Here is a 215,654-nt window from a genome sequence, read left to right as displayed (position 1 = left end):
AAAGAAATTCACGAATGTGTGAGCCGTTCTTGTACGTTTATCATTTGTGGAATTCTGAAAGTTCGGCATAATGTGTTTTGACTGAACTAGAAATTATTGCTACTATGAAATGGTGAGGCAAAGATTAGCATTTAAATGAATGCAACACAAACAACGGGCGATTTGCTTCATTAGGCTGGGGGAAGAAGCAGTTTATGATTACTGCCAGCTTCTTGCTCTTTTTGCATGAATGCCCCGGGGATGAGCCAGCTTCTCAGGGAGTGCCCTCTGAGGAGAGAAACACTTAAATTCCTGGAAAAGGCTACAGTACAAACATGACTGGTATTTTAGAAAACTTTACTCTCCCTCCTTCTTCTTTCTTCACTGGGGGAGAGAGGACAGCTATGGCTTTGGCCTGCCCAGCAACCCTCCCCACTGCCCTGGTTAATAGAACCCTGCTTTTCCTTTGGATAACTCTTTCTCCTCCATTCCCTGTAAGCCTGGTGGCACCAGCCATCTGGGTACCGCACCTGCCCCTGACCACTGTGCGCAATGGTTGGCATGTGACTTCAGGCCAACCTCATGAGAATTCGGCTCTCCGGGAGAGTGATGCAAGAGCGAAAAATCACTTGTGTCATTCCTAAAGGGGCCTAGTTTTTGCCTTTTCTGAGGCTTGATTAGACTATCGCTCCAGCCCCCACTCCTTCGTGGCGTTCAGTGAGGTTCTCTTGAATGCTGTCAAAAACCTTAGCTGATACTCGGCGCCCAGCACTCTCAAACACAATCGAGCCTTTTTTAGCAGTTGCATTTTAAAGATTTTACTTATTTTTAGAGAGAGGAGAACGGAGAAAGAGAGGGAGAGAAACATTAATGTGAGAGGGAAGCACTGGTCAGTTGCCCCTTGCGTGTGCCCTGATTGGGAACCGAACCTGCAACCCAGGTATGTGCCCAGATCAGGAATTGAACCAGCAACATTTTGCTTTGCAGGATGATGCCCAACCAGCTGAGTCATACCCATCAGGGCAAGAGCTGCTTTTTAAATTTTTAGTACCCATGTGTAACTATAAGCCTAATATAAGCCTGTTTATAATTTATATCATGTAGCTAAATTATTGCATAATCAATTACTAACAAAAACTTCACAGGGAAATAAAATATTGGAAATTAAAGTGTATTTTTAAGATTAAAACTCCACTTATATAGCACTTACTGTGTCCAATACATTGTTTATTTGTTTAATTGGTATTATAATCCAGTGATGTCGATACTATCATCATCTCCATTTTACAGATTTTGGAGCTGCAGAACAGAGAGGTTAAGTAACATAGTCAAAGGTACACAGCTAGTAAACGGTGAACTTGCGATTCAAACCATGACAGTCCATGCTGCTACCTACTGGGTAAGGTCTTGCATCATCAGAATACTGAGATTTAAACTACAAAAACGACTTCTGATGAATAAGATTAGTTACATGCAAAAATGTCTTAGTGATAGAATATCTTCCACGCCACGAGCAAGAAACATAAACAGAGCTGGCCGAAGCCTCTGGGTTCCTACTTTCAACTTTGAGCTAAATGAAAACTGCTTAGGCTTTCCAAGCACAAAAATCCTTATCTGGTTAGTTAGCAAACCTGAACTAAGTCCAAACACCTGCTACTCTTTTTCTTTTCACTGTTGCCAGGTACTCCATGAACAGCCTTGGATCAATAAGTAGTTACAATGGAACCACAATGATTAAAATTAATTATATAACTTTAACTTATTAAGTTTATTTCCATTAATATGCCCCATAGTTCTGGGATATTTTAAAGGCTGCCATAGAAAAGGAGAGACTGTAAGACCAAAGCCTTTCTTCTTTCTTTTTTTCTTAAATGTTATTTATTTATTTATTTAAGAGAGCGTGGAGAAGGGAAAAAAAAGAGGAAGAAAAGAAACCAATGGGTTACCTCCCTTACACACCCTGACAGGGGACTGAACCTGCAACCTAGCCATGTGCCCTGACCAGGAATTGAACTGCTAACCTTTGCTTAGCGGGACAACACCCAACCAACTAAACCATACCAGTTAGGGCCCAAAGCAATCTTACAGATGACTCAGCTAGGAGTCATATGTCTCTTCCACAGTGAGAGTCCCCTCATCTCACCATTATTATAAATATCTATGGAGTTATTCATCCATTCATTCAACAAAATGTATCGAGTACCTGCTAAGTGCCCAGCACTGTCCTGGGCACTGGAGTTATGGCGGTGAACAAGCAGACGACCATCCTTGCTCTCAACAGCACTGGCATCCAGCGAGGAGCTGTGATTCCACAGCCAGGTAATAATTGAAAAGGCTGGATCTCCCTGGCTCCTGATTGTTTTCGTTACTGTAATGAATGAACGAAGGAGTTCATGTGAGGTCTGTGCTGAGTCTGTGCATCTGCGCAGCATCAGCTGGCCTGGCCCTGCCAGGGATGCCCAAGGGAAGGACACTGCGGCTAAAGAATGCCTGGCAGAGGCAATAACATCTGCTGGGAGATAATGAAAATTTATCATGTGCCCAGGAGTTTCGCATGTATAAACCATTCACTTCATATATTCTAACACACTTACTTGTTACAGTCACCTGAGATCTAAAAGCAGCAGCACTGTATTTCCTGAGACTGCGGCCTTGGACTGGTCTTTCTTCTTTCATCCTCCTTCCCAGAGGAGTGCCCCCCTACCTCTGCCCCACACACACCTTCCATGTGAACTTCCTGCCTGAGGACTGTAAAACACTGTTTCCAAAATGGAAAACCAAGAATCAATGGATTCTTCTCAAAATACCGACAGTCTGTTATTTCAGAGGAGCAAATTTCAGGAGGAAAATGGATCAAGCTTGTATAAACAACATGCATGGATCCTACTGGGAAACAAGAACTTGGGAAACGGGGACGCATGCAACCAGGGAATTATAGTTGGCTACTGGTGTGAGGGTTATCTCACAGTGGCAAAGAATCCTGCCCTAGGAACACGTCCTTTTGGCGAAGCACTTCTGACCATGGGGGGCAGGGTACCACCTAGAATTCCCCGCAGGGCCCACAGGTGATAACGAAAGCCCAGAAGCAGCTGCTCTTTGGGAGGTGAAGGGAGAAACTAGCTATCAAGGCGACATGGCTGAATATTCTCCAGCTGTATGTGTGCACCCAGGTTTGTCAAACTGCACCACACACATCGCGACAGTTACTATTAATGCAGGGGAGGCTGAAAATGTCAGACCTAAGCCAAAGCCAGGTGATGGAGAACTTGTGCAAGTAGTTTCTTTATCAAAGAACCACCCGCTACACAGACTTGATGCTCTGGTGGTTAAAGAACATCTGTGGATGCCAGAGTCTGTTCTGTGCTCTGGTGCTGAAACATACAGACACGAAGCTATTTTAAGTGCCCTTCCTAAAATTTAAAGGCCAAAGGCTAGTGATCATATGCTTTTGCAAGCAGGACCATTAGGCCTCCTTCATTAAGACTTTGTATTCAGCTTAGTTTAATGTAGATTTGAAACTGGCTGTTTCATAAAATAAAAGCTACACAGAACTTAATCAATCAATCAAATTTGCCAATGCACCTATTTTGACTCAAGTTCTCTGAAACTGAGGGGTGTCTTAGAAGCCATGGCCCCTTGTAGCTGCTGTCAGCAGGGGGGTGGTAGTAACGGGGACGTTGCCTACAATATTACACTTGGGCATGATATTAAAAACCCTATCACGTTTCAGCATTTCAGTTGAATTACAAGTGTTGTTGCTACTGCATATGTTCAGTTATTCATACCTTATAATGTCTTCCTGGTTCTTGCCCAAAACCTCTGTTGGCACCTGCCAGTAAGATCATCTTGCAGAATGAATGCCAAGGGCGTGAAAGAAAGTCCCCCAGATAAGGCTGGGAGTAGCTGAGGCCTAACGGGATTGAGTGCTCTTTTCAGAAATGCTTCCTGGCTAATCTTATTGATGGAACAGAGGGCAGTTTTGTATGGGGGAAAAAAAAGCCTCAGTGATAGGAAAACATTGTATTCTAGTTCATTGGTAGGTTTATTTTTCCTTAATGGTATGTAGTATATCTAAACAATCGAGGGTATCTCAGAGTCAATAAAAACACGTATTTATTATGCTCATTTCACAGATGAAGAAGCAGAGACACAATAATGTGAATTAACTGTCCCCAAACCCCACAGCTAGTAGGTGGCAGAGCCAGGATTTTATCTTGGCTGACTTAGAGAGTCTAAATACTCAGTTAACCATTGTACTATACTTATTCCTCAGCATTCATGCCACTGGTTGAGGAAGGCTACCGTAGCCTCATTTACTCAATTAGTTAACCGACTGATTCATCAAGTCCTACTATGTGCCAGATATTGGCATATATTGTGGATAGGGCCAGCCGTGAGCAAAGACTTGGAGCTACCCTTGAGGAGCATATAGCTTACTAAAGGAATAGGCCTTAATGACACTACAACAGGAATAAATGTCAAGTTGCAGCTGTGTAGTAACAGGAAGGAGGCCTCTACAGTGCTTTTAAAATGTAAAACGAGGGGTCCTTTTGAAATCTGGAAATCAGAGAAGTCTTCCTGGAAGAAGAGTCCTTGGAATTAAAGGTAAAGAGGCAAAGATGGTGAAAGGAGGAGTATGCAAGAAAGAGGAAACAACATGGAAAGGAGACCTCTTGGTGAAAAAGAGGTTGGCGCCTTCCAAACTGGAAAGAAGCCAGAGTGTCTGTAGTGCGTGCGTTGCGTGCGTGTGCGCGTGTATGTGTGTGTGTGTGTGGAGGCGGGGGCTGGAGAGTTAGTGAGATGGAGGCACAAAGGAAGTCGGGGGCAGATCTCATATGGCCCTGAACCCACGTTAAGGATTTAAGTTTTCATTCTGAAAGCAATGAGGCTCCCCCCAAAAGTTTCCGTGTCCTATTTATTGTTCCTTAGCTCTATTTCTATTTTAGTAAATCCGACACTGTCCCAAGGACTGATTCGCTCTCTGTGGACAGGAATACTTTTTCTGAAAGCCCTTGATAAGCAGTTTTACATGCATAAGGTGTGATTATTTCTCCGGCTATTCAAAAATAGTTCTCTTTGCTTCCTCTGGCTCAAAATATGATGAAACAATAGAAATTTGTTTCTTACAGTCCTGGAGGCTGCGAGTCCAAGATCAGGGTGCAGGCATGGTTGAGTGAGGGTCCTCTTCTAGGTTCAGACTTCTTTGTGTCCTCACGTGGCAGAAGGGGCTGGGAGCTCTGTGGGGTCTCTTTTTATAAAAACATAGACAAGAAAGAAATAGTTTCAATATATTAATTTTCCCTATTGCAGTGATAACAACAGTGACAATAATGGCACAACCAACAATTACTGAATTGAAACTATTTCAATTCAGAGCCTTGCAAAAGAAATTATCAGTGAACTTTCCGGTTAACAAGAGCTAAACCTCGATCTTTGGATCCTTTTTTACCTGGGATATCTTGAATACACGTTTGAGCTGACTTAGGAATGAATGTTAAAATTATAGGAAAAAATACTTTGATCGATGTAGGCTTTCATAGACTTAGGCTTAGCATTGGTTCAATTAAAAGAGATGCAGGGACGAAATAGAGAGACAGGATCCTGAGGAAAGAGTACTGAAGGGGAGCTTAGAGACCACACGACTCCAACATTCTCATCGTACAGGGGAAAAAACTACATCCCAGGTAAGCTGTCCAAAGCCGGACAGTCAAAGAAAAAGGAGGGTGAGGATTACATGTTTGTAAAGGCAAGTGCCGGTGAAGAATTTGCTAGATTTGTCACCTTTTAATATAAAATTATAGGTGTACTGATAGGTGCAGTTAAATATAACTAGGGACGAATAGAGACAAAGACTGGAGGGCAGCGTAGATAGGGTTCGTACTCATGTGCTGAGAGTAGATCATCCATCATTCTGAACTCTTCGCTTGAGCAGCTCGTGAGAAGGGCATCCACCACCTCCCTGAGGTGTGTTCCCGATGGTGTGCGTGTGATTAGCACACATATGCGATAGAACGTCCTGATGGGGAGTGTGGGAAGAATGGATTTTCCATCAAAAAGGTTCTTTACTATTTTAAAAAGAACGTGACTTTGTCCTTATTTCTGTAGTGTTTCTTACTGCCTAGTCATAGTCCACCAATGACTTACAAAAGACAGCGTGCAGTCCACCAGTGGCTCACAAAGGTTAATTTCTGGTCCTACCCTCCCCAGCTGTGGTTTTATTGTAGGCAATAAAACACTGCACATTTTTTTTAAAAACTTCAGTCTCTTTCGGTATCTAGATGATGAATATGCTTTATTGTACATTATATTAGAGGCTGTTGGAGGGGACAAAAGAAGTAAAAATAAATACTGAATAAATGAATAAAGCAGTCCATATGGTCAAAGAGGTTATAATCTGGTTGGAATAGTAGAAATGAAAACATTATCACCTTCACCACCATGATTGCTACCACACCTGCACATTCGCTATGGACAGGCACCACACAAAACACTTCATATGCATTATTTCATTTCACGCTCACAGGGACCTTTTGGAGGCAGCCATTATAACCTGGTTTACAGAGAAGCAGACTGAGCCCTGGTGAGGACTCCCTCCTGGCAGCTGCTGAGTCATAACTGCAAACCCAGGTCTGACTGACTTCCCAGCCTATGACCCTTCCATCGCGACACACTCCCTTCACAGGAAAGCTCTGAAGCAAGACATGATGATTAATTGCCAACCTGATTCATCAAGACAGAATGGGCCTCCACATGGAGTAGATGTATTCTTGGCTGCTGCTGCCCTTTATTCTGGCTGCCTTTGGATTCGGCACACTAAGTTCTTGCCCTCATGTGGGATTTGTGTGGGAGCTGATTGTGGACTGTAAAGTATATAGAAGCCATGCAATGTGTGACTTGTTATTATGTGTGTTAAAACAAGAGAGAGAATAGAGGAGATGCCTTTGCTCCTTCCTGCAGGTCTGGTTTAGAGCTTTTAAATGTATTAAATTTGAGCACATTCTCTTTCCCCCTTCCAAACCTGCCATTCTAGGTAAAAATAGAAGAGTATTCCTGACATAAGTTAAGATCTTAGGGTTTCCAGGCTGAATTTGGACAGCAGTCCTTCAATTATTACCAAGACTCGACTGAGAGCCTGGTAATGTTCTCAGTACTGCACACACAAGGATGGGAAGCCATAGCTTTTGTCCTTTGCAAGCTGAGTCTCACTGGAGACAGACTGTGTTGCCAAACTTAGCAAATAACCAGTAAAGGACACCCAGTTAGAGACATACTGACACTAAAAAATTATCCTTTATCTGAAATTCAAATTTAATCAGCTGCCATGTATTTTACCTGGTCACCCTCAGCAGACATAAAGATCTACCATGCCCTACAAAAGGATGGCAGGTGTTAATGGTTGTACACACGCAGCTCCCTGACATACAAGAAGAGGATGCTTTCCCTCTCTGAGAGAGCCAAAGAAGGCTTCACATGACTGGCTGGGCTGACCTGAAGGAACTCTGCATTTGCTGGGTGATCTTGAATTTGAAAGACAGAGATGAGGGGAGGAAATTCCAGATGTAGGGAAGAGCATAGAGTCTGAGGTAATGCTTGCTGCTTGCTGTACATGCGCAATGGGAGAAAGGCAAAAATGAATATGAGGGTCAGGTAAAAAACGGCTTTGATAGAGCCCTGGCCAGTGTGGCTCAGGTGGCTGGGCGTTGTCCCAGGAACTGAAAGGTTGACGGTTCGATTCCTGGTCCGGATACACGCCTGGGTTGTTGGTTTGGTCCCCAGTCAGGATGTGTATGAAAGGCATCTGATCAATGCTTTGTTCTCACATCAGTGTTTCTCTCCCTGCCTTCCCCTCTCTCTAAAATTAAAAAAAAAAAAAGTGGGTGTGTGCTTTAGCAGAAAGGTGAATGAGTCACAACTTCATTCTGCCATCAATAGGAAACCATCTAATCAATATGTTTTATTTTTTTCATATAATCAGAGTTTATATGGCTATAAACTCCAGCTAAGTAGCGTTTCACAAATGTGGACCATGGACCAATGTTACTATGAGAGGTAATTTCAGGTAGTGATTTTGATGACTGGGGATAGTATGGGGAATGCAGATTAAATAACCATGACTCATGCAGAGGAAGGTTAATTTCTTTTTTTTCAATTTAAAAGTCAATTTTATTTTTTATGTGTACATTTAGAACTTAATAGACTTTCTTAGAGCAGTTTTAGGGTTAGAAGACATTGCACAGAAATACAGAGGGTTCTCATATTTCCACTCTTGATTCCTGTTTTACTCTCTTTCAATACTGGTTACTCAAGAAGAAAGTCTTAATTTGGTGCTATTCTAGCTTTAAAACCTCTATAGAAGTTTACCCTGTTAGTGGGGAGAGACACAGAGACTGAGAGTTAAAAGGAGGAGGAGGAAAACGAAGAAGAGGGGAGGGGAGGACAGAGGAGAGAGAGTCTTTGCGTCTTTGACTGTCCGGATACCGGGTTACTCAAAAACAAAAACTATTTTGTTTTCAGTGTGTTTATGAAGCTTTGTTTTGACAACAATACTACTTACCTTCTGTTTCATGTGTGGTGATAAAAAGATTTATTACAAAAAGATTGGTTCATGTACAAAAAGTGAATGGACTAAGTAAATGATAAGAAAAGTGCCATGAGAATGCCTAGGCTTGGGAAATTGAGGGGTGTGCTGGCCGAGGTCGCATTCTTAACTGGTTGAACTTGCCCTCCTGGCCTTTTCAGTGTTGATGAGGAGTTTCCATAGAAAAACCCATCTTTTTTTTTGGAGAATGAGTAAGGATCACACGCGTGCAGTGCCTTTTTTGGAATCCCACATGGTGCTTAAACTCTTCCTTCATCGCTTTTCTTTGAACTCTCATTCTCATCTTGATACATGTTGCTTTTCCCAAAAGCTCCAATGAGAAAGAGTCAAATGAATGCTTCCCTTGCATAAGATACCTAATGTGAAAATACTAAGTATTTGCCCTTGAACTGGATGAAATAAAAAAGTCTCAAGATTTTTTTAAATAGTAAGTATCCATGACACATCTCAAAGTTACTGGCGTCTTTCACAGGCTTTCAGGAACTTTGCTGGGAGAGCAGAATGTGTCAGCCGGGACACTTCTCTGACATCCATCTCCTAGATCAGGGTGCAAGCGTCTTAGTATGGCACCAATAAAAAGCTGGGTGGCGGCAGTAGGTTTGCTTTGAAAGCAGCTTTTCATGTGAGTTCATCATTCCTCATTTCCTCTAGCACACCTGGGTTCACATTTGGGTTAATCTACTAACTAGCTCTGTGACCTTGGGCAAGGCACTTCATCTCTGTGAACTTGCGTGTTTATAAAATGAGAGCAGTATCACCACAGGGGTGCTTGAGGATTAAGCGATACAGGGTGTGAAATTCTTGAGCCTCGTTATTTATCAACACCTGCATTCAGATGTGACTGTGGACTAAACGCCAGGTTTTTATTTACATTTCACTAGTTTTTCCACTTATGTCCATTTTCTGCTCCAGGCTCCAGTTCAGGGCCCCACACTGCATTGAGTTGTCACATCTCCTTTGTGTTCTCTGCTCTGTGCATTAGGCCGGATACCAGGGTATTAGAAATGAGTAAGAACATGCTCCATCCTCTGGGAGTGACCCAGTCTAAATGCCCTAAAGGTGGGGTATGCAAGTCAAGCTTAAACAGAGATCAACCCCGTCCCCTGCCCGCCTTCTAGAGTGTCACTCACTCTCTCACTTGTCTTGTGTGAAATGAGGGCACCAGACAGATGAGATGACGTGTAGTTTTTTTGACACTCTATTTTGTTAAACAGTGAGAGTGACTGGTGAAATTTAAGGCAAGTGTGGCATCATTGTATGTCCAACTGGACTATTTTTCTTAAATCCTTTGTGTCAGTTTTGGAATCTGACAGCCTGGGCTCTAATACAGATTCATCTGGGAAAACTTGGGCAGGTCACTACATCGCTTTGCATTTGCGTACATATGGATGAGAGTCTCTCACCGAAATTCCTTTAGCTTCATTTGTACATGACTTTGCTCTGATGAAGTAGTGTTCATAGTCTATGCATCCCTAGGATAGGCCTGGTGCTAGCATCAGACAGCACTCAGAGATCGAGGGATGAATGAGGGAAGGACTAATTGCAGGATCAGTTGAGAGCAAGAAAGGCTCTGGGAAATCAGATGTAAAATGTGTGTTGGGTGATGATAGAAGTGGAAGGGAAGGGGAAGAAAAGCTGGGTGAGGAGGTACTGGAACAAAGAGTGGGGAAGGTCTCAACTTGGTCTTGACCTCCCTCCTACGTTTGCCAGGCTTATCTTTGACTGTGCCCCATAGAAAATGACAGGGGAGTAGGACTTTAAATTTAGACTGCAGATGGTAAAATGTGGATAATAAGCAGATCTTTCTTAGTTTGTTAAAGGTGTATTCATTGCAGATGAAAGAGCTAGGTAAAGGATGTTGATATGGTTAAATAAACTATCTTCACTGGAAGGAAATGATGCAGCGAGTCCAAAAGCTTTTTAAACCTCACTCAAAGATATGTTTATTGATTAGAGATATAGAGATAGAGATAGATAGATACATATATAGAGAGACAGAAACATTGACTGGTGGTCTCTTGCATGCACCCCGACCTTTTTGTGCACAGGCCAATGCTCCAACTAACTGAGCCATCTGGCCAGGGCTGAATGCCTTCAAAAAAAAATTGTTTACTGCAAAATTTGAAAGATGAGAGAACTGTGCTTGGGAGCCAGGAGGCTGGGCACAGACATGTTCAGCTGGACCTGTGCACAAGGAAAAAGGCAGGGGCTCTCAGGAAGGGCTGTGGGCTTGCTTTGGTGAACATGGGCGTCTGTCAAGCAGACGGCTGCCTTGAAGGGCCACGGTATTTTGACTGCAGAACTGCAATAGTCCTGAGATTGAAAAACGCTTCAAAGGATTTTAACTAGCATTTCATTGTGGATCTTGGAGTTTGATCCGCCTGGGTGTGAATCCTGATGACTCCACCTCCTTTGTGGTCTTGGGCAGATCAGACTCTGAGTCTGTTTCCTTGTCTGTAAATTGTCAATGCTGAGCACCCTTTAGGGATGTTGTGAGTACATGAGATGCTGCATGTAGCAGATGGTGCAAAGAATTCAGTAAACTGTAGTTATGGTATAGAGTCCTAGAAGTACAAATTGAGATATTTTATTCTAAACCTTTCCAAATGGCTCTTGTGTGAAATGAGGGCACCAGACAGATGAGATGACGTGTAGTTTTTTTGACACTCTATTTTGTTAAACAGTGAGAGTGACTGGTGAAATTTAAGGCAAGTGTGGCATCATTGTATGTCCAACTGGACTATTTTTCTTAAATCCTTTGTGTCAGTTTTGGAATCTGACAGCCTGGGCTCTAATACAGATTCATCTGGGAAAACTTGGGCAGGTCATTATGTTGTGGCTATTTTCTCTGTAAAAATACAGGGATAAAGGTAGTGCCTTGTTTTTATGCAGTGGTGTCCTGGAGCTAAATCTTAACCAGCTCATAAGCGCCTTGAATGTATGTCTTTTCCCAGCTCCCTGTTCTATGAGGTCATGTTGGTAGCTTGAAATCTACCAAGCATTTACACTGTAGGAATTGGCAATCATTAAAAACCAGGACTTTCCTCCCCACAGGATCAGTTGTCAAGCACTTACCGGCTTTAACATTAAGTAGCCGTTTAAACATTAAACACTACTTATGGGATTGTTGCAATGATTCAATGAGGAATGAATGCAAAGGGCTTAGCATATTGCCTAGCACGTAAGTAAATAAGAACTAATATGCATAAGCTGGATAGTTGTATTTTTATTCAGTAATTTTTGTTTTAAATTGTTACTTTCTTTAAACATTTTATATTTAGTAGGGACACAATATTGTTTCCAGCCTCTTGCTTGTCTGGGATTCCCGCCACCCTCAGCTCTATCCTTATAGTAGGAGCAAAATTGTTTTTCTCCTGCCCACTGGCTAGAGTCTTCCTGATTGGTCTGGCTGGTTTCTTGAATGAGGAGATAACTTGGGAGTTATTTTAAGGGGTACTTTCCAACATGAGGACTGGGGAGTAAAGGACACCTATTAAAACAACAGGAATGATGATTCAGATGAAAAGAGAAAGGTAGAGGACAGAAACACTCGGAAATATCCTGGGCTCTGTGTGCCTATTTTAAGTGACTATAAAAAAATGCTTGGCACAGAATAGGTGCTGCATAAATATTTGTTGAATGATTAATAGATGTTGCTTTTTGCTTAAGCTAGCATGTGTTTGTTTCCTCTGTTCTATATTCTAAAGAATTCTAACAAATGGCATGGATCCTATGATAGGTCAAAATCTCAGTCATTAGTGGCCAGGGAGAGCTGGCCCTATTCTATGACGCAGAAGCTTTACTGTTCATCTTCAGGGAGCCCCATGGTGGGCACAGTTAATATGAGAAGAAGCCATCTTCTCTGAGCTCTAAATGTCTGAGCGATCTCAGTTTAAAAAAAAATACATAGGTAGAAAACAACTTTCTGGCTTTTGTTTTTGTGGGATTTTTTAAAAATGTAATTTATAAAACCGTTTGAGAAAGGAAAGGAGAGAGAAATGACACAGTTCTAGGCAGTACGCTGGAAAAGAATTTTGCACCACAAACAATGCCTTAATTGGGAAGGAGCCTCTGCATGTTTGGAGTGCACCGGGGTGATGGGATGTTTATTTGTTTCTAGGTCACTGAAGCATTCCGTCTTTGGTGACCTCTGGAAAACCTTCTCAATGACCCGATATTATTTAGCTGTTCAGGGTCTCCGTGGTGAAGGTCATAAAAAAATTGCCTAAGGAATGTGCTCAGAGTAAGTGAAAAGGACACCCTAGAAGGGGTGTCCAAACTTTTGGCGTTTCTGGGCCCCATTGGAAGAAGAAGAGTTGTCTTGGGGACACATTAAATGCACTGTGATATGTAATCACAAAAAAATCTCATAACGTTTTAAGTAAATTCACGATTTTGTGTTGGGCCGCGTTCTTGGCCAGCCTGGGCTACGTCCCGCGGGCCACAGGCTGGCGCAGCCCTGCTGAGAATGGGAACGACACAGTCTCTGAGAGATCAAGGCTTTTAAGGAATTTTGTGCTGAGATTGCAATATGAGTTTCAACCTGTAAAGCATTAGGAAGGAGCCTGATACCACATTACAATATTTGCTGGAAATAAACACACGGACAATTTGCTGTGGGCTTCTAGAGTGCCGAAAGTGTATTTTGTCTTGGAGATCAGCTTACATTAGTTCTCGAATCTTCTCTTCTAATTTCTGAGCATCAGCTCCACAAATTTCAAAAATCTGTTCACAAATACACAAAAGGGAAATATGTATTGGTTTAAATGTCGCAAAGCTGTTAAAGCTTTTAGGAGTTTTTGTTCATGCTTGTAAAATTATCCTCTGCTCATTTTCAACATCTACAGGATGTTTTAAGTATAAGTACACATTAAACACATTAAATTTGTGATGTTTTAATTGTTTGGTGCCTTTTCAAAACTGTTTATGCTAGTGTTATTCCAGGTTTGTACAATTCTCCATAATATTCCTCTACACTAAGATCTAAAACATATAATGTTGGAACTGAGGAAACCCAGTTATTGAAATGTCTGAGCTTTGATCCATGGCTATTAAGGGTTTGGTAACTCATAGACATGAGTTCCTGAATTCCAATGGCTTGTGATTGTCCATTCCCCTGACTTTTGCGCAGGAAATAGTGTTGCAATTTAATTGCTTCTAAGCAGCACGTTTTCCTCTCAAATTTTCACATCTCTGAATCAGGATGCCTTTCCTAGAGGATGGGATATTTTATTTGGAACACTTCTCTGTATTGTATAAAATAACAGTGCATCTCTCAATGAGCACCTTATATTTGATGAAATAGGAAAGTTAAAGACTTTACTATTCATTATCACTTTAGTACCAATTGTCTGAGGCAGTTGGAGAGAAAGAACCATGTGGGAAAACTGAGGCCGGGACTGGCTGAAGGCTTGAGTTTCCAGTGAGGGAGATGTCAGCAGCCAAAAAATAGTGTTTGGACTTCGGGGCCTGGGTTGGAAAAGTTTAGCACTGACTTCTGTGCTCAGTGGGCAGCAGAGAAGGAGCTATGCCCACATCGAATGATTCTGCTTCCCCAGCAGTCAGCCTGGGTGCTGCCTGTGGGCACTACGGTTCATTCTATTTCTTTAAAGTAAACCCCTGTTTTGCGACTCTGTCTTGATCCCATTTCACTTACCGGCTTGCCCATGGATCCACTTCTATAGCAGCAAATTGCTCTTTTGATTCTTGAGAATAGGGTTACCTAAGTGTGGGTGCAGAATTTCACGATTTATCTGGGCTGTCTGGTTTACAGCCATCTCTTCTATAAAAAGTTCTCTTGGCCTTGGCCTTGACCACCTGGGGAGGAGGTGTCAGGAAGGGTCTGCGAGAGTCTCTCTTGCCTAAGAGTCAGATGGCAGCTGGGTGGTGGCTCTAGGCGTGAAGAGAGTTTCATAATCCTCTGAGGCCAGAGCAGGCACCAAGACAAGGAATCCTGGCAAGGACACAGGCAGGGCTTTGCTACCTGAATGACCAGGCTTGCCAGGAAGCAGGAAAAAGATACTAAGCTTAGCTAAGAGACCAGAGTGCTAAGTCCAATGCCAGGAAGCCAGGGACCACGGTGAGGCAGCATGTCCCATAGGCTAAGAGTTGAGAGAGAGGGGAATGCTTTTAAAACGTCTTTTCACTTGGCAGCAGCATTATGTCCTAGGCAGCTCAGTCTGGTCTTAAAGGAGCTTCAACCTTTGTCTCTCACCAGTGCTGGGGTAGAATGCAGGGTGTGAGATTTCGGGGTTCCATCACAGTCTCATTCTGTCTTTTCCCACGGGTGCTGGAAGGCAGGTGTCCCTATGTCTGCAGTCCTTCTCTTGTGGCTTCTGTCTTAGATTCCTGGCCTCTACTCCTCTGCTTCAGGAACAGCTCGGCTCAAGTGAAGGAACATGTAACCCATGAGCCGAAGAGAGACACTGGCAAGGAAGGGATGGGAAATTCCCAAGGCATGTCTGTTTCCCATGACCACTGTCATGTAATTCTAGACAGTCCCCTAGACCCCCTGTGGTCTATAAGAAGATACTTTGTATATCTTTGTGGGAATAACTTTAGTGGGCCTGATTATGGCTGTTTATTTTAGGACCTCCCCTACCACCAAAGCGAATTGTGGGGCCGAAGAGAGTTTGTGGTCCCTAAAGAAGGGCTTCTCTCTCTCTGTCTCTGTCTCTGTCTGTCTCTGTCTCTCTCTCTCTCTTTTTGCACCAAGGGCTTCTCTTCTTGGAGAACACTGCCCCTCATGCAGGGATGGCACAGGCTTGGGTGGGGATGAGAAATAGGAGGGCACAGCCCTGAGGCAGATTCCCAGGGAGGGGTAATTTCTATGACCATGGAGTTATGACAGCCTATGCTGTGACACTAGGACAGCCTCCAAGGACAGCCAGAAGCCACAAGTGCAACAGGAGCCTTGGCCTCTGTGGAATTTGACTCCTCTTTCTTTTAGATACATTGATCCTCATATAGGCACCATCACCTACCCTTACATGAGCCAGGAAACCAAGAGCACATTAAAAAAATTTCATATACAGTCAGACATTGCACAAATTGTAAGCATACAGTTTGGAGAATTATTACAAAAGACAGCACATCTGCACAACCATGTCCAGATCAAGATATAGAGCTTCACCAGTACCCAGATGTCTTCTCTCCGATCATTACGCTGTGCCTAAAGGCAACCACTAATCTGGGTTTATCATCATCAATTAGTTCAGTTTTTAAACTTTTATAAATGGAATTCTACAGTAGGTATTCTGTGTCTGGATTCTTTCACTCAACATGATATTTATCTGTATAAGTGGCGGTACCTTCATTTTTCATGTTTTAAAAAAAATTACCTTCTTGCTTGACTTTAACACAATTTATCCATTTAGGCTAAGAATAATAGTGTTGCAAAGGACATGCTTCCCCATATCTCTGCGGGGACATCTTTGAGGACATATGAACACTCATTTCTGTTGGGCTCTGTTGTGTCCCTAAGGTGGGATTGCTGAGTTCAGCTTTAGTAGGAGACACCCAACAGGTTTTCAAAGTGACTGTATCAGTTTACACTCCACCAGCAGAGGACAAGCGTTCTGGTTGCTCCACATGCTTGACAACACTTGGTTCTGCCAGTCTTTTTCATGTTAGCCATTCTGTGGGCTTTAGGTGGGATTAAATTTGTCACTGAACTCATCAACTTTCCCCTGGACTTCAGCAACAGCTCCTAATTTGTTTCTCCATCTCCAGTCTTGCGTCTTTTAGGTCCTTTCTAACCCTTGAAGCTCAAAGCCAAACAAACCAAGCCAAACCAAACCAAACCAAACCAAAACAAAACAACAACAACCACTCACAATTCCAGGCATGCTATCCTTCTGTGTAAAATTCTTCAGTATTTCTTCATCATCAAATCCAAGCGTCTTATGCAGAATTCTTGATATTGTTTGTCTTGTATACATTTATGCTACTCCATACCATCAGCTCTCAACTCTAGCAACACTTTCTACATGAATTCATTTCACAAATACTTAATCAGTACCTACTATGATCCAGACAAACCAGACAAAATTCCCTCATGAAGCTCATGTTCTAGTGATAATTTAGTAATTGCATTCTATTGTTATATTATTATCAAACAATTCCTGACACATACCCATGCTATTTTATACCTCTTTGTTTCTTTCCAGCTTTCTCACTTGCTAATTAATCTCAACCATCCTCAAGATTTAACTCATGAAGCTTGTCCTGAAGTCTTCTCTGTGATCTCATAGTACCCTGTGATTTTCACTATTAAAGAGATGATTTTGTTATCTTTCTTCCCCATTAGCCGAAGAATGGGAACTGTACCTTATTTCTTCTTCCATATTTTTAGTATCTAGCCCTGAACCTTGCACCTAGGTGCTCTATGAATGGAATTAGGCCTGGAGTGAGTTGAATGAAGCTGGTTTCTTGTCACTGAAGTATGGGTTTGGGACTCTGGGTAGTGATAAGTCTCAGGTGCTAGAGGGCACACACTTCTCATGCTGTGACCTATTTTAGTCTTTCTCTGTCTAGTTTGCCAAAAGCAAATGTTATACTTGTGTCTCCTTGTCTGGCATAGGCATTGCATACAGGAGCTTAATAAATGCAGTTAATGAAGGAGGAGCAGCTTGCTGATAAGAGCTTATTTCATAAGTAGCTTCTTCTTTTTTTTTTTTTTGGAAGAGATAACATATACAAGGCAACTAGCACATTCTTTCTGCTTAAAATGTTTTCTCATTTTAACCTGACTGTTTGGCTATGTCTCTGTCAAAGGCATCCTCTACTCGGACACACTGGAGAGCAATGCTGACTTCTCTCTTCTCAATGCCTTGGTTTTCCACAGACTGCTGGCGCTTTGCTAAGGATTGCTAATGGCATTTATAAGCTCCATGTCACGGAGACATTGGGATACAAGGTGGCTGTCTATGCATAACAGAAATAGCTATGTCCAACAGTCAGTTCTTAAAAAAAGATTTTTTTTTTACTTGGACATTTTCCAATATACATAAAAATAGACTAATGAAATGAACTTCCCCATTTACCTATCACCCAGCTGCACCAAAGGTAGCATTTTTTTTTTGTTTTATCCTCTATAAAAGTCTATTACTGTTACTGGGAAAATGCAAAGAGGCTGGAGACAGTGGTCCCTTCCTAACAAAGGGACTTCTGAGAGTATAAGTTAAGGAGTCTGACTAATGATGTACTCACAGAATAATTAGAAAATGCCTTGGCCAGTTGATATGCAATGTGGTTGAGCGAACACTAACGTTATATTTGAACCAGTTGTTTAGGAAAGCTCAAAAAACTTTCAGACATCTGTGCTGAGTTAAAAACAATGACAACAACGACGATGAAATCCTGACAGCAATGGCGACAGTAACGGTACCAAAAACACCCAACCCACCAACCCATACGAGACACTTTGGGGGGATAGCTGTGGAAATGTTTGTATGACACGATGCAATCTTGTAATTTGTAATAGTACGATGTTCTTTTTCTTTACGAAGGGTTTATTTACTAAGGCAGTACGTCTTACGAATAAGATGGAAAGGATATGACGAATAAGAGAACTTTTAAAAGCACCTTACCCTTCTATTGAGAGGTGGGCAGTGTTAATTACTGCTTGTTCCTATCTTGGACGTTTCTCTGACCCTCCCCGGGGCCCATTCCTTCGCTCAGAACCATCTGCGTCACATTGCAGGTGTTTGTACACTTCCCCTCTGACTTTCACAACACCCGGGGCAGGCCTTGCAAATGTCGGCAGCTCAGTTAAGATTTTTTGAAGTTGAGCAAAAAGCAAACCAAGAAGTCAGGGCCTCTTTGAAATAGTCTGTTTCAAACAGGTTGAATTTATATGGGTGTGAATTTAAGAACAAAGCATGTAAAAGCAATCTATTATCTAATTTTTTTCCTAATCTATACTGGTTTTTTTTTTCCTCAACTCATTACAGTGGTGAAATTTCAGTAAATTACTAACTTACTTTCATTTTGGAATTCTGCCTGCATATGTTTCTTAGAGTCTGGGTGGCATAACTAATGACTAAAGTGCTTTTCTTCTTCTGTGTTAGAGACTGACACACTTTTTTGTAAAGGGGCTGATGATAATCCCTATTTTAGGCTTTGCAGGCCACGTGGTCTCTGTTGAAACTACTCAAATCTGCTATTATAGTGTGAAAGTAGCCACAGATAATGTTTAAACAAATGGGCATGGTTGTGTTCCAGTAACATTTTATTTACAAAAGCTGGTGGAGGTTTAGACTCGGCCTCTGGGCTATAGTTTGCTAACCCTTATTCTACACCATCAACTGAAGTTGCTGAGGATGCACAGGAAGCTGCCTGAGAGCTAGTTAGTTACTTAGTACAATGTGGCTTTCTGTTGAAGGGGAAAGGGGGCGTGGCTCTAACACAAGGATTCCTGTCAAGCCACACTAGAATAGGAAAAGTCATTTTGAACAGTGGCCAGAGGAAATGTCATTCTGCCCATTACTGGAAGGCTGGGATGGCACCTGAGAATGGTTTTGGAGCCGTTTTCTTCAATGGCATACACTCCTCATGTTTCCACTGGAAAGTCTGCTCAACTCTGAAGTGCTGGGACAGCAAGCTTGTTTTTTCATCCCTGACTTTCCTCCAAGCTGTATACGCCTTCCCTGACTTCTTTTCCAAGTTCAGAGGCTAAATTATCAGTGAAACCTTGACAAAGGAAAGAGCTCATGTCTATCCTCTCGCTTTGGTGGGGTGTTCTGCTGAAGGGACAGGTCTGCCTTCCTCCCACTATTCTTCTGGAAAGCACATCGAAAGTGGGCCTAAGGTCTGTTTTCCACAGACAGGTCTCAAACTCTACCACCCCCTCTTGATCTCATTTTTGGAGATCAATATTGTGAAAAGCAGCAATATCACCTTCGCTTGGTAGGTAATTTTCTCTTTTGCTGCCCCAGATCTCCCACAGGTGGGTCATCTGAAGGTTAATTTTCAAGGGATAGTAGGAAGTCTGTTGATGTGGGGACAAGCCATGCCCTTCAATTAGCTCTACTTAGCATTTCTGCTTCTTAAAATAAAGGGGATATTTGATTTTCTACTTTACTCCATGTAAGAAAAGAATTAACACAGCAGATCTGGTAGCTTACTCTTTGCATGTCTCCAAGAGAACCATGATAGAACTTTCACCAATCCCCCAGGAAGCGCGGCCCTCTGAGTATTCTTTGTGTTAGTGATTGATGATTTTATTATATGAGTCCTGTCTGGAAAAAGTCCAACCATTTTTAATATAATGAGAATATTTTGCACAACATTGATGTAATCTGGCAGCCAAGGAGAGTGGACTGCAATGCACATGTGTGAACAATGACAACTTCACTGTACTAGTCAGTTGGGCCAGTAGCTGTCTCTGAATGAGCCTGTGTACTGTGTGGCTGTGCATTCAAAATGACTGAGCAAGTAGAGCAACACATCTGCATCAAATTTTTCCTGAAGCTTGAACATTCCTCTGTGGAAACTATTGGGATGATTCGGAAGGCTGCAGCTAAGGGCAACTGGTGATTAACAGCTTCATCACGACAACATGCCCACTCATATATCATGTCTAATGCAGAGGTTTTTGGCAAAACATCAAGCCACCCAGGTGGCTCAGCCCCACTACAGTCCAGGTTTGGTGCCCTGTGACTTCTGGCTTTTCCCAAAACTAAAATCACCTTTGAAAGGGAAGAGATTTCAGACCATTGATGAGATTTAGGAAAATACAATGGGGCAGCTGATGGTGACTGGGAAAATGGTGTGAGATCCTAAGGTGCTTACTTTGAAGGGGTCTGAGGCATCATTGTCCTATGTGTTTCTTGTATCTTCTTCAATAAATATTTCTATTTTTTATATTCCATGGCTGGATATCTTCTGGACAGATCTCGTATATGCTTGGAGTGAAGGACCGCTACACAATGATTTGTCAAGTTGCTTTGTGTAAACATCAATATTGATCATGTGTACCTGGTTTTGTTTTGGGGGTCCTGAGTTTCTGCCATCATGGCTAATTGTGTAGCAATGGTGACCTAGCATGATATGTCTGTGTGACCAGTCCCCACCTAATATCCTCAGACCCTGAGACTCAAAAGGACATCCCTAAGGTAGAGACATTCTATCCCATGTCCCTAAAGTTCGTTGCTGAAGAAAGTACTGTTGTGTGTCCTTGGACAAGGAGGAACATCAGAAGTCTGTGCTGAACCTCTCTGAACTGCATTAATGCATATCTTTATCCTGCTGCTTTCTGGAGAATCACCAACTTTTCAACAATTAAAAATTTAGAGAAGAATAGGGGTGGGACTAGGGTGTAAATTCAAGGAGTGCCAGAAACTCAGAATTCAAGATAAATAATATTTTAACACATATATTTAAAAGTATTAAAAATTGATGCAAAAACCCATAATAAACACAACATCAAAAATTCAAGTAAAGACAAGTTCCTTCCATCTTATACTTGCAATATCCTGTCTCAGTTGCCTCAGCCTAATCCCTGTCCTGCAGAAAAGAGGTGCACAAGTGGTTACTGCCTTTCAGTTGCTAAAGCAGAGAGTAGCACCATTGGCAATGGTGCTAAAGGTTGCTAAACGGTGATATATGGTTGCTGCATTTTCCCCCCATCTCACTCAGTTCTTGTGTCCTCCACTCAATTAATCTTTCCTCATTTATCAGCTGCTTATGGGCTGCTATGGAACCGCTTTTAGGGATCTGCACCATTTGGTACCCTGAAGACCATGTGAGAGTTCTTATTTTCCCTTCTCATCCAGAACCCTTCTGTGCCTAACACAATCCTTTGGCACTGGGTGGATGCCATTGGGTAGGTAATTCCTGCATCCTAAGATGCCTTACCCTAAATGGATATTGTAGTTATTCAGAGAGCTTTAGAAATTTCTCATAACCGTTATTTTTAAAATTCCATTTATTTCTAAATTTTCAGGAAGTATGCAAATAGATCCTGGGACTCTACATTTTGCAGTCTGTGCCAAGTCCAGTGCTAGGGCACCTTATATATGTTTTCATGACAATCATTCAAATACACATGAATAGTCCCTATGTCACAGAGCACGTGACTGAGCCTCACAGTGGTTAAAACACATTTCTGAGGTCATCCACTAATAGGAGGCAGACCTGGGGTCCAACCTATAGCTGTCTGACTCCAGAGATAGCAGAAATTAGCTGCAGACCCTACTTTTAGAGGGTGAGCATTGGGGAGGGTGATTTTTTAGGGACCACTATCTTTCTCACTTCCCATTGTCTTATCTATTGTCCCTGCCTGACCCTTGAGGACACTGAGTTTGTGTCCCTTGCGTCCAAAGCTGTCTTTTTTTTAGTACACAAGGTTGCTGCCTACTTGGAATTCTTTTTACCTCTGTACCTATGTCAAAGAGCGTGCTTGCTAGAAATGACTTCTGTGACTTCAGCAAGAGCTCTGTGCTCCACAAGCATAAAGGCAAAATTTCCTCCTGCTTAATACGAGAGCTCAGTTCTTCTTCTGAATTATTCATTTGTGAGTAATCCATTTATTACTATCTACATACCTGTATCCTATCTCTCTTATGAGAGACTGAAGTGCATTTTATTCTATCAAAGAATGAAAGGTGGAACTGACTGCTGACAGGGGCCCATATTTAAGCAGTTGGCCAAGACTTCCTATGTCTTTGTTATTCGCCCTTCCCCTACTCTGTGGACATACACCAACTCTGATGTGGAACCAAAGGTGTTAGCCAAGGGGATCTCTTGATTGGCTTCAGAGGCTCATCAAACACCCTAGTATTATATGCACATTTCAGTATATGTGCATTTTGCTGGAGAGAGCTTATAGTCTTTATTGGCTTTTAATGGTGTACAAAGGAATGCCCATTGTACACCATGGCCATAGGTCATTGTTATACAGCTTAATGTGTTTTGGTTTTTTAATTTTGTCTATATTCTGTATATCTTGAGCTAGAATCAAGAGCAACTCAGAATAAAAAAACCTTGACAGGATGAACCCCCGTGGGGATGGTACTTAGGAGATGCCTGCAAACCAGCTAAGGGAGGCTGCGGTGTTGGAGTCGCGGAGATAATCCGGAGAGTCCGGGCAGCAATGGAAAAAGAGAAACCCAAGGGATTCCCTAAGTCTTCTGATTGAATGCAAGGGAGCAAATCATATCTTGAAGGGAAGCAAATAGTCTCCAAAGTCTGTGTTCTAGGAGGAATTAACTACAAGGCTTTTTGTACAATGTGCATTTAAAAAAGGTCTAAGGGATAATGACTCTGCCTGTGAATGGAGACCTGGAGCAGAATAGAAAGAATTCAATCAAGGTGCGGTGGACAGAATGGGTTTAGAAAGGAGAAAAGATCTTCATTTCTGAGAGAGACGAGAAGATAATCAAAGATGACACAAAGAATTTGACATGTAGTTACGGGAGGTTGAGCGTGTATATGTTAAATAGCTTTAAATTTCAAGTTAAAACTCATGAGAGGGAACAGGTAGTTTTATTTTTTGGGGGGAACATTATTCAAATCTATTGCCCAAGTGTTGTTAAAACTTGTATACATTTGTATGAGAATTTCATCATGTCTTTTTTTTTTTTTTTTTTTTTTTTTGGTAAGATTCTTTTGAATGGTTCAGCCTCAGACAGAGATAGATAATAGTGGGATCTTTCTTATGGGTTTGAACACCTCAGGTGCTCTGAATGGGGAACTTTATTATAATTCATGCATTTTTAACTCTTTGTCAATATGTAAAGCGCAGAACTAAGAACTACATTGCTAAGTATTAAAAATAAATGCAGTTGTTTGACCCATCCAGGACACTCCAGTCTTTTTTTTAGACTCCGATAGTTCTATAATCTATTTCAACTTTGCCATTTTATAGTGGAAACATACCTTCTGGGCTTGTTTGAACATCTGAAATGTTGGTATTACTCTGATGTGACAAGTTTGGGCCAACTCCTGGGGAAGAAATGAAATGGCACAAAGTCACAATTTTGGAATCCTCTCTCTGTACCAAACATGGAATTTGGTGACATTTCAGGAGGCCTGCCTAAAAACTCAAGGGCAGCTGATATTTTTAAGGTGTCCCTGCCAAGAAGTTTCTAACATATCCTCAGACCTTCCAGGAGTGTTACTATAGAAAATGTTCCCAGCATTCCTGAGCTTTCTCACCCCAGACCTCGAGAAGGGTGAGGGAGGGAGGCCAAAACAGAACGCACTGAATGACTAAATGAGCTCTATTTAAAAGGGCTGGAAAAGATTGCAGAGGGGCCCCGTGGAACCCAAGATGGAAAGAGAATATTGAAAAAAAGAAAAAAAGGAAGAAAGGAAGAGTACAGGTATCTTTATAACTTGCACTTCTTGCACTTGAGATATGGAGTGATGTAGTGGTCTAGCATGTTAAGTAAGACTTCCATGTTTCTTTTTATTTTTAAGCCTACTCTTTACTGCCCATCTTTGTGAAAAATTTGGGACAAAAAACAAACAAACAAAAAAAGTCAGCATTTCACTTGTTTTAATCTATTACAATCTGCTTTTGATGGCAGTTTTTGTTTATCTTGTTTACAGTTTAAAGAAAACTAGCCACCCACAGCATTAACAGAATTGGACTTCTCTCTATAATATACTTATCACTCATGGCCCTAAATCTCTCCCCTGCTACCTACAACATACCTATGCACATGCACTCACACATACACACACACACATACATTAAATTATAATTTCCGTGATAGCAGCAATGACGAAAACTGGTAAATTACTATTCAGAAAGAAAACTGTGCATTTTGTTTAACCTTAGAAGACAAAAAGCTACACTTAAAAAGGCAAACAATAATGTATTAGTGAAGATGTGGAGAAATCAGATGTTCATGTGTTGCTGGTGGGGATGCAAAATGGTGCAGCTGCTTTGGAAAATGGTTTGTCAGGCCCTTAAAAAGTTGAACATAGAGTACCCATGTGAGCCAACAATTCCACTCCTAGATATATACCCATGAGAAAAGAAAATGTGTTAAAGACCAGGACGGGTGAATCACATATTTTTTTTTCTTATTTTTCCTCATTATAAATAAAACAAATGTTAGGAAGAATAATTTGTAGGCACATTGTGTGTATAATAAGGCACAATTTGAGGACCCGTGGCTGATTATTTTTGGGGGATGGGGTAAGAAAGAAAGGCTCTAGGGACATGGAAGAAGGATTTCCTGGAATTTCTTGTGATGTTTAAAAAAACTCCTACCAAAAAAAAAAAGATACAGCAAGAGGAAAGTAAGATAGATTAAAATGTCTGTAATGCACTAAGTTAGAAATTGATTAAAAATCTATCACAGGGGTGAAATTCATTTTTTACCTTGAGCCCAGCTCCAACCAAGTGGTGTTGTCTGCCTCCAGCAACTCTGCTGAGCAGGTGTGTGGGGCAGAGTCCAGAGCGAGTGGTGAAGAATGTAGGGATTGATTAGTGAAGCCTGCTTTCGGATGAGGGGGGAGGGGCGGCTGGAGAGTCGCATATTTGCTGGGTTTTTTGTTTTTTGTTTTTTGAATAATACAAACCACACTAGAGCAGATGAGGGACTTTACGACAGTTTATCAGAAAGAACTGTGAAATTCTACTTGACTTTGACTATAATCACTCACTGAGACAGTGCTCTCAATGAGGTTACATTCAGATTTTATGTGCTACATGGAAAGATTTAAAACTCTTACCCGAGAATCGTCCACATCCACGTTAGCAAACACTACATTTTGGTACTGCAGAGACATTGCCTTGAAAAAGAAAAGAATAAAAATTCCCTATTAGCTTAGCGTTAATATTAAATTACACACTAAAAGTGTCTCTTGGTAAAAGCAAGAAATAAACAAAAATGTTCAAGACAGCTAAGCATCATTCTGGCCTTTCACTGTTGCCTAGAACCTGAAGCACCAAAGTATTTCAAATGTCAAATGATGCCAAGGTCAAGTAAAGGGCAATGGCAGAACCAGTCTAAAGAACCAAAATGAAAATGAGAGTTTCAAAGTTGCAAAAGGACACAAAGCAAAGGAATAATGAAATGTTTATGGCGGACCTAGACTTTGTGAGACGGAGGGAGAGAGAGCAGCTTTCTCTCTTTCTCTGGGGCGGGGGTGGGGGTTGGGGAGAGTCTGTCCTCAGTGGTCTGAAAAATACAGACCTCTGAACCAAATACCCAAATGCTGCCTTTACTTTCTCCTCTTGCCAGGCTGTTGGAGGTGGTAATGCTGCGGTGGGGAGAGGCTCTTACGGCTGAAGTGTCGTCAAATGTTTGTGCTGACTGTTAACCTCACTGCCTTCTGCGCCCACGGCCATCCTCTGTGCTCTGCTATCTGTTGCACTATGAACCTGGGTTTTCCAGATCCTTTGCCAGCTGTCTTTCAATTAGGTTCTGCCAATGGAAAACATTTGCAGAAAAGTGGAAGGTGGGAGGCAGAAAGAAACGTCATTCTCTGTCTCTGTCTTGTTCTGGGTCATGAACAAATGTTTTGTGATGTAGTCTTTCCCACAAGTCAGCTCTTTTAACACTCCTGCTCCATCCCCTGAGGTCATCTGACTCAGGCCTTAGGAACTGAAAGTGTCAGGTCACCTAGGCAGCCGCCAGCCCCACAGGTAACGCTGACAGCAAATACTAACAGTGAGTCAACACAGGTGACTATGCTCTTCACGCAGCTTTTATTAATGCAGATTCAATCAAAACCTGTAATAACCGAAAAACTCTAATAATCACTCACAAACAATCAACAATAACATCACACAAAAGAACTGAGGGATAATGAACCTGAGTCCCAAGAATCCAGGTCAGGGTCTGGGTCGGGGAGGAAGCCCATCAGTGTCTTGCAAGACGGAGACTACAGTGGCGGCTTTAGAGGCAGTGAGAGCAGAGTCGATCAGAGCAGCAGCGTGCCCTTCTCTCCCTCTCGGCGGTCTCAGCTGTCTGTTTGAAGGCCTTCGCATTCATATTGTTGTACGATGTCATGCTGCATCAGCGTTTGATGAACACGTTGTCTTGTGCCGCCTTCATAAGCACATGCTGAGTGTGTCGCTCCACTGCGCATGCTCTCAGAGTGCGGCATTACCCCTTGGATAAGCCCATGCTGTCTACCACGCTGTACTGCCCATGCATGCTCGAGGGGTTACACTGTCCCTTGGAGTCTGCTCTACTGCGCGTGCTTTAAACATGCTTTCTTAGTTGACAGGACTGATGCCATCTTAGCTCAGTCCTGCTTTCCACATTCTGGAAGCATTTTTGGCAGCAGCTGTGACAACGGTGTTAGTGATGGATGGGGCAAGGGGATAGTGGACACAGCAGCAGCAACAGCGTGTAACTGCCAGCTCCTGCTGTTGTTTTGTTTTTTTTCCAGACAGCTGTGTTCATAGTTTAAGGACACATGATAGCATATTGATTTGTTTGCTTTAACATAATATTTCAAGCATATCCAGTGACCTATTTCAAATGGGACCTCTCTCTGATGGTGGTTTAAGGCAGAGGGGCCCAAGCCCCGGGCTGTGGAGCAGTACAGGTCTGTGGCCTGTTAGGGACGGCCGCACACCAGGAGGCAGGCAGCAGACTTGCGAGTAAAGCTTCTATGGCATTGCCTCTTGAGCTTCTCCCTCTGTCCCCACCCCTGGGGAAAAATTCTCTTCCACCAAACCAGTCCCTGGTGCCGAAAAGGTTGGGGTCTGCTGGTATAAGGTATGCTGAGCTTGGCCAAGGGGAGACCGTAGGAGATGGAGCTGTCACTGAGGGCTGCACCCACGGTGGAGCAGGTTGAGTAGTGGAGACATGCACAATCCTGCTGTTGGGTTCTTTCCAGTTGTTGGCCCATGGATTGTGACCCAAGTGGAAGTTCCTTCTTTAGAGGCTCATGAAGATGGTGAAATTGGGGGAAAATTCTTAGATTATAGCCAGAAAGGCCTTTGGAGTTTTAAAGTACTTTTCTGATACAAAAGATGTTGATTTTGATCGGCAGCATCTCTGTGCCTGGCAGGAAAATGGTGTCACCCAAGAATTCCAGGGCAATTGACTTGTACTTTTCAAATTTGGAGATACATGGATGTTCCCCTGTAGGAGTCATGGGAATGACTTATGTGGACACCTGATTCCCAGGATCAGTTCTATTTATGAAGTTTTCAGAGCCTCCCAAGTCTGTCAGGAAATGTACAGGTATGTGGCAGTTTTCAATTTTCCATCTGGTAGTAGCCAGAAGACACGGTGGAGATATGATTGCTTGCTCGGCTGGAGTTCTCCTATGGGCATCATCTTCCTTCACTGTCTCCACTCCATCCACCTAGGGCCTCTCTCCCTAACCCCTAACAGTAACTGCTCTGTTCTTCCTCATATGTAATGTTAGGTTTTGGTCACCGACCCTGTTGATCTGGACTCTAAAAAGTCTCCTGAATTTATTCTTTCCTTTTTTTCTCCAGAAACCACCAAATCTCCAAAATTGAGATTATTGTTCACCTTAGGTTGCTTGCCTTCAGTCTTTCCAACCCATCCTTAAACAACACGGCCCAAAGTATTTTTCTAAAACCCACATTTGATCATGGCAAAACCCTTTTTAGAAGTCTTCTGACTGTATGGCAACTTAAGTTATTATACAAGGTCCTTCTTGATCTGGCCTCAGCTTCTTTTTTGAAGCTCCTTTGTGTACACTGTGAGTTAGCCTCAAAGACTACCTGCCTTCCCATGATCATAGCATGCAATTTCCCAACAAATTTATAACCTTTCCTTTTCCAGAAATGCTTTTTCTGCGATTCTATGCCTGGTGATCCTCTCAGCCCAGGGTCAACAAACTATGCCCTGTAAACTGAAGCCAACTCTCTACCTGGTCTCATAAATAACATTGTACTGAAACACAGCTTATCCATTTGTTTGTGTATTGCCATTGGCTGCTTTTGTGCTATAACAGCAAAGCTGAGTAGTTATGACAGAAACCATATGGCCTACAAACCTGAAAATATTGATTTTCCAGGGTTTTATAGAAAACGTTTACAATCCTGCTCTTAGCCATCAAGTGGGACTGTGGAATTTACTTGAGACTTAAAGTTTTAAATTACTTCTTAAAAACCACATTTTCTTATAATTCACCTTGTTCTTGTTGCAATGCATCATTTAGTAGAACAATTAGCATTGTTCAATGCATGCAATGCTGTGGGTTGTAAACGGATAGTTTTTGAGTGTCTAACATGTTGAGCTCTTCTTCCTCCAGTTTAACTAGCTAACTTCCATTTTACCTTCCTTCAGAGCCTAGAAAGGACCAAAGGTGAAAACTCCCTTGCAGCTATTCTGGATGCAAATTGGCTTTACCAGTAAGATGCATGCAGCAGAAGACAGAAGGCACTTTCTGTTTGTTTTTGGATGTTCCTGCTAGAAAGCAAGACTGTGAGTATTGGAAGGTGGTTGTGCTGGAGGCAGCAGCAACTGCCAGACTCAGGGATCCAGTGTCACACATCAGCTTCCTCATGTCCAGAGGCAGCTGTGGCAGCAGTGGCTTCCTGACTGGCCGATTGCTGCTCTGTTTTTTTTCCTTCCAGTTGTGGCTCCCACCTTCCCACACTTCTGATTATGGCAGAGTTAGAATCTCTGCAGATGGATCTGTGGTCTTCTGAAAGAGTTGTTCACAGCATGCTGGTTCAGAGCCCATTCATCCAGTCTTTCATGATTTTATAAGCGTTAAATTCCTTGTATTAAAATCCTTTTCTGTCTAATTTTGTTTCCATTTCCTGCTTTGATCTTGATTGATAAAGTGACGTAGAGGAAGTAAAGCCTTTCCTCCAATCTCCTTATGTACTATGAGTTTTTAAAAAATTACGCACACAATACACAAATAAATCCTCTTATAAAAGATCAAACATTACAAGAAAAATAGAACAAAACATGAACTTCTCCCATTCACAATCTTTGTTCAATTTTTATTCTCTTTCAAAGAAAAAACTGTTTGATATGCATCCTCTGCTCCTTTTTCTCTGTATATATGTATATATATATCTGTGTATATACATATGTATTTAGTTACATATATATATATACATGTGTCTCTATTTTACATAAATGGAACCATACTATATAAATTTTCTTATATTGTGCTCTTTATACTTAATACTATGCTATCTTCAAGACATATGAATCTACTTCATTCTTTTCAACATCTGAACAGTATTTCACAGTGTGGATGCACCAAAATTTACTTACAAACTATGTTTGCATTAGTCATATTCCAAGAAAAAACAGATGGCACATTGGAATTAGGATAGTTCAGGGAGTTTTGTCTCCGCAGGGCTACCTGTAACTTACAATAAAGTTAAGAATGAGGTAGAAGAGGCTGCAGGAGCCTGGATGTAGCAGCAAAGCTGTTACTACCCAAAGGGCCAAAGGTATGAAGGAAGAGGGTACCAAGCCTTAGGTTTCATTGTATTTTTTGAAATGCCTCTGGTTGGCTGTTGGAAATTGATCAGCTTTGACTCCTTAACATGTGAGTATATTTATACTCCTGAAGCTGAACTTTGGGAGCTTCTCATAAAGTTTTAAATGTCAGAATAGAGGGGCCTGTCAGATATTAAAATATTCCATCTGGATGTGCCAAGCAAGGATTTTAGGCACAGTATGGATGTTCATATGTCATGTAGCCAATTTCTCTATTTGGATCTAAGTTTATTTTACATTAAATGTCAAAGGTTGTGACTGTGGATAGAATTAATTCAGGTTGGTTTGAGAATGCAAGTCAGAAAAGCTGAAATGTTAGGAACCTCACTGAAAATAAACCAGATTATTTTCATTTGTGTAGAGAACTGAAAATTTATTTATATTTGAAGAAATAGATTTCAAAAACTGGACCATAAATGCAAAATTTCTGCACTTAAGGAGAAATGAAAAGAAAATGCCCTGAAGTTTTTCTATACCATGTTATACTGAAAATTAAAAAGTAAAATGGCAAAAACTTTTACAATAGGGCAACAGAAAAATTAAATAGATAAAAATATTGTATAGACATTAAAATTACACTCTGAAGACCTATAAAAACCTGGACAAATGTATGTGTGGAAAAAATCTGAATGTAAATATGCAATTACATTCTACTAAGTAGAATATTTTACTAAAATATTTTATAAAGTAGATCAAAGATACAAAAGGATTATGTAAGAGGTATGATTTGTTCTGATGATAGGGTTGAGGAATTTGGGGGTAGTTTATTCTTTTATATTTTAGTTGAAAGCAAGTATCATGTTTATCTGGAATCTATTCCAATATTTAGAAGTTCTGAACTCAGGAACTTTCATAAAATGTCATTATTATGAATAATCCATTCACTTGTACAATTGCCTTCTTTTGCACATCTTGATGTTCCCTGCAGAATTACCCATAGACGAGTAGTCTTCATCTTCTGGTGTATGTACTAATTAATTTGATCTTGGTATATTATCTTCAGGTTAATCAAAATGTTTCAAAAACTATGATTTCATAATGACTCATAAGTGCCAAACTTTTAAGATTTTCTGTGAAAAATATTCGGGGACTTTAAATTCCTTCTAAAACTGTAAAATAGAGACTGATGATACTTACATGAACAACAGGATAAATCCTTTTGCAAGGACCACACCATTTTGCTGAAAATTCAACCACCACGAGTTTGCATTTGGCAGCTTTCAATAATGTTCTGAATTCATCCTGAAGCCAGAACATAAATGAGGAAATGTGTATAATCACTGAAACTCATAAAGTTTTGCAAAGAATAAAATGACAGATTAGTTAACTTACTCTGTGCCTGGTATTCTCTCCCTTAGTTTTTAAAACCGCCCTGGGGAGTGGGTATTATTAGCATTATCTTCATTTTACAGATGGAAAAAATGATAACTGATATTTCCTCAGGGTCAACCAGCTGGTGAGTGGTGAATTCGATTGCTTACCTCGGCAGCCTGACTCCAGGGTCCCTTTTCCTTAACTACTGCCCAAAGTCTCTCCGGAGTTCTTTGTAGCAGTGGGGCTCAATCTCCCTCTCATGGGCCCAACTGTACCATGTGCTCCTCCTTGGACCAATCGTGAAGATGGCAGGGGGAATGGGATCACCAATTGGACCCCATTGTCAAGCAGGGCCCACCACTGGAATTAGGGAAGTGGTTGGCACACTGCTCTCTCCTAGGGGAGTCTGGACATGTACATTGCCGTTTAGTTTAGTTTCAAGCAGATGAAACTGATGGCTCAAAAAAGATATACACTGTCCCTTTACCAATTTTCCTCTAGGACAGTGATTTTCAACCAGTGTGCCACAAGAATTTTTAAAACATGCAAGACCTGACTATTTAGTCAGGGCACTGACCTTTTCTTCCTTAGATTGTCAGATAAAAAAAATGACAACGGCCAACACAACAATAGCTGTCTGGTGTGAATGAATCAAAATCATACCTATTTTTGTCAGGTAGGCAAAAAGATATATTTTTGGGTGTGCCGCAGAATTTTCGTCATTAGTTTATGTGTGCCAGGAGATGAAAAAGGTTGAGAATTGCTAATCTAGGATATGGGGCCATTAACTTGTTAGAGAGTCATGCCAAGCCTCTATTTCTCAACACCCTCCATCTTTCAGCATTTGTGAGAGTATAAAAAGCCTAGTTGGACCGATGAATCTGACTCAGCTCACTTCTCTGTAGGGAATATCCCCATAGTATGTGTATTGATGCAATATGCACCTGTGGAGGCTGGCTCTATGCCAGGTACCGGAGACATTGCCAGGGGCCAGCTGTGGACAGTAAAACAGGCAGAACATTCCCTGCCTTCATGGAGCTTATATTTTAGGGGGACAACTGATAAAATGGATGGGAAGATCAATAAGTAAAATACGTAGTATGTTAGTGATCATTGTTAATAAAGAGAAAAAGAAGAAAAATAAAGTAGGAAGAAAGGACAGAAGCTGGCTTGCAGTTGTAGTCTGGGTGGCCAAGGTCCACCTCAGTGACAAGGGGGATTTGCATAAAGACCTGGAGGAGGCAATAGGCCCTCAGGAGAGGTCTCTGAGGAGGAGATAGTGAGGGTTTCTCAGGGTCGGGCTATGACTGTGGAATTAGCAGAAATTAAAAAAAGAAGCTTTAAAAACATTGACGAATGTGTGCTATTTTGAAGCACTTCCTTATATCAGCAATTTTCAACCTTTTTCATCTCATGGCACACATAAACTAATGACGAAAATTTTGCGGCACACCAAAAAATATATATTTTTTGCCAATCTGACAAAAGAAAAAAAAACAGGTATAATTTTGATTCATTCACACTCGGCGGCCATTGTTGTTTGGCTGTTATTTATTTATTTTTATTTGACAATCTAAGGGAAAAGAGGCCAGTGCCCCTGACTGAATAGTCAGGTGTTGCATATTTTAAAAATACTTGCGGTGTACCATGGTGCTGCGGCATACCGGTTGAAATCGCTAGCTTCTATCAAGGTTACATGGCAATGCTTCCTTTCAGTGCAGTCAACCCCATTTTTGTGACCTTCTATATAGCTGCTTTGGGGAAAAATGTCAGAAGCCTAAATCCAAGGGAGCAGGCAACCCAGGCCCTATGCCCTCCCCTCCTTGGTCCACCTCCTGGCCCTCCTGTAATGGAGCCCAGATTCTAATGCCCACTCCACCCCTGAATGAGGTAGGATGTCGGCTTCTCTTTTAGAGGCAATTTTCTTCTTTATAAACATAGAATTATCCCTGGCCTATCTCTGTATTTAGATTTGTTGTGGTGGTAACATTGGGCAATGGGTTCCAAGTGGCTTTATAAAACACCACTAAAGAATTGTTGATACTACTGGCCATCATTTTTCCTCCCCCACTCCTTAGGCATGTCCCTTCTGTGCTCTTTCCCAGACTAAGACAACTACGTGGGCTCTTTTACTTCTGTAGAATTTCCCTTAGTTCAGGTAGACTCCGTGGGATCAGGTACAGAATGGGATATGGTAGGAGCTGGCCTGGACCAGCTAGAGTCAGAATAAGACACGACACGAGCATCAGGGAGGAACAAAACCCTTTTTGATTGATTTACCCTTGGCTACTCTGTCAGGGATGTTCAACATTTTGACGGCTCTGGGCCACACTGGAAGAAGAGTTGTCTTGGGCCACACATTAAAAACAGCGTCACACACAACCACAAAAAAAAATCCCATAATGTTTTAATTAAATTTATGATTTTGCGTTGGGCTGCCTTCATGGCCATCCTGAGCTGCATGCGGCCCGCAGGGACCAGGACACCCCTGCTCGACAGTGCCATCCTCAAGATACAGCGCAAAGAGCAAGAATTTTAAAATCCCCCCATTGCTACAAAGCAACGAAGGAGTCCTGGGTGGAGGAAATTATCTTAAAGTTGATCGCATCTGTTCTCAAGTTGGTCTCTTTGGAAATATTCTATGAAGCCAAATAAATACTTGCCTCATCTTTAATAACCTGCACCATGATTTACACCTGGAAATTGCTGACAAAACTCTTTTGTTGGTTCAGGTGGCTCACTGTAGCTGTCTCTTATTCATTACAGGATCTTAGCTGGAATAGAAGGGTAATTTCTCTATGATGTCATTAAACGTGACACCTCGGAACCTAGAACTTTGGCAGGCTTGGAGCAAATTTCGTTTTTATGCCACAACTGTTAGTGGAGGGGTGGCCAGCCAAGGCCAGCCAACTGTGGAATCAATAATGTCTCTGTCTCTGACCTTCTGTCACCCGCTTCCATGCACCTCACTCCTTTCCTCAGCCCCGCGGCCACCCAATAAGAAATAAGCGACATATTATTAATAGATGAAAGTTATTTTCATTTAGGATGCTGAGGGGATTATTTTTCAGTCAAGGAAATTACTAATGCCTTAATCCTATAATAGGTTTCCTGTGAATTTGGTTGTGAGGCATGGATTCCCTAAACTTTGTTACTTTGCTCTGATTATTTAATAGGTAAAGAAATTCACTTCTGCACACTGGATCAGGGGTTGGAAACTTTTTCTGGAAAGGACCCAATAATAGTTGAGGTTTTATTGACCATATTTAAGTCTTTGTTGCATAGTCTTTGTTTTTACAATCTTAAAAAAACCCATTCTTAGTTTACAAAAACAGCAGCAGTTTGCCAAATCCTGCACACAATGGTCTGTCATTTTTCAGAATTTAGTGTTTGAAAGCCCCCCAAATGGCCAATGTTCCCCCAAACTTCTTCAGAACAACAAAAATGACAACGACAAAGTGAGAAATAGCAGATTTCTGTCTTAAAGGAAAAAGAGCAAAATCCTTCTTTCTGGTTTTCCCATCCAGTCAGGTCTCCCAGGATGAATTCCCTTCCTCTCCTTTTTTTTGTATGCATTAGATAAAATATTGTATAAAGTGTGACTCTGCCTTGTACAGCCACAGATCAGGAGGGTGTCCGTAGTACATATCTCTCAGTTGCCTCCCTGCACTCAGAAGGAAATGGAGGAACACTTTCCATTAAACTTTTGTTTGGCAAATCTACTTTTCTGTTGGCAAATCTACCACACCCTCCATTGTAGAGCGGCTATGCAGTTGGAGTGGGATTAGCACAACCCTAACACCAGAGTTAGACCCTGATTACCTTAACCCAATCAGCAATTCTATCTTCAGTCTAGAAAGCAGGAAAGCCAGGGAAAGCAATTCCTAGCATTTATGGCAGGGTTACTAAAATGTTTTCTTTCTCTCTCCAGGTAGAAACAAGAAAATGCTGGCCGGCAGCTATTATAAAAAACACGCAGGAACCCAATCTTCGTTTCAGGTCAGCATTTCAGAAAGCAGTGAGGAGGCCTAGAGGAAATCTGGGTTTTTGGTAATACCTTGGTCTACCAGATTAAGCATTGCCAGAAACTCAATTTAAGCCTGGCGTGTTCATTTCCGTAATCAGTAAATTCCTTTATGGTTTAAATTGGGCTAAGTTGGCATTTCTGATATTCACCTGGAAACCATGGAGAGATCATATTATCAAAATTTCTTTGATTGGGTCTAATTGCAAGAACTATGACTTTGCATCATTACTGGTGTTTAAAATTTTTTTGCATAAGGTCCACAATAGTAGAGCAAAATCTAGCTTCAGGATCAAGAGAGTTAATTTCTGGCCTCTAATATGCCCAGGCTCAAAATATTCACTCATCCTCTGAAATACTCACCTCCCAACTGGCATTCCAGTGACCTATATTTGCTTCCAAGCCTCCTTAAATGCCTAATGTTTCTCAAGGGAAACCATGGAAGGAAATTGAGGGTTGGACTCACAAGTGTTACTTTTCTATATCATGGTATGAGAGAGGCACTAAAGTTGGACAAAACAATTGGTTTCAAATCTGAGTGTTGCTATTGTATGAGATGCTGAGCAAATTATTATTGCTTGTCTAAGCTCCTATTTCCTAACCTGGGAAATGGGGATCATGCTCACCTCATAGGGTACGGTGAGAATTAACAGACATGAGGAAGTCCAGTCAACGGTGTGCAATTTCCAGGCTGAGCCAGCAAAGGCTCCATTCCACGCATTCCATTCTGACTTTTATACTTCAGAAGGGGCTCTCTTACCTTGGAGAGAATAGAAAGCGAAAAGCAATTCAATGTGCCCCCTTCTGGCCTGGCGGAACTCTAAAGAGCAAGAGAAATACAGGTTGCAGCCTAACTGTCCACAAGCCTTGGAGGGCACACCCTGCTGGCCATACCATAGTGCTGGCCGACATTTATAAACTGGAATATTTTAGGAACAGACAAAGCCTCTTACTCATCTTGAAAAAAGTTGTAAGATCTGGCAACATGGAGCCTAGAGTTCTGTGTTGCAGGAGAACTGTCAGGCGGAGAGAGAGTGGCTCCCCTCCAGAGGCAGCATGCTTTGTCCAGTTGACCCCTGTCCCCATTGCCTCCCTTATTACTTCAAGAACTCAAGGTGAAGTGGCAAGATGCCATTTTGGTTGTGGGTGTGTAGCTATTTTACTTCTGCTAAAATAACCGACATTTGACGTGTTTCTAATGTGATTGTCCACTGTCTCCTTTAGTCTTTTTTCTTTCCCTCTGTGATGCTGTCCTTATACATATGACCTGTCTGGCTTCTACTGGCCCTTGAGTTTGAGCCCCCTGATTTTGATGCTTCTATCATCACGGCCAGGAATTTTATTGGTACTATATATTGCAGATTTATCCTTTCCTTCTCCTTTTCCCCTGTCTCTCTTTTTCATCCAGAAAGGAAAGATGGATGCTGACACATATTAAACATCTTCCAAGCGCCCAGTGGAGAATCATTGTGAAGAAGTATGGTCTTGGTTCCTGGCATCCCTTTCATTTATGTTAACTTACAAGTGTGCAGCTAGCTAAGGCGATTATCTACACAATGAGATGACTGAGGTGCAACAAGTTTGGATAACTTACCCTGGCTAGAACTCATTTAGAATTCAGGTCTGGACCACTTGTCACATCGGGAGGAAAACAGGGTCAGCTCAAATATGCGAGTCTCAGAAAAGCCATTAAGCACTGGATGAACTGAATTCAGAGTGTTTTCCTCTTTTCTCTTCACCAAGAAGACACCTACCATTTCTACCTCCCCTTTCCTTAAAAATTTAACTCTTCCTGAACCTCACTGCCTTGGGAAAGAACGTAATATGGAATTCACTCTCAGGCATGACTACCCTCTGACAAACAGACTCTTGCCATGTCCCTGGATTCCGTTGAGTGGAGCAAGGCCTTTGTCCCTGGTAGACTTTTCCAAAAAACTCCCAGCTAAGCAGCTTGCTCAGCCCAAGGGCAGGGAGAGTACAAGCTGAAGCTCACAGCAGTCTGCTTATTCCCAAGTAGAATTAAGCCCTATTAATACCCAGGAAATGGCCACATTCACAAAAATGCACATCTTTTTTATATTTTGCAGAGAGGAGAGTGCTTAGTCAGTAAGCAGGGCAAATGTCTAGTCCTGGAATAAAGCCCTGGTCAAGTATTTTCTAGAAAAGGACAACCCAGCCTTTCCTCTTTCACCTGACTGCCTTCTTTGTTTCCCTGACATGCACACACATGTATTTTCTTAGACTGATTTCTGACCTCACCATTGGATTTACGAAGCTCCAAAACAATCTGGGTGGAGTCTCTTTTTGAGAAGTCAGGGTTGAGTGTTTTGTTTTTTTTAAAGAATTAATTCAGGGGTGGAATCCTGAGAGTGGGTTGGGAATTTTAAATATTGAAAAAAAAAATCAACAAGAAAAACCAGAGAGTGAGAGGAAAAGAAGCAAAGAGAGAAAGGATGAAAAGAAAGCTGGTGAGAGGACAAGGGAGAGAGAAAGCAGAAAAGATGGGAAAGGAAGGAAAAGAAAGGAAGGAAAAGAGACAAGATGGAGAGAGCAGGATGGTGGTTACCAGACGAGAAGAGGGGTGGGGGAGGTAGAAGAGGGTAAAGGGGGGCTATATGGTGATGGAAGGAGACTTGACTTTGGGTGATGAGCACACAATACAATATACAGATGATTGTATTATAGAATTGCACACCTGAAACCTATATAATTTTATTAACCAATGTCACCCCAATAAATTTAATAAAATTAGAAAGGAAGGAAGGAAGGAAGGAAGAAAGAAAGAAAGAAAAAGAAAGAAAGAAAGGAAGGAAGGGAGGAAGGAAGGAAGAAAGAAAGAAGCTACAGGAACAACATCAACAGCAGAATAATAAATGAAAGAAGGAGGATGAGAAGGAAATTGTATACCAGGCGGATAATGGATTTATAAGTAGAACTTTCGTTATGTAGATGAGAAGGGCGAATTGTTTAGTGCTCCAAGAACTTGCTATTCAAGGTCACATAGACTTTGGCATCATCTGGGAACTTGATAGAAATGCAAAACTTCAGGCTCCATTCCAGATTCACTGACTAGGAATCTGTGTTACAAGATTCCCAAGTGACTCTTCTTTAAAAAAATATATTTTATTGATTGTGCTATTACAGTTGTCATAATTTTCTCTTTTTGCCCCCCTCTGCCTTGTATCCTCATTCCTTCCAGCAACCCCCCACCCTTAGTTCATGTCCATGGGCCATGCATATAAGTTCTTTGGCTTCTCCATTTCCTATACTATTCTTGACCCCCCTGCCCCCTGTTTATTTTGTACCTAGTAATTATGCTTCTTAATCCCTGCATCTTTTCTCCCATTTTCTCCCTTCTCCCTCCCAGCTGATAACCCTCCAAGGGATCTCCATATCCATGATTCTGTTTCTGTTCTGGTTTTTTGCTTAGTTTTTTAGATTCAGTTGTTGATAGTTGTGAATTTGTTGCCCTTTTAATGTCCATAGTTTTGATCTTCCTTTCCTTAACTAAATCCCTTAAGCATTTCATGTAATAAGGGCTTGGTGATGATGAATTCTTTTAGCTTTACCTTTTCTTGGAAGCACTTTACCTGCCTTTCCATTCTAAATGATAGCTTTGCTGGAGAGAGTAATCTAGGTTGTGGGTTCTTGCTTTTCATCATTTTGTATACTTCTTGTCAGTCCCTTCTTGCTTGCAAAGTTTCTTTTGAGAAATCTGTTGATAGTCTTATGGGAACTCCTTTGTAGGTAACTCTCTGCTTTTCTCTTACTGTTTTTAAGATTCTTTGTCTTTAACCTTTAGCATTTTAATTATGATGTATCTTGGTGTGTTCGTCTTTGGGTCCAACTTGTTTGGGACTCTCCGTGCTTCCTGGACTTTTATGTCTAGTTCCTTCACCAACTTAGGGAGATTTTCTTTCATTATATGTTTCAAATAAGTTTTCAATTTCTTGCTCTTTCTTTTCTCCTTCTGACGTCCCTATGATGTGGATGTTGATGTGTTTAAAGTTGTCCCAGAGGTTCCTAAGTGTATCCTATTTTTTTAAAAGCTTATTTTTCTTCCTCCTGTTCTGAATGAATGCTTTTTCCTTCCTTGTGTTACAAATCGTTGATTTGATTCTCAGCTTCATCCTCTCCACTGTTGGTGCCCTGTAGACTTTTTAAAAAAATTTCACTTAATATAACCTTCATTTCTTCCCTTATGTTTTTGTTGTACTCAGTGAGTTCTTTGAGTATCCTAATCACCAGGGTTTTGAACTCTGCATCTGATAGGTTGGTTATCTCTGTTTTATTTAGTTCTTTTTCTGGGGTTTTGTTCTGTTCTTTCAATTGGGGCCATACTTCTTTGTCCCCTCAATTCAGCAGCCTCCCTGTGTTTGTTTCTGTGTATTAGGTAGAGCTCGTTTGACTCTCTGTCTTAGAAAAGGCACCTGGGAATTGCATGGGGTGGAGCCTTAAGTAATTACCAGGTCAGGGCAGCCCGCTTTATCACTTTATAGGGGGGAGGGGTTGGAGAGGGGATGATGCTGCTCCGTGGCTTCTGGAGGTTTGCCTGGCACTTGCCCCATTTTCAGTCACTTCACCCACTTCCCAGATGTGACGGGTGCCCTTCCAGCTGTTGCCCTCCCAGGTGATTCTTATGTGCCTTGATGTTTGAGAAGCACTGCTCTAGACGTACGTTTCCTTCAGGGAGCTGCCTGTGGAACAGAGGACCCGGTGCATGAGTATCAGCGTTGCCTGGGAACTGTGAGAAGTGCAAATTCTCAGGCTCCACCCTGGACCTACTGAATCAGAATCTCTGAGGGTGGGGCCCAGATGCACATATTTTAATAAACCCTTCCATGTGATTGGACTGACGCTCAAGTTTGAAAACCACTTGGGCTACAAGTTGTATGCAGGAAATAAATGTTAAAACAGTGAGGAGAGGAGAAGAGGGAAGATTTAGATTATTTTTTCTTCACTGTATTAGGGAAATTGTATGCAGGAATATCATGAAATTCTGGGCACAGAAGCCTTCTACTTTTATAGGCAGCAAAGGAACCAAACAGCTAGACTAAGAGGCATCCTTACCCCCTACCACTAAGTCAATTAAGTTTTGATTTTATCACCTTTATTTGAAACACAATTATTAAATCCTTTTTTTTTTTTTTTTGCATATGCTTTTGCTCAAGAGGGAGTGTAGTCAATGTGTTTGTTGGCATGGGGAGGAAAGTACATCCCCAAGTAAATGCCATGTCATTTTACTCTAACGAATAGATGACGCATTAATCTAACCAGATCCCCAAATGGAGAAGGAATTTAAAGGATTGGAGAAAAGGAAGTTTAGCACCTGGTTGCCTGAGGATGCCAAGGACATAGTGTGGGGCACGCTTTGACCCTTTCCACATATCCTCCACTTTTTGATGTGGACAATGGACTCTTGCTTGATCTTAAATAAAGTCATAAATAAGTAGACATTCGCACTCCATTTTCCAACCACATTGCTGCACCTACAAAGTCACCACTCTCTGGGTTATAATAGTGATGTCCAGTATATTCTCATATCTTGTTATGACAACCCAGAAAGATTAAAAAGAGGATGATAGCTGTCCAGTTTTGTAGTTTATCTGCTTTTCCTGAGACTGCAGTTGGAAATAATCTAAACTGGGTAGAGAGGTACCTACTCCCTGGAGGAAGGGCTGGTGGTAGTGACCAAGCTTCTGTTCTTCACATTCTTCCTAATGGTGTCATTTGTGTACGTCCCTCACCCCTGAGCGTCATTTCTAAAATCAGGAATCAGTGGAGTCTCTGGCCCCTGAAACTCTTAAGTTTCCCAAGGCCCGTTCCCCTTCTGGTGACAACAACCTTGCAGAGAGTCAAGCTGTCAAGAGGACTAAGTGCGATCATTACTGCAGAAGCTGATTTGGAGAAAGGTACATTTCCTGGAGAGAGAAAAAAGAAGCTGAAAGTCAGCACACCAGAAAAAAAAAGAAAAATGATCTTATCAACAATCAGAAGACAAAGTCAGGGTTTAGGGGTGTAGTCCAGATATGCTGCCAAAAAGACAGGCCCTCCAGTGTGTATTTATCATGTGAATCACCAGGGACCTTGATCACAAGGCCGATAATGGGTGGAGTAGGTAATTTAAATGTGTGAAAGGGAAAAACTCTGTTATAAGAGGCATTTTAGGGAGGAAAAAAGCTGGGTTTTGCCATCTCCTTTCTCCCATAGTTTCCACTCACCTACTAGGAAAACCAAACAGAATTGGGAGGAGGGCCCAGGATCTAGAGAGGCATCTTATAATGACTCATACAAACAACAACAATGATGCTCAGGAAAGAGCCTTTCTTAAATCAGAGTTCAGGGTTTCGAAGAACTCATGTTTTTCCTCTATATTATAATGTTTATTTATTTATTTATTAGAAATAGCAGAGTTTAAAGAACACAGAGCCTCAAGAAGGCTTTTCACAGATCTAGAAAATACTTCTGAGCCTTGGGCCAGTAATTCACCTAAGCTTCTAAATTTTCATATGTCAAATACTGTATGGATACAATGCCAGGCACCATTGATTTCATTTGATGGTTTCTTATCCAATCACAGTAAGATATGCCATTAAATTGCCAATTATACTATGCCATGACATTATAAAATGCATTTCCACTTCAGAGATGTTAAACTATAAAAATACACATTTTTGGATGAATGGAACATGTTGAATATCATAACTCTGATAAATATCAGGGTTTATGTTTAAGTCTAAATTTAAATGCTACCTAGACACTTTTGTATCTCAGGATATGGTGAGGCAACTATGGCTAAGACTTTATTCATCCTCAAGAGCTTTTTCGAATACCCAGGTCAGAGTCCTGAACACTGAGCCAGTACAGCTAAGTGGAGAAGGTGACGGGCGTTGTGCTGGTAGCAGGGGTGCTCAGTTGTTGGGTATAGAAAATTTGATTGTCTTGGAAAATTGATGGCATGGCACATAACAAGCCAAGGATAAGTGTGTTCTTCAGCTCCAGTTCCAAGTGCTTGACAGTGTGGTCATCTTCATCTTGTTCCTTCTTTAGTGAAAGGCACAAAATCCTTAAGATCCATAAGATCCCTCAGATCCCATTCACTTGTCTTGCAACAGCAACAAAGCACTGGGGCTAATGTTTGTACTTTGCTCAGGACAGCTCGTCTTTCCGTTTTGCTGTGAAGTTTCCTCCAATCTAGCCCACTTGCCTGAATTGAACACAGGGTCAGGAAATAAAAAAGCTGGGGTTACAGTCCCATGGACAGTCAGCATAGTAATAGGGCACACAAGGAAATGTACTTAATTGAGAAAAATGGACTGATCCGTAAGTTGTGTGAGCACCTACTTCTTTGTGAGAATCCTGAACCTTCACAACAACAATTGGTATAGGTCCTACCATTGCTTCCATTACGTAGATGCAAAAGGGAGGCATTCTTGTCCAACTTACATGGCTTGTAATGTGGGAGCTAGGATCTGAATGTGGAAGGTTAAATTCCAGAGCCTATGCTTTTAATCAGTGCACCAATGAATAAGAAATAAGTCTTTCCGTTAATGAGATACAGACACACACACTAGCTATGACATAGAGAAAAAGTACTAGCTAGCTATGACATAGAGAGATTAGAGATGTGTAGATTAGAGTCCTATGGAGCCCAGAGGATGAAGCAGTTGTGTTCAGGGTTCTTACATATTAATAAGAAAATTGAGCATGAGTGAGTCAGTTAAATTTTCTTTCTAAGAAGAAACACAACTTAATGTTCTATAATTTCAGGTCATGAGTTTCCAAGGTACCATGTGTTTGCCTGTTTGTGGATTGAGCAGAAATGTATCCACTCCTGGCTTCATGGGTACCCAACACAAGGTTCTTGAGATATAAATCAATGCTTTGGTTGCAGAAAATTTGAAACATGCACAAAAATAAGTAGTATAGTATAGGAAACCCCCACGTAGTCCTTGCTCAGTTTCAGTCTATCAGCATTATGCTGTTCTTGCTTTAGCTATACCCACCTCCCTTTCCTACACCCCCACTTTTTTTTAAAGGAGAATCTGAAATCAATCCAAGCATTCATATAATTTCACTAGCCAATACTTCAGTATGACTCCCTAAATATACCAGCTCTTAAAAAATAATCAAAATGCCATTATCCCTACAAATGAAATGAACAATTACAAGCATTCATCTAATACCCGGTCTGTGTTCCATTCCTCCTGATTAATCAGCATGATTTTAACAGAAGAACTTTTACTTCTTTTGTATAGAATAGAGATAGACAATTTTCCCTCTGAGTTCTAGTCTGGCATATTTGCAAAGACACCATACCATCTAGAGGAGCACTTTAGGTTGTTCAGAAATAAAAATAAAATGGAGTGTTTTTTTAGATCACACATAGAGTATAACTTTATAAGAGTGAAGTCACAAAGTAGATTGAAAAACAAACACCTGGCAACGGTGGACATGAAGTGGCGTGTGCCCCACGCTGCGCAGGCAGCGGGCTGTGCACACCCATGAACGCCAAGACGTGGAGATGTAGGATGGAATTTTGCAAAGGAAGGCTGAGCAAGTAACTCTTGAATGTTATTTCAGTCTTTTTCTTTGACCAAAGTAATTTGTCGCTACCAAATGCCTTCCCAAACCTCATCAGCACAGCAATACGTAGTTATGGGCTACACATTTCTCAGATCTTCACCCTCTGAACCAAACCAGCCTTAAGGCAATTAGCATCATTTTTATCTTTCAAATTTCTTCCGTGCATGGACATGTTATTTAAAATATTATATTTTTATACCATATTCCTGGGGACTCCCCTAAATGCTGTTTTGTTGTGTGCATAAAAGCTTTTTTTCTCCCATCAATCTTTATTTCCTTCTTTGAAATAATATTTTTTGAGCATCTACTATATGCCAAGTATCTTCAAGGATATATTGATAAGTAAGATAAAATCCTGTCTTTAAGGAAGGATGGAGAGAGGTAGGTGAAACTATTTGCTATGGGCCAAGCTCAGAACTTCCGTGGAGAGGCAACCTCTGGTCAGATGGAAATCTGAAGGGGATTCTTCTGGATGGGAAGGGGAAAGGCATCAGGTTTAGCAGTATATATGGAAGGAGTTGAATTTGTAAATTAAAGTGTGCTATATGTCAGCGGGGAAATTAGGAGAGAAGCCAGGTAGAACTGTTTGAAATGGTTTATAAATTTTTAACTATAAGAGAGGGAACAAGGAACAATAGGAATCTAAAGAGCTAAATGTCCCATTCTTGTTTCTACCGTGTGCACTGCACTCCTGGTTATCTTGTTACTAGATCTTCAAATTATAGGGATTGTATTGAAACTATATTAAAATATAAAGCCCATTAAATAAACATAGTCTGAAGCAGAACTTCTAGTTTTCTTCACCTTTGGGAAAGTTCCTGGGCCGGGTTTAGAAGGGAGTTTCTGATGGTAGTCCAGAAGTTCAACTAGACCTGAAGCTGAGCTAGACAGGAAATTCATCTGGACCAGACCACAGAGACTAGGGAGAAGGATGATGGTGACTTGCATAGGTTTGTTTTTCCTTCAGCACACTACACAACTAGCAAAACGGTAGGAGTATAATGATACACCTGAGATCGAGGATGCAAATAAGTGCGTGTGCCTTCCTGTTGCCTTCCGCGTTCCACTTGCTGGGGTTATCATAGTTTGATCATCTTGGCAACCTGTGCAGTGAGGGGTCAACCAGAGCTCACTGCCTGTTCTACATTTTACTCCAGTAGGAGTCACCTTAGCACCCAAGAGCCTACCCTGTTATATTTTTACAATAACATGTTACAGGCTCCTGGGTTCCATTTTGTATTTTGGGTCTACATAAGGTTCAAGTATAGCAAGCTGGGCAGTGGCTTATGATCAAGGTCATGAACTATTTTGATAGGGATTAAAAGGTGTATGTAGGGAGTATATGTGTGTGTGTGTGTTTAAGAGAGTTTCTGGATATATCTAACCCATTGTTTTTCTTTCTGAATCTTGATAGATCACACACACAGTATATTCATTTTGCAGTTGAATACCCATATTGGTTTGTCTTTTCTACTCCTTGGCATTACTGACTGGAATGGGTCTTGGAATGAGGAAGGGCAGAGCTCACTTTCCCTGTGTTTTATATTATAAGGTGATCTTTGGTTGGAGATGGGAAAGTGGGGGGTTGGAATAAAGTCAGCAGCATCTGAGAACTCAAGAACACATGGTAGAAAGAATAGTGTGGGGATGGTGTTATGATGGGGGGGTTAGGTGAGAACTGGGGGTAGAGGAAAGTGACATGGGTAAAGGAAATGACTTGTATAAAGACCTCAAGATGAGAGTGTAGATGTTCAGAGAACTGAAAGGCATTCATCATGAGGTCCTCGCAATGTTGCAATTATGACTTAGGGAATAATTCTGGGCTGTCCTTTAAACGTAGCCTGAAGTTATTTGGTGGGACTCTTAAAAAAACCAACAAAGCTTCTTTGTGATTAGAAACATTTTCTTTTGCAAATGTCAGGAACACAGGCTGCAATGATAACCGTAGTCATAAAGCTTATTTGGGGTGGAGATGCCAGCCACATTCTTGCCAGGGCTTGATCCCCAGAACGTGTGCTGTGGCTGATTACTCTGAACTCCAGCCTTGGGCTTTAGGTGTTGGGGAAGTAATGTCTAGATCTTGTAGATATTGCTTTTTGCAACTCAGTTTTCTTAAATGTAAAGTGAGAGCTTTGCAGAATTAGTGGAGACAGGTTGGGGAAGGGCTGAGGGGAGGAGGGACACCAACGTTTATTCAGTCATTGGTCGCTGTTAGGCATCCAAGTAACTTTCAACTTTCGCAACTGTATGAGACAATGTAGGAGAAAGTACACTTTAAATTACAAAGCAGAACTGCAAACTATAAGGTGTGCAAGAAAGAGCTTGGAACTATTCCCCCTTTGCCTATATAGTTTGTCAATTCTCAATACAAGATCCAGAGTCTTTGAAAGAATGCGGTATACTTGAGAAATGCACACAGCTACTTTTTTGCTGCTTTTTGTGTGGCCTTCATCTAAATCCATTCTTTCAGGTTTTCCCAGTTTGTTAGTTTGCACTCTACTCCACTGGCCGATTAGGTACACTTTTAACTTGTGAAAGCATAAACTAGCCTGACCACTCTGCTGGGGAAGTGAGAGGTCCAGCGGGCATGATGACAGGAGGAAGCTTTGTGATTCAGAAGGGCAGGGATGGGGAGAGTAATTAGACAGGTCAAGGCTTAGGAGGGTGCAGCCAATATCCTAGAAATGGTTTCTATGAGTAGGGGGTGGTGTGATCAGCGTTTCCTTTGACCAGAAGGGGACCTCAGTCATGTACAGACGCCCAAACAGCCTAGATCTCTGTGAGTCTCTTTACAGTAACTTGGCTTCTTTTACAAAACTTAACAGCACAGATGTATCCTGCTGAGTATCCTATGTTTTAAATGGCTTTGCCTGCTGATTTTGGCAGCTGGGGACATGGAACAACAGTACCCACAGAAGACAGGCAACCCTGACAATATGTTTGCAGCTTTTCATTATTTTCAAAATGGTCCTTTATTTCAGGCTTGATCCAGGTCTACCCGTTGGGTCCAGGTTATCTTGAATTGCTGGTTGTTAAGAGAATTAGGGATAATAAAGATCTGAAGTTGTTATTGCGTTAAGGTCAAGAGTTAGGAGAGACTCATGAATAATCAGCTCTAATCCCTAAAATAAACCAAACAGTATTGCTGCTGCTATGTTGGTTGTTAAGGAAACAGAAGAAAGTAATTTGGATGGAACTTGGCTAGTAAATTTGAGATATTGCAAGTGTCCACTTTTTATGTTTACCTGCAGCATAAAGCACAAAGATATACTGTAAAAAACACACTGATAATTTCAACCATTCATTAAGTTCATTAATTTGATTTTCCTTGTGTACAAGTGACTCATGTTTTATTGATATTTCCTCTTGGTCACAGTTTCTGTTTTTACATTAAACTAATATTCATCTTAATTGGAACTCTTCTCTAAAGATTCCTGGAGGAGTCTTTAGGCAAAACTGTAGAGAGGCAAGATCTTTAAACTTACACAATACATGTCAATGCATCTGCCAGATTAATTGGGGGAAACAGAACGATAATATATGCAATAAGTGGAGCTTTTACTTCAACTGAACTTTAATGAATTAAATATTACTTTTTTAAAATATGAAAGTATATTTATGAATATAAAAATAATTCATTTTCATTGAAAATAAGTCAGAAATAAAGGGAAAATTTGGATAAAAGATAAAAGTCATCCATAGTTCCATGTCTTAGGGAAGATTATTATTAACAAAGGTTGGCAAATTTCTATTTATATTGCATATACATATTGTAGGCAACTAAGAGTCTACTATAAACATGTGTTATATACTGTTTTCATTGCTTCTTGGCACTATACTATTTTCCACTGAACATTATGCTATGATTTTTCAAATTATTAAAATCTTTGTAAATATACTGTTTAATGGCTTTATAGTCTCTAATTCTATAAATATACCATGAAATCCACAACCAATTCCAGGATTTCAAGTCATGGAAGTTGTTACTGATTTTTAATATTAAAAATGCCATGATAAGTTTTTGTTAGCATAAATTCTGTTCTCTAAATCAGATTTTTAAAACCATGGGGTTATTTCTGAGGAAAGAATTATGGAAGTAAAAGATACACAAATATATTTTTAAAGTTTTTGATACATGTTGCCAATTGTTTTGAAGAAAGATTGTATGAGTTTAAATTTCCTACAGAAGTTCAAAACCATGATTTCATCTAATAGCCAACTTCATATTATTACTAAAACAAACACTACTACTAAAACCTTTGCCAATTTGGTAGGTCAAAATTTACATCATTTTATTTTGCATTTCTTTTATAACGAGTAAGACTGCTCATTTTCTACCTGTATTCTTCTTTAGTGAATTGCTTGTTTGTATCTCTGCCCAAAACAAAATATTTTCTTATGGCTATCAATTAAATCATAATATTTTAGAATATTATTTTGCCATGAATGTTTTTGCTTGGTTTTCATATTCAGTTTATCTTCACTCTTAACTTGTTAGAGAAGGTTCCACATTTTTGTTGTCAAATATATTTGTTTCTTTTGTGGGCCCTTTAACATTTTATAATTAAATTTTTTTTCTTTTAAAAATTTATTGACAGGGGAAGAGGAAGAGAGAGACAGGGACCAGGGAGAGAGTAGAGCTAGAGAGAGAGAAACATTGATTTGTTTTTCCAGTTATTTATTCATTTATTGGTTGATTCTTGAGTCTTGTATGTGCCCTGACTGGAGACTGAACCCACTGGATATTGAACTTTGGTGTATCGGGATTGAGTGGAAGCTCAGTTCTTCCCTGGGTAGCTTCAATTCTTTCTTGCAGGTGGGACCAGGAGCTGAATTCTAGGAAACTTACCCCTTTTGCCTTTTTTCCCTTTTGTCCTCCTATTTGCTATGGCCTTTCTCCCAAAGCAGTGAGTTGCGGGATTATGACCCAGGAAGGGCTCTCTGTTAATCTTCCAGTTCTTGTGTTTTTGTTATTCCAGATGTGAGAAGGAAGGGGAAGACTTTATGTTGTGAGCCATGGTCATTATGTTTCCCCCACACCCCCATCCACTTAGTTGATGCCTATGGGTTACCAAATGTTGGAAACAGAATCAGCCAGGCTCACTTTAGCACCAGGCCAGCATTCTGTGTGAAGGGTAAGAAATCCAATAGGTTATCCTCTGATTAAATAAAAGGAAACCTTCATTGTAACACATATTGTAAAGACGATGGAACTGGAAGGAAGGCATCTTTTTTATTGTAATTTCTTGGTTCACTACATGTGATCCTACATTATGCCAGAAGTGTACATGGAAATCATTAATCCTCTTCATCATTCCGTGACTACCTCACAAAATGGCACTATCCAGCAAGATATTATTTAATAGCAAAATATATTTTAATTGAAACATCATATTAAGTAATTGAATAAAAATGTGTACCAGGAACTTTCCCAATAGACAGCAGAGTATGTACATTTTGTGAGAGTGGAGCAGCATCTATTTAACATATTTTTATGTAGAAAATACAGGCATATTTAAAAATGGAAACATAAGAAAGTATGTCACAAGGAATAACAAAATATAACACAAAATAAAAAGGTAAACCCCAATTAACAAGTATACTAAACAAAATAACATCCAGCACCGTGTTGGAATTTCTCTGTGTAAGTTCCAGGATGCCCAGGACTCTACCAGGAAGAGATAATCTTGCTTTGGGAGAGCTGGTTGGTTGTGCAGTGGTTAAAATCCAGTCCTCCTTTTCCTGGAACAAAAAACAAAGTGGTTCAACAGAAAAGACTGAACTAAAGAGGTAATAGCCCTTTTGGGGCTGATTGAAACAAGACTAAAAGTCTCAGATACCTGGGCATTATCCATGACGTTGTTTGTACGCATGGGAGTCATTCCTTGAGACAACTAAGAGGCATGAAGAACACATGCTAACTTATGAAAAGATCTGAGAATCAGCAGACCTGGGTTATTCCTGGCCCTGTCACTAGTTTCTTGTCTGATGAAACTCTCATCTGTAAAATGAGGGGTTTGGCGTCATGAACCCAAAGGTCTCTTACAGTATTACCAATCTATAGTTTTTATTTAATGGTGTTCGTTTAGGATCAATTTTCTGAAGAGGCACATAGAGATCAGAGGAAACACAATCTCTTCTTAAGGACTGAACTGTCTGGGAACAATACCAGGTCAGTCGTATTCATCAGTAGAGAAAGTTACCGGTTGAGGGATTTAATGAACACTACAGGGCATTTCTTCACAGGCTCTCACAGATGTGCAGAAATTTCTCCATCTGACAACAAGCATTTACTGTGCATTAATTTTTGCGCCTCTGTTAAGTACAAGGGACACAGAATTAAGTACTCAATTTCATGGGAGAGAAGAAAATAAAAAATCATTTGTTTACATCTATTGTTTTGGTTTCTCAGAAAAGCTTTCTCTCCCTCCCATTTCAGGGAGTTACATTCCACCCTTCTTTCTCCTGGGAACTGCCCGTCCTCTCCCCTTTACCCAAAAGTAAGAAAAAGTTTTGACAAAATGACTCTTCATGTTCAACATAACCCAACCTGGGGCCACAGTTGACTGATCCATGGTGGGCCCCTGAGTCCATCTGGACTAGTCAGTTCTTCCCCTGGGTTTTTAAAGTGCATCAGAGCACACTATTTCTGAGGACACTGTAGTACGGCATGTAAAATGTGAGAGCTGTAAGCAGTTCTGTTATTCCATGTGCACTGAGCAGCACAGAAAACCACTCTTCAGCGAGTGAGCATGGAGCAGATGCTGGAGAGAGAAGGTGAGACAGGAGGCGGAGGGGCTTCAGGTGGCTTTCAAGTCTTCGGTCTGATCCTCCTGATGCCCAGCCATTCCATGTGATTGGGGTCTATGCAAGGTCCTTCTACTGTGATTAGAAATCACTTTCTTTGGTTAGGCTAGTTAAAGTGACGATTAGTGAGTCCTGACTAATACAGATCTTCTAGAAAAATGGATCACAGTGTAATGGGGGAGGATGTGGGGAGTTGATCAGTCCTCTGGGTTAAAGCTGACCTTTCCCTTAATGTGGGATACACTTCTCAGCTTAATTTGCCACATTTTTTTTGTGCTTTGCTTTATCAAGCTTTTGCATAAAATGTAATTTTGTTCTCTTTAGAAGACAGCATTTTCACATAAGCTAGTAATCAGCCTTCCCTGTGTCAAGAAAGTCTCCTTTGGGAGTATTTTGATGTTTGGGAACCACACAAACTCTGGGTTTCTTTTTCTTGTCTTTTTGAATGAACTGAAATATAAAGTCTAAAATTAGAAGAATGTTAAGAGTATTTCCTGTTCCTTTTTGAGTCACTGCCATTCTTATTTTTTATCTTTTCTTTTTTCTCTTTCTCTCATTTTACCCAGAAATTCATTCCCGTTATTAAAAATTTTTTTCAACTCTACTCTTAGGTAAAACCATCATCTTTGTCTCGGAAGCTTCTAAATATACTTGTACAATCCAAATGTGCTCTTTGGGGTTCAGTTTATTTTTTTTTCTTTCTGCAGAGATGGCATATGCCTGAGATGATATAAGGAAATTCATTGGCACAGGGCAGTTTTTAAAAAATTGTTTGTATTTAAATAGATTTTTGTCTTTGCAGGTTGACTTTGACATTCCAATCAAAATAAAAGGAAATGAAAAATAAGAGTTGTTTTCAGTTAACTGAATTTCCCATTTTTAAAAATGAATGTGGATATAGCTCTTGTTTTTGCATGAGTCCCAAAAGATGGAAGTAAATGTACATTATACAACTCTAAGTGATGTAATGCAATGATGTATACTGAGTCTTAAAGTAAAGCTGGTAACATTCTGACATTGCAATATTTGTGAGGAAAATATTCTAATATTGAAAATATTTTATCCATGGTACAATATATCTGACATTTCCTGAGGTTTAGAAAAGTTTAAATCTTGAGAAAGAAGAAAGAACAAAGCTCAAACTATATTAAAAAAGTGACAGTAATCAAAACAGTATAGAATTGGCATAAAAGCAGGCACATACATCAATGAAACAGAACAGAGAGCCCAGAAATAAACCTATGCATACACGATCAATTTGTTTTCAACAAAGAAGCCAAGCATATACAATGGGGAAGCATAGGAAGCAAGCTCCTTGATACTGACCTTGGCAATGATTTTTTGGATTTGACACCAAATGCTAGGCAACACAAACAAAATTCAGCAAGTGGGACTATGTCAAACTAAAAAGCATCTGCACAGCAAAGGAAACGATCAACAAAATGAAAAGGCAACCTACTGAACAGAAGAAAATGTTTGCAAATCATATATCCAATAAGGAGTTAATATCCAAAACCTAAAGAACTCATATAACTCAACAACCAAAACCAAACAATCTGATTAAAAAATGGGCAGAGGACCTAAACAGACATTTTTTCCAAAGAGGACATACAGGTGAAAAGAAGCTCAAATTATTAATCATCAGGACAATGCAAATCAAAGCCACAATGAGATTTCACCTCGCACATGTCAGAATGGCTATTCTCAAAAAGACAAGAAATGACAAGTATTGGCAAGGACGTGGAGAAAAGGGAACCTTTGTGCATTGTTGGTGTTATGGTAGAATGAGTGGTCAGAGGGGAAATAAAGGCAGGGCCCTCGCCATTGCAATCTAATGAAGAAGAACTTACTACAGGAGGCTAAAAGCAAAAGTTCACATATTGACCCAGGAGTCCTGAGCCTGGTCCGACAAGGCTGCCAGGCAGCCTCAACAACAAGTGAAACTGCTAGAATGTAGGAGGGCAGGGAAAGCCCTGGGAGTCTGGGTGTATCATCTCTCCTGGCTGGGAAAAGAAAAGCCTTGAGACTTTGTATTCATCCCAAGGCCTGGAAAGGACAAGGGCGGGCAGGGCAGGGGCTGCAGTGCCCAAGGAAAAAAACCCATGAGACAATTTTAGCTAACTGCCCGCTTCCCGTCACGTATACCAAATGAGCAAATACAGTTTGGAGCGAGATAAGGATCTGGGCTAACAGATCCCCACCCATACCTGTGTTTAGGCAGTCATGTCTCCCCCGGAAAGCTGGTACCACATTTCCCCACCCGTCAAAATGTAACTTCTTTTCCCCACCTCACCAACTATGTAAGTCCTCAGAAGGAAGGGCTTTCCTCTCTTGGCCTCTTCTCTTGGTCTCCGGGCTCTCTTGCCACATGGGGGACGCCTGGTGGTGGGGAGGCCCCTGGCCACCCCTTTCGGCCACTCGGCTTCCAGCCACCCAGCCTCTGGCCACCCACTTTTGCCACCCCTGCTCTGGCCACGCTTGCTTTGCTTTCCTATTAGAACTTAGCATTAATAAACTTCGCTTGTACGCTAGTAGGCTCGCTGGCCTGGTATTCTTTACTGCTTTGGTGAGAAGAACTGAGTTCCTGGGAGTTTCTCTTGTAATATTGGTGGGAATGTAAATTGGCGCAGCTACTATGGAAAACAGTAGCGGGGGATCCTCAAAAAAAAAAAAAAAAAAAAAAGAACTGCCATATGATTCAGCAATTCTGTGTCGGGAATATTATTCGGCCATAAAAAAGAAGAAAATATTGCCATTTTCAACAAGGATGGGCCCTGAGGGTATTATGCTAACTGAAATAAGTCATACAGAGAGAAAAAAAAGAGAAAAAAGAAAAAAGAAGTCAGACAGAGAAAAACAAAGATCATATGATCTCACTTAAGTGTGGAATCTGAAAAAAGCAAAACCAAAAACAAACTCATAGATATAGAGAACAGACTGGTGGTTGCAAGAGGTGAAAGTGGAGGGATGGAGGGTTGGTGAAATGAATTAAGAAGTCAAAAGGTACAAATATGCTGTTGTAAAATAAATGTCTTAAGGATATAATGTACAGCATCATGACTAATGACAGTTAATAATATATTGCATATTTGAAAGTTGTTGAGTGAGTAAATCTTAAAAGTTCTCATCACAAGGAAAAAATTTTAACTATGTATGGTGATAGATGTTAACTACATTTAGTGAGGTGATCATTTCTCAATAATATACAGGTCAAATCATGATGTTTTACACTTGAAACTAATATAATGTATGGCAGTCAGTAATTTTTTTAAAAGACCTTAAATTATTTTTTAAACTATTTTTCCTTTGACTTTTTCAGAAAAGATTTTTTAAATTTATTTTTAGAGAGAGGGGAAGGGAGGGAGAAAGAGAGGGAGAGAAACATCAATGTGTGAGGAAAACATCAATCGGTTGCCTCTTGTCCATGCCCCAACTAGGAACCAACCAGTCCTGCAACCCAAGCATGTGGCCTGACTGGGAACTGAACCGGCAACCTTTTGCTCTGTGGGACAATGCCCAGCCAACTGAGCCACACTGGTCAGGGCCCTTTGACTTACGTTTTGTGATGATTTTTTCTCAACTATATTTATCTAGTTAGAGATTAGAAACCAACTGACAGAAAATATATTTACATAAACTTTCTTGCAGTCAATTAAATACTGAATATATACACATACTACAAATATAAGACAAAATTTCTGACTTTGGAAATAAAAAATTTTATCATCAATTTCAATGTTATTTTTATTGTAACTGGGGATGCAAATAAATGTCAGTAAAATGAATTGTTTATTATTTATCTTACATCCTTGAATATAAAGAATATAATCTTCTATTCAAAACGGCAGTTTATTTATTTGTTTAACCCTGTTATGCAGAAAAATGGGGAATGCTTAACAAATTTGTGTTATCCTTCTGTGGGGTCAAGCTAATCTGCTTTGTATTATTCCAATTTTAGTATATATGCTCCCAAAGTGAGCACAGGATTATTTATTTTTTGAGAAATCAGTTTTATTTGACAGCCTTTAACTATTTCTTTGCATTGGCTGCAATTCAATTTAGACAGTATATCTCAAAATGGATATCTTGGGATACAAAATGCTCACACGCACTAAAGATACCTTCTGGTTCTTGAGCAATTTAACTTGCCTTTCGCTCTCTTTATGCTATAGATGAACATTAGCCTTTGGTGTCTTACCTGGAACAGTCATGTCCAGTCCAAGCCGAGAGACAGTGGCATCGGTTTGGTCTTACGCATTTTCCACCATTTAAACAGGGAGACTGGCAAACAGCTGGGATTAAAAATTCAAGCATTTATATAATTAGCACATCATGAAGATGTCCATGAAAGCAAGTAAATAATATTTGACTCTATTCTCTGCTCTAGCCACCAGCATTCCTCATAGTCCGTTTGCATTATGCACTTTGGCCACTTCGCTTGACCTCATGTCATTATGTGGTGCCACCTCCCCTTTTCCTTCCAAGCTGGTCAATTTTTCATATTTAAGTCCCAGGGTAAGTTCTTCCTATGTATTGAAATCTTTGCTGATAACTTCAAGTCCACTGATTTTTCTCTTCTGTAATGTTTTTATTTATGTGACTAATTTGACATACTATTTTGAACAGTGACTGTAAATCTCAGGCTGTAAATCTCTTGAGGGAGCCAGGGCTGAACTCTAATGAACTGAGTCATTACATCAGACATCAACTCTTATGACAATAAATCAGGCACACAGGTTGTCTAAAATAACAGATGATTCAAAATCCCTTGTGTTTGTTAGGAAACATATTTAATGATTTTTACTTGTTTTAATTGGAATTATGGAAGCTGGAGTAGAGTTAAAAACTAGCCACAGATGACACTCTAAGTGAACATCCAAAGATTTACTATAAAAACATCTTTTTCACAAATCCACAGTCTCATCCCCAAACTCTTCATTTGCACAAATCTGTCTGCTAAAGAATCCAAGGATGCTAAACACTGATAAAGACATAACACCACCAAGTTTAACATATGAAAGAGTAAGGAGAACCCCCTATAGGAAGAAAATAAAATGCCTGTTGAGAGAAAGCTGGAAATGAGAAACACTTCAGTTTCTATTTCAGCCTCATTATAGTCTGGAAAGAAAGGTAAGCTTCCCCAGACGAACAGCTCATCTTTGGTGAGGTATAAATAGATGCCACTTCTTTAATCACTCATTCATACAGGATGGGGAGAGTACCAGCAAGCACCAGGCACTTGATAAGCACTGGGTTGAAAGACAGAGGACAAGAAATAAAAGGTTAGCCCTTGCCCTTGGAGAGCTCTCTTGGTGGGTTAAGAGTAAGAGTAGGCCGACAGAATGAACATGTTCATAATAAAATAAAAAGAAAATTATGAAATGAAGCAGGCTTAAAAATAGCAAAAATAAAACCCAATAATCTAAAACCAACTCTCCATAAATTCTGCTTGCTAATATAAAAAAAAATTACTTCCTTTTAGGAGCATGATTTAGTGGTGCTGACTGTACTACTAAATTAAGTTATTGATTTCACTTCCCTGTCTAAAAGTTTAACATCTTCCTCTTTCCTTATAACTGGGGGGTCCCCAGTGTTCCATTCTGAGCCACCTTCTTATGCTACATGTTTTCTGCACAGCTTTGTTTCTTCCCCCATGCATGTTTTTCAGTGATGACCTAAATATCTCTATCTTCAATCTACATGTAGCTTCTGGGGACCTAAATCATCATCCAACAGGCTCTCAAACCTCGCCCCTGTATATTCCAAAGGCCCCTTGAGGCACGCCAATACTTAACTCCGTTTCTAAACCTCCAACCTGCTCCTCTTGGGCTCTCTGTCTCAGTAAATGGCACATCTTCCCTTCAGGGACCCGAATTGGAAATACCAATGTTGACTCTTTTCAGACCTTTACTCCCACAATAAAACCTATAACCAAGTATTGTTGATTCAGCTCCCTAACTGCTCTCAAATATGTCCTTTTGGGTTATCCTTTCTCCAGACTTTATTAACTCTTGCCAATTCTGCTTTGATAACTTCCTCACTGGTCTCCCTATTGTAAGTCTTGCTTTCTGCCATTTTTCCATCCTGCGGCCAAAATCATTTTTCTAAAAGAAAATCTGATTACATGTTCTTCCTGCTTAAAAATGCTTCGGTGGTTTCTATTGCTCACAGGACATAATCTAGCATCTTGAACTTGGCACTCAAAAAAAAAAAACCCTTCTAAACCTCTGCATAACATTTTTCTTTAAATTCTGCAAAACAGCAGATGACATCAAGAAGGCTGACAGCTCAGTCAACTTTGATGCTCTTCTCTCCCACATGACCCTGAAAGGGTCCTCCATGGTGCCAAGTCACCAAGACAACAAAGCATGACAGGAGGCCTACCTGAGTGGCAGCGGGACCCTGTCCAGCCAGGTGGGCAGCTGCACTGATAAGGGGCCACACAGCGACCGCCATTCAGACAGGGAAGGATGCATATTGCTAGAAAGGAGGTCAAAAGAGATATGATGAGAAAACACACACTCAATGTTCAAGTGTTCAAAAAATATTATCCAGGAGGAGTATAAACCTGTATGAGAATCTTCCCGTATGTGTTTGGTTTATTAATCAGTGTCACTGGGAAAATGCAATTAGGACAGAAACTCTGGCCCCTTAGCCTGCTGTAAGGACCAAGGCCAAGTTCGCTCTTTTGGAGAGGACGTACTGTAATCAATATCTGCTAAGTGCTTTGCTTTCCCTTCACAAAGTAGGCAGAGTGTTCTCCATTTATTACAGTTTCAAGTTTCCATTACAGATTACATAAAATACTCTAAGAGGGTTCGGCTGCTGCAAGGCTCTCTTCTTGCCCTGAATTAAATGTGAGAGTGTGCACCAGACAGGCTGTCCTGTACGCTGCAGGCGATACATTAGCAGTGATGGGAAAATTCACTCGTTGTTTCCTTGAAGCTGAGGCCTGATGGTGATTGAATTAGGCCTCTCCTATGTCTTCCATGGTCAGCATTCCTCCTATTAGAAATTACTGAGCCGTTTAGAGAGGCATCAGCCTGTTTAAAAGGAGTGAGATGGTCTCTTGGCTTGCTACTCAAAGCATGGCCCTCAAACCAAAAGTGGTGGCATTACCAGGAGTTGGCTAGAAATGCAAAATCTTGGGTCACAATTGGAGCCCGCATTTAACAACATCTCTCAGATGATCTGTGTGCACGTTATTAAAGCTTGGGAAGCCCTGGTCTAATCCAGAAGGGCAGGCACATGCTCCGCGAGCTAAGCATGGCCTATTGTTAGGGTACTCCAGGTTAAATGTTGCCTGAGTCTTTGGATTCTTGCCATCATAGCAGGTCAAGTGTGGGAGCCCTAAATGGGAAGGAATGATTGGGGAGAAGAGGAAGGAAAAATCATAATTTCTCTTCTTTCTTCATCACCATGAGAATACTTGCTTTGGTGAGTTGTTAGTGGCCCAAATCTATTGTCATCTTCTATTTTCCTTTCTAGATTAAATAGTTACACTTAAAAAAGTTTTAGAATCTTATAAAATGTCTGGCCTTAGAAAAACTGATAAAGACCAATGACCATCACATTAATGACTTAATTTGATTTACATATACCACTCTCAATGAAACATGAAATCATTTTATCCTCAATATATTTTTTAAGATATTGAAACAAAATGTGGTTTAGACATTAAAAAAAACCATGTAAAACCACTTATTCACAGTCTCCGGGAAGTTCAAATTGAAATGTATCATTACTTTGAGAATCAAAATTCCAAATTAATTTAGTGAGCATTGTAAAGGTATAGGAGTGCCAGCTTTCCTTATTTCCTTAATGGGAAAGAACTGCCCTTAATCAAAGAGAGTACATGGTGAGCTGTAAAGTCAATCTTAGGCAATGCCATGAACTCACAACTGCAGCAACGAGGGGCACAGTGCATACATACATGGGGTTGAGATGAGGGAGGACCAAGGCTGGGAAAGCCTCTATTACAAGCTCCTTTCCCAAGAAGATCCTGAGTAAATAAGTGTATTTTCAGGGTCACTAATATTCTAGAATCTCCTACAACAGACTGATGTGTTCAGATTAGCCCGAGCTGCCTGGTCTGGCCTGCTAGAGGATAAGTGAATGACTTCCTGCCACCAGTAAAGACAGTGTCTAGCAACTCTGAGTTGACAGCTTCCAGGCAAATAATCAGGACTCAAAGTGAGATTTGAGGCCAGACTCACGTTCTTCACAGAGGCGCCCCATCCAGCCATCTGGACAGGAACAAGCATTTGGGCGTTGGCAGATACCTCCATTCTGACATGGGAATCGACAGACAGCTGTAAAGGAAGCAGGATAAATGCTCAGTTATATTGCATAATATACACTATATCTTTGACTTATGCTTTAAGGAAGAGAAAACAAAACGAAATCTCAGGATGTGGTTGGGGATGAACATGAGGTGCTCAGCAGGGCCACAACCACGACCGGATAGTTCTGAGGTCATGGCTATCAAGGTTTTAGCAATGTGGGGATTCAGGTTAGGAGGGGGCAAGGTGGTTTTTATAAAGAACAGTCCCTTTTGGTCTGGACCAAGGGAATGCCCCTTCAGAAGATTAGCAAATGCCCTTCCAAAGGCGGCCTTTGATGACCAGCAGCTCTTTGGTGCTACTGCCTCACAGTACCTTAAAACAGGAGAAGAAACACGAGCCAAACAAACACCACTCAACTTTCATTTTGACTTCTCACCTTAAATGAAGCCTGGGCTAGTCCTTGAGGATGCCACCTCCTCAGCAGCCCTCTTAGGCGAAGACTGCATATTTACTTCCCACATGCTAGTGATCTCTTATCTCACTGATGCTTCCAGACGATTAATCTCCTTTCTCCTGCAATAACCCTTGCCACTTTTGAGGCTCTTGTCGTCCACTCATGGACTACCTTAGTTCTCCCTGCCCCCACAAATCATTAAAGACTTTGGCCTTTTCATCCCAAAGCCAAATCTGACCGTTGCCCATGCGGCCACACGGACAACCCATCTAACAAGCTGATGATCCTTTTAGTTCCTTGGATATGCCCGTCTTGTTCACTAGCATAGTTCCTGACTTTCAGTAAATATTTGTAGAATGAATGGAACAATGATTATGATTTGTAAAAAAAAATTATTAGAAAAGTGTAAGTTTAGAAGGACATTCTAGAATGCCTCATTATCTCCCTCTTTCCATTTTGCAGAATTTCAAGCATAGAACCTTTTTATTATCTCAAGATTTTATTGAATGCACACACACGAGTCATCCTTGGGTTTGAAAATTCCATCCAGCAAATAGAGACAGCAGTGCTCTTGTGAATATGGAGTGCTGGTCACCAACCCAAGCATTTTCAGGGAGACCATGGGGGTAGGGCTCTGCTTCCCTGGGTCTGCTTGGTCCCTCTTATTTTATACTCTGCCCATTGGGCAGGCTGCTCCATCCTCTACGGGACTTGGGGCCTGCCTAAGCTGGGCGGGTAGAACTAAAATCTGTGCTAAAACATCTGAGTATCCAAGAGGTACCCTCATGGCCCAGACGTGGCACAGTTCCCCTTAGCAGCTGAGAATACTCTTGAGATTTGGAGAGAAGGCTTGTCTGAGGAGCCATGGTTGGCTCAGGAAGGGGCTAGGTGCTGGGCCAGGGTTCTGTGTGCAGGCTTTCCAAACTCAAACCCATAAAGTTAAGGAAAACGACACAGATGTTAAAATTTAAAGACGAGGAAAAATAAAATAGCATGCCTACTAGTTGGTGTCCATACCAGACTTCCATATACATTTCCCTATTGTTTCACTAAGAAATAACCATTCGAATGCTTCCTTACCTCTGCAAATAGGAGGTGACGTCCAGTTTCCGCTCTCTAGGCAAACACTCCTTAGGGAACCCTCCAGCATGTACCCACTGTAACATGAGTACGTGATCATGTCCCCATACTGATAATGTACACCTCGGGCAATCGCATTTTGTACATGATTTGGTGGACCGCATGAGATTTCTACAGGAAAACAAAACAACAATTAAGCCTGAGCTACTTACCCAGACAATGGGTGTAAAAGAACAAAGTCTCATCTCTAACATGGAATTAAACAGAAAAATAAAATATATAAAGGCAACCTTTTCACCCATAAATGTTTAAGAGATACTAGGAACTAAAAGCATAATTTGCTGCTGTCTAGAAAAATTAGATGTGCAAGATCAAACTTTTTTTCTTATGATTCATCATTTCTTTACATGTTGAGGCTGAGCTGTTTTATACTCAAAGCGTTTGTAGGAGACCAAGAATAAGCTCTCATAACTTGCCAAAGATGTGGCTGCAAGATGAGTTCTTTGCAGGTCGCTCATCATATTAGACAGAAAAAAGCATGAGAATTACTTGCAGTCCCTTATTTTGGGAATGTGTTGGATTGAATGATAACCCTATCTTTCAAAGACAACATAGATTGTACATTTAAATAGAAATGTTTAGAACTAATTTTGCTTTGAGAATTTTATGAGAGGCCCTGAGGTAACTGGAGCTATTCGGGGGCGGCTCCTAAGACGAGGGTAGGATTGGAGTCAGGACTCTCATCTGCATTCAGCTTGCGTAGTCTAACTTAAATGAATCTTCACGAACTGGCCTCTGAAGCTCACTTAGTCGTCCTGATACTATTTGGAACTTTTTGGAGGGGGTGATCAATTTGTATCATCCTTTTAAATTTCCTTTTATTTCCAAGGTGGATAAAAATATTAACTCCATCAGTCAGATATCAAATATGTATTAATGTCTTCTGCGTATTGGAAACTGTGCTGCGGAAAAAATGAGTAACTAATTTGAATGAGTTAAATTGAACGCACATTAGTAATGTAATATAAATGATGATCACTAAGTTGAATATAGCTAGTTGTGCTTAGGACTGTGAGGGTCTGGATCACCGTGGAAGTGGCTTTTGGACTAGGCTATAAAGTTCGAGTGGATCAGAGAGAAAGGGCTTGCAGGCTGGGGGAGGAGGGTGCAGCAAGATCCTGGAGAGCTGATGGGTGGTTTATAAAGGTGATTATCAAAGCATGGATTTCAGACCACCTATATGGGAATCGCCTTGGCTTCTTAGTAAAAATCCAAGTTCCTGGGGTTTCTAGCTTATGAGCCTGCATCTACATACTTTTTCTGGGCGATTCTCATGTACCGTAAATTTTAATCTGTGATTTATGGGAGTACATAATAGGAGGAGGAGGTAAAAAGAAAGAGGAAAGTGGCTGCTCAGGTTCTTCAGGCGAGATATTTTGTTCTAAGCCAAAGACTCCCAGTCTCATAGAAAAGATAAAAAAGCGATGGGGGATAACAAACAATAGTAGAGATGGTCTCTTCTCCAAGGCAACCCCCGATCCTCTCAAGGACACTGAGGAATAATTAAGTCTGCACTGAAGGAGCATTTGTGATAAATGCATGTCTCTCCTGCTCTTTCTTCCAGTGCCCTGAGCGGTAAGTCTCAAGGAGCCACAACCAATGTGAGAATAGGGAGAGCAGAATCAGGCCACTTGGAATACACACTTTCTTGGAGTAACACAAAAATTCTAATGCCGCAGGAATTTCTCTCAGTTGGAAATTCAAAGAGTTGTACTACTCTCTTGTGTATCTCTTACCATAAGAAGATATTGCTAATATATATCAATTCACTTATTCTTCAAAACAAAACCTATAAGGTAGGTATTGGTACTATTACTTGGGATGAGAGCTCTGAGTTTCAGAGAAGTTAGGGAGCTAGCATAAATTTAGAGTTAGAAAGTTTTGGGGGCAGAATTCAGACCCAGGTCTTCTCTGATTCTATACTCCCTGTGGCCTTCACATGCACATTTCTTATCTCCTTAGCTGGAGTGCAAGTGTCCTGAAGAGGGAGGCCATTGTGGGCATAATAGGTTCTTACACTACGTAGCCTAGTGTGTTGCATCGGGCTCGACTCAATGAGCATTTGTTACCTGATTGCTGTAGAGGGAGTTCCGTGGATTACAAGGAAGGCTGGAGGGCAGGATGTTGGGAAGGGGAGTTGTTTCAAGGGCAGAAACTGTCAAGAGTTGCAACGAGGCAGCAACAGATGCTGCCAGACTACATATTACATATCGATATGGTGCTAGCCCAGGGAGTCTCAAATTGTGCTTCTAGCCCCTGCAGTATCCTCATCAACACCACCTGGGAACTTGTTAGAAATTCTCAGGCCTCATCCCAGACCTACTGAATCAGAAACTCTTGGCTGCTGGGCGTCAGGGGACAGCAATCTGGTTTTAAGAAGCCCTCTCGGTGGTTCTCACGCAGGCTCAAGTTTGAGAACCATGGTGGAATAACTTTTGTCTTGCAAAGCATTCATAGCTGATTAAAGGACAGCTTGGGCACTTGACAATATGGTGGAAACCATACTTTAGATTTAACAATAAAAGATTTAATCTTAAAAGAGCACATTTTTTAAAAATTTTATTTTAATTTATTTTTTCAAACACATTTGTCTCTGCCTACCCTCCACCTAAAAGAGCACATTTTAAAAATCTGCTCAGTGCATCCCAGTCATATAAGTTTTAGCCTGGTTTTGGAAACTTTTCTTTCAGAAAGTTTCATTTGGAATTCAGAAGTCTTTTTAAAGAATTTTTCCAACTGTCAACATAGAAGCTGATAGCATCATAAAGCAGAGATCTAAATATCTGCAGTTAAGTTACCTGATTGAAAATAGTCTCACAAACTGAACTAATGCAGTTAACTGGGTTGCACCTGCCGACTTACTTTCACATCTGGCACTTGTCTGTGTCCACGTCTCATCAGGGTTGCAGGTAATGACACCTTGGCCCTGGAGCAGGAAGCCTTCTCTACACTTGATAGACACATTCTGATCAACATAAAACTCCTTTTCAGAGAGCACAGCATTCTCAGGAATGACAAAAGGGACAGGGCATGGATTTGCTGTTAAAAAGAAAAGAAAATGCTTACTGATGTTTTCTCCCTTTCCCTAGTTTATTTCTTTGGAGGCAGACTATAAGCCCTGTAGGAGTCGGCTTCTAAGTGACAATCATATGAGGCTTAAAAAGACAGAACTTCAAACATTAAACACAGACTTGCTTGGCATGGCCATGAAATTATTTGGGAGGATAAAATCAGATGAGATCTGAAAACATCAAGTTATTCAACAGCTGACACACGGTCCTAAATCTCTAAGATGGCAAATTGAGTAATTGTTTGCTTATGGCCTACAACATTTGTTAGACTGTTTTTTGATCAGCACTGAGAACACAAAAGGCATGCTAGAAATCAAGGAGTGTATCAAACATTCCCTTCATATTTGAAGGATAGTGATAACATGGAGTAAATGCTTCCACTGTCACTTGACTTTCTTTTACTGACCATCCTTCAGCAGGATGAGCCAGAGGATGATGATTTAAGTAGGTTGAATGTGACTTCACACCCACACGACTATAAACAGGGTATCAGAACCTACACTGTAGAGTTTCCAAAGCTCTTTGACAAAAGTGGATTCATTTTTCTAGGTCAACAGGAATAACAGGAAGTGATAGTGGAAGGATTTTTTTACTGTAAATGTGTTACACATGTAGCAACACATATTTCAAGAATTACAATGTTTTTGATTTTCAATGGGCACAAAGGGAGTCTTTGTGAGGGAGGAAGTCACCAGCTGAATCCTGAAGACTCAGTCACTGCATTACAACACATTAAACAGTAATCAGAGCTCTCTCCATTTATATCTTGCTCATGAATATTGTTTTCATTCCAGTGGTTATAACGCATTATCTTTATCTATTATATTTATATGTACTTATTAATATTGCACATTAAGCATATTTTCTTTCTTCACCCATTTCACATCCCCAATCAAATTCATTATACATACATTTATGTCAAATCTTTTTCATTAAGTTGCATTTTCTCTTAGTTCCTTAAACTTGCATTCAGCCAAGGAATCTGATAAAAGATGATTTTCGGCTGAGATATTTTAGAAAATGCAAGCAGGTTTTTGAAACACTGCATAATATTGGTTCGGATATGTACAGATTGCTTTGTCTGGGCCAGTGGAGTTTCCTCCTCTGTATTTTAGACATTTGGGGAACTAATCATGGCACTGAGTCTGATTAAAGCCTCTCTTAAAGTCAACACACACGTTTGCAGTGAGGAACCGGGTCGCTCCAGGTCCCCTGCTCAGTGCAATGTGCCTCAGGCGACCCTTCGAGGCTGTAGCCTCTGTTGCAGGAATACACCACGCTGGGTCCAGTGGTGGTATTTCCAACTTCAGCTTTCCCGTTCACAAACACCAGTGGGGCTTCACAGCTGGTCTCTAAAAAGAAGAAAGAAGCCTCATGTTAAACGCTTCGTCCCATTCTCATTCCTCCTTCTGCTACAACGCCAAAGGTACTCAATGCATCATATAAAATATTATAGCCTATTCATGTATGAGGCATAATGATATGCATTAAAGGAGAAAAGTTCCCAGCATGTATAAGTTTTATAGTAATACATGGAGGCAATTAAAGATTGCTTTTTCCCCCACAACTGACCCTAGCTGTCGTTATGTGGGCTGCCACCTGTTTTGGTTAATATTGTTGGGGGTATGGTTGGGCAGGTGGGTAAAACAAAGGAATTCCCATTTGTTGTTCCATGGCCACAGACTCTCCAGACTTCACCAAACTGATTTCTTAAAACTAGAGTTGACCAGATGAAATACAGACGATCCAGTTAAATTTGATTATCAGTTAAACAACCGATACATTTTTAGAATAAGTATGCTACAAATATTGCATGGGATATTTATATTAAGAGTCATTTTTAATCGGAAGTTTAAATTTAACTGGGTATTGTTTTCTGGGTACATCTACATCCTTATAACAACTCTGAGATTATCTCATTTCACAGTTGGAGAGAAGTGACATTCAGAGATGTGAAATAATTTGATCAAGGTGATACTGCTTGTAAAGTGAAATAAAAGGTAAAATAATTAGAAGGTAAAATATAATAGGAAATTACAAAGAACAGCGAATCATGAGCCCATCCAAAAATTCAGGTGAGGTAACACTTTACATGCCTCCTCCGGATGCAGACTCTGTAAACTGACGGCAAGGTTTTGTGTAGTTACAAATTATGGTTGTGAACCTGTGAGAAATATTACCAACAGGAATGTGCTGGGAGCATAGCAGGATCATCCTTTCTAGAATCTTAAAAAGTGGGTTTGAGTCTTCATTTTATGATCCTGGTGAAGGTAGAGGAGGTGGTTTAGACCCGCGATTCCCAGCCGGGGCTGCCCATTTGAGTCCCTGGGAAGCTTTGTGCCAAGGGCTCTGTCTGAGACCAAATGAATCAGAATTTCTATTGTGGCCTCGCTTTTGGTATTTTTTTAAAAAGTTCCCCAAATGATTTTAATGCTCACTGTGAATTGAGAGCCACTAGATTAAATGCTAGCTGACTTCTTTGGGCTTCTTACAGCCTGGTGAGTACTGGAACCATAGATGTGAACTGTGGCTGTGCCCTGGAATCACCTCGGGGCTTTAAAAACATAGTGATGTGCGTCCCACCCTCAGAACTTCTGGCCTCACTGGTGCAGGATGCAGACGGGTCAAGGGATTTTCCGAAGCTCCCCAGGATACTGCAATGTGCAGAAGGCTAAAAACCATAGTTCCAAGGCACTGCTTCTCAAACTGTAATGTGTATAGGGATCATCTAGGGATCTTGTTAAAACAGCAATTTTGACTCATTAGGATTGGAGTGTGGCCTGAGATTCTGCATTTCTAGCAAGATCCCAGGTGCTACTGAGGCTGCTGGACCTGGGGCCTCCCTTTGAGTGGAGCCAGTCTAGGGAATTCTACTGACTTGAACAGGCTTCCCTGCATTCTGACGGGTAGAGACAGCAATATATTTAATAACTTAATAAACATCATATAAGGGTCTTTCAAATCAGTATACTCTGTATGAGCATTATTTTTCCCAAAATATATTTGTATTTTTTATACGCCTAGGAAAAAAACCACACAATACATTACATCAAAATACCAAGAGTTTTTATCCCTGAGTGGTGGGATTAAAATTATTATTTTCTTTTTGCTTATTTGCGCTTTTAATTTTTTTTTTTGCAAAGAACTTGTATCACTTATTTAACAATTAGAAAGAAAAAAAAGAAAACCACAGAAAATAATAGGATTCAAGTAGAGCTTTTTATTATCTTGCATTTCAGAGAGAGACACTATACTAACCATTGACAGTGTAGTTTGATTTAAACCGCTGCAAACCGAAACATTTGCTTCACGCTGCCTACGCAGGCTTGCACGTTTCCTTTTCGTTCCCTATTCTCCTCCCCGGCACATACACACACTTTTTGATCATAAACAGTTGGGATAAAAATGCTATTATCAGGAATGCTCCATGATGAAAACATTGATGTTATTCAATGTTTTTTAAAAATATTTTTCTGTATAATATTTATACGACTTTTTGACAACCGAAAGATCGTATATCCTCCATTGAGTTTCAACCATATACTATTTTTTAATCCACAAAATCAACCGATTAATCTATCCCAGGAGATTCGAGTGCTTAAGATTCCTGGTGACAGCTATGCCACCAAATTAATTTATGATACTGGGTAGGTCACTTTACCTCTCCGAGCCCCCTTTACCCGTTTAGCAAAATGAATAAATCTTACTCATCTTGATGTAGTCCAGTCCAGTCCAGTTCAGCTAGATTACTTGAAAGGTTGCCTAGACTAGATTATTTAAAAGGCCCCGTTTAGTTTGAAAATTTGATGATTCCCCCAGGATTATTAAGAAAAAAAATACTTCAAAGCTTTCCACATTGATTGATTTGTAGAAATATACTGCCTTTTGGCAGAGGGATCATATGGGCCACATACTGGAATGAAGTCATGTGAATTAACCGCATCTGGCTAACTATACTCGACTCTTTTCGTAAAATGAGTAAATGTAAAATTCCATGAAAATGTGAATATTCATTTGTTGGACATGTGTGCCAACATCGCTTTAAGAAGATGTCAGTATTGATCAGTACTGTTACCCAAACCAAAAGATCTAAGATTTCTAATTCATAATTATTTGGCAGGGAGGCAGGGGGGCAGAGATACAAAATGCAAATAAACTCAATAATTAACTAGTTTCTAAACAAAATGTTTGCTATTCCATAATCAGTCGTCTTGTGTTCTATTCTTATGTAATCATTAATCTCAACTACAGTTTTTGATCCTTTTAGTGGTTTGGTGTCCTTCAGTGAAAGTCCAGGGTCAATTTTTTAAATTACAAAACTGATTTATAAAGACATTGTAGTCACATTGTTATTGTGTTGTACTCAGTATCATTTTGGGGACTGCAAAGTGCCACTGGACTTACTTTTGCACGTTGCTGCGCCTCCACTCCACTGTCCATTCTCCTGACAGAAACGTTCAATGTTCCCCTGTGAATCAATGAAAAAAAGTCATTGACAAGATCATAAGTCTACAATCAAAAGATAGCCAGGGAATGCAAAGGAATCATAACTGTGAACTTGAATCTCTTGGCACTGGAATGCTGAATAAATTTATTAAGTAAATATAGTTAAAGAGGTAGGTTTAGATTTGCAAAAAGGTTTTCCTCAAAGTATTTCAAAATTCATATGCTGGCTGATTAGTGTCATTAAGGCGCAGCCTCTGTTTCATTTTTTATGTAAATGACAATGAGTTATAACAGACAGTTGAGACTGGAGAATCTGTTTGAAATGTCAAAGAGGTATACTTTGCTTAGTATATTTTAACAATATTTTGAGTTGAATCTATGTTTTAATGCCTGAGAGGTACAGCAAAGAATAAAATTATATTTTTACACCCTTGGATGTGAAACATGCCAACATATCTTATTGGTATGAGGATTGCATTTTTCAACAATGTCATTTATCCTAGATAAACTTACACCATTAAGGGCTCAAGCACTTAAAATTTAAATATTTTGGATAAAATCTTTTCAAAATTTACTTCCCTGCCTTGTGGAATAGAGTAAAATGAACATAATTTACTTGCAAATTTATTTAAATTATTATAATGAGTGCACATTCTGTATATTTTTCAATATCCCATTACCCTTGGGGGCCATGCAGACTGTTCGCCTCTATAACTATTATAGGCTTATACCCCTATTTGATTTCTGATTATAATTTTTATGCTTTTGCTTCTTCCTTCTTTCTTGTTTATCTTTTATGGTAATCATCAGTGTTCCTAATGATAACCCCTTTTCATGCTTTAAATTTCTAATCTATAGAATAATAAAAAAAAATAAAATTTTGTAACATTATGTATTGAAAAAGGATCAGGTTTTAAGTAATGTATTTAGGGGCCTGACTCTAAGTCAAATATATGAATTTCAACATGTAAATTTTCTTACATGTGTTTTCATCATTTGGAGTTCTTTGAATATCTCAATATCTTGAAATTATGTCCTAAATTAGCAAGATGTCTGAAAAGAGCCTATCACCTTTGCTTTGAATAATATCTGGATTGATTGATGTCTTTCATCCTTATTCATCTATTCAAAGGTATTTTCTCTGAGCTTTCAGATTAATTACTGGTAAATCTTTACCTATTAAAATTCCATTGACATTGATAGAAGGATACAGTCCTGATCTTCCAAGAAAATAATTCATTCTCTAAAATTAAATATTCCTCCAAGTACATATTCATTACTTTTTTATTGAAAAACCAACATGTGTCCATTATAGAAAGTTTGGAAAACAGAAAAATAGGAGGTTTTCCATGGTTCTTCATCCAGATATACACACTGTTATTATCTGCTATACTTTTCCTAGGCTTATATACTTACGGATGCACAAGAAAATATACCATTCTAGCCTGTGACTTATATTTATTTTGAGGAAGAATTTGGTAAGCCATGAAAGCCAGCTAACTCCCCAACTATGTGGGTTCTTCCAGAGTAGACTACACTCAAGAAGTTAATTTTAATTAATAGGTTAGTATTTGTCCCAGTACTCTTTTTCCTTGTTTTCTTTCTTCTAATGACTTCAGTAGTAATATTCTGCTTTGACTATACTGATTTTAATGCCAGTAAACATTCTAATGAAATCTATTTTCTGTAACTATTGATGTAAAAAAATCAAACACCCTCTGTTGGCTCCCTCCCCATAAGTTGCAAATTTTATCACGCTTTTCCTTCTTTCTTTTTCTCTCTGTTTCTATGCATATCTTATTTTTGATGAATTAAGCTGGAGTTTTAGATATAGATTAGCATTAAATTATTATATTTGACCTAATGCATCTGCTTAATCTATAATTAGGTTACATAGTTATATTAAGTTTTAGCATCACAGGAACCACTTTATTGCTCATGAGCAATGATTTTATAACATGACTATTCCAATTTTGAGGTCTGTATTTTCATTTATTCCCCAGTTGCCTGTAGTAATTTTTATTCCAAAGAGATTGCATATGCAGTAAAATTTTTGATGTTTAGATAGCTCAAAAAAGTTGTGTCCCTTACATATAAACGACAACTTACTTACACAGTAGAATCATTGAACATGGTTTACGTTAGTTGTCCTACTTGCTTTGTCTGATTTTGGTAATAATACAAATACCTGAAGTGATAATAACCACCCTATAATGAATGCAGACAAGGCATAAAAGGCCATGCTTACTACTTTATTTCTTTTATCTCCAGCTTTTGCAGTAACTTTGCAAAAGTGGTTATTGCATTTCTATCATAGACAGGACAAAAGAGAGGCTGAGAGAGGTTCGGTTGGTGCCTGAACATCTTTCACCCAGCCAGAGTGAAGAGCCTGCGCCAGACGTCTGCCAGGACCAAGTCCCTCTTCTGAACCACCTTCCCTTCCACTGACCTTTGGTCTCTAGGCTACTTGTTAAAAACACACATCCCCAAGTCCTGTTTGGTTCAGAAGGTCTTAGCCTCGCAATACACCCTCTGAACACTTCCCAGATGATGCTCAAGCAAGTGGTTCTTGGACCGCATTTTGAGAAACACAGAAATGTCTTAGATTAGTGCTTCTCAGTCCTAGTTAAACATTACAATCAACTGGGGAACTTTTAATAAGATGCTGCTTCCCTAGATCCAACCAAGAGAGATAATGAATTAATTAGTGTGGGTGGAGAATAGCCATTTGCATTTTTAAAACTGTATCTTATAGAAAAATTCAAGCATGTGAAAAATATAACAGTGGAAAGAACAGTATAACATACTTCCATGTAGCCATCACCCAGCTTACACAACTGACTCAAGGCCAGCCTTGTCTAATTTAAGCCCCATCCACATTATTTTGAAGCCTATCCCAGATATTAACTCATTTAATGATAATTCAGTATGCATCTCTAAAATATAAGAGCTCTTAAAAATTATAACCACAACAGCATCATATTACAAAGTTATGATTCCTGAATATTAATAAAATATTCAATTCGTGTTCAAACCTTCAACTGTTGCATAAATATTTTACTTCTTTACAATTCACTTAAATCTGGACCAAAGGAAGGTCCACACGGTTTATGTATTTCTTACATACTTCTTTAAATCTATAGGTTGTTTCTCTATTTCCTCCCCTCTTACCGTCAATTTGTTTGTTTCAGAAAACAGAAAACTGGCTAATTTGTAGATATTTTCATAGCCAGGAATTTTCCTGATAGCTTCACTATGGTGTCACTTAACACGTTCCTTTGTTTCTGACGCTGGTTGTTGGATTTAGAGGCTGGATAAGATTCAAATTCAGTTTTTCTTTTTTGGCAAGACTTTTTCAAATGGTGCATTTATCTATCAGGAAGCGCATAATGTCTGGTTGCCTCTCTCTTTTTTTTTCCCTGACATCAATAGCTAAGACGATGACAGCCTAAACCCATTACTTTGTATAAACTGCAAATTCTAGGTTTTATATTCTACAATTTATTAGCTGGAATACTTCTATAAAGGGGAATTTCCCCTTTATCTTCTATTTTGTTGTCTAGCAGTCTCGGTAGCTTGAAAAAAACAATTCTTCCCTTTTTGTTGTCTGTTTTCAAAACAATGAGTTTGTTATGAGCATCCTCTAAAGTTACCAAATGATTTTTTGAAGCATTATTATAAGTCTAGTACTATTGATGGCACATTTGATGTACTTCCGTCCATCGGAGTTACCATCCTTATTGATGCTAACGTGGTTTCTTTTTGGCCCACAGGAACCTTGTTCGGTTGGCTCCTCAGTCTTTTTTAACATGTAGCCCTTGATAGGTTCTCTCTTATCTCATGTGACAAGATAGTCTAGGCTCATCTTGTACATTTCTTGTCCCAGACCTGGAGTTGGTTATTTCTGCAAGTAACTGGACATGAATGCATTTTTTAAAGCTTCTCAGGCGATTCTAACATGTAGCTTGGAGGGAGAACAAGCGCTATACGCCGCTCTCAATTTTGTAGTTAACATCAGGACGTATGCAAATCATCTACTTCCGCAAATGTAATGATCCATCAGCTTTCTACATGTTTGTTTAAATCTTATAACACTTTATTTATTTATTTTTTTAACAAACTGCAAGATTAGGACTGTTACATGAAGAACAAATGGGTTTCAAAAGCAGGAAAACTTTCCAACATCAATCGACTGTTATCTCATTATCCTTTCTCTCCTTTTTTAATCTTTTGAAGAATTTGAACAAGATCCAGATCAGCCTAGTTCCAGTGTTCATGGGCCTATTTTATGACAGTTCTTTGATTTAGTGGTCACAAAACGGAATGCACTATACAAATTTAACCAACCACTGGCAATGAATACTTCTGCAAACCCCCTATTTAAATACCACTACAACAATAGAAACAGGAAAGAAGAGTTTCCTCAGAAACCAGATGACAACATTGAGACAGATTTCTTAAATTTCCAAGTTTGATATCAGTATGCTTTGAGTAAAATTGATTGCAGTGTTTCCATAAAAGGTAATAGGGAGACCCTTGGTGCTGCTGATTTTTTAAAAAAATTTTAAATATTTTTAGAGGGAAGGGAAGGGAGGGAGAGAAACAGATGTGAGAAACATCAGTCAGTTGGTTGGTTGCCCTCCCATACGCACCCCGGCCCAGGCCCAAACCCAGGCATGTGCCTGACTGGGAATGGAACTGGCAACCTTTTGCTTTTTGGGGACGATGCCCAACCAACTAAGCCACGCCAGTCAGGGCACTGATGACATTTTAATGTTACAGACTAGGTCACGTGGCATTTGGGTAGAACTGCTATGAGTTTTCAGGCCAGATCTGCCATCTGGGAACCTGGCATTTCTATCAAGAACCTGACCAGGTATTTGGGCCCACTGCTTCAGGAAATCCTAGCTTTGCATACCTAACTCCCTAAGGTCATCTTCCCACGGTGACAGATAGACTGCTTTGTTGCAGAGTACTAACAGGTGGTGGAAACACAGGCTTGTAGGGCTATTGGAAGTAACAGTATTGGTCTTGTGGTTGGCATACTAACTTCCTCCTTTTTATGGTTTTGAGTTTTTTTTAAATTCAAGACTTACTTTGCTTTTTAAAATTGCAAGTCATGTTAAATATGTCTGGTAAAGAGTTAGGGCAAAAAGTAACAAAGTATGACAAAATACTTTAGGACCAAAATGAGTGAAATAAATCAATGCTAATACTAAAAATGTTTCAAAGTAGATTGGAAATGCAAATTAATTTTGGTTCAACAATTTGTTCACTTACCTCTAATTCATAACCAGGTTCACACTGATAAATAACTGTGCTTCCAAAGCTGTATTCACTGCCAACCACAAATCCGTATTCTGGACTTTCCGGTTTCCCACAAGACACTGGGCTGCAGGATTCATCAGAAAAGGGCGGCTCCCAGGTGCCATCAAGCTAAGTAACAAATCACAAATTTTAAGTTATATTTAGGAGTGAAATTTTATGAATGAAGAAGTCTGTAAATACTGATTGTATAGCAGAATAATCTCCAAAACTATAGTCAAAAGAACCTATTGTAGAATTTGGTGCTACTTCTGCAACTTATATTACCTATGGCCTTAAAGAACACACTAATTATTATATGGCCTTTCCAGTCATCACTAAACAATTTTGGACATTACTTAAATGTGAAAAACAAGTATTTTCTTCCTAATAAAATCCATTGAAAAACCAGTAACACCAAGAAGTATGTTTTCATGCATGAGAACTGGGTGGATGATACAAGTGTTCCATGATGTACCAATGTATTCCAATAGTTTACAAAATTCTGTAATTTAAAGTGTATGAGAAATAACAAATTGTAGGCATACCACTCAAAGTTTAAAAAGATGGCTTCCTTTTTTGCATTCCAACTCAAATGCTTGAAAACAGTTTACTATGTATTTTGGTGTGGGTCACATAGTTTAAAAAATATATATGTATTTCCACATTTGCTTTATTTCCCCATCATGATAGTTAGAATTAACATTTCTCAGCCCTCTATTTGGGTAAAGCAAAGTACACACAGGTATTTCCTTTGAATGTTATTCTCTTACTAATACTTTTGTCTTCTTTGAGGAAATAGGTCATGAGTTAAATAACTGTCTAAAACAGGACTTAAGGCAAAGCTTTTTATTCTACATATGAGCCAGAAGTAGTTTTATATATCTATGTCCAAATATAATCAACCATTCCCCTAATGTTAGAAATATAAATTATATCTAATTTTCATACTATAAATATTGTATCAATCAATATACATTGTTTGAATAAATTATTCTAGGTATTTTAAATAACTTTTTAAAACTATATAAAACTATTTTATTTTGAGATAGCTAGAATTTATTTTGGTATATGTAAATTTTCCCCCCTAATGGTTACTTAATCGTATCAGAATAATTTGTTTACTAATTACTCCTCTCTCTATTGCCTTGTGATGACTCCTTTATCAGAATTTACTTTTGACTCATTTCTTCTCTTTTATTCGTTTTTCCTTTTACCTAATTTTACACAAATACCACACTGATTGGAGTTTTGTAATTCTGTAATATGTCTTAATTTCAGGAAGAGCTGGTTGCCCTTTAGTATTCATTTTTCAGAATCTATATTGATCTTCTCATCCATTTATTTGTTTTATGAACTATGGGATCATTTTGTTATATGACCATAAAATATTTTTAGGCACTGAACATAGTTTTACACAATTTATATATCTAAACATTTACAAAGGGTCTATTCAGACCAAAAACTAAACCAAAACTCAGCTGAGTGAAGGTTAGGGGTCAGGCTCTGTGGAGAAAACAATGAAGGCTGTCAAAAATAAATTACTGATTCAGAAAAAAATGAGCAGAGACACCTGTATGGCAAGGTCCTTCAGGGTCACCCCACAGTTCACACCCAACCTGGAGAAGCTTTGGGAGACCACTGAGTTGATTCCCATAAGAATGCTGGGACTTTGCTTGGTTTAGAAAGCTCAGGGTCTTTGAAAAAGTTCCCCCTCCAACTGCTTCATCTCTCAGTCTAAAACAGGACATCTGGAACTGTACCAATTTTGAGAGTGTGGCAACTTTTATAGTCATCTGACCGGCCCCCTGGGACATTCTGCTCCTGGGTTTGGCAGCAACCAATTGTTGAGTACATAGTTTATAGATGGGAAAGAGGAAGGAAAAGGAAATAGCTCTTGAGTCCCTACTATATGACAGGCATATACTAGATACTTCACTGCATCAAATAACATAATCCTTTCAATGACAGATACATAAAAAAGAAAACAAGCTGGAGGAATATAAGGACACAGAGCCTAAAAATATTTGAGATGAAGTTCAAAGGCACAATGAACATAAAAGCCATTCTATACCATGTAGCATTCTTCCTCATTCAGCTCTTGCCTCTCCCTCCCCACGCCCCTCGGCCCTCCCCCGGCTGCCCCAAACTCCAGCAAAAGACCATATCAATGGCTCCTTTATTTTTCTTTCTTTGGTACAACTTACATAAACCAGAAGGGAATCTAGGGAGGTTGGCTGTCGATGGTCCTGAGCTAGGCACCTTCCCTCAATATCTGCAAAGGTTTTTACACTAACCATAACATCTTTTTTACTAACATCTAACATCTTAGTGTTAGATTTACACTAACATCTAAGACAGGCGTTACTGTACATTTTTTTTTCCTAGTAAGGAAATGAAAGCCCAGAAATTTTAAGTAACTTTCTTAAAATCACACAAATAGTAAATAGTAGACTTGGAATATGACTCCAATTTTCTGTCTGTTTCTGCAGCCTTTGATCTTCCTACTAAAATTGGAAACATATCTGGAATGATGAAAGCTCATTTCTATACATATACACTCTTTTGAGCATCTATGTGTAGACCATGTGACCAAATGGTTAATTTTTCATGAATATCTTGTTACAGATGTTTTAACATTTTATCCAGCATTGCCACTTTTTACCTATCCTTGGCATTTTCGTATTTTAAGAAAGGAATATTGAAAGATATATTTTATTATATTTCTACTAAAAAAACTTCTTAAACCCTTTGGCATGATGGAAAATGTCAGGCACTTCTTTTTCTTTTTAGGACAGGAAGATACTGCTTGTGTGATATTTATATATCTAGATATCTATATCTATCCCCCCCCCACTATGTTGTAATTAAGACAGAGAATCTTACCTGACATGTCGATATGTTAACTCCCTCGTAGGTGTATCCTTCTGCACATGACACAGAAACTTGCTTATTCACACTGAAATCATCCCCATGAACTAGTGTATGTGTCATGTTTGCTGGTAAAGAACAATTTTTAGGGTTACAGGAGATTCTCTCAGGGAACCAACGGCCATCTTTCTCACAGGTGTATGTATCTATATCTGTATCCATCATGTAACCTTCTAGACATCTGCAACAGAAAAGCAAAAATAAGTGCCTTACAGAGAGGACAACATGGTCAGTGATCTGTTCGTAGATTTAAGGAGCTGTTACAAGGCTCAGTAGATATTTTAGGTGCCATATCAACACTGCCTCAAGCATCAGATGGATGGCGTTGCCATATGAAAACACAAACAGAATGATAATCAGACCAGTCCTTTGTTACTGACACTAAGGATTAGCCAGATTAAAGTTGCTTTAAATGTTATTATTGACCTTCATTGTGGATAATATTATTACTGAATCCATTTTTATTCTAAAACAGCTAAATAAAGTTCAATAAATTCTAGATAAAGTCCAAAGTAGACTCAGACTAGTAAGAATATAACGTAATTAATATTTATTGGGTATCTACTTTGTGCCAAGCACTGCTCTAGGTTCTTTACATAGGGTATTTATTTTAATCGTGATTATTGGATACTATAATGTAATAATAGTATGGCTGCTCAAACTCAAAACTTGTTCTGAAACTCTATGTCTTAAAAATTTTGCATTTATTTATTCATCAAATGTTTACTTACAGTCACAGTTCTGAGTACCCTATGGATATAAACTCATTTAATACTCAAGTCAGTCCTATGAATAGGTACTGTCATTATCTTTATTCTCATTTTGTAGATGATGAAACTGCCACCAGAGAGCTGAGAATCTGGTTCTAGGGTGAAATCATTTAATTAGCTAACATTGTTAGGTAGATATGTTTTTTATCACAAATTATGGGTCAAGTAGGAGTCAGAGGTTCTGCAAACTTGGAGTGATCTGTTTATCTGCCAAGTGAAGATGTGAAAGATGAGGTAATCAAGACCCAAGTCTTGAGAAGCAGGTGATACTGTGACTTTTCACAATATCTGACACAGCAATATCCAAAGAGAAATTTTCAAATGTATTTCAAAAGCAAGGAATAATTTTTGTTTTTCTTTCTAGTGCATGATCCATTCCTCTATTGTGTTGTTATTTATGACCCTTTCTTGGGTCTACTTCTTACTGCAATGAAGAGAAAATAAAGGTAGGGCTAAAATGCCCACAACAGACACGCTTAATAAGAATCACTGAATTATAAATAAAATCTAAGAAGTCAATATGTGAAGGATAATCTATAATTCTTTCAGAATGTAAATGAAAAAATGCCAGAAAAGCCAGAAACTGAAATCTAAATTGATTGAAAAGGTTGAGATCTCTTTGAATATTACATTTATCCCAATAAAAATTTAATTTATAAATTTGTTTAATATTTTCTCATCTTTTTATTTTTTTCATCTTTTTAAATGGAAAATTTTCCAGAAAAAAACCATAATTTGTGTATTAAATACTTAGTTTGATAGCATCGGTTGGAAATCCCCTTATGAATATCTATTTATATTGATCAATGAAACTATGTGGTTTTTACCTGAATTATTCTTCTTTTGCCCGATTTTCCCAACATTTGCATGTATGAATATAATCATAAAGTGATTTCATAAAGAAATGTGCTAGCATGATGTTTAAAAAGAGCCTTGTGATTTAAGAGATATTAAAACTAGCTAGATCATGAAACTCAACAGGATATAGTAATCATGATAATTATATTAGGAATTACAATCTGAAAATGTAGAAATTTATTTTTACAGCCAATGGATTTCTACAACATAATTATGGGTAGAAAAAACACAAGTGTTAAAAGCTTCAGTGTTTGGAGAGCAGTGCAGAGATGGTGGTGTCGTCCCAGTTAGCCAAAGTTGGACCAATCACTTTTCATTTTACAACTCTCTTGCCTGCATCCCTTGGAGACTTAGAGCCGTGGTCTTACCTGAGTTTCACTTTACTTCCATAGGTGTGTGCCTCTCCGGTTGCCACTGCATTGGCAACAGACGGTGGGGGTCCACAGGACAAGGGCTGACAAACTGGGTAAGGCTGGCTCCACGTCCCTGTCTCGGTACAAATGAGGTCGGAACTGCCCTGGATGACATACCCAGGTCTGCAGCTGTAAGTTATCACATTCTCCTCCCAAGAGCCACTGTCACTGAGGAATGCATTTGGTATTGCTGGGAGCGAGCCACAAGACGTGTGTTCACAGCGTGGGAAGCCCGAGTTCCACTGGCCGTTGGCTTCACAGGTGATTTCAGAAGGTCCCAGGAGCTTGAAGCCTTTGAAGCACTGAATCTGAGCTGCCTTCCCGCAGCCAAAATCTGTCCCGTTGACAGTTCCACTTTCAATCACTGGTGTCAAACAGCTGCAAGGCAGGCAGGAAGGTGGGCTGCCACTCCAGGAGCCACTAGATAGACACCTCCTTGAAGGATTTCCATGGAGCTTATAACCAGAAAAGCACTGGTACTGGATGTGCTCCCCGTGGTAGAAGGACAAGCCATTATGGAAGCCGTGGGAAATATTTTCAGGAGGTCCACAGTTAACCGGTTCACAGAGAGGAAACTCTGCATCCCAGTTCCCACCTGACTGACAGGTGAGTTTTGGAGCGCCGAGCAACACGTAGCCTTCCTGACAGTGGAACATCACTTCCTTCCCAAAGCTGTACTCCAGGCCGTCCATCACCCCATTTGCCACCTGCGGTGGGGTGGCACATTTGACAGGCACACAGATGGGGGTGGTTCCACTCCAACTTCCATTGGCAAGACAAATGCGGCTCCTGGCTCCCTCAAGGAAGAAGCCTACAGTGCAAGTGTACACAACCTCCTTCTGGAAGGTGTACTCATCTCCTTTGACCTGGCCATTGGCTGAGACTGGGGGTGAACCGCAGTCCACAGGAATGCAAGCTGGCTCACTGCCATCCCAATTTTTATTTTCTTGGCACGTTCGCCTCTCAGTGCCTTTCAACACATACCCAGGGTCACACTCATAGTACACCACGCTCAGGTATGTGTAGTTGTCTCCTTTGATGGAGCCGTTCATAACTGGATTTGGCGTTGTGCATTCAATGGCCTCACAGCGTGGGGAAGCACCACTCCACTCTTTATTCTGTAGACAGAGTCTCATGTCGGGGCCCACCAGAACGTGGCCGGGTTTGCAGCTATACTGCACTGCACTGCCCATGGTGGTCTCTGTAACGTGCAAAAAGCCATTTTCAGGAGCAACAGGTAAACTGCATTCGATCGAAATGCAGGATGGTGCGCTGCCACTCCAGGTGCCATCTTCCTGGCAGGTCAGCACAGGGTTCCCCAAGAGCTCATATCCTGAATTACAGGCATAGGAAACCGTGGTGCCATGGAGGAAGCTTGCTGGAGGAGTAGCTGGAGTTGACTTTTCCCAGGTTTCAGCCATTGCTCCCAGCTGAGGAAGAGGGTGAGGAGTCAGATATGGAATTTCCATCATGTCTTCTTCTTGGTCAAAATAACCCTGATCATCTTTGACCTTAGTGTAGTCTCCAAAATCAATTTGAGGAGGGAGACCACAGTCTATGGGTACACACGTTGGGATGGCGCTAGACCATCCTGACTCTTCACAGGTATGCATGGCATGGCCCGCCATCTGGAACCCAGGGAAGCAGCTGTAGATGACCATGGAACCATAGCTGTAATCTGCACCTTCTACGAAGCCATTTTCAATGGGCTGTGGGGGATCACAGTGGATGGCATTGCAAGATGGGGCATCCGCATCCCAATCACCTCTCTCTAAACAGGTCAAGGCTTTGGGACCTTCGAGCTTGAAGCCTTGGTCACAAGAGTATGTAATGGTTTCTCCGGGGTGTAGATTCGTGGGAGAGAATTTGCCATTCGAAATCTCCTTGGGCTCTGGGCACTCGATGGGTTTACATGTTGGTGTTCCTCCAAGCCAGTGACCCTTTTCTCCACAAAGGATGGTTGTATTTCCCACCAGCTGAAAGCCTGGCTTGCAGGTGTAGAGAGCGGTGCTGAGGTAGGCAAGGCCATGCACATCGACGATGCCGTTGCGAATGTCCTCAGGCTGGGGGCACTCCACTGGGACGCATTCTGGCAGCGGAGAGCTCCAGGTACCATCGGCTTGGCAGGAGGTGGCAGGATCTCCTCTCATGAAAAACCCATCCACACAAGAATACTCGACAGTGCTTCCAAAATGAAGGGCAGAAGCAGGAGCAGGAACACCGAAGGAAATCAGGGGAGGTGGGAGGCAAAGGACCATCTTACACACAGGAAAAGAATCGTTCCACTGCTGCGATGGCAAGCACTTGAGGACAGAGGGGCCCTGCAAGGTGTGCCCTTCTTTACAGGAGAATGTCACCACTCCCACCTCTGTGGTCGACTCCTTCAGCACGAGCTGGTTTGCAAGGAGGGGCGGGTCTGGGCACTTGGCGGGCACACACTTCTGGTTTGGCTTCTTATTCCATTTGCCAGATTTCTGGCATGTCCAAGAGGTGTCACCAATAAGCTCATAACCCTCATGACAGAAAAACTGAACCTTGGACCCTACTTCAAAATTTTCTCCTTTCATGTAGCCATTCTGGAGCGGGGGAGGTTTCTCACAGTTGAGAGGGATGCACGACAGCGGGGAGTCGCTGTGCCAGTGGCGATTGGCTTGGCAGACAAATACAGGACTTCCGACCAACTCATATCCTGGGTTACACTGGTATCTCGCTTCACTCTCAAAGATCCTGCCGGTGGCATGCTGCATGACAGGGAGGAGACGATTAAGGACGATTTGTGTAACAGATAATGTCATTAACTAAACACTTTGAAGAGTAAAAATGAATTAAACGAAAATGGCTACTTCGAAATGAATCAATGAAGACAGAAGCAAATAAGGATTTATGATTTTTCCAATAGGTACCAATGCTATTTATAAAAAAATAAATTCGAAGGACAATAGGAAGTCAGATTAGGTAATCACAACTTCAGGAATGTTTACCGCAGTGCTGAGCCCATGAGTAGAAGTAAAAGTGTCTAAATCAATGGATGAATTGATAGAGCAATACTAAAAGTTGTAAGTTACTTGGTAAGTTAAAAACCTTGCTGACCAAAGCAATGGTATAGTTTGTTGTTTTAATCACAGAAAAGGAAATGCATACACAAACATACTTTATTTGTTAATTTTGTTAGGTTTTAACTTAAAAAGCCGATAAAATATTTTTCATAGAATATGTTTCTAAGAGTACTGTTGGAGTTCGGTGTTCATTCTGAATGCTTTTAAAAATTTGCTGCTAAAAATAAAGAAGGGAAATAAAATACTCTATTTCAACTCTTAAACGGAATATTTAATATCCATGATTTCGAAATTCAAATAAGTAAGTGTATAATAACAAATCATTTTTAGGTGATAGAAAAGATGAATTAGTTATGAAACCTTTAAAAGATTATTATGAGTCTTTGTTAGTGATAAAAGTAAAGTCTAACTTTAGTGATAAATGTGAACTCTAGCTTCCATGCTATAATGAACTTCATCATATTTGGACATAATTATTTGTTTTATTTACTCAGTTAGTGCTTGGGTAGACCACATGCACGTCAGCACCATGCCATTATAGACCTCACCTGTACTGTTAAATACTAGAGTTCCAATGTTTACCTGGAACCTTGTAGGAGCTCCAGAAATATTTGTTAAATGAATAAGTAAAGAAAGCCTCTTACATATATTATACATATAATCCTCTTCCAGTGGAAATCTAATACATTTGAGCAAAAATCTTAAATGGCTTTTACTGTTTCGTTGTATTTGTATATAAAGGAGAAAAGGTACTATGTATGTGCTGGTTTTAAAAAGTATATAATTAGAATATTGTCTATTTAAAGTGACTTTTGATTTTGGGGAATCAATTTTCATTCCTGTTTTCTTGATGGACTTAATGAGAAGACACATGTTAGTGTGAAAACAGGACATGTGTGTGTCTATCTAAACCCTTTGTCTGTTATGGTAAAACGACCTTTAAACCCACCAAAAGAAGGCTGCAAAAACTGCATCATAGTAAATTGATGGTTTTAATCCCATCTTTTGTCTAAAAACTAGAAATGATAATAGATTTTTTTTAGAACTTCATTTCTGTAAAATAAGCATACATCCATCTTAGAATGCCTTCTATAAAGCAAAATAGTCGTTTATTAAAATTGGTTTATTCTAACAACAGTTAGAGCTAAGATATTGCTACAAAGAGCTTCAAATGTCTATATATACAAGTGGAATGTAGAAAGTTAATATACAGGGTCTGGCAGAGGTGAGACTTGCTTGAGTGGGGTTCGTAGTGTACGTGAATGTCTCACATAAGATGGACAGAAATTGGAACATTTCACATAAAATGTCACATGGTGTGCTTGGGTGTGATATTGTTATGTTACAGAATTACATGCTTATGATTTTGTAATAAAAGATTTTGTAATAAAAAAAAGGGGGTGTTAATTGTGCCAGACCCTGCATTAAAAGGATTCATATCTCGGTGATATTTTTTCCAATATTCACTACCTACAGATTTAGCTACATCTTTTTTTCAACAATTAATCTGTCCACTGTCCCCGCTTTTGAATCCCAGTTTGGCCACATTGGCTGGAAGTGATGAATGCCAGGGACTACTTGCTAATTGGTCACTTACCTCCAGAAAGCCATTCTCAATCTTAGGTGGTTCATTGCAAGATACAGGGTGGCATGTGGGTATGGGGCCACTCCACTGGCCCGTGGCTTCGCAGGTGCTCTTCTTCTCCCCTTTGATGTAGAAGCCCTTGTTGCAGCTGTAAGCCACCACGGCCCCAAAACTGTAGTTTGATCCGCTCGCGTAGCCATTCGTGATGCTTGGCGGCTCTCCACACCGCACGGGGATGCACTGGATGGACAGGGGGGAAGGGTTCCACTGCCCGCCTCGCATACACTCAATCTTTGCTGAGGTGTTCAGGACGAAGCCTTCCATGCATTTGAAGCTCACAACTGAGCCTGCTGCAAATTTTGCTTTGCTCACAGATTCCAAGATGCTGTAGGAAACAGATGGGGGTTTTTCACAGAAATGAGCTATACAGTGGGGCACGGCCTGACCTTCCGGGGGAACCCACTTGCCCTGGGCATTGCAGAGGAGCTGGGAATTGTCTGCCAGGCTGTAACCATCCGAACAGTAGTAGAATGCAATGTCTCCGAATAACCGATGGGCAGTCTCCGGAGACGCGTGTTCCACGTGGGGGGGCTCATCACAGGAGACAGCCAGGCACCGCTGGTTACTGCCGCTCCACTTGCCACTGGCCAGGCACTCAATGGTGTCAGGACCAGCAAGCGTGTAGCTGTGAGATTTGGGGGGAAAGAAACAATAAGGATAATATGTGAGAGGAGGCGTTTGCACCTTTTCACTCCACTTTTATTTTTGTTCTCTGTCCAGTGATTACTTGTATTATTTACTCCTTAAAATAATATTTCCTATTGAGCTTATTGATCCCATGACTTTTCTTTGGGGTCTAGAAATAAATCTTGATTTTAATATTACTGTTTGCTCAGAAAGGGAAATGGATTGGAGATTATTGTGATTTAAGGAACTCTAAAAATCGTGACACATTTATTTAGAAATAAAGATGAGGAGCAAGCTATAACCCTGTTTGAGTCAAGGCAAAATTGAAATTTTATCTGTCTTTAGACAGTTTTAGTTGGTCAATTTTATCATTAGCCTTTGAAACACTCTTATGAGCCATATAGGCATATAGCCTACACAGAGCTCATAGTTAATACTTATTTATAATTCAATGAACTTCAAGGCAGCAATTATAATTTTAGTCTCCTAAAATGCATGTGGTTAGCATTAACAGCTGTGTTCTACACATGGCTCTGCTACTGAACCAGTATGAATAAATTAGGCTTAATAATTCTCATTTTTCTTTATGCACAAGGTGGTTGCTCATATATGGCAGATTGATAACTTGCAAAAATCTTAAATTACTCTCAAGTGCTCTCTCAATGAAGTAGAACAAAATAGTAGGATACGCAGTATTAGAATAGTTATATCTGAGTTGTTCTTATTTTCATTCTCACTGTCTTAACTGAAGGGAGAGATGATCAGTCTGTCATTTTGACATTAATGAAGGGTAGGGGAACAAAATAATTAGGTACCTAATTTAATTCTGTGTAGACATAATAATTCCTTCATTTGACAGATGAGTGCATGGTTATTTAGACAGGTTAAGAAACCTGCCTAACGTCACGCAGCTGCAAGCAGCAGAGTTAGGATCCAAATTTAGTTTATTGGATTTCAACAATTATACCTTTTCATGACATTGCTCTGTCTCTCTTTTTAAAATGAAGTAAGTTAGGATGCACTTTGTGGGTGTCCTATGGAAAATGTCTTGCCTTTTTACCACTACAAATTATCTGACCCACCTTTCAGGAAAGAATCTTAAGTCATTAGTTAGTAAACATTCTCTGAGGGTCCCTTTGAGTTTTATAAAAGATCAGCTATTATAGAGAGAATTGGGATTCCTTCACTCTGTCAGGCAAGATTTGTGAAATTTACAGGAAATGGGTCAAGGAAAAAATGATAGAGCATCAGCAGAGATGTGTGCGTCCACCCTACCTATGGTCACATATCATGATATGGCCTCAAAACGGACACTCTCCGGCATCGCCAGTGGCTGAGCTAAGTACCCATTCAGGGTCTGTTGCCTCCATTGTTTTATATGAGCACAGTTCTTTGTATAAGAATCTGAATCTAATAAATTTTTAGATGGCTTTTGTCTTAGAGGATCCAGCAAGGTGTACAAAGACAATATGCTAAAAACAATTTTATTATTAAAAAACCCATGACCCAAGGTCTGACTGTCCAGATTCTACTGCTTCTGTGTAGGATGTACTCTGGGTAAAAATTCCACTTGTAGAGGCTCTTGATGTTTTATAGCACAATGTATATCCTTTGCACACTTTAAACCTGCATCATTATTGTCACGGGTCCCTTGATGTAGTTAGCATATGTCATTGGCTGAAGTTCACAGACATCACCTGAGACATCCCTGATTTATTAGGCTCCATTGTGCCATCTGTAAAACACTTCCTTTAGTTCATGGGACCAGCTGTTTTGTGGCAGAAGCATCTGCCTCCGGAACCTTTCTTATTCCTCAAAGCCTCTTGAGGACACAAGAGCTGTGTTTATAATTTGGCAGTCCTTTGTTAGACTTCTCACCCTTGAGCTTCGGGAAAATCTCCACCAACTATTCCTCCCTAATGGAAAATTACAGCAACGCTCTTCTATAATGGAATGGAAAATTACCACTAAATATGGGGGAGTATCCCCCTCAAAACTGAGTTATGTTCTGGAGGGCAAGCCCCTTGCAGTATGGGCTTTCGCCACTGGGAGAGTGTTCTAGGAGCCCATCTGTTTCCCAGCTGTTTCCGTGCATCAGCTGGTGTTGTTGTGAGAGGTTGTGTTTGGCTTCAGTGAATTTTTTTGAAGACTCTTTCAATGCGTTTGCCCGTCTCATGACGGGTGATTTACCAGCGCACCTGGCCACACTCTGCTGCGTGCTTAGCAGGTTTTGACCAAAAACATACCCTCTCTATTCACCTAATTTCACTCTCAGCGGCTTTTTTGTTTGTTTCCCTGGATGAAAAGAGTCCTTAAAGGGAATCATTTTGCTGATGTGGAAGAGGTGAAACAAAAAACAGCAAAAGCACTAAAAGGCATCAAAATCGATGAGTTCATAAACAGATCTGAGCAGTGGAAAAACACCTCAACAGGTATAATGCATCGAATAGAGAGTACTGTGAAGGTGATTGAAGCTTAAACATGTAAGAGTAAATGCGCAATTTTTTATAAATAAGTTCCAGGGTTTTTGGATCCCCCCCTCATATATGTATTTTGAATAAATGCATTTTAAAGGATGCATTTTTAGGATACCCATAATTTCTTACATCCTATACTATTTTTTCCAGACCTACAATCTTGACTTTTCTTTATGATTCTAGTCAACATTTAGTCATTAAATAATTTAAGGACCATACTATGTGCTAGAGAAGGGAAGGGAGGGAGAAAGAGAGGGAGAGAAACATCAATGTGTGAGAGATACATCAATCAATTGCCAGCTGCCCCTCACATGCCTGCAATCCAGGTATGTGCCCCAACTGGGGATCAAACCAGTGACCTTTCAGTTTGCAGGCTGGTGCTCAATCCACTGAGCCGCCCCAGCCAGGGCTGAAAGGGCTTTTGAGTGGACTCATGAGAGAAGTTGAAAAGAGATCGTTCAAGGCAGAAAAACAACATGTGCAAAGAAATGTGAGTGTGATCACAGCTGGGGCATTCTGAGAACTTACAAATAGAAATAGCATGTGAACCCCTGAAAAAGGAAGTGGTGATCACCAGACTTGAGTATTTTGACAGGTTGGGACGGTTGATGGGTGAGGATGTGGCAAGCACAGATGAACTGGAAGTAGTTTTTGACCAGAATCTCCTAAGATTTTATCAGACAAAATGACACTAGAACAGAAAACCATTTGAGCGGTTTATTAATCATATGACCTAAGGAATATTGATTAGCAGAAGTAAGGTAGGTGGGAGTTTCGCATCTTGCGAATGCCACAAAACTCTGTCCTTAGGTTAGACGTTCATTAGTTCGTAAGCGACACATAACTGTGTGCATCTTGAATGGCCTGCATTTCAGAGGAGCAGAAAAACTTACAGGGTGGCTTCAAGAGATGGAACTGAAGCTAGTGCTTCAGACTGGGTAACATGCTCCATGAAGATGGGAATAGAGGTTTATTAAAAATAACTATCTTCTGCAATACATCAGTTAGTCTTTTGAGGTGATAAAGGAGGATATATTTTCCAAATGACTAAAAGGAGGGATTAAGTGTTAGCTATTGCCTAAATAGAACTCTAACTGGTCTCTGATCAAATTGTGCACCATTTCCTTATGTTAGAAATCCGAATGCATTAAGATTTCTGGAGGATGTATTTCACCTGTTGATTCATTTTAAAAAGTCAGTTAAAAAATGATAAAGTTTTGTATGGATGGTGAGATATATCATCCCATAAATGTTGGCTACCAAAGCAAGGAAGATTATAATTGGCACACATCTAAAATGTTAGAACATTGGACTCCCAGCTGAGATGGAGGCGCAGGTAGATACACTGCCTCCCTACACAACCAAAAGAAAGACAACAACAAATTTAAAAACAAAAAATAACCAGAACTGCCAGAAAATTGAACTGTATGGAAGTCTGACAACCAAGAAGCTAAAGGAGAAACATTCATCCAGATTGGTAGGAGGAGCTGAAACAGGCAGCTGGGGAGGAGAGGATGCGCAGCAAGGTGGCGGCTGGATGGCAGGGTGGGTGAAACGGCGGCTGGTGACTGGGTGGTCCCACATTTGCGTGCGGATAAACTGGGAGGAACAGCTGGGAAACAAGATGGACCATGCAATGCAGAGTTCTAGTGCAGAAAAAGAAAGCCTCCAAACCTCTGGCTGTAAAAAACTGTAGGGGATGTGGCGGTGGGAGAAAGCCCCAGACTCATAGGAGAGTCCACTGGAGAGACCCATGGGGTCCTAGAATGTACACAAACCCACCCACCCAGGAATCAGCACCAGAAGGGCCCAATTTGCTTGTGGGTAGCAGAGGAAGTGACTGAAAGCCAGCCTAGAGCTGAGCAAGTGCCACTGTTCCCTCTTGGACTCCTCCCCCATATACAGTGTCATAACACAGTGACCTGGGTTGCTCTGCCCTGGTGAATACCTAAGGCTCTGCCCCCTTCTATTATAACAGGCGTGCTGAGACAAAGAAATATGGCCCAAATGAAAAAAACACATCAAAGCTCCAAAAACAGAACTAAATGATGAAGGGATAAGCCAACCTATCAGATGCACAGTTCAAAACACTGGTAATGTGGATGCTCAAAGAAATGCTTGAGTAATGTTGCAAAATGGAGGAAAAAGTGAAGGCTATATAAAGTGAAATAAGGAAAAATATACAGGGAACAGTAAAGGGAAGGAAACCAGGACTCAAATAAATGATTTGGAGCAGAAGGAAGAGATAAACATTCAACCAGAACAAAGTGAAGAAACAAAAATTCAAAAAAATGAAGAGAGGCTTAGGAACCTCCGGGACAATTTTAAATGTTCCAACATCTGAATCAGAGGGGTGCCAGAAGAAGAGGAAGAGCGAGAAATTGAAAACTTATTTGAAAAAATAAGGAAGAAGAACTTCCCCAATGTGGCAAGGGAACTAGACTTCTAGGAGATCCAGGAAGCTCAGAGAGTCCCAAAGAAGTTGGACCTAAGGAAGCACACACCAAGTCACATCATAATTAAATTACCAAGATTAAAGATAAGGAGAGAATCTTAAAAGCAGCAAGAGAAATGGAGACAGTTACCTACAAAGGAGTGCCCGTAAGACTATTAAGAAACTTTGTAGGCAAGAAGGGACTGGATAGAAGTGTTCAAAGTCATGAAAGCCAAGGAGCTAGATCCAAGTTACTCTGTACAGCAAAACTATCATTTAGAATGGAAGGGCAGATGAAGTGCTCTCCAGATAGGGTAAAGATTAAGGAGTTCATCGTGACTAGGCCCTTATGACATGAAATGTTAAAGGGACTTATCTAAGAAAAAGAAGATCAAAAACTATGAACAGTAAAATAACAAACTCACAACTATCAACAATAGAACCTAAAAAACAAAAACAAAAACTAAGCAAACAACTAGAACAGGAACAGAATCACAGAAATGGAGATCAGAGGGGAGGGGAAAGGGGGAAAATGGGGGAAAAGGTACAGGGAATATGAAGCATAAATAGTAGGTACAAAACAGACAGGGGGGGTTAAGAATAGTATAGGAAATGGAGAAGCCAAAGAACTTATATGTACGACCCGTGGACATGAACTAAGGAGGGAGGGGATGCTGGTGGAGAGGGGTTGCAGGGTGGAGGGGAATAAGGGGGATAAAAAAATGGGACAACTGTAAGAGCATAATCAATAAAATATATATAATTTTTAAAAAAATATTAAAAAAATAAAAATAAAATGTTAGACTATTTAATTACAACGTGTGTGACATTTTGTATGCTTACTAAAGAGACACTGGGGATATCCTTGCAGACTGTTACTTGAAATTGGCCATGGATATTAAAAAACAAATTGTTTTATTCCAAAATTCCATAGAAAAATGGCACATCAACACTACAATGATGCCATAGATGAACACATTTTAGGATGAAGTGGTTGCCAGTGCATTAACATATTTCTGGAATAATAATGAAAAATCCTTTGAAAATGGGCAGCGTAAACTTCAGATGGGACTTTCAGTGATTTGATGCGCACACTGAGTGGAAGCCTACTAATTAGCACATGCCTGGGAGGCTCTATGAATGAACTCCCAAGTGGGTTATTAACTCTTCTCTTTTTATAAGAACCTTAAAAGAGACTTAAAAGAGCTATAATTTGGTAAGAGAAATAGAAAGTATAAATCTGCATTAGTATTTCTGTTTTCAGTGAAAAGCAATGATTAAATTTTTATCTTTGCATACTCAGTAATTGCATTAAAAGTCTCTATTTCAGAAGACTCCAAAGACAGACATTTTCTGAGCATTTCTGGATGTCGATGAGGCTTCCTTCCCTCTCAGTTCCTCACCAAGAGAATGCATATACACATAAGGATGAAAAGGGAAATGGGAGAGAAGTGATCATTGCGCTACTTTGGGCAAACAGTTGTTAAAACCCAGTGCAATGTTTTCACAGAGTGATTTGGAAAGGCCAAGTTTAGAGCAGCAGGCAGAAATGCGACTTCTTGATTCCTTCTTTCCTTGGCATCATTTTACTACTCCAGTCTCCTAAAGTACCTGCTCTCCTATCCTACACTTGAGAGTGGCTCTTTCTGCTTTAACTCAACACTAGTATAAAGAGGGAAAAGCAGTGAGACCGAAGCAAGCATGTAGGTACATGCGGTCAGCAGGTGCAGGAGGCTCGCATGGTGTGCAGGGCAGTGTCACGCAGCCCCGAGGGAGAAGAGGGAGTTGGGAAGGCTGCAGAGAAAAAGAGGCCTTCATCCTCTTATCAGGCCTGCGGCATCTTAGGAAGTGGAATGAGATAGCAGGACAGAGCCTATTACACAAGTCATGATATGGACGCAGTGATTCCATCCTGGAAAGGCAAGACACAGTGCATGTTGACTTATTCCAATCAACCCCTTGGGGAAAGAAATTAAAACAAGCAGGGAGAGAGAGAAGGATGAGAGCTGATGTCTTGTTCTGGCTATACCACAGTTTGAAAACCCTCTCCATATGATACTTGATGACATATAACAAAAATGATTTTAAATGCATACCTGAGCGGTGAAAGAATGCTGTGCTTGCCCTTGGGTCGGGAAGGGAAGAAAAGAGAGGACAGGAAATAGAGCCTTGGAGTTAAAACTGAGAGTCATAGCTAAGTCTCTGGCATAAATCATTGAAAAGATATTCACTAGAAAAACTCCGCCCAGAAGCCCAGTGAGGTGACAAGCAAGAGCACTGCATTTGTGGGGCTCTACGTGGAAAAACAAAGTCCCTGCTTAGATTTCAGTCCCCAGATCCCCCTTTATGTGGGTTTGAGGGCGGGACTTATACCACTGAGTTTGTAAGTCTTCAAACTGATGAATAAATGTAAAATTAGGTTCTTGGCTGGTGATACTCTTAGGGCTCTTGGTAGAAAAAATAATTCACACACAGACCATAAGGTCTGAAATTATATTATTATATTTATAATTCTGAAATTATAAAACATATACACATGTTTTCCATTATGAATTGTTCAGCAGAGAGACCAAACAGCAAGATGAGAGCACCAATAAATTAAGATATAGAAAAAGGGTCTAAAACCTAAAAAATATGAAGTAAGTATGTTGAAATAAGGACTAAAAGACTCAAAATCTTATGTAAAAAGAAGTGATGTGAAAATATTAGAAAAGTAACAAATAGAAATTCTAAAAATATAGAAAATAAAAAATTGTGAAAATTAATGGACACATTCAAAAGCAGACTGCAGATAGCAGAAAGTAACATTAGTGAACTGAAAGAATAATGTGAGGAAATTATCCAAATGAAACACAAGCTTGTAAAGAGATGGAAAATGTGACAGGTTAATAAATATGGAAAAAAGAAAGAAAAGTTCCAATATAAAATCTAATAGGATAGAGAGAAAAGAGAAAGCAAAGAAGAGGGAATATTTGATGAGAAAATGGATGAGCAATGTATTTTAAGATTGGTGAAAGATATCACTTCGCAGATGTAAGAAGTTCAGTGAGTCCTGACTGTGATGAACAATGATAAATATACCATTAGTCACATCATAGGGAAACATCAAAACAACAAAGACAAATTATATCTGAAGGGAAAAGTCATTACTTATAGAGGAACAACAATTCAACAAGAGGTTCTCGATCTCAGAACTATGAACATTTTGGACCAGAAAATTCTTTCCTGTGGGTGGCTGTCCCATGCATTGTAGACTATTTGGCAGTGTACCTGGACTCTACCCACTTGATGCCAGTAGCACCTTTCCCTTAGTTTTGACAACCAAAAATGTCTCCTGACATTGCCAAATATCCCTGGAGTTGCTCCTGGTGGAGAACCACTAAATTAGACTGTGCTGGAAGTCTCAATAGCAACATTAGAAGTCATAAGGCAATGGAACAATATCTTCAAAATGCTCATGGAAAAAATACTATTAATGTAGACTTCTACACCCAGCTAAACTATAATTCAAGAATGAGAGTAGAACTTTTCTTTTAGACAAAGATTATATAATTCACCACTCCTGTGGGAAAAAAGATGTAGAGGATATACTTTAGGAATTAAAACACTAAGTCCAAAAGGAAGGAGTGGGAGGCAAAAACAACAACAAAAACAAAACAATGGTGATGAAGAGATTAATAAACACATGAGTAAACCTAGATAGGCACTGACTGTATTTAAATGACTAATTTGAAAAGTTGTGAAATGAGAGGGAAGTGAAATGTAGATAATGATACGGCATTTATGATAAGCAGGGTAACAGAAGTTAATGTTTTCCAAGATCTTTGAGCTGTTCAAGAGGAGGCAGAGATGGTGATTAAGATCTCAGAGTAGGAAGAATTTCTTGAAATTGACACACTCTGTAAAGAAGCTATAAGGAAAACAGTCGATAAATATCAAGTCCTATGTAGTAATGTTAAAAATATGCACATCCCATGACCCAAGAGCTCTAACTGCGTGTCTAGGCCAGAGATATTCTTACTAATAAGTGTCAGGAGACATGTGCAAGGGTAACTTACTTCAGAACTGTTACATCAGCAAGTAAAGTGAAAATAAATCAACTCTGGTAGGGAAATGGGTAACCTTAAAGATAGTTCATTCTCACAAGGAAATACCGTACAAGTTACCATGAATTCTGTTGATGTACATGAATCCAGAGAGATAATGTTAAGTGAAAACCAAGCTTCAAAAGGATATTTAGACTATGGAGCCACATATAGAAAAATTAAAACATGAATCAATAGAATATTTGTTTGTGGGGATATACGTATATAAGACAGACAAAAATTCACATTTGTTGCTTTGGGACGGTGGTAAAGTGATGAGAAGGGCCTCTAGTTATATCTGTAGTGTTATATTTCTTTTATAAAGATGAATGTACAGTAACCGTGGCAAATATTTAGCATGTACCTTCATCCCAGCAATGGCTACACAGGTAATTTGGAATAGAGATTATTTTTTATTTATTTTTGTGCTTTTCTGTACATTTCAAATGTTTCATTAGACACTTGGCCAGAAAGAATAAGAAGCTCCCCTTCAAGTCTGGCCACCCTCACAGCCCCCCAAAGTGGAGGGGCATGAGTATTCTTCCTCTCACCAAAAGTTTTACTTTCAGAAAAAATAAAGGCGGTAGTGTTTTGGACCTGTGTGTACTTTCTATTAATTTGGTTAATTATTTAAGACAGTTTCTCCCATAACAGCAAAATGTCATCATTCTATATAACAATAATAATGAGACAGAAAATAATAATAAAGCTATATTTACACAGTGCTTCATACATACATAAAGCACTTTGGGCCCTTCGACGGCTGTGTGATTTAGGTGGGCAGATTTGATTTTCATCTTTTCGATGAGAAAAAAGCTCCCACAGCGTGTCTACCTGCTTAGACCAGAAGTGATATGTAAAATAACACGACCCAATGCCTTCATCTTTTAACTATAAAGTAAGAATAATATTTATCTTGCCAACTGCCATCATTGTAGAAGGGAACATGGGATAATTCATGTGAAGGTCCTTTAAAAATTGTGAAACCTTTACAAATGTACAAATTTGTTACAGTTTTCATTATTGTCTTTAATGCTTCTTTTAACAAATCTCTTTTATATAATATAGAGACTTAACATATGCAAAGAACTTACAATATGTTATAAGCAAATGATTAGTGACAAAACTACATGTATAATTTGTGAAGAAGAAAAATGTAAATTTTATATATACTGTGATCTTTAAAACTAAAGAAATCGGCAAAGACAAAATTCTGTGAAGAAATGTTTAGTAAAGTATCACTAACATTTATCTTTGGGTAGTTTTTAAAAATAATCTTTTTATATCCTAGTTTTATGTGGTGATAGTGCCTCACTTTTTAATAAGGAAAAAAACCAAAGAAAATGTCAATATCTGGTAATTATTTGGGACATTTATATCTGATAAGATTTTGCAAAAATGACTCATCTATTAACAGTCCTATGCAACTTATTCTGAAGCAGTTTTTAAATGAGTCAATTCCCTGGGGAGAGATGGGACCATCAAATGCTAACTCCTGCATTGAAAGTTTAATATTAAAGATCTTTTTCACTTACGGTGTGCAGATTTGAGATTTCTGCCTGCCATTCACGCAATTTGCAACAAAGTGTTATCGCCATCTGCTGGCAGCCCTGTCTTAGTGGGACAGTCTGCTACTAGGAGAAAGGAACTTCAACTTCTATGATAACACAGAAATTGTGCCCAATCATTTGTGTTTGGATCATAATAATGACTATTTTTTTGTTGAGTTTATTAAGTTTTTTTCTGGCTCGGCCAAGCATGGTATCACTTCATGCCCTGCACTGTCCCTAAGAGCTATGAACCGTTAATGAACTCATTTTACGTAGGGCAGTTGAAGCACGGAGGGGTCGCACAAGTTTCCGAAGGCCACAGTTAATGAACAGCAGAGCTGCAGTTACAAACCCGGAAAATGGCAACTCTTCTAAGTGTGTGAAAGGCAACTGTGGTCAATCTGGTGTGAAAGCTCTATCAAGGGTGACACTATTTACTGAGGAAGCATGGGGAAAACGTCAGATCGCCAGGCATGAGGTGGCCCTTCAATTCTTTATTGCCTACCCGAGGCCCTAAGCAGATCACCACCCCAGCGTGGCCTCTCCCTTCTCTACCCGTCACAGGACCAAATGAGAATCAAATGAGACATGGAGGGTAACGGCCCTTTGTAACCTGCTTCCAGGTTTTTCAAGTTTTTTTCTCTGAATTAAATGAAATCATTAAAACTGGCAAAGCCTGAATTTGATTAGTTTTTTTTTCTTGAAGACCTATCATCTTTATGATGTGACTTAAAGTCTTGCTGTTTGGTTTGCCGAGGGTAAGCACGCAAGTGCCTATTTAAGCGTGCTTTCTGCGTCTTTAACTAACGTGTAATGATATTATTGCCCACTGCGTTGCCCAACGTCCGTCACTCAAGGCCTCATTGGATAAATTACTCTAGTTCCAGGAAAACGCTGTTCCTGCAGAAGAACGTGCTCCCTTTCAGCTGTCAGGAAAGGAGAGCGGGAAGCCCTCTTTGCCTCTGGCTGACAGGTAACGTAATGCAGTGCTCCGTGGGGCAGCCGGGAGCGTCCCCGCCCTCAGCGGCTCCCAAGTGCTCCTCCCCTTCACAGGGTTACTCACCCCTCTTTGCAAGTGTAAGTGACAGTGTTCCCCACAGTGAAGTTACTTCCAGTGATGACAGCATCTTTGATGGCAGGCGGCTCTTCACAGAAGACAAGATGACAGGTAGGTGGCACTCTGTCCCAGCTGCCGGATGCCGTGCATTCAAGGACCGAAGGGCCCTGTAAGCTACAGGAAAGGAGGACACCGCCTCTTTCATTGGCTGTTTATTTACTGCCATCGAGGTGAAATAGGAAGGACTTTGAAGAGAACAGGGGGCCCTTGGGGAATCTGAGTACATAAATATAAAGTTTTTCATATCTTATTGCTGCATCTAAAGGAAAACTTGAGCAGTATTTAGACCCTCTAAAACAATGAATGGGCTAAAACAACAGCTCGGTGCAAAATGAAATCTGCTCACTGGTGGTGCTGAAAGGCACTGTAGACCTTGTGAACAGGTGGCTGGGATGAGGAGGGGTTCACAGGCTGACTAGGATCCAGAGACAAAGGAGACAGATACTTGGAAAACAGATACTCAGGGTAACTGAGGTCAAAGGGCACTGTCCTGGCCCTGAGCCTGGGATCTGAACTGTGTTGCTCACGACTCTGACCCCTGGTCGTCCTCTGATTTTACAAACCTCTCATCCTGTGGCTTTTCCACCCGTACCTGCCAGCCTGATTCTGACTGTACTACTCACTCCACTTTCTGTTCACTTGATCTGTTTCACTTCAGACCTTGTTGGCCAAGTTTCTGATCACAGACTGAATCTTTCTAGTGTCTCTTCTGTTTGAACACATACACGCACACCATTAACCGAACTAACCTTTGACAGTAGTAAGGACCCAGGCCCTTACCATAACATGCTTTTATAACATCCATGGGATGTTGGGTGTACGCTTGATAAGCCCTTCACCAAAAAACCCCGGCATTATCTTTCACAACACTTTTTACTTTTATGTTTAAAGTCTAAATGTTTATAGCAATTAAACTAGAGCTCCCAGATGGAATATTTCCCTGGGTATTTACGATAAGCCAGGCCTCAGGAAGCACACAGATTTGAGAATATCTTTTACATTTAGAAACTTGTATTGAGAGTCAGCCAGTCTCATGCAAATGAATTCTCCTGAGTAAATAATTGAGTAACTGGGTATTGCGGGAAGCTGGGCTGGTGGCTGTGGACTTACCTGTACCCACTCTCACAGAAATATGACGCAGTAGAAAGGTAGGTAAGCCCACTCAAAATATATTTCCCATGATTTATGTTTTCGGGGCTAGAACACTTGACCAGTTCACATACAGGAGGAGAATGACTCCAAGAACCACTTGCAAGGCAGGAGGATTCTTTGTCACCCTTCAGAGTATATCCTTTATTACATCTGAAAAAGAGAAAGGAAAAGAACAGAATATAATTTGCTTTACTTTGCATAATTTTATGTGTGCCAAAACCTCCGAAACTATTGAGAATTTATTCACATTGGAAGAGTTCTATTCTTCTTCCTAAAATAATGCTTTGAAAATCTTTTTTCAAGGTTCAACACTGTCCGTCTTCCCCACAGTCATCTTGCTGGGTGATAAGCAGGAAGACAGACTTAAACATTCGTCTTGCCTCCAGTTTAGCTGCAAAGGGAACGTTCTTGGTTTGAGAGTGTCTGGTCCTAGTATTAGTCAGTCCCTAAAATATTGGGTTTGGAGCCAAAGCTCCAGCTTATTTTTTTTAATTTCCAATTTTCATGTTTTTAATAAATTTTATTTTATGCCCAGTTTCAGGTTCACAGCAAAATTGAGCAGGGAATACAGAAAGTTCCCATGGAGCTCCTACCTCCACACATGTACAGCCTCTCCTGCCATCAATCTCCTGCTATAGAGGTGTATTTGTTGAAATCAATTAGCCTACCTTAACATAGCTTTATCACCAAAAATCCATAATTTACATTAGAGCTAATTCTTGGTGGTGTACATTCAAGGGGTTTTGACAAATACATAATGACATATATCCACCATTATAGTATCGTACAGATGCAAAGCTCCTGCTTATAACCCAGAATATTAATTGGCTTGCAGGGCCTCTCACAAGGCATCCATTCTCAGAGCTCCTCAGCAGGCGCTAGTGGCAATCATAGGTCAAGGGATTTAAGGATTCTAGATATGATTACCACCAGATTATTGGATTCAAATCCTTCATACTACACACAATTCAATGAATTCCATATTAATTCAAAATCATCTCCTGGGATTATTCTTCCTTCTTTCTTCCAGTATTCTATCACCACCAGCATTTCACCAACAACTTCTACCATGCAGTGTTAAACTGAGACACTTACCTATATACTACTTTACGGCCATAGGTAAATGGTGATCCATCAATGCCACCATTTTCTGGAATAGCTGGTGCACCACAGGAAATAGCTTAGAGAAGGGAAAACAAACAGCATTGCCTTTCTTAGTAAACATGGGCAGAATTTCTAAAAGTTCAAGGGCAGCTCACGTTTCACTAGGAACCCAATGGCTGGGTTTTAAATACCAAAAACAGTGACGCAATATAACCCCTGACATTTCCACCCCGTGAATGTCTAGGACTGCCAAACCTCATAAACACGGGGAATGTACTAAACATACCTTCACAGTATGGTACCAGATGACTCCATTCTCCAGACTCCAAACATGTGATTTTGGTTGCTCCCATCAGATGGTGTCCCTCCTCACATGAAAATGTCACTTCGGCACCCACTGTGTAAATCTCACCAGAAGAGCGGCCATTTTCTGGATTTCCTGGAGCCTTACATTTGATAGGTTCTTGAAAGAGAGAAAGTTTTTGGGGGAACAATAAGTGGCTTTCACACACCCATTCAATAATTCCATTACAGGTAAGGTACCAGTGACATCCTGCAAAAAAAGCCTTTGGAAGGGAGACCCATGAAAGCCAGGGATACAAGGAATGATTAGACCAGAACATATATTTAGTAGGCATTTACATAGTATTTTGAAACAGCAATGACTAACAAGAGACACAAAATTCATCCAACCAAAAAAGGAGTTGTTTCTAGGGGAGGTAGTGATGGGTCCGGGGCAAGGCTTCAAAAGGATCCAGCCCCTTTGACATCCCCTAAACTTACACCCACATTTTAAGAGTCACTGACATTCTCTCCAGCTGGTCCAGAGCACGTTTAAGAGAAGTTTGCAGCCTCACTTTTCAAACAGACTACAGATCGTGAGCCCCTACCGCATGCAAATTTGGGGTCAGTCATCACTTCTAGGAAGGGAAATAAGTTAAAGGGGGATTTGGAGCTAGCTTTGAGTAACAGAAGTGACTATAATATTGAATTCTTAAAAAGGGAAGATATATTGATTCAATCTTTCTGAAGAGCATTTTGGCTCTAAAAGCCAAGGACTTTAAATGAAACGCTCTTAAGAAGTCAGTGCAATTATAATGGATTTTGAAAATTCTTTTTTATTGTGTCCTGGTAGTTGTTTTCTCACAATAAATGTAAAAAGATATTGATGGGTTGAGAGATGGGCCAATATGATCAGAGTATCACAAAATACAGAGATATGGCAAGGCAAGATGTCCATTTTTTTCCGATGATACTATTATCTGTGGCTGAGGCAGAGGAAAGATACTGACAATAAAGATGTGACGATGCATCTTTTTTTCTTTAACCTGGGGCAGTGGAAGCCATTGATTACAGTTCTAAATTCACTCCCTTATTCTTCTACTTTGCAGGCATTTCTTCAACAGTCTGGAGACCTAGCTGGCTCTCAGTTTTGTTATTCAGCAATTGGGAGGTTGGGAGAGACACAGTGCTAATTTACAGCCCCTTTAGTTGTTACTTATGGGTCTTTTTAAAGATAGTTTATCTTCTCCATCTTCCCTTTGATGTTGAAAATACTATCTTCTTTTCAAATAACATACAGTGAAAATATATACTTGAGTAACAAATTGAAATGAATTTCCCAATTACACACATACTAGTTACCTGCACAGTGTTTACCGTCGCCTGTGTAGTGGGGCAGACACACGCAAATGTAGGATCCGTTTGTGTTCAGGCAGGAAGCATACTTGCTACAGTCTGACCCAAGTGCACATTCATCAACATCTAAAATGAAGACAGATCCAAGTTGATTTTTCTCATGTATCAAACAGTTGTTTTTATGTTTCAATCATTGCATATCACTTCATGTATGACACTATATTTTCTATATAAAATTTAAGTATAGTAGTCATCACAACATTGCAGATATACAACAAAAGCTATTATTTCCCTAGTTGATAGGTGGGTAAGTAGAAGAACAGAGAAATACAGATACTCTTAATATGAAGCCTGGTAAAAATTTAAAACTTTCTTGGCACCTCTGTGGACAGCTGCTTTGCCATTATGGTTTGCCCAGAGCTTACCAGGATGAGATGAAGTTAACAAAGGGGTACCATGAGAGTCTCAAAAAAAAAAAAAAGGGGGATGATTGTCTCCTGCAGAGTTTGAGTAAATCCATACAGTAATTGTCAAGATCTTTCTCACCAATGCATGATGGTGAAATGCCATTCCAGCTCCCATTGTTAGTACAGAACATCCTTGAGTCACCCAACAAATAGTAGCCACTGTTGCACTGGTAGGTCACTGTGCTGCCAGCATGGAAGTCCTCGGCTGAATAAAAGCCATTCTCCAAAGAGGGTGGCACCCCACAGCTGATGCCTGTAATGTGACCAGGAGGAACACAACTACATTAGGAACAAAATGCTCAAAGGACATTGCAGATATACAACAAAATTTTGTGTATATTGAACAGGTAGTTAAGCATGAACATTTCACTACCCACAAGCATTAGCTGAGAGTGCTCTAGGGGCGTCAGCACCCTGCAGCCATCCCTGTGCCTTCAGGATCCAGCATATTATCTGGCTCATAGTCGGCAGGCAATTAATTTAAAAAATATTTATGGAGGCTTCCAGTCAAGATGGCGGAGTAGGTGAATGTGGTACTTGCATCCTCCCATGACCACATCAAAATTATAACTAAACTATAGAACAACCATTATTGAGAACCACCTGCAGTCTGGCTGAACAGAAGTCTTACAACTAAGGATATAAAGAAAAACCCACATCAAGACTGGTAGGATGGGCAGAGAGGCACAATTGACTGGTCCTACACCCAAATGTGGCTATTAATAATTGGGAGGGTAGCTTGGCTGCAGAGGTTCCCCCTAAGGAGGAAGGGGTCCCAGCCCCATACCAGATCCACCCCCAGCCCAGGGTTCTAGGGCCAGAAAGAGAAGTCCCATCAAATTTTGGCTGTAAAGAATAGCAGGGATTGTGGCTGAAGGGCTTCTAGAGTCCCAGGTGTTTCTGTTAAAGGAGCCATGCACAAGACTTACTCAGACTCACTCCCTCTGACCTCCAGCTGCTGGGGCAGTAGCTCAAAAGGCACCAAGGACATACTGGAAGAACTAAATTATCTGGCTGCAGGGCAGGGGCTGAAGGGAAACCTTTCTCCCAGACAGAAGTGCTGGCAGAGGCCAGCACCTTGTCTGAGTCTCCACCAGCCTGGCTAGTACTGTTTAGCCATCTCTGGTGGTTCCCTGACACCTTGCCCCACCCAACTTTCAGGCCAACCCAAGCCGTGCTTATTACCATACAAATGGCTTACAGAGGCATTTCCATGAAAACGGCCTATCTTGGCTCACACTGTCAATGTTTCTAAAATCTCTCTAAGGCCCACAAACCATAAACAAGCGACATCTGGCCTCAGGGTGCTCTGCACCTCTTGCTAAGTGCCCCATACCCGGCACTAGCAGCACCTGGACTTAGTTCACAGCTTGGGCTCTCCCATGCACCTCCAAGCCCAGAACAAGTAGCAGCCATCCACAGATCACTTTGTAGCTCATGCTAGGTGGCCCCAAGCAGGGCATAGGCATCTGCTGATATTGGCCTGTACTTCCCAGGAGGCCCCAGCCTCCTGCATCCATTGGACATCTTCATGTCATGCCTTAGCACCACCCAATCACCTCTATGAGCAGGAAAGACTCAGCGGGCACCAGCGCCCCACTGAAGCGAGTCCTATTCCATGGGGTGGGTCCTTGCACAACAGCTCCTCTACTATAGGTGCAGCCTGTCCTTGAAGCCAAATGACCTGGAGATAATCCCTCCCACTAATGTGCCAACAGCAATAAAAGCTCAACTACAACAAGAGGGTGCACACAGCCCACCTTGGGGTGGTGCACCTGGAGTGCCCTTCTTGGGTGGCCAGGGAGCCTGAGCTACTGGGCCCCACAGGACACCTACTACATAAGGTCACTCTACCAAGACTGGGAGATGTAGCAGCTCTACCCAATACATAGAAACAAACACAAGGAGGCAGCCAAAATAAGGAGACAAATAAATATGTCCCAAATAAAAGAACAGTGCAAAACTCCAGCAAAAGAACTAAACAAAATGGAGACAAGCAATCTTTCAGATGCAGAGTCCAAAACACTGGTTCTAAGGATGCTCAACTAACTTAGGGGAAGTACAGATGAACTCAGTTAGAACTACGATGAAGAAATAGAAAACATAAAAATGGAGATAGAAAACACAAAAAAGGACCAGTCAGGAATGAAGCATCCACCAGAAGGAATCAATAGTAGAGCAGATGAAGCAGAGGACTGAATCAGGGATTTGGGAGATAAAGTAGCAGAAAACACTCAATCAGAACAGCAAAAAGAAAAATAATCCTAAATAAATGAGAATAGTTTAAGGGGCCTCTGGGGCAACATCGAACATACCAATATTTGCATCATGGGGTGCTGGATGGAGAAGAGAGACAGCGAGGAATTAAAAGCCTATTTGAAAAAATAATGACAGAAAACCTCCCTAACTTGGCGAAGGAAATAGTCATGTAAGTCCAGTAAGTGCAGAGAGTCACAAACAAGATGAACTGAAAAAGACCCACACCAAGACACATCATACTTAAACTGCCAAAGAAAAAAGATAAAGAATCTTAAAAACAGCAAGAGAAAAGCAGTTAGTTACCTACAAGGGAGCTCCTATACAACTGCCAGCTGATTTCTCAACAGAAACTTTACAGGCCAGGAAGAACTAGCACAAAATAGTCAATGAGATGAAAATCAAGGACCTAAAATCAGGATTATTCTACCCAGAAAAAGCTATCATCTAGAAGCAAAGGACAGATAAAGAGCTTCCCAGTCAAGAAAAAGCTAAAGGAGTTCATTAACCCATATTACAAGAAATGTTAAATGATCTTATTTAAGAAGAAGAAGAAAAAAAAGGTAAAGAATAGAAACATTACAGTGACAATAAATACATCTCTATCAACAATTACTTTAAATGCAAATGGGTTAAATGCTCTAATCAAAAGACACAGGGTGACTGAATCAATCAGAAAACAAGATCCATACCTATGCTATCTACAAGAGACCCACTTCAGATCAAAAGACACACACAGACTTAAAGTAAAGCGATAGAGAAGATATTTCATGAAAATGAAAAAAAAAAAAAGCTGGAGTAGCAATACTTATACCATATAAAATAGCAGGACCCAGCAATTCCACTTCTGGGTATTTATCCAAAGAAACCCAAAACACTAATTTAAAATGGCATATACACCCATATGAGGGGGGACCCCCTGAAAAAATGGAATTTGTTGAAAAGTTTGTATATATTCATACATGTTTAAACCTCAGTCACCTTCAAAGTACCCTCGATTTGACGCAATACACTATGTAGACGTTTTTTCCACTGCTCAAAACTGTTTTTGAACTTGTCAATTCTGATGCCCTTTAGTAATTCAGCCATTTTTTGTTTTGCCTCTTCCACACCAGCAAAACATTTCTCTTTGAGGACTTTTTTCATCCAGGGAAACAAAAAAAGTCTCTGGGGCAAGATTAGGTGACTAGGGAGGGTGGGGCACAAGGGTCATGCCATTTTTGGTCAAAAATTGCTGAGTACTCAGCACAGTGTGGGCAAGTGTGCTTGTAAATCACCCATCATGTAATGGGCAAATGTGCTGAGTCTTAAAAAAAAATTCACTGAAGCCAAACGCAACCTTTTACAATACCGCCAGCTGGTACACTGATACAGACGGGTTCCTAGAACACCCACCTCATCGGGGAAGCCTGTACTACGAGGGGCCCACCCATCAGAAGATAATTCCAGTGTTTTTTGGTTTCTCCCTCATATGTTCATTGCACCATTATTTACAATGTCCAAAGTATGGAAGCAACCTAAGTGTCCAATCGATAGAGAAATGAATAAAGAGGATGTGGTACATATACATAATGGAGTATTATTCGGCCATGAAAAAGAATGAAAGCTTACCACTTGTGACAACACAGATGGCCCTAGAGGGTATTGTGCTATATAAAATAAGTCAGACAGAAAAAGACAAATACCGTATGATTTCTCTTACATGCAGAATCTAAAGAACAAAATAAATAAACCCACAAAACAGAAACAGAGCATAGATACAGAAAACTTTTTGACAGCTGAAAGAGGGGAGGGAGTCTGGGGGCTGGGTGAAAGAGGTGATGAGATCAAGAAGTACAAATTGGCAGTTATAAAATAGTCACAGAGTTGTAAAGTACAGCCTAGGGAATACAGTCAATAATATTGTAGTAACTATGTATGGTGTCAGGTACTAGATTTATCAGAGTGATCAATTTCAAAGTTATATAATTGTTTCATCATTGGGTTGTATACTTGAAACTGATATAAAATTGTACATCAACTGCAACTGAAAAATAAAAAAATATTAGGAAAAAAATCTTTAGGGAGGTCCTGCTACCTGCTAGACCCTGTCCTGGGTGCTAAGGTTACAGCAATGAACCAAACAGACACAATCCCTGCTTTAGAGAACTTACTATCTAGGGGTAGTTTGACAGACAAGAAATAGAAAGAGATACCTCAGGTGGGAAAAGAAGCTATGGAGAAACTTCTCTGATAATCCTATCTACAATACCAGTCTTGCTTCCACCCAGCCCCCTCACTTTGAATTTCCCTACCCTGCTTTACTTTTCTTTATAGGCCTTATTTCTGGCCCTTGCTGCTTCTTACTTAATATAAATAAATAATATTGTATTTACTTGTTTTTTTTTTGCCTCTTCTACATTATAAACTTCATAAGAGGGACTTTTTTCCCCAACTGCTGTCTAGCACATACGAGGCACTTTAAAAACTGTTGAATAAATGAATGGATGCACCCAACTCGAGAGATGTCGGCTTCTTTTCCCACCCAGCAGTGGCCTGCCTGCCTTTGAGCTTCAGCCCTTAGTCTGTCTTTTCCTCCCACCCAGTTCCTTGTGCCATCTGGGATGCATGCACGAGTGGTGGTCTCTTTGGATCTTCATTGCCCACCTCCCTCCTGGTGCCCAGCACAGAGAGTTCACTGCACAAAGGAAGCATTCAATGAATATTTTCTGTATTTGCTACTGTGAAGTGTCTAGCTTTTATAGAGCATTCCTGAAAAGTGTTCTTATGGTTCCAGTATTTTTCAAGAGCTACTGAAATGCCCCCCAAAAAGGCAACTCACGTTCACAGTGAGGGAGTGGTTGTGTCCACTGTCCTTGATTCAGGCAGTACTGCACAGGGTTCCCGACCATCTGGAAGCCCGGGTCACAGAACAGGCTGATTTTGGAGCCTGGCTTCAAGTCTACTGACGTAGTTCTCAGATGAGGTATGGACCCTTCTAGTGGCGGGCAATCTGAGGGAAAGGAACACAGGCACAGAGCTTGTCAACAACATAGTGGAGCATCACCAGGTCAAGGCTTTTGAATTGTATGTTGGACCAGCACTTAGAGCCACTCTACTGATAGGAAAATCACTGGCAAGCAAAATTACTAGAAAAGAAGTAGTCAAATAAAAAAAAATTTCCCTCTTTCAGCAGAATCTGCTAAATATTTTTTTAAAGGACAAACTAGTATTTGGGGAATATTAATGTTTTTATAAGTTATCAAAAATCATACATTATAGGCCATCTTCAGGAACTCGGTTAAAGACACTGAATTGTATGAGGCAGTTTGGGTCATTCAGAGCTTGACTCTTCCGTGTGGAGGCTGTAACATCCGTTGTGTTACCGGCCCCTGGATGGCTGCTTGCAGGTGCAGAGCCGAGAGAGCACCCGCCTCAAATGGGAGGATGGGCCTTCAGTGGGCACTTAAACAATTAACCATATTTATCTTTTCATCCTATTTTCCTTATCTATTTCTCCCCTTGTCCAAATTTATTCCACAGTTAATTTGTTCCCTGTAATACAGGATGTATTTAAGTAGTAAAAAAGAATCCTTTGGATGAAGCAGATAAAAATGAAACGCTCAACTATAGACTAATGGGCACACTCTCTTTGACTAACAGAGAATTTCAAATTGTCTCCTTTTGCCAGAAAACCCCAGAGTAGACACGAAACAGCAGAGTCTATGGAAGAAGGAAACTCCAACCAGAACAGAATATGCTCTTGGAATCGATCTTCACTTTCCCCACAATTCCGGACAGGAAATCAGGCCAGGCTAACACGTTTCCTTTAGTGAGTTCCTCTGGGCATGAGGTAGCCAACGATTTCACCTGAAAGTTTGAAAACACATCTTTAGATAAACCTTACTTGTTTTCCTGAGATGGAGTTATTATATCTTAATTTAGTCCTATTAAAAATATCTGCATATTTGTGGGGGGGAAGCAGGGTTTGTACAATATGACTTCAGGGCAACAGGAAAATGCTCTTCCCTCTCCCTCTCTTCTTCACCCTCTTTCCAGATCATTCTCTTTCCAGATCTTTCACAGTTGCTGGAAAATTTGAAATTCTACACATAGAACTTGTCTAAAGCTTTGCAGTTTGTTAAGGTGTTCCCCTACCTCCATTCTCCTGTCTTTTATCTCTGATTTAAAGTTGAGACAGTGAAGGCTTAGACAAGTTCTGCCGCTAATAAAATGAGCAAGCATTTATTATGCCCTTACTGTGTGCCAAACAACACCACGATTGCACATCTTAATCCTGCCCAAGCTCCACTACGCGGTTCTGTTTATCTTCACAGATAAAACAACCAAAAGAACCTGAAGCTTAGAGAGAGGGAGTAACATGTTCAAAATCATCATGGCAAGTTCGTGGGAAAACAGAGATTTGAACCCAGGCCATTGGACTGCAGACTGACTTTAACCACTAGCTCATCTGTATAATCTTATGCCACCCCAAAATTTTTGCATCTTTAGTCAGAGGGGTTTGAAGTATGAATATCTATGATTCTTCCCAGCTCTGAAATTACAAGATTTTATAAAAATACTCATGTCCAATAACATTTAAAAACATCACCAAGAAACCGAAAAGATTTACTGAAGGTTGCTATAGATGACCTCTGACTGGCTCAGTCTACGACCATAGCCTCAAATGACACTGGCGGCAAATCCTGAAAACCCAGGGGTTGCAATGAGAAATGGCATCGGTAGGCTGTTCGCATTGTTGCTAGGTTTGTACCTTTGTATCTCATTACTGTCATACACTGAAAATGGAATTGACCTGCTGTGGCGACAGGACATGGTCCCAGAGGTTGAGCTGGCTTATGGAGCCCACAAAAGACTCTGCTGGGTTGAATCCCTCTCCTTTTTGGTCCTGCTCCTGCCCGAGAACTAATGCACCACCACCTACAGAGAGGAGGAGAAAGAAGGGGGAAAACTGGTCTGAGTGGTATTCCTAAAATGCTAACTCAATAACAGCACAGTCAGTATAAATATATCAGGGAAATTATTAAAAAGCTCAATCATCGACAGTAATTGCATGTTTTATCAATAAGGGCAATTCAATCTCTTGTATAACAAGTGAAAATATAGTTGTATTTAAATATTATATTGGGTTTATAAATATTTAACTATAAAACTATTTCTATATATGTATATACATATAAAATGTCATATCAAGAAAACAGGAAGTCCTATTTTGCCTCCTTTCTTCTAGGAAATTATCCTCCATGACAGACTACCAGTTGCTGCTCTTTATCTTCTTATTCTTAAGCCTACGATGCTTATATTTCTATCACCAATTCCAAGGCACCTTCTAAAGTTGCCAGTGGCCGCCTAATTGCTAAATTCAAAGGGAACCCTTCAATATTCTACCACTGGTGACCTCTCTCTACCACGTTTCTATTGACCGTTTCATTCTATGTGACTGTCTGCCCTGTTGTACTGGATGGTCGGTGTCTGTCCTTCCAGAACTGACCTCCACCCTTCTCCACTCTGCACTCTGCCCCAAAAGGTCAAAACTATGAACTGCACCACCTTGTTTCCTCACCCCTTTGGCTTCTGTTTGTGTGTGGCTAATGAAAGGGGCAGCCCGAGGTAAGAAAGTAGGATTAGGAAGGAGTTTAATATGCTGGGTATTTTCCTCCCAGCAGCAGGGGGCAGTGGCTGCCTCCCTCCACCTAACACATGGCTCCTGCTGCGCGATTTCTCTCCATTGCTGCAATGTTTGCCTCAATTCTAGCAACAGCTCTCACTCCTAGTCACCTCAGGCCCATCCCTCATGACTTTCCATGGCTGCTAGTCAGGGGGTGTTCTACTACCATATTTTGGTTCTCTTAAGCTTGGTTATACCTTTGAAAATAGTCCCTTCGTTCAGCTCTTCAGTCATCCTCCTTGTGTGTGCTACCTGTTTCCTGCCAAGAGCCTTGCTGATTCCACTTGGTTTCCGTGACGGCGCCCTCTCCTGGCTCTCTTTGACCCTTTCTGCCTCCTTTCTCTGATCTGCCTCCCAAGATCCCACCCTGGCCTCCTCTCTGCGGCCTTCAAATGCCCTCCCATCTGATTTCACTCGTCTGCCAGTCAATGTCTGTAGATCCCTCTTTCGTGCTTTCCCAACCTACATCTTTTTCTTATAAAATTAATAATTAAAAATCAATACATACACATGAATGGAAATTCAGGAAAAAAAAGTATAAAGAATTCATCCTACCCAGAAATAATCATTTAATAGCTTTTTTTGGTATTTCCTTCTAGGTTATATTTTTATTTTTATTATTTATTTTTGTGTGTGTGTGAGAGATATTTTAAAATGCACAGCTCAGGAGCACACTATTCATGATGTTTCAGTCTTGTTTTTCTTGAACATGGTTTCATTTCATGAGTTTTAATAGCTATTTTATCATATGAATGTACAAGAATTTCTAATTTGCTTAATTTCACAACCACTTCTAATTGGCTACACACAGAAAAAGATATTAACACAGAAATATTTGATTCCTGGTGGTTGAATTGTTGATTGCATGCAAAGGGTTTCTCTAAGGCTCTTGAAGAAAGTTCCTAAATTGCTTCCCAGAAAGGCTGAATCAATTTACACACCGGCCAGCATTCTGAACCCACCACGCTGAATCCTTGCCAATCACACCTTATCACTAAAAACAACCTTGTCTATTTGATATACTTTATAAAGCTGTGTCCACCTATGTTTTTAGCCGCATGTATTCCTGTGATCAGAAGTCAAACTTATTATGTCTAAAACCAAATACACAATCTTCCCCTACTCCAACTCTTCCCCTGATGATTGTGCTTTCCTTAGGATTTCTATCTTAGCTTACAGACTCTTCCAAACTGAAGCCGGTCGCGCGCTGAGCTCTGCCAGCTGAGCTCTGCGGTACTGATGGACGCCAAGCCACTCTTGCTGCTGCGCTCAGACAGCCACCTCCCTGGGCAGGTCCGTTTACGGTGTCCCTTCCTCCCCCATTCCTTTAACTTACTTTTCACTCTTCTACCAGCATTTAGTTCTTTAAAAGATAGAAATGTTCTTTTTGAAGCATAAATGAAACATATGGTCATTAGGAGAATATCAGAAAAGAATTAAGGAGAAAATAAAAGTCACCTGCTGTCCCGCCACCCAGAGCAGAGACCGCTGAAAATGAAAATACTCTACATTTAAACCCACAAAGAACCCACCGCCCTTCTTCACCTGATAATGCCACTTCCCACTGAAACATGGACAAGGTTTTATGTTTACTAAAGAAAACTGCTAACCATGCATTCCTCCTCATCTGACATACGTCACAGCAGAGTTGAGACAGAGCGAGCTTCCTGCCGCATACAGTGCTGAGAACCCTGGATCGCCTAACGCTTTTCCATTCCTTTAAACTAACACTTCGAATATCTTTCTAAAAGTATTTTTAGAAGAAAGTTTGAGTTTTGGAAGAGAGTTTGGGTTCTATTGGAAAAAGAGCATAAAAGTCAGATAGTTATTAGGAATGTTCCAGTTTGTACACTGGACATGCTTGCGCACTGTGTTTATTGATCACAAAACAAAACCAACAAAAAAAAAAACCCATGAACAATTAATATCCTCCTTGGAAGACAGTTTCATAACCACCCACTGCTAGTGCGGAATGCTCCCTGGGAGTCTTACTAAAGGCCTCAAAGGCATTTCTTACACAGAAAGTCACCAAGCTCACTTAGAAAAAGCTTCTCATAATGCACAGTCTGGATAATCAGGGGGTAGTAAATAAAAGATAATTAGTGATCTTTGCTTAAAACCAAAGAGAACAAAGCTAGCAAACTCCATGTTCACCTCAGCGTCGCCACTTCGAGCGTTCAGCACAATCATATTTCTGTTGCTGAGACATACCCGGTATGGCCGAACCAACGGAGAGGCCCACACCACCGTCAGATAACTTCCCATCGATGTAGACTTTCCAGGCTCCGTTAACACTTGTCCAGGTGATTGCAATGTGATGCCAACTGCCGTCATTCACAGAGGGACAATCTGTTATCCTCTCCTTGCCATTCACATAAAGAACCCAGCTGTGGAGAGATTCCAGGAGACAGTCATCAGTCCTGTGTTGCAATCCCACCTGTGGGGCATGGAACTATTGTTTCTCTTCTTTGTTTTTTTTTTTCATGTCGGTAAAGCACTTTGTATTTACTTCTTTTTCTCCCTTTGGTCATATTTCACAGAAGCAGATTTGATTTACTAATTACACTTTATTGTAGCTCACTGAATGTTCGCGTTTCTTAAACATAGAGTGCTAGGAAAAAGACTTAGGATGAGCGGAGACATGTTGGTCCAACTGGAGATCCACCAGCTGTCTCCTCTGGAGAGGGTGAGTCAGGAATGCGGGGTGTGAGGGTTGCGTGAGCACAGATTGGCTGGCTTCCTCTAAAATGTGTGTTTTCAAGATCAGGAACAAACTTCAGAAAATAACTCTGTCTCTCCGTTGTCAAAGCTGCCACAGGGCAGACAAAGTATGTGGATCCAAAGAAAAGAATAACTAGAATTAGACAAAGCTGACCAAACACAAGAGGGTTCCAACAACCATGTCACTTACAGAAGTGCCAAAGATAATCAGCAGTTAAAAGTGTAGTATGTTCAAAAGGAAATGGGGGGAAAAAAAGATGAGGGGAAACTAATAAGAAAGGTAAGAATTTATCAAATACCTCTCCCAGCATCTTCCTAGCCCTATTCTAAGATCTTTATGATGAAATAATATTTTCATAATATTGTTTCCCCTTTGTGTTCTCCCATTTTCCTCCTCCTATTCAAGTAGGTCACGGATTCTCTCTACATTTTTTGCCTTGGGGGAAATTTTTGCAGGTTTCTTGAATTTTGTTTCTAAAAGTTCAAGTTCATAAGAAGAATAGAGTTTGAGGATGGGAAGATTGTCCACCAGAATAGTGAGAGTCCCATGGGCCGAGGAGAGGAAAGAGAGCTCAGTGGGTCTTTGAGGCTTGCAATCTGCTTAGCAGCAATCAGCCACATATTTGGGTGCATCTCAGAGGATTGGCTGTGTGATAAACCACAGGATCTCTCTAGTTTGAAGGTATAATCCTCGGCCTTGCCAAGGATTCCACGTGTGGCCAAGAGCAGTGGTTCTGAAGGGACCACAGAGCTGAGGCAATGGGCAGCTCAGCGACAGGTAATGTGGACAGATGACCAATGATGGAAGTCCTGTCCAAGTCTGTGGATCTTTAGCAAAACTCGGTGGGCTTTCTTAATTAACTTACAAGGGTCTAGAATAGATAAAACACTCAGTATGAAAGAAAGCTCGGAAATAACTGAGGTTGAGTTCTATCAGCCCAGAGGGATGGGGTCCTGCAACTCAAATTTATTGATCCAAAAAGAAAAAAGAAATGTCACTTGCGACCCAGGTATGTAGACTGACTGATGTGCAATAGATGTGTCTCCCATAGGTGATTACTGTCACCAAAATCCCTTGACCTTTGGTGGCCTGATACATAAAGGAAGGAGTGACAGTCCTAATAGTCAGAGTTCAAGACTTGTGTTTGCCACTCCCAGAATGGGAGATTTGGGGTAAATTATTTAGTTTCTTTGAAACTGTGTTTTACTATATATAAGATGGGCATTACTTCCTCAGGACATTGTGGAGATCAAATGAAGTACATAGTGAATATACCGAGAAGATAGGAAATAGCAAAATACATGTATAAGGTATTATCATGAAAACTGCCTTCTTACAGAAGTTGTCTATATGCTTGATTTGATTATCTTCACCCCACTGTCCTGCCGGAGCACCTGGCAGCTCTCACTGGTGCCGGGAGGTGATCCCAAGCACAGGCTTCCTGATGTTTCTGCTTACCCATTGTAATCGGTCAGGAGGAAGGTGTTGTCACTGCCATTCTCAAGCGCGTAGGAGATGGGCGTGCCGTAGTTGTTGTTGTCCGAGGATTTCATCCAGAATGCGCAGGTTACAGCATGGAGAGATGGAAGCACACCATCGAGGATGACGTAGCTGTAGGTGCCGGAAACTTCAAAATCCAGGTTAAATCTCGTAGACTGTTCTGCAACAAATAAGAAAAGTGTGTGCAGACCATGGCCCTTGACAGGCACTTTTCAACTGTCTAATGTAAGCAGTAGGTACACAGAACTATGGTCAAAGAAGCCATTTGAGTAAACACGATGATCTGAGAAGTGGTTTCAAAATTTTAAAAGTATGTTATTTACAAAATATAAAGGATATTTTGAAATCAAATAATCAGTGAGGATCTAAGGTAGGAAAAATACTCAGTAGTGAAAGGAAGCAGAGGAACAGGGAGTAGTGGAAGGAGAGGTGGGACTGGGGAAGCTATTAATGATGAGAGACACTAAAGCATGCTCTTGGCAGTGACCCAGGAGCATGAATAACCGACACAGGCGAGGAGGAGGGATAACTAACTTAAGGACACCGTTCTATCCCTACTCAGGGCTCTGGCGCATCCCTATTTTCCGACCAGTTCAGCTCTGCCCCAATCCTGCACACTTCACTCAAAAGTCCTACCGTTAAAAGACCCCAGCACCCTGAGAAAGCAGTTTAGCACTGATTCTCAAACGTGTCCACGGCCTGCGACCTCTTCAGGCACATGGCTTATCAACGTGTCCCTTCTAAACATGTAGAATGGGAAGAGTTCTGCTTAAATGCAGCTTTTCCATTTCCTCACTTGTGCTATTGCAGATAAGATTACCTACTTGGTTGGATGGCTCTGAAAATTAAATAAGTACAAAACGCTTCTTATAGTTTTGGATATGTAGGTGGTGCTTGTTTCAGGTAAAAAGTGGTATTGTTACATGTCATTCTTTTTGGTTAATACTACGTACATAAATACCTGTTTCACACCTGCTGCCTGAAAATCCCGGCTGACATTTACAACTGTATGAGTTTAATTTGTCCACACAGGTGGCCTGATTTCTACAGGGGTTAGACTGACATTCGTTGATGTTCAATTCACAGAGTGGCCCTGTGAAGCCTGCCACACACTGACACCTGAAAGGAAACAAAATGTAACACTTAGAACAGCCGCAAACAGGCCTTAGAAGATGTCCCCCATTTATGATAACTTGTCTCAAAGGACTGTGAAAACTGAAATGCTGAAATCCATTTTCCACTCTCATTAAAACATTGCTTTAACTGTTAGTTACTGTTTTTAGTTCATCTAATTAAACCTACTTAACACAACATTTATTTGACAAGTTGTAGCAGCAAAAATAGAATAGAAAGTAGTTCTGGTCAAGGCAAAGTATTAGTCACATATTGGGAGTTTCTCTTCCCACGGGAGTGCTAGGAAAAATAAAATAAAAAGTCCGTATGCTATTCTAAAGGCTTTACCTATATCAATCAATTCTTAAAACAATTTTTATAACAATTATTAGTTTCATTTGACAAATGAGTAAACCATGGCTGAAAGGTTAATTTGCCAAAGCCTTCTTGTTACTAAGTGGCGGAATAGGATTTGAACACAGCCTAGTGCTTTGTTCATAATTAGTATGCCATACAATGTCTGTTGTATTCAACAAACCATTTAAGCCCATTGGAATGGAAAATACATCTGATAATGTCAAATACTGACAAGGCTGTTGTGAAATGGAAAATCTCATACAGTAAGTAGGACACACTTTGACGATGTCAAGGGAAGTTGAGGGTTTGCATTCCCAGAGCCTTGTTTATCCATTTCTAGTTATGTACTCCAAGAGATCATGGCACAGGTGCACAAAAGCACACGTAACAAATGTTCACAGCCATACAAATTCTGAATGTCATGGAGAGACCGGGAAAATAAACCACAGTATAATCATGCAATGGAATACTAATCAGCAGCTGAAATGAATAAACTGAAGTCAAATGCATCAACCTTGATAATGTATAATGTTGACTGAAAAAAATCACAAAAGGATTTAAACAGTATTATGCCATTTATGTAATCTGTGAAACAATGCTATATACTGTCTATGGAGTCTTATATGCAGTAAAATGTACACTTGGAATGGGAGAGATACACACTCACTTTAGGGCAGTGGTTACCACGGGGGAAGAAGAAACATGCGTGTGTGCGCGTAGGGGCGGGGGTGGTGTACAGGAGGAACTCCCAGTCTATCTTTACAACTTATTCTTTAAAACACAAGATGTGAATTGAATATACCAAATGTTAAGTTCTGATAATCACTGTGATGAGTGCATGACTTTTATTATTCTTTGTAATTTTCTTTATTTCTAAAATATTTTCTGACTTAAAGGGCTTGTCAAACAAATGGTAGTTAATATTATAACTAGCACATTCATATGGGGACCTCTTTGATACTGGCCAAAAGGTGGCTATTATGAATAAATGATATTTGGGGGTTTAAAAGAAAATCCCAGTTGGAAACTGGGGGGATCTTTACTGAGTTCTCTGCATTGGATGATGTCTATTTTAGCTAGAATTTCACTTATCTTTATCTTCCCTTGTTTGATTTCATTATAGCAATCCAGTAACCTTGTCTAGGAAATAGGTTTACTCTGGTGACAGCTAACATTCCTTCTGAAATAGAAGAGTTTACTTTCACCTTTCCTCCAGTCAGGACTTACACCGATTTGGTATTCATCGATCGTTTTGGACCCTGGGGAGAACTTGGGTCTCTGCTGTTCCACTGGAAGTTTCTCATTGCCTGTGGTTAGGTGTTCTATGCAGAGGATGTAAAAAGCCCATGAAAAGATGAGGCTACGTGGATAAGACCATTTTCCTAGTGAGAGTAAGTCTCACTGGCAGAATTGGCCTCCCATTTCTTCTGGACAGTGCTCTGGCTATTTTTTGGAGGTCGTAATGGAAGGGTGTTGAACCTGAAGAGGACTGGGAAGTGTCGCAACTGGGGTAGACTTTTATTATTTTGCTTTTATCTTATAGGACCAGTGTCCTGTTGAGGACAATAAAGTTTCCTAATATTGCACAAGGAAGACTGGTCTGTCTTTTGTGCTGCAGAAGCCACAGACCCTGCTAGGGGAAGGGCAGGGGACAGGCCAGGCTTGATAGTGATAAGGGAAAGTGTTGGTTTTCAAACTGTATTCTGCTGGCACCTTAAGAGCTGCTTCAGGAAGACAAAGTCTTTCTCATTCATAATCGCTACTGTTTTCAACTATAAGTAATAAAATCTTAGCTTTTATTATTCCATTTGTTTACATTCACATTATATTTCTTTTGAACCAAGAGTTATCTAAACTAAAAAAAAATTTTTGAAAACGTGGACACAGGATATAGACTGGCACAGGGACAGTGTGATTACACAGTTCCTTCTGAATTTATCTAGAATGAAAATCCCGGCTAAAAGATAAAACATTTAAAAATGAGTTTTGTCTAGGGCTTCTGCATTGACTTTGTGTAACTGTTTTTTATTTTTTATGACTTTCCAAGTGCACTGGCTCTCTGTATCCATGGGATCCGTAGCTGCATATTCAAACAACCGTGGATCGGAAATATTCTTAAAAAATGTTATGTTGTGGCTGATGTGTACTGTGTTGTTAGGCATTCGATGGTTGATGGTTGAGTCTGTACTGAAATTGTATAGACTTTTTTTTTTTCATGTAGTCATCCCCTAAACAATCTAGTATAACAACTATTTACATAGCATTTACATTGTAATAGGTATTGTAAGTAATCCAGAGACCATTTAAAGTATACGGATGTGCATAGGTTATATGTAAAAACTAGGTCATTTTACAGAGGGGACTTGAGCATCCATGGATTTTGGTATCTGCAGGGGTCCTGGAACCAGTTCCCCACGGATACTGAGGTATGACTGTATAGAACAGCGGTTCCCAAATCCAGCTGTGCACCACAATCATTGGGGAATTTAAATCATACAGTTAGTTTCTTTTAAAATTACGGACTCTACACCAGACTTAGTGAATCAGAACCTTAGGTGGTAGGGAGTTTCTACTGTGGCCTGTCCTTGGGCTAGAATTTGGGAACAGCTGACTTGGGGTTCAAAATAATACTCCATAAAAACCGCAGAATGGCTGAAGAGTTAAATAAATAAAAATGGTGGAAATAAACCAGACTTGGCCTTTTACCTGAAGCTATTGACACCATCTTTACAGGTAGCTCCATTTTTGCATGGTTGACTGAGACACTCGTCTGTGTTTTTTTCACACCGGGTACCCCCAAATCCAGGGGGGCATTTGCACAAGAACCTCCCGACCTGATCTTCGCAGACGGCGTTATTTAAGCAGGGGTTTGACTGGCATTCATTGACTTCCGTTTCGCAGTGCAGACCTGGGGGTGGATGAGGACGAGCAAGAGCCCAGATGTTAATCCTTGTGGAGATCTGTGATCAAAGTGTTGACTTCTGGGAGGATTCTCCTTCTCAACGGAGGCTGCTACTGGCCTAACGCAGTGGTGTGAGATCCACTCTTTAAGGAGCTCTGGCTTCTGTAAATCGTGTTAGGACGGCTTTTTTGGATTATCTACTCTTTTTACCTTAGGTCTTTCCACAACTAACATTAGTAATGGCCATCTAATTGAGGTAATTAAAAATAAAACTACAATTTACTCCCAAGTTTTCCTCTGTTTCTTTGATCTTGACTTTTTTCTTCACTGTCCATTTTCTTTTTTTGGACTTCCTCTTTATCAATTAAAAAATATATATTTAACCATATTATTTAGCCTCCATTTGCCATATAATCTCATATGATTTATCTCTAGTTCCTTCTTGAACATTTGTCTTACCATATAAGCTCTTGTCTTCTCTCCCTCTGTGTCTCTTTCTTTACAAATATGCAGTGCACACACAAAGATATCATTTTTTTCATAACTGTTTAAGAGTAAACTACAAATGTGATGCCCTTTTACCTCTGAATATCTCAGTGAGAATTTCCTCAAAAATAAGAAAATTAACATTAACATATATAATGTTAGTAAATGTAATAATTTCTGGTGCTTTACAGGACTTTAAGACAATGTAGGGAGAACGGGAACAACCTACCTACGTAACCTTTCACGCAGGCGCAGTGATAGCCAGCCAGGCCGTCAACGCAGACTCCTTTATTTAAACAAGGACTGGAGCTACACTCATTTATATTTTCTTCACATAGCTGACCTACAAAGAATCATACAGTATTTGAGTTGACAGGATTTAAGACTAATACCTTTTTAGCAAGTTGTTCAGGTATAAAGCAGAACAATTGGAAATCATGGCTAATGTGTTTGGAAAAAAATTTTGCTCTTTGTCAAATACATGGAAATAAAATGTTTTTTTCTATTCTGTGAACCACAACATTTTTCTAGTAGGAAATTTAATATTTTCAACATACAATGAAAAATGACAACCATGAATAACATGCAAGCAATTTTTAGTTAAGAAAAGTCTGATTTTGTGTTAAAATTTTTTTTATCATATTGTTTGCTAGCTGTTCGCCCCTTCTTTGAGCTTATTCCTTGAGTCTTTAACATGACTTATTTATCTACTAGCTGCAGGGTTACGCCCTTAAACAACATAGCCTGAATACCCTCCCTCACTGGCGCCTGGCAACCACCATTCTGTTCTCTGTTCCTATGAGTTTGGTGTTTTTTCTTTCTTTCATAATTGAGATTTTATTGCTTGTTTAGAGGATAAGAACACAGACATTTCAATTTGTACACAATTCTTAACATAAGTACCAAAAACTTGAAGTTATGTAGTTATAATTTTTTTTTCTAAACAGTTATTCCAGTGACTTCCCAGCTTAAAATTTGGAGGCTGATTTTCCTTAAGAGAATATGTACCAATATTTTCAAATGTTGATATGCTGTTACATCAAAGTCCCACTACTTCACAATTTAATATCATATATACTACATAACCGTATTTTTAGTCTTCCACAGCACATTAACAAAGTTGCTACGAAAACTGGACTACCACGCCAAAGGTGTTGCACAAAATTCTGACAGGGAGAGCCAAGATCAAGGAGTGGTTTTCTTTAGGAAACAACTCTACCAAAAACATGAGAACAGAAGTAATTTGAAAATGTTCAAGATAACATAAATGCATGGCTGACTCCAAACCGCCATTTAGCATGCTTTGTACTCTAGGCTATAGAACTGCCTCCAGCTATGAACTGTTAAACTGACATCCAAGACAATTAAAGCCTTTCACATTCAACATCCCACTATTTTCTGGTTTTACAAAAACAAACAAAGAAACAAAAAACACCCCCCAAAACAGCAAATGATTCCACCTCTTAAAAAAAAGAATTTATATTAAAAAATACTTCTAGAGCTACTAAAAAATGTGCATTTATGGCATAGTCGATACAAATATTCCCCTGGATTGTACAAGAAAGGAGACAGGGACCACTGAGAAAGCATGGCACACGATATTAATCATACTTGGCTTCTTTCTCTCTTTCTTCAGCTAAAGCTTGACTCTTCCCATTTTTAAAGATTTTATTTATTTATTTTTAGAGAGAGGGGAAAGCGGGGAGAAAGAGAGGGAGAAAAATATTGATGTGAGAAACATTGATTGGTTGTCTCTCATACATGTCCGGAACGCACAACCCAGGCACGTGCCCTAGCTGGGAATCAAACTGGCGACCTTTTGCTTTGTGGGAGGACACCCAATCAACTGGGCCACCCTGGTCAGGGCTCCCCTCGTTTTCCACGGGGGGCTTTGTTTCCACTTTTGCAGGAGCATGTTTAGCTGACAACCTTGCCAATCTCCTCCTGGGCTCCTTTTTGCTGGGGGTGGGGAAGGGTGCGGGAGTGGGGGTGGGTGCACACCTTCGGGCCATGGTGCTCTAAGAGCCTCTGCAAACCTGGGCTCAGTGGATGCTGCTGCTTCCCCCGCTGCCCAAGCTGTTTGGACCAGCAATGGGGTTCCCGGTGGCAGAACTGAATGGAGTCTGGCTTTTTAAGTTTCTCAAAAACATTTCATGTTGGTTGCACAAAATTCAGAAAAATTCAGAGAAGTGAGAGCACATATGATAAGTCTTTCTCTGCCTGACTTATCTCACTTAGCACAACGCCCACAAATTTTATCCATGTTGTTGCAAATGACAGGATTTCCTTTTTTTAATGGCTGAATAATACCTGTATCCATATCTATCACATTTACTTTATTCCTCCACCTCTTGATATACACTTAGGTTGTTTCCATAGCTTGGCTATTGTGAATCATGCAGCAGTGAACACAGGGCTGCATAATATCTCTTTGACATAGTTACTTCATTTCCTTTGGGTACCCCAAAATGGGATTTCTGGATCATGTGGTATTTCTATTTTTCATTTTCTGAGGACTCTCCATATTGTTTTCTGCAATGGCTGTACCAATCTGCACTCCCACCAACAGTGCACGAAGGTTCCTTTTCTCCACATCCTCACCAATGCTGTTACGTGTCTTTTGATAATAGCCATTCTAACAGGTGTGAGGTGATATGCCATTAAGGTCTTGATTTTCAGCAATACAACTGTAATGATCCCAAGGCTTATACTGTGAAAACAAGAAGCTTTCCCCTTACCTGTGTAACCAGATGGACATTCACAAACGAATTCCCCTACCCGGTCTTTACAGACTCCATTGTTGAGGCAGGGCGGTGGGCTGCATTCATCAACGTCCGTTTCACACTTTAAGCCTAAAATGCAAACCGAACACTGAAGGACAATCAGAGAGAGGGATTACGAGAAACAAGAGTCATAAACATTATAAGGTAATTATCCCAAAATTCTGAATTTATGGGGAATGGTGGTGGTAAAGAAATAGCCAATATTCCTAAGTATTTAGTAAAGGCACTGCCTCATTCCTAAACAGATTTAAGATATCCTTAGAAGGATACATAAAAGGTAGGAACATATCCCAAGTTGGAAGTGTGTGTGGTTGGGGAAGTAGGGGGAAGGAAATCTGGAAGCATAAAATGGAGCCAGGAATTTGGTTAATTTCAAAGTGGAAAATGGAAAGTGGAATATACTTGCTACCAGGGTCACTTGGCTGAGCAGTGGGGGTGGGGCTAAATCCTACCAGATCTTAACCCCTATGCCAGGTGCCTTAGAGTGGGACAGTATTTTTGTACAGAGTGCAAACAGTCTATCTCTGGGCTAGCTCTGCTGGAAACCATGTTCTTCTCTATACCACAGGGTCTCATAGTGCGGTCCTTGGATCAACAGCATCAGCACCACCTGGAACTTGGTAGAAATTCACATTCTCGGACCTTTCCCAGACCTACTGAGTTGTAAATTCTGGGGCAGAGGTCCAGCAATCTGTTTTAACAAGCCGTCCAGATGATTCTGATGCACGTCAATATTTGAGAATCACTGTTCTATGTCATGCCCTTCCTCAACCACTACTCATCCATAAAATGTTGGTACAAGATCCATTATTTCTTATGGAATGTCAGGAAATTTATATTTATAAAAATTAAAACACACACACACAAGCAAGCTATAGTAAGTAGAATACCAATATTCTTGAGAGCCTTGGGCTATATTTTGTTTCCCAACTTTCCTTTTGCTTATTTTGTAGTGAATTCCTTTATTTAAATATCATTTTTTTCTCAAAAACATTTCATGTGGGTTGCACAAAATCAGAAAAATGCAAATACTTAATTTCTAGAAGAAAACAGGAAATTAATTGTAAATAAATTGCAATTTTAAGATGTAGCTTATTTCTCCTCAAAAATTATGTTTCAGAATGTGAACCAAACAGCAACAAAACATAATTCTTACATAATTCCTATATAATCAAGTCAAAAAACTCATGCTGTTTTTCTAAACACAACTTCTAGAAAGATAGAAACAAAGCAACAAACCATAGCTATTTATAAGAACATTCACTAGGGTGAAGCAAATGAGGGAGACTGGAGTTTGTTTAAAAATGTTTATGCTGGACAATCTGTTCAATGTTGGGTTTCAGGCATTTAATTTGTGTTAGAATGAAACCTTGGACAAGACCTCTGGAACTGCATTCCAATTTAAATTGTAAAATATGATGTGACTTTTTCATCAATAAAATAATTCTTTATTCTTCCAAATGTGCAAAGAATACTGTCATTTGTAAGGTATGTATACCTTTTTTCTCCTATTGGTTTATCTTGTTCAACCAAATTTTTGTGCATTGATACAGCCTAATGTACCTTATAGGGTTTATTATTAATGTTCCAAAGTTAGACACAGCAAGTCACAATGATTCCATACGAATAATACATTAATATTTGCATTGCTCTATGTTACCTGTATATCCAGGTGGACAGAGACAGACGTAACCGCGCCCCAGTTGTTGGCAGGTCCCACTATTGTGGCAGGGGTTTAAGAAGCATTCATGGAAAACCTGCCAGGGACAGAGAAGAAATCTGCCAAACTAAACACTCTATTCATTTCAAAGTAACCTCGACTAGGGAGTTAGAAGGTCTACAACATTAGATTGCTGCTTCCTGTTTTCAGGTGAGTTCACGCAAGCTAAAAGGACCACGGCCTGATGTATGTCGGTGCTGGCCACAGATGATATGTCTAATTCTTGAGTGACGACCCGTATACCAAGGAAAGGGCTCCAGCCCAGACCAGCTAAATCAGGATCTGGTGGGGCAGGATTGTGCATCATTAGTTTAAAAAGTTGACCAGTGGATTCTAATATATCTGCAGGGTTGATAGTTATAGCTCTAGGAGTCCCTACAAAATCTGTGTCCACTAGGCTCAGTTTGAAATATGACTTATGAAGCCCTTATAAATCAGTATGTTTGGATGAGGTGGTAGGAAGTTGAAATAAGAAATAAAACCTCATTATCTGCCTTAAAAATACTTAAAGCCAAGGAATTTATCATGACATTGGGCAGGGTGAATTCACAGTAATGGCTGAACAATTAATTTAGTTATGTTCATGAGTTATGCTTAATTTTTTTAAACTGACATCCCTTACTCCAATTAAGTGATTTTTTATTCTTTTGCAGACAAAATAATTTAAAATAATATTCATGGAAGTTGAGTAACTCTTCCTGCCAATCAGAAAAGTCCTTTGACTAATCCAAATACTCTACCCAGATGATGGGTCATGCGTATGGTAAGTTAGTCATTAGTGAATCGAAAGGCCATCCATAACCTGCCCTTGCCAGGTAGCTCAGCTGATGAGAGTGTCATCCCTCCATGCCAAGGTTAATGGTTTGATCTCTGGTCAGGGTGCATACAAGAAGCAACTGGGAACAACAAATCGATGTTTCTCTCTCTTTCTCTCCCCCTCACTCCTTCCCTTCCTCTATTTAAAAAAATCAATAATAAAAGTTCTCCATAGCTACATATTCTCTATGCCAGAACTGCTTGGAAAAAAATTTCATTTTTGGTATTTAGAACTTCTGATGCTGAACTTTTGGGAAGTTCTTATTAGAAGTCACAAGTAAATACAATTATTCTTTGATAATATTTATGAGTCTCAGTTACTTGAAGTTTCAACTCTGATAATTTTCCTCTTTATGGCATGTATAATGATGAGTTGTTTTCCAAACATTCCACTAGAGAACACTTTATACATAGAAAATGAACTTGCCTGACTGCTGACTTCATACTTTGTTTTGGTATGTTCAGAAGTATACGGCACTATACTTTCCTCTGCTGCTGAGAAAGTTGAACCAAAACCTAATAAAATTAATGGGAAAACATTAGAGAAACATATTATTGTGTGGTAGATACTGCTAATATGTAGACTCCATTTAAATACTATGGTCAAGATTCTGGTTCCCAGGGTAGGCAAAGCCATACATATTTTGTTTTAGTAATATTAAAAAAGAAACCATAGAGATGGATGGGATACATCATTAAATTCTAGGCTCTTAGAAATTGGAAGTTATCAAGTTCAACATCTCCAAATTAGGAATCTTTGAGTCACTGCTATCAAAAAGACATCAAAAGGACAATTTAACAAGTCTAGATGCCCAAATCCACCGACACTGTTAATATTCAGAACTGAAGCTACCACAGAGACAAGTTTACATCTCCAACACAGGATTGTGTAGATATAAAATACATCAACTTACTGGAGCAATCTGTGATGGACGTGGCACCGGTGAAGGTTGTAGTTCCGTAGAAGGGACAAGCTAAGCAGAAGGACTTCCCTGCGTCAGGTTGGTAGTAGTCTTGAGGACAAGGATAACAGGGCTTTAACCCAGATCGAGAGAATTCTCCGAGTGGACAAGGTACTGCAAGGGTAAGAACAAACCATTTGTTCATTGAAGTAACACAGCGTATGTTTAAAAAAAAATGCAATAACCTTGGATGGTAGGAAAGCCACTCAGTTGCTAATAAATTCTCTTGTGCCTATTTAATACCCAGACCATTTTATCACCCAGGTAAATGTTTTGTTTTCTTTCTTGCCTTTAACAACCGACATAAATTCAATAAAAATTCAAATTGGCCATATAATATTGTATTCTGATTCTTCTACTTACATTGTATCACAAGCATTTCCCAAATCAGTCCCCAAATTATTAAATAACATGGTTTTGAATAAATGAAAGATATTACATTCCATTGACAGACCATAACTGATGTAATGTTTTCTACTATTGGACATTTAAGTTGATCCTATTTGTTTGCTATTACAAATAACGCTGATGTGAAATTTCCTACATAAATTTCGTATATAGCTCTGATTACTTCCTTGGGATAACACTTGAATTTGAGGTGAATAGTTAGTTCTGAAGTCATGAAACATTTAAAGCTGTTAATATACAATGCCAAATCATTAAAAATAGTTCCAGTTTAGTTTCATCAGCAGTGTCTGAAAACGCTCTTCTTACTGCGTGCTCATCAGCATTGATTATGATTATTAAAATTATTCTGATTTGAAGGTGAAAATAGAATTGCACTGTTATTTTAATTTGCATTTTGATGGTAAAAGAATTTGCTTTATTTAAAAAAATTTTAAAGATCTTATTTATTTTTAGAGAGAGGGGAAGGGAAGAAGAAAGGGGGGAAAACATTGGTGTGTGACAGAAACATCTATCAGTTGCCCCTTGCATGCCCCCAACTGGGGACTTGGCCTGCAACGCAGGCATGTGCCCTGACCAGGAATTGAACCAGTGACCTTTCGGTTTGTGGGAACAATGCTCAACTCACTGGGCCATACCAGTTAGTGCTAAAGTTGCTTTTAAAAAAAATGTCTATCAGAAATTTGTATTTCTCCTGTATATTTGTCATGTGTGTGGGGGTCTTTTATTTTTAAACCTTTTAATGTCATTTTTGTATTAGACTTGCTTTTTGTGTACAACACTGAAGAAAATTTGAATATTGTTAACCAAACCTGAAATTCTCACCATTATTTGGTAGAACATTAACCAAATAAGAAAATAGCCTCAAACACAACACGGGCCTTGTTTTTCTTCAATACATTTTGGTCGCATTTGGCATAGGGACAATGGGATAGACAACTGATGACTAATTCCTTGGGCTGGGGCTTTAGACTGTGATCCACATATGCATTCATCTGGAGTGTGCTCTTTTCTGTGTGAAGTAATATCATTTCTGTGAGCCCTGAAACCATTATAAACTAAAAACTACTACAATTATTAAGACACAACTGCATAAATTTAAGTATAGAAGGCAGAACTTAGAATGTAGCTATTTAGCATATCGACATACTTATTATTTAGGTTTTGGATTCTTGGTTATAAAAGTTAATAATTAGTGACATGGTTGCAACAGAGATGTACCCGAGGCCCGAGGGAGCAGGACGCTCTGAGTGATGTGTCTCCTTTTGGTTGGTATGATAATAAATGTTACATAAATAATAAAATGGTTGTGATAATCGCAGATGGTTAGGTCAAAGTTCTTAAGTAGAAAAAGCCAGCCAAATCTTTTGCATATGAGAGTCGTTTACATACCCAACTGATAAAAAGGAGTCAAACTGAGTAATGTCTATTAGATGAAAATATGTCTTGTAGGTATACTTGTTACATTTATGAAAAGTTTTAAACTATAAATATTTTTTCACCAAAAATAAATTAATCTATTCTTTGTTGCTAAATCTCAGAGTTCTAGAAAGGGCTTTGCATAAACATAGTATAAACCTGTTGAGTTTAAAATGGGTTTTCTGAATCTCAAATTTCCAAAAGTGATTGCCCATTTGGAAAAGGTGCCTTTGAAACAGCTAATTAAAGTAGTTAATTGAAAGTATAAATCCTCCACTGGTAAAAATATAAATTCTGTCAATAAAAACCAAGATGCTATGATAAATTAAACTGCTTTTTACATATAATTGTTTTCAGTACAATCTCACCCTTAAAAAAAAAAAAGGACTATGGCCTTAAAAACTGACAGAATGTCAGAAGTTATATTAAGATATAATAATAATAAAACCTTAAGATTAAAAGTCAATAAGCCAGTTGGCATCTCAAAATAGTGAACATGTGTTGTCTATACTTTACTTTTGGGCAGAGAAAGTATAAAATTTTTATGTGAAAATTAATTTAAATTACATTCCAAGGGCAGACAGTTATCAGAAATATACTTTCTAGGGGTAGACAATCAACATTTAATATATTATTTACATATGCAGTAAATATACATGTATATATACATGCATGCATACATATAAAATATGCATGTATATAAATATGCACAATAGTAGCACTATCTAGTACATAATACCATATTAAACATATATGCACACCTACACATATACAGATACATATGCAGTTTGTAATGGATTAATGTTAAAAGAAAGGAGAAAGTTTCATTTTGAATCTTGGCCAAAGAAACTGGTTTTTGAGACAATAAAATGGAACAAAATATGCCTCATCTCTTCTAGTGAAGAGAAAGAGAAAAAATTCTAAGTATGCCAGAAGTGGTATTAAAATAGAGTTATAAAAATAAAACAATGAAATGACCAGGGTAAAGGGCAGCCCAAATGCCTATTCCTGGAAGTGTTAAGGACAATGCACAGCCCTGGAGCCAGGTAGGTTTTGCCTTTTAAATGGGTTTCCTAGGACAAGTGCAGAGGTCAGAAACTCTCATCCTGAGTCTCCTTTTAACTTCATCCCAGAGGATCTGGGTAAGAAATGTTGCCCTCCTGTTCTTTCTCCCATGAAATCAAATGGAAGCAACACACACACACACACCCCTCGCCCCTCCGCCCCCCATGTAGGAGGCTTATTCTTCAGCTAAAAACTATTTAAAAAATTAAAAAAAAATTCACACTCTTCATTTGTAATCACAGACCCTAGAATATTTAATAGCCTTGGAAGTGATAAAAGAAATTTATTTAAAAAGTGATAAAAGATAAAATGTATAAAGCATGTAATATCACTTTAACATACTAATATACTTAAATATAACTGCTATATTGATGAAAGATATTTTAAGTTCAACATGCTAAAGAGTGTAAAAAGTATTATCTTAGAAAAAAGTAAGGTAACCTGTACAACATGCCCATAAAAATAAATCAGAACAGAAAGAAAGCAAATAAAAAGGAAAGAAAAAGAGGGGGAGAAAAAGGCAGGGGGAGAGAGAAAGAGGAAAAAGAGGGTATAGAAAACTAAGAAAAATGTATAAGGGACCATTTTAAAACTCATACAAACTTAAGTTTAAAGTAAAATGGTGTTTATCCAGCACCACAGGAAAGAGTGTTGTTTTCTGTTATTTCCAGTTCTCACTCATGACAAACAGAATGTGGTTACAGAATGTGCTAGGAATATTAGAAGAAATAGGACAGTTACCAGAAGTCTGGAGACTTTCTGGAAATTATAATTGCTTAATTGCAATAATCTGGTGTTAGACAAACCCCAAGGCTTACTTGGAAAGCTAAAAAAAATAATTGTCAAATGCAAACCTGTTTTACTGTAAAAATCCTAGTTGCTTTTGTGGTTGGAGAAAGGGAGCAAGAAAGAGAGAGAGCATTTTCTTTCCTGAAGACTTTCTCCCAAAATTAGTTGGTATACTGACAAAATGAGAGTCTCTAAAAGATCTATTTCAACCATAATGTGAAGGCTTGTTTGACTTTTAATAAAAAAAAATCCAAAGCTGGTATTATACAACAGACATGGTTTATGAGTTACAATTAGGTCCCAGTTAAATTCTCAACTCTTCACTGAGACATTAGGTTGACAAATACTGCTCATCCAATTCCTCAGGCCTAACAGACTTTCATCTGCTATGATCCTACCAGACTAAGATAATTTTAACAGAAGGAATATATAAAAATCAATAGTATATTTTCCCTGTACCATTCAGCTTACGAAGACTACATTTCCCAAGATGCAATGCTAGACACTTCTCTGCCTACTACTACACTCAAAGGTCCTAAGCAGTTGTTTTCTAGGAATGCCAGTCTCTAATTAAATGCCAATGTCTATATGACTGTAATGCAATGAAGGTGGAAGAGGGAGGGGGGAGGAGGGTGTGTGTGTGCGTGCATGTGCGTGTGTGCGTGTGTGTGTGTGTGTGTGTGTAGCTTGAGGAGAAATGGGGAACCAGGAGGGTGGCTTCTTAAAAATATCACTTATTCAATAAGGGAACAGACAGCTTTTTAAGTTCTAGATTGCCATAGGCCTTAGGTTTTTCAGTAAGGTTGTAGAGAGTGAGAATACACAATTAAAAAAAATTGATCTTGCAACGAGGCATGCTTGTTTTGTTCTGTGAAGTAGCAGAGTGAAACCAACAACTTTTAATTTTTAATCCAGTTCCACTGATTTTGCAAAGTAGCTACAGTTTTTGGCATTTCTGGCAATAGGCTTACCTAACTTCATTCCTAGTTTTCACTTAAGTATTGGCTGGCTGAATAAGAGGAAATACTCTATGAAGAGACAGTTATTTACATTCATTGCATAGAGTAGACATATGGTTTTGCTGAAAATATTCCACCTCTCCATGCATAGAACCTAGTTGGCTTGGAGAAATAGCAGTGTGTAAGGCTTTGATAACCTCCACAAGCAGAAACGTCCACGGCTCCTCTCTTCACAGTTGAAGTGTTTGTTGGACATGGGTGGCAGCTCCGGGCACCGAAATCTGGCTGATAACTGCCCAGTGGACACGATTCACAAGTCTCAAGTCCATTTATTGAGTAGGTGCCTTGTTTACAAAGAGCTAAAAAGAAGAATGTAATATGGTTAATAACAGTGACATTAAGCTATAAAAAAATTAGTACTGTGTAGAATAGGGTTTTCTGCATTGTAGCTTTTTTAGGACGGACAGAACGAAGGACATAACTCTAAGCATACGCATTGTATGTTAGTCTTCCTCATACTTGTGTATACTAGCAAGTTTTCAACTCGTTTCCAGTGTCTTCTGTTATTACCCAGTACAGTGCTTGACACAAAGAAAGTGTCAGTAGATAGTTTTTGAGTGAAGTTAGAAATCTGCATCTCAGAAAGTTGCTATCCTAATAACAGGTTAGCATGTGGGAATGGCTCTCGTACAAGTTTGCAGCTTGAGTGACAGCAACAAAACCCCAAATGGGGCTAGAGCCTCATAACCCAGCTGGACACTTGGACGCTCTACTTACCAACTGGCCCTCCCACCTCTTCCTACCTACAGATACCATTTCACAGGAGGGCTGGAGGAGCAGAGAGTGAAAACAGTCCTAGCACCAGGCCCAGAAGGGTGAGTCAAGCAAGTTTCTAAAATTCACTGGTTTTGTAGCAGAGGAGTCAGGCCAGGTTCCCTGCCTCCAAGTGTGCTGTCCTTTCCTCTTGCCTTTGCCCTCTGCAGGAGTCATTTTCAGGACTGCCAATGTGTGTGGGGCACTTTCTATCACTCAGAACTGTTCTTCAGTTTATATGTTCCAATGTGCATTCACACCTGCATCTGCAACCACAGCAAGGAGGCCTAATGTTGAAATTCCTTCTTTTGGGTATGTCTTACTGTAACTTCAAAAATGTGCCCTTCAAAAATGTTCATTTAGAATAACAGTAAAATATTTTGAAGATATTGAATATTTTCTTTAGTAGCCAGAATACAAGCATGTTGTATCTCTAGTTATGAATTTCCAAGTAAATAGAGAGCTGGTCCCATCAAGTTGAATACTATTCGAACAATAAAGCAACCTAATGTTTGCAAAGTGTTATGCGAGCCCTTCCCACCAATGAAGGTGAGGTTCAATGAAAAAATCCAGGCAAGCCGATGAATGTGGATTGGAATTATTGACAGTGGAGTCTGACTTAGAGCAACAGAATGTTCCAAAAGGCAACATAAATGGACTTGTTTCAAGTATGGGAAACATTCAGGTAATATTTTATAATTGAAAGAAAGAAAAGGTGAATGAATGCACTGGCTTCTGGGTGATGCTCTTATTTCATCCTATTTGCCATTTAGATTCCATAACTGGAGGCAAAATTCAGGCTTCTGTGTTCAAACTGCGCAGGTAAGCCTCTACCTTTACACTCCGTGCTGTCTCTCGAATGGAGGTATTCAGTGTGAGTCCCGGCTGGACAGGGTTTGCACTCAAGTTGCCCTTCTTCATCTTGATAAGATCCCATCAAACAGCTTTCACAGCCAAAACGCTCCAGAGAATAATAGGTTCCCAAAGGGCATTTCACTGAAGAAAAAACAAACAGGAAACACTGACCACAGTAAACAACAGCAACGGCACCTTCAGCCTCTTTCCTCCTACAGCCTGAGGAAGTTATAAAGCCTGCGTCCAGGTACTCTTGTTAATGGGTTAAATTGTCTGCCAGAGGTTCACTCACAGAAATGCCGTCCTAGAAACCAAGAGTAGATTTGTTTTTGAGAAAACGCAAATTGTTGTTTACCAAGCTTAGGCTTTGTATCATGGGGAACTTCAGAGTGTGTGTGAAGGCTTGGGTAAGCCACATTGCTCTGGGAAACACACAGCTAACAAAGAAAAGCTAACACAGTGCCGAACAAAAGGATAAAACGATGAGCATTCAGGTTACTCTGAGGCCCTGAGATACTAAAAAACGTTTTGCAGTTCCCCTGATGAAACTGAATGCTCGTCCATTAGACAGCATCACTTTTAGAGATGAAAACAGGCAAAAGCAGTGAGCCTACAGCAGGTGAGCGCAGCGGACCCTTGTCTCTGCCTGCCAGGATCACTGCCCACTGCAGGCAAGCCTGAGGCATCCTCAGAGCCGTGGCCTCAAGGAAGAAGGGCAACTGGAGGATCTTCCTTCCTGGAAAATTTGGTCTCCTATTTGCCAGGCTTGGAGTGATTCTGAATTTCTGAGACCAAAGTGGAACGTGAACGACAATGAAAGTCTCCTAGCAGAGGTAGTATTATTAGAGAGAATTAGTAGCTAGGGGATTCTGAGGTGTTTAAATGTGTAAGAATAGCCCAGGAACTTACTAAAAATGCAGATTGTAAGGCCCTGCCCCCAAAGCGCATTAGCAATGTTCGCTCTGGGAAGGAGGGCCCGAGCCACGGTGCATTTCGGCAAGTGCTTCAGGTGATGCTGACACAGGCAGCCTGAAGGCTGCACAGAGAGGTGTGGAACGCTGCCTAAGGTGAGCCCTGATTTTTACTCACAAGGTGCGAAGGAAACAGGGGCAGGCTCAGAGTGACACTCTGGGTGCTTTGGTTGGGCTGATCTCGCTATGAAAAACCCAAGTGCGTTCTGGGAACAGCACTACGAACTGCTGAGGAAGGTTCTCTGACCAGGATGCAAGATCCCTCCCCTACAGAGCTGAACAGAAGACTCATTATCACTGGGTTCAGCTGAGGAGAAAGAGTTTGGTTAGAGGAGATTCCACTATCGACACAGGGTTACTTATTTGGGAAACAGGCTGGAATTGCTCCAGATTGTGGAGTTTAGAATAAGAGATAAAAGTGAAAGAGGCTGGGGGAAGTAGCATGGGGAGTGAGTGCTTAATGGGTGTGGGGTCTCCGTTGGGGGCGATGAAAATGTTTGAGGACTAGGATAGAGATGATGGTTGACAACATTGTTCATGCACCACAGGACCGTCCGCTTTACAATGATTAATTTTGCGCTGTGTGAATCTGGCATTGGCCGCCCGAGCGGCAATCTTAGTGACACCACCTGTTATCTTAACGGGTTTAGACTGACTGGGTGAGTTCTGAGCCTCACGGGCTTCAGTTTTCTCATCTGTAAAATGCGCTTCATCACAACGGCATCCCATGGAGCTGCTACACAGCAGTAAACGTGGAGAGGTTTCATCCTGTTCAGCCAGCACAGGGCAGTGGTCAAAAACTGTTAGTTATTTTTATTATGGAAGCTGCAGCTGAAAGCTATGATGTCTAAAGCTCTATGAATAAAACTAGGGTTTGAGTTCCTCATCTAAAATAGTTTTCCTGTCCTAATCAATAGTGGTGATTGAGACTTTTGAGACAAAACAGTAGCGATGACCACACAACAAGAGCAAAAGATATGTTTCACTCCAATATCCCATTATAGTTGTAAAACAGATGTTTATCTCATTTAACCCATTATGCATATATACATATATACATACATATATGTACACATATATTTTTTTTATCTGTATGAAGATAAGTTTATTGGTTTCTAAAGAGAGAGAAAGGAAAGGAGAAAGAGAAACATCAATAGGTTGCCTTCCGTACGTAGCCTGAACGGGAACTGAACCCACCACCTTCTGATGTAAGGGACAATGCTCCAACCAACTGAGCCACCCGACCAGGGCTCCAGTAACTAGTTTTGATTGCAGGGCAAAGTCTTACCACACATACGCCCTCTGAGCACTGAGCCTGGTCTGCAGAAGAGGAAGGCCTTTTCCGTTTCTAACGAGTTGCTGTCGGCTACAAGAATTTCCGATGCAAGCTGAAAGGAATACAGGGGCTCCTTGTCAAGGGTCCTTTTCAATTGATTTGTGATAGTTTCCAAGGTGTTAATGAGTCGTTGCTGATTTTTAAATTCAATGGTATCATTTCTTTCATCAGGCAAAGGCACACTAGCTGAGATAAAAACAAGACAAAATAAAACGTAACACACACACACACGGTGTTTCAGGGAGCCACTCATAGTTTTTACCTAAAAGAAATGGCATATTAAAAATATTCTTTGAAAAATTAACTCAAACTCAAACACTGCTTACTAAAGCAACTAGTGCATGGGTCATAGTAAGAACAATACAATTTGTTTTAATCCTTCATCCTGGATCTGAACCATCTTTTTGTCGAGTTCTTCATAATAGCATATTAAATTGCTGTGTCTTCTTGCTTTTTAGAAGTGTGCCTTAGTTCATCATGCCAAGATGAGAACCAAGCAGGGTGCTTGTTGCTGTCAGAACCACAACACATGTCCGTGATGTTAAATTGCAAAAAAATCACAAGACTTGGGCGACCACGCTCTCTCCCCCTAGTTTTCAGTTCCAGGATCATTTCCTAACAAACAGGTATTTGAAAAATAGGCCTGCAACCAAGAATTTCACATATTACTCTTTCACATACATGGTTTGTCCTTACCTGTGATGTTAAAAATTAACTTAACTTTGTGGTCAGTTAATGGGGCACTTCTTTTAATCCGTGAAGATCTGGCTTTGCCGGTACCCGTGGGGGTTTCTTGCACAGAGTCCAAGAAGTCGTCATAAGAGTAATCTAGCCGATTAGCTGCCCCCCAGCCACCTGGTCCTGGGCATTTGGGGCAGAGAAAAAAAAGATTCTATAGTTGCATCTTTAGCAGCATTTAGCTTCAAGGGTTAAGTCACATGTCCAAGTATCCCTGACTCCTGCTTAAATTACCTACATGCACTGCATATAGAATTTTATCTATAACCTCATATTGTAACTTTTAGGCACTTTGTGTTAAATTCAGATTACCAATAATTACATTAAAAGTAAAAAGAAAAGTCTCTATGGAGGTACATTGTCATTTAAACCATCCTATCTTTGTCTCAATAGTTAATTAGCTTTAGAGATAAATGGGGGGTAACAGGAGAATTTTGATGAATTCCATCAATCCCTATTTCCCTTCAGGGTTTGCTCCATTAAAAAAAATCAGCTTTACAAACATAATGCACATAAGCAGATATCCTTTTGTGAAGATTATTCAAGTTATCTGTGTAGATTCTGAAGGCAGCATCTATTTAAATATATATATATATATATAATATATATATATAATTTATAACAAAGATAAGTGTGATTCTTTAGATGCCTTCAATATCATTGTGATAAACTATATGGATTCAGACTGTGGCTTCTTGACTTGGTTTTCTTAGTTTCTATCATCTTGACAAGTTTTGCCTAACAGTTTAAAATAATTTATTTGATACCCCAAATTTAATACCATAAAGATCACTGAGCACAGGATCAACCTATCCAAAAACAACTTGATGAAAAAATTAATCAAGTTCGTTTTTCTAGTTTGCCCTACTCTTCTGAAATTGTCTTATTTTGCAGATTAGTCTAGCAAACTACCAACATGAAATAACTTAATTACCAATTGCAAAGCCGTTTTCATAGTCGTAATTATATTCAAGGCAATATTTTTTTGTCAAATCCTCCAGTCTGCAGTCAATGTCGTCGGCATCACTACAAAATGACGGGACCTGCAAGTAAAAAAATGAAGAGGACAAAAAGCAATTCACATCTCTGCGTGCTGTGGCCTCCATATCTCCCTCAGTAGATGGGAAGGGTGCATGGAGCTCTGCCTGTTCTTGAAGGGACTCCTGACCCTCCTCGATCCCTTTCCCTCCCTCCTCTAACTCCCTGTGAACCACAGGGATCATTCTCATGCCTCTTCTCTCTGTTTATGTCACTTACCACAAAAACCCCAGGACTCCTGGGATATCTTTAATCTCTGAACCTTTAGCCACATGTCTCTTTAGATCCTTTTCCTCTGATCCTGTTTCCCACCCTTCTCCCAAGTCCTCCACACCTTCTCCGATGCCCCTTGAAGCTCAGAGTCAATAATCAGCGTACCTCCTCCTATTTTTACACCTCCTTTTTTACGTTTCCTTCACCTGTGCTCTCAATGAAACTTGGCTTTCCAGTTTTTGCTTTTTTTACTTTTTAATCGAATTTATTGGAGTGACATTGGTTAATAAAATTATATAGGTTTCAGCTGTACAATTCCATAATGCACCTTCTGTTTTCTCAAGTGGTGGGCACGGTGGTGGAGGGATGTCCACCTCACTTTTTGCTGGGGTTTTCAGAACATGCATCGTCTCATGCCTCACAGTTTTGAAACATAGGCAATCGAGTAGAGTACACATTGCCCCACCTGTGGCTGTCATCTGTGGCCTCTCCCCATTCTAAGCCCCCCACCCCCATTCCAAGGACATTTAGTAACTGTTCCTGTTGTAATTCTGGGTGATTTCCGTGTCCACCTCGCTAATCCTAGCATCTCCTTGGCCTCTCACTGCCTCTTGTCTTCCAGCCTTACTTCGTCACTCACTCTCACGGTCATACCCTCAGGAATCCATCAATTCTTTGACCTCATCAGACTTTCTAACCCATTGACCCTACCACCTCGCCAACGGCCCTCAACCCCTGACGTCTTCACTTCGTCAGTCACCCGTCTTCGAGTCCATGGTCCCTCCACATCAGTCGCTCCCTTGCATGCACCCTCCTCAACGTGTTTGTCTAGAGAACCTTCAATTCTAGTTAAATGTTAAATTAAGAGCTCTTCTTTCTCCACACTTGCACCCACGTGGTCAATTATAACTTGAGAGAAACACAACCCTGCTTACTGGCAATCCTTCAACACTTCTTTAGTATGTTCACTTACGTTCTCCTAGAAAATTATTTTATACCACCTTTTCTTTTCTTAAAACTTCTAACAAGACCTCCCCCAAGCCTTACTCTAGGCTGATTATTCTACATCTTTTTTCACTGATAAAATAGAAGTCAGAAATGATCCTTTTCCACATATTTCCACCACCATGTGGACCCACCTCTGCATCCATGTTCCTGTATCTTTGGCCGTCTTGACTACTCTTTCCCTCACAGTCTACACCAGATCGACTAGACTATTCAGTCTACTTTCAGAATTGATCCACAATCTAAGCTGCCTGCTCTGTTAGCATAAAATTATGTATAGAGCACTTTCTGGGCCTTCAGGATGCTCAGCACAGGTAAATATATGGCTGTGCTTTTCTGTAACCACTGACAAGAGTCCTAAACAAAAATGCATGAAAAATAAAATCCTTAAATGTTCAATGATGTCATCATAAGAGGAATACAGTCTACAATGGCATTTTTGTCACACTTTAAATGATAAAGCAGGCCTTCTCAAACCACATGGATCCTAAGCTTCTGACTTTTTGACTCTGAGTGTTTAAAAAAATTTAAAACTTTTTAGTACAGATTTACTTATATTCACGCCAGAAGTCCAAAACCTATGAATAATTCTCTTAGGAACAAGTCTGGATCACAAAGGACAGGGAAATCATTAGGACAAGAAATTTCTGTCACAGGTGACCCAGGGAGGCTCTGAAAAGCTCAATAGCACCCTTTAAAATATGGCAGAACATGAAGGAGTACTATGGACATACCATTTTCCCCAGGGTTGTCTCAAATGCCTCCGAAAACTTTTTCAACAGATCTGTGTCATCACAACGAGTTGCTTTGTACAGCATCTCAAAAGACTTGAAGCCATGATTTGCAAAACGTCTTACTGGAAAACGGAAAAAACAGCTTCAGTCGGTTAGTGTTTTAAAAAGAGTGGAATAACTGTAACCTCCATGAATAACTGTAACTTAGCATTTTAACTGTAATGTGATTTGTTGGATTGTAATGAAAGCAAGAGATGGCAATATAAGAGATTATCATAATTAATCATAATAAACCAAGTGCAGGCCAAACAAGCACTGGACCCAGTTACCAGGTGATGAATTTGCTTTGATAAGTTATTCTTTACCTTCCAATCATTTAAGAAAATTAAGATTATAGAACGGTTCTAAATCTATATCAGATCTAAAGAAAATATGACTGAGCTCCCTCATTCCATCATATATATTGACTCTTACTTTAAATGTTACTCTTCTGTAGTCTATCAGAAGATAGGTGGGGTAATATTTGAAATGGAGGAATGGACATTTTTCTTCTCTACAAATGTTTCAAATTCATGGCGCCATTTTCTACTCACCAAACCTAATCCCTATAATTAAGGCAATCTTCCTCTTTAAATGCTTAGAAATGTACACACATAGGCAGAAAAACACATGTACTAAAAAAGTCCAGAAAAAAATGACAACTTACTAGCACAGTCTGGCCATTCAGTGGAATACGGTGGTTTCCAGATACCATCTTCATAAGCACAGTAATACTTCTCTGTAGACCCCTCTGTGAAATCATAGCCCTCCAAGCAACTTAATGTGCAGTTAACTCCAGCACTATCTTGAGTACAAATAAAATCCCCATTTACAGGTGTAAATGGAACCTCACAAGGAGAACCTGTGTTAAAAAATGTATTATTCATATACGGTGGTATAAGAAAAATAAATTAAATTTCAGGAGCCTAAATTGAATTATAAAAAGGATTCTTCCTGTCCACCATATTCTTAGAATAACTTCCATCATAAATTCTTAGTGTGGGATTATAGCCATGTTTGCTTTTTGATCCCTTGGTGGGAGTAGTTGAAAAGCTGTACCTATGTGTAATTAAAGGTTGTGCAGGTTTTATGAAACACTAAAAGTATTTCTGATTTGGGGTTGTCATTTTTGGCTTTCTTTACTAAAAATGAAAATGAGACATTATGTAGCAAATGCATTTTCAGAATCTCTCTCCTCAAGCACTCAAAATAAGATCATGACACTACTTTGTACCTTTAGAGAAATGTTAATAAAATATTTAAGACCACCTCGGAAAATATCATCTTTGTTTATCATGAAGTGAAGTACTAATAATTGGAAACTTAAATTAAATCTGTTGGTATTCTAACCTTGAAAATCTATTGCTCATAGCCGACCTTGTTTCACAATAGCCAATTACACACATCAAATGTCCACTAGATTTTTGGAGACAGGAAGAAAATACCTTTTATGACAATGTGAATGTCGCACGTTCTGTTATTGCCGGAGGGGTCAGTGGCTGTATACCGCACCACAGTCTCCCCTTGAGGAAAAAGGTCTCCTGGGGTATGACTTCGGGTGATGAGCAACGCAGCCCCTGGGAAGGAAAGAAGCGGTCCAATCTGGGGTTACTAGTCTGCAGTCACTTTACTAGCCATCTTATTTGATTTGAATTTTCATTTTCTATTTATACAAACCAACTGGGCATTCAATTCATGTTGATTTGGCCACTAGCAGAAAATAAGATTTAATATTTATATTACAACATGGAAACAGCAGACTCAAAAACCTCATTCAATTAAGGCATTCTTGCTAAATAAATGCTTTCCTTTGAATAAGTCAGTCTTTCTGAATATGGGAAATTTAAATAAGAAATCGAATACATTTGCATTTTTACTGTTGCTTACTAGGTTTTACTGAAATCTTAAAGGGAACTTCAATTGTATTTGCCCATTGTTCTGCTTTCCTATGAACTTTTATACATTTTGTGGCAACTGTTTAAGAAATGAGTATGAACACATGGAGCTGCATTAGCAATACCAATAAAATGCATAGTTTATGCCTTGAGGAAAAAGTAAGCTTAGAGACTCAATAAATTTATTATAACACTTTCAAGTAAAACACCTACCACAGGTTAACGAATGCATGTTGCATACTGAATGACGGGAAACCTCACGGGTAAGATTAATAATGTTAAACTACATATACGGGGTGGGCAAACGTAGGTTTACAGTTGCATTTTGACATTCTTTTGAGTTAATAAAGCTACTGTAATAATCACCTGCATGTCTTTTTCCACATGAACTGTAAACCTACTTTTGCTCACCCCCGTAATTATAATAGCATTAAAACATCTTACCATTCATAACTATTCAGTCTAAGCACACAGATATAATTTACTTTTCATTTCTCTTTTGTGCTTTTTAAAATAAAGTACCACTCAGTGTTACCATACTGAGAACAAAATGCCAGCATGCTCACCTGAGTTGTCTGAGAACTGAGGCTCATCCCAGGTTGCGGCGTGCTGCTTCTCGGAGACCTGGGTCGGAGGCGGGGACCGGCACCGGTCTATGCTCGGTGGCTCGACATCTAAAGAACATGAAGTCAGAGGAAGGAGTCGCGACTCACGTTAAAAAATGAGGGGGTTGCAAAACAGAACTGATGTCTCCTTGTGTTGGCAAAAAACCCCGACCTTGTTGGACACAAGGCTGACCTTGGGCCCCTTGCTGATGAGGTGTGTTTTATCCCTGGTCTCGACATCAGAAGAAAAGGCTGATTCTTGCATACTGTCCTCTGCTTTTTAAAGAAATACCAGGTTACTAAAATCACTGTGACCACAGTGGTGTAAAAGGTAATATGGACGTGGTGGGCATTTGATTTGCGAGCTCCACCAGCAGTAGTCGAGCTGACATATCTAAGGTGACGGGAGCCCTCCCAGAGAAGCAGAAGGAGAGAAATGACCGATCTAGTCATTGCACTGGGATCACTCCTATGATCCTTCTCTTATTGGAAGGATCAAGATAGGTTCAATGTAAGAAACAACGGGCAGAGATCTCAGCCACGCTGTAGAATACGCAAGTGTGAGGATTTGATACTGCCGAAATGCCAGGAGGTTATGTCCAAAAGCTGGGACAGTGGAGTCTAAGAGCTCTAAGGCTGATCAATTCTAGGTAAAGACAAAGAACAGAGTGTGGTGTGGATATGGGAGTCAGGGGCTACAGTAGAGAGGGGCTGAAAGTCACAGAAGTTACAGAATTGTGGGTCGGTGTTGCTGAGCACTGTAAGCCACGTTGAAGGAGGGGTTTGAGGTGGCATAGGCGAGCCAGGTTTCAAAGTTCTGATTGGATGTGGCAGAACATTTAGGATATTGGGAAAGAACAACAAAGAATGTGTAGAGGAGGTAATTTTAATGTAATTATAGATTTCACACAATTGAACTGTTCTTATATCCACAATCACATGCCTTTGAGGGAGACTGGATAAATTCTTTTTCTAATCTTATAGGTGAGGAATCTCAGGCTAGCAAATTTAAAGGAATTGTTGAGGTCATTAAGCTAGTAAATTATAGGTACAGGCATCAAGTCTAGGGTATTTTAATCTATAATATATGAAAACATATACTCTGAAATTAAGTGAGCTGCACCTGTGAAAGTACAGATTTCTGTTTTAAGTCTTACAGACAAATGTTCAAGTTTTTCTCTTCACGCTTGTCATTTCATTAGCGCCGTTCTTTTGGGTTACTGCCTTCCTAGTTCATAAACTTTGTTCACTAGTGATGGAGTCTCTTTTGCACATGGTTAGGTCTCCCAAGAACTTAGCCCATCGCAGGTGCTCAGAAAACGTTGTTGAATGAAGAAAAGAGTCCAGGAATGCTCAGAGGAGGCCAGTGTACTCTGAGGTTGTTAAATCAAATCAGTCCACAGTTAAATTGAAAAGTCCAACAGTATTTATTATTTTCCCAAGAAATTGCAAATGGATTATCTCCAAGATTTTCTAAACTTATCTGATTTTAGCCAAAAATTTTCAAGATGAATCACAGGTACAAGAGCGCTAGCAGTCAGACTAGGTAAAATACTGTCAAAAGAAATGGAGGTACCAGCAGATGCACTGTCTCCAAAAGCGAGAGACAGTTCCTTTCAAAGCAAGTGAGGCAACATTCTGTGGAATGCTTAGCAAAAGCATTCCCGCTTCCTCTCATTTATCAGAAAGACACCAACACTCTGTCATCTGAGGAAAACAAGAAAATGCAGGGCTTTGGAATATTTTCTCTCTGTCTCTCTGTCTTTCTATCCCCCCGCCCCCTCTTACACCCCCTCTTCTGTACTCTCTCTGTCTCCTGCTTTCACTTCTTTCCCATTCCCTCTCTCTTTCATAATTCAACAGTTCAGCCTGTGTCTAGCTAGATGCTGGAGTGCACATTTTATCATTCTCCATGCTTACTCTACACTGTGAAACATTAAAACTTGGCAAACTCTGGAGCCACATTTCCATAAAAAACAAATCCAAAATATTTTTCATGTGACTGGTAAAGTTCATGTTTAAAACATTAAAAAATCAATAAAAAACCCTAAGTACTATGAAATGAATTACACTGGGTCCTACTTGACTCTTTTTATTTACTTTTGCCAAAAAACTATAATTTCTAGAGTAAGATACCAGTTTTTTTATACACACACACACACACATATACACACATATACATGTATATATATTATCTCTAAGTTATGTAGAATTCTTAAAATAAAATTTAATGTATTGACTTTTAAAATAAATAATGTATTGACATTAAAATATCTCAGAGACTAATGTCACAAAATGTCAATATTTATATAGACCTTAATGTGTCAGGCACTAGTTCAAGGGGTTTATGTATATAGCTTAACTAATTAAAAACCTCACAATAGCCCCTATGAGGTAATATATTTATTAACTCTATTTTCTGAATAAGGAAACTGAGGCACAGAGAGGTGACTGGTCACATTGTAAGTAACAGTGCTGGGCATGGACTCAAGCAGTTTGGGTTCAGAGTCTGTGCTCTTGACCATGGCAGATGGCTGCATATCCTATTGTTCTATGTATTAAGTCTTGCTATTTGGTAGCTACTGAATATCTACTGATTTGACTGAAAGCACAAAGATCAATTGGGTGGTGATGCGGTAAACTAGGCTACAAAAAATAAAAAATAAAAAAGGACTGATCTACAGTAGTGGTTGGGAGGATAGAGAGACTGAAACAGACTTCAGAGACATTACATTGTTGAAACCAGTAGATGAAAACTTATCGGATATTTGTGATGGAGGAAGAAGAGTCAAAGGTGACTCCCAGAGTTTGGCTTGGTGGCTAGGTTGTTGGTTGTACCATTTTCTGTTAAAAAATACATTACGTTTAGGTGAATGCGAAATGCCTGTGGCACATTTCACACGGAAAAGCTCAGTAGATGGTTTTATATATTGATTTGAACTTCAGAAAAGAGATCTGACCTGGAGATGGAAATCTGGGACCTGTCAGTTGACAAAATCACCAGGAAAACCATAAAGAGAAGGAGAAGAGAACCAAGGCAGGATCCCTGGGGCTGATGTGCATATGAGAGCTATTCTGAGGAAGAGAAGCCTAGGAGAGCAGTAAAGGATAAATGAGAAAAACTGGGGAAAGACAGGAAAGGTGTAAGGGAATCTGGGAAGGAGGCAATTTTGAGAAGGAGAGTAGAGCTAATAATGTAAAATCTAAGGAAACATTATATATAATAAGGATGAAAAAAGTGTGCAGGAGTAATTCTAGAGATCACCGGGGACTTTGGTGAAAGTAGTTTACATGAGCGATGGTGACAGAAGCCAGACTTGAATGACTTGGAGAATAAATGACAGTTAAGCCAAAAGAGATGGCAACCATGGGGAACTTTTCAAAAGGCTCCTATGGGACAAAATCAAAGGGAAGTAGTGACAGTTAAAAGAGTATGTAGGTTGCCAAGGGGTGGCTTGAGTGGGTTTCAATGCCAGTAGGAACAATCGGTAGAAAGGGAATTGCTGAAGATAAAGAAGCAAAGTTCTTGCGGGAGAGGACTGTTTTCACAAAGCAACCCAAGTGTGTGAAGACTTACCGATGACCTTGACATGGAAAGTGCAGCTGGCTTGGTTACTAGATAAGTCCGTTGCCGTGTACGTGATAGCAACGTCTCCAATTGGGAAAAGGTAAGGTGGGGTAAAAGCTGGATGAACGTGGATGGACACCTTTTGGAGTTAAATGATATTTTGAAAGTTAAACTCAACGTTATTATTTTATTAGGAGAGTTAAAAATGACACATTATTTCACATATAGCAAAAAAAGGAAAAAAATCCTGCACGGTCTTTGGGTGTCTTTTCTTTCTACATTATTCTATTTGCATAGTTTGTAGCATTAGCACAACCTGAAATGTTGTTTTTTAAACATAATGATCTTAAAACACTTTTTATGTTATTACATAGTCTTTAGAGCTTAAGATGACTTTTAGTTGCATCTATAATGTTCTGGGGAATAAATACATGATAATTGAAGAAAAAACTATTGAAAGACATTAAATTGGTCCCATATTTTACTATTGTAAGCAACACTGGGACAAACAGGTTTACAAAGAAAATTTTAAAATATTTTTATTATGTCCTTATAATAAATTTTCATGAACAGAATCACTAACCTCAAAATCATTAACATTTTATTGTAGATAACACAAAATTTCTTTCCCAAAGCATAGTATTAATTTGCATTCCTACTGTCAATATTTAATAGTGTCAGTATCAAAGTCCCCTAGTCTATTTTAAATATCATACTTTTGGTAAGTCAAAACTATGTAACCACGTCATAGTTTTAATTCATAGTTTCTTAATGTCTTACACTAAGATTAAATTCTCTATGTTTATAGGGTATAGATATATCCTTCCTTTTTGCATTATATGTTTCCCTTTTTAATCCATTAGAAAATTATGATAAAAATGATTTGTATTAATGTTATGTAATAAGCATTCTAACTTTGGACAAGTTTGAAGCATTTTCCTTGGATTTGCTATTCGTCTTTTAATTTAGGAATTAAAAAAATACTGCTGTAGCCCAATACATTTGTCTTTTCCATTGTATTTTAAAATTTCTAACTAAAAACTCACAGCTGATCATCCTTCTAGCAAATGAGTAACTAATACAGATGAGCAGAATGTATAGAGAGAGAATGCTATCGTTAAGAGTATTATTAAATCTTCAATATCAAACATTTATAATGTATTTAGAATCCATTTGAAAAAGAACACAAATGTTTGCCTAAACCTTACCTTCTGCCCAGAGTTGTCTTCAGCTGTTGGGATTTTCCAGGTGATATTAGCAGAGTCTTGCTGTTCCTGAGTCTTGGCCTCTATGTCCTTAGGGCAGGTGATTTGAGGAGCCTCTACATCTGACTCAGAAAATACACAAATCAATTAACATGTTGCTAATTAATTCTATGTCATTTAAGAATGAGATACAAATATATTAATACTTTGTGACTCATCTTTTCCATCTCAATTCCTGATTGACTGGCATGCACAACTGCCTTCAGAATAGTTTACCTCAGCATGGCCTCCCCGGATCTTGATGAACTGAGACTGCTCACCTCAGCCTCGCCTTTCCAGGGTCCACACTGGGATCTCCCTGTTGGATACTTTCAGTCCCATGAAAGCTCCATGGTCTTTCTTCAACATTTGCTTGTGTTTTTCATTTGCCTAAATCAGCACTCTCTTCCCCTTTTACCTATACAATTACTACTTGCCCTTCAATTCTCAGCTTAGACACAAGCTCCTCAGAAAGCTGTCTCTGACCCCCTGGCCCATTTTAGGTGCTCACTCCACAAGTTCCCACCACTCTGTCCTTCCTAACTACAAAACTCAACATGCCACTTAGAAACTGAATTGTCTCCCCTTGAAGAATTTCAGTTCTTTGAATGCCAGGGTACCTCTTGTCTTATGGTGCTATGTAATATATGTCATATATCAGGACCTTGATAGTTTTTGAATGAAAGAAATAAACAAATAGAAAAAAACTGAATGCTTTCTGGCAGGAAGGAACTATACTTTAAAACAAGGGCTGTCAAGTAGAATGAATTAGTAGTGCAAAGAGGTACTGTCAAAACAAACAACAAATTAAAGTTAATGACATTTTTTGTCAAGAGTGTGAAACTCTTCAGTAGAAATGCTGAATTAGAAGTGCTAAAATTACACATATCCACAGTAGTTACTGTAGAGCTAAATTCTTCTTATGTAATAAAATAAATCCACTCATTTTAAGTGATGTTAAATTAGGTTTTCTATAACTTGCAGAAGAATACATATATCTGAATTGATTTAATTCATCTTCTTGTTTCTTTATCATTTTATTCAGTTTATACTTTCATTTTCTCTGAGGGGTTTATACTTGACAATTTTCCCCCACAAAGATGCATTAGCATATTGACTCGGAAATTGGAAGGCATTTGATTTTTTTATTCACACTTGAATAACAGCTTGTCTGGATTGGGAATTTAAAGTTTATATCAATTTTCTCCTCGTATTCTTTGGACATTGCTTCATTTCTTTCTGCCATTTAGAGTTGTAAAAGAGAGCTGAAATGTGAGTCTGATTCTTGTTCCTTTCGTGCAATTTCTCTTTTCTCTCTGGAACATTATTTAATACTTAGCTGACTTCCAGCTCCAATATTATCCTAATTTTTATATGTCTTCTGTCATTGTCTGGTATGCTGTAATTGGATTTTGAAAATCCACCACTTTGAAATAGAAATCCTCATAGTGTATACTGGGGTAGCACCTTCATTTTATCATCAATTTGCAGCAAAGGTTGCAAAGAAGAACAGTCCCACAATGCACCGATATGGCGCCACGTAGGAATCTGGTTTTAACCTGACTAACCCAGAAGGCCTACCTTTACAAACAGCGGCCGGAACTCTGGCGCTCCATTTTCCAGAGGTGGTACATCTCACTTCTTCTCTGACTCCAGATAAAATGAATCCTTGGTGGCAACTTAGCTGACAAATTGTCCCAGGTTTGGCTGGCTGCCTGCCACAGTTTGGGGGAGAAATGATGACACCTTTGGGCTTCGGAAAGGTGGGGCACTGGCGCTCTATGGTAGGGAAATGAGAAAATGTTACTGGCATCCTCACACATTGCAAATGCCACACATTCTCTTTACCCAGCAAAAGTACTGACAATGTTTGTCAGGCCAACGTCTTTCAGCACTCACAAGAATAGGTATGTCATTGTTAATGAACCGATTCTTTGTTTAATAGTAAATTTTATTCTTCTGTATCAGAGAGGGTAATTTCTTTTCGGTATAATATCAGTTTTTCTGAGCCTGTACAGTGAGGGTCAACTCTTGGACAATGAATGAAACCCCCAGGATGCCCAACATCCCTCCTAGTACACCTTCCCTTGTGATCACCCATGAATCCAATACTAGATTATATCAGAATAAAGCTGTAAATCATTTGGAAGGAACTGGAATACTTATAGATACTTAGAGCATCTAGTTTTCCCAACTCAGGTCCTGGCACTTCTCAATTTATGACATACATATAGTTTTTCATTTTCTCCATTTTTTGGAAGTTGGATAGTTGTTACACACCTGCTGGCGCTCCTAGTTATACCGTATCTGACACACAGCAGAGCTTCACTAAATGGCTCTTATCATCACATGACTATCATTGTGATACCATTGTTTGTATTTACAGCGTATGAGCAGCAGCAAAGTGAAAAGCTACTGAGTTTATTCATTCTGGACCCAGCCACAGCAGGGAGATGTCCCAACTCTCAGTGAAGGACAGGGCAAAAAATATGATGAAATAGACTCGTACGGTCTAGCTTACAAATCATTGGCTTATAATTCTGTCCTTTTATCAGCAAGGTAAAAATACACTGTGTTTAACAAAGTGAGGGAATTATATAACATTTGTGTTTTTGAAAAATCCATCAAAATTGGCCCTACTTTTCAAAAAATAAGCATCCACATTTAAAGCTGTAAATTTCAGTGACTGGGAAATACTGGATTCTAGCACAGAAGTCTTTGTACCAGTGGAGGGGACTAAAACAACGTATTTATTTACATGCCTATATCTCTGTGCATCTGTATGTCTGGTTTCGATTTTATAGTCATTATGAGTCAATTTTTAGCTTTAGGTCTTCACAGAAAACAGGGGAAGTCAGAGTAAGGGAACTCAATCCCCAAAGGCACCATGCCTTCCTGAAGCTTACCCACACACCGGGGCTCCACGCTGTCCCACTGGGCGTTTCCTTGACAGGTAAGCTTAGCATTTCCTTCCAGTCTGTACCCTTCATCACAGGTAACCAAACACGTTGTCTTGTAGGACATTTCCCCCGTGGAACAGCTGAGGCGGCCATGCCTGGGTTGGCGGAGACGAGGGCACGTTCTTACTATATAAAACGAAAACGGTTACATCACATTTTACTGAACAAGGACAAAAAGAATAGTTATAAGTTTAAAAATGCTGACACATTGCAAGCAAGAAAAGGCCCTATTCTTAAAACGGCAAACAGTAAATAACATACCATTATTTTCTGAGTTAGTGTTAGATATGTTTTACCAAATATGTTGCCCAAGCGCTATCACTGTGTTCAGCCCATGGGTGGGCAACGTCAACTGTCTCTAAGGAGTCTGGCCTTTAGATGGGGGGTGCTTGACAAAGGAGGTCCTCATCTGGCTCTTTGCTGTGGTCTTCCAGGCTACAGTCCAACAGAAGGACAGTCCAAGGGAAGGAAGGGGGACAGAGATTTCCGGTTCACAAGCAGCTTGGTTCTCAGATCTAACAGGCACATCCTGGGCCTTTTAATGACCACATCCTGTGCAAAGCTGCCCAACGTCTGCCATCTTAAATGCCAGTATTCTACTCTCTGACCACGACTCTTGTCCTGTTAGCCTTTTCACTCCTTTATTCCCAGACACTTACTGTAAATCATGACCCTGATTGTGACCGAAGCATTAACATCGTTTTCATTGTTTTTTGCTGCTGTGGCAAAGTATGCGACTTGCCCACCTAAAAAAAGTATGCGACTTGCCCACCATTCTTCCTAGTTTTATTCAGCATAATAATATGCACAGTGAGAAGGTAACAACTTCCCACGTCCATCACAAGGAATGACAGCTGATGAGATACAGGCTGCAGTCGTGTGGGACTTCTGGAAAAGCAATTCAAGGGGGACTGTCTCAGTTGAGAGAGCACTTTCTCCTTCTTTGTCCTGAAATACGGACATGAGAGATAGCACCCTAGCTTCTTACAGTAGAAGTAAAGGATACTAATGAATAAGTATCATGCACTGCAATGGTAAAACAAAAAAATAAATAAATAAAAGCAGCTCGGGTCTCTGATGACAATGGCAGTATCACATCAGCTTTGGATTTTCTACTTCTGTTATTTTAGGTGAGAGGTAAAGAAGCTTTTCATTGGCTTAAGACATTATTATTTGGCCCGTTGATACCGGTAGCTGTACACAGTTCCTAATTCCCTCTTCCCAGCATCCATTCACTTTCCCTTTATTAATTTCCTAGGGAAAGATCTCTCTCCTTTTTCAAAAGCTCATGGGATTTGTGTGTGCTCCCACCTGCTCAAGGCTAGAGTATGTGACCTAGGATCACATTATCCTGGTCTGAGAAGTGAGCAGGTACAACTGGTGACACAGTTCCTTTCTCTGCCAGCTTTGAAACCACCATGAGAGGGCAGCCAGAAGGGTCTGCACTAAGCCCTGGATGCTAGAAATGCCCCTGCAGGTCAGTCAGCGTCAGCACCACCAGGGTGGAAGTGCTGTGGGGTGTCCAGAGGCAGCTGCATCTTCCCAGTGTTGCTACTTCTAACTTTCTGGCCTCAACACTACATCAGAGAAGCTACATGAGAACACTCAAGCTGCCGCTATTTCTGTAGGTTCCCAAATGCTTCTGTGCTCTGAGCCCTTCTGGCAAGATTCCCTCGCCGTCCAGGCCACCAAAATTCCATAATGTCGCTTAGAGTCCATATCAGTTACATCCCTGATGCCCTATGTTCCTGTTCATGGCAGCCTCTTAGGAAGCCCAAAGTCATCCCTCAATTACCAGGGGCTCATGCCCATGCAGCCCTGATTCAAATCCACCTCACAGACTCTTGCATCTGTCCCCCGGAACACAAACAAGGTCCGTCTCCAGTAAATCCCCTCACACCCTGACCTTCCCTTTTGAACTTGTCTTTCACTTTCTTATCCTAATCAAAATCTCCCTGTCTCTTGCAGTCAGGGCCTAGAGCTAAGACAGGTATCTTCTTTCCCTTTGATGGCCGCCCCAGACCATTCTCTTTCCTTTCTTCCTAAAAACCTCCAGCTCCCTCAAGGTATCATCACATTATATAGCCAACATCCTGCTCCCCCATCATGGTCTGCTGGCCTCTGGGCCACTTCTCATTTTTTGAAGATCTTATTCTCATTCATTCTTTGTTTCTCTCTCTCTCTCTCTCTCTCTCTCTCTCTCTCACATACATTCACATATAAGTTGGTGATTTCATTTTCTATGAAGATGGTTATTCTAGTATCCCTGAATCATATTTTTCACTTCTTTTCCAATGACCATGTCCTTCATTCTAACTCAGCCTTCTTTCTGTTGCCTTACCCACTAGACTTTGCTGTCTCCAATCCCAGTGTCCAACGCTCTGAGAGCAGCTTTCTGTCTTCCCAGATCAGTCCCTTAAGAACTCCATCAACTTCTGTACTCTATTGGGGTCCTCAACCTATTGTGTACTCTTTTTTTTTTTTAAAGATAAAATAATCTCTAAAGGGTTTATACTCTTTCTACACTTCTTTTCCATTGGTTCTAGCTTAGACCTGCTCTAATCAGGATTTCCAATCAGGGGAAGGAAAAGAAAAAAGCAGAAAGAAAAGAGGAAGAATATGGAGAGGGGAGAAGAAAGAGAAGAAAAAAGGAGGGGAAAGGGGAAAGGTAGGTAGAACAGAGGAAGAGAAAGAGAGGAGAGAACAGCAAGAAGATGGGAAAGAAGCAGAAGTCTAAGAGTAGGGAGGGGAAGGTAAAATAGCAGGAGAAGAAAGGAGAAGAAAGAGGGAGAGGTGGGGGGTAGCAGAGACCCATGGAAATGCACCCCCTTAGTCAGATGGTACATGATTCCCTGTCATAAACAGAGGTATGGAGAGGAAAAGAGAGTGGATTCCTGTTAAGTATGCCAAAGGGTGGGCACATATAATCATTTTAATGGCTTACAGATATGATCCTACAAGCATCACACGTTGTACAAAAACCAAAAACAACCCCTACAAAAGAACACAGCAGCTTGTTCTCAGCACTATTGCAACACTAAAGCCAGGAGACAACACAGCAGTCTCTAAACATTTTTGAACAAAATCATTGAGACTCAAGAATTTTATTGGGACTCTGAGTAAGATGTGTTTCTCTTCTAATTTTCCGCATTTTCCAATTTTTAACATCAAGCTCATATTTATTTATGATAAAAGCTTACCTTTAAAATAACAGGAAAGGAAGTTGAGGCAAAATATTCACTGCATGTTCAGCCAAAGTCACTGTTTGATGGAATCAATTTTGGAGGAACTAATTCAAGTGATATTAGCAGAATATAAATACTGGCTGCATTAAATATATGTTTAGGATTGATTACTCCTTACAGGAAATTGAAGAATTAGATGAAAGGTTAAGCCATAAACCCTAGTTTTTCAATCCCTGGGATGGTTTGAAACAAAGTAAACTATTAATGACAACAGAGGGGAAATCTTTTGCCTTTCTCATTTGATTTTTATTGTGTCTATCATGTAAGAAACTTTACTGAATGTGTACATCAAGGGTGTAGAAATCTTTTGCCTTCCACATTTTAAATATCACTGAGAGTGTCCATTACGTGTAGAACAATGCCAGGTGCCAGGTGGGATGAAAAGTAAGATAAATTCCTATGATAAAGATGCATAAAATCTAAAAAATCCTATTAAACAACAGTGTTTAGAGTCAATATACTGCTTAAATCACTCTGGCTTTTCAACCTGAGGAAAAAATGGATTTAAAACATCTCTCAAGTGCACTGACAGTAAATTAAAGTTGGTGTTTCATAACATGCAAATTATATTGTTTCTGAAATATTGGTTTTAATAACTTTTCATTGCTCCTCAGGGAAAACAAAGGCTGCAACGATTCCTATTTAGTCTTAAACATTTACACTCTTTTTGAATCAAGAATGACCATTTATTATCCTTTTTAGAAGGAACATGCTCATTTACTAGTTTCAGCTTTTAAGTTTTTTTTTTAATTGCAACAAGCTGCAAAACTCTACAGTCAATGTTTCTTGACTTGCATTCATGTTAAAGCAATCCTTAAATATTTATACTTTTTAGAAAACAGCCGTTTAGTCTTTTAAACAGTCTACTATGTAATAGATAATGTAAGAACCTGCTCTGTTTTTTATTTTAAAGACTAATTCGATTTTCCCCAGACACACTTTCTACACTTTCTGTCGCTCTCAAAATTCTGATAGTACCTATACTAAAAATAAAATAGATCTGATTTTAAACATAGGCTTCTCCTTGTTGTTTAAACCTTTTGCTCAGAACAAATACTATCACGACATTTACTATACTGTGATGTTGTAGTATAACTTGTTATTATTGAGAAACCACAAAGGAATCCTTACTAGTTTGTAAAGAAATGCATAACTCAGATAAAATTTAAAAACAGTCCTTATGAAGACTGCATCGGAGGAATAAGAATCAAGCCCATTAGTATGTAACACCACAAAACATTAATGATGTAGCATTACATTTATAAAATGCTTTGCATTTGACACTGGTTTTTTTTTTATTTCAACCTCAATTTTAGAGAAGTTTTCAAGAAAAAACAAAGGTTACTCTCTGCCCTTATAATTAGGTTTAAATCAGATCTGTAGATAGCACTCCAAAATACCCAACCTGAACCAGAAGTAAATCACTACACAATCACCACTTTTCATATACTTCCAGATGCCCCAATTGTGAGGCACACAATTATATGTGCCATTAATAAAGAAATACTTTTAATAACATCTATAAAGAATTGAATGCCACTGATGTGAAGGTGCATCTCACTTTTAAAGGTATTCAAATGTGGGGGGAAAGTGTTTTAGAATTAATGAATTATGGTATGAGTTTCATTGAACAATACCTGAAGTGACTACATCCATTAAAAATGAGCCAGAGGAAGAATCTGAATAAGAAAGTATTTTCATGAGGGTGACTGTACACTGGTAAGTTAGGTCATAGCTTTGGGCGGTGAAATTGAAGGGATCTTAGGAAGATCCATGGGAAAAGGGACCGTGTAGTAACCTGACAAACTCAGTGGAGGTCTACACAGTGGCCTTACAAACTCAGAGACCTGAAGTAACCACGGAGGATGGTCTGAAATTAAAACTTATTAACTAAAAGGAGTTTATGGCGGGTAGTCACATCTTAGGCCAGTATCTTTCCCTAACAAAGGTTAATCTTTACCTTGACTGAGCCTGTCTGTTGCCTTTTTGCAGCTAAGATAACAAACCTTTGGGATGTCAACCTAATTCCCTCTTTTTGTGGACCCCTCAGGGTACCATCTCCCAGCAGAGCAGAGACCTTCGCAGCATTTCTCAATTTACTAAGATTTGGCTTCCTAGCAATGGCCATCAGTTTGGCTCAAATAAACTCACAAAAATTCTCTACAAGATCGAATGTTTCTTACATTGACATTAACAGGTGTATTTCTTCAATTCAAGTTTTCAGTCATTCGCCAGAGGTATAAGCAACAGGGAGGGCTCATCCACAGGGACCAAGAGCAAAGGTAGGGTGACGGAACAATCAAGGTTGTCAGAACAAAGCGGGGCCTTCCTGAGAGCCAGTGTCCATGTCTTCTGCAGGAGGACAGGCTCAGGGTGTGGATTGTGGAGGGTAAGAAGCAAGGCCGGTCCTTATTCTCAGGTGGTGGTCCGCCTGTTTTTCTCACTCTCTTTGGAAGGCCAGTAAGTGGAAAGCTAAAAGGTAATGTTTTCCACCCTCTACCATGAGGCCTTTGGAAGAAGGGGTAGAGATTTTTTTTTTAAGATTTTATTTAACTTTAGAGAGGAAGGGAAAAGAGGGAGAGACATATGGATGTGAGAGAGAGACGTTAATCGGTTGCTTCTTCTACATGCCCCAACAGCGGACCAAATCTGCAACCCAGGCATGTGCCCTGACTGGGAATTGAACTGTTGACCTTTCACTTTGCAGAATGACACCCAGCTAACTGAGTCGCACTGGTCAGGGTACAGGGGTAGAGATTTTTAACCGTTTACTTTACAGGAACATTTCTTTTAAATTTAAATTTATTTTTCTTTTTTTAAATTATAGTTTACATTCAATATTATTTTGTATTAGTTTCAGGAAAATAGCAATAGTAGCCAGACAATCCTAGAAAAGTGTCTCCTCTGATACTTCCTGTACCCCTCTGGCACCATACATGGTTATCACCATGTTACACCGTGGGTATCAATATGACTCGGTATATTTCTAAGAGGTTCCCCCCTCTTCTTTATTGTTATTGTTGATGTAATTGTTTCAGTAATGGGATACGACTTTTTCCCATTTGAGGTCATGTGACTGAAAATGTCTCCTCTTTGCCTTTCCGCATAAAGAGTAGCTTGTCTGAATTTACAGATCTATGGTCTAATGCTTTTCTTTCAGAATCCTGGAAACATACCTTTATCTTCTAATATTTGAAATGGTGAATAAGGGGCTCCAGGCTAGTTTGATTCTTTTTCTTTTATAGGTAGTGTTATTTGTTTCTAACTGTGAAACAAGCAAAATGTTCTCTTTTTCCAGAGCATTCAGATATTTCACTTAGATTATTTTCAGACACGGATCTGTTTTTAAGATTTTTTCTTTTTTCTGGCACATAGCAAGTGGTTTTAAACTGAACGTCAAAGATTTTAGTTGTGTATATTTTCAAGATTTCAGATTAAGGAGGTATTTTTTGATCTCCTATTAGGGTTTCACCTCTACTCCATTCTCTTTCTAGATTCCTAGTAGAAGAGTCTATTTCCTGGGACTATGCTCATGTCTCTGTAGCCTTTCCTATATATTTTTTTAATCTTTGAAATTTTGCTCTATTTTCAAAATTTCATGAGTTGATTTTCTATTTTATTAATTTGACTCTCAATTATGTCCATTCATTGTGTCAGCAATCTTTTTTTCTGTCCTAAGAAATATATTTGCTCTCAGATTTCTCCCATTTCTTAGAATCCGGGTCTTATTTTAGTAACGTCATTGCCCTTTCTTTCAAGTCTCCTTTGTTCAGTTTCCTGATTCTCTTCATTTTTCCTTGCCTTTTTGTAGATAGAAATGAGCATCTGGACTGGCCCCGGTTTAGGCAAATTCACATGTATAGATAGGTTCAGTATTTGTAGCTGATAAATATAAACAGTGGCGGTCTCCTGGGTTTCACGTATGACCTTGCAGTGGTGAGTAGGTGGGCTTCCCTTCCTGGTGCTGGAGCCAAGAGAAGACTGGGAGACAGAACTCCTTACTCTAATCCACGAGCTGGGAGATAGGGGGTTTGGGAGCAAAGTGTATCGCCAGCCGATGCCAAGGGGATGAGGCAGGGGTAGGTTGGCAGATTCAGAAAAAAAAAACAACCAAAAACCCACAAACAAATCAGGATATCTAGTTATATTTGAATTTCACAAAAATCAGCAAAGAACTTTTAGCACAAGTAGGTCCCAAATTTGGTATGGGATTTATACTAAAAAATTACTTGCTTTTTATCTAAAATTCCTATTTAACTGGGTGTCCTGTATTTCATCTGGCAACCCAAAGTAGGGGGTGAACACTGTATTCAGAAGCGGCACGGACAGGGATCCTCAAGTCCCTCGTCTTGCTCCCCTCTTGCCTTTTCCCACTTAGCCTTCTCTTCTGACCCTTGTGAGACCTTCGCAAGTTGCCTGTGCAACCATTGTAAGAAGCAGGAAAGTTGGTCACAGAGATGGCAAGGTGACGGGGACTGGAGGCACCATTCTCCTTGTTGTTCCCCTGTAGCGGATGTGGATCCTTAGGCTCCACCCGAGGTTCTGCCCCCTCTTTTCTGCGCCTGACTGTGCTCTTTGTGATTCCACCTCAGCAAATCCTCACTGCCTCCAGCACGCTGCTGTCCCAAGGGAAGGCTGGCGGTGGATAAGTTAGCTCATTGCTCCTCCTGCAGGACACGCGTGGGGTCCCCAAGTTGTGCAGTCACAGCAGGCACCAAAGCCCTTACCCTGATCATCCCCAAACTTCCCCTGGCACCCACTCTTGGCCACATAAAATCAGGTTTGGGTGCCCTGGCAGGATAGCTCAGTTGGTGAGAGCATTGTTTCAATACACCAGGGGTGGGGTGGCTGATCTCCAGTCAAGGCCCATACAAGAAGCAACCCATGAATGCATAAGCAAGTGGAGCAGCAAATCGATGTTTCTTTCTGTCTCTCCCCTGCCCCATCCTCTCTCTCTCTCTCAAATCAATAAAAAAAGAAATCTGAGGTTTGGGGTAACCTGTCCATTTCCTTCTCAGGCAGGCCTTCTTTTGCTTGTTCATAAAAGAAATATAAAGGGCATAGTTTGTAATGATGTGGGCAATTGAACTTAGTAGTCCTGATTTCAAACTTTTTATAATTTTTTTCTCTTTCTGTGGTCTACAAGATCAACAGAAACAAAGAATTTACTGATCCATTACAGTTTAAGTTAAGGACCTTGGGCAAAACAATCAATAAACAATGTGAATTGGCAGCCTGCATACCTTTGCAGGAACTCCCTGAACCGGACCACAAACCATTGGGTTGACACAGGAAGATGCTGCTTCCCACGAGGTCAAATCCAGGGTGACATCGGACCCCACAGGCTGCATTGAAGTGGTTGTGGCAAGTGTTTTGGATAAAGTAACCATTTTCTGGAGGCTTCAAGGCAGGGCAGTGGACAACTAACATTGATAAAAATAGAATTAAAAAGCAAAGTTAGCCTTTGTCTATGAAGCATCCGCCCATCCCCACTTTTTGGTTTCAGAGGGCAATACATGGCTAAACTACCCACAGCACCCCCATTTACTGCATTTGAATTTCTAAGTGCACATTTGGAAGAAGAACCCTTAATATCTCACTTCTATTACATATTTCTTCCACTTCAAGTTTAAAAACAGTTATTATTTTATGCTTTAAATATCTATTTTGATGTATAAAGATATGAGATTTTCTGGTTCTCAATCTTCCTATGCCATTAGCTATTTTCCTTCTTAATTAAGGTGGCGTGAAATAAAGAACAAATGAGGCCAGCAAAGAGTGTCTGCCGCCAAGTCCTAAGAGCCAAAGCTTCTTGGGCAATACGTATTATAGGCTAATTAAATGTCTTTAAATCTTGATATGAATAGCACTAAGATGTTTTTACTCATTAAAATACTTTCTTTAAATGGATTTAACTATCACCAGGACCCAAACTCGCCCTTTCATTACTTGAATTTGTTGTTAAATGCGTGGCTTTTTTTCTCTTAGAGTCATTTTAGGTCTTTTTTAAGTAGTAAGTCTTCCCTGTTTCATAGTTATATTGCTCCTGGCTCAGACCCCCTTTCTTTGAAGCAAGATATGGGTGTGTTCAGCGATAAGAAATGATACTTAATAAGAGTGAAGACTCCCCCGCCCCACCTCATTAGAGAAAGAAATAGTAAAGATCATTTTGACTGAATTGGATGAAAACACCAGCATCATTTCCCTCGGAGAGATCCACTTTCATATTTCCTAGTGGCCAATGTGGGGAGACATACCTTCGCAGGTCTGGCCAGAGGCCCGATAGCCCTCCTTGCAGACACAGTCTTCAGGGGACGTACTTCCGGGAGGAGAGGTGTGATTTTCATCAGGGCACGGAAGGCAGGTGCTGATTCCTCCTGGTGCACCTTCTGGTTTGTACGTCCCTGATGGGCAAGCTGTGGGCGGACCGGGAAGTCTGTTTTACGTGTTGCATCAATTGATAGCTAACAACATTTTTAAGACTCAGGAGGGAGGAAAAACTAAACAGCCTTTTGTAGTAAAAATCTTAAAATTCAAGCAAGGACAGAAAAGTTTTGTTTTGTTTTTTAAAAGAATGATGTCGTTTGTTATTTGCAGATTATCAAGTGGCCTCTTCTGTCCCACAATGAGTTATAATTGCCGAACAACACAGCATATTATGCCTGGGCTTTTTTTGTGGGAAAACTCAAAATAGCAATGCATGTGAAGGGACTGAAAGGAATGAGCAATTCCAAACGCATATAAAAATCTTCATACATACGGTATGCTCCATATTCCATCACCCGCCCCCACCCTGTGCAGCTTCGCCTCTTCCACTGCACCCCCAGCACCCTCTCCCAGCAGAGAATACCTGTAGAGACGCAAAAAGCACTTAGCCCATACTTTCTCTTCAAAGCACCTGACAAAGGGACAGGTGAAAGTGAAGGGCTTGAGGAAAACAATTCAACTAATGGGAAATAAGGCCCTTTGGAGCAAAGAGAACGAAGATCCTGTTTTTCCCAGGCTCAAGAAAAAGAAGAGATTAAAGGCAGGATCTAATTGACTTTGCTTCATAGCCTCCCTTTGCACTGACAACGTGACTTTGAATTTGTAACTTGCTCTCTTTGGAGCTACACAACTGTAAAATAACTTAAAATTAAGAAGTCAATAACTGAGAAATTGTGGAATAAAGAGATTTGCAGTGCTCAGTTAAGTCAATTAAATGTGGCATAGTCAAGTATACATTGGATTATTTAAAAACAATAGCAACCAAGGAATGTGCATGACTTCTTATGTAAACTATCTCAGTTAATCCTCACAGTTTTAATAATATTAATAGTTATTTATTGTTAATTTATTAATGTTATGTATAATTTATTATAAATTATTCCTGAATGCGTTACTTGTATTATGCCCATTTTAAAGATGAGAAAACGGAGGCTTAAAGAGATGTGATGACTTGAGTAAAGTTACTCAATTAGTAAGTGACAGGGCTAGAATTTTATTTAGACTGTAACACTGGTTTATTGGTGAATTTTTATGACAAAAATTCAAAAATCACATTTATCTTGTTCCTAATGAGCAAGTCAAATATGGTTAAATGGTATCACACTCCCACTTCCTATTGTTTTTAGTTTTAAGGACTACTTGTGGGTAGATAAGCTCTGGCTTATTTATTTTTTAAAACACTTTTTTAAAAGGTTTACAACAAAATTAAGAGGAAGGTTGGAGTTAGAATTTAGAGCAAATATTTATATAGCACTTACTATGTCACAAAGACTGTTCTATATATTTTATAAATATTATATTTTAATCTTCTTAAGAACCTATGGAAGTAACTAATAATATTAATCTCACATTATAAATGAAAAAACTAAGGCACTAAGAGGATAAGTCATTGCCAAAGTTACACAGTGAATAAGTGGCAGAGCTGGGATTTGAACCCAGGCTGTTTAGATCCAGAGACCATGTTCTTTACTACTGCTTTGGCTGTGTCTCAAGTTGAGGTTTCTTGGATACAAAAGTCCTTGTTTTAACCACCATAACATTCTAAAAATATGAATGATCATTATTGAAAGACAAGATTCACAACATAATGTAATTATTAGGAAAAAAAAATTTCTAAAATTCTTGATTATATTTAAAAACAGAAGATAACATTTCCCCATGACATTTAGTAGAAAATTCCAGAATTGACTAGGTCTATAACTATTTAAGAATGAGAGAAAAATTTTAAAAACAATTATAATGATATATGAAAAATACTTGAGCAGAAACAGAACATTACTGCACAGCATCATATTATTAAACATTGAATTATTATTGATTTCATATTACTAAATATTTTTTTCTAGAAAAAGTTTAGTAAATAGTTGTGCAGATCCTTAAGAAGATGTAAGACAGCATGGTCTCCTTTAAACAGGAGTCAGCAGCTATAGGAGAAAATGATTAAGACAAATGCACAAATGGAAAAGAAAATGTTATAACAGCCATATTAAAATTGTTCTTGGATGCAGTAAAAAGAATCATAAAGCTCCAGGATAACATAACTGAGTAGACCCAGGAGAAGCTACACTTGTGATATTAGTGAAAATATACATTCCTTACTTGAAGCTTTAGAGGAAAAACGAGCAAACATACACACACACAAAACCATCAAATTCTAGGCAAAACTAATAAAAAGTGATTCACACCTAGGATAAAGGAAAGTATTTCAAGCATCTAGGTAAGAAAAACAAGACACTTGCAAATGGGAAAATCAAACTAATGTTTTATTTCTCCTGCACAAAAACAAATTTCAGGGAAAACAATGGAAAAAGATATACAGCTACATGGGAAAATATTATGAACCCCAAATTCCATATCTGAGCAAGCTATTGGTAAGTATGAGGGAAGAGAAAGGCATTCGAGGATGTGTATGGCTTCTGGAAACAAAGATGTATTTCACTGATTGAAAATAAAGAATCAGGTATAGGGAAAACTGGCATTTAATAAATTGCTTGAGATCAATATCTAATGGAATATATAGTCTATTGCTAAATATTTAGCTAAAATAACTATAAAATGAAAATGAATATCAAATAAAGCCCCTTGTTATAAAGAAGGACATATGATCTAAGGAAGAGAATAATAATCTACATATAATATAAATGAAAAAGCTTTAAAATGTGAGAGAAACTGGGAGATGGGTGAGAAGAGGAAGGGGGTGAGGTTCACATTTCATATAATCAGTATGATATAACTGAAATGAAAAAGAGCTTCAAATTTGCACATAAAAACATACATAACTATGACAGGAAAAGAATGCTTAACCTCCAAATCAGGGGAGGGAGAAAAAACAAAGAAAAATGGTAGAGGAACATAGGAAAAGCAAAGAAAGAGCAGAAAGAATTAGAAAGAGCAGCATAAATTAAGTTGACATAGATTATCAAACGCATCAGTCTGTGTCCCCAGAGCGCATTATCTTTAGCATTTATCTTCTGGCGCGTATCACACTGTATGTGACATAAGCATTTGTCTCTTGCTCTCAGTGAGCAACATGCTCTTGTAAGTTCAGAGACTTCCAGTTATCTGACCCAGCCATTACCCACCCCATTGCCTGAGCGAGCAGTCAGTCCATCAGAAAAGGGCGAGAGAAAACAAGCTCTGTGGGAAGGCGGAGGGTGGGTTTAGTTGGAGGGAGGACTAAAGGCAGAGAAAATAACAACAGGGTGAAGTAAAAGAACACCAGACTTGGAGTCAAGACAACTCAATTGCGATCTTGGCTCTTCCACTAACAAGCTATGGGTCACGGGCAAGTGACTTTGTTTTCTTTTCCTACAAATACAGAAGTTACAGTTAATGATGTGTATGACATTTCCCATGCCAACATTGGATAATTCTAGGAATAGAATAATACTAAAAAGTATATTTAAAAAAACCCTCCCATATCAGCTGTCCGATTGTGCCTACGGATTTTATAATTTATTTAAAAATAACATACATAAAAAGGAACCAGTCTTACGCTATTACTCTCCAAAACCTTTAGAGCAATCAAGAATTTACAACACTGGAGAACAGTGTTTTGGATAAAAATATACAAAAGCACATTTGGAAATATATTGTGAAATTCATCATGATAATGGAAAACAGACTTTCGAACTATTTAAAGGCATTGCACAATTCTAGTGGGAGAGGTGTAATCAACCTCTTTGATTCCCAAGGGGGAAAATTCCTCATCTAAAACCAGGCAAAAGCTGAGAAGACAAAGCAGACTGTGGTTTGAACAAGTTTCAGGAGTGATGGTAAATAGCTAGGGTATGTTTTTTTTTTCTTTTTAATATGAAATGTTTCCTTCTTGGAAATACACCAAATATTATTTCTTAATTGCTGCTTTTTGTTGTTGTTAAAATAAGCACTTTCTCTTTTCAGAAACATTTTGGCAGTTACCAGCTACTATTACTGGAAGTGTGATTCTTAAAGTCGTCATAACGTGCTAACATTAGATTAGTCTTCAGCTGATAACTCATTTCTTTGACTGAAGGAAATTAAAGTATCAACCAGTTTGGCATTTGTAAAATACAAAGAAATCTTCATTCTCTGTCCTACCCGCTACATATCAATTCCTTAGAAGGTTGATTTAGTTAATATTAATTATGTTATACAATTACTTACATTTCATTAAATTCTTTTCTATTCAAAATCTAAGATTAATTTTTTTTAAAAATCTCTGGAAATATTAAGGGCCTTTGTTCTTTGCACGAAGGATCAGCTGCATCCGCTGCCTGCAGGCTGCGCCCTAGCCGGCTCCAAGGATGCTCACTCATGTAGATTATACTGGTATCCAGGAGCTGTGCCACTTCAGGGTCTTGGGGCCTGGAAGGTCTAAGTACGGCACCGCGCAAGTATCTGGGCCCCCAGAGAAAGGCCCTTTATCATTACGATATTACACTTTTCCCAACTTTATGGATTTGTTCTGAATAAGAAATCTGTTCCATAAAAGAGTTATGCTAGGATTTTGAGCACAGGAGTCCGCTGCAGTAGAAGAGAACCAATTTCTCCAAGGCTGAGCCAATATCTTCACACATATAAAACAAGGACCTAGACATATATACAAGGTGCTTTTTTTTTTTTTTTTTTTTTAATTAGACAGCCAAGATGCTTTCTATTTTCATCAATGAATTAGGTGAGGAGACTTGTCACTGCCCTGGATTCTGCACATCCAAATCTGTGTGTAATGAATTAGCATCCTGCCAATCGCCCTGCAACTGCTTAGCTCATTTGGCTGGAATACAGGCTACTGGGAGAAAACTGTGGATTTGAGCAACTGTGTGGCGCCACAGCACAAATGGCTTCCTAGCTTCAGGACACCGTGTTGCCAACGTGAACACCTGCTCCGATCAGAAAAGAGATTACTGATGGATTAGGACAAATCTATCAAAAACTGAAGAACAAAACCCCCAAAAGCCTGTGTCCAAAAGAGAATGCATCAGCCAAGTTAATGTCATATGTTAAGAATTAAATATGTACACACAATACACACATACGTAACCATACGTTCACACACAAATACAACCTGGCCAAGAATACCTATGCAAATTCTTCCCCATTGGAAACCCTGTGTTCTTAATTGTCTTAAGATGTTTACTGTCCGGATGAGAAATGTGAGACCATCCTGAGTTTTAAAATTAAAACTCTGTGGGCAAGCACTTTTAGGAGAGGTCTCCGGAGATTTTAGAATTATCTCTATTTATTCTTTCTATAATAGCTAATAACTCAAAATCATATAAAGAAGAAATTAAAATTTACTATAAGCTAATCCATTCTGGTTTAACATGTCTTTTAATATTTGGTATTTAGGTTGACTCCAATTTTTAAAAATTATATACAACTTTTCACTAATCATTATGTTTTTTAAATATATTATCTTTATTTCTTTTTAGAGAGAGGGGAAGGGAGGAAGAAAGAGAGGGAGAGAAACATCGATTGGTTGGCTTTTATACGTGCCCCCATCTGGGGACTGAACCTGCAGCCCAGGCATGTGCCCTGACGAGGAATTGAACTGGTGACCTTTCACCTTCCAGGACAATGCCCAACCAACTGAGCCTGACCAGTGAGGGCCATATTGTTCCCTTATATCTTTCATCCCTTAAAAATTTTAGGTAAAATATTAACTTTTTAAACTCATTGGCCAGTTGTCAAATTATTTTATATTTCCATCATCAGGAATAAAAGTACGTATCTTATTGTACTGTCATTAGCACTGGGCATTACAGTTTTTAAAATTACTGATTGATCATTATTTAAATGTGAAGTTCTGTGAATTTCTGTGCAACGAGGTTCCAACTTAAACCCACGGGGGTTCTATCCCTGAGATTCAGACATGCGTAGGCCCAACAGAAGTCTCTTTGCTTAAAGAACCTGAGGACCTTCCAGGGGAAAACGTCATCCATGGTAGGGGGTAATATTCAAATTGTTACAGCTCACAATGGCATGATCATTCATCAACGAAAACAGACATCAGCTGTGGCATCAGGCAGAGTTGGGCACGCCCGCTTATCTGACAAATGACATCGACAGCGCTGGACTGCGGGACAGGCCGGGGAGCCGAGAAAAGGGGTCAGGTCAGTAAAGCGGCATTCGAGGAACTCAGGGCTGCAGGACATAAGTATTTCAATATTGTAACAACTTTTACAACTGTAGGGATGCATATCTGCTGAATATTAGCCTGTCCAATGGAATGAGAAAAAAACGCACACAGTGGACCTTGTAAACGCTTGGCCTTAGCAGTCAGAAAGGAAGAAAGATTCTGAGTATAGTCTGGTGTTTGTTGACAAACTTGTTTCCCTTTGAGTCTTATGATAAAGAGTGGTAAGTTAGGCGTAAAGTCTCAGGTCATAGTTGCTTTTGGCATTTTCCTTTCCTCATCAACTCTACCTAACTTCTGTAAGATTTTAAGGTCCTTGAGAGCCTGGAAATGTGGATTCTATCAGTTTCTGCTTTCCATGTCCACTGTTGCTATGCTAATTTAAAATATCATTTTATGACTTGATTGATTCTGTTACCTCCATACTTACAACCTCTTCTTCTAGGTTACTTCACATTCAATTATTTCTGGCCATACGTACCAAATTAAGATTCCTCTAACAAGGCTCTGATCATGCCACTTTCCTGCTCAAAAATCTCCAATGGTTTTGCAGTTACCTATTAAAAAAAGCCACCTCTGTAACCTGGAATTCAAGCCCCAGTACAGTCTGGTCCCTGAATCCCACCATGTTCATAGATTTAGCCTACTCTTCCATTTATGCAAAATATCACTGTCCCTACCACAAGGCTGCACTTTCCATTCTCCACAATACGACACCCATTTCTAACTGTCCAAATTCTATCTTTCAAGCTCAGCTCAAATCCCATCACTTCTGTAACTAGAAGTAAATATTTCTGAATAGCTATAGTATTCTGTGTATCATGTATTCCACATTGTTTTTATTTTCACTTAGCATCAGTGGCTTAGAACGGGATTAGCTACAATTCTTGATTCAGGATGCACATTCTGACTTCTTTATAGTCATTACAGCTCTATTTCATTATAAGCTACTTTAACGCAAGTATTATACAGCAATCACACTTTCCAAAGCACCTAAAAGACACTCAATAAATAGTTAAAGGAGCCAATGAACATATTTAAATGATTTCCTTCTGCAGTTTCCATAAAACCTGGTTCAAAATGATCCATTCTGCCTGGCATTCAATCTAATGATCTGTGTGGTCTAAACTACTGCACCTTGAAGTACTCCACTCAGCTAGTAATTTTTCCCTCCATATTTCCATATTAAAATATTTGGATTATTTTCTGAATGATCTCTGTAAATAAAATTGCAAGTATTCTCCTTTGGCAAATGGCATGTGTTGAACATTACATTTCTCGACGTCACCACCTTTGTCCCATCTCACCCATTAATGTAGGGTGGGGTGCGAAGGATCAAGTGAGGATCCTTGGATCAGAATTCTGCTAATTGTTACGAGCTCTGACAGTGTCTGACCTTCTCTGAGTTACGTAACCAATTGGACAATTGGATGTTCCATCACAGCAACATGGGTGATCCTGTTTGTAGCCAAGTAGTTTTAAACTAAAATTCCATGACCCTCTGTAGGTATGAAAAAGATATGACAGGTAAAGGGGTGATGTGGATACAGAGAAGAGGTAAGAGAGAAATCTGCTTGTATCCTTACGGCCATTCTAATCTTAAACAGGTGATTAAAAAAGAGGGAGCACCATGTTCTATGACAATACAAAAGAGGGACGTTACCCAGTCTTGAGGCAGGTGTGGACTGGTCAGGTCAGATTTTTGCTCAGTGATTTCCGAGGTGAGACCAGAACCATGAACAGAAGTGAAGGGAGGCGTAGAAGCAGGGTGATGGCATTCCAGACGGAGGGAACAGTATGTGTGGATCCAGAGGGAAGCGGGGGCATGCCCAAGGAGATAAAAATTTACTCTGCCTGGAGTACAGAGGACAGAGGCTAGAAAAGTGAGTACCAGGTCCATCCAGGCTGAACAGACCATGTTCACAAGCCAGCAGTTTATCCTTAAGACAATAAGAACAATGACAATGTTTTAAGTTGGGGGTATGTCAAGATCACTTTGGATGCCTTTTGGGGAATAACTGTGAAGACAATAATATTTCATTCTCAAACACATAGTGTGATTCACTCACTCCCACATATCCCTGTAGATAAGGATGATTTGAAAACTTGGATTAATTGATGGTTTTGCTTAACTGTGTTTATATTTTTCTCCGTAAGTCTTACAAAATTCATCATGGGACATGAGAAATAGAATAAACCAAGCTCACGATGCTTCCACAAAGGATATCCCTAACCAACACATAAAGAGCAGCATCACTGTTGGCTTGATAGAATCAACATAGAAAAATTTATCAACAGAGAAAAAAAGGATGCACACAAAAGGAGAGGAATCTGCTTCCAGGAAAATGGAGTAGATTTACTTTTCCTTAGTTCTCCTGCTAAGTACAACTGAAAGTCCTGGGCATTATATATCAAACAAACATGAACTGGCATGATGAAAATGCAGACCAGTAGGCGACCTCGAGATCCAAAGACTGACATGACAGCGAGTTCCTTGGGCTTCCTCTCTCCTTGCATATTCCAGGCTGAAAGTCTCCTCCTCCTCCTCCTCCTCAGAAGCAGCTGACAACCCCAAAACACCAATGAAATGAACCAAAAAAAAAAAAAATCCAAACAACAAAACACTGCTCTCTCTAGCCAAAGGCTAAAGAGCAGACTAGCAAAATAGAACACATTTAGATAATAACGACTCAACTCCTCTACTCTAGCCAAGCACCACAGAAAAAACTGTGGCCCAACCTCAGCCATACCAGGCAGAGCCCAAGCGCAGCCTAGACTTCCCCTCGTGTAAAGCTCTAGTGAGCACCCCAAGGACTCTGCCCGAGTGGTATCAGAGAAGGCCAAGTAGAGAGGTGGGTCTTTCATGCCAACAGAGACCACAGGGTGAGGGTTGTGTCTTGCTTCCACAGGCACCGAGAAGTTACAAGGGGTCCCTCCCCTTCCCCACTACAGCGGTGTCATTGTGGGAAAGTCAAGACTTCCACCACCACCACCAAGCACTGAAGAGGTGCCCTTCTTGCCGTGTCCGTAGAGATTACGTGGGGCGCCATAACGAGACACTCCTAACCTTCCCAGCCAGGATGCTGTCAGCGGAGGCTTAGCAAAGAGCCAGCACGTCCATCCACACACAGCAGTAATGGGGATTCCCCACACACACATAATTATCAGTGTCAATGGGGGCAAAATGAGGAACTTGGATTCTAGGCTCACCCGATAGGAACGAGCCAGTGTTCCTTCTTCCTCTTCCTGTGCTTAGAGGAATGTTTATATAGCATTCCCGAAATGACAAAATTATGGAAATGGAGGACAGATTGGTGGTTGCAAGAGGTAAAATGGGGCAGCTAGGGGAAGGAGGGAAGTGTTTATGGCTCTAGAAGAGCCTATTATGGGTCTTTATGGGAGTGGAACTATTCTGTATCTTTTTAAGATTTTATTTATTCATTTTTAGAGAGACGGGAAAGAAGGGAGAGAGGGAAACATCAATGTGTGGTTGCCTATTGTGCACCCCCCACTGGGGACATGGCCCATGACCCAGGTATGTGTCCTGACTGGGAATCGAACTGGCGACCCCTTGGTTTGCAGGCCACCACCTAATCCACTGAGCCACATCAGCCAGGGCACTATTCTGTATGTTGACTGCATCAATGCCAATAGCCTAGCTGGGTTATCACACTATAGTTTTGCAAGATGTTACCACTGGGAGAAACTAGGAAAATGATATAGAGGATCTCTCTGTATTATTTTCTAAAACTACTAGTGACACTACAATTATCTCAAAATAAAAAGTGTATTTAAAAACAAAAGAGCAGAAAGCAGAGAAGCACAATTTCAGAATGCATCCAGAAATATCCGAGAGAGAGAAACTGCATCATGGAGATTGGATTATTTTCTTTATTTTTTATTTTTTGGCCTCTGCTACGCAGCACATGGGCTTGGAGTAAGCATTAATAAATTTTGAGTGAATGAATGAATAAGTAAACAAATAAAGCAAAGTGCATGTTTAGATACTAGAACTCAGCATATGGAAACTCTGCTTGGTTCCCAGCATCCTGGGAATTTTCCATTCCTTTTTTGGAGAAGTGAAGGTGAACAAGTCTACTGACCCTGAGAATCACTGGCTGAGAATCAAAGTAAGCCATCTGGAAGGCCTAGTTCAACAATAGGAAGCGGCTGATCACACATTTCTTTCTTTAATGCCAATGAGTTCCTGAGATTATTTTTGAAAATTAGTCCTAAACCCATGGTATGTGTGCGTGTATGCATCTGTACAAAGCTATATGCATGTACTGGTAAGTGACGGTGAGAGGTACTGGTTTAATTCATGTAACAGTGCAAGACAGCATTCCAGGATATTATAGACTTTTACCATTGAAACAATTATTTAATAAATATATAACGCAAAACATTATTACTCTATGTAGCATAATGTTAGCAGTTGGGAAATTTTCCATTAAAACTTGAGATTTATAAATTTTGTCAAATTATGGAAGCAGTTTAATGAAAATAAATCATGAACTCTGCAACAAGTGATTAAAAAAAAGAATCCATTCATTTATTCATTATATGTGAAATACTGAAGGCACAAACCATAAAAATTAATAAAACAAGGTTACTCTGTCTCACCGTCAATATTTAGTATTTTAAACAGTTATTTTACTACTTGCATGTAATATTACTGTTAACCTAGAAAATCCAAAGAAATCAACTGAAAACCCCCAGAATTAATAGACTAGATTTGTAAATAAATACTTCAAAATCAATAAATTTGTATGGAGAAGCACTGTATTTAAAAAGTGCGAGGAAATCTCATCATCTATAATTAGACAACTATATACTTTATAAGAATAGTTTGAAAGAGAATTGTGTACCTCATGAAGAACTGTAAAATTTTATTGGAGCTGATATGTAAATAAAAAAGTCAATTAGTAAATTTATACGGGAAGAATACACCTCTCCAGTCATTCTAATACTTGTGTATACTCTTCATTATATTCTATTCCATGTATCAAGGTGTCTGTAAAGCAACGGTTCGGCACCAAAAAAAAAATATCCCTGACCTCCAGCCACGCACACCTCTCTTCAATAAAGGCACAATAAACAGATCCTCAAAGAAGCTCCAAGATGTAGTTTCTCCAAGGTTTGGATAAAAATATATCGAGGTACCTTGCTAGGTAAAATAATGTTATCAAAAATTGTTGAATGCAAAAGTTTATTAAAATTTGTAATGTTTTAAATTTTTCTCAAAAACAATTAGGTTAAACAAACTGCTTCCAAGTGAAACAGACATGGGGTGTCTTTTAGTAAGTCCCAGTAAAGTCTCTTTGGAGGACTTTCCAGAAATTTGAGAAGGTGAATAATTGGAATGATTGGGTAACAACGATCTTTGCAAGCTGTAAGTTTTCCAATTCTTCAGTTTCAATAAAATTGAAAAAGGACCTAAGGGAATCATTGGCTAATAGATCATTTATAATATTTTTTTGATGATAGAGAGCATGTTATTGTTGGCATGTAACTCAGGAGAAACTCAAAGAATTTAGTGACATCAATTTAACACAACTCTTTCAAGTCCCATCTACATATCTGTATGAAGAAAGCTGTCAGCACTAAAACCTATAAAAGTGAAAAATAGAAATAAAATTGCTGTGAGTAATAGAAATCCATGGGTGTATGAATCTCCAATAGTGCCTTATTTTTATGTGTAATAAGTATCAAAATGCATATGTTTGACAAGTTATATACAAATAACAACTGTAATAATAACTCAGTCTAATAACAATTTTGGTTACAGAAAATTTAAAAAATTTTTTCAATTTATATTCACAATTTCTGCAGTAGAGAAGTAGAATGCTGTGATTTCTAAAAGGCTTTAAGACATAAAAAACATGTTGCATTAGAATACAATTATGTGATGGAAGGCATTTAAGAAAAGAAACCATGCAAAGTTTTTAGAAAATGTTCTTGTTCACAAATGGATACTACCAGAAGGAATCAAATTTGCTATGGCATTTTGATTTCATTGGGTACATTCAAAAGTGATATAATAGTTTTATTTTAAAATGTCAATGTAGTACTAGGGAAATGCCATCTTTTAAAAAACCTGTGAAAGAAATCTTTAGATTTCTTTGTAAAAGTCGACAGGGCTACGTGGGTGTTCAATTTTTTTTTAGGAGTTATATGAGCAAAAACTCTTGAAGACTACTGACTTAGCAGATATTTTCCTTTTGTCTCCTTTTCGTTACTACTGGTAAGAGTTACATATAATGGGGATGCGGTAAAGAAGAAGGGAAAGGGGAAAATTTTACAATGATCAGTAAGATTTGGTCATAATACTTATTTTGGTGATTTTAGAATATTGGGTAAATTTTTATAAGTATTTCTAAAGAGAATAGTGTACTGACTCTGTGGGGTTTCAGTTCAGCACAGTGATGTAGGAAGATCTTGGGTCACCTCCTCCCAAGAACACACCAAAGCTGCAGCAACGTGGAGAACAACTTCCTCTGAATAAAAACTAAAAGCTGTCTGAGCAACCCCTATGCATCAGGGGAAGGAGAGAAGACTCATGTGGAAGCAGATAAGAGGCTGGGACAGAGTCTCACCTGGTACTGTGTCCCACAGGTGCGAGGGAGTTCAAAACCCAGAGCTTCTCCCTGAAGAGTAAAGGGTATAGATACCATGTTGGGCAAACCAGCTTAAAGACCTGCACCTGTGAGATGAGCCCCCAGAACATCCACAAGACTACAATGAACTGAGAAATATCTCTTAAAGGACTATTCACCAGTGCCAGGGCTCAGCAGACGCAGCTGATCCAGAGGTGTCCAGGCTTTGTGCGAATGATGGCCTCTTGCTAATCTTAAAGCAAGAGCCTGCGGGGCAGACACTTAATTTGATCACACATCTACAGGCCTGCTGGCTGGCAGGCACCATCTGCATGGTCTCTCTCTGCCTCACTCCAGCCAGTGGGCACTATCTTGCTATTTTTCCTTAGCAGGCACCATCTAGGTGTTCTCTCCCTTTGCCACACTTTAGAGGGGAGCTTTGACAGATTCCCCGCACCCCCATTTTTGCAGCTACTGCCCAAGAAATACCCCTTGATCACCTGGCTCTAGTGGCCAGGGAAGCCTGTGTTCTTGGGTTGCACGGGATTAGAGCTGGAGAGGCAGCTCTCGCAAAGCAAGTTACCAGCCCCAGGGCACTGCAGAGACAACAAACTGAAACATACCCCCTTCTTTCCATGAAAGAGCCTTCCTGAGTGCTTGTCCCCGAGATTTGGCCTCATAGGTAGGCTTCAGGTTTGGCACACGAGCAGGGGCCTGCCCAGGTGCTCTCAGGTGGATGGATGCCATCTTTGCTCTCTCCCTCTGCCTCCCTGCAGCTCACTGGTATGTCCCAGAAAGGAGTTAATAATACACTTGTTTGGAGCCCCAATTTTTGTGGCTGCTGCTCAGGGGACACCTCCATGTTGCCTGGCTCTGGTGGCCAGCGGGGCTTACACTTATGGTCCCACAGTATACATTTGAAGTACTTGTTTGCATACTTCAAAAGCTGTTGCTGAACGAGAGTCTGGCTTCCAATCAGGCTGAACCTAAGTGCTGACTGCTTTCCTCCCTTTTGCGACACTGACAGGTCTTGGCACACCCTCAGTTACAAGGAGCCATTAAAATAACATAGGCTGCTCAGACAATCACAGAGGGCTGAGAGACAACCAAGAGCAAAGGCAGGGTTCAATTATAAGGTTCATCTCCCACAGGAGGCTATACTTTCAGGACGCGGGGAGGTGGATGTTTTATCTAAAGCACATAAACCAACCCAGAGAGCAAAATGAAGAAACAAAGGAATGTATTCTAAACCAAGAGACAAGATAAAATTCCAAACCAAAGTAATTTACTTGGTAAAAAGTTCAAAGGAATCATCACAAAAATGTTCAAAGAAGTTGGGAGAAGATGGAATGAATGCAATGAGAACTTTAAAAAAAAAAAAGAAGGAAAGAAAATACAAGAAGGTACTGAGACAGGGTAGTGAGAAGCTAGGAAAATTCCCTGGCAAGTAGAATAGGGAAACAGACAGAGAGCTGAACACAGTGGCCGAGTAATTTACAGCCAGGTGCAGACGGTCACCAGGGCAGAAGGCCCCCAGTGCCTGGCAGGGGGCAGGAAAAGAAGGACCTCGCCCCCAAGGGTAACCCTTCCTCCCCTGGCCTTTCCTCCCTGGGTATAACGTCTGGGAGAGAACATCTAGGCCTCAGCTGCATTTCAGCTCTAGGCCCTGAAAAGCAGCAAAACGAGGTGGTGACACCAGAACCATTTGCAATGACTAAAGACTCCCTGTCCTGTCACTGACCAATCAGTGGAGACCATGACCCTGACAGGGCACAGCTGGAGAACTGATGACTGTGCTACTGAAACCCTCCCCTGAGACCTCCCCTAAGATTCCTGCCCGAAAGAAAAAAGCCTCAAGACAAAGGACCTAGGCTGTGCTCTCCCTCTGGGGAGTAGCCTGCACATTCCCGTTCCCTTCTTCTTCCCCCACTTATTTCCCCACAGATAGGTGTCTCTGAAACTCTAAGGCAATGGGCAGCTGGCAGCTGGTCCCTGTCTAAGCTCCTGAACCTGTCCCCAAGGCCCCCTCTTCTCTCACTTCCCAGTGAGCTAAGGCAGCCCAGCCCAGGCTCTCCTGTGGCTTCTTCTATGCTAGGCCTTTCCTTGTTTCAGTGTCCCCAGCTTTCATAAACGCATCCTCACAGTCACCTGGACTCATGCTGTGAAATCTTTCCTACACAAGGTCAATAACTCACACACTGCAGTTGGCCCTAGGCAGATCCATTCAGGGACAGGCCCCTGTCAGGTAACAGTATCAAATAGAAGTCACAGAGCCGAAGAACGTATTAACCGAGCTTAAAAATACAACATGCTGACTTTGGAGTTTGGTGATGTTTCACACTTAGGATCTAATTCTGTGTGTTTTCCTGCTACAAAAGCATGACAGACTGGAAAATACTCTATTAGTACTGTAATACCTACCTCATTCAGTGGAAGACTGAACAAACTAGCCTCATCCAGGAAGCAGTTAACCATTCTCCTCCTTGGGCGGATGGGAACACATGTCAACGTGCTAGCAATATTCCTTCATAAAAAGCAAATAGGAATACATCGTGCAAATTCCTTACACCTTAAAAATCCATTATTAGTCACCTCTGGGGATGTTTTCTGGAGAAAAATATCAGCTAAACCCAGCTCAGAGAACAAGATTTCCAAATGTTTTGGTTTCCATTCAAGAATTCTAGAGCTCTCTGTCCTTTCTCTTTCCAAAGAAATGACATAATACTTAGGAAAACATGTGCGTGTGTGCAGGGTGGGGGTGGGGATTTGTGTGCATATGTTTACATATACAATAAGATATTTCCCAATAAATATTTCAGTGTTTCTATTTCCATAGTGTATCCTCCTTTTATTAAGAATAATAGAACTGAAGCTTTGGCCCATTAGCTAGCCCTCAGCCTTGGCTATCATCTAGCCATAATTTTCAATCTGCTAATTATTCCAACCTCACTGAAATGGATTCAATCTGCAAAGAACAGTGTCCTCAAGATGCCTATTGTCTCCATACTCTGTGTCTCTAAGATCCCTGCAGGGAAAATTCAGAACAGCTGCAATGGCTTGGATTTACAACAAAATTCACTGGTGAATCAACTGATTTGATGATCCAGCCATCTAAAAATAACTCATGTAGTGCATCCACCATATACTGCATTTGACTTATTGTCAACAAAGTTAAACCAAAGGTAGATATTTTACACTCAAATGAATTAACTATACTCTTAAGAAGGTCTCCCCATGTGCCTTAGTGCTAGGGAACCTGTGGTTCCCAGGCAGATGTGGAAACTGCAATGGCCTAAGATTTCAACAATGAGTTCTTGTCCATCTAAGATTCTGCTATTCAAGTTGATCTCTTACCCAATGCTCCTTCCTGAGTACTCACTGTGGGCTCTGAGGCAGGCAGTTGGGACACAGAATGAAAGAGAAAGCCCCTGCCCATTGGAATCACTAGTCTAGTGAAGTAGGAATAAAGACAATAGTTGGGTGAGGTGGGAAAGGGAGCCAGAAGCATGAAGAAAGGCCTGAGGAATGAAATAGCATGGAAGCACTGAACAGACTGAAGGTGACCAGAGGGGAAAGGGAGGGGGATACTGGTGGAAAGAAGGGGAAGGGACTAGACAAAGAACATGTACGAATGACCCATGGACATGGACAACAGAGTGGGGATTGACTGTGGGAGCGGGGGGTGGGATGGGTGGAGGAGGGCAAGGGGAGAAAAAAATTGGGACAATTGTAACAGAATAACAATATAAATGATTAAAAAAGTAATAGCGTGGTATTTAGGGGAAACTATAACTAGTTCCAGCTTTCAGCTCAAAGGACAAAGAGAGATCAAATCATGCAAAGCCTTTATTTCATGCTAAGGAGCTTAAGTTTATTCTATGAATGAGTCACAATTGAAAAACATTAGGCAGATTTGTATTTTATATGACTCATTTTCTTCTTTTCTTACCTACTATTAGTTTAAAACATATGATGCTGCTCTTTTGTGGGTTGAAAGTGATCAAATATTGATGATCTCCTAAGGGTCAAACTAATACTTAACAGAACTTGAAATTATATTTTTGATTGCATGTTTATTTGTTGAATGTCTATCTCTATGGCTAGACTCTAGCCATATGGCTGGAGCCAGACCACTTGGGTTCATAAACTAGCCCTATTAGCTTTATAACTCTGGACAAGTTACTAAACCTCTTAGACTTTTACTTTGTCTCTAAATGGAACAATACTCCAGAGAGTTATCATGAACATTAAACAAATTAATCAATGCTTGGAAAAACATCTGTAATAGAGTAAGCACTATTTTAATTGTTATCATCATCATCATCATCACTGTCCAAATGCCTATGTTAAATGTAAAGGATAAAGAAAGAAAACTAGAGCTAGAAATGGAAGCAACATCTTTTCATTAGCCAGCACAGTTTTTCAGCGCTCCCCCCTTAGCTGAAGTTCAATGACTAATCCTAGAAAGATATTTTCTCAGTCTTTTCAATCTTCTAATGCAGTGTTAAGGTCCCACACAAATTCTGAATCATACAAACTATTTGCATGGTTAATGAAACTGAGTTATGTAAGGTATTTTCTTTTTTTTTTTTTTTTTAAATCATAGGCCTTTACACAAAGCATTGATTTACAACGAAAAAGAGTATTGATATGCAAATATTCCTGGCTTTTCTCCATTTCTGATTCTCTATAGAGTGATGTAGACTTTTGAGCTAAGGTTTGAGTGGCAAGGGGCGGGGGAGGGGTGTGTGTGTGTGTAAGGGGGAATTTGAAGAGATATGTGCAGAAGAGTTACAGTTTCTAAGGGAAAGGATGTTGAGAAGAGGGAGATTTGAAGAATTGCTGTGGTCTGTATTATATCTCTGTTTTGGCATTAGAGAAAATGAAGTGAAGGGCTTATACTATTTTGAAATTTACTTTGGTTGCTGAACTGGATTTCTTTCATGGCAATGTCTCTCTTAGAATGGACCACATAGAGGATAGCTTCCTCAGTATTCCAACTGTGTTTCAAGTTCTCTTTTCCTAGCAAATTTTTTAATATTATTTAAACTCTGTCAGATATGGTTTCTGTATTCAGTGCCATTATACAACTGATAGAGATACACATGAACAAAGCATCATTCCACCTTGAATTATCTATTTGTTATATGATCCTTCCTCCTGCAAAACTTCTTAGCACACACTCTTTAAGACCACCAGTGAGAAGCACATGGTTATTTTGAAACCAACTCAAAGAAGTTTTGAGCCAAGGGAAATGAAAAACCAGTTGAAACATCCTCATGTCTTATCAAATTGAACTCTTTGGCAAAGTATGACTTCTTAGTAATTTCTAGCAAATATCACCAGTGAAGATGTTCACAATCTGGAATAAATCCACAACCATCAAGATCTTTCTGTGTATCAGGGTCTTGACGATGGAGCAGCCGCTTCCTGATGATGACAACGGTGCTCGTGCCATTTTAAGTAAAGCTGCTGCCTTGGACAGGATGTTGGGAGGTCACTGTTTGAGGACCCATGCAATCCAGATTGGCAATGAGGGGAAACAGAGGAGATCCCAGTAACACTGTGGCTATCCGCTTTCTTTGAGGTCTCGCAGATACCCTTTAAGACAGTCTGGCACAAAGGAAGGACTGCAGACGAGGAGTTAGGAAACCTTAATTCTATTTCTGGCCCAATTTCCTATATGACCATGGATAGAGTTTTCTAGTCTTCCCGACTGAATGAGGAGGAAAACCCTTATAGCTCGCTCTAGTATTCTGTTCTGCTATGAAATTAAGAAATATAATCTGCTCCAGTACATAACTCTTTCCTGATCAAGGCAAACATCTTTTTTCTTCCACAGCCAGTGGCACGTCATCTCACTGCCTTCCCTCAGTCAGTGTCCTTGATTTCCATGGGACACTCCTCAGGTCGCCTTTAGTGGGCGCCAGCTTTCTTGATGGTATTCACCTGCAGGCATCGGGCTTCCTCACCCTTCCCAGAGCACAGCTTCTCAGGTGAGGGCCACTAGTCTAGCTCAGAAGGGTAAAATTTACAAAAGATGTGGTATCAGTTATCTTCAGGTACCTTGTTCTTGAGACAATTATTTTAATGTTCTTTCATTAGCTGTCTTATCTTATTTCACAGTAATGATTAAAAGCTACCACTGATTGAAAATCGATGTGCTAGATATTACCCTAAGGACTCGAAGTATATATTCTCTCAATTACCTAACTATACATCTATAGATCTCTCTTTATGTACACATGTATACATCTGTATATACAAGGTGGGCCAAAGTAGGTTTACAGTTGTTCATATAGAAAATAATACAATAATTAATAAATAGGAACACAAGAATAAACTGTTTTGTGTACTCACAACTGTAAATCTACTTTTGCCAACCCCTGCATATGCACACACATATCTATAAACGTCTCTATATAGATATTAGTATATATACATATGTGTGTATACAAAACGATACCATTATTAAGCTGATTTTACAAAAGAAACTGAAAATCAGAAGAAATTAATCATCCAAAGCCACACAGTTTGTAATTAGCAAGAGGATGAATTTGAGCCAGATCTTTGTTTTTAAACACTCTGAGGGCAGTTCAGTGTCAATGGAAAAGCAATGTATACACAAGAAGCTATTTTCAAAAATGTAAAATAAGCGGTGTGGTGTCTTGGAAATAACACAAGGTTTACAGAAAAGTGTCCTGCATCCCTTCCCAGGTCCTGCTGATGGCTGGATATGCCATCTTGAGCAAAATATTCAGCTTTCCTGAAACCTCCATTTCCTCTTGTAGAATGAGGGGTTTAGAGCAGATAATCTCTAAGTTTCTTTTGGCTCTCAAGGGGAATGATTTGCTTCTGAAAGGCACTGTTTCTATGATGGGGATGGATACTCAGAATTCCAACTATTCTGAATGAAAGGTAACATTATCCTCTGCAGCAATAAATAGCTACGGCCTAGTCATCCTTTACATTTTAGCTCAGAAGGTACAATCTTAAGTCTATCCTCCCCTGGAGTCCCTTCTTTATACCACAGGCATTTTTATTTAATAGCATGCTTCCCAGTTTGCATTTACAAATGGATTTGTGTGGTTAGACTGTAAGCACTAAGAAGGCAGGGACCATGTCTACCTGCTCACTGTTGAAGCCCTGCATGGATTCAGTACCTGGGCTTAGCATGGAGAAAGGGCCCTGTGACATTTGTGGACTAAATAGATTTTGAAGGGGCTCACGGCTTCCAGGTTTTCAGTACTGTACAATTTAGAGCAAATATTTCTTTCTGCCTTTCCAAAAGAAAAAAGCCTGGTCCTGAGTCTCTCATGCGACAGCAGGGGTATAATTTATTTATTTTTCTCTTGGCTCCTGGCATGCAGGAGAAGCCAGCGATGAGCACTGTCTCCTACAACGATATCCAGTCACGGTGTACATCTTGGAGTTCCAATACCACTTTTCATAATGCCTTAGAAACAGATACTGAAGATGACAACGTGAACGTTCATATTGCCGCAAAGGTATATCATTTACAAGTTGTATGTGAGAAAGCATGAAGCTGAGGCTTACTAATTTAAATGAAGGGGTGGGTAAACAAATCCCCCTGCGCTTGCCATCCTTGGCTAGAACCGGCCGCAAAAGCGCTCCTGTGCTCTCTGCTGAGGTTCTACTGTCAGGCCTGCCCAGACACCCACGTCACAGACCGCTGTGCCTTGCAGCCTGGAATGTTCGCCTGGTAACAGCCACTGCTGCCTGGGTAACTGGGGGCAGTGGGTTTGTGAACCGCCTCCTCTCTTCTTGCAGCTTCCCCCCTGGGATGCAAGACTATAGCGCCGTGGAGCAGTGGGGGCTGCTGCCCGGTGTGGCTGTGGCTGCTGGGCGGCCATGCGGCAGTGGCTTGCTGGCAGGCAGGGAGCAGCTCAGGCTGGGACCACACGGAGAGCAGACATGCTGACTACAGCACGGAGCAAGAAAATGAGAGCTTCTGCCTGTGTTTGGTGGGCTAGGGTGGGAGGGGGGAAGGAGGGGGTGCTGGGGACAGTGCCAAGAGGGGCTGTTGATGGAAATGTGGGAAGAGTCAAGGGGGGCATTCTGCCAACCCAGAGGCAGTTAGGCGGATTTCCTCTCCGCCCACCCCCCCACTTTTTTCTGCTTAAATGAGAACTCCTGCTGGGTCAAGTAGGAGCAGGGCCAAGAATACTTTCGTGGTTCTGCTGGGTGAGCGTGGATGGTCGGACCCAGGAAGGATGTGTCTGCCAGCTGGGATCAGGGCCAAGGAAGGGAGGAGAAATTAAGGGGAGATGGGGGGCAGCAAGATTCAAAGACAGTAAAAGAAGAACACAAGAGGGGAGAAGAAGGAAGAGAGAGGTCAGGTAGACAGGGGAGAACCACGTTTCTGGGGTGTGGAGCAGGCTGACCTTCCAAATGTCAGGATAGTGTTCAGGTGACACAGACAATGACAGACCACATGGTACAGTATAAAATAAACCTACTGCTTCTACATGTGCCTGGTGGGTGCTAATTTCCATGGGAATGCCTTTTTCCCAAACAGCAAATCATAGAAGAGCTGTTCAGGTTATAAAAAAAAAAAGTTGCTTTTTAGGTAAAAAAAAAGACCAAACAAAATGCTATCATAGAAAAACTACATTCTACTTCTAAATATTATATATTTCCTAAAATATAATGCAGAACATAAGAATCCTAAGTTGTTCCTCTTGCCTTTCTAAGAAAATATTTAAAATATCAAGATTCTCTGGGAAAGAAAGTTAGAGGAGGTAAAATTACATATGTCAACGAAGGAGATTCCATTTTGAGGTGCTGTCACTTTTCCAGCTTTCTGATGTCCCTTTTCAGAGACTTATGAAGGACTAAAAGACCATCAAATGAATGTTGCATTTTATTTTGTGACAGTCCCACAAGTTAAGGAACCTGAGGACCAGAGTCCCACTGGCTTCAATCCATACAGAGACTGAGGCATATTTTGGTTTAAGAGGCTAGAGGACAGATTTGGCTGTTGACCGATGACACACAAGAGACCCCCAAATCCTCCCCTCCCAGTTCTGAATGTAGGCTTGAAGGGGCCTTGCAAGCTTCCATTGTTCCTCTCGGGACTCTGCCACCGCATGAACATGCCCAGGCTAGCCTGATGGAGTTTGGGAGGCCACACAAAAGTCCACCTAGTGGTCCCAGACAAAGCCATTTTAGACCAGCCAGCTGGTCCCCAAATGGGTAGGAGAACTCAGCTAAGATCCTACCCAACTCACTGCTAGTAACAAATGCATGCTGAGATCAACATGCTGAGACCGAAAGAGCTGCCCAGCTGACTCATGAGCAATAACTCCTTAGTGGTTTAAGCCATTGTGTTGGGGGATCATTTTTGACACAGCAACTGATAACGGATAGAGTCAGACAGACTGGAGACTCACCTGTGCACTCATACTGCAGACCTTTCCCGTAATACCCCTTTTCACAGATACACTCAAATTGACCTGTGTGCGTCCCACATTTGCAGCTTGCCATTCGGTCACAGCAGTCTTTGCCGGCTTCACACAGATACGAGCAATGGGACATATCCTCTTGAATGAAACTCCCAGAAGGCAGATCTAGCCATGACAGAGGGTAATAAAAAAATGAATTAACAGTTGAACGGTACAGCTCTAGTTACTAAAATTTAAGTGCAAGCTGGAGAAAATGTCTTTTCATATCCGTTGAATTCCCAACTGCCCCCTACTCCCACCCAAAGAGGAACGTGTGTTGCTTGCGCTATCATAGACTAGGAATACGTTTCAGCCAGTTATTTCAGTCTGGGACCTCATGGTAAGTTCTCAAGGCCATGCGGGGTCAGGCAGAAAATTAAGTACTTCAGGGAAGAATCTCCAGATGCAGCAGGAAGCAAAGCAGTCAGTCCTGCAGTTCATTCCTCTGGGTTCCCCGCCAGCAGCGCTTCGCTGCCTCAGTATTTCCGAAATCCTTGTCCAAATACAAAAATAAAACTACGATCCTGACTGCTGCTTAGGGCTGCCGCTGAGAGCTACTGACCAGAGGCTCAGCACCGTTGCTTGCAGAGCCATTCGACTGAACACTTAAATAACAGTGCCACACAAGGTGAATAATAGAACTGGGATGTGGTTTATTTCTCAATCTTAACAATCGATGTTTCATGTAAACGGAGATCATATTGATGTACTTGAATCATGTTCTGAAGTGAGGCATTCTGGGAATTCAACGACTCAGATCTGTTCAGAAAGTGACTTCACGGGGAGGGGTACGGTAGGATATGACGGATCCAGAATGGATGGACTTAATCAGGCAAATAAGTTCCATTTACTTTGTTGGAGAAGTTTAAATGTCTTAGCCCAAATGTCAGTGCTGCGCCCATGGTGCTAGGTAAGGCCATGGGTCCCTCGTAGGAACTCACACGGGTGAGTTTCAGCAAATCATATGGACTGTGAGTGAATACCTGGGAGTGAGACTGGTGGTGGCCTCAACGAGGGCACATTTGCCTCTATGCCTGAAGACTCTGAATGGTAGACAGGGGAAAAGTAACAGGAATCCTCCAAGGAGAAGAGACCAGTACAACCGGGCACCCTATTGAGGCTCCATCCAATAGACCGTGCTGTTGGAAAAGGGTCTGTCGCACGGCACTTGGTTCTGAGGCATTTGGCCACAAGTTTATTTGGCAGAAGAAGCTTCAGAAGCAAGAAAAATCTAGCTATACAGACTGCTCCATTGGCATTCAGGTCTGAGAGAGATAAGTGAAGAAGTAACATATGGGGAAAGCTATTATTCTGGAACCTATGTCTATTTAGAATGGCCAGAAGCATGGACAGTCTTGAGACCAAGAGCGAATCCATCCAAATCGAAAGTAACTTCAAAGAACACAGAGCTTGAGGAAATGAAGCTCATTGCCTTTGATCTGATCATGTTTTTTTCAGAAAAACAGGATCTTTCCTTACCAAATCTGGAAACCCAATACGAGTATTACACATTCTAAATGTTAGTTAACTATAATAAAAACAATGCCTTCAAAAACTCTGTTGTGATATTGTAACCAAAAGAAGGTTCTGTTCCACCCAGTTTCTGGGTCAACTTGTACTAGGGCAGAAGGCCCTAATCCCATAAGACAAGAGGGATGGTAGGACTGCAAATCAGTCCTCTCCAACACAGTTAATTCCACTCATAATTTCATAATTCTATCTAGTAACATAGCCACGCTGTGCTCCCACTCAACACAGCACTTTTCCCCGAGAAAAGGAGAAATGAAGAAAAATCCCAGTTACTGAACTGCCACGTGCTGAACACTATCCTTGGTGAAATTTTAAATATTTTATTTAATCCACTAAATAACTCCCAATAAAACTATGTTATATAACTCCATTTTAAAAGTAGAGGAAACTGAAGCTCATAGGTGTTAGATAAATTGTTTAAGGTAACAATAATGGATAGCTATGCAGGGTTTAGTATCATAGGTCCTCAATATTTAAAATCACTTTATATGCATTAACCCATTTAATTCTTGCAATAACCCAATGTACTAGGTATGAGTATCATTCACTGTTTTATTGATGAGAAACTTAAGGAGTACAAAAGTTAAACAATTTGCCGAAAGCCCCCTCAGCTAGTAGATGGCTACATGGGATTCTTTTGTTGTTGTTGTTGTTGTTGTTGCATCTATAGCTAGCCTGAGATTTCATCCTAGACTCTTCTCTTGGAACTATGGTAGGGCTGAACTGCTTATTATGAATATCACTAATTGCTTAAAACCTCATGTCGCCATGATTTGCCCGCCGAAGCACATCTTTCACATGGACCCCTGCCAGGATCAGGCCTAATGTGCTCCACAGCTCTGTCTGAGGCTAGAGTTCCTGTCATCTCCTCCCAGTCTACAGTTTTTTTTTTATGGCTCACCAAGCCACATGCCTTTATTATGCCTGGAAGTTCATATAACTTAAACCATACAACTAAACATCTTAATAAATGTGCACCAAGAATGCTAATAAATGGATTTGCTGACTTCATCTCCTGTTGGGGTAATGCTCTCCAGCTTTTACAGAGCTTATGTATCTTCGAACTGTCGGGTCAAGAAGTGTGTGTTAAGCATTTCCTGTCCCTATATCTTCATGTGTGTTTCTGGAAACATCCTGGTGTGATCTACTGTGCATATCTCTGAATGGTTACTTTATCCTTCTGGATAACAGTAAGTACATCTAAGTCAAGACTTCCCACGCTGTGTGTGGCCTCAAAACACACCTCAATCCATTCCATTGATGCTAACGGCTCCTGGTGGGAGCATATGGATATTTTAGCAAAAATATATCACAGCTGTTGGAAACAAAACAAAAAACACTGTTGTTGCAAGGTCAGAATGTCATTTCTATTTATGAAGTTCAACACATCTCCTAATACACCAAGGACACCTGGGCATCGCGCTCAGCGAAAACTTCACGGGGTCTGATGTTGCCCTCCAGTGGGCTTCAAGCAGTAAGAGAGAAGGAACCCCCATTTAAATGCACCATCTTACGTCACTGGGTTTCCATTACCTTCGTGCAATGCCCGGCGAGCTAAAGCCTCAAATTCTTCAAAACTGTGGAGCAGGTAGCAGTGCTCCTCCTTTGGCGGAGAAGCCATGTCATTCAATTCCCGAATGTTTCCTTGCCATATGCCAAACGTGAAAATCTCCACTCCAGAATCTCGCAGCAACGCTGCAATTGGTCTAGGATCTCCCCCATTAGAATAGCCGTCCGTGATGAGAAATATCACTTTTGTCGCGTTTTCCCTGGAATGACGAAGAATTTGCTGTAATGAAACAGAGAGAGTAAGCATGAGTTCATAGTGCATTCACCTCCTACATGTGCCCCTTCTTATGCAAAATAGTATTTGTGGCGATCATTAGCATTTCCCCAGAGTGAGGGAAAAAAACACTGATCGCGGAGAGAAATACACACACAGACTGGAGACCACAATGGTCTCACAGAACCACAATAAACTTCAGAAGCATGTAAAATGCATCGGCAGCAGCCGCACTGCCATGGGAACTTGCTAATGAGAACAGCAAATGTTTATGGAATGACTTCTTATTAATATTACCATGATTGTTAAACTTTTTTTTTTTTTTTTCGGGCTGTCGAAACTTGAACCAGCTCTGACTCCCGTGTATGCACTTTGAAGCGTGCATCTCTCTTTCATGACGCCCTCTCTCCAACCCCCTACCTCATGACCATACACTAAAAGCCTAACTGGAGGAAAATTTAAGTGAATGTCTTTTCCAGAGTTCATAATGACCCACTTGCTTTCTGTGTTTGTTTTTCCACTGCTCCTCCAATATTGTAGAATTGATTCAATACTTCATCTTTTTTCCTGGGACCACCCAGTATTAGCACAAAATCAGCCCTTGGTGGTGATGTCCTATCTTCACGAGAAAATGCTGATTTACTCAACCGGGCACTTGGACTTTATTATTTTAGGACAAATGAGTTATGCTTTAGAAATATGATATGCTGTTCTTCTCTATAGGTAAAAGAAAAAATGAAACCCTCTTAAAAAAGCATCTATTTATTGCCATTGATATTTTGTGGCATCAAGCTGGACAGGCACAAGGAACTCAGCAGTGAATCTGGCATTGTAACTCAATTGCCTGTCGTTGCTTTTCATAATAATTGGATATGAAAGGTAAAGAAGTGTCAGTATATTTTATGGCAAGTGTTTAGAAGGCATTCAGTGTTTATTAGGCATAAGTCAAGAAACACTACATTCAGAAAGTATTCAAGAAGAGCTACAATTACATCCTACGTTTTGTTAAAGTTAAAAGGAGATGACATGATTTAAAAAAATAATTTTGTCTCAATTCACTTTAAGGGCAGACTCAGCCATAATACCCATATGCTCTTAGATTATAAAATTCATGTTTATACAAAGCATTCTTCATAAATGTATAATCATTAGATTCTAATCCAATAATCCTTACCAAATTTTTTAGTGTTTATGAGCTAGTGAACTAGTGTTCACTAGTGTTTAGTGTTAAGGATAAAGGCTTTAAACCTGAATTTAAAGGCAATTAAATTAAACTAAAAATGACTCTAGAGAACATCTGGAAAGTGAGCAATTTGAGAAGAGATATTCAAATGCTTCACCCCATTCCTTCTCAAAGACCTGCTACTATGAGCTAATAAAGGCTACCAAGGGTATGTCAAAGAGAATCAGAAACCAGATGAAGAAGCTCCTTCTGGTCAAATAGAGGGTAATTTGAGTATTAATAAAAATGATTGAAATGTATAAAGGATGATAACACATATAAACAAACACACTTTCAGTTAGGACACATCCCAGACAAAAAGCCCTATCAATTGTAATGGACTGGAACATTCCACACACGGTTTTCTTTTATTCAGTACCACCTCTGGGGAAAAAGCCAATGATCTGTTATGAATGGCATGAAGCTAGATATTATTTTATTCATCTCTAAAACTGTATGTCAGTATTCAAAGGGTAACTCCTAGTTCTAGGACTCCAAGATATGGTGAGTTGTGTTTATACCATCCTTGCTCTTGACTAAGTGACAAACTCTTTTTTTTCCCTGAGTGGTTCCACTCTGAAATCATAACCCAGCTTATATGGACACTCCCCCAAGCTTTTACTCATTCTTATTACTCTCTTACAAACCCATGGCAGTTAACTGTAAACAAGACACTAAAAAAGTGAGAATGTTGATGGAAAGGAGAGAGAGAAAAAAAGTAAGTTGCTTTTTTCTTTTTCAGCATGATATTTTTGACAGTGCCTGGCCCAGAGTATGTGCTCATAAATATTTATTCAATGAATTAATTAATGAATGACTAGAGTGGATAATTGCTAGGATACGCTGCAGAGAGTTATTTGAGTGAGCTGGCCTTGAATGAGCCGTGGGAATGTATGAAATATCTGTGCGTGTGCACACGTATGCATGCACTGTTACTTTGTAGTTTTGAACAAAAAAAGAGTTTCCTTTTTTATGCCTTTATTGCCCTTCTGACATAAACAGATCAAATTTTGTACTATTAATCGTAGCCCATTGTCAGTAATATTCCTCAACATCCAGGTTAGGATTTAGTGGTGATTCATTGCTGTGCTATCCCTTAGGTAAACAATGCTTTAAGCTGTGATTCTACTTTTCTCTTCTTGTGGGGAATGGGTGAATATTTACAGGAACCATGATATCTGTTGGCAAGGCAATATATTAAGCTTAAAATAGTAAGAAGAAGAGCAGGGCTAGTACTCCAAGCAAAGAATTACACAAGATCTGGGTTTGGAATGCCCTTTAAAGATGGAGGAGGAGTGGATAGTTCACTGAAAACCATTTGCCCTCTCCCCAATCTTTGTGCTTCACTGTACTGGAATAAAAACATAATTCAAGAAAAGCATGTTTCATCCCACAGAGCTAGGAAGTAAATAGATTTGTGGTGATTTCTGTGGAATGTGGCAGAGGCCGAGCACTTGATTCCTTTTTAGTGTTCCCGAAATATTTTACATCATCTGCTATGCTTTGTAAGGCATTTAAGAAATAGAATTTTTGGGTCCGGGATATTGAATGAGGCAAACCCTTTGCTGCCAAAGAAAAACTGAGTATGAACTTTGTGTGGTAAAAGGTTATCACCATCTGCATTGTATCAAGCCTCTGATTAGCTTGTATAAATATCTGGCAGGGAAGTAAGCTCCCCTTGTCCAGCAGTGGTCATTAGAATGATAAAAATGCAGGGTTGTGTAACATTGTTCTAACACCCGAGATTCATCACCATTACACAAGACTGCAGTCCCCTCTACCCCCCACCAAAAGTCAGGCCACAAGAGAACCATTTTGAAAATGGTCTCCAAAAAACAAAACAAAAAAAAAAAAATAAGGAGAGGTCACAACAAATCTGACTTTGGGACAATATTTGCCCTTGGGTTCTATTAATTAACTACATGTGGATGTAATTCCAACTGCATCCCTACCTCAGCGGTGATAAACTACTGCAGCCAACCTGGAGTGAGGACAGAAACTCAAGATCGAGAACCTCCTAAGTCATCTTCTAAAAAATTTGACTTCATGCACTGTTACCTCTGGTCAATATATCAGAGCCATTCTCCTCCAGGGACCAGAAAACTAGTAAATTATGTCAGTGTTACAACTTGTTTTCCACATTTGCTTTTCTGTGTTAGGAAACAACTACAACAAGACACACGATGAGCTACATACAAGACTTGTCTCATCCTTCAAATTCTAAAATTTCAACAAGCTTTGTCTGTAATTTAGTTAATATTTTTAATGTGAATAATCAGATATTCTCCAGGGTAAGGGATGTTTATTGTTTAATGTTTTTGAACAGTATTTCTGGGAAAAGAAGTTATGTATGCATTTGTCGGGTCCTCATTTCTGAACTTCATATATTCTTTTTTCATTTTCATCTCATCCTCCTTCCTTCTGGATTTGGTGGGAGTATCTCTAGTATTAGTTCCATATTACTGTTTGGTTTTACATAGTGTGAGTTCTCTTCCCTTCTACTTCCAATGAGGAATTAACCCTGGCACTGCATTTATTTTCCTGGTTACTGTGATCCAAAAAAAAGGGGCCACATACTAAACCCGATAAACTCAGGGGAGACTACATGGCAGGCCCTATGAACTCACAGAGCAATGATCTGAACCACAGATGATCTGAATGTAGAAATTCCTAACTAAAAGCAGGTCATGGTGGGTAGTGACATCTGAGGCCTGTAGGCTTCCTTGACAAAGTTATAAGTGAGTCTACTTGGCGTCTCAGATGAACATACCTTTGAATGTCAGAGTCATCTCCCTTTCCAGGGCACAGCCCCCAGCTCCAGAGCACGTGACCAGAGACCCCTCATTGCTATCTCGTTGCCCACATACCATCTCTATGATCTGGAAATGTTAATAAACTATCCTGTGCCCATGAATGTATAAGAAATATTTGTCTCTCTGTTTTGCTTTTTATCCAGCTTTAGCGATTTCCCCCTTCTTCTTTCTCCTGCTCTCTTAATCTGCCACCAAAAGATTCCACGTAGCCCTCCTTAGGTCTCCTTCTTTGATTCTAATGTATGAAATACGCTTCAAAACTTATTCTGATCGTCATTCTCAGGAGCATTTTCTCAATCTGTTGAGACTTTTGTTCCTGGCATTTGTGATCATTTTTGGCCACCTAGCCAGGGCAATTTTATTTAATTTTCATTTACTTAAATTTAAAAAGCCACATCTGGCTAGAGGCTAAAATATTGGACAGTGCAGGTCAAGACAAATATATCCTTATCCCAGGAGGCAAAAACACAAGCTTGGAGCAGGCCTATGAAAATATTGTGTAAACTCAAGAACTGCAAAACCAACCTGAAGATTTAGAGAAATACAGAATTAAGAAGAAAACAAACACATTGGAATGTCGCTTGCCTAACTAGGATTTAGAAGAGGCAGAGTCTCTATGGAAGAAGGAACTAAAAACCATAGAAAGAGAACAGGCTAAGATGGAAATGAAGATGTGTAGGAGGAGAAAGGTTTGATAAGAAAATAATGCAAGAAAATCCAAAATACAATGGAAGACTTAGAAATCCACATTGCTAGTGGTAAGATAAAATGCCAGAAATTCAAACTGATTAAGCTTAGTACAAATTTTTTTAGTGTAGAAAGCTGCTGACTAATTTCATTTATAAACACAGAAGCACAATTATAAATAAATACTTCCAAACTGAATTCAAAAAGTATTCAAACAATCTTTCTCCTTTGTTGAATAAGGCTTATTCCTCAAATGCAAAAATAAATTAAAATTAGTAAGCCTGTAGCTGTACTATAACAAAGTAATTGTCCCAGTTAAAAGAAAATGATAATCCAAGATGCTAAAAAGGAATTGTATAAAACTAATTTTTGCTTTTTTAATGAAAAAAATTAGAAATAAAAAGATACCCCACGAATAACATTATGTTAGATTATCTGTCTCAAAGCAACACTGTAAATTATGCTCAACTATGAAATTACTTCCCAACCTGGGAAGGAATCAATCAGTCATCTTAAGTATTTTCACCATTATTTAAAATCCTTTAAATTTCCAACCAAGGCAATAAGGCACAAAATCATAGTAAGCACTGCACTTCTTCAAATTTCTGCTTTTTAAAAAAAAAAAATTCAGAACTAGAAACAAAGAAGAAATGAGAAAATACACATATCATGCTTATCAAATAAAATATTAAGGGTTTTAAAATATAAAAACTTTTATATATCTCTAAGAGAAAACAAAAAGGAAAATAACAGAAATGTAGGTGTTCTGGCCAAAGAAAGACCAAAACAAAATTCTGTTGTCAGAAAATGTGAAAAACATTTAATTACATTAATAACCAAAATAACGTAAGTTAAATAATAGTAATACTATTTTTTCACTTCTTAAATGACCAAAGTATTTTTAAAATTTTTAATTGTGAAATATCTGGAGAAACAGATACTTCTGTTGGGACTGCTATTATTTGGAGCACAGCATGACAAAGTGACAAAAGCCTTAAAAATATTATGCTATTTAAACTTAAATTTTACACCTAAGGAGATCTTAAGGAAACAACCATGGACACACATGAAAAATCATCAAAAGGATGTACTATATCCCAGAATAATTTGCAATAATGAAAAATAGAAACAACATAAAATTCCAACAATAGGTTACTAATTATATAAATTATGGGGAAATCATATAATATCATTACCATGATGTTATTGAATAATATTAAATTTAAAAGTAGATACTAAACACAATTTTATCAATTAGAGTATGTATATGTGTGAATGTTCTGTATGTGTGTGCATGTATGTATAAGTATGACTGAAATCTATACATCAAAATGTTGACAATCTCCTAAGAGTATATTTAAGGGCTTTTATTAACTTTCATTTTGTAGTTTTATAGCATTTCCAAATTTTCTCTTTCTCCTCTGTTCTTCCCCTGGGGAATGATCTTAACTCAGAAATTTGAGTCTCACCTGTAGACTAATGACTCCTAAACCTATGCTAAGTTATGCTCTTAAACCCCCAAAGTGAAGGGCTAGTGGTCCAGTGGTCCAGTGGACACTTCTGCCTGAATGTGCCACAGGCCTCTCAAACTCAATGTATCCGCTCCTCCTATTTTCAAGACATGTCAAATAGGGCCCCCTAATCTATCCCGACAAGATAGGTTTTACAAGTCCGTAGTCTAGGAGTAATCTATACTGCCTTCTTTCTGATCCAGCACCTTTAGTAACCCTTCCAGACATTTCACCTCTGAATTACCTACCTTCCTCACAATCCTATTGCCCCCAGCCTTTCTTTAATCCATCCTTTCAATAATCCAGGTATTTCTGCCTGGATTATTGAAAATAAGAGATGTTTTAAACATCTCTAACTGAAGCTGCTCTTCATTCATTCAAATCTATTGTAACACCTGCCAGCAAAGTCATCTTTCTGAAATACTGATCCAATTATGTTTTAGAACTTCCATGATTTTTTTCTCTGTCAACAAAATAAAGTCTAATATTTTTTTACATGTCAAGGGACTATCCTAAATAATATTTCCAACCACCCCCCTTACCACATTCTAATCTCCTACCTACTTCTCCAACCTACCTCTTGTACTACATTCTTGCTACACCTGGGTCTATTCGGAGGTCTTGGAACATACCATGCTTACCTGATGTTTGCCCTGCCTGGAATTCTTCTCCCTCCAAGACTTTTCTGAGAGAGCAAAATTAATGCAATGGAAATCAGAGAACATCTAATAAATAGAATTAACAAACCAAAGAAACTTTGTCACATAAATCAACCCATTTATTATAGGTTAGCCATGTTTCACATTGCGGAGCTTCTACTGGTCTTTCCATTCCTCAGTCTTGTGACGGCAGAAGCGGTGCTGTAGGCCACCAGCGACAGCTTTTGTGCGGGAACCACAGGGTTGGGTCCCCAGAGCTCTTCTCTTCACCTTGGTTTTGCCACAGATTCTTTGCCAAATGTACTTGGTATGTTGGCTAATTTCAATTTTTTTCACCATTTTCCTGAGGGAGGCGCCATAACAGGTCCTGTATTTACCAGTGATTCTGATCTTCTTGCTGTGTTTCGTCATGTTGCCACACACTAGGTCAGAACCCAGAGAGGCTGCCCGGAAATTCTTAACAACTCTTTCTCACCTCCCCACGTGTCTGCCCCTACTTTTTTACCAGTTCTTCAAAATCCAGATCCAAGTTCATCTCCTCTTTGAAGCTATCCTAAATTCTTCTCTTTCAATTACCCCCTCCCACTACACTGCATTACACTAATCCCATCATAACTATAGTTGATGCTTATATATTTGGCCATATCCTAAGTTAGATTGCAAAAACAGACACTTATATTTTCACTCTATTGATAATCAAAAAATAACTATGAAATAGTGGATGAAAGAATAAACAAATGCCTTAATTTTCACTGGCTATATGTCCAACATGCAGAACAAACTAATGAATTCTAGTCCCAACATTGTTGTTAACAGTAACTCCTGCAATTGGGAATGAAAGTTCTTATAAATATCATGTTTAAACTTGTTTCACCAAATCTATATTGAGGTGCTATGTTAGAGATTTTTAGTTACTCTATTTGATGATATGATGGAAACGTTCACTAAGAAGAAAAAATAAAACAATGACAAATGTATAACTGGGAAAAGTATTCTGCCATAACTAAGCCTTCTTATTTATACTGTAATATCAAATCAATCATATTTAGTATGTCTCATTTATTTTAAGTATTTACTTAGGCTTCATAGACTGATATTCTAGAATGAAAAAAATGTTGGCTCAAGTAACATTTAGGCTATTTCTTACAGTTTAGCCAAATCACAGAAGAACCAGGGGGTCAAGAAAGAACTTAATCTCAGATTTATACTCACAAGAGTTTTTCCACCCACATACATGCTTTAGTTATTAAACATGGACACAAATCATTTTGAAATGGATCCATAGGGACGCTACATCAAATTGTGAAAGGGTGTGCACAGGAGTTGCAGAGCAGCAGACTGAATCCAGACTACAAAGAACAATAGAACGAACTTGCCAAAGACCAAACAAATTTCTAGTAATGCCAAATTCCATCACCCATCGTATAAACACATAAGGAATAAAGAAAATCTGGATAGCAAAATTAATCAGAATCCAAATAAAAATCAAAGAGAGCTAACTGACATATTACTATTAAACAAGCTACTAGCTTACTCCAAAATACTGAAGTCACTATTAATACTGTTATGAATAAATTTATAAAATGATTTCAGTTGACATGTTCAATGGCTATACAGTATGACCAAGTGGTATTTGGCCCACAGTCAAAGGTGAGAATTTATTTCTGTGCCTTACATCAAGAGGTCAAAGGGAAAAGTAAGATAATCTCAAATGATATTTGGACACCAGTTTATGATTTTTATCAATGACAGAGGAAAAGAATAGAGAGGTACGTAATATGACAAAGAGAGCTATCATAAACGAATGGGCAAAATCATGTTTGAAGTATTCTCACTAAATTCAGGATCAAGGCAAGAATGCCCCATCACTTCTTGGTGGGAAGTCCAGGTAACAAAATGAGGCAAGAAACAGAAATAAGTGTCATAAAAAAATTACTCATATTTCAGATGGATAATCAAGAGAAAGGAAATGTAGAGAGGTGTTGAGAACACATTATATGCAAGGATAACTATGTTAGCTGCAGTTTTTCAGTAACAACTGACCAGCGATGGGAGATTCAAAAATTCAATTGTAGTATATCTACATGATAAGACATACTTAAAGGTAATTTTATAATTTTTGTTGCATGAAAAATTTTACTATTTAGTTATAAAAATAAGAATTATAGAAAATGCTTTTAGTATATATTTACATATAAAAACTCTATATATGTGTACACTCACACATACACAGAAAAGAGACAAAAACTGCAACTGTTACTATATTTTCCTGTTTTATCTAAAACTATTTATGGATATATTATTTTCATAATAAGAAATGAAGCAAAAATTATCTTTAGACAAATACCTGCAGATGGAAGTTAGTAAGACTCTTAATGAATTAAAGGTAGTTGCAGTTTCAAGATAAAAATTATAAAGATGGTTTAACCATACTGGGTCGTCAACAAGGATTGGATATCTACTTAATTAGCTTAACCAAAGTGGGGATATTTTAGAAGCATATAGGACTATCTCTCCAAAAAGCAGAAAGAAGAATTGGGCTTCAAGAGGGATTGGAATAGGAACAACCGAGCTGCAGAAACACAGTGGCTACCCCCCACCCGCCTTCCACCCGTTTCCTTCTCTCAATTTCTGTCTGCATGTCTTCATTCACTCCTTACATTGAAGAGATTTCTCTGCTTCTCTGTGCAGCCATAACTCTAAATGTCCTATCTACAGGTAAAAAACAAAACACACACACAAACCACCGCCCCCCCCATAAAATCTACCTTCTCAGAAGTCTTTGTATCTTAGTCCAGATTCCCAGGAGAACGAATATAAATGATCCATCTCAACCTCTGCATTACCACCTCAATCTAAACAACCCTCGTAGGTGGGCAGTAATTTAGGAAGAGAATGGGTGTTGTTCTCAGTGAAAGTGGTTGTTGATTGACATGGATTACAGCAGAGAAGAGCTACAAAGAAAAGTAAGGATTTAATGCTATGCTTAGACTTATGCAGTAGAGAAACTGTTTGGAAATTTATCATGTCAAATCGTCTTCCCAAAAAAGCATCAAATGCCAGGAAACCAGGAAACATGGTGTAGAGGTTGGGAGAATGCAAGTATAAAAATATTAATTTTTATGATTCAAAGCTGTTAAGAAAGAAATGATTTCTTTTTACCAAGTATTTTAAGAGTAATTATGAAGAAAATGTTTAGCAGGAGTTTAAAATATATGAAAAGACACAGAGAATCTAGTCACTATATTGCAAATATATGGACATCAGCAACAGTGCAACTCTACAACTGTTTTAAAAGCCAGACACATTTCAGATCAAATATACTCACACATGTGTCAAGGCTGAGGGGAGAGTTTAAGTTCATGAGCTTATCATGTATTTTATTTGTTACAGTTATTGTAAGTTTTTTTAAAAAACACATTTCATTCTGACATTTATTAGCATTCCAAAGAAATGAGATTTAGAGTTTTTCTTGTTTTTCTTTTCTTATTTTGTATTTTAGATTGTATGAATGACCATATCAATTACAACTGTAGAGCAAAAAATTCTGCATTTCATATATTTTAAACCTCAAATGAATAATGGTTGAGTATGCATAGATTACAATATTTATTATGCTTAAATTTTCAATCCATGACTCTAATAACATTTAGATATGTCATCATTCAAAGGTGTTGACTTTTAAAATTCCTTTGAATATAATAACAGTCTCTGGTGGATTAACAAATTCTTACAATTTAATACACTTGCATTTACAATAGTGATAGTGTTTCTTAAATATGTATCGGGTACTAAATAAATCTAGTTCATTACCTCAAGTACTTGAAGAAATATTTTTCTAAGCATTGATGACCATAGAGCTGATTGCTAAATTTTTTTTTTAACCTGACGAAACTACTAAAATGCTCATAAAAGTTTTTTTCTTTTGTGAAAAGGGATGGCTTATGGAGAAAAGAGGAATATTTTTGATGCAGGGGAACAATGAATATCCCAGATTAGGATAAATGGAATTAGGGTAGAAGACCAAGTTTTGTACTGAGGTTTGGCATATAAATTTATAAATTCAAGTTTATGTTGTCTGATATTTTGAGATAGGGACTATATGTACCTAGGACTAGAAAAATTCATTTTGCTTGAGTCATATTTTTTATTTAAATAAAGGGTGTGATGTTGAGTAATGACCTCAGATCAGAGGAATCTAAGAATTCAGAAACTAGATCAATGAGAGAACAGAGGGAGATGTGTTGCAAGTATTTAGAAGACATGATCTCCTACTGCTTCAGTGGCCTGGCATCTGCAATGATTGGTAGATACGTCTGTTAGGCTCCATGGGGTGGGGATGCTGGCAAATGTACTGCAGTACATCTGTAGTACTATAGATGCTGGGTAAAATGGCTTCGGAGAGGTAATTCCCCAGACTGGGTGGGGATAATGGAAGTGAGAGATGAGGGTGATCACTTGGGATTATCAGGTGCTTTAGAGAGTGTCCATTCAAACGGCGGTCCGAAATGAATTAGTCCTCTCTCTGTTCCACCTGGCCTTCTGCTTGATCATCCTCATACCCAGGTGCCCCTTGTGGCTGCCCTCTCTGCCTCATGTCTTTCCAGTAAACTTCATTGGTGAGTATGTATCAGGGGGTCTCGCATCTACTAGGTCTCTGACAATATAGCACAGAGGCAGTATTTCATGGCGGTTAAGAGTTTAGACTTTGACCTCTACTGTCTGGATTTGAATTCTAGTACCTTGACTTACCAGCAGTGTAACTTTGGTCAAGTTACTTATGTGCTTTGTGCCTCAGTTTCCTCATCTGTACTTTGGAAATAATAACAATAACCTAAGCAGGTTTTTCCATTGCAAGGATTGAATAAAGTCATATAAAGAAAGTGCCTACAGTGGTCCCTGATGCGTAATAATTACCCATTCCTCAGGAATAGCAAAAGGAACTTTTAACATGTTGCTAGAATACGTCTATGAAGTAGGCAAACCAATTACAATAAAACTCAACATTTCAGTCTGAGCTGTGAATTAAAACAAGTCATGACCTTGGTGGAGAATGACAGGATATGACAGGGGATTAGGGAAAATTGTGACTATAACCAATAATCATACATCTGTCCCTGAGCCAAGAAGGGGGTGATAATGTCCTGAGCAGAGGGACAGAACAAGAGCTTCTTGAACTTGTCCTGTTAGGAGGATGACATTACGGCAGAGCTTACAGGGCAGTGCTGACAGGAACATGGAGAGGGGATGCTATTAAGAACAGATGTCTGCAGATTCCTTCCAAGCTCACTGGATGGAGTTCTCTCCAGGGGTGTTGTGGGGCTTGCTTCCTCGATCAGGTTTGGGGGGAAAAAAGGTAGGGATGGATTCCTACCTGAGATTCTACTCAACATTTTCTATTTCTCCCATGAAAAAAAGGATGACTTATTATTCACCCCTCTTATAATCTATCGTTTAAAAGTCGAGAATTCACCAAATATTCCTTTGAGAAGATGTCATGACTCACCTCGTTTGAGTTAGAAATCAGGGAAGTACTATACTAAAATAAAAACACTAAATATATTAAGCATATAGCTTTTCAAGAACTCTAAAGTCACCGTGAATACGTTTTCTAGGTCTTGTAGCAAAGGGAAAGTCAAATAAGATTTGATCTCTGTCCTCAACAAGCAGAGGGGAAGCAGACGTCACCTAAACTGTAAGTGCTACAAAAGAGCTATGTACCACATTTCCTTGTAATTTCCTTATCTAATTCACTATTTCTCTACAGTATTTTTCCACACTTTGGGAAAATATCAAGCATGTGAATACAGGTTACTCTGCAAAGTTTCTGAAAGAAGTACATGGCTGGACTTCCGCCACTTCAGCCTCCTAAATTCTGACACCAGATCCTATGCCTTGAAACTACAGCGTCTGGCAGAAGTAATGCCTGCTCCAGCGTAGTTGGTAGGGTAATAGCATGCGTGTAATAATTTATAGTTTTAATTGAAACATGTCACCTAAAATGTCACATGGTGTGCTTGAGTATAATATTGTTATGTTACAGAATTACGTGCTTATGATTTTTTAATAAAAAATTATGTAATAAAAAAGGGGCGTTATTTGTGTCAGACCCTGTATAAGAGAAAAACAACATTACAAAAATGCAAAAAGTTAAAGGAAATAGGGGAAAAGGCACCAGTGCTTTTCCCTGTTTGTGAACTACCAGATGCTGGCCTACACGTGTGTTCTACGGAGGAGTAGCCATCTTTCTCAGGTGCCATGTCCAGTATGCACACAGTCACTCCCTAGCCCTGGGGCTGTCCTGCTTAGTGGGCGGTGAATTCCAGCTACTTCCCCTGCTTCTCCTTCACCCATCGGAAAGTCATGCATCCTTGCTTTGCCAGACATTGGTGGCAGAGACTGTTCTTTGAGGCCGCCTTTCTGCCTGTGACAAGCAGACACTGTTGATGCCCCCAACCCTCATATCATAGCATCTGCGTCCCTTTGTCTAAGAGATTTTTTTGGAGCCTAGAGAACAGTCTGTCCACTTGCAGGGGAGGCGGATGTGACAGAGAATTAAGTCTTCCAGAAAGCAACCCTCAACAGTGATTGATGGGAGTTGGTCTCTAAATAATCCTAAATCCCTCTGAGTTGTGACAATCCTAAAGCTTGAATTCTAGACTGGTTCACCGTCTCCGCAGTGGCATTAAACACATTATCTTTTCTGCTGTTGGTTCCCTCCCGTGTCTCATGTCCCCACTGTCCTATCAATGCTTACTAGGATCATCTTCCAAATGAGCTACTTGTACTTGAATCCCCATCTCAGGTTCTGCCTCTGGCAGAACCCGAACTGAGACAATGGCCCTGTCTCTGGCTGACTTTGTCTCCATTAAATAGACACGGGCAAATCAAAGCTTCCACCCAAATAAATGCCAACAAGTATGGAGAGCTGGTCTCGCGACGCAGCTGCTGGAGGCAGGACATGCTCCTTGAGGTTCAGGAGGGCTTTGCCTTCCTGAACACTGCTCTTCCCAGAGATCCCAAGGTTGGCTCTGTCTCTGTCTCTTGCTCCCCAGACATCTGCTGGCATAAACCAGAGGAGGGTGCCAGGTGGGGAGTGTGGTGATTGGCTTTGTAGGGCCTGTTCTGTGCAGTATCCATGACCTTGGAGGGAATGCGCAATCTCAATTGGCGTCTCTCTTTAAAATGTTCATGACTCAGTGTCTCTCAGTTTAAGCCTTGGGTCCTGGTGCCAAATCTGGGACAACAGAGGAAGCCTCACATAACATCCCGATTGCAGGTAAGTATTTAAAGTGCATATTTTTACTACTGATTAGATACAAATAGCCTAAACTGTGGTATCTTTATTGCTAGGAAATTCCTACAATAACTGCCTGAAATCATCAGGAGCAATGATTAAAAGCCAAGCATGCATATTTTGATGGAAACAGGGACAAAAAAAGAGAAAAATCTTGGGTGAAAACAGTACTGTAAAAAACATAAGCAAACAAATATTGTTTAATTTCTTTCAAAGTCAATTTTAGATTCATCTGGACAGGTAATGTCTAGAACATAGGATTAAAATGAGGCCTTATTTGCTGACAGGACTCAACTGGTATAAGTCAAAATGAGTGAGTCAAATTGAAAGAGATGCTGTTATCAAAATACACTGTCAAATAACACATCTGAGGGTGCCTGAACCCTCTCTATCAACAACAGCCAGCAAACAGACTGCCTTTTACTGCCGAGGACATAAATCACACTGAAGTATGAAGCTTGAGCCCTGGGTGGTGTGGCTCAGTTGGTCGGGAGTCATCCCATAAACTGAAAGATCATGGGTTTGATTCCCAGTCAGGGCACATGCCTGGGTTGTGGGTTGGGTTACAGGGAGCAGCCGACTGATGTTTCTGTCGCATTAATGTTTCTCTCCCTCTCTCCCCCCTTCCCTTCCTCTCTCTCTAAAATCAATAAGCACGTCCTCGGGTAAGGATGAAAAACAATGAAGCTTTAATGCTAAAGAAGAGTTACAGAAATTGGTCCTTTGAGGCAATTATTTCATTTACGTGTGATAACATTAATGGGTTAGGGAATATCCTTCTTCCCCGGAATGTTCCTTGATGAGAATTACTAGGGAGAGCAAGAGAGACAGAGACAGACAAAACAGCGAGTGCCTCAGTGTCCCTCTCTGTGTGACAAGCCAAAGGAAACCATGTTCTCCTGCCTCTCAGCCAGGCGACAGAGCCAGTTATTTCCACCACTAGCAGCCACAGCACCCCCTCTGTGCCTCCTCTTGGCCAACGGTCCAAGTTCCTCTCCTCAGCAAAGACCCACAGGGAGCCTGACAAGCAATGAAACAACCATTATGACCTGTGCGCAGTTGTTTTTTTTTTTTTTTTTTTTTTTTAATGTGACTGGATTCTCAATATCCAGTGTGACACTAGGAGAGAGGAGGGGACCGTTGGGGTGAGTACCAGGGTCTGGTGGTTCAGTGTTTTCAACCCAGCACAATTCTCCACTTCCTGGAGGACTCAATGTTATAGCACTTGGTGTGTGATTTAAAAAAAAAAAAAAAAGAAAGAAATTGTTTCATTTCAACTTCCTGATAATACACTAAAGCAAGGGCCCCCAGCTCCCAGGCCACAGACCTGTAACTGTCCATGGCCCGTTAGGACCTGGGCAGGACGGCAGGGGGTGAGCAGTAGGCCAACAAGCCAAGCTTTATCTGTATTTACAGCCGCTCCCCATCGCTTGCATAACTGCTTGCGCTCCGCCTCCTGTTGGATCAGCAGCAGCATTAGCTTCTCACAGAAGCAGGAAGCCCACTGTGAACTGTACACACCAGGGATCTAGGCTGCCCTCCTTATGAGCATCTAGTGCCTGATGATCTGAGGGGGAGCGGAAGGGGGTGATACCAACTCTGGGGAGTGGCTGCAAATACAGATTATCCTTAGCAGGGGTCTGACCGCACAGAGACCATAACAAATCAATTGCTTGCAGGCTCATATCAAAGCCCTTTCAGTGAGTAGCAAGTGACAATTAAGCTGCATCTGGCGGCTGGCTGTAAGGCCACCCTCCTCCCCCTGTGCAGTCCGTGGAAAAACTATCTTCCATGAAACTTGTTCCCTGGTGCCAAAAAGGTTGGGAACAGCTGAACTAAAACATCATCATATTTTCTAAAGCAGAGCTGTACTGAGGAACAGAATGCAAAATTTCTCAAGAATATTTAAGATAAAACCTGAGATGTAAAAGGGTTGTCTGAGGAGCAGTCACTTCAGGTTATGCCTTGAGATATCCAGGTAGAGAGTAATATTTCACTTCCTAGTAAGCAAGTCATGTCTATTATAACTAACATTTCAAAGGCAGAAGAAATGGGTATATTTAAATAGGTAAATATACTATGGATAGATGACTACTGTTCATATTTTGAAAATTTTCTTCCCTGGTGAATTGCACACATATTATGAAATCGGACTTCAATGGATAGAGTTTTACATACTGATGGTAAACACACACAGAGTTTCAGCTCATTTAGCTTGATATTTGGACAATTTACTATGGCATTAAATAGTTTTCAAAATATGATGACTACAATATATTTCGGTGCGCGTATGTTTTTATTTTATTAAGGCTGGAACTTGTGGTTGCTGCCTCTGGTTTCTGTGTCGAGTTGCCCTCTGGCCCCCCTCCGTCCTCTGGCTTCCCTGCCCTTCCTTTCCGCACCCCCCCCCCTGCAGGGGGCGGGGGGCTCCCTCAGCACCTCCCTCGCCCCCTCTCGTGGCCCTCAGCTGCCCCAGAGAGCCCGAGTTTTGCAGAGTCAGGCTCCAGTGTGCTTAGCGCTGCCTACTCCTGGGAAGGCAAATCACTTTACTTTAGAGATGCAGGATGAGGAAGCTGGATGATAAAAGCCACATTCTTCATTACCAATACCATCTTTGCAATGTAAAAAAGCCTTGTATTTTGCATTAGCAACCAGTGTATCCTACAACCAGGTAGAGTAGGATGGGAATTATACAATGAAGGTTATTGGGAGCAGGAATTAAAATAGTGAGTTGAACTCATATACCTCAAAATATATTTTATACACTTGAGCAATAACTTACAACCTGAAAAATATCCAACTTGGACTTTGCTTAGTAAAGGACAAATTTACTAAGTAAATTAATCTTACTTAGCAAATGAACCAATCATGTAATAAGTCCAACCAAAAACTTTCTTTAAAATATTTCTATTAAGCTTATAGGAAGTGATTTTTCTTTAATTTTGAATGACATCTATCACATGGAACAAGGCGGCTATCACTAATTCAGCAGAGGTAGTAATTATCCTTAAGTTCATCTCTTCCACATGTACTTGAGCTATGAAAGAAATGTGCTCTGAATCTGAAAAATCTCTGTTGCTTAACTCTTTACGCAAATAAAACAACTGCTTGAAAGACTTTCTGAGAAACACAAGATAGCAAAGAAGATAAATTCTTTCCAAATCGTTTCATGAAGATTAATAAGAAAATGCACTTACTGGCATGTTACAGATTTCACCTTCCCCCACTATCATTCACTCCGAGGGAAATACTGTAACAAAGCATGTTACAAATGACAGCAGCTTGCACCGAGCTTTCTGCCCACAACTGGCCTCCAAACCCAGAGCAGGTGACTGCATACAAGCAGACTCTACTCCAGAAAGCCATTCTTCATATGGCCTGGGAAGATTTAGAGAACAATCTTAAAAATCTATGACAGGTCTTGGGTGGGGAAAAGGGAGAGAAGGGATCCAGCAAAAAAGGAAAAAGGGCTCAAAGACATGGACAACAGTGTGGTGATTCCAGGGAGGGGGGAGAGGGACGGAATATAAGGGGTACAAACTGTTATGGAAAAAATACAACAAAAAATAAATTTAAAAAGGCATTAAAAAAAAATCTATGGGAGAGGCAGAGACAATAGAGAAGAGGAAATTCCTTTTGCTGCAGAGGTCTCTTACCCTGACAGCTTACTCAGGAAAAGCCAAAGAAGAACCAGGTTTTCCTGAGAAATATTCCTGTGGGTTTGCTTGATGAACAATAAAATACTGATTTTACTTTGTAGTGAGAATTCTGCCCATCACTCCCTGTAGACTCTTGTATTTAGGAGTGAGAGCCATTTTATGTGGAAGCTTCTGACTTCTGAGGAACTAACATAGGGAATTTCTGTTGCCAAGTTTAAACGGATTGCTCTGGAACTTTGGTAGTTTTTACCAAAGAAGTATAATGTAGCACAAAGGCCTGACCCTGCCATCTGAGCTGGCCCAGGCCAGTGCCCTTCATGGAAGAAATGAAGTGAGGTTTCTAGACGTTTCCTGGGCCAGACAGACGCTCTTCCTGGCACGCTGGTATGGCAAAGACCACGCCTCACTTCCGGAGCCTTGAACCTCCTCTTTTTCTTTAGCAACAAGGCTCCATGAAACTAAAGGTGGGCATGAGACCAAGTTTTCCCCAATAAGATCTACACGGAAGTATTGTGGGGTTGCCACAGAGTCTCCTTAAGCAGAGACGTGACTGTCTTGGCCCTTCCCTCCTTCCTGGGGTCTGGAATAAGCCCAGATGGGAGGAGCTCCAACAGCCACCTTCGACGATGAGGAGGCCTGAAGACAGCAGAGCAGAGAGCTGAAAGGGAGGAATCTGGGCCCCTGAAGACATCACAGGGCCGCCATATTAGCTCTGCTACTCAAGACTTAATTTGAAAGAGAAATAAATATTTATTGTGTTTAAGCCAGAGGTACTTTAGATTTTGCTGCTACATACAGCTATACCTAACCCTAGCTAATTTGTTGGTTAAAAAGGAAGCTCAGAAGACAAACTAGAAGGAATTATACCATCTCAGGCTCTGCCAATGATTGCTCCATGTTAGACTGTGGAATTAGCAATCAAGGACCATATAATGAAGGTCCAAGTGCCAGGTGGGAATGTTGATGAATTGAGAGAAATCGTGGCCAGGATTGCTACATATTCCAATGCATGGAGTAAGCCCAACACTCAGAGGTTTAAAAAATGCTATCTCCAGATGTTAAAATGTCTGTCAACACTTAAAAATATATTTGAGTATACATATATATTTCAGAACACAAACACACACATATATATGATTGATATATATACATACACACATATGTGAGGAGCCAACTGAAATGAAGCCATGGGATGAAAATGGCCCTAAAGCCATGGTTTTCTGTCCTCTGGGTGAGACTAATTGGCTTTCTATCTTAGGTAACACTTTTGTAGCTCTGGAAATGGAATCCCCTACTTCTCCCTGGCTTTTGATACTCAACACAAGGACGTAATATAGTAAAAACTGGGTGAGGACGGAAAGGAGGGGAGGGGAGGAGAAAGACCAGCTGACAAGACAGAAGACTGGGGTCACTCTGTCGCTGGCATTTACTCAGCCCTGTGGTTAGCATTTAGCTACCTAACCTCTCCTAGTACCTATGCCTTCTCTGTAAATCTGATTCTGTGAAATCATAATATACACGTGCTTTGTAACTTATAGATCTCTTCACAAATTAAAGGTCTATCTGGTCAAGAATAAACACATTTAATAATTGTACATCATGGTCACTGTTAAGAGAAATCCTCTCTGAGCACAATTGTACAACAAGGACTGTGGGGTGACTTTCTTATTGGCTCACAGAAGTGGGGTAGGACAGAGCAGTCTGTCCTCTCTCTGTGTCTAAACAGTCACAGCCTTTGACCAAATATTCTCATGGTGCATGTCAACCAAATGTAAGATACTGGTGGCCAACAGTAAGTGCCTTTAAGAGTAATAGCAGGTGTACATTCTTATCACATACCACAGAGTCCTATATGTTGGGGATTACAAAACTAATAAAATGTATGCAAATGCTAGACTAAGAAAAAATTTGTATTCAATATTTGAGAATTATTTGCCAGTGCACGATCGTGTGTCCCCAACCCCAACCCCAACCCCAACCCATTTCTCCAAACAGTGAATTTAAATATCATTTTTGCCTGGGAAATACACATAAGGTCCAGGTCTGTTTCTATTTTATGCACTGATGATTCATTCATTCATTCACACTTCTGAAGTTCTGATGCGATTACAAAAGGAGTTTCTACATAAGACCAAAGCAAGATAGGAATTATTTAAAAGTTTAAGATGCACAAAAGAGAGCGCATTTCCAGAGATACCTTTAAAAATACATATTTTCAGCATCAAAAAAGAACTTAGCTTCCATAACAGTAAGCAATTCTTGACATCTGAATCACGCTCCAAGTTTGGAACAGCTGAATCCACTGCACATTGTATGGCTCCCTCAACCCTTCCCTACAGAACAGAACACAAACTTTCCTTCTTCCTTCAGCATTTGGGCCATCAAAAAGACCAGTGCAAAAGCTATTGCCAGTTTACTGTGTGCAAACAAAATGGTGTTCATTTTGTTCATCAGGGTTTTAACCTAGTGGCATCTCACACATTTCCGGTTTTTATTATAAAACTTCAAAGCAGATCCTTTTGTCCAATGAGGCTATGGGAGCAGATTACTGTCCAGATAAACGCATGAACATGAACCAGTGTGGGCATATACAACGATGCTCTTTCCCTGAAGCTAGGAAGAGCCTTTGCCTATTTCTTCCCAGTCCCCTGGCCATCTACAGCTAAGAGTTTTGGTGGGACAGCATATTCCCCACCAGAGGATCCTATTTCTGGAACTCTGGAACAATGAAGAAAGCAGAAATTTCTTTTCAAAGGAAGCTTCAGGCTTTGTTTGTTTAACAGATATTTAGCCAAAGTGAAGTGGGACTGTGGAGCTCTGATTTTATTTTGATGTGAAAGGCTTAGGAAATGGAGACTGTTGTATTCTCCAATGGGCCCAATGTCAAACGTGCAGTCTAAGAAGGACAATTTATAAATACACAGTGGAACAGACACCTGGACGAAAGGTCATTACAAAACACTCATTCCCTGGAGAGGAAAAGCTGAAGAACTTTCTGTTAATTTTGTAAAAGTGTTTCACGTAACTAAGTCCAGGTGGTAAATCTTTTCCCCATTCTATTGATTGTGACTCTGGAGAAATCTGTGCTGACTACAGATTTTACTGCTTTAGTCTTTGTACTCTTTGGTGAGTTTGGGGGTGGAGGCGTCTAAAAAGAAAAAGTTTACATTGCAATTCATTTCTTGAAATAAAATGTCATGTTGTATCCACACATATATTTCCCATCAAGTTGTACAATTCAGGCAATAAATAAAAAAAAAAATAAAGCAACAAAGTTATCCTTTTTGTTTAGTCTCTCTTACATGCTGAAAGATAACAGCAAATTTCTCAGTAGTAAAGGAAATTCTACACCTTGAGATTTTACATAAGAGGAGTAAGATGTCTGAATTGTGAGGGGTAATGTATACCTGGCACGAGTGTGTCTATGTATATTTTTATGTGCTTATGTATTTATCTGCTTGTGTTTGTGTCTTAGTGTAGTTGTGTGGACATTCAGTGTCAAACTGAAAAGATCTGAAACACTAATTTTTCTGGGGAAAGTAATTCATAACCTCAAAAGTATCCCTATGATTTTCAATTTCACATAAAGGCCAGGTTGCAATCAGTTCCAATATTACCATTCTGCACACACGTGGAAATCTGATGGACTGCCTCACTTTCAAGGTACACGGGTTTCATATCCAACCAAAACCATATAGCTTACCACTTTCAAACTAATTCTGTGAAGATAACATGCCTGATCCCCATGTTAAAATCCATATTCAGACCTCCACCAATGTCTTCTCTAAACATTAGTCATCTTCTATCAATTTTCTCCAAGTGTATTTTAATTATTCCTAAGAATGGTCAACAGAGGTTTGGAAAAGTTATAAAAAAGACATGTTGGCTTCCAGGTTAGACAGGAACTGAGTCCAGCTGACCCTCTCCTGCATTATAACCAACCAAAATGAGAAAAGAAAAATAAAATCAAGGGAAAGTTCAGTTAACACAAACTTTTGACAAGTCTTCACTTGTTCGATTACAAAGGCATTCAAACTGAAGAAAGGCACTGGGAACCCTGTTAGCAACCATTTTCCAAGACAGGATGTAGTATTTGGAAGGAGAAAGCGGAAGACTGAGGAGGTCTTGAGGTGAGCGACGCATACTCGACTCGTTACCCGCTGAACTATTTCGGACCAACAGTACTCGGAGGTCCCATAAACCTGGCCAAGCCAAACAAAGGAGCTAGTACTGTGTTGGCCAAACTAGGTTTATCCGAATGATGTTTAGTTTTTTCTGAATGATGGCTCTGGTAGTGCTTAGTTATCTTTAACTTCATTCAAAACAATTTTGTTAGACTGTATTTGTGATAGCTGTCGTATCAGTGTGCATTTAAAAAAACTTATGGAAAGTGGTGAATTTTTGTGCAGCCATTTTAATACTGAAGATGGAAGAAGATACGCAACATTTTTAGCATGTTATGCTTTGTGATTTCACGAAAGGTAAAAATACAACTGAAACGCAAAAAAAGATTTGTGCAGTGTGTGGAGAAGGTGCTGTGACGGATCGAACATGTCAAAAGCGTTTTGCGAAGTTTCTTGGTACTATTGACATTTTGGCCAAATAATTCTTTGATGTGGTGCTGTCTTATGTGCTGGAAGATGTTTGGCAGCACCCCTGGCCTCTGTCCAGTAGAAACCAATAGCGGGAGATGGCCGATATACTCAAAATGTCCAAATCAATAAAGTTACTGCTGAAAATGAAAAATGTGTCTTTTATTTTACGGAAACAACTAAATGGACTTCTTGGCCAACCCAATATATAGCACGTTTTCCCTGATGCAAAGAGGTTCTTCTGATGGAGTGGGCAGTGGCATCAGGAAGAAGGCCAGCCACTGGGACCTCATGAGTACTTGGAATGGAAGCCTACAGAGAACTGCTTCTGCAAAGCTGAACCCTGCCTGGTGCAACTACTTCAAAAAAGAGAGAGCATATTTCAGGAGTTATTCCATCTCTTAAAGGCAAAAGTCTTTCAAACCTCATAAGAGATCAAACAACACAAAATAAAAAATATCAGAGTCAATAAATTGATAAAATGATAGATGCTATCATAAACAAATTTAAAAGTGAAGTGCCAAGAAAAAATATTTGCCTCGTACACATCGGTAGATGATTAGTATCACAAAGATTTAAAGGCCACTCGCACCCTGGCTGGTGTGGCTCAGTGGATTTAGTGTCAGCCTGGGGACCAAAGGGTCGCAGATTCAATTCCCAGTCAGGGCACAGGCCTGGGTTGCAGGCTGGGTCTCCAGGTCGGGGCATGTGAGAGGCAACAGCACATCTATGTTTCTCTCCCTCTCTTTCTCCCTTCCTTCCCACCTCTCTAAGAAGAAATAAATAAAAGCTTTTAAAAAATAAAGAGCATTTGCAAATCAATAAGAAAAAGAATGACATTCAAATGAAAAATGGATAATAATTTCAAAATATTTTAATTAACATTCAAAAAGAAGAGCTCTATATGGCCAATAATATGTGAAAAAGGCATTCAGCCTTACTAAAAAAATGCAATTTAAAATATGACTTAATTTTTCATATAAGGTTGGGGAGACATATTCAAATAATGCTAACTTGTGTTGGTTATATCTTAGGTACTGATCCTAGAAGTACAATTTGGTACCAATTTTCTGCAGAGCAACTTGGCACATTTATCAAGCCCTTAAGAAATAGGCATAATCTCTGATGCCATAATACCTACCACTTCGGAAATCTGCATTAAGGAAATTATTAGAGATATGGGCAAAGATTTAGTCACACAATGTTGTTTGTAACAGCCTAAATATATAATAATTGGTAATTACATGAGAAAAATAAAGACACATTCTACAGGGGAATTTTGTGTGACTATGGAAAAATGATAAAATATCTCTTATTATGGAAAGAAGACTGAAAATATGGTGAAATAGCACTGGCTGGTGTGCTCAGTGGACCAAGTGCCAGCCTGCAAACCAAAAGGTCACCAGTTGGATTCCCAGTCAGGGCACATACATGGGTACAGGCCAGGTCCCCAGTTGGGCATATGTGAGAGGTAGCCAATAGATGTATCTCTCGCACATCGATGTTTCTCTCCCTCTTTCTCCCTCCCTTTCCCTTTCTCTAAAAATAAATAAATAAAATCTTTAAAAAAATAAAAGAAAATATGGTGGAATAGAAATTCAAGTTACAAAAGAGAATGCATAGTGCAACCCTTTTTTGGATAAATATTATTTATGCACAATAGGTGTGTATGTACAAAAAACATACCTATTAACTAGACAACCAAAAAAAGGGTATGTACCAAAATATTACAGTGTATGCCCGGAAACTTTTTCTGATTTTTTATATACAATAAACTTCAGTAAAATAAAATGGACTTACAAAGAAAAAAGAAAAAAAATGAACCACAGGCTTCAACAAGAATCCAGATGCAGGAGATATAGTAAAAAAAAAAAAATCAATGTGTCTATACAACAAGAATAATCGTTTAAAATTTAATTCGAAAAGATGCCATTCATAATAGCAGTACTGAATAGAATATATTTAGGTCTAAATTTGGAAAACATATGCAGGACTTATAACTAGAAATCTGTAACTTTACTGACAGGTATAAAAATGACTGGTCATAAGTAAACATACAATATTTTTGACTTGGAAAGACTACAATTATAGAATGTAAATAACCCCCAACTTAAGTCAACATTTTCTATATTGAAATAAAAACCCTGGCAGGTTTCCTTTGGAATAGTGAAAATGAATTAAAAATTCATATTAAGTAATAAATTCCTGGGTTGATTTTTAAAAAATAGATTAAAAAAATGAAAGAGAATTTTCACTACCAGATATTTAAATATACTGTAAAGTTATGATAATTAAATCATATTTGCAAAGTTTAATAATAGGAAATAGGAATACCCTATTATTCAGGATAATAAAAAATTAATAGAAAGCTAGGAGGAAATCAAATACCCATAAGTAGTTAGAGTATGATAAAAGTGTCCTTCAATTAAATTGGAAAAGAATGAATGGCTATTAAGCAAATGGTGCTGAGCAACCGGTTAACTATTTATTAAAAAAATAAAATTAGACATTTTTGTCATACCATACACTAAAATCAGTTCCAGATGACTGAAACTGTTAAATAGAAAACTATGTCTCCAACTTGGGAAATGGGAATGCCATTCTAAGAATATAAGCGAATATGGGATCTGAAGAGCAAAGTTTGATAGATTTAAGTATATAAAAACTCAAATCATCTAACAACACAGCAATGAAGCAAAGTGAAAGGCAGTGAACTGGAAAAAAGCCTGTACTTCATATACAAAAGAAGAGTTACCAGTCTTATTATATAAACATCTTTTATAAATCACTAAGGAAAAACAAAAAACAAAAAACAGAAACATGTGCCATCATTGCAAAATGAGCAAAACTCAGGAGCAGGAAAAATACAAATGCCCTCTAATGCACTGGAAATGTATTGGAAAATGTTCATCCTCAATAAAACTAAAAAAAAATTGAACTTGCAAAATGGTACCTCTATTCATCTAGCAAATGAGCAGATATTAAAAATAAAAGTACATATTATATCGGTGACCATGTGGCAAACTTACTGTTGTGATATTTTGCTGGTGGGAATGTAAATTCTACAGCCTTCCAAGGGAGAATGGACAGTATGAATGAGAAATTCATAAATGTTCATATCCTTTAATTAAGAAACTTTATAGAAATTCTTCCTAAAGAAGTAATCAAAGAGGTCCAAAAGTATTTGTATCTATTGTAACTTAATAAAAAAATCTGGGTCAAACAATAGGTGACAGCTAAAATAAATTATGACGTAGGGATTCAATGGAATAGCCTGAAACTAATATACATATACATTATCTGTATTAGATATATATTCAATAGTATAATGCAGATCATTTCATGATATGACAAGTGAAAAATGCAGGCTACAACACAGCAAGACACCCGTTTGGTTAAAAGTATGTACAGATGTGCATACCGGGCAAATGTTCAACAGTAAGTAAACAATGGCTTTTTACGAGTGATGGGATTATAGGGTTTTTCCTTTTTCTCTTTTCCTTTTCATTATTTCCATAAACATTGGCTTGATGTTCTGTGTCAGACATTTCTACATGTTCCAAATTTTAACTGAGTATGTTATTTTGTAATCAGAAAAAGTTAAGTTTTGTAAAAGTCCATCATCTGAAACTGACTTCCTCTTTCAGATGCTAAAATCTAGTAATGGATTCAGAGGGCATGCAATGAAATGCATATTGAAAACATAAAATACCTTGTAAGAGAACTGGGGAAATAGGTCACTCCACTTCTTATTTTTACAGATACTTCATAACACACACTCACCTGTTTCAGGTTGGGCACCGGCTGTTATTACTAGTGTGAATGTGGATAGCATCTTAAAGACACCTTCCTAAAGGGGCCCGTCTCAAAGATGACCTTTTAAAGAGCCTGACATCGAGGTACGCGTTTAAAAATCCATTATCCCATGGGACACTCACAACAAAAGGATGGTAGTGTGGCTGATTTTGTGCATGGGAACACTAGATTTGGGGAGATTGTGGCTAGCCCAAGGTGAAACGCCGGGTTAGAACTGGGCAGGCGGCAGTGGGCTGACGGGCCCAGGAGGTGGGGAGCGGGAGAACGAGGGCCGGGATCCGGTGGGGCGGGTGCCTTACCGCAGCTTGTTGGAAGGCGCCCTTGGTGTAGGTGCCGCCGCCGCGGTACGTGATGGCCGGGATCTCGCGGCTGAGCAGTGCGCACTTGTGCTGGTGCGCGCGGCGGGAGGAGATATAGTCGACGCGCGGCACCACGTTGTTTTTGGACGAGAAGGTCACGATGGCCACGCGTGTGGCCGTGGGCACCACGGGGAAGTCGGACAGCAGCTTGCGGACGAACTTGAGCTCGCTGAGGAAGTTGGCTTGGCCCACGCTGGACGACTCGTCCACCAGGAAGACGAGCTCTAGGCGCTCGCTGAGCTCCCGCAGCCGCCGCACGCGCCGCCGGAACGCCTGGCCCAGCCGCTCTACTTTGCTCTCCGGCGCCTCCTCGCTGGGCGCAGGCGGCGCGGGCAGCCTCCCCGGGGCCCCCGGTGCGGCCTCAGGGAAGAGGCGGAAGCTGAAATTGCGCGACGGGGACATCTGCTGAAAGGTCGCCGAGCCCGAAACAAGCGCCAGACTCCAGCAACAAAAGGCCAGGCGCGGCCACATTGCGCTGGAGACGGAGCGGCCGCCCCGGGGCGCAGGCGGCGGCCGGGCTCGTGGAGGGGCGTGCGCGGCGCGCGGCGAGGGTCTCCGACCGTGAGCCTCAACGCCCTTTTATCTGACACTGGGGACACAATCCAGACTCCTCCGGCAGCGCGGGGACTCGGGAGGGAACGGCGCGCGCTCTCTGCCCCCCTCTCTCTCTCCTTTTTTTTTTTCTTCCCTCTCTCCACCTCCTTTCTCTCCCTGAAGACTATAAAATGTTTGAAGGAAAGGGGGCAGTCAAGAAAATCTCCCGCTTCCCTCCTCTCCCTGCTCGTTCTGTCTCTCCCCTTCCCTCTGCTCTCTCCCGCCTCTATCTCTCTCCTCCCCCTCTCGTTCTTCTCCCGGGATCAGGCCAAAGACTCGGAGATTCCACGATACCAGAACCCCGCGTCTGTCAGGCTGTCAACATTCCCGCAGCAAGCGCACCAGCGCCCAAGGCGTGATTGATCCCATATGTCTGGCCGGAGCTGCAGAGGAATTCACTGGAGATGGATCCAGATACCGAGAGTGCCACAGTAATTGGAAACACTTTGTAGAGGAAAACACACACATGGACTGGCCAGGGAATTGAAAGCATCCTTTGAAAACTGCTCACCTTTTGCGTCTCATTTTCCTCCTTTGGTGCCCCAAAGCCTTCACCAAGTAAATGATTATTTGACTTTCCCGGTGGGGATTTCTGGCCCACGCATGATGTGTATGAGTGTGTAGACTCTTGGGGGCACCCTCAGATCACACCATATGTGCGGTGTATCTGCCCCATAAAGATGATGTGATGTGGTGCTTCAGTCATGCATTTACTTCTTAATCCGCTTTTTCACTCAACACATAAGTTTTTAAAATTTATTTGGGTGGCCTTGGTTGATAGAATCATATAGGTTTTATGTGTACATTTCTATAATTCATGACTTGTATACTGCATGTGTGCCCACCACCCAAAGTCAACAAATATTTTTGAGTGCCTATTACGTGCCAGGACACTGGGAATAGAAGGAAGAACAAAAGGTGACATGGATCTTGTCCCCACAGAACTTACAGGATGAGTGAGGAGGCCATCAGCCAGATATGCCACAAGTAATATACATATCATCACAGCTGACTGTGCTAAGTGCTGTGAAGGAGATCTTAGGTACACAGAATTGACCTTGAAGAAGCCAGGGAAGCCTTCTCTGAGGATATGAAATTTTTGCTGAAATCTGACGAATGAGTTGGGGTTTCTTTCCCCAGCCCTCTTTCACATGCTTATGGTCTGTTTCAACAGGTGAGACCAATAGAGGTCTCTCCTTGGCTTTGAGTGGTGCCTGGCACATAGCTACTTTGAAACACAAGTTGCAGCTGGGAGTGGGTTTTCCAAAGCACGATCTTGAAGCTGGTGGTGCAAGTACAAAGAAGGAGCACACTTTGCACAAGAAGTGGAGTCCTTGGTTAGCCAGTTCCAGCGAGGAGGCAAGAGTTCTGTGTAGATATGCCTGTTCACTTACATAAACCACCTGCACTAAGTCACTTCCAGTCCTTGGCTTCAGTTTTGCATCTATTTCATGATGGAATTCAATGACCTTAGTTTCCTTTCTCTAACATAAAAGGATTTAATTCCACCTATATTTAAAGAAGTACCTTCAGCACAGTGTATTGGTTGAAATGTTAGGGTTCTGGAATCAGCTTGCCTGAGATGAAATCTTGGTTCTGCCATTCACTAGTTGTGTGAACTTGATGTGGGTTTGCTCATCTGTAAAATGGAGTAGTAGTAATAGCCTATTAAGGGTTTTACTGTGAAGATTTAATATAGAAACATAAAGTTCTTTGGACACGGCTTAGAATAGAGTATGTACTCCATAACTGCTTGCTGCTATTTTTGCCAGCTTTAATCACAAAAACTCTTCAAATCCTTATTTTTCTAACAATATTTATAGACTAGCTACTGTGCCAGAATGTTAGATACTGATAATTGAAAGAGAATCAGATTCAGTTCCAGTCCTCCAGAAGTTCAAGAGAAATCAGAAGAGAACATAGATTTGCAAGCAATCACAAAGCAGTAGGACGACTGCAAGAATGGAGAAAGGGAAGCAAGGTCTAAGTCTTCCTGGGGAATGAACAAGACCTCATTTGAGCCGAGACTTTTAAAAAACAGAAAGCTTGTCCAAATTTCATCTACTTTGTTATTTCAAACACATCATCAAGCACAAATGTTTCAGGACCTTTATGTGCCAGGAACCATGGCAACTACTATGTGTACTAGCTCATGTGTTCCCCACAAAAACCCAGGGAGGTAGGCGATTGCTCTAAGACTCTTTGGTTGCAAGAAATAGGCACCCAACTTCTCCTTGAGTAAACAAAAAGGGATTTCTTGGCTCACATAACTAAACTGAATAAAGGGCAGAAGTGGACTAGGCTCAGAAAGGCTTGGAGAAGGAAATCAAGAACTCCTTAGAGCTTCTATTTTTCTCTTGCTTCTGCTTTTCTTTGCATGTTAGATTTAGTCTCTGTCTCCAGATTTATGATCTGAGAAGGAGAGACCCTTCCTCACAAGCTCAAGTTAAGAAAATTAACAAAAACCAACACTTGAAGAAGAACTCCACTGGAGCAGGCATGCGTTATATGCCTATCCCTTAATCCAGACTGTCCTTGATCCGGACTGCGGTTGAAAGGCTGGGCCATCACTAACTTAGGTCACATGCTCACGGTGCCAGAGACACCTAGTCACCTACCCACCACACCTGGCCTTCCCCTCTTAAACAGTAAGAGAGCTTCTGAGTTTAAACTGGGCACAAAGATGCCTGAAAATAAATACTACAAATCTCATCCACCCTTGCAGATGGATGGGGCCACGGAGCTAGGTTCTGGGCAGTGATGTGTAAGTACTGGTTTTATGTGGCAGCTTCCAGAAAACCTTTTTTTAAGACAGTTTCTATCTTGTATCTGTTGTACATCTTCCTTTTATCCGTTAATTTGTCTTTCTGTCTGGAACATGAATGTGATGGCAGAACTCTAGCTGCCATGGGAATGAAGGTCACATTCTCGGGGCAGGTGAGTCATAAACTGGAAAGAGCCTGATTCCAGAGCACTTCAGAGAGCAGAAGCTCTATACTCATCTCAGATTGCCAATCAGCCCCTTTTGTATTGAGCTTTCCTGTCATCCCCAGCTGAACTGTATCCTGACTAATAAACCCACACCTGTAGCCATGGCTATATATAGGCTGTCGTGAATGCCGTGGCAGAGAAAGGATGTAGTGAATTGCTCGCTCCCTCCTGAAGTTACCCCCGAAAGTGACATAGATCATGACTGTTCCATTTCATTGGCCAAAAAAAAGTTGCATGGTCATGTCTAACTCCAAAGGAAGTAGGGAAGTGCAATCCTACCACATACCCAGAAGGAAAAAATCTAGACATATTTGGTGAACAACACAAACAATTATCATATTGAGTCACATGACACTGGGAAGAGAGTGGAGTTCAAAAAGCAAAGTGGAGACAAAACCTTGGGAAACTATCTGCCTTAAAATTTAGGAGGTTCCTATAGGTAGATTTATAAATCAGTTTCTACAAGGACTTTATAGTCTTTAGTTTGGGACAGTAAGTTTACATTTACTATATCACCATGCTCTATTTACATATAACCACGGTGAATTATAGTGTCTGATTCCAGCAAGAGTTTGTAATTGAGCCCCTGTGAGGATGAGATTAAATTAACCTTTTCTTCATTTTTTCATTCCAGTTATTCTGAAATCTATGTCTCTCCTGGCACAAAACGCCCAATTATATTAAAATACAGTTATCAAAATATTTTTTAAAACTAAATTTGTCATGTAGTAATACATATATTTCTTCATGGTCATATTACATAACATCATTTATCAATTATTTAGTAAATGCCTTATTTTTAATGTAGTGATGAAAGTAACAATGTTGCGAGATATCTGCCATGGGGTCTAGGTGCATTTAAAGCTTCCTAAATAATTCTGAAATATCCGTAGGGGATGTCCAACATTTTGGCATCTCTGGGCCACACATTAAATGCGTTGTGACACATAATCACAAAAAAACCTCATAATGTTTTAAGTCAATTTATAATTTTGTGTTGAGCCACATTCACAGCTTCCTGGGCTGCATGCAGCTCGTGGGCCACAGACTGGACACCCCTGGTAGAGCTTGAGGTCAATGTAGTTGGCATTGCCTACTTTCAGGGGGCTAAACAATCAGGGCTATGATAATTATCTCCTGGTAAGAGAGTGAGGACATGGAGAAGTCATGCCTGTATGTTATGATTCCTGCTGCTTCAGTCTTGGCGCTGCTCCTCATTGCTGTCTAGTCTATTATATTCTCTAGTGCAAAGCACTGGTTCTCAACAGAGGGTGATTTTGCAGACACATACCCCACCCAGGCAATACTGCACAATGTTGAGAGACATTTGTGGGAGTAAGGTGCTACTGGCATCTAATGCAGAGGCCAGGAATGCAGTAAACATCCTACAAGATACTGGACAGCCCCCACAACAAAGAATCATCCAGCCCCACATGTCCATAGTGCTGAGGTTCCAAAACTCCAGCGTATAGCACAGTAAATAACAGACGCAGAAAATGACAAACTTTCACCATACCAAATACTAAGATGGAAGAGGCAACCTAAAGGTATTAAAATGACAAAAGTATCAAAGGTATTAAAATGAATTGAAAAAACCACCGTGGCACCATGTAAATAGGAGTTCTGAGGGGAAAAAATGTGTGCAGCAGTCCTCCCTTATCTGTGGTTTTGCTCTTTACAGTTTCAGTTACCCACAGTCAACCGTTGTCCGAAACTATAAAATAGAAAATTCCAGAAATAAACAATTCATACGTTTTAAATTGCATGCCTCTCTGAGTAGTGTGATGGAATCTTGTGTTATTCTCTGCCATCCTACCTAGGACATGACTCATCCCTCTGTCTGGCACACCTTCGTGGTCATCAGATTGACTGGCACAATATCACTGTGCTTGTGTTCAAGTACCCTTTACTTAACAATGGCTCCAAAGCGCAAGAGTGATGTTGCTGGCAATTCCAATATGCCAAAGAGCAGATATAAAGTGCTTCCTTTAAATGAAAAGGTACATATGTGCAGGACAAAACAGAGTATGTCTATGGTTCAGTACCATCTCTGGTTTCAGATACCCATTGCAGGTCGTGGACCGTATGCCCTGCAAATAAGAGGGACTACTCTATTGGTGAGGCAGGGGAAGGGAGATGCATTGTATGATTCTCACCACCGACAACTTGATTCAGAGTTTCAGCGTTGACCAATCAGAAACTGAACCTCAATTCCTATTGACCCATTGAGACCAGTGCTAGAGGACACCCACCTTTTACCCTACCTTTCCACACTAAAACAGATTCTGTGAAAAAATTGGGTGAATTTGTGTTTGGGGACAGAAGAGACTGAGGAAGAAAGCAGAGAATAGTGCTGGCAAAGATCCTCCAAGATACCAAGAACCAAATCCAGGGAATGGGAGCAGAGGCAGGAAAGTTTTCAGTTTCCATGCATGCTGGAAATAGTGTCTTGTTTTGTTTTTCAGTCTCTTACGCAGTGTTAGTGAATCACAGCAACAAACAGTCCTGATAGGAGGAAGGCACCACTTGGTGACTATACTTTATAAGAATACTTTTTTGTCCTGGATTTGAGAAAGACATTCTCCCCCATGTACAGAGGTTGGGAAAATATGCCACCCTGTATGTTTCTTTAAGTAGAATTACTGAAGATGGAGTTCATGGAATTATTGAATATAATTAAAAAGCAATAAATATAAGTAAATGTAAATCTGGTCATAACAGTAGGTCTTTTGTAGAGACCTAGTGTTTAGAATTTAGAATTTAGAATTACACATCATTTTATGTGGTTCATCTCATTTAATCCTGCCATAAATCTTGAAGTAAACATAACGGTCGCTCCATTTTCACAGGTAAAGAAACAGAGCTGTATGAGGTAGCCATAAAGTCTGGGAATAAAAGCATTTATCTATTACATTTAAGTGCATGTTCAATGTGTTCTTTCTTGCCAGCAATGCTACCTTGCAGTGAAGGTGGTGCATTCACACATCATATGTGCTAATCCCTGCATTTGTACCTATGATGCACTCAATGCCTCAGCTAATTTGGCCTCTGCGTTCCACTAAATAAACCCAGAGGAAGTACCAGGGCTGTCAGATCGGGCAGCCTACCTCACACAACCACATCCGTCAATCCAGTGTTGGAAATTATCATCCAACCAGTCTCTCCCCTTTCTGGCTTAGTGGGAGGGTGGGCCAGCCTATTGCAAAACCTCTCCAGTCACCCCACCGCTAGTCTGTCATATGCAGGCATTAGTTGGTCACTTTTCATGGTGAAATGCATCTCTTCAGATATGTGACTTCAAAGAAAAATGGCGCCAGGACATGTGCTTTCCCCAGGTCACACTACACCACCACCTTTGCCTTGGGTTGGGACAGTCAAAGTGCAATGTGGCTTGTCTTGAGTGTCTCCTGACCTAACATCGCATCTACTATTTGCCAAAAAGTTCTTTCTGTTTTTCCATATGATGGCTTCAGTAGCGCTTAGTCTCCTTTACCTTCATTTGAAAAAATTTTCTTAGACTGTATTGGGACAGCTGCCGTACCAGCATCCATTTAAAAAAACATCAGAATTGGTGAATTTTTGTGTAGCCATTTTAATATTTAAGATAGTAGAAAATATGCAACATTTTCAGCTTATTATGCTTTATTATTTCAAGAAAGGTAAACACAACTGAAACAACAAAAAATTTGTGCAGTATATGGAGAAGATGCTGTGACTGATTGAACATGTCAAAAGTCATTCGCGAAGTTTTGTGCTGCAGGTTTCTCGCTGGATGACGCTCCATGGTTGGATAGACCAGTTGAAGTTGATAGTGATCAAATTGGGACATTAACTGGGAACCATCAGCGTTATTCCATGTAGGAGATAACTAACATACTCACACTATTCAAATCAAGTGCTGAAAATCATTTGCACTATCTTGGTTATGTTAATCACTTTGATGTTTGGGTTCCACGTAAGTTAAGTGGAAAAAACCTCCTTGACTCTATTTCCGCATGTGATTCTCTATTTAAACGTAACGAAAACATTCTGTTTTTAATTCAAAATTGTGGCAGGTGTTGAAAAGCAGATACTTTACTATAATGTGGAACAGAAGAGATCATGGGGCAAGTGAAATGAACCACCACTAACCATAGCAAAGGCCATTCTTTATCCAAAGAAGGTGAAATGGGGTATATGGTGGGATTGGGAGTCCTCTATTATGAGCGCCTTTTGGAAAACCAAATGATTAATTCCAGCAAGTACTGCTCCCAATTAGACCAACTGAAAATAGCATTTGAGGAAGAGTATCCAGAGTTAGTCAATGAAAAACTCACACTCTTCCATCAGGATAATGCAGGACCACATGTTTCTTTGATGACCAGGCAAAAACCGTTACGGCTTTGCTGGGAAGTTCTGATTCATCTGCTGTATTCACCAGACATTGCACTTTCAGATTTCCATTTATTTTGGTCTTTACAAAATTTTCTTAATGGAAAAAATTTCAACTCCCTGGAAGACTGCAAAAGGCTCCTGCAACAATTCTTTGCTCAAAAAGATAAAAA

At 39.9% G+C, this 215,654-nt stretch overlaps 2 protein-coding genes, 1 non-coding gene and 1 pseudogene across 3 annotated transcripts; 1 reads left to right on the top strand and 3 right to left on the bottom strand.

Annotated features, from left to right (window-relative positions):
- Positions 1 to 2,748: 2,748 nt before the first annotated feature.
- LOC129079504 (ADP-sugar pyrophosphatase-like) lies at positions 2,749 to 3,446 on the top strand (annotated as a pseudogene).
- A 7,241-nt stretch (positions 3,447 to 10,687) lies between these two features.
- TXNDC8 (thioredoxin domain containing 8) lies at positions 10,688 to 33,998 on the bottom strand. The gene is made up of 6 exons (XM_054584741.1): positions 33,975 to 33,998; positions 31,135 to 31,239; positions 25,268 to 25,327; positions 23,459 to 23,524; positions 14,235 to 14,300; positions 10,688 to 10,762 (listed from the first exon to the last, which is right to left on the bottom strand). The coding sequence occupies exons 1-6, from the start codon at positions 33,996 to 33,998 to the stop codon at positions 10,688 to 10,690; spliced, it is 396 nt and encodes a 131-aa protein (XP_054440716.1).
- A 15,378-nt stretch (positions 33,999 to 49,376) lies between these two features.
- SVEP1 (sushi, von Willebrand factor type A, EGF and pentraxin domain containing 1) lies at positions 49,377 to 208,541 on the bottom strand. The gene is made up of 48 exons (XM_054584536.1): positions 207,466 to 208,541; positions 180,661 to 180,916; positions 177,547 to 177,723; positions 155,191 to 155,349; positions 154,177 to 154,356; positions 145,635 to 145,814; positions 144,310 to 144,507; positions 142,693 to 142,811; positions 141,494 to 141,623; positions 137,878 to 137,985; positions 136,862 to 136,993; positions 136,080 to 136,278; positions 135,378 to 135,495; positions 133,322 to 133,430; positions 132,346 to 132,510; positions 131,602 to 131,835; positions 129,322 to 129,483; positions 127,872 to 128,033; positions 122,990 to 123,151; positions 122,503 to 122,591; positions 121,200 to 121,296; positions 119,495 to 119,608; positions 116,986 to 117,099; positions 116,075 to 116,276; positions 112,860 to 113,017; positions 111,857 to 112,058; positions 109,888 to 110,063; positions 106,804 to 106,928; positions 105,734 to 105,857; positions 104,830 to 105,000; positions 99,832 to 100,005; positions 99,292 to 99,411; positions 97,934 to 98,110; positions 97,639 to 97,723; positions 96,502 to 96,693; positions 95,338 to 95,505; positions 83,054 to 83,726; positions 78,356 to 81,141; positions 76,315 to 76,540; positions 73,405 to 73,560; positions 68,083 to 68,146; positions 64,857 to 65,030; positions 63,470 to 63,646; positions 60,548 to 60,718; positions 58,945 to 59,040; positions 57,113 to 57,208; positions 54,927 to 55,020; positions 49,377 to 49,663 (listed from the first exon to the last, which is right to left on the bottom strand). The coding sequence occupies exons 1-48, from the start codon at positions 207,994 to 207,996 to the stop codon at positions 49,642 to 49,644; spliced, it is 10,704 nt and encodes a 3,567-aa protein (XP_054440511.1). The 5' UTR covers positions 207,997 to 208,541; the 3' UTR covers positions 49,377 to 49,641.
- Positions 54,607 to 54,710, bottom strand: LOC129079716 (U6 spliceosomal RNA). The gene has a single exon (XR_008530079.1). It is a non-coding gene; the product is annotated as a U6 spliceosomal RNA (small nuclear RNA).
- Positions 208,542 to 215,654: the final 7,113 nt, after the last annotated feature.

This window comes from Pteronotus mesoamericanus, unplaced genomic scaffold (genome assembly GCF_021234165.1).
Source record: "Pteronotus mesoamericanus isolate MK-2021 breed Mesoamerican mustached bat unplaced genomic scaffold, CSHL_Meso_final contig_78, whole genome shotgun sequence".
NCBI lineage: Eukaryota > Metazoa > Chordata > Mammalia > Chiroptera > Mormoopidae > Pteronotus > Pteronotus mesoamericanus.
This window is presented reverse-complemented; position numbering and strand designations above follow the sequence as displayed.

Coding starts and splice junctions, on each gene's coding strand:
- SVEP1 (XM_054584536.1), bottom strand. CDS start 207,996: ATGTGGCCGCGCCTGGCCTTTTGTTGCTGGAGTCTGGCGCTTGTTTCG. Junction 116,277..116,985: donor CTGCGTGAAAGGTTACGTAG/GTAGGTTGTTCC, acceptor ATCCACCCCCAG/GTCTGCACTGCGAAACGGAA. Junction 73,561..76,314: donor TTAACATATCGACATGTCAG/GTAAGATTCTCT, acceptor TTTGTTACTTAG/CTTGATGGCACCTGGGAGCC.
- TXNDC8 (XM_054584741.1), bottom strand. CDS start 33,998: ATGGTGCAGGTTATTAAAGATGAG. Junction 31,240..33,974: donor TGCAGGTTATTAAAGATGAG/GCAAGTATTTAT, acceptor TTCTGGCTTCAG/GATGAATTCAGAACATTATT. Junction 25,328..31,134: donor GGATTTATCCTGTTGTTCAT/GTAAGTATCATC, acceptor TTCTTTTTCAAG/GCAATGTCTCTGCAGTACCA.